Below are 288358 nucleotides of genomic sequence, written 5' to 3'. Positions count from 1 at the left end.
AAATTTGCCTGTTACTCCAGGTGTTTCTTGACTTCCTACTATTGCATTCCAGTCCCCTATAATGAAAAGGACATCTTTTGGGGGTGTTAGTTCTAAAAGGTCTTGTAGGTCTTCATAGAATCATTCAACTTGAGCTTCTTCAGCATTACTCGCTGGGGCATAGACTTGGATTACTGTGATATTGAATGGTTTGCCTTGGAAATGAACAGAGATCATTCTGCGTTTTTGAGATTGCATCCAAGTACTGCATTTTGGACTCTTTTGTTGACTATGATGGCTACTCCATTTCTTCTAAGGGATTCTTGCCCACAGTAGTAGATATAATGGTCATCACCATGACAGACGGGTCATGGTGGAGAGTTCTGACAAAATGTGGCCCACTGGAGAAGGGAATAGAAAACCACTTCAGTATTTTTGCCTTGAGAACCCCATGAACAGTATGAAAAGTCAAAAAGATAGGACACTGAAAGATGAACTCTCCAGGTTGGTAGGTGCCCAATATGCTACTGGAGATCAGTGGAGAAATAAATCCAGAAAGAATGAAGAGACGGAGTCAAAGCAAAAATAACACCCAGTTGTGGATGTGACAGGTGATGGAAGCAAAGTCTGATGTTGTAAAGAGCAATATTGCATAGGAACCTGGAATGTTAGGTCCATGAATCAAGGCAAATTGGAAGTAGTCGAACAGGAGATGGCAAGAGTGAACAGATACATACCACTATATATAAAATAGATAACCGAAAAGGGCCCATTATATAGCACGGAACTATACTCAATATCTTGTAATAATCTATAATGAAAAAGAATCTGAAAAAGAATATATATATACACATATATATGAATCACTTTGCTGTATACCTGAAACTAACACAATATTGTAAATAAATCAGTTATAGTTCAATTTTTTTAAAAACTGGAAAAGCAAGTTTAGCTATCACATAGGCATTGAGAGGTAAAGACTCTTGAGATGGACTTTGCCCAATTTCTAATACCTGTCTAACATTTGCTAGAAAGAGTATTGCTGGATAAATGAATGAGTGACTAAGCAAGTGAAGAAATTTTTAAACCTTACTTCCAGAAATGAGGACCTGGCTCTAGCTGCACAAACAAGCAAGTAATAATCATCTCCCCCATCTGAGTGTTGCTTTGGAGCCCACAAAGTACTTTCTCATGCAATATCACCCAGTCACCTGCCTTGGAGCAATGGTGAACAACCTTTATTAAACTACTCTGTTCAATTAGGAATTGAACAACAACTAGTGAGTTCAGAGAGGTCTCCAGAAGAGCAATTATTAAAAAAGGTAGAAGGGGTTAAGCAGACATTCTGAGGAAAAATTAAAAGAATAAAAAATATTTCAGCTAGAAGAAGAGAAGTTGATGATAAATTTTCAAGCAATGAAAGAATATCGTATAAACAATGGTAACTGGCCATGAGTCCATTCCATGGAGGACAGAAAATAGGAAATGACAGTTTGAAGAGGGAGAGATTTAAATTAACTCTAAAGAAGAAATGGAAGAAACTGTGGTTTAGGACTAATATTGTAAAGTAATTAGCCTCCAACTAATAAAAATAAATGGGAAAAAAAAGAATAATCAGACATATTGATTTAGGGCAGTCTGTGTTTAAATGACACATACAATGTAGATTCACTAAGTTCTGTTTGAACTCAGAGGAGTCATTATTTTTCACAATGCATTTTATGTCACAGATCTGCATACGTGGAAATGTCTTTGTAATGTAAGGCCATATTTGTACAGGGGACTTCCAAGGCTGAGATTACCAAAAAATGAAGTTGGATTTTTCAGTGTCCCCTTAGGAGAGACTTGTGTTAGTCTCACTCCTATCTTATCATAAATAATATGATAGAAATGTCAGTGAGTTCTACCATAAAATTTGTGGTCATCAGGCTAGTGATCCCGTAGGTGTCTATAATATTTGTTATGTTCTGGGAAAGATACAGTTATCTACTTTTGCATAAAAAACATACGCTACTGAAAAGTGCCTCAAAAATAGTTGCTAAGATACTGATTTGACTTATTCTTGATACACAAGAATAAGTGATTTCACACTGGAAAGAAAAACATCAAACTTTCAATCAATTAAATCTAGGAAAAGGAAAAAATTTCAGACTACTTTGGCACTGGGTAAGCCAAACATTAGCAGGATTATCTAAGTCTCTTTACATTTCATCCAGAAGTTCTTAAACCCAAAAAGTGTTGGCCAAGAGATAATTTTAAACCAGTTTAAAATTTCTAAAAAGTCTTAGAGACAAAACACCTACTAGAGTTTATTATAAGGTGCAGAGTGCTACGAGGATTTAAAGAAGTAATCACTGGACCTCCCTGGTGGTCCTGTGGTGAAGACTGTGCTTCCATTGCAAGGGGCACACATTCAACTCCTAGCTGAGGAACTAAGATCCCACAGGCCATGTAGTGTGGTCAAAAAAATAAAAAACTAATCATAAAATTCTGTGAGGCACAAATGGTTAGAAGCTTTGACTGCAATGGCAGTTCTTGGATCTTGGAAGGATGTTGGAATGTTATTAGGGTAATAATGATTCTGGAGATATACAAAATTATAGAAGAATAACCAAGGCTTTATTTGGGAACCAGAGATCATTTCATTTGTCTGAACTTTGTGGTACATATAACTGTTGGGGGCTACAGAGATAACTGGACATAGGAAACCCTGAATCACCCATCCAAAACATTATAAGATAAACTCCCTTCATACAATGGATAGTATGTCTAAGTCACACCAGACAAAGAGCTTTCATCTTCAGTATCAACTCCCATGAATTAATAGAGAAGAACCAGTATGGTTTGCTGAGAGGTGTTCTGAGGCCCTGTCTCTGCACATGGGACAGATACTGTGATTAGTTAATGATGTCTGCCATGGTCAGTATAAGAAGCATCAGTACTGATTCCCCAGGTGTTTAGCTATGTCACATCCACGGACTCTTCTAGTGATTTTAGATTCTAGATTCTTAAGATTCCATGCACTCTGAAAAGCATGTGTTCTTACTGAAAACATCATTTATTTCTCTATTCTTAAGGTTAGTTTCCTTTTTCATTTTGCAGAGTATAACCACCATGCAGTTGACTTGGTCTTAAGTATCTTAACTCATTGAAATTCTGTAACAGTAGTAAGAAGGTGAAAGAGAGAGGGAAAAAGTGGAGAAGGCCAACTTCTGTCAAGTGGAATGTCTGAAAAACACCTACAGCTTCCTCTTTCTCTGAGCTCACTATATGTATTGCATTATCTTCAACAAGTGGTATAGGAAGAGAAAAAGGATTCTCACCAGCCACTCCATCTATTCTACTCGCCTCTGAAACAGACCTGCCTGACACATGCACCAAGACTCAGTTCTTCTAAACAGAAACTACTAGGGGGAGAAAAGCAAAGGAAACACTTCCCACACAAAGGATGTGTTGGTTCTGGAAGATGATTCTCTTCTCAGATGCCAATAAAAAGACTATCTTTCAGTTAGCTTCAGATATCAGCAATATTAAAAACAATAAAGATGACAAAATCACAAACTGGGTGAAATTGTGTGCATGGGAATCCTTTTAACTATTCAAATACAAAATAGCAAGACATGGGTTTGGTTCTCACATTTTTCCTCTAGAGGTTGTAAGTTCTTTCAGAATTAGGATTCAATCCTTAATGCTTACCTACCCAAAGTCAAAATAATAACTGAATATCAAGGCATGCCAGCAAAAAAACCTCAGTCTGTCCCCTCTTTCCCCGTCTCCTCCACCACTCACTTTCAGATTCAGAAAGCAGAACGACAATACAAAATACTCCTAAAAAACCCCACTGGGTGTCACACATGAAAAGAATCTATGTAAGTCCAGTTAGGATGCAGGAATCATGAAAGCTCGCCTCCGCAGGACTCATCTAAGTAGAGTGGGAAGCAGACTTAACTGTCAGTTTAGAATGCCACTTCATCACAATGGGAGAAGCTTGACAGAGTGAGTGTCTGCCCATGACTTGGGGTGGGAGGGGGATCTGCTCAATGACTCAATACTCATGTTTATTTAAAACGTGTCCTGAACCTACACAGTATGCCTGACGCTGTGCTGTAAATGTAAAACATGAGGTGTCGTAAGATCAGGGAGTTCCTGGTATAGTAGAGGAAGTAGAAACACACAACTGAAATAGCCCAGTGTGATGCAAGAATTGGAGAAAGAAATGGCAACCCACTCCAGTACTCTTGCCTGGAAAATCCCATGGACAGAGGAGCCTGGAGGGCTACAGTCCATGGGGTTGCAGAGTCAGCCACACTGAGGCGACTGAACACAGTGGAACCACAATACAAGAATGGTCACCACTGTACCTGGGTGCTTCTGGGGGATCTTCTGGGGCAGGAAAGGCCAGAGCTGTGAAAGATATTTCAGAAGTGAATATTCAACCCCTGACCTCAAAATCAGGTCTTCTTTAATACTCACTGCCATACAAATACACTCAACATCCAAATTTAGGCATCAGAATTTCATCCAAATGATAGAATATTGCAGTTTTTAAACATTTTAAGTTTCGTACATGTATTTACACACATGTATATATGTTGTGTATATACATATATACCTGTGTGAACACACACATGCATATATACATGTATATATTTTTTTAATGGGCAGGGAAAATACTCAAGAGCATAAAATAAGAAAAAGTATAACAAGATAAAAACTGTGTGTGTATGTATATATGTGTGTGTGTGTATATATATATATATATATAATAACAATATTGTCTCAGCCTATTGATAGTGATGCTACTGACTAGAATTGCCTCGGGACATTAAACTGGGCCTGTACTACTTGTGTTGAGTCCCACAGACATTTCCTTTATGGAGTCAATATTTTAGTTGTGCTGACCCTTGTGGTTCTTACTGTAATTGCAAGATACACTCAGCAATAACTACCAGGAAATTTTGAAAAAAATCAAGGCTTATTACTCACATGTCCTGGAAAGTATGTGGCACCCCTGAGACCACATGGAGAGGTCACAGGTAGGCAGAGAGAGAGAGAGAGAAATAGAAAAAGGATCTGGAGTTCCCCCTCTTTTGGGGTCAAGGGTGGGATGCCTACTGCTTCCTGGTTTCACTCTTTACTGATGAATTTAAAATATAAGATCTGGATGGAAACAATCTAAGTACGTATTGATAGATGAATGAATAAAGATGTGGCATACACACACACACACACACACACACACATACAATGGAGTATTACTCAGCCATAAAAAAGAATGAAATAATGCCATCTGCAGCAACACAGGTGGACCTAGAGATTACTATTCTAATTGAACTAAGTCAGACAGAGAAAGACAGTACTGTATGATTTCACATATATGTGGAATCTCAAAAGCAAAACAAATGAACAAATATAACAAAACAGAAACTGAGTCACAGATACAGAGAACAAAGAAGTGGTTGCCAGTGGGAAGAGGTATAAGCGAAATAAGTGAAGGAAATTAAGAGATATAAATTTCCAGTTACAAAATAAATGAATCACAAGGATGAAATGTACAGCTTGTGGAATATATTCAATAATTATGTAATATTTTTATATGTTGAAAATAGTCAAAAGATACAAACTTCCAGTTACAAGGTAGATAAGTACTAGGTATGCAATGTACTGAAGAAGGCAATAGCACCCCACTCCAGTACTCTTGCCTGGAAAATCTCACGGATGGAGGAGCCTGGTGGGCTGCAGTCCATGGGGTCACTGGGAGTCGGACATGACTGAGCGACTTCACTTTCACTTTTCACTTTCGTGCCTTGAAGAAGGAAATGGCAACCCTCTCCAGTGTTCTTGCCTGGAGAATCCCAGGCACAGGGGAGCCTGGTGGGCTGCACAGAGTCAGCCATGACTGAAGCAACTTAGCAGCAGCAGCATGCAATGTACAGTATGATTAATATAACTAGCATGGCTATATGCTATACATGAAAGTTGTTAAGAGATTAAAGCATGAGTTCTCATCACAAAGAAAAAATTTTTTCTTTTATTTTGTATCTATATGAGATTATGGATGTTCAGTAAACTAATTGTGGCAATCATTTCATGACATATGGAAGTCAAATCATTATGCTGTACACCTTAAATTTATGCAGTGTGTGTTTGTGTTTAGTTGCTTAATTGTGTCCAACTCTGTGAACTCATGGACTGTACCCACCAGACTTCTCCATTCATGAAATTCTCTAGGCAAGAATACTGGTGGGGAGCCATTCCCTTCTCCAGGGGATATTCCCAACCCAAGGACCAAACCCAGGTCTCCTTCATTGCAGGCAGATTCTTTACCATCTGAGACACCAGCGAAGCCCCAAATTTATGCAGTGAGCTTGTATATGACACATACAGGTATACGTCAATTATATCTCAATAAAACTGGAGGGAAAAGAAAAATGTTCTAAATAATAACAGAATGAGAAAGAATACATTACATTTAAAGACTTGTGAGTTATAGCTACAAGAATAGAGATAAATACATCTTAAATGAGCAAATCCAAAAACCAGGACAACTGAAATAAGCATTCCAAATAGCTAGAAAGAGTAACATGAAAAGTTATATTACCATATGCAAATAGACAGCCAATGGGAATTTTCTGTATGACTCAGGAAACTCAAATGGGGACTCTGCAGTAACCTAGAGGAGTGGGAGGGGGAGGCAAGTGGGAGGGAGGGAGGGGCCACATGTATACTGATGGCTCATTCATGTTGATGTTTGGCAGAAACCAACACAATTCTGTAAAACAATTATCCTTCAATTAAAAAATAAATTTGAAATTTTTAAAAAAATAGCTAGTAAAAAAGAAGGACATAACTTTTAAAAAGATAAGAACATAGCACAAAACAGGAAAGAAGAGAACAGTAAAGGTACTCAAAACAAAACCTACAACAGGGAAACAAATTCAAGAGAAAAAGAGATAAAGCATAAATATTCCCAAAAGACCCTGTGAACCAAGAGTCCCAACTTGCTTGAGTAAAAACAAGCTGTAGAACAACCTGACTCTTCATCCAGAATCTTGTATTTTTGCACTTTGTCATTATTTCTGCTAGGCTGGGACCTGGGACTTGGGACCTGAAAACTTTTACCAGAGTGCTTGGACCTGGACAAATGTCTCCTCCATTTCTTGAGTAACAGAATACAAAGAAACTGTAAGAGACTAAAAATAACTGCATAAGTGAGCAATTGGGGCCAATTACAAACAACAAGACACAAAACAGTCACAAACCGATTGCCACTCTTGAGGCGCAAAAGCAGGGTACCCCACAAAATCTGTAAACACAGCACCACCAAGGGGGTGTGCAGACTACCCACCCGCCTCAACGCCCAGCTCATTTAAGGTACCAGCTTGTTCCCCACCTCAGGAACAAACAGGAGCACCTGAATGTCAATAAAGCCTTGCCTGAATTCCTCTTCTGGCCCCTTACCAATTTCTAGTGATTAAGGAGTCCAAGAACCTGAAAGCGAAGTCGCTCGGTCCTGTCCGACTCTTTGCGACTCCACAGACTGTCGCCTACCAGGCTCCTCATGTGACGCCTGCCCCCATGGAGCTTTTCAGGCAAGAGTACTGGAGTGGGTTGCCATTTCCTTCTCCAGGGGATCTTCCCGACCCAGGGATCGAACCTGAGTCTCCCACATTGCAGGTAGACGCTTTACCATCTGAGCCACAGGGAAGCCCCCAAGAACCTGAGTCAGTCACATTTCTATCAGCGATACAGGGAAAGTTAAGAATTTCTGTCTATGTCCCTGCAGTTAACAAAAATTAAGTAATAAATTCAGTACCCTATTCAAAAAAAACAAATCATAAAATCCAGAATTAAAGCTCAAGGAGGGAAAACAAGAGGTCAGTCAAATGAAGAGTTGGTTATCTACCACAACCAGAGTTTTCTGAAATAACAAAAAAGAAGGAACTTCATGGGTGGACCAGGTCTGGCTCTTTTATCTAGTGTAGCTGGCAATGTGTCTGTTGGAAATGAATGTCTGATGTGGACACCTCAGCAATCAAAAGTTTAATGTCAGGCACATTGCAACCAAAAAAGCAAATACGATCCCGATGATAAATTTTGATCCTAATGATAAATTTCTAGCATGACATAACCCAGCTGGATGTTTTCCTTCCCCAAATTTCTGGGTATAGCTGACTCACCCCTGTCAGTACACCACAGACTGTGGAAGTCCAAACGCCTGCCCCCAGATTTCTGCAGCTTCCCCCTGAATTTCTGTGTTCATGGCCCCCCGAGTTCCTTCTTCCCAGACTCCATGCTTACGCTGCTTGTATTGATCTAGACTTGAAATTAATGTCTCCGCACAGCACAAAAATATCCAGTCACACAATGCAACAAATGCATTTGCTGAAAAAAAAAAAAAAAGAAAGAAACAAAAGAAAGCCAGGTCATACAGCTTCCGCTGAATCCCCTTGATAGAGGACACCCACACCCCATTTCTCTCCTTCCTGCAAATTGTCCTCCCACGCTGAACCAGAAAATGTACCAGTTTATTTTTCTCAAAAAGAGAATTTCACCCCAAAGATAAATGCTGATGCCAGCTGTCACTTAATTAAAAAAAAATCAACTCATAACACACTAAAATGCTAACAGAGGAATTCCTTAGTTCGAGGATTGTGGGCAGTTTTTTTCCTCTGTGGTCTTCTGTTGTTTCCCCGCCCAAAATTTTCTGTATATTCCTTTTGAAATAAGAAACACAAAAGAAAATTGGTGTTTTAGAACTCACTTGTGAAGAGGGTGTGGAGGCCTCCGTGGGCGGGGCCGAGGAGGGGAGAGGGCCCGCCCCCCTCCAGACCTGTTCCCGAGGCCCCGCTGAGTCGGCCAAGCTCGCCCCCTAGTGGGGGAGCCCGTCAGCACCCTCTGCTCTCCTGGGCCTGTGAAAGCTGCCCTAGTCAGGGTCACCCGACCTCCTGCTTCCAGAGCCAACGAATGACCTCTTCTCAGCCTCTCCCCTCTGAGTGTGTTCCTACTGACAGGAAAGGGAGAGGAAAGACTGTTGTATTCTGGGTGTACCGGAAGCCAGGAGGGAAGCCCTGGCGGCCAGGAGGGCGCAGGAGCAGTGAGCCGCCATGCGGAGCCCATTTTCTAATAGAACGGTGTCACGTCGTCCTCAAACTTAGTTTTAAGAGGCTTTTCCAGTGTTTTGCCGGTCGCCCAGCCCGGCAGCTGAACTGCTTGAACAGAGCAGTTTGCCTATTTGGGGCTACAAGTTAAAAGGCCTTGTTTCATTTCTTGTGTTTCCTAAACTGTAATTTACAGCCTTTATCCTTTTCAGGATTCGCTGGCATAGGCTCACCGCTGTTTGCTAAGGTAAGCAGCAGCTCTCAGGCCTCCCCACTGTTTCGCTCAGTAGAAGGTGACACCAGCCTGGAATTAGCTGGGGAAGGTACACTTCAGCGGGGCTGGGAGAGATATTTCACCCGGTGAGTCCTGTTTTGGGGAGGCACCTGCACCCCACCCCTTCACACACCCCAACACCACCCTGCTCATGACTTCCCTCTGGGGCTGCTCTAAGCCTCCTGGAAATCTGATCGTCTCCCCTTAGCTTTCTCGTCCCTGGCACAGCCCCAGAGATACTCTCTTTGATTTTACAGTTTACGCCAAACCTCTGCTCCAGCTGGGAAGGGGTGGCGTTTACCCATTGTTCCCTCAACACCCCCTGAAGTTTGGCCTCTGGGCCTTGGCTCTCCTCAGGCCCTGCCCTCCGCCAACAACCCACCACTGAAGACACTTCCTGCTCCCCTGGCCTGTGGGGCTCAAGCTGAGACAGGCTGGGTCCTGGGGCCCTTTGCTGTAGGACAGACATCTCCTGGAGCAACAAAATACAAAGAGACTTTGTTGTTGTTCAGTCGCCAAGTCATGTCAGGATCTTTGCAATGCCATGGACCACAGCGTGCCAGGTTTCCCTGTGCTATAAGGGATTAAAAAGAAACTACAAGGGACCAAAGAACTGTGTGCATGCGCAGCTGGGGCAAATTATGAATGGTAAGATACAAAAAGACCAAAATTCCAGCTGCCACTTCTGAAGAGCTGGGAGCAAAAGCAGGGTGCTGTACATGCCCCTTGCATACACCACCACCAAAGAGGTGGGCAAACCACTTAAGCCACCCCTCTGGCCCAACCCCAGGAGCCACCCCTACCCTCCCCACATGAAGGGAATCAACTCTCCACCCTCATTAGGGAGTGAGCAAGGAAACTGTTACTTGTTCTTACTCCCCTCTCTTGCAGCAGGGGCCCCAATAAAGCCTTGCCTGAATTTCTTGTCTGGCCTCCTATCCATTTCTACTGATCAAGGAGGGCAAAGAACACTGATCAATAACAAAGCCACAGACTGCTAACAAAGGTTGCCCCCATAGTTCCAAGGCCAGTCTCTAGGTGATATTTTGATGACCCTTTCAAAGCCATCTCATAATACATCTGCCCAACGTCATCTTTTCTCAGGTCCCCCACCCCAGAAGCCTCTTACTGCCTAAATCTCTTCCCTCTCATGAATCCCTCCAGGAATCGCTTCCATCCTCAGGAGTCTGGCAGTTCTTTCTGTTGAAACAATAATAGCACTGCTTTTGAGAGATTATTATGTGCTAGTAGCTGTGCTAATTATCTGCTTTTCATAATGAGCTCTTATAATCCTTACAGCAAACCAGGAGCAGACACACGTGGGTGAAGGGCTCACGCCTCTGTCCCACTCCTCTGGGGACCTGTGCTGTCCTGAAGGGCTTTCCTCCCGGTTTTCTAGGTTCCCCCACCAGCACCTGAGACTGGACAGAAGGCCAGTTCCTTTCCAGCCAGGTGCCAAGGAGTTCTGAGACTCATCCCAGGGCCGCTGGGGAGTTCAGAGCCCAAGAGCTTAGCCATTATATGACACTGTCCTATTGTTTTTGAGGTAGGAGATTGACAGGGTCCAGGTTGGAAATTCACAATCAGCCAGCCTTCTCTTTACATTTTCTGAGGCAAAAGATAGGTGGGCTCCAGTTGAGGAATTTACAACCAGCCCTCTATTTGCTCTCAGAAATGGAAGTAACAATAGAAACAGGGTAAATAGCCAGTCTTTGTCTCTTGTGTACATCTCAAGGGAATAATCATGGCAAGGACAAAGAGAGGCAAAAACTCTGAGTAAAAGATAACAGAGATACTACACATGCACAGAAACGCTCCTTGGAATCAAAAGTCAGGGGATAACTCCAGGCCATAATGAGTCTTGTTCCTCCCAGAAGCCTTCACTTCGAGATCTGGGGGAGGGTCCCAGAGTAGGTCTAGTGTTGGAAAAGAAACCAGATAATTGTCCTGAAGGAGGACAAAGACCCAGAAGAACTGATCTATATAAATAACTTAACCGCCTCTTTACAGTGCTCTTCCTTACTAGGGGGGGACACCCACACCCTTTCTCTCTGGGTGTGCGTCTCTGCCCTGCTTCTGTCTCAACTTAACAAACTGTGTCTCTATGTGCTCTCCCACTTGTTGTTGTGCTATGTCTCTAATAATAAACTTTGTACCTGCATGTACCGTTTCTGCCTCTGTGATAAATGCATTTTTCACTGGGGGCAAAGATCCAGGAAAAATTAGCATCTAGCCTCTAGCCCTTGTTGGTCTGGTGGATAGGGTTCCTAGTTTTCATCCTGGCTACCCAGGTTCAATTCCTGGGCAGGGAATTAAGATTTCACTCCATGCCACCACTTGCTACTGCCTCACTGAGATCACTTTCTTCTTCCTTTTCTAATTGCAGTGTGTGTTCTCTCTCCCTAAATACTTCTGAGGATGGGCTATGTGAAGCCCTGCAGACATCCTAGCAGAGCTCCTTGCCCATGGTAGCTCAGTAACCACAGCACTTGATGGAAAAGCTAGAACATTTCCTCACAATTGAAGGTCACCCAGTGACAGTCTCTGATCCCCAGGATTCCCAGCTGCTCTTCTGGGAGCAGCTGCTGGGTCAGTGGAGGCCTGAGATGCTGAGGTGTTCCCAGATACTCGACACCTGAGATGGCTGAGAGAGACAGGAAGGAGAGAGGAGGGCCACAGAGACACTTTCTGGAGCAGTACTTTCACTCAGAGAACCAAGAAGGCCCCTGCAGCATCACACATCTTCATCATTGAGCTGGTCCAGGCAGTGGAGGAGGAGGAGGCAGGAACAAAGCTACCTTTTTGCTGCAGGTGTAGCTTTTGGCCATATGACTGCAGGTTTATGATGAGAATAGAAGAAAGGATACAATGCCCTTGAGTGAGTGAGTGAAAGTTGCTCAGTCATGTCCAGGTCTTTGCGACCCCATGGACTGTGGTCCATGGAATTCTCCAGGCCAGAATACTGGAGTGGGTAGTCTACCCCTTCTCCAGTGGATCTTCCTGACCCAGGGGTCTCCTGCATTGCAGGCGGATTCTTTACCAACTGAGCTCAGGGAAGCCATCATGCCCTTATTGGGTTCTAACCCTGGAGATTTATTTTGTAATTCAAATTTATTATGCACATCTATGCAAAATAAATTATCTTTGTTGATCAATTTCACTAAATTGCAACAAGTTTTATAAGTTCTTTTCATTGGCTTTTAAAAGTGAGCTTATTGTTTTCCAATGTGCTCCAGCATTTATGGCTTTCAGCAGATGTGACTGGCATTATATCCCACTGTTACCAGTGTTTCCCAGGTCATTCCTGTCTGGAGTCAAAACCAGGGTCTCCATAAGAGAAACAGAAGAGACAGATCAACACCTTATTTCTCTGGCTCCGTTTCCACCCACAGCTGCAGAATCTAGCCTTCTCTCCCAAATATGTCTGGGAGCTCCATGGAGTGTCCATGGGACTTCTCCTCCCTGCTCTATGTGCCATGATGACATACACTGCTCCCTTCAAAGCCCAAGTCAAGCCTGGTTTAAGGTAAAATTAAAAATTACCTTAAGAATTTAAGATAAATTCTTTCCCAAGAGTTATTGTTGTTCAGTCCCCGAGTCGTGTCCTTTTCTTTGCAACCCCATGGACTGCAGCATAGCAGGCCTCCCTGTCCCTCACTATCTCCCAGAGTTTGCCCAAGTTCATGTACATTCCTAGTCACTTTTGCAAAGGGCCCCAGGAAGGGCACCACCCCATGCAAGGGCACATCAGTAACAATTGCCTCCATACAAAGCCTTCTTCCCCTGCTCATGTGTGTTCAGGTTAGTTCCTAGTCTCTCTCTCCTATGAGCAAGGGAACAGAGTCTGGAGAGAGGTTCTTGGGAGTGAGATCAGAGGGCAACGCCCAGAGAAAGAGGGGGCCTCCCTCAATCGTCTCCTTCTCTCATCAGCCTCTCATCAGTTCCAGCCTGCTGACCTTCACAAGAGGAGGGAAGAAACTATTTGTACAGTATCGGATCAGGTAGGTATAGTCACTCGGTTGATTTAGGATCATTGAGACAACTCTGAATGAGACAGGAATAGTTATCAGGTCTTCTGGTGCCTTTGATTCTATCCTAAAAGTAGAAGAAAAGAGAGAGAGAGGGTGGCTGGAGAGAAATAGATAAATGAGGTTCAAACCAATTGGGGCTGGACTCTGAATCAATGGAAAATATGCTGAAGCTACTAAAGAATGTCTGTCTTCTTAAGTCCAGTCAGGCTGCTATAACAAAATACACTAGATGGGGTGGCTCATAAACAATACTTTATTTCTCACAGTTCTGGAGCCTGGGAAATTCCATCATCTGGATGCCAGTAGATTTGGTGTCTGGTGAAAGCCTGCTTCCTGGTTCATAGGCAACCATCTTTTCATTGTGTCCTCACGTGGCAGGAGGTGCTCTCTGGAGCCTCTTATACAAGCACACTAATCTCATCCATGAAGGCTTCACCTCATGACCCAGTCACCTCCCAAAGGCCCCACCTCCTAAGACCACTATATTGGGGAGTTAGGATTTCAACATATGAATTTGGGGAGGACCTAAACGCTCAGACCATAGCAATGTCTGTCACTCAAATCACAGGCCTGGCTGAACACTGGTATGCTCCACACTGTATCCAGTGGAGGAGGAAAATGTACTAGCTTCCTGATTATTGCCACTAATATGGTTAAAATAAGAAAAGTTTATTTTCTTAAAACTCTGGAGGCCAGAAGTCCAAAATAAAGGTGTCCACAGCGCCACATTCCATCCAGAAGCTCTAGGAAAGAATCCTTCCTCACCTCTTCCAGCTTCCAGTGGCTCCTGGACTTCCCTGTCTTGTGGCTACAACACTCCAATCTCTGCCTCCATCTCCATATGGCCTTCTTCCTGGTGTGCCTCTGAGTCACTTATAAGGACACTTCTCTGTCACTTATAAGGACATTAGCGTTGGACTTAGGGCCCATCCTAAGTCTAGAATGTTCTCATTTCAAGATTCTTAGTTTAATTACATCTTCAAGGACCCTATTTCCAAATAAGGTAGCATTCACAGGCAGCAGAGATTAGCACCTTGACACATCTTTTAGGGGACACAATTTAACCCGCTAGAGATTTTATTCTCACCTGGCCAATCTTCCACTTTCTGTCTGAAACAACCAGAGAAGATTAGACAAAAGGCATTTCCGATTAAACTGAAAAGCTCTTGCATAGCAAAGGAACCCATAAACAAAACAAAAAGACAAATCTCAGAATGGAAGAAAATATTTGCAAATGAAGCAAGTGATAAAGGATTAATCTCCAAACCATACAAACAGCTCGTGCAGCTCAATATAAAAAATATCAAAAATGGGCAGAAGATTTAAACAGAAAGTTCTCCAAAGAAGATATACAGATGGCCAACAAACACATGAAAAGATGTTCAACATCTGTCATTATTGGAGAAATGCAAATCAAAACTACAGTGAAGTATCACCCCACACCAGTCAGAATGGTCATCAGAAAATCTATAAACAATAAACATTATTGGTGGGAATGTAAATTGGTACAGCCACTGTGAAGAACAGTACAGAGTTTCCTTTAAAAAACTAAAAATAAAACTACCACATGATTCAGCAATCCCACTACTGGGCATATACCCTGAGAAAACCATAATTCAAAACTATACATGTACCCCAGTGTTCATTGCAGCCCTGTTTATGATAGCCAGGATATGAAAGCAGCCTAAATGTCCATTGACAGATAAATGAATAAAGAAGATGGGGTACATATAGACAGTGGAATATTACACAGCCATAAAAAGGAACAAAAATGGGTCCTTTGTAGTGGTGTGAATGAACCCAGAGTCTGTCATACTGAGTGAAGTCAGAAAGAGAAAAATAAGTATCATATATTAGCACCTATATATATTGAATCTAGAAAAATGGTATTGAAGAACCTATTTGCAGGGCAGGAATAGAGACACAGATGTAGAGAACAGACTTGTGAACACAGCAGGGTGGGGAGAGGGTGGGACAAATTGGAGAGTAGCATTGATATATATATACTACCATGTGTCTAATAGATAGCTAGTGGGAAGTTGCTTATAGCACAGGGAGCTCAGCTCAGTGGTCTGATGACTGAGAGGGTGGGAGGAAGACCCAGTGGGAGGGGATATACGTACACTTGTAGATGATTTGCATTGTTGTACAGCAGAGACTAACACAACATGGAAAAGCGATTATACTCCACTTTTAGAAAATAAACTTTAAAAAGGCACTTAGATACCAGATAACCTGAGAACACGGGTGCCACAGTCTTTAAAAGTGACCCTGTAAAAACACTGTAGACAGAGCCTGTGTTATTTTTTAACTTCCCTAGTGCCCTGAAGCTCAGAGTACGGTGCTAGAAACCAATGGCAACATTTCCCTTGAATTTTCTGGAGTTAACAGAGACAAGACAGGGAGAGATGAAGGTTGAACAAATAGATTATGAAGACTTCTTCCCATTTACTGCTCCCCCCTTTACTTCCACTCCAACCACACCAACATTACCTGAACAGAGACCAAGGAGGAAGGCCTGGCATATAAATACCTGACAGGTGAATGCATAAACAAATTTATAAAAGTTAAAGTTTCTTGTAAGTGCTGCAGTTTTCTAGTACACTATCATGTGCAAAAGAATCAGCAAGGCAAATAATTCAATCTGATTTGATCAGTATTAAATGCCTTACTATTCTGAGGTTGGAAGTAAAGTGAGACATTTTAATACAACAAATATGAAAGCTTAGTCACATGGTGGTGATGGGGCTGGTGGTAATTTTAGTCAATATTCATGAAGCCCTACCAAGGGACAGGTTATGTGCTTGAGAGGTAAAGTTATTATCAAAATACCTTGGTAGGGACTTCCCTGGTAGTCCAGTGGTTAAGCCACTGTGACCCCATTGTAGGGGGCACAGGTTCAATCATTGGTCAGGGAAATAAGATCCTACATGTTGCACAGTGCAGCCAACACACACACACACACACACACACACACACACACACACACTTTGGTGATTATGTGCTTCTTTAGTAACACAGTAAGTAACAAGATCAATCTAATGACAGGCGTCATAATTAGCGTAATTTCAAACTAGCAAGAAGCTCAAATAATATTCTGAGAAACCTGCAACAACTGTGACATAATATTAAATCTATGATTTCTATTGCTGATGAAGTCACAGGTTCTGCTCCTATTACTGGGGTCTGTTGCCACATTCATAACTATAGGAATTGCTAAATTTTGGATGGATGTTGATAAAATGAAGACACGGGTTCCTATTTCTATCCAGGTTTAGAGAGCACCTGAATTCTCTCCATGCATCTCGTCTATGGGCCCCCTGACCTAGAGACACACTATGCCAAGCTTTCCCTTTCTCTTAGGAGAAGCTCTTTAAAATAATCTGTTCTCTTAACAACTTCAAGAGTACTGCAGAATCGCTGGCAGTCAAGTCACTTTCCTGTCACCTGAAGAGCAACGTTCTATGCTAGAGGCACCAGGCAGGAGATGTCCCCTCCTACACAGAGGAGGAGTGATAGCCACCCCCATGTGCACTCAGCTGTCCTGTCCCATAGTGTGTCCTGGGAGATGCTAGTCCAGTGAAACGCTCCATGCTGTGATCAAGTGAGTTTAGGAAATGCAGCATCAGCTCTCTCCCTTTTAGAAATTCACATTGCATATGGGCAGAGCAAAGACTCCACAGTGTACTATAAAGTGGTTTACCTAAAGCCCACATGACCTGACCATGGAACTTCCCTCCTTTTTTTATTCCATGGCTGAACTAAAACTTTACAATACACACCTTGGGAAACCCTAACTTGTGTCATATTAAAAGCACCACAAAAGAACTGCAAAACCAATAAAAAATAAACTGGCTTCAAATTAAACCCATGGTTTTTTCCTAGAACAAATCCAGAATTAGCTCCAGGAGGGAGAGAGAAGCAGTATACCTGGGTAGTTTCTGTCGTGTGTAATAGCAGTGCACACAGTTTAATGAAAACCATACTTCTTTCTGTTTGCCATTAAGGAGTTCTAGGGTCAAGATCTACCTAGTGAGTAAATGTGCCTGCGTGGTAGGTCACTTCAGTCATGTCTTACTCTTTGGGACCATACAGACTGTAGCCCACCAGGCTCCTCTGTCCATGGGATTTCCCAGGCAAGAATACTGGAGTGGGTTGCTGTGCCTTCCTCCAGGGGATCTTTGCAACCCAGGGATCGAACCCTCATCTCTTATGTCTCCTGCATTGGCAGACAGGTTCTTTACCACTAGTACCACCTGGGAAGCCCCAGTGAGTAAATATCCATCTCATAATCCCTGCTTAACCGGGATAATCACAGGAGTTTTCAATACAACTTTAGTGATCTGGTTTTTTATTTTATTATTGAAGGATAATTGCTTTACAGAATTTTGCTGTTCTCTGTCAAACCTCAACATGAATCAGCCATAGGTATACATACATCCCCTCCCTTTTGAAACTCCTTCCCGTCTCCCTCCCCATCCCACTCCTTTAGGTTGGTACAGAGCCCCTGTTTGAGTTTCCTGAGCCATTCGGCAAATTCCTGATGGCTATCTATTTTACATATGACAATGTAAGTTTCCATGTTACTCTTTCCAAACATCTCACCCTCCGCTCCTCTCTCCCCATCTCCATAAGTCTATTCTCTATGTTTGTTTCTCCATTGTGACCTGTAAATAAATTCTTCAGTACCATTTTTCTAGATTCCATATATATGCATTAGAAAATGATATTTATCTTTCTCTTTCTGACTCACTTCACTCTGTATATTAGGTTCTAGGTTCATCCACCTCATTAGAACTGACTCAAAGGCATTCCTTTTTATGGCTAAGTAATATTCCATTGTGTATATGTACCACAACTTCTTTATCTGTTCATCTGTTGATGGACATCTAGCTTGCTTCCATGTTCTTCTACAGTAAATAGTGCTGCAATGAACAATGGGATACATGTGTCTTTTTCAATTTTGGTTTCCTTAGGGCATATGCCTAGGAGTGGGATTGCTGGGTCATATGGTGGTTTAATTCCTAGTTTTTGAAGGAATCTCCATATCATCTTCCATAGTGGCTGCATCAATTTACATTCCCACCAACAGTGCAAGAGCATTCCCTTTTCTCCACACCCTCTCCAGCATTTATTGTTTGTAGACTTTTTGATGATGGCCATTCTGACTGGTGTGAAGTGATATCTCATTGTAGTTGGGATTTGCATTTCTCTAATAATGAGTGATGTTGAGCATCTTTTCATGTGTTTGTTAGCCATCTCTATGTCTTCTTTGGATAAATGTCTGTTTAAGTCTTTTCCCCACTTTTTGATTGGGTTGTTCATTTTTTTGGTATTGAGTTGTATGAGCTGCTTGTATATTTAGGAAATTAATTCTTTGGCAGTTGTTTCATTTGTTATTATTTTCTCCCATTCTGAGGGTTGTGTTTTCACCTTGATTATAGTTTCTTTTGCTATGCAAAAGCTTTTAAGTTTAATCAGGTACCACTTGTTTACTTTTGTTTTTATTTCCATTACTCTAGGAGGTAATCCTCTATAGAGGATCTTGCTTTGATTTATGTCATCGAGAGTTCTGCCTATGTTTTCCTCTAAGAGTTCTATAGTTTCTGGTCTTACATTTAGGTCTTTAATCCACTTTGAGTTTACCTTTGTATATGGTGTTTGGAAGTGTTCTAATTTCATTCTTTTACATGGAGCTGTCCAGTTTTCCCAGCACCATTTATTGAAGAGGTTGTCTTTGCCCCATTGTATATTCTTGCTGCCTTTGTCAAAAAACAAGGTACCCATAGGTGCATGGGTTTATTTCTGGGCTTTCTATCTTGTTCCATTGGTCTATATTTCTGTTTTTGTGCCAGTGCCCTACTGTCTTGATGACTGTGGCTTTGTAGTATAATCTGAAGTCAGAAAGGTTGATTCCTCCAGTTCCATTCTTCTTTCTCAAGACTGCTTTGACTATACAGGGTCTTTTGTGTTTTCATATGAATTGTGAAATTTTTTTGTTCTAATTCTGTGAAAAATACCATTGATAATTTGATAGGGATCACATTGAATCTGTAGATTGAATTTAGTAGTATAGTCATTTTCACAATATTGATTCTTCTTACCCAGGAACATGGAACATCTCTCCATCTGTTTATGTCATCTTTGATTTTTTCAATAATATCCTATAACTTTCTGTGTACAATTATTTTGTCTACTTAGATAAGTTTATTCCTAGATATTTAATTCTTTTTGTTGCAATGGTGAATGGGATTGATTCCTTAATTTCTCTTTCTGATTTTTCATTGTTAGTATATAGAAATGCAAGTGATTTCTGTGTATTGATTTTGTATCCTGTAACTTTGCTAAATTCACTGATTAGCTCTAGTAATTTTCTGATACTATCTTTAGGGTTTTCTACGTATAGTATTATGTCATCTGCAAACAGTGAGAGCTTTACTTCTTCTCTCCCATTCTCAATTCCTTTTATTTCTTTTTCTTCTCTGGAAGTAGCTAGAACTTCCAGAACTATGTTGAATAATAGCGGTGAAAGTGGACATCTTTGTCTTCTTCCTAATTTTAGGGGGAATGCTTTTGGTTTTTCTCCATTGAGAATAATGTTTGCTGCAGGCTTATCATCAGTTCAGTTCAGTCACTCGGTCATATCTGACTCTTTGCAACCCCATGGACTGCAGCACGCCAGGCTTCTCTATCCATCACCAACTCCTGGTCATGTCATTGAGTCAGTAATGCCATCCAACCATCTCATCCTTTGTCATCCCCTTCTCTTCCTGCCTTCAATCCTTCCCAGCATCAGGGTCTTTTCCAATGAGTGAGTTTTTCACATCAGGTGGCCAAAGTATTGGAGCTTCAGCTTCAGCATCAGTCCCTCCAATGAATATTCAGGACTGATTTCCTTTAGGATGGGCTGGTTGGATCTCCTTGCAGTCCAAGGGACTCTGAAGAGTCTTCTCCAACACCACAGTTCAAAAGCATCAATTCTTTGGCTCTCAGCGTTCTTTATAGTCCAACTCTCATATCCATACATGACTATTGGAAAAACCATAGCCTTCACTAGATGGACCTTTGTTGGCAAAGTAATGCCTCTGCTTTTAAATGTGCTAAGTTGTTCATAACTTTTCTTCCAAGGAGCAAGCATCTTTTAATTTCATGGCTGCAGTCACTATCTGCAGTGATTCTGGAACCCCCCCCCCAAAAAATAGTCTGTTACTGTTTCCAGTGTTCCCGCATCTGTTTGCCATGAAGTGATAGGACCAGATGCCATGATCTTAGTTTTCTGAATGTTGAGTTTTAGCCAACTTTTTCACTCTCCTCTTTCACTTTCATCAAGAGGCTCTTTAGTTCCTTTTCACTTTCTGCCATAAGGGTGGTGTCATCTACATATATGAGGTTATTAATATTTCTCCCGGCAATCTTGATTCCAGCTTGTGCTTCATCCAGTCCAGCATTTCTCATGATGTACTCTGCATATAAGTTAAATAAGCAGGGTGACAATATATAGCCTTGATGGACTCCTTTCCCAATTCGGAACCAGTCTGTTGTTCCATGTCCAGTTCTAACTGTTGCTTCTTGACCTGCATACAGATTTCTCAGGAGGCAGGTAAGGTGCTCTGGTATTCCCATCTCTTTAAGAATTTTCCACAGTTTGTTGTGATCTATACAGTCAAAGGCTTTAGCATAGTCAATGAAGCAGATGTTTTTCTGGAATTTTCTTGCTTTTTCGATGATACAATGGATGTTGACAATTTGATCTCTGGTTCCTCTGCCTTTTTTAAATCCAGCTTGAACATCTGGTTCTTGGTTCATGTACTGTTGAAGCCTCACTGGCAGAATTTTGAGCATTAGTTTACTAGCATGTGAAATGAGTGCAATTGTGCAATAGTTTGAGCATTCTTTGGCATTGCCTTTCTTTGGGATTGGGATGAAAACTGACATTTTCCGGTCCTGTGGCCACTGCTGAGTTTTCCAAATTTACTGGCATATTGAGTGCAACACTTTCATGGCATCATCTCTTAGGATTTGAAATAGCTCAACTGGAATTCCATCATGTCTACTAGCTTTGTTTGTAGTGATGCTTCCTAAGGCCCATTTGACTTTGCATTCCAGGATGTCTGGCTCTAGGTGAGTGATCACACCATTGTGATTATCTGGGTTGTGAAGATCTTTTCTTGTATAGTTTTTCTGTGTACTCTTGCCACCTCTTCTTAATAGCTTTTGCTTCTGTTAGGTCAATACCATTTCTGTCCTTTATTGTGCCCATCTTTGCATGAAACATTCCCTTGGTATCTCTAATTTTCTTGAAGAGATCTCTAGTCTTTCCCATTCTATTGTTTTCCTCAATTTCATTGCATTAATCAGTGAGGAAGGCTTTCTTATCTCTCCTTGCTGTTCTTTGGAACTCTGCATTCAAATGGGTATATCTTTCCTTTTCTCCTTTGCCTTTTGCTTCTCTTCTTTTCATAGCTATTTGAAAGGCCTCCTTAGGCAACCATTTTGCTGTTTTACATTTGTGTTTTCTTATCATATATGGCCTTTACTCTGGGGCTTCCCTGTAGCTCAGTCGGTAAAGAATCTGCCTGCCTTGCAGAAGACCTGGGTTCAATCCCTGGGGTGGGAAGATCCTCTGGAGAAGGAAATGGGTATCCTTGCCTGGAAAGTCTCATGGACAGAGGAGTCTGGTGGGCTGCAGTACATGGGGTTGCAAAGAGTCAGGCACGACTGAGCGACTAATACAACAACAACATATTGAGGTATGTTCCTTATAGGCCCATTTTTTAAAGAGTTTTAATCATAAATCAGTGCTGAATTTTGTCAAAGGTTTTTTGTGCATCTATTGAGATTATCATGTGGTTTTTATCTTTTAAGTTGTTAATATGGTGTATCACATTGGTTGATTTGTGTATATTGAAGAATCCTTGCATTCCTGGAATAAACCCAACTTGATCATGGTGTATGAGCTTTTTGATGTGTTTCTGAATTCTGTTAGCTAAAATTTTGTTGAGGATTTTTGCATCTATGTTCATCAGTGATATTGGCCTGTAGTTTTCTTTTTGTGTGTTGTCTTTGTCTGGTTTTGGTATCAGGGTGATGGTGGCTTCATAGAATGAGTTTGGAAGTATTCCTTCCTCTGCAATTTTTTGAGTTTTAGAAGGATAGGCATTCCCTCCTCTCTAAATGTTTGATAGAATTCTCCTGTGAAGCCGTCTGGTCCTTGGGTTTTGTTTTTTGGGAGGTTTTTGACCACAGGTTCAATTTCAGTGCTTGTAATTGGGTTGTTTATAATTTCTATTTCTTCCTGGTTCAGTCTTGAAAGATTGAACTTTTCTAAGAATCTGTCCATTTCTTCCAGGTTATCCATTTTATTGCCATATAGTTGTTCATAACAGTCTCTCATAATCCTTTGTATTTCTGCATTGTCTGTTGTAACCTCTCCTTTTTTCATTTTTAGTTTTGTTCATTTGATTCCTCTGTCTTTTTTTCTTGATGAATCTGGCTAAAGGTTTGCCAATTTTGTTTACCTTCTCAAGAATCACCTTTTAGTTTTATTAATCTTTAGTATTATTTTGTTTCTTTTTCATTTATTTCTGCTCAGATCTTTATGATTTCTTTCCTTCTACTAATTTGGGCGGGGGGGGGGGGTTGTTCTTCTTTTTACAGTTGTTTTAGGTGTAAAGTTAGGTGGTCTATTCGATGTTGTTCTTGTTTCTTGAAGTAGGATTGTGTTGCTATAAACTTCCCTATTAGAACTGTTTTGCTGCATCCCATAGGTTTTGAGTTGTCATGTTTTCATTGTCATTTGTTTCTAGAAATTTTTTTTATTTCACTTTTTAGTTCTTCAGTAAGCTGTTGGTTGTTTAGAAGTGTATTGCTTACTCTTAATGTGTTTGTGTTTCTTACAGTTTTTTTTTCTTGTAAGTGATATCTAGTCTCATAGCATTGTGGTCAGAGAAGATGCTTGATATGATTTCAATTTTCTTAAATTTACTGAGTTTTTATTTGTGACCCAAGATGTGGTCTATCCTGGAGAATGTTCCATGTGCACTTGAGAAGGTGTATTCTTCTGCATTTGGATGGAATATCCTGAAGATATCAATGAGATTCATCTCATCTAATGTGTCATTTAAGACTTGTGTTTTCTTATTACTTTTCTCTTTTGATGATCTGTCCATTGGTGTGAGTGGGGTGTTAAAGTCTCCTACTATTATTGTGTTACTGTCAATTTCTCCTTTTATGTCTGTTAGTCTTTGTCATGTATTGAGGTGCTCCTATGTTGGGTGCATAGATGTTTACAATTGTTATGTCTTCCTCTTTGATTGATCCTTGATCATTATGTAGTGTCCTTCCTTATCTCTTGTAATCTTTATTTTAAGGTCTGGTTTTTCTGATATGAGGATCGCTACTTCAGCTTTCTTTTGCTTTCCATTTGCATGAAATATATTTTTCCATCCTCTCACTTTCAGTTTATATGTGTCTTTAGGTCTGAAGTGGGTTTCTTGTAGACAGCATATATATGGGTCTTGTTTTTGTATCCATTCAGCCAGTCTGTGTCTTTTGGTTGGAGCATTTAATCCACTTACATTTAAAGTAATTATTGATATATGTTCCTATTGCCATTTTCTTAATTGTTTGGGGTTGATTTTGTAGATCTTTTTTCTCCTCTTGTGTTTTTTGACTATATAAGTCCCTTTAACATTTGTTGTAAAGCTGTTTTTGTGGCACTGAATTCTCTTAACTTTTGCTTGTCTGAAAAGCTTTTTATCTCTCCATCAATTTTGAATGAGATCCTTGCCGGGTACAGTAATCTTGGTTGTAGATTTTTCCCTTTCAGTACTTTAAATATATCCTGCCATTCCCTTCTGGCCTGCAGAGTTTCTGCTGAAACATCAGCTGTTAAATGTATGGGGTTTCCCTGTATGTTACTTGTTGCTTTTCCCTTGCTGCCTTTTTTTTTTTTTTTTTTTTTGGCAATTTACTTTTTTACTTTGGCAATATCTGGCAATTTATTAACCAATGGAACATACTGAACAACAAACTATCTTACATTTTTCAGGAAGAAGAAACACTTGATTTGAAAACACATCACCCACTGAATTTGGACACAACACTTCTACTCAATTAAGAGAAACATTTGTACAGTCCAGGTCTTTACTTTTACACCCAACAGGCCATAAATTCATAGGGAATGGGCTTCAACAGTTCAGGTTCCTTTCCATTGGTCCTCATGAAGTGTGCTTCTCTGGGTGGAACAGGCTGGTGCTTTAGCTGAACCCAAACCCCTTTCTTTTTGGCTTCCTTCCTTTCCTGATCATTTTCCTTCACATGTTTCAGGAAGCTATCTAGGCTCTTAGAGTGCTTAATATGTTCAACAGGCACATTAATTCTCTTGGCAAGAATCTTGCCTTTAACTTATTTGTTTACAATGATGCCAAGAGCATGCTGGGTAACATTGTAGACTCTCCCAGCTTTGCCATGGCAACATTTGTGGGGCATTCCTTTTTGAACAGTACCCATTCCCTTGATATCTACAATATCACCCTTCTTGTAGATTTGCATGTACATGGCCAAAGGGACAACTCCATGCTTTCTAATAGGCCTAGAGAACATGTAGCAAGTGCTCCTCCTCTTCTTCTTTGTGTTGGTCATTTTGGCGAATTACTGGAAGATGGTGGTTCCAGCCGACAGGCTCCCTTGCTGCTTTTAATATTCCTTCTTTGTGTTTAGTCTTTGTTAGTTTGATTAATATGTGTCCTGGTGTGTTTCTCCTTGGGTTATCCTGTATGGAACTCTTTGCACCTCTTGGACTTGATTGACTATTTCTTTTTCCATGTTTGGGAAATTTTCAACTATAATCTCTTCAAAATTTTTCTTATACCCTTTCTTTCTCTTCTTCTTCTTCTGGGACCAATATAATTCGAAAGTTGGTGCATTTGATATTGTCCCAGAGGTCTCTGAGACTATCCTCAGTTCTTTCCATTCTTTTTACTTTATTCTGCTCTTCAGAAGTTATTTCCACCGTTTTATCTTCCAGCTCACTGATTCACTCTTTGGCTTCAGATGTTCTACTACTGATTTCTTCTAGAGTATTTTTCATTTCAGTAATTGTGTTGTTTGTCTCTGAATGTCTATTCTTTAATTCTTATAGGTCTTTGTTAATTGATTCTTGCATTTTCTGCATTTTTGTTTTCAAGGTTTTTGGTCATCTTTACTATCATTATTCTGAATTCTTTTTCAGATAGTTTGCCTATTTCCTCTTCATTTATTTGTACTTCTGTGTTTGTAATTTGTTCCTTCATTTGTGTAGTGTTTCTCTGCCTTTTCATTATATATTTTTTTTAATTATTGTGTTTGAGCTCTCTTTTTCCCAGGCTTGAAGGTTGAATTCTTTCTTCCTTTTGGTTCCTGTCCTCCTAAGGTTGGTCCAGTGGTTTGTGTAAGCTTCATATAGGGTGAGATTTGTGCTGTTTCCATTTGTTTGTTCGTTTGTTTTCCCTCTGATGGGAAAGGCTGAGTGAGGTAGTAATTCTGTCTGCTGAAGACTGAGTTTGTATTTTTGTTTTGTTTGTTGTTTAGATGAGGCATCCTGCACAGTTTGCCACTGGTGGTTGGGTGATGCCGGGTCTTGTAGTCAAGTGGTTTCCTTTGTGTGAGTTCTCACTATTTGATACTCCCTAGGGTTAGTTCTCTGGTAGTCCAGGGTCTTGGAGTCAGTGCTGCCACTCCAAAGGCTCAGGGGTTAATCTCAAAATAAGACACAGAGACACAAGGTGAGCAAAAGCTGTTTGAAAAATGGTGTCGATGGACTTGCTTGATTCAAGATTGTCATGAATCTTCAATTTGTAAAAATCACATAATCTTGACTCTCCTCAGTCTTCATACTTTCCTTTCATGAGCACTGAATGGCAAGCAATGCTCAAACTGTCCTGTTGCAGACAGATACACCTTGTGACTTATTTCATAGAGCCAAATGGAGAGAAAGCATGTCTCCTGAAGGAAGACATAAAGCTCTCCTCCTTTTGTCCTGAAAAAAGACATCACATTCCTTTCCCCTCATCCATGACTGTGTTGAGGCTTGGATCCCCTTTCTCTGGTCTTCACTTTCCAGAGACAAGAGATTGACAAGAGCCACTGTTTCCAGTGATCTGGTTTATAAATTAGTACTCATTTCAAGTCACAGAATCCAGCAAAGTGATCTTAAACATAAAGGAATCAGAAGGTAAAAGGGCACAAAACTCAAAGATGGAATGTAACCAACCCTATCTATCTGTCTGTTTGTCTCTGTCTCTCTCTCCTCTTTTGTGTCTCTTCATTCTTCACTTTCTCATTCTAATATGTTTTTGCTTTAATCCAAATGCTCACACTCTTTCTATCCTTCCTTCACTGAAAGGCTGCACAGGTCTCCGCACCCTGCACCCAATATTGACTGGCTTCCTCTGGTTTTCCAGTCCATATGGCAGGAAAAAAAAAAACACGGCTACCCTGAGCTCCTGAGTTTAAAGTCACAGTTACAACTACCAAAAGAGAGACTGAAGACTACCTGGTCCAGCTTGGGTTACTTGCCCCATCACATGCCTGCCAGGGGCCACCCTTACAGTATTTTGAAGAGTAGATGAGATGGGGGTTGGGGAGGGCGGGCAGAAGGGAGAGGATGAAAGGTAGACAACATGTGTCTATTACATCTGGGAAATTGCTTAAACAGAAAAAAGATTCACTTGACTGATCACACATGTGTTATTCACTCCATGACTATTACCAACCTAAATATGGCTTCAGGCTAGACTGTAATAAGAAACCAGTACCCATGGCAAAATGTGTTCATTCCCCTCTTTTCAACTAAACATGGGGACAAAGGCATCAGGAGAGAAGGTGAGAAACAGTTACTCAAACACAATTAATAATGGTTAATAATTAATAATCATCCCACCTACTGTGATTCTAGCTTTATTTTTAATAAGCTAAATACTCAAGGGTTGCATATTTTTCAGTGTTGTTTTTTTTTTTTTAATTTCTTTCCAAGCATTCCACAATTATTTCTCAAATTACCCTTCAGGAGAAGTTTGACTCTACAGGGGAGTTTCTTTATTCTCTCATCACATTTCACAGCATGATCCCAGTACACCCCAATGTTCACCCATATTCCAATCACACAGAATGTTGTGCCCCTCCCAGACTGATGGGATATGCTTATGCTGAAAGTTAGTAATTATTTATCTGAAATTCAAACTTGACTGGTGGCACTCTATTTTTATTACTCAATCTGGCAACCCTACCAGATCACACTCTGTGCTTTCAGACCTGCTTGTCATTGTCACATGACCCTTTCCCTTAGGTTACACTCCACCAGTCCCCTCACCTTGGCAAACTTAGTTTTCAGGAACCACCTCAAATGCCCTTTTCTCTGTAAAGCCTTCCCTACTTTTCTCAGGCAGTTTAGATCATCCTGCAATATTTTCACAACTGACTATTAAAGACTTGCAACAGTGAATTGACTGCTGACCATGAGCTTTCCAAGGGCCCTGCTGGGTCTGGGTATCTTTGTATCTTCATGCTTGGTATGTAGGAGATACTTAATAAATGTTTTTGATCGAATGAATTAATTAATTTTTTGGTAAATGAACTACTGCTGTGCTATGAACAGCCCTCCTACTCCTATTTCCCCTCACCACACTGATTCATCTTCTAAAAACAATATTTTTCAGACCTCAGGCCATTCCTGGGTAGGAAGAAAAATCAATTGGGTGCATAAAAGCCAGCATGAAATAGAACAGAGTGAAGTAGCATAGAGAGAGGTGACGTGTAGTCAAATGGAATGGAAAATAGAGGGCAGCTCTAATAGTAAGGCTGAGTCGTGTTCTGTTAAAATTCAGGGATGTGTGTGTGTGTGTGTACTAGGTTTTGGTGTAAAATGTATCTCTTATTGCAACATGGTCAGAAGAGTATGAAAACCCCTACCCTGTTAGGAGCATGAGCTGTGAGTTGTGATTCTTGGCACCCCCTCAAACTTATTCAATGACTCCCCGTTTCCTCCACTCAAGGTCTTTTATAATCTGGGTCCAACCTATTGCTTCACCCTCTCTTACCACCACTAACTCCACAAGCCATCCACCTCAGATAAATGACTTACTGTTTGCCCATCCTACCCTCCAAATGAACAAGATAAACTCTCTGCTTTATTAATTTTGTGTACATTCTCCCACAGTCAGCCCTCCACCCCTGCCATCCCTGACGGCTTGTTGAGCTGTGCCCTGAAGACCATGAGGTCTGTGCTTGCCCAGCTTCAAGACCCAAGAAAGAGACTGGAGTCATCAAAAGAGATTAACGGATGGGGGAGCTTACACATCTGAAGAAAGGTCCTGGAGCGACACTTCATAGTGTGCTGCAGAAAGCGGCAGAACATGGTGGCAGTCTTTGCCAGGGGAAGAGGGGAGGGAAGAGTTACCAGTTATAGGGGAAATGATGGCAGGCGGGCCCATTACTTACCAGGGAAACCAGCAGAGGAGCACGCCCCTCACCGCCCTTTTGATAAGAAAGATCACCAGCAGAGGCCTGGGGCAAATACACAGGAAAATCATTCAGCTGTGTAGGGCGTAGGTGAAGCAGGCACTGGTTGGGCGGGAGATGTAGCTGTCTCGAGTGGCCTGACCATACGTGGCTTCTCTCCACTTTTATTTTTTTCATAGAATGAACTAGCTTCCTGACATCCAATTCAAACTCCTCCTTCCTTAGCCCCTCCACAAAATCACCTAAAACAAATCAAATCCTGTAATAGTCACCTTCCAACACCCTCTTACTGAGAAGTCCTTCAGGCCCTTATGATGGGCTTTCTCCCTTGCTACTGCTGCTGCTAAGTCACTTCAGTCGTGTCAGACTCTGTGCGACCCCATCCCTGGGATTCTCCAGGCAAGAACACTGGAGTGGGTTGCCATTTCCTTCTCCAATGCATAAAAGTGAAAAGTGAAAGTGAAGTTGCTCAGTCATGTCTGACTCTTTGTGACCCCATGGACTGCAGCCTACCAGGCTCCTCCGTCCATGGGATTTTCCAGGCTAGAGTACTGGAGTGGGGTGCCATTGCCTTCTCCGTCCCTTGCTACAGTGAGTAATAAGTCCAACTGGTATAATGTGATATGTTCCTGGTGATTTTGGCTAGAAAGCATTGACCCCTGGCTTATGGCAAGAACATACCTAATGTTTGCTGAAAAATTGAATTAGGACTTTTGTACATGTTCTTGAAAAACATGCACCATGTTTTTCACATGATGAAACTTATCTGGATTGTGTGGCAAGTGTTATTTGGAAAGCACAGAGTAAGAAGTTGGTTATGTACACAGTCTAGGTTACATGTGTCAGATTTGCACACAAAAAAAGTGTAAGGCCTAAAGTTCTTTTAATTGGCTGTGGCTTATTCTCTCAGTCACACAAATGACAAATCCCTCAAATTGCTAGCCCCAGTACTCCATGAGGGTTCAATAAGCCACAGAAAACTGAAACTGGAATCTAGAAAAATGGTTCTGATGATCCTATTTGCAGTGCAGGAGTAGAGACACAGATGTAGGGAATGGACTGAGGGACACAGAGGGGGAAGGAGAGGGTGGGACGAAGGGAGAGAGCAGCACTGACACATACACACCACCGTGGGTAGAACAGACACTGCTGTGTAGCACAGGTTGCTCAGCCCAGTGTTCTGTGACGACCTAGAGAAGTGGGATGCAGGGGCAGGAGGGAGGCTCAAGAAGGAGGGGACATATGTATACACAACGCTGATTCACACTGTTGTATAGCAGAAACTAACACAACTTTGTAAAGCAATTATATGCCAATTAAATTTTTTTTAAAAATCTAACTGAAACAACCAAATGCATTTAGAGGCTTTGGTGTTTTGTTTTTTTAACTACCTTAAAGATTGAGGGCAGGAGGAGAAGGGGACGACAGAGGATGAAATGGTTGGATGGCATCACCGACTCGATGGACGTGGGTTTGGTGTGGACTCCGGGAGTTGGTGATGGACAGGGAGGCCTGGTGTGCTGCGGTTCATGGGGTCGCAAAGAGTCAGACACGACTGAGCAACTGAACTGAACTGAAAGCCTTTTGACGAGAGATGCAGGGTATAAAAATAACACAAATGCTTTACCTTTGTGTTTCACCTCATAGATTTCAAAGCTCTCTAACATCAGTCACTTTCTGGCGATGTTCAAACCCACTAGTCATGACTAAAAGTGGCTTATTTAACATTTGTGTTCGTAGTGAAAAGAAAGCATTGTAAATCCAGGAAATGAATGTTTTCTTTTTCAAACACCCCTACATGTTTTCACAAATGCTGAAAATCAACTTATAAGCTGAAAATCAACATATAATCAAATTACATGTAATATGCTCAATTTACTAATATAAATTCTAAACTCATCATCTCCTCTCCTCTCAGTTGGCAATGCATAGCAGAGGGCTAAAAAATGATATACTTTTAAAAGTCAAATAATAACTAGGGACTTCCCTGGTGGTCCAATAACTAAGACTCCACACTCCCAATGCAGGGGGCCTGGGTTCGATCCCTGGTCAGGGAAACAGATCCTACATGCTGCAACTGAAAAAACTATATATATATATATATATATATATATATATATATATATATATATATATTCTGTGTGCCACAGCTAAAAATCCCATGGGCCACAACTAAGACCCAGTGCAAGCAAATAAGTATTTTTTTAAAAACTCAAATACTAAGTGTCTACTACATATATCTTCTTATTTAATCTTCAGACCTACCCAGCAATGCAATATGAGATATACACTAAAATTAAACAATATTTCCATAATGGACTGAATTATTTCTGCTTCCCCTCCAATTCATATGCTTAAGTCCTAAACCCCCAATGTGACTATATTTGGAGATAAGGCCTTTAAGGAAATAATGAGGGTAGGATAAGGTCATAAGGGTGAGGCCCTAACCCTCTAGGACCAGTGTCTTTACAAGAAGAAGAAAAGACAACAGCAACATCTTTCTCTGTGTGCACACACAGAAGAGAGCCATGTGAAGACACAGTCTTCAAGCCTAGCAGAAAGGTCTCATGCACCAATCTCAAGAGTACCATAGTCTAGCCTCCAGAATTGTGAAAAAATAAATTTCTTGTGTTTAAGCCAGTCAGGCATCAGTATTCTGCTTGGAGTCCAAGTAGGCCAATATGAATTCCAAAGTCAAAAAGATGATAAATGGTAAAGAAGGGATTTAAAAGCAGATCTCTGGACACCACGTTTAGTATTCTAAGATACCATGCAAAAGTACTTGTTAATGTCACTTTCAACCTGACTTTAGACTAAGCCCTGCATTTTCCAGCAACTCAGAGAGGTGAAATGAAAGCTGTTCCCTTTGTACACGTATACAATGACATGCTGGTGTTTCAGTGTAACTGTTCTCATTGGAAGTGACTGAGACCAAGACTGTAGCTCAGCCTGCTGGAATTTGAGTTTGCCCAGCATCAGAAAGTACCCCTACCTTCTCTTACTTTCATTTTAACCTGACCTGGTGGCAGCAGCCCTGAGGCCACAGGCTGTCCCATGGATAGATTGGGATTCAAGTTTTGTGTCAAGATCTACCCAGACTTTCTTCTAGTTTTCTTTTGCCCTTTGCTCAGGGCCCTGAGGCTAGAATCTGTAACACTGAATGGCCAGAATCCAATTTTGTTCTAGTGTCAGGATGTAACACAACACTATTTCTTCTTTCAGTTTAACTTTACCCAGTGGTAGCGGTCCTAAGGCTGAGGGCAGAAATGTAGACCAGCCAAATCCAAGCTTGGTCATTGGGATTCACCATCCCTGTCCTCACTGTTATGTTAGCTCTTTATAAATAACAGGGGCTTCCCAGGTGGCTCAGTGGTAAAGAAACCACCTGCTAATGGGGGTTCAATCCCTGGGTCAGGAAATGGCAACCCACTCCAGTATTCTTGCCTAGGAAATCCCATGCACAGAGGAGCCTGGCAGGCTGAGTCCATGGGGGTCGCAAAAAGGTTGGACACGACCTAGTGACTAAACAACAACAACAAAAAACAATAACCAAAGAACTGATTACAAATTTCTTTACTACTTTACATTTCTTTATGCATCCAGTGAGCTAACTCCTTAGGAGATGGATTCATCATTTCAACATTCCATTGGTAGCTTTTTCAACATTCTATTGTAGTTACCTCCAGTAACTGATTACAGCACAGTTGTACCACCTATCACCCATTCTACCCTACGGGTGGCCCCACGGCCATTCAGGAATCAAAGGTTCGTCAAGCCCTGATCTCTCATCCTTTCTCTTCCCAAACTGCCTATTTCAGTGAGTCAGGGTCATTATCCTGAATCCCACTTCTCCTAACACCGACTACGTGCAATTGGCCCAAAGATGAGGTTTAAGGGTAGAGTGCTTCAGAGTGCCACGTCTCCCCAAATTTCTGACACTGCATACCAGAATAGAGTCCAAATGTAAAGTTGAAGAGCATAGCTCCCGTGGCTGTCCTCACTTACAACACAAACTGAAATTCAGGGAGTTTCCAAAGCCACCCTCAGACTTGATCATATATTGAAAGGACTCACAAAACTAACTGAAAGCTTAGACTCACAGTTATAGTTTATTATAGGGAAACAATGAATATTAAAATTAGCCAAATGAAGAGACACATAGGGAAGAGTCTGGGAATTTTCCAAACATAAGTTTTCTTTGCCCTCAAGACATATTATCCTCCCATCACTGATGTGTGACAGTATGAATGGAGCATGGCCAACAGGGAAGCTCACCCAGTCTTCACTGATCAGAGTTTTTATAGATACTTCATATGAAGGCATAATTAACTGATTGGCCATGTGGTTGAACTCAGCATTCAGCTCTCTCCCTCATCTCAGCAGGGCAGATATCAAGGGGCCCAAAGGGTGCACCAGGAGACACTTCAATAGCATACTATCCAGTGTGACACTAAATAAAAAAGACATTCCTATCACTCAGAAAATCCCAAGGGGTTTAGCTGTTACCTCCTAGGAGCCAGGGACAAAGGTCAGACCTCTCTTTGGGCAAGGCTAAGTTTGCCACTGCAGTCCTTTCATCTGCTTGTGCCTTACAGATATAACTAACAAAGGCAGTTACAGTGAAAAATAAAACTAGTAGCCACACAGAGAGTGTGAGGCGCTGCGCACTCAGTCTTGTCTAATTCTCAAAATAACCCTGAAAAGTTGGTGTTATCAGTCCCTTTTCACAGATGAGAAAATCTGAGGCTCAGAGAAGTTGCCCGAAGTTTTAGAGAGGGAAAATAACAGATCTCACCAAGTTGACACAGCATACCCCTTGCACTATTACATCCATCTTGCCAACATATTCACTCATTCCTTCTCCAAACATTTATTTTATGTCTACTTAGTGCTAGGAACTGTTCTCGGTGCTAGAGGTACAACAAAGAACAAAACAGACAAAAATCGCTGCTCACGTGGAATAGATATTCTAATGGGAGAGGGACAGAAAAATAATCAATAAGTAAGCAAAATATATACATTTTGATATATTTGATAAATACATTTCATAACAAGCAAATTGTTATGGAAAAAAGTAAAAACAAGTACATCTTGTTTAGAGCTTTATTCAAACATATCAAATGTAACAAAACATTTTTGAGACAAATGGGAAATTTGAATATGGATCAGTATTACATATTAAAAATGCACCTATTAAAAATGTAGACTGAAGTATTTATGGATAAAATAAGATTGCAACACTGTTGATAATTATAGCTGTTGGATATTAGATATGTGAGAAAAGGCCTTTATACTAATCTTTTTAGTTCTGTGTATGTTTAAATTTTTACATAATGCAAAGTTTTAAAAAAGAAAGAAAACAATGGATTGAGGGTGGCAGATAGCTCTTGTAACACACCTTATAAGACCAAATATGTAAATCAGGGAAGGCCTCACTAAGGAGGTAACACTGGAGCAAATACTTGCAGGAGGTGAGGGAGAGGGTTCTGCGGATCCAGGGAAAGGAGAGTCCAGAAGTAAGCAGGAGCTAGAGCAGAGCATGAGGTGGGAATGTGCCTGGCAGGGCATATTCAAGGAAGAAGGCGGTCCAGCTTCGGGGAAGGAATGAGCAGTGGGAGGTGACATCAGAGAGTTAAACAGGGATGGGTGGGGAGGAGAGAAAATGTATATCCAGGGCCAAATCCAACAAACAATTCATACCAAACCATTTAAGGATACCTACAAACTAGGACTTCCCTGGTAGTCCAATGTCTAAGACTCTGCACTCCCAATGTAGGGGGCCTGGATTCAATCCCTGGTCAAGAAACTAGATCCCACATGCTGCAACTAAAGATCCTGCATGACGCAGGGAAGATTGAAGATCCCAAGTGATGCAAATAAGACCAGGCACAGCCAAATAAATATTAAAAAGAAGAAGAAGAATACCTACAAACCAATAAGAAAAATACAGGCAACCCAAAAGAAAAATAGGCAAAAGACTTGACTGGGCATTTCACAGAAAAGAAAAGGGCCAGTAGGCATATGAAAAAGTGTTCTACTTTATTAGGCATCAGGGAAATGCAAATTAAAACCACAATGCTACACCTCCACACCCAGAGAAAGATTAAAATTAAAGGGCTAGTATTGGCGGGTGTGTAAATTGGTATAAATTGCAGTGTCTGCTAAAACCAAAAACTGTACTGTAGCCCTCTTAAGCAATCCATCCCATTTGCAGGTGTATATCCAACAGAAAGCCATAAACGTTCACAGAACACTGGAGAGGGACGTTCAGAGCAGCACTCTTCTTAACAGCCCAAACTGAGCCAAGACCTATCCAATGCCCAGGGACAGCAAAATGGACAAACAATGGGTTACTCTTCAGCATTTAGAAGAGCAAATGAAAGAAATGAATCTCATAAAAACATCAAACAAAGGAAGCAGACACAATGAGTCTAACACTGTGTGATTCCAGTTATGTAGAGTTCAAAAACAAGCAAACCTAATCTGTGCTGTTAGAAGACACAGCAGTGGTTATCACTGTGGAGAAAGTGACTGGAAAGGGGCTTGTGGGGGGTGAGGGGAGGGGAGCTGATGACATCCTGTTTCTTGATCTGAATGCTCTTTGAGTTTAATCTGTAAACAGTCACCAAGCAGCACACATGATTTGTGCACTTTTCTGTATCTATACTGTCAATAAAACGTTCTTTAAAAAAATCGTGCATGGGTGTCTTGGTTTCCTCCTCTGAGCCACTGGTGACAACACCCAGATGCCCTTACTCCCTCATCCCAAGCTAAATAAGAGGCACACAGAGCACAGTGGATTGTTGACTTAAAAAGAGTAGATGGCATGTTTCCTCAACTCACAGCTGCAACTTCTACATTTAAAGATGCTGAAACTTTGACTCATGTTCAGAGGATGCTAGTGGAGGAGAGGTGTGTGAGCACCCGTGGCTCAGGGCAGTAGGAAAGCAGAGAGGCTGAAGGCAGGGTCCACCGGTAGAGTGCTCTGTGTGACTGGTCACCAGGAGGATGCTACAGAGACTTACAAGCAGAAAACCTGCGCTTGGATGCAAACACGAACATCGGACTTTGGCTTCAGCAACAAATTCACTTTTTACAACAAGCTGGACATCTTCTGGGGTGGTCCCCCTCAGGCTGCCCCAGAACTCTTCCAGGGAAGAATCATAGGAAGTCATCCTGTCCACAGTGCGATGGATTCTGACCTTTCGAAGGATGGAAACTCAAGAAGCTGTAGATGCAAGTTCTGAGCAGAACACATCACATTCCATTCTTGTGAAAGGAACGTGAAAATCTGCTAGAGAATTTCCCATTCTCGATCCTGTCAAGAGAGAGAGTTTAGAGCAGATTGTGAAGGATCCGTGGATTATTGTGAGTCATGGATATGAGCAACTAAAGCTCTACATGGAGCCACAAGGACTCTGGGCAGACTGACTTCATGGCATCCATGGTTACACCTGGAGATGGAGATCCAGGACTCACTGATAGGCCAGAAATAGGAAGTCATGTTCCAATATCACTCCTGGGTTATAAGAGATTCGAGCTGGAGGGCTGCCCAGTCACCCTGAAGCCTCAGCCCTCAGCTGATCTAACAACAGCTCTCCTTCCCTCCCCCTAGGTGTGGGGATAGGGTGCCCGCCAACTGCAAGCAGCACATCCCCACCTCTAACTGCTACTAAGAATACTCAGAGGAGGAAGGCAGATCTGGGGGAGCATCAGGGGACAGGGCGGAGGGCCACAGACAGCCAGGGGATGATGATGGAGCAGCTGCCAGTGCAGCCAAACCAGGACCCGCCGCTGCGCAGGCAGTGGGACTCGTGGGTAGGAAGGGTGGCTTCCCTACCCCCATGGGCCCCTTGTCTCCATGGCCTCCAGAAGCACTGCCTCCAGATCCTCCATCCAGGGACCCCAGAAGCGGCTGCTCTGAGCTGAGGCCATGCTCACCCACCTGGACCAGACCTCAGCCAGGCCCAGTGTCTCCTGGGAGCCCTGATCCTGCCCGGGCCTCCTCTTCTCCTCCATCCAGTGTGAAGGCACGATGCTCTGAAGATAAACACAGGCAAAGCCGGTGAGAACACACAGCTGTTTACTCAGAGCCTAAACAGCCAAGGGACTGCAGGTGCAATACACAAGTGTCCATAAAACAAATATCATATGGGAACCAGTGAAAGTTCAATGATTATAAAATTACCAGACTGATTTCCTTCTGTGGCTTTAATTCAGAAGGAAATTCAAAAGAAAAAGTATACAAATGTTCCATTTGTGTTTGAGCCTACTAAAAAACTATCTTAAATGATTAACATTCATTTGGATATTTGTTTGAATAATATTGGCAACATTATAAAAATATTTATTGTAAAATAGATATACCTTCATACACATATGGCTTCCTTGGTGGCTCAGCAGTAAAGAATCTGCCTGCAGGAGACACAGGTTTGATTCTTCGGTCAGGAAGATCCCCTGGAGGAGGAAATGGCAACACACTACAGTATTCTTGTCCGGGAAATCCCCTGGACAGGGGAGCCTGGTAGGTCACAAAGAGTTAGACACGACTTTGCGACCAAACAACAATGACATATACATATATAGATAGGGGTATACGCAGACAGAGAGAAAGAGAAGAGAAAGAAATACTAGGACCCTGACAATATTTTTTAATACCCACTTTAATCCAGCTCTATACCTAGAGCTAAATAAACTCAGAATTCCCAAGTATTTATACAAATTAATTACCATTTTGGTTTCAGTTAATTTGAGATGAGTTTCTATCACTTGTATCCAAGAAATTCTAGAATAAAAAATGTATGTATTTAAATGTTATTTGTACTTAACATCTGTTGATTCTATTAGTTTAGACTAACAGGCATAAATGGACTTATATGAGAGAACTTTAATATAAGTAAATGAGGTAATAAAAATAGAAATGATTTTAGATGTCTTATATCCTGATATCTAGAGCTATGACAAATTTTATACTTTAAATTTTTCCATAGTTTTTAAAGTTTAGTTTTTCCTATTGTGTGTAAGTGGGGCACAAGCATGTTTAACAAAAAGAAGAAAAAGGTCTGCTGTATTTTGAAAAATTATTTTTAAGTTCCAAGAAAGACAGGTTCTATTCACTCCTGGAAAGGAACTTGTTTTGACACAGATTTAATGCCAGTGTATGAAAGAATAGATTTAAAAAATTAAACTATTTATAACATATAAGGGGGAAAAATGAGCTAGAGAGATTAAATTTGCAATTTAAATAGAGAGAGCAATAGCATACAATTAAGGCTCAACTACCATTTGATGCCCTCTTTGCCTCAATACACACACACACACATACACACACACGCGTGCATGCACATGCTTATATGCATGGCCAAACAGCTACTTTGCTATAAGGATTCTAGGACACTATATGAGCATTAAATAGTGTGTAAAAATGTGTATAGGAATTTTATGAGACATTTCACACTAATCATCAAAAACCAAACAAGGACACTTACCTCCACTTCCCTCCTGGTAAGTCCTACAATGACAGTAAAAGGAATAATTTACAAGGTCAAAACACAAGGATAAGCAGAAGTGGCAGGAAGAAAATAGCAATAAAAGTTTGGAAGAATGTGTTGTGTGTGAATGAGTACCAACTTGTTGGCAAATGTGAGGAAGCCAGAACCTAACCAGCAGTGGCAAAGAGTGAGCAAGCTAAGCTCTTCTGGGCTGCAGGCCCTGGGAAGCTCTGGATGGGAGGCATCAGGACCTGTGGCGGATCAGGTGGGTGGAAAATCGGAGTCATTAAGCAAAGAAAACACAATACACAGTAAACAGAAGACAATTCTATAAGAAAGGAGATGTAATCTTAATCTATACTAAATCAGCTGTGAATCATACAGTGTCAAAATAAGCACTGAAAATGAAATATTTCTAGATTAGGAAGATTGGAAAAGGGGATATGTGCCCCATTGTAAGAAAGTCAATTCATCTTCAATAGTAGGAAGGAAAGAGAAAAGAAATACATTGAACTATTAAGAAATAGTTATAGACAAGTGAACTTATACACAGAACAGAAATAGACTCACAGACACAGAAAACAAATTTATGGTTACCAAAGGGGAAAGGGGAGCAGGGAGGAAGGGATAAATTAAGAGTTTGGAATTAGCAGATACACAACACTGTATATAAAACAGATAAACCACAAGGACCTACTCTATAGCATAAGGAAATATATTCAATATATTATAATAACCTATAGTGGAAAAGAATCTGCAAAAGATACATGTATGTGTGTATACATATATACATATATCTACATATATAAATATATCTAATTCACTTTGCTGTATACCTGAAAATAACACAACACTGTAAATCATCTACACTTTAAAAAATAAATAGTATTACAGACATGTTAAAGAAATGTGAAGCTAAAAGAGGAAACAGTTAAAAGAGATGTAAGTTGTTGTCTTTGGGGAGTGAGAATCAGTAATGATAAAGACTAGAACAGAGTGCTAGCTTGCATTATGACATTAACTTTTTCACTCCATGATGGAGAACATATGCTACTTTAATGAAGTTAAATTAAAGGAACTATAAGCATTGCTAAGTGTTAATATACTTACTTGAAGAATTTTCTATTTTTCTGAGTATGTATTAAATTTGAAAAGGTTTAGAAAGTGCAAAAATGGATTTGCACATTAGAACACTTAAAACCCATGAAATGTGCTTGTGGGACATTAAAGAGATAGAGTAGACTCTAAGGTCAAAGTGAAATTCTAACAAGATGATGAGAAATACTTCAAAAAGAGGAAAATGAATGAAAATGAGGAAAGTGAAAAATGCTAAGTCTAATCGAACAGAAGTGCCAGATACAACCAATATGTTATAGTCTGTATGGGAGAATATAAAACAGGATATAAATATGAGCTCTCCATAATAAAACACTGAGAAAAGAGTAAAACAAGATAATCAAGAGAATAAATATAATATTTTATGAATAACTATTCAGTTCAGTTCAGTCACTCAGTCGTGTCCGACTCTTTGGGACCCCATGAATCGCAGCACGCCAGGCCTCCCTGTCCATCACCAACTCCCGGAGTTTACTCAAACTCATGCCCATCGAGTCGGTGATGGCATCCAGCCATCTCATCCTCTGTCGTCCCCTTCTCCTAACTATTATGACTTGTTAAAGTGGTATATATTAGGTTAGATATAGTATATGAAAAGCCTTGAAGATATTTTAAAGTCTATTAGCAGAAAATTACCCTCCCCCAAAATTGACTATGCCTTTCATGAATTCTTCTTTTTGTGCATTTTGTTTTATATTTTTATTTTTTAATTTTTATTTTTTTAATTATGAAAATATGATAACACCTTTACAGAAGACCTGAAAAATACAGAACAAGGTTATATACAATTCCACTATATTTATTTTTTAAGTAGATAAGCATTTTTGGTTGGAGTTTCAAAATAAAACTCTCAAAAATTAATGAATATATAGAGAAGTAGAAGGATCTAGTAGACCTGAAAAACACTGTGGACCAATTCAACATAATTAAGATTTGTACAATTTTCACACAACAGCAGGATACAAAGTCTATTCAAGTTCCCATAGACTGTAAACTAGGAGACACTTGACCATATCCAGGGACATAAAACAAAGTGCAAATACTTCATGGTCTCAAGATATTGAAGTCATACAGAATCTGTTCTCTTATCACTGTGGAATTATGTTAGAAATCAACATAAAAAGATATTTGAAAATAACCCACATTGGAAGCCTCAATGAGATGTAAGTTGTTGTGTTTGGGGAGTGAGAATCAGTAGTGATAAAGACTAGAACAGAGTGCTAGCTTGCATTATGAAAAAACACAGAGGGTGACTGCAGAGAGGAAAGCATTTAAATGAGAAATTAGTAACAAAATGAGAAATTACTATTAAAGATGCTTTAAACAAAAATCCCATGTGTTTGTTTCATGGATTCTTTGAAGTCCTTAACAATTTTCCAACAACAATATGTTCATAGCACAATGCTGTACACTCATCCATGGATGGTTGAGCTATATTTTTTTTTTACATAAATAAGGGGAAAAGATACTGAGTCAAAACAAAATCAAACAGTTCTCTCAGAAGTGAAAAAATAGTTTGTTGTTGTTCAGTTGCTCAGTCATGTTCGACTCTTTGTGACCCCATGGACTGCAGCGCGCCAGGCTTCCCTATCCTTCACTCTCAGAGTTTGCTCAAACTCATGTCCATCGAGTCGATGATGCCATCCAACCATCTCATCCTCTGTCGTCCCCTTCTTCTCCTGCCCTCAATCTTTCCCAGCATCAGGGTCTTTTCCAATGAGTCAGAATAGTTATTTCCAATGAGTAACTAAGAATAAATGCTTAGTTACATATAAAACAATGTTTAAAGAAGTCCACATGACCTTATACAAGTAGGGAAAGACAATTCTGCTGACCTTAACATATTAAAGAAAAAAAAATCTAGGAAAAGCAGGAAAGAGTTATGATGAAGGTATCATTGGGCAGTGAGGTGCAAGCCAAAATTTTTCAGACCACCCTATCTATAGGTAATTTGGGGCTTCCCAGGGACTGGATTGAGTTTAGAGGTCCAGAGATCCTCAAATGCCAATGAAAACACTTTAAAAAGTAGTTTTCCCTAATAAGCTTTTAAGCCAGATAGTAAAAGCAAGTTGCTTATGTACCTTCTGTCTCAGGCCACACAGTCTCATTTGAGAATGGGCTTCCCTGGTTGCTCAGTCAGTAAAGAATCTGACTGCAATGCAGGAGACCCGGGTTGAACCCTGGATTGGAAAGATCCCCTGGAGAGGGGAATGACTACCCACTCCAGTATTCTTACCTGGAGAATTCCAGGACAGAGGAGCCTGGCAGACTACAGTCCATGGGGTCACAAAGAGTCAGAAATGACTGCCTGAGCGACTAACACTTTCACACTTTCACTATTAGGTAGGAAGTAAGGCAAGAGCAATGAGAAGTGGCCTAGCTGAAAAAATGTCAAGCTGATCTGGAAAATCCCACCCCAGACACGCACCAGTGCTGCGCAGGAGCACTCACAGATATCCTACAAAATAACCACAGAGACTTTTCCAAATCAGGGACATGCACCCTTGACACACAGCTGTGTCTTCAAGGGAACTTAGGCAGCCAGGAGCCCATTAAGGGTTCATAAAAATTCTATATATATACATCTGATTATAACAGATTGAATTATGGGAAGGATATGTGTAATAGAGAACAGCATTATGTAACTTGCAACTGTCAATCAAAACTGTCAGTCCATGCCCTCCTAGATGAACATGTAAAAGCCCTGTGTTGAAAACCCCTTACCTCATCATTCCAACTTCTCATGGCTTATCCCACCTCTCCCTGGGGGTGTTCTTTCTGTTCTTTCTTCAATAAACTTGTTTTTGCCATGGGTAAGATCTCAGATTCTTCTCTGTGTCCTTACCAAGAACCAAGGCCCATGAGGAAGAGTCCTCTTCAATTCTATTGGGTAACAGTATTGGATAAACAATTGCAAATTATTCATTGAGTGCTAATTATGGGTCAAGCACATGTATTACATCCTTTACAAATTCAACAAATGTTTATTGAATATCTTCTAGGTGCCAGGCACTGGGGCTACAGTTGTTATAAAAACAGACACTATGCTTAACTTAAGTTAATGGTCTAGTAATTTACAGAATGAGAACTTACACAACAATGGGCGGAGATGAGGAAGGAAAGCCCAGACTGAGGAGGGAAAGGAGCAGAGAAAAGCCCCTGTTGAGCCCTCCCAACACTGTGAGGAGAGGTATGAGGGGAAACTCAGAACTTGCAGGAAAATCTGGGGAAGAGCACGTTTAGCTGGAAGAGTGGGACACAGATGGGAGCCGGTGAAGAAGGCCAAGGAAAGCTGCTGCCCTGTATCTGATGGGGGACTTGGGGCTCCTGTAGGCCAGGAGGGCAGACTGGGCAGAAAAATCTAGAGGCAAAACAGAAGAACAGGAACAAACTAGGACCCACTAACACATCTGCCTCTGCCTCTCACTGCAGCCAACCCCAACTGCAGGCAATGACAGCTGCCACTTCACTTTCACCTCCTAAATCTTGCACATCTCCCTCTTGCCAACTCTAACATGTAACCATAAAATAAATGTAGTTCCAGCTTAGGTCAGGCCACACCATACAAAACCAGCACTGTCAAACTGGTACCCTACTCAGTCCTAGGCCTCTAATAGGCATATTTAACCTGCAATTGCAAAATCTAGTTTTCCCCTAAGATGACTGCAGCTGACACCCTAAATGGCTTCCCAAATGAGGACATGAAATCTCATTGTTCACTTTATCTTTGGGGGATGTCCATTCCTTTTCTAGACAAATCACACTCCCCTTAAATATGCTACGAGATAAGCTGAACTACTAGGAATATATTTTATATGCACTAATAGGAGAATGGAGAGTGGGTGGGGGGTGGAGGAAAGAGTCCGGTATTGTATAATTTACAAAGTGTGGTCAGTCGCTCAGTAGTGTCCGACTTTTTGCGACCCAGTGGACTGTAGCCCGCCAGGCTCGTCTGTCCATGGGGATTCTCCAGGCAAGAATACTGGAGTGGATTGCCGTTTCCTTCTCCAGGGGATCTTCCCAACCCAGGAATCCAACCCAGGTTTCCCACATTGCAGGGGGATTCTTTACTGTCTGAGCCGCCATGGATTTGCAAAGTACATACCCAAATAAAGAACCAATTCTTCTCCAGCAAAATCTGATTTTTTTCTAGAAGAAATTCAAATTCTGACTGGCTTTGGAGATGGCGGTTTGGTAAGGTACCAACATCCCTAAGGGCTGTGCTGGGCGCGAGGGGAGGGAGGGGCTGCAGAGTGCCTATTGCCCTCCAGCATCGTCCCCATGCCCTCCAGGAAATGCCTGGAACTACTTCTCTGAGTGAAAAAGGCGGCTTAAAGTTCAACATTCAGAAAACTAAGATCATGGCATCTGGTCCCATCACTTCATGGCAAATAGATGGGGAAACAGTGGAAACAGTGGCTGACTTTATTTTGGGAGGCTCCAAAATCACTGCAGATGGTGATTGCAGCCATGAAATGAAAAGACACTTACTCCTTGGAAGGAAAGTTATGACCAACCTAGACAGCATATTAAAAAGCAGAGACATTACTTTGCCAACAAAGGTCCATCTAGTCAAGGCTATGGTTTTTCCAGTGGTCATGTATGGATGTGAGAATTGGACTGTGAAGAAAGCTGACAGCCGAAGAATTGATGCTTTTGAACTGTGGTGTTGGAGAAGACTCTTGAGAGTCCCTTGGACTGCAAGGAGATTCAACCAGTCCATCCTAAAGGAGATCAGTCCTGGGTGTTCATTGGTGGGACTGATGCTGAAGCTGAAACTCCAAAAGTTTGGCCACCTGATGCGAAGAGTTGACTCATTGGAAAAGACCCTGATGCTGGGAGGGATTGGGGGCAGGAGGAGAAGGGGACGACAGAGGATGAGATGGCTGGATGGCATCCCCAACTCAATGGGGATGAGTTTGAGTAAACTCTGGGAGTTGGTGATGAACAAGGAGGGCTGGCGTGCTGCGATTCATGGGGTCGCAAAGAGTTGGACATGACTGAGCAATTGAACTGACTGACTGACTGACCGCTCTGAGACCTGAGACCCAAGGAGTCCCGTGGAGCCGCCTGAGGCCACAAAGTAACAGGAGAGGCTTTTGTGCTACACATACAAGTTTTGTTTTGAGACCTTATCCTAATGAATTACCATGAATGTGTAGCTAAACATTGGTTTTTAAAGATGGAAATAACCTAAATAAGAGTAAGGGGATTGGTTAAATTACTGTACCTTGAAAGGACAAAATCATACATACAACCATTAAAAATGATTTTTAAAAATATTGAATGATATAGAAGGATTTCCATTATTATATGTGATTAAAAGCAAATACCTAAATAGTATGTGTAGTGTGAGCATGTTTCATAAAATTATGTAGGCTAAGGGAAATAAAGGTCAAAGCACCAAAAAGTACTTATATTGAACCTATGTAGTGAGAAGCCAAGTGACCAAGTGAAGTCGCTCAGTCGTGTCCGACTCTTTGTGACCCCATGGACTGTAGCCTACCACGCTCCTCCCTCCATGGGATTTTCCAGGCAAGAGTACTGGAGTGGGTTGCCATTTCCTTCTCCAGAGGATCTTCCCGACCCAGGGATAGAACCCGGGTCTCCCGCATTGTAGGCAGACGCTTTACCATCTGAGCCACAAGGGAAGTAAGACACCATTAATGATAAATAGAATAATATTCAGCCATAATAAGAAGGAAATCCTGCCATTTTTCAACAATATGGATAGATGTTGAGGACATTGCGTGAGTGCATACTAAGTTGCTTCAGTCGTGTCTGACTCTTTGCAACCCTATGGATTGTAGCCTTCCAGGCTCTTCTTTTCATGGGCTTCTCCAGGCAAGAATACTGGAGTGGATTGCCATGCCTTTCTCCAGAGGAGCTTCCCAACCCAAAGATCAAACCCGCATCTCTTTTGTCTCCTGCAATGGCAGGTAGGTTCTTTACCACTAGCGCCACCTGGGAAGCCCCACTGAGGGCATTGCATTAAGTGAAATAAATCAGAGAAAAACAAATAGTATGATCTCATATATGGACTCTAAAGAAAAAAACATGGATACAGAGGACAGAGTGACAGTTGACAGGGACAGGAACAGGTGGCTAAAATAGATTAAGGGTGTCGATAGGTTCAAATTTCTAGTTATAAAATAAATGGGTCCTGGGGATGTAATGTACAGTATGGTGACTATAGCTAATAACATTGTGCTGTCTACTTGAAAGTCACTAAGAGAGTGGATCTTCAAAGTTCTATCACAAGAAAAAAGTTGTAAATATATGTGGTGAGGGATGTTAACTAGACATAATGTGAGGATCATTTTGCAATATATGCATATATTAAAATCATTGTGTTATACAGTTGAAACTAATATAATATTATAGGGAATTCTATTTCAATTAAAAAATAATCATCTAACTTAATTCACAGAAAAGAATTTACTATGAGGAAAATATAAGCAATAAAAGAATAAAATGAGGAAAATATTTGCAAAACATAATAGATAATCTCTTCAATATATCATTAATTCTTTCAAATCAATTAGAAAATTGAAGACATATTGAGAAAAGGAAATAATACTGATTTTTAAACTTTTGACATATTTGATCTCACTCATAGTAAGAAAAATGCAAAATGAAACCAAATCTAAGTATAATTTTTTAAGCCATATGCTTGGCAAAGTTCAGAAAGTTTAACACATTCAGTTGACAAGAGTGTAGGAAAACATTCTAATGTACTGCTGGTGAGTGAAATAGGCAAATGAAAATTTCAAATGCATGTGCCTTTGTACCCAACAATTTTACTTAAAGGAATTTAGCCTACAATTATATTCAATCATGTGGTAATGACATGTGTAAGGACATGTATTACAGCATTTCAGCATTTTTCATAATAGGGAACAACTAGAAACAACTCAGGGACTGGTTAAATTATGGCATAGCTATACCATACAATATTCTGTGATGGTTAAAAATACTAAGGTACCCCTTCATACACTTATTGGAGAAGGAAATGGCAACCCACTCCAGTATTCTTGCCTGGAAAACCCTATGGTCAGAGGAACTGGTGGGTTACAGTCCATAGGGTCACAAAGAGTCGGACATGACTGAGCATGCACACCCTCACTCATACACTTATATGGAAATATCTCTAAGATACATTAAATGAAAATTTTAAGATTTATAATGGTGTGATATTTGAACAGCACCATTGCATAAAAATAAAATTAGAAATGTGTGCGCATCTACATGAGTCTAAGTAACTTTGTGTACACACAGATTATATACACGCTGACACAAACACACCTATATGGTCATAGAGGACATCACAACAGCAACAGCAAACTGATAAACTGCTTCCCTCCAGGACTGAAGACAGAGTAGACAAGCTCCTAGAAGTTAACTAAGTCTAGTTTCTTGCCTCAAACTTGCCCCTTCTTTCATTTCTTCATATTCAAAAATATGCTACCACTTATCCCATTGATTATGTCAGGAAAGTTGAACTCAGTTGTCTTCCTTCTCTTTTCCTCACCTTCCCTGAATTAAATTAATCATCAAATCCTACTAATTTGACCTCCAAAACATATCTCAACTTTGTCTACTTCTGGGCAGAAGATATTAGTTGTCTCCACTGTTCATTGTCCCCTTTGTCTTTAGTCATAAAATCCCATGTTTTCAACTAGACCTTTAGTCCTATAATAATCATTTTCTTTCCCTACACTTCTTGCAACCACATGGGGCCATATGACTAAGTTCTCTCCAATGATCTGTAACTAAAAGTATCATGTATAATTTCTATAAATGCCCATAAAAGGAGGGGACATACCCTTTTCTCCCCTTCCTCATCCATGTTAGCTATAATAAAAACAACAAGGCTGAAATCAGAGCAACAGTCTTGGACAAAGAGGTAGAGACTACATGCTGGAAAACAAGATAGAAGGATCTAGTCCCTGGTATTGGTGATTGTGAAGCCACCAATCTAATTCTACGCAGATTATGTGCATAGTTCAATTATGTGAGCAAGAAATAAACATTTTATCTGCCCAAGCTACTATAGTACAAAGTTTTTGGTCAAGGCTACTCCAAATTTCAAGTGATAAATCATCTTCCCATTTCAACCATCAACCATATGGTCCAAGCCCAGTCCATCTCACCTGAACCACTGTAATAGCATCCTAACTGTCCCTGACACATCCAATCTTGACTTCTCTCTATTCAATTCTACACACTCCATCTAGGGTATTCCTATAAAAAAAAAAAATACATATGCTTAAATCACTTTATTTACAATCCTGTACTGATTTTCTATTTGTTTTAGGACAAATTTAAAATTCTCAAGACAGCCTATTCAATCTCACATTGGCCCCTTCAGTTCATCACTTGCTATTTCCCATCCCACAATCAATGCTACTGTTGCATTCAATGTAAATCTTCTCTCCCCAATCTTTATTGCCTAACTCCTACTAATCTTTCAGGTCACTGATAATTTGTAACTTCCTCAGAAATTATAGTGAGGAGCCACTTCCTCATGACATCTTGGGCTATTTATATAGCCCTACACCAAAGCCACTCTGCTTATTTAACTTATATGCAGAGTATATCATGTGAAATTCCAGGCTGGATGAATCAGAAGCTGGAATCAAGATTGCCAGGAGAAATATCAACAATCTCAGATATGCAGATGATACCACTCTAATGACAGAAAGGAAGAGGAAATAAAGAGCCTCTTGATGAAGGTGAAAGAGAAAAGTGAAAAAGCTGGCTTAAAACTCAACATTCGAAAACTAAGATCATAGCATCCAGTCCCATCACTTCATGGCAAATAGATGGGGAAAAGGGGAAGCAGTGACAGATTTTATTTTCTTGGACTCCAAAATACTATGCATGGTGACTGAAGCCATGAAATTAAAAGATGTTTGCTCCTTGGAAGAAAAGATATTACAAACCTAGACAATGTATTAAAAATCAGAGACATTACTTTGCTGACAAAAGTATTTATAGTCAAAGGTATGGTTTTTCCAGTAGTCATGTATGGATATGAGAGTTGGATTATAAGGAAGGCTGAGTGCCAAAGAATTGATGCTTTAGAACTGTGGTGCTGGAGAAGACTCTTGAGAGTCCTTGGACAGTAAGGAAATCAAACCAGTCAATCTTAAAGGAAATAAACCCTAAATATTCATTGGAAGGACTGATGTTGAGGCTGAAGCTCCAATACTTGGGCCACCTAATGTGAGGAGCCACCTCACTGGAAATGACCTAAACCAGTCAGCTCCCTGATCCTATATTAGGTAAAAATACCTACCCTGTAGCATCCTAACCAATCACCTAATTCCAACCTTCCAGCAGGAATTGTCTTTTGTCTTGAGGCTAGAAAAATTGGCTACTAGCCCATGAAAGTGTTGCCTCTCCCTTGATCAGCCCACTATTTTAACAGCATCTCCCACTCTAATAAACTCTGTTCTCTTCTCATTCTGCCTCGTGACTAGAAATTCTTTTCAGACTCATGCACAGACCATGACATTATTCTTGATAGTTTTTTTTCTCTTTCCCACCTACAAAATTATTTATGAAATTTTCCTTTAATGTAGGAATTTTGAATGGTGTATGATTCTAAAGTGCCTATAGAAAGGTATGTTCCATGGTCCAAAGAGCGTTTTCTTTTACATTAAACTTGAAGAGATTTATTCAGTACATCTTTTTGGTCTGTCCCAAATTTCACCAATTTATCATTTCACTAACTTAAATCCCTTTCTTCTATTCTCTAGGCCCTTGTATTTTTGACCTGTCTCCTTGACTAAACAGGAAGCTCTATTAGGGTAAAACGATGGTGCTTGTCTTCCACATCATTCTATGCCCTCTATCCTAATATTGTTTGGGACATATTGAGGTGTTATAGAAATCCTCGCCCAGTGATTGAAGACAAGGAACCACCCTTGCCACCATTTTTAATAGACTTTTTTCTTTCTTTTTTTTAGTATCACATACCACCGACTCGATGGACATGAGTTTGAGCAAGCTCCGGGAGTTGGTGATGGACACGGAAGCCTGGCATGCTGCAGTCCATGGGGTCACAAAGAGTCAGACACAACTGAGTGATGGAACTGAACTGACTGATAGGAAGATAAATGTGGGAAGCACCCATTTCAGAATTATTGCATATCAAATTTTGAACAAATTTAGCACACTGAACAAGTGTAGCATTATGAACTTTAAAGCAAACTTTTCCCTTCTTTTCTACTAGTGGACTAAATAGAAAGTAAAATCATATGTTTACCCTCATGAAAGTTTTGAGAAGGACACAAAAACATTTCATCTGGGCCATTCTAGTTCTGATCTCAAGGAGTTAGGCATCTGGATGTCAGTGACCCAATTCTACAGTGGTTTTTTAAACTCAAGATGCTCCAAAATGTGTGTCTCTAAAAAGAGTCTGTCCTTGCCAGTGGCAACACCAAAAATGAATCCAGATCACATTGCTGAAAATCCTTATATATCAAACAGGGAGCTAAAGACAAAACAAGACTTTTTGCTTTATATCAAAAATTTTTAAATGAAGATACAGAATAATATATCCCTGTACTGTCTAGATATTTTATTTGTATGTTTTCTATTTCCTCGCCCCTTGAAATGGCAAAATATTTTAGGATTTGTACTTATTTTCTTAATTTTTGAGATTATGAAAACTAGAGACTGTTCTAAAGCCCTGGGTTCTCTACATTTTGACAGAGCGTGTTGGGGAATGAGTCATTTCTAAAAATTATAATTCCAGGTTCTACACCCCTACACATCACTAAATATTTTCATTGCTCTGGAAATGTCTTACACCACCTTGATATACACACACATTTTGCTAGGGTTTCCTTACTTGGTGAAGACAGCCATCTTGTTAATATCTCTAAGCACTGTAGAGTTATTTAAGCTCTAGATAAAAATATCAGAATCTTTTTTTTAATTTTCCCCTGTAAGGGGCGGGGGTGGGGATAGGGAGAGGAGAGGTAGAGGAAGAGAGAGAGAGAAAAATCAATTTAAACTTAAAATATAATGTTCAAAATTCAAATTTTAAATGGCATATAGAATTCCTTAGGAGATCTGTATAGAAAAAGTATTTCCATAAGCAAAATACTAAGAATATTTTCTGCCATTAAAAAAATATAAATCTAGTGATGTTAATGAAAGTCAATCATAAATGTGATGTCATGAGTTGTTTTCTTCATCAATGTAATATCCCACCAAGTATGAAAACCAAACCATCAGTCCACTAGTTTTGATCTGTGTTTGTTCAAACAGCTAAATAGTTTGTTGAATCTTTATATATTTTTCTATTTCTTTTCCTTCCCCTTCTGCTCATACTTTGTTGAACTGATTTGAGGGCCAAAAGTAATCATCTTCTGTAACTTCAGCTCTCCATTTTAAAATATTTCTACTGACCTTTCCTTCAAGTCATTGGAAAGACAAATCACATTGTCTAAAAGTTATGAGTTGTGTGCTGCTATGGCTGTTTCTTTTTTGCTGAGAGCAATCTGTCCAACCACCCTCTGCCCTTCAAAAATGAATTTCCACAAAACTTAGAGTTCTCTAAATTACCCTCACAACATTTTTCAGGTGACTAAATTGTTCCAAATTTCCATTAGATGTCTCAGAAAAATCCAAAATCAATTGAGTCTGTCACTGATGCAATTGCTGATAGTAATAATAACAGCTAGTATTTATTGAGCACTTACTCTCCTCCAGGTAATGTGTTAAGTATTTCATAAGTGCAATCTCATTGTCTCTTCCCAACAACTCACTGTTAGTCAAGAATCTTTGGATTGCAAACGGAAAAAATGCAGCTCTAAAATTCTGGAACATAGTTAGCTAAAGACATGACACAGCCTCAATGATATCATCCAGACACTTTTTTTTCTCTCTGCTCCACTTCCTTCTAAATTGCCTTATTCTCAAGATGTCTTTGTGTAATTATGAGATGAATGCCATTAGCTCCATGTTTACATCTTATCAGCAAAACAAACCTGCTGTGAACTGATTTGTATCACTCGCAACTAAATTCATATGTTGAAGTCCCAGCCCTCAATGTGACTATACTGGAAATAGGGCCTTTAGGAGGTAGTTAAGGTTAAATGAGGTTGTATGGTTGGAGCCCTAATCTGATTGGATTGGTGTCTTTATAAGAGAAGAAGACACTAGAAAGCTTGTGCTCTCCACCATAGGGGGACACAGAGAGGAGGCAACCACCTACAAGCCAGGAAGAATGTTCACCAGAAACTGATCCTACAAGCATCTTGATGTTAGAAATCTCAGCCTCTACAACTGTGAGAAATAAATCTCTGTTGTTAAGTTGTCCAGTTTATGGTATTTTGTCATGGCAGCCCAGCTGACTAATACACAACCCCAGAGGAGTTCCCTAACAACCTCAGCAAAAGTCCCAGAATTGATTCTAATTTGCCTGGTTCGGGTCACATGTCCACCACTGAAACATGGGTTTTCTCATTGCCAGGTCTGTGTTAATCTGCTGACCCTTTGAGCTCCTTCCGTGAGTTCAATCTTACTTGGACTATTTGGACCAAAGTTACGGGGAGGTTATTTTCTATAGGAAAATTATTACTAAAAAAAAAAAACAGGAGAAATTGATACAAAGAAAAACAAAACAGAAGTAGATAGCTTCACATACATTGTGGAAAAGGTATTTCCATTTTCTTTAAGAGGAAACAGGCTGAATGAGATGAAATTACTTGCTGAAAAATTCAAGTCTGGCACATAATAGAGCTGGGTGGGATTCAGATTCTCAAGTCTGATCTCTGAGACACCGTACTTTTCAGCTTTATTGATGCCGAGGACCTTAGGGAATGATATATAACGCTGTTTGAGCCTTCTTCATGGTCAACTGCCCTGCTTCCTTTATCACTGGAAATTTAGCAATATGCTAAATAAGTAATATGCTTCTTTCTCTATAATTTTTATCAAAATGATGAAAACAAATCCCCTGCAACCAAAACAAAAACAGGAAATGATAACTTTTCTGGATTGGATTAATGATCTATTTAGTCCAACAACATTCAACAATATATTGGGGATGTAATTTATCCCTGATTACCATATTAACAGGAACAACATTCCCAAGCATTTCAAGGTCCTTTAATCATGGCTTTTTTATCTGTGAATGTATCAAAATACTTTTAACCTCTTAATATTTCTTTCCACTCACTGTCTACACAGGAAGTACAGTATCTCCTTTTACTTATCCTAATCATGTCTCACTTAAACTCTGAAGAGGCTGCTCTCTTGTGTTCAGGATTTGGTGAGGCAGTTTCTGTTGATAGCCAGATTAGACCTTAGAGATTAGCTGAGGTTTTATCTCCCAATGCACCTCTCTTCTTTCCAGCCTAGATCTTGGGCAGTTAAACATCCTCATGAGTCATCCCTCTCATGACATCTTTTCTGAAAAGAATTCGCTTAGCAGTTGAGATGTAGTTCAGAATCATTTAAGGAAAAACATGTTCCAAGACAAGTTTCCAATACAGGCAAAGACTAAGCCATCTCCATGTCTCTTGGTCTCCATCAGTTGGGAACAGAAATCGCTGTGCAGTGGGGAAGATAACGGAGAAGCTGGCAAGGGGTTGGTAAGCAATAGGCAGTTGAAGGAATCCTTACCCATTGGATTTATAATAAAGCTAGGTTCCACAACAGAGATGTGAGTCTAGAGTGTTCATCGAAACCCTTCAGGTTATTTAATTATGGGCATTGTCACAGTTTATTACAATCTTGGTGCAAAAGCAAAAGCCTCTAGTGAGGTGATCAAAAATGTATTCTTTATAGGAACATGTTACAGGGAAATATACAAGAAAAGAATGCTTGCTAAAGATGCTAGATTTTTGAGTGTCAGTCAGCAGGATAGATACGGGACAGGTTTCCTAGAAAAAGATTTTGTTTCATTAATATTTACCAGAAAATTACTTAAGCATTTTACTGGAATGTTCATTTCTTCCAAAAATAGAGGTAACAAATTACATCATATACAAAGATTCCTTCCTATACCAGATTTGGGTCAACTTCGCTGTCATAGTAGTCACAGTGTTCAATGATAATGGTGGTCCAGTGGTTAAGACTCTGTGCTTCCACTACAGGGGGAATAGGTTCAATCCCTGGTTGGGAAATGTAAGATTCCATATGCCACATAGCCCAGAAATGAAAAAATAAATAAAAATCATAACACCTCAAAAAGTGTGCTTTCTTCAAAATGCAAATCATTAAAAATAAATGTAATGGCCATGGGAAATCACGTGACAATGTTTAGAAACTGTACAGCAGAGTGGTTCTGAGTGTGGCTTTTGCAGTCAGACAAATCTAGGTGTTCAGCCTTAAGCCTCAGTTTATTCATATGTAAAATGAAGCTAATAATCACTACCTTGTTAGGGGGAGAATATTAATAAATAATATTTTATTCTTGCTTCTTTCTCTGAACGTTTGTAATTGATTACTTTTACAATCATTATCATAAACAATAATACTTATTATTACTGTAAAATATTCATAGAAACCAGGACCTGTATTTATATCTATCATGGTCCCTTTCAAGACCTGAAGGTAAATTTCAAAAATTCAGAAAATCTGGGCACCGAGATCTTAGGGATTATTAAGCACTGAGTTTCCCATACTACAGGAGTCAGGCAAATTCCTAAAACAAAAAACTTTGTAAGTAGAACTGTCTTCTTCCAACAGACCATTGCCATGGTAATTCACTAAATAAAATAGACTTGAAAGGCAATGCCAAAGAATGCTCAAACTACCGCACAACTGCACTCATCTCACACGCTAGTAAAGTAATTCTTAAAATTCTCCAAGCCAGGCTTCAGCAATATGTGAACCGCGAACTTCCAGATGTTTAAGCTGGTTTTAGAAAAGGAGGAGGAACCAGAGATCAAATTGCCAACATCCACTGGATCATCAAAAAAGCAAAAGAGTTCCAGAAAAACATCTATTTCTGCTTTATTGACTATGCCAAAGACTTTGACTGTGTGGATCACAATAAACTGTGGAAAATTCTGAAAAAGATGGGAATACCAGACCACCTGACCTGCCTCTTTAGAAGCCTGTATGCAGGTCAGGAAGCAACAGTTAGAACTGGACATGGAACAACAGACTGGTTACAAATAGATAAAAGGAGTACATCAAGGCTGTATATTGTCACCCTGCTTATTTAACTTATATGCAGAGTACATCATGAGAAACGCTGGGCTGGAAGAAGCACAATCTGGAAACAAGATTGCTGGGAGAAATATCAATAACCTCAGATATGCAGATGACACCACCCTAATGGCAGAAAGTGAAGAAGAACTAAAGAACCTCTTGATGAATGTGAAAGAGGAGAGTGAAAAAGTTGGCTTAAAGCTCAGCATTCAGAAAACTAAGATCATGGCATCTGGTCCCATCACTTCATGGCAAATAAATGGGGAAACATTGGAAACAGTGGCTAACTTTATTTTTCTGGGCTCCAAAATCACTGCAGATAGTGATTGCAGCCATGAAATGAAAAGACGCTTACTCCTTGGAAGGAAAGTTATGACCAACCTAGACAGCATATTAAAAAGCAGAGACATTACTTTGCCAACAAAGGTCCATCTAGTCAAGGCTATGGTTTTTCCAGTGGTCATGTATGGATGTGAGAGTTGGACTGTAAAGAAAGCTGAGCACTGAAGAACTGATGCTTTTGAACTGTGGTGTTGGAGAAGACTCTTGAGAGTCCCTTGGACTGCAAGGAGATCCAGCCAGTTCATCCTAAAGGAGATCAGTCCTGGGTGTTCATTGGCAGGACTGATGTTGAAGCTGAAACTCCAATACTTTGGCCACCTGATGCAAAGAGCTGACTCATTTGAAAAGACCCTGATGTTGGGAAAGATTGAGGGCAGGAGGAGAAGGGGATGACAAAGGATGAGATGGTTGGATGGCATCACCAGCTCCATGGACATGGGTTTGGGTGGACTCTGGGAGTTGGTGATGAACAGGGAGGCCTGGCATGCTGCGGTTCATGGGATCACAAAGAGTTAGACACGGCTGAGTGACTGAACTAAACTGAACTGAAGGAAATGTTTTTAATGCTTTCTTGCTCAGAGGCCTTGGTTCAGAGATCTTTTTTGTCTTCTAAATGGACCATCAGAAAGTTCCTGCTACCTCCTACCAAACATTAAAAATCCAGATCAATTCAGGTTTATACTTCACATAAAGAAACATACCTTCATCCTGTCTCCACCTTCAAACTTGTGTCTGGGGACTGTAGCAGACCTGAGGTTTGGTGGCCTGCTTGTTCATCACTGGAGTCCTCTCCATCATGAAGCAACAAAGGGAATCTATCTGGCCACTGTCTATTCATTTTGGGATCCCTGAGCAGCCTGGACAGAGGTATGGCAAGCCTTCCCTCAAATATATCAGGCCTCTGTATGATCAGTCATGTTGCTCCCTGGCAAAGGCAATGTCCATATTTTAAGATGTAAATTAAAGAAGCATTTAATAGGAAAGTAAACATTGCACTTTTCAAAGCTGGATTAAATCCTTTTCCGTTTTATAACCAATAATGCACTTATATCACCTATCTCAACAGTCATCACACTTTAGTGTAACTCCTTGTTATCATCTGACACCCTCACTAGACTGTGAATTGGGGATTCCAAAGAGAGTTATGTCTGCCTTGCTTAGTGCTATACATGTGGAGGCCAATATAGTGCCTGGTGAGCAAATATACAGAGGTTGGGTGAACAAATAAATATTTAATTATAGTTAATTGCTTGAAATTGTGAAAAATAAGATGTATGGGACAATTAAGGAGAAGATTATTTTATCTAGGTTACTGCAACAAGGAGAATGTTTATTTTGTCAAAGAAAGGGAGGGAATCTGGGTTTTTACAGAGTTGGTTAAACAAGGGTAAGTGTTTAGCAGTGTAAGAGCACATATTAGGCCCTTCCAAGTGGCAGCGATTGTTGTATCAAGTCAACAGAAAAGCAAAGGGTATCCTTCCTAGGACACCATCACTGTTTCCTTATCAGCAGATGCTTCCACCAGTGCTTGAGGTTCTTGGCTGCTTCTCACTCTAGGCTGCCTGCCAGGTCCTGGTAATTTAAAGGACCCTCGCTGGTTCCCTCCCATCACTTTCACTTATAAGATGATGCATACTTATCAGGCAATCTCCCTTGGAGGCCTGTTCCTATCCAGCACAGTGCCAAACACATGTTTCACATAGTAGGTGCTCCATAAACATAAATTAAATTAATGCATGATCAAGAGGCCGAGTTTTAGAAAATTTAACATCATACTTACAACAATTTTCCTTGTTTTCCATTTATAATACACATATTTGGCTGCAGAAGCATGTGGGTTAATGTCATTAGACAAGAATTTATCATGATTCCATGAGTCTCTTGTGTCACATTTTAGAATCATCCTTTTAAATTTTTTTAATGTTCCTGTTCTAAATGCATTATGTTACTCATGTCCACACTTAAACTCATCTACTACTTTCCTGCCCATTAGCACAGCTTCCTAAGTCTTCCCTGCTCATCAGGGAATCAGTACACATTAGCTTGGTTTTTCCCTGCTCAGAATAGTTCAGCATTAGCTGCAGACTTGGAGATTTCACAGTACAAAACCTTCTGCAGATCCTTTATAAAGGTACTAAATAAGGCTGACTCAGACCAACCCCTGAGGAACCCCACTGGGTTTACCCTTCTCCTTCTAAACAAATGTGCATTTCTACCTACTCATTTTGCTCCCCATCTCTAAGCTAGTACCAAATCTGAGACAAAATGCCCTTACCCAATCTACAGTGACAGTGATTCCCATTAAACTGTACTTTGGGGTCTCACAAAGCACAAAATACCACCTGAGGGAGAGCAGCAATTCATTGTGCTGATATGACATTATTGTCACCATCATGCCATTTAAGAACCATTTTAACTCAAAGGTTAAATCCTGTTCCCATAGAAATTCAGGCGCAACAGAAGGCCAGCAGAACTGAGGCACAATGGAATATTTGAAACCCGAATTTCATCAAGAGCATTTATTCAGTAGATGGGGTTTCAGAATCCTGAAGACTTCATCATGATGTGCCCCTTTGGGAATGTTGCTTTCTTTGGAATGAGGCTTTGTCAATTGTTTACAGAATCCTTGGAGGGCTCTATGCAAATTAACATTCTTAATATCTGTGAGCCAAAATGACTCTCTTTGGCTCAGTTTTGCATCTGTGCTAACTTTAACATTTGTTAACTTTGGGAATCACCAAGAAGGATGCAAGAGCTCCCCCTGTTCAGCACCTTCTTCTATCATTACTGCCACTAGGATGCCTCTCTGTCATAAGACGTCTCACACTGTAATGCAATTATCTGCTTATGTATTTCTCCACTATCAGAACATGATTGATTTACGGTGGGGATCACATTATATTCATCCCTATATCACAGGAGCCTAGCACATGTAGGTACTTACTACATGTCCCTTGAATGAGTGAATGGATGAAGAAATGAGTGACCAATCAAACCACACAGCACTCATCCCCATCCCCAGCCACTCTACTTGAAATAGGAGCCATGAAATGAGAGCAAGTTTATTAAGGAAACTGGGCAAGCAGTCAATGCGTTTCACACACATTGCTGAATGGAAAGGGCACAGTGACCTGCACAAACATCCAAACGAGCACACGGTTAAGTTTCCAACTCCATTTCTCTGCCCACTTCTCCTTTTCCTCCGACAGTTCCTCCCAAGACAGACGTAAAAACTCTCACGCCAAATACTACCTGCCTACTAGGTCGCCAGAACAGAATACTACAGACTGGGGGGTTATATAACAGAAATGTATTTCTCACAGTTTTAGAGGCTAGAAATCTGAGAGCAAGTTTTTGGCAGGTTTGTTTTCTCCTGAGGCCTCTCTCCTTGGCTTGCAAGATGGCCACTTTCTCCCCCTCCTCACATGGCCAGTTCTCTATGTGCACACATTAAAAGTGTCTCTTCTTGTAAGGACACCAGTCCCATAAGATTAGGGCCACACTCTTATGACTTCATTTAATTTTAAATACCTTTTAAAAGGCTCTATCTAAACATATAGGCACGAGGGTCATTAAGGCATTAATATATGAATAAGGAGAGGACATATTCTGTCTATAACTACCCCACACCCAACGGTAGCCTCAAGGTGACGTGGGCTCCAGACGGACTTCTTAACCCTTTTCCCTCCTAGCCCCTACCAAATGATTCTCTCCCAATTCAAGCCAAAGCTCCCACTTTCAGGGCATTTTTAGGCCACTTGCATCTATTCATTCAATAAATATTTACTGAATACCTATTGTGTGCTTGGCCTTTGAGGTGTGTCAGTAAATAAAATACTTAATCTTAGGAAACTGCAATAGTAGATGGTGATGACAGACAATAAATGATGCACACAGTAAATTACACAATATGTTACAAAAGGAATAACAACAGGTAAGGAAGTTTGCAGGTGGGATAAAGAGGAAGTTTACAGTATTCAGTAGAGTGGTCCAAGTCAGCCTTATTGAGAAAGTGATGTCTGAGTAGACATAAAGAAGATGAGGGATTAGTCCCAGCATTCATCTTGGGTATGAAGAGATACAAAGGAGACAACCAGTCAAAGAGCCACAGCCAGGATATACCAGGACTGTAGAAGCAGCAAGAGGCCAGTGTGGTAGGAGACAGAGACTGGAAGAGCAGTAGGAGGTGAGGTCAAGGAGGTAACAGGTGGGGATAGGGAAGCAGCACTGGGCCATTACAAGCCCTTTGACATTTACTTTTAGCATGACTGGATTTTGAACAGATCAATGACTTGGTCTAACTTATGTTTTAAAAGATCACACTTGACATCAAAACATCAAATGGGCAAGGGTGGGGAGTAGTAAAAGGGTAGAGCTTTTGTATGCAAAGTTAAGTTTTTATCAGTATAAAAGGGACTATTAGTATGTGTGTATATATACATAGTCAAACAAAAAACTATCAACTAACTACACTCTATCCTGCAAAACTGTCCTTCAGAAATAAAGAAACAGACTTTTTCTGACAAACTAAAGCTAAGGGAGTCACCACCACTAGACCTCCCTTACAAGAAATGCTGAAAGACATTCTTCAAACTGAATAAAAGAATGCTAATTAGCAATAAGAAAACATATGAATATATATGACACACTGGTAAAGATAAACATATAGCCAAATTTAAAAAACCCTAATACTGTAATATGTTAGAGTGTCAACCACTTAACTGTAGTACAGTTAAGAGTGAATCACTTTAAGTGTGATTTCAATAGGTGGCTTGCCTATAATGGGGAATTGTTTTTATGACATTGGTTTCCTTTTACTTTATTTATTTAGCTGTGTGGGTCTTAGTTGCAGCATGTGGGATCTTGGTTGTGGCACTCAGAATCTTGTTATGGTGTACAGGCTTCTCCAGTTGAGGCGCGAGGGCTCCGGGGTATGCGGGCCAAGTAGTTGCGGCGCATGGGCTTAGCTGCCCTTCAGCATGTGGGGTCTTAGTTCCCTTACCAGGAATCCAACCCAGCCCTACTGCATTGGAAGGCAGATTCTTAACCACTGGACCACCAGGGAAGTCCCTGTAATGGGGATTTTTTGAACAGAGATGCTTCCTGGTATAAACCAGTTTATCTCAGTTGACACTCCTGCAACCACCTGCTTCCAAGCCTCATCCCCCTGACAAAGAAAACCTTAACCTGCCCCTCAACTTAACTAACTTTAGACTGGTTACTTTCCGACTATAGGCCCACTACTGATCTCCTAGAGCACTGATGATCTTTTCCTAGAGCATTAACTTTAGAAAATTTGTATTGTAAATTTTCTCTGCCCCTTTGAGATGTAACACTTCTACAACCTGGGCTTCTCAGGTGGCTCAGTGATAAAGAACCTGCCTGCCAATTGCAGAAGACAAGGGTCAGGAAGATCCCCTGGAGAAGGAAAGGGCAACCCACTCCAGTATTCTCACCTAGGAAAGCCCATGGTCAGAGGAGCCTGGCAGGCTACAGTTCATGGGATCACAAAGGAGTCAGACACAACTTTGCAACTACACAGCAACAACTTCTACAACCTAAGAATCATTCTCTAGGAGGCAGGGGAGGGAAGGGCAGCCCTTGGAAATGTAATCATCGAAAAGATTGGGTCCATATTTCTCTAATCTGTGGGCAGTAGGAGGCTGATGTCAACAGGCAAACACATGTGGCCTAATCACATCAACCAACTTCCTCCTAATACTTTCAGTACTTTCCCATGAGCTCACCTCAACACTAAAACCCTCCAGGGACTTCTCTAGTGGTCCAGTGGTTAAGACTCTACACTTGCAATGCAGCAGGTGCAGGTTTGAGCCCTAATCAGGGAACTAAGATCCCACATGCTGCGTGGCCAAAAAAAAAGTAAATTAAAAACAAATAAAACCCTCCAGCCTTTTTATTCCATGGAGTTCACTCTCTCCCCTGTTATATCTCTATTGCAATTAAACCCATAGTCTCAAATTAAATCTTTCTTGCCTGTTTAACTCTACCCAGTAAAATCTTTCATTGTCAACTTTTTCTCTTAGGTCGACTTTCTCCTCTTTAAGCTCTCGGCATCACCCAGCCTGTTCTCAGCAGGCCAAGCGAAGTCTCATCAGAGCAATGTTTCCCAGCTGCTTTGCAACTTAACTAACAGCAACAGCCTAGGAGAGGCGCTTGAGTTCCTTTTGTTATAAGCAAACCGGAGAACAGATGCCAAATTGCATTATGCTGCAAGAGGGTGCACTGTTCCTTTATTTCTTTTTATCTAAACTGTCCCAGTTACCCAGAGCTCAATTTTGTGTATGTGTAGAAATAAAATTCCTTTTCTACGTTCCTATATCCTAGTCAAAACAAACCATTTTCTGCCAGACAAAATCTGGCAAAGGGACAGCATGAAAATAAAGGAAAGAGCACCAGATTCTGGCCACTAACCAATTGGTATAACCTTAGGGAAACCTTCGCCCTTCTCCAAAACTTCTTTTATCTACTGTGTAGTAAAGAAGCACAACGAGACCAAGGATTACCTTTCATCTCGCATTCCCACTAAATTACCATGTCAAACAACCTGACTCCCACCATGAGAGGGACCAAAGCCAACTCTTTCTGAGGAGGATATTTATATAGTTACAGGTCCCGTGTTGCTCTATTTATTATCTTGCATGTGTTTAAACACTGCAGTGGTGTAGCTGAGAATACATTTTTTATTATCATTTTTACACACAAGAAAAATAATAATTTCATTACTAGTAGAAATTTTGTAATTCCATTGGAATATTATTGCTACACTAACCTAAAACATTAAACTATTTAAAAATGTAAGAGTACAGTAATGGAAGGGGAGTGATTAAGAAAAACAAGAGAGACAAAAGGAATAACCTATATATAGAGATATCTTACTCAACCCATGAGCCTAGGGTTTTATTAAGTTATGTAACAAGTGGGGAAAAATATTCATTCTTTCTCCTTCCTCCCAAACTCTGACAATTGCCCCACCTTTCTCCCTATCTCCCCACCTACCTCTCATTTTTGTGCTTCATTACACTGATAGCAAGAATGGTGAGAAATCAGCATGAAAGTCTAAATTCCCACAAGAGAGGGAAAAAATAATTGTGAGAGAAAATAAGGGAGAGGAGACAGAAAAGTGAGTCTGGAATTGGAAGAATATTTAAAGTTGTGAGTTGAAAGAAAATGAGAGCTTCTGAAAACAGCTTTTGTCCATGAGGAATATTTTAAGAGAGGCAATGATAGGGACACATATTTTAAGTTCTGCTATATATGAGGAATGTTCTTTCCCACCTTGTTAGACTGAGTAAATTTTTTTAAATTATGCCTTTGTTGTCAATATGGGTTTTCTTAAAAATCACTACCCTGCATGACTTGTGTACTACACCAGAAAGAAGCACAAGAGCATCTTGCTTTATTCCAGTTATGGTTATAGACTTTTAAAAAAATCCTGAGTTCCACCATCCTGCAGTCTGTAATTTACATTAAGTACTTGGCATTAACTGCCTGTTAGCTCCAGGCTATAATCTTGAGTGGTCGATTGCCCTGAGGGGAACACCACTCCACAGTGGCAGCTAGTATTGGAAAGACTGTGGCAGGAAGCCACACTTCAGAGATGGCTCCTATGACTGTCTCAACCATCTTTACCAACACCAGGTAGTGATAACGAACTATGGTTTTCCACTAGAATGAACAGTCTTCAAGACAAGACTTTTGGCTAAAAGTCTTACAGTCTTTTACTGCTCTAATGTGAGCAGTGTAAACAAACTTAGCAAGTGCAGGCATCTGTACCCTCTGAAATGTACCCGAAGTTTGATTTCAGACAGAACAGTGACTGATTCAAGGGATTCTTGCCATTGGGATTTAACTGTAAAATTAGCTGAGTCTAGCCACATTTTCTTCTCATGGAGGTATAGTAACTAAGATTCTCTCCTTGATCAAACTCTAATCCGTATCCTCTGAGCTCTGCTTCAGCTAACCTCTGTCCTTGGGCATGTCCTCAAAAGTAGAGTCCCACTGAGTCAGTTTAGCCAGAACCCCATCTCCCACATCTCCTTGCTCATTAGGGTCTCCATCCCCACCATTCTCCAGGTGATGTCCGATCATCCTAGCTTGCCTTCAGTGACAATCTAATGAAAGCAGTTTAGCCAGAGTCCCTCCCCTCCCCTTGATGTTTCCTCGATAATTTCCTGCCCACCAATTCCCCTGCCCCTCCCCCCAACACACACACTTCCACTTCTTAAAAAATTTCCACTTTTTCTTATTGTATCAGGATTTGAGCACAATCTCTCTCCCTTACATCAAAGCCCCACTGCATTAGTCCCTATACCTATCTCGAAGGTCCTGAAAAAAAAAACCAGCCTTACTGTTGTAACAAGTGTCATGGATAATTTTTTCTTTAACAATAGTCAAAAGACCTCAAAGATCAGATCTGATCATTTGGGGGTCTCCTTGCTACTAAATGTGAGTATGTGTGTCAGGTATGGCTTGAAATTTGCTTCCATCCTAACCTAGTAGAAAGTTATGAGCAGGAACACATAACCCTTAGCAGCTTCTAATCTTTGAAAACTACTTATACATTTGCCAAAAAGAACCCAGTGGTTTTACCAGAGTGATTTGGGTCATTTCACAACACCTACCTCAGTAATGATGCAGACTGAGGGTCAGAATCGTGATCTCCCCAGCTACAACCTTCCACCATTTCATCATTTCCCTAAACGCGCACAGCATCTGCCGCCCATGCGTGGAAGCAGTTACATAACCATGAAAGCACTCCTTGTCTTTCAATCTTCATTTTCATGTTGACTTTTTTTACCCCAAAGTAGATAAAGAAACTAACTAGGTTTTTCCAAAGCCAGCAATCCCTATTTTCAAAGGTGCTATTAAGTAGTGATGGTATAATTGATGTTAGCAATCACTGGAACTCAACAATAAAGCTCCCAAGAGAGGGAAGTGGATTTGTTTTCCTGCCTACCTGTCCGAGGAGACCTCCTCACTGAGTCATGCCTCCTATGGGGAGGTGATATTTGAAGAAGGAAGCTGTTCCACTGCTTTACTCTTTACTTGTCTGGTCTGAAAGCTTCTTACTGATATCTCCTGCTGCTCTTTTAATGGAGGGTCCTTTCTCCTATAGCAGGAGTCCTGCCATTGCGGGAGAAAACCAGCTGGAGACCAGGAAATGGGATTTTAAACTCTCTGGGTACCTGGCACTGACAGGTAGAGGTGACTACGTGAACTCCTAGATGAGTTTCCATGGAAACATGAAGCACTTTGGACATGCAATGTTAGCATTAACCAGCATTGTTCCATGGACAAGCTCTCTTTCTTTTAAGGGTGCATGCTAAGTTGCTTCAGTTGTGTCAGACTCTTTGTGACCCTATCGACTATACCCCTCCAGGCTCTTCTGTCCGTGGTATTCTCCAGGCAAGAATACTGGAATGGGTTGCCATGCCCTACTCCAGGGGATCTTCCCAACCCAGAGATTGAACCCACGTTTTTTGTGTCTCCTGCATTGGCAGACCGGTTCCTTACCACTAGACCCACCTGGGAAGCCCCCTTTCTTTCAAGGAGGAGTCCTTAAAATTCAGCTCAAACCAGTATTTTATTGAACACCTCCTATGGGCCAAGCATAGTCTGCCATGAGTACAAAGGTAAATCAAATAGAGTCTTTTGCCCTCATGAAACTCTAGTCTAGCAGACAAATGTGTTCTGAAAAGAAAGATCCAAGGTATGATAAGAACATAAACCAATTTGATTAAACCATTTCTAGAAGTGTGAAATGTGAAACCTAAAAGACAGCTGCATATATATATATATATATATATATATATATATTAAAATATATATATATGTTGGGACTTCCCAGGTGGCTCAGCAGTAAAGAATCTGCTTGCCAGTGCAAGAGATGCGTGTTTGACCTTGGAGTCAGGAAGATCTCCCAAAGAAGGAAATGGCAAGCCATTCCAGTATTCTTGTCTGGGAAATCCCATGGACAGAGGAGCCTGGAGGGCTACAGTCCATGGGGTCACAAAGAGTCAGACATGACTTAGCAGCTAAACAACAACATATGTTGACAATATATATTAAAAAAATTTTTTTGATCCTCCAAACCTACTTCATATTAATTTCGCCAAGGTGCTTATTAAAAGGACAGATTCCCAGTCCTAAGCCTGAACAATTATGTTTGGTAGGTTTGAGGTAAGGTCCAGGAAACTGTTTAATAAACACTCTAAGCAATTTTAATGGAGTCTTGCTCTGTAGACCAGTTCCCTAAAAACTAATTTTCTTTCTCTGCCCTAAGTCCCAAAGTAGATCTTTAGGTCTAGCCTACTCCAACTTCAAGTGGGGAGTAAATTTCCTCCATTTTTTTGGCATTTGATTATTTGCTTATTGGTTATTCAAGGTGTCCTCAGTGACCTCTCTTCACTTCTGAGTTTCCCCCAATTACTGAAAAGTTCAGCTTTGTGACTCTGCAGGCCTAGCTCAAGCAGTTAACCCCACCCACTTCCCCTTAATCCTGACCCCAGCCTATCCCTCCAGAGTTCACTGAGGCTGTCTCTTTCTCAATAGTTTTTCTTGATCCTTTCCAGGAGGATGACCAGCTGTCTTGGTTGGCCCAAGACAGAAAGGTTTACTGGAACTCAGGATTTTCAGTGATACAGCCAGGAAAAGTCCAGGTAGACCAGGATAAGCTAGTCATTGTAAATAGCTGTGCATTTTGGCAAGTTATCGGGGGAAAAGTTAATGCTTCCTGGTAGGGCAGATTTCTTCACCCCAACCATTTCTAAGCCTTCTTTGTTTTCATCTAACTTCCACTTAGATCCATGGAAACAGAACTAGAATTTGAAACTTTCTTGTCAATTTTAGCTGCTGGCTGCCTGCAGATACTTAGAAATGCCAAATTTTACCTGCCCCTCTTGGACAAAGTCATGGCAACCCACTCCACTATTCTTGCCTGGAGAATCCTATGGACAGAGGAACCTGGTGGGCTACAGTCCATGAGGTTGCAAAGAGTCGGACATGACTGAACTGACTTAGCACAGCCCACACATGTTTAGAGGGGGACAGAAGTTAACACACCAGTGTCCATGTTCATAAGTGTTGTCACTCAACCCAATCAGCTCCCTCTCTCTGTGGCTCTAGACATTGCTTTGTGTGTTTTAAACACGTATGTAAATGTTGTATTAGTAAGATTTTATTCTTTTCACTCAGCTTGGGTTTTCCAAAGTCATCCTTCTTTTTTTATTTTTTTCCTGGCCATATCATGTGGCATGAGGGATCTTAGTTCCCTGATCGAGAAACCTATGCCCCCTGCATTGGGACTGCAGAGTGTTAACCACTAGACGGCCAGGCAAGTCCCCTCTCTGCTTCCAGGTAATTAGAATTATGTGTCTTCAGGCCTGTGGCTTGCAGGGTTTTATTGGATCCAGATGACAGGCCTCCTGCAGTGACCTGCTCTGTTCCTTGCAATCTGTGTTAAAGCCAAAAATTAGAAAGAGGGTTATGTGAAATCACTGTCAATCCCTGACACCCGAGGCTTGCTAGATTACCAGAGGGAAAGTTAGTTTCTCCTGAGGGAGGAAGAAATGAGCCAATATTCACTGAGAACCATCTACAAGTTAGGTAGGGCCTACCACAGCTCTTTAAAAAACCCATCTCCCTTCATCCTCAAATCAACCCTACGAAGAAGTCATTTACTATTCCCCTTGACTAATGCGAAACTCAATACACAGACAGTGTTGGGAGCACATTCAAGGTTACACAGCAAGAAGGTACAGAGTACACATTCAAGCAGCGGAAATGGGCTGAGCAACAGCTTCTCCTTCAGCTGGCACGCTCTGCTTCTCCCCTCAGGGTTCCTGCTCCTTTCCCACGTTCAGTTTAATTAACATGGAACAGGCAAGGAGGATGCTTTTCAAAACCAAGCTCCCCACAGTGGAAGCTCCCAGCATCCCTCACTTCGTCCTAGCAGCACTTGGATTCTTAGAGAGCAGGGCAGCGTACAGGCATGCTCTCAACTCTGTCTCCCAGGAAGCAGCCAGATTTGACCCTGAGGTTTCCTGACTCTGCAGGGAGTCCACACTGCCTTTCTCGAGGAGGGATCTACCTCTTGCCCACCCTCAGCCCTGCCTCCTCTGCCGCTACTGCTCTCCTAATTTTTTCAGCAGCTGGATATTTCCAGAGGATCCTCTGCATCTGAGATGATCCACTCTGAGAGTCCCCATCCATTATGCCTCTTCTTTTTAATGTCTTAAGAAAAAATGGCAGTGCTGTCTAGTCTAGATTGACTGATTGTGGAGCAGCTAGTTGTTCTATCTACAGTTCATGAGCCAGATGTTGTTCATCAGACACTAGAGTTTAGTCTGGACTCAATCAGTGCAACCCCACAAAACACCAAATCCACCACCCTTCCCTGGCTTTTCTGTATGGTAGAGCTTTTGTCCACCAACCCTTAAATTTCCCCAAGGAAATTTGCTCTTCCAGCCAGAGGCCAAACCCAGACAACATAGGAGCCTGGAAAAAGTCCCCACTTCCAATTCATATGTTTCATACACCTCTTCCCAAAAATCTGAGGCATCATTCAAATAGTATTTTCAGGAGGAGCTCTGAGTATCTGGCTATTTTTCCCAGGAAAATAGGAATATTTAATTTTTAATTATAACCAGAGTTACAATGAAATCAAAATGCACGTATAAGATCTTTATTTCAACAGTTTCTTTGCTGTCCTGGTTAGATCCTGGGCTTTATAATTAGATGGATAGCAGAGACTTTCAGATTCTTATATTTTGAGGGCCATGGAGAAGAAAGGCAGGACAAATCTCTACTGGCAAAAATAGAGAAGAAGAAAAAAAAAAAAGGTGAGAAGAAACAAATATTTTGGATATCTTTGTGGACAGTTTACTTTCTATGATGACACGATAAGCTTGGAGCCTAGATGTTAAACCTAATCTCTTAATTCACATCATTCAAATTTCTAGAAAACAACCTGACCTTCTCTCCTGCAACTTGGGAAAAACAATGGCATCAAATTACATGTTCACTGTAAATTATCTGCTGTTCTTTTTAACTCAGGTATATGTTTTTACCCCCAAAGCATACCTGACCTACAGATTCCTTCCTCAAATACATCATCTGCCTCATGGACAGCAATGTTTTATTTCGGACAGCATCCAACTCAGCAAAGACAGCAAGACCTGCTTCCTAAAACCTGCCTCCAAATCACCCACCACAAGCCCAAATCCTCCAAGTGCATTCTAAGACCTCCCCTCCCCCTGCCACGTTCCTCCTGACATTCATTCTCCCTCTTTGCAGCTCCGTAAGCCCTATTCTGTCTGGCAGCAGTGTGTACCTGGTGACTTTCCACTGAGGCACTGAGTGGGCACAGGGGTTCTAGGAACAGTGCTGTTGCTCAATAACTGAATCCTTGAATCAATCACTCCCTTTCTCTGGGTCTCACTTCTTGCGTAAAAAATATAAGAGCAGACGTGACTTAGCCATAAATAATCTACATGCAAGCATAAAATTCATTTTATTTTTATAAATACTGAAATTTTTCTTTCGTGAGAACTTATTTGGGCTTCCCTGGTGGCTCAGATGGTAATGAGTCTGCTTGCAGTGCAGGAGATCTGGGTTTGATCCCTGGGTCGGGAAGATCCCCTGGAAAAGGGAGTGGCTACCCACTCTAGTATTCTTGCCTGGAAAATTCCATGGACACAGGACGTGGTAGGACATAGTCCATGGGGTTGCAAAGAATCGGACACGACTGAGCAAGTAAAACCTTCACTTTTCATTCATTATCAGAAATGAAGAAACTAAATTTAAGCCAATCTGGAAGACTTGATTCAATCTAGTCATTTTCTATCATTTCGGGTTTCAAATGTCACTTTCTTTTAAGTAACATCACTATCATCAGCCACCACGGAATCCTAAGTCCTCTGCCCTAAGTTCTCTCGGACCTGAGTCCCGCCAGTCAGTCAGCATGCAGGGAACTCACCCATGACTCCCATCACATAAGTCTGAGTCTTGTGGAGGACAGTCCAAACATCTGGGAGCACAAGACCCTGATTACTCATCAGATTCTTGGGTTTTGCTCTGCTTGTTTTCTCCTACCCAGTGAAGTTTCAGGGGTGATCCTGTGGAGACAGTCCTGTCTCCTCTCTGTCAAACCCTCTGAGGGACCACCAACAGCACAGGCGTCCAGCAGTGGAGAAGTGACCAAACAGTCCCTGCTCTCCACTCACTTTCCCACTCACTCAGGGCCCACGGGAGAACTTGAGTGTGTCTGCCGTGTTGTGCAGCGGGACACAGCCGTCGCCTTCCCGCTCACTGAGTTGTGTCTCTGCACAGGCCTCCCTGTCCAGCACTCACAGGCACCAGATCAGAAGGAAGCACTAGCCAGTAACTCCAAGTCAACTCTCAGCCACTGGGGGATTCTCTTGGGCCCCCTTCCAGGCCCAGAAGCAGCCTCCTCTCAAAAAAGACGAAAAGCCTGGGAACTCTGGGTTAAGACATGACCTCTGCTTACTTTAGGAAGGCCCTCGCTTCATTCCAGTGTCTTCATTTCTTCTTCTCTGGCAAGACAAAAAGGCAGACCAGCTTAGGTCACCTCAACTTTGCTCTCTGCTCCCCACTTGGGATGACCCCCAAGAAGTTGACTTAGAACCCAAGGGCCTCACAGGACCCAGCTTGAAAAACTACAGTTTTTCCTTCTACCAAAGAAATTTTTTTTCAATTTTTGTTGGAGTATAGTTGATTTACGATGTCGGGTTAGTTATAGGTGTACAGCAAAGTGAATCAATTATATAATATCTATATCCACTCTTTTAGATTCTTTAGAATTCTCATATCATAAGATAAAATGGGGGACTTGCCTGGCAATCCAGTGGTTAAGAATCCACACTTCCAATGCGGGGGGGCGGGGGGGGCTATGGGTTCAGTCTGTGGCCAGGGAACTAAGATCCCACATGCTGCGGGGCACGGCCCAAAAAAAATTATAAAAAAAAAAATATAATAACATAAAATGAGCCCTGAGACTTCCTGCAATGATACCACTTAGTGCTTGACTTTTCTTCTCACACCAGAGACAGGAACTATCTCCACCATGCTGGATGCAGTCTGCCTCTCTGTGGGAGCATTGCTGGGAACTTGGGCCTTGGGTGAAGGTCTGAGAGGGCAGTGTGTGTGTGTGCGTGTGCGTGTGCGTGTGTGTGTGTGTGTGTGTGTGTGTGTGTGTGTCTGAGAGGGCAGTGTGTGTGTGTGTGTCTGAGATGAGTCACACAGTGACTGGAGGGGCTTCCCCAGCACCATCTTAAGTGAAGCTCAAGTTGTTAAGGGATTTGTGCATGCCTCTCTGTTCCCAAGAAAGAGGCAGGAATAACAGAAACATTGGAAAGAGAAAGGAGCCAGAGGCTCTGCTCTCCCTCCACCTGCAGAATGGAAAGCCAGCAGTGTTTACGGGGTGAAATCTGCTAACACAGGTGTGGTATAAAGTGAGAGACTGTGACTGACAGGAGAGAAGCGGGTCTTCAATGGCCGAGAAGGAGCAATCCAGGAACTGGGTGGTCACACAAGAAAGTTTGACCAAAACACCAGGTGAAATCTGGTTGTGAAGTGGGTTATGTCTAAATATTTTCTCCATGAATTGACCTAAGGGAAAAAACATTTAATACATTTCACTGATGTATGTTACACTTTAGCTTCAATATTGTTGAGGGCAGGATGTTTTTAATAGGGAAAACCTGGGAAACTCAGATGACCAACAAAGTAGTGTAGGCTAAATGAATCATAGCACACCCATCTGATAGAACACTACACAGTCTTTAATGATATCAAGGGAAAAAATTTAATAAAATCAGAAGATGTTCACTAACTATTGTTAAATGAAAAAGCAAGCCACAAAACAGTATGTATATTTGCTTCTATTTTTGTTGAAGAAAAAAAATACATAGAGGAAAAAAATCCAAAAGACTATACCTTACAGATGTTCATCCCCCACCTCCCCTCCCACTCCAGAGAGACAGAATTACATATGATTTACACTTACTTTTTGAAAAAGCATATGTTTAAATTTTTTCAACAGATATTATTTTGTAGTCCATGAAAGAAAAACAAAAGTGTTTTTTAAAAACCAAAAGTGAATGGAAGAGAATACCTGGCCATTGAGAGCTGTATCAAAATGAGAACATTTGTTCAAACATGCACCTGGGAATGTTCAGTAGCAGGAAGGACAGAGCAGTGGGTTCAAACCACTTACCTTAGCGTGGTCAAAAAGAACCTTTGCGGAGTTATGCAAAATATGAAAGGCAGGGAGAGAAAGACTTGGTAGAAGAAGACAGCAGTGAGGGAGATGTGAGATGACCAGAACTCAGGTGAGGGATCCGGCCTGGCAGAGGAAGGAGGAAGGAGAGAAAGCCAGGAATGCTGCAGGGCAGGAAACGGTGAAATTTGCTAGCAGCCTCAGCATGCAAGTGGATGAAAGTGAGGATTATGTCCAAAATGAACTCTTCTACCCCTAACCTGGGACACGACATGCTGTGGGAGGAGGCTGGGTCTCTGGAATGCCTTTTTGAAAGGGGGGGAAAAAAACACTTTATTACTTCATCATCCTACACTTTAGCAGAGGCAGGGCTTCTAAGAAATATCTAAAATTAGATAGGCAAATTCAGAGATAAAAACAAGTAGAGGAATCATCTGCGTATTAGTTTTAGAAAAAAATGGAAAGGAAATAAGGTTATGATGAAAGCAGGTGGAAAAGAACAAAAGCTGTGAGTCAGACCAATGCTCACTGAAATAAATACTTTTTTAAATTGGAAGCATTGCATACCCCTCAAACAGTAAATCTTAATAAATGCACCTACAGTTACCTGTCATAAGTTTCAACTCTTCTACAAAATTCAGTGTCTTCTAAAATTTTCTCTTCGTATTCTTGCTCCAAAGTGCCTAATACATTGCCTTGCCTGTAGTAAGTGTTCAGCAAACATCTGTGGAAAGAATCAATGAAGGCAGTTACTAATTCTACTTTGTCCTTCATAAGTGTCAAAGGAAAGGATGACATCTGATTAATCACAATCTGGATGATTACTTCCTATAAAACGAATTCACTTGGACACACAGATTGTCACAGGTAGAGGAATTTTAGAAATCACCAAGTCCAGTGCTTTTCTACCGCTTTCAGGTAGGTAGTGACCCACACTCAGTTTCAATCAGAGCAACTCAGCTTTTATCTGTTTTATATAGTGGGCTTATAAATAAAATTTCACTTGTGAAGAGTTTCTAAAGACAAGCAAAATCTGAAAATTGTGGCATCTGAAACCCTCTCATTTCTTAAGGTAAGGAATCAGTGGAGGGCAGAAGCAGAGTTGTGGCTAGAAACCAGTTCTTCTGACACTTGCTAGAGTTCTTTCTAGCACATCGAATGACCCTCTAATTTGGGGTATGGTTTTTTAAGCCATTTCCATGCCAAATGAAACACCTGATGCCCATTATATTTGAATATCAGTTAAACGACACAAAAAAATTTCAGTATGTCTCTAATACAGTTGCACTTGTCCAGCTGTCCAAACACCAGGGTCCATAAATGCTCCATCTTAGAAGCTGCTACAGCACCAAGGCTTTCAGTGTATTGCTATCAAGAGGTTACTCATTTTAAAAAATTTTATTTTATTGAAATGTACTTGATTTACACTGCTATGTTAATATTTGCTGTCCAGCATAGAGGCTCAGTTATAGACATTTTCTTTTTCATATTTTTTTCCATTATGATTTATCAGGATATTGACTATTGTTCTCTGCGCTTTACAGTTGTTCTTGTTCAGTTACTAAGTCATATCCAACTCTTTGTGATCCCGTGGACTATAGCACTCCAGGCTCCTCTGTCCTCCACTGTCTCCTGGGGTTTGCTCAAATTCATGTTCATTGAGTCAATGATGCTATCGAACCATCTCATCCTCTGCCACCCACTTCTTGTTCTGCTCTCACTCTTTCCCAGCATCAAGGTCTTGGCCAATCAGTCAGCTCTTTGCATCAGGTGGCAAAAGTGTTGGAGCTTTAGCTTCAGCAACAGTCCTTCCAATGAATATTCAGGGTTGATTTCCTTTAGGATTGACAGGTTTGACCTTGCAGTCCAAGGGACTCTCAAGAGTCTTTTCTAGCACCACAATTCAAAAGCATCAATTCTGTGGTGCTCAGCCTTCTATATGGACTAATGCTCACACTGTACATGACTACTGGAAAAACCATAGCTTTGACTACATGGACTTTTGTGGGCCAAGTGAAATCTCTGCTTGTTAATACTCTATCTAGGTTTGTCATAGCTTTCCTTCCAAGAAGCAAATGTCTTTTAATTTCATGACTACAATCATCAGTCTCGGTGATTTTAGAGCCCAAGGAAAGAAAATCTGTCATATGCTTCTACTTTTTCCGCTTCTATTTTTCCATGAAGTGATGGGACTAGATGCCATGATCTTAATGATCATGATCTTAATGTTGAGTTTCAAGCCAGTGTTTTCACTCTCCTCTTTCATCCTTATCAAGAGGCTCTTTAGTTCCTCTTCACTTTCTACCATTAGAGTGGTATACAGGCTGTTCAGTAGGACCTTCTTTATCCATAGATAATAGTTTTCATCTGCTAATCCCAAACTGCTAATCAATCCCTCTTCCACCCTCCCCTGCTTGGCAACCACAAGTCTGATCTGTCTGTGAATCTGTTTCTGTTTGGCAGATAAGTTCATTTGTGTCGTATTTTAGATTCCACATATAAGTGATATCAGGTGGTTTTGTCAAGACACTATTCTTTAACTCCCAGTTTGAACAATAAAAACTCAGCTCATAAATCATACTCTCCAGTGTGCTATTACGGACAGAGCCAGGATCAAACAGCCATTACCACAAGAATCCTGACTTTCATTATGGTAAAATGAGCGCTTTCCTGTCAAAAGTCTAAGGTACAACTAGTCAGTGTTACCTTAAAGGTAATGCCCTTGACATGTTCACAGTTTAATGGCTCAAGCAGATATGTCCATTTGGGACTGATGAGAATACGTGCATGTGTAAGGGAGCTGTAGTAGCTATGCTGCTGACTTTTAGTGCCAACTGAACAGTACATGAACCATGAACTTCCAGATGTTCAATCAGGATTTAGAAAAGGCAGAGGAACCAGAGAGCAAATTACCAACATCCATTGGATTATCAAAAAAGCAAGAATTCCAGAAAAAACATCTACTTCTGCTTTATTGACTATGCCAAAGCCTTTGACTGTGTGGATCACAATAAACTGTGGAAAATTCTTATAGAGATGAGAATACCAGACCACCTAACATGCCTCCTGAGAAATCTGTATGCAGGTCAAGAAGCAACAGTGAGAACTGGACATGGAACAACAGACTGGTTCCAAATCAGGAAAGGAGTATGTCGAGGCTGTATATTGTCACCCTGCTTATTTAACTTACATACAGAGTACATCATGAGAAATGCTGGACTGGATGAAGCACAAACTGGGATCAAGATTGCCAGGAGAAATATCAATAACCTCAGATATGCAGATGACACCACCCTTATGGAAGAAAGTGAAGAAGAACTAAAGAACCTCTTGATGAAAGTGAAAGAGGAGAGTGAAAAAGTTGGGTTAAAACTCAACATTCAGAAAACTAAGATCATCACATCTGGTCCTATCACTTCATAGCAAATAGATGGGGAAACAATGGAAACAGTGACAGACTATTTTTTTGGGCTCCAAAATCACTGCAAATGGTGATTGCAGCCATGAAATTAAAAGACACTTGCTGCTTGAAAGTTATGATCAACCTAGACAGCATATTAAAAAGCAGAGACATTATTTTGCACACAAAGGTCTGCCTAGCCAAAGCTTTGGTTTTTCCAGTAGTCACATATGGATGTGAGAGTTGGACTATAACTCTTCAGACTGAGCACTGAAGAATTGATGCTTTTGAACTGTCGTGTGGGAGAAGACTCTTGAGAGTCCCTTGGATTGCAAGGCGATCCAACCAGTCCTGAGGAGATCAGTCCTGAACATTCATTGGAAGGACTGATGTTGAAGCTAAAGCTCCAATACTTTGGCCACCTGACTCATTTAAAAAGACCACAATGCTGGGAATGATTGAAGGCAGGAGGAGAAGGGGACAACAAAGGATGAGATGGTTGGATGGTATCACCGACTCAATAGACATGAGTTTGAGTAAGGTCCAGCAGTTGGTGATGGACAGAGAAGCCTGGTGTGCTGCAGTCCATGGGGTCACAAAGAGTCGGACACGACTGAGCGACTGAACTGGATAATCAGATCAAAAATCATCATTTACTTCCTTGTCCTGGCCATCAAATTCCATTTCTTTCCAGGCAAGCTAATATCTTTTCACTTTGGTTCCACCCCATAAAAAGGTCCAACACATATGGCATTTGCCAAGCACATTGCTAGGTAATGAAAAGAGAGAAATTTCTTTGCCATTTTATTCATGAAGGTAAGCCCTCCCCAGTGATGTTCACCTCCTTCTCACTGACCGTCTCCAGCCACAAGAGGGCAGAGATCAAGTTTGTAGCTTTTGTGGCTTTTATGATGGATGTGGCTTTTATAATGGAGGATGGGCCTTCCCTGGTGGCTCACGTGGTAAAGAGTCTGCCTGCAATGCATGATGAAGTAGGCATGAGATGGGAGAAATTAAAATTGGGAGATGCCAATCAAATACATCTAAATCACATTATTATGTCTGCATATTTCCTAAAATTTTGTGAGCATAACTTAAGCTAATTTACTTTTGCTGATATTGATTTCTATTTGCACTATTCTTTGAGTGATCTTATGTCAAATTTTTCTAGTGGTCTTATGTCAACTTTCCACTTGATATGAACAATATAACCCTTTTTTTCATGCAGTCTATTTTATTAAAGTGAGGTAGTAGAAGGAATGAAAACATTTCTAGATGCTAGTATAGGTAATTGGATGAATAAGAGATATTTTTAAATATGTTACTTTTAAAATTAGTTCCTGGAATTTTCTCCAGTGGTGGCAAGAAGTTCTTTGGTTGGTAAGGAACAGTGCCAAAGATAATATTACCTATCTTCCCACATTTTTGCCCTGCTTGGCACTTTACATAAATTGGTGCAGCTGTGAAGTCAGAGAATGGGTTTTATGCCAGGCCTTTTTCACGGAGAAGTGTCTTGTCTCCCTCTGGTGGAAAAATTTATCTTTGCAACGTCTGTTGCAGTTCTCAGGCCTGGGTGCACTTTGGGATCCCTCTGCACACAAGCTCAGTCGTGACAGACTCTTTTGCAACCCCGTGGACTGTACCTGCCAGGCTCCTGTCCATGGAATTTTCCAGGCAAGAATAGTGGGATGGGTTGCTATTTTCTCCTCCAGGGGATCTTCCCAATCCAAGGGATCGCACCCAAGTCTCCTGCATTGGCAGGCGAATTCTTTACCATTGTGCCACCTTGCAAGCCCTTATAATCACCAGTGGTTCAATAATCCCAATACCCCAGCCCTGCCCCAGACTAATTCAATGAGGTTGGCAACAGAATCCAGCCAGCGATATTTGGTTTAAAAAATACATAGCTAATTTTAATATGCACTGAGTTAGAAGTTCTAAATCAATGATAAATACTGGACATTCATTCCTCCTGTGAGATTGCCACAAAGGGATAAGAGCAATCTGTGTATGTAGATTCTATCATCTTCCAGAAGCCCCTTTACAATTTCCAGAGGAGAAATCACTAAGGACTTTCTTAGAATATAAGAACTCTAAATCCCAGTTTCTTCCTGAGTGACTCTCCCTATAGTGAGATAGAATGTACTAAGCAAATATACACACACACAATAAGTATACAATCAGGTACTTTCGCAAAACTGTCAAGTAGTTTTAACCGGACTTTCATACCTTTTGTATTTACCAAAAAACTTTCTCACATATATTCTCATTTAATTCTCTTAAGGACCCGTTAAGGTGTATATTCATTCCTCCTGTGAGTACCAACACTCATCTAAGAACACAAAGCCCTACAGTATCTAAGGTACACACTCAGACCTTGCTTTTCCCTTCTTCTCCTCCTCATTAATAATTACTTCACCAACTAACACCACCATACTGTCTAACGGAAATTTGCTAGAACTTAAGTTTTCTTACCAAAAGGAAAAAAAAGGATAAATATGTGAGGTGATGGATATGTTAATTACCTTGATGGGGGATATTTTCACAATGTATACATATATCAAATCACTTTGTACACTTTAAGTATCATAATTTTTCCATCAATTATACCTTAATAAAGCTGAAAAAAGGGAGAATCTGAGTAAAAATTACATAGGTATTCCATATAATATTATTATTCTTGCAACTTTTCTATAATCTTGAAGTTATTTACAAATAAGTTTTTAAAATATTTTTCTAATATTTACGTTGCCAAGATCTCAGCTTCTGTCTTTACCCCAACCAACACAGATCTATTTGATGTACATTTGTTGAACATATATTTGGTAATCTTGAGAGAAGATCATCAAAGGCATAAATATATAACTATAGAAATTCTTACACATGTAACATGGAGGCTACATATTATCTATTGCTTTTTTACATATCCTAGAAGACTTCAAATGAAGATTAAATAGATTGAATTGATTGTTATCTTTTCAAAGCTTGTCAAACTAATTCCCGCTGATAATGGCGGTTTTCATCATAAATATACATCACTGTTATAAAATTTAGTTATTAAAAAGGAAACTAGTTCTCCTTCTGGCAATACTGAATTGAATTAGATGGTTTTGATCAACTCTCTAAGTACAACATGAAAAATTATTCAAAATATATATCATTAAAAGAATGAAAAGGCAAATCAGAGAGAAAAAATACTTGCAACACATATAAATGACAAAAGAGCTCGTATCTAGAAGACATAGGATTCCTACAAATAAATAAGACTGACAACCCAATTTAAAAATGGGCAAATGACTTAGTAAAGGGAGATAATCAAATAGTCAATAAACATATGAAAGGATCTCAACCTCACTAGTCATCAAAGAAATGCAAATTAAAACCATATAATACCAAGTGATTGTGAGCAACTACAACTCATGCCCTGCTGAGTTGTACATGTACATGATAATGTACTTTGGTAGAATCATTTTAGAAAATTGGTAGTATCTTCTAAAGCTGAGAAGGAAATGGCAACCCACTCCAGTATTCTTGCCTGGAAAATCCCATGGACTGAGGATCCTGGTAGGCTACAGTCCATGGGGTCGCAAAGAGTCGGACACGACTGAGCAACTTCACTTCGCTTCTAAAGCTGCACATACAAATATATCCTATAACTTAACAATTTCAATTCCTAGGTACACCTCAGATACATGCATTTATGGCAGCATTATTTGTAAATAACAAAAAACTGGAAACCTAAATGTCCATCCATAGTAGAATGGATAAATTGTGATATATAATGGAATATCACATAGCAATAAGTGAAAATACTATAACCAGAAAGAAAAATATAGATAAACCTCACAAGTATATTTTAGTACAAATGGTGTCAGCCACAACATATGCATACTTTTTGTGCATTCTATGCTGTTAGAAATTAAGATAGTGGGTTACTTTCCAATAACAGGACAGGTTGTAGCTGGGACAGGGCCAGAGAGTAATGACAGAAATTTTTCTTTGAGTTTTCATTAGATAGATGCATTCACTTCTGATAACTCATTGAGCTGTATACAATTTTGTGTACTTGAGAATTGCTAACTTTCTTTTTTTTTAACCAGGATGGTAAAAAATAGTGTCATTAGGAATCAAGTCTTCCCTGTGCTTTTCACCTTTAGTGGGGGAGTTTGAATTGATACTACCAATTTTCCAAAATGGCTGTATCAAGTACATTATCATCAGCAGGACATGAGTAGAAGTTGCTCACAATCACTTGCCATGGTACTGTAACTGGCAGTACTCCTCAAACTTTACATGACTTATCTGGAGATCTTATTTAAAAAAACAGCTTTTTTCCAGGAGGAGTCTAGGGTGGAACCTGTCTCTATTTCTAGCAAGCTTCCAAGTGATGCCCACACTGCCTGACTATTGACTGCACTTTAAGTAAAAAGGACCTTGAGTAGTCTTTCCAAACTATATTCCTCAAACAGTAATGTTTCACATTATCATCTAGAGACAGTATTAAAATGTTAATCAAAATTTACTTTTAAAAATAATACTAAGCACTTCTAGGTTCTTCTTATTTTGTGATGATCAATTTTTAAAAGTAAGGGTATCATATGCTTATTTTTAGTAAAACAGGTTAATTAAAACAGTAAATGCTCAAAAAAATAAACCTATGTGCCAGACAGACATACTACATTAAATCCAAAGTATGCCAGGAAGCGGCAGGAAACATCACCTGATGATGACCAAACATGTTTGGCAGCTTGCTGGATAAATACCACTTACTGACTGGCATTATGTATGTTGGACTGTCTACTACAGGAGCCAACCAAATTTTTCAGTATAGGGTCAAATGGTAAAAATTTCAGGCTTTGCAGACAAGGGTCACAACCACTCAACTCTGTAGTATGAATCTAACTATAGATATATGAGTGATGGCCATAGTATGGTCTACTAAATAGATCTCTGGATTACTGGATCACTGATACGTACCTTCATCAATGACGTGTATCTTGTCTTCAAATTTCCACTTAATGTGTTATCTGAGAAACCATTTGTTTCCTTTTCTGTTGAAACTTTCAGAAGTTAGTTTGAACATTGCCCAATAATCCATATACACATTTTATCTCAAGAACGTCATTTTGGTGCTGTCAATGGTTATTCATGGTTATTCGTTAAGTAACTTTTAAATGGTATTCTAAGGACAAGAGTCCCAAAATAAATGATAAATGGAATGATAATATGGACAGGGGGCTAAGTGTTAATATATAAATTGTATTCTTGAACCATACACTGCTAGTTGAAGCATGCAAAACTAATATTGCACTAGTTTTGTGGGACTAGTCATCAATCATATTGCTGGTGTACAAATTGCACGGAAAATATGTATCTGAATTTAAGACTGGATATAGAATCTAGTCATGCCGAGTCTGTACCATAAGGTTCATCTACTGTTTTACATAAATTTATGTCCCTCAGTCACATGGAAAATAAAAAGTGAGTTTTAGAACTAAAGACCAAATTCTTAGCTATTATTAATTAGAGTAGGCTCTGCTAGCTCAAGCCTTAGGTTCAGAAAGCCACAGTGAAGCCTCCCATTTATGCAAGTTTAGCCTACTTGGCCATGAAACAGCCTAAGCAAAGCCTAAACTTCCTCTTTGTGTGTGTGTGGGGGGGGGGGGGGGGTGTAGATATTTTCTGTTTTTAAACATTTTCATTGCAGTATAAATTCATTTACAATGTTGTGTTCGTTTCTGCTACATAGCAAGGTGAAATCAGTTAAACATATATCCACTCTTGTTTAGATTTATTTCCCATATAGGTCATTACATTAAATAGTTTTCTGTGCTATATATACAGTAGGTCCTTAGTAGTTATGTTTTATATACAGTAGTTCCTTAATGAATTCCATATTTGGGGAAACAAGGGACTTGACTGTGTGTGTGACACTGAGACAGAGTTCAGATACTGGTTCAAAGGTACTAGTCACCAATAGGAAATGAAAAGCTTAGAAGAATGACATCAGCCAGTAAAATTCCAATCTAGTACCCTGTCTGGTCACTCTCTGGGATTTGGCCAAATCAGAAACACTGACAGCCTATATGCTTTACCAAGTATGAAGAGGGGAAGGAAAATGCCCATCTTAATCAAACTGCAGTTATAGCAATTACATCTGCAGTGATGGTTGTAGGCAGAGATTAAATAGCTAAAGTACAGCACTTCTGTCTTGCTCCAAAGCATGAAGATCAAGATTAGGGGAGCTGGGCAGTTGGGAAGCAAAGCACAGCTTGGTATAGTAGATTAACCAGAATATCACACCTACAGGTCTCCCCGATTGAGATTTGAGACTCAGATCAGTGAGAATATTCAGTACACTGGACTATGACTTTTAAAAAATGGGTATAATTGCATTAACAGATGAACATACCTCTGACAGCCACAGGGACAAAAAAATTACAGGCTTCAGTTTAACATACCTACCAATAGCTTACTACATTTCTTTGAAGTTGTTCCCTTAACTTCCACATAAAGTCTTCACTTCTCTTGAATGCTGCTGAAGATGAAAAAAATTGTAACCAAAAGGAGAATTCAGAAGTATATATCCTCTTTCCATTTTTAGATATATAATATTTGGCTTTCTTCTGTTATGCCTTTAAATAGTATTTATCATCATTAACTTTTGATAAGCATTTGCTAAATTGACTTTTAATCACAAATAAGGCATAACTTTACATAAGAAAAATAAAATCTTAAATTTATAAAACACATAAATTAGAAAGTGATTACTCAAGTATTAAAGCATTATTTCCTTTACAAATGCCTTCCTCTAATGATCGCCCCTAGGACATTTAGAATTCAGCTTACACTTGTCTTATATTTCATTTTAAATTTCACCTACAGATTTTCAAACTCTCCCTCAAATTTGCTATAACCACTTCATCAAGTGTAATTATTAATACCTGTATTCTAAAGTGAGCTTTAATAAAATGTTTCTATTATAATTCTATCATTTTTAAGTCACCTTAAGTCATGACCAACCTAGACAGCATATTAAAAAGAAGAGACATTACTTTGCCAATAAAGGTCCGTCTAGTCAAGGCTATGATTTTTCCAGTAGTCATGTATGGATGTGAGAGTTGGACTGTGAAGAAAGCTGAGTGTTGAAAAATTGCTGCTTTTGAACTGTGGTGTTGGAGAAGACTCTTGAGAGTCTCTGGGACTGCAAGGAAATCCAAGCAGTCCATCCTAAAGGAAATCAGTCCTGAATATTCATTGGAAGGACTGATGATGAAGCTGAAGCTCCAATACTTTGGCCACCTGATGCAAAGAACTGACTCATTTGAAAAGACCATGATGCTGGGAATGATTGAAGGCAGGAAGAGAAGGGGACGACAGAGGATGAGATGGTTGGATGGCATCACTGACTCAATGGACATGAGTTTGTGTAAGCTCCGGGAGTTGGTGATGGACAGGGAGGCCTGGTGGGCTGCAGTCCACGGGATCGCAAAGAGTCAGACACAACTGAGTGACTGAACTGAACCTTAGGTCAAAACATGCCTTCAAAACATTTTCCAAAATATGATCTCTTGCCACAATAAAGAACGAGTGCAGTTACTCTACAGGGGAAAAAAAATTTCCTTTAAACATACATGCTAGAAGCCAGAATCTTTCACTTGATATTGTCAGTCTTTCTAATTTTAGCAATTCTGGTCTCCACAGAATGGTACGTCTTATTGCAGTTTTGGTGCTTATTTTAAAATCTTTTTTCCCAGCTTTATATTTCAAGCAATAAAATTAATTCAAAGACAATTTTATTTTTAGAGATCGCATACAGAATACAGAACACTCAAGGCACAGAACATAGCCATTCCCCCAAGAAGTTTCCTCACGTCCTCAGATTCCATCTCCTGACCACAGCTTCAAGGCGATCACTGATCTTCCTTCCCTCACTGTAGTTTTCTACTTATGGCTTTAATTTATTATTATTTTTTTGTTGCACTGGGTCTTTTTTGCTGCATGTGGGCTTTCTCTAGTTGCAGAGAGTGGGGGCTACTCTCTAGTTGCAGTGCGTGTGAAAACTAAAATCTTCTATCTTTCTTAGATAACAGTGTTATTTTTTTGGCCTCTAAATGTTATCTCCCCTTCCCTTCTAACTTTCTGCTTCTAATCATCTGTGTCCTAAAAAAATCAGAAAGCCAACTCTATTCTATTATTTAGAAATAAAAGACATTCTAATTAAAAACCTGAGATCTTTTCTAAAATATGTGCACATTTTAGCAACCAGATGACCTATACACACTTACTTCCTGTACAAACAGATATGTAAAATCACCTGTATTTCCTAACAGATGCAATAAAAGCAAGTCCTGCAACAGTTAAGTATAAGTAAACCAAAGATCTAACTTACAACATCTATCTACATAAACACAAACAAAAACCATAGCATCTTTCCTTGGCTCCTCACTGGGCCCATGCCTAGGATAAAAGAAGCTATTATTAAAAAGAAGCTACTATGAAAAGCAGCTATTATTTAAAAGCCTTAGGAAAGTAGGCAAGTAAACTTATTGTTGACATGTTTCCTTTATTGAATTAAAATTATACCAGTACAAAATAACAATGTATACACAAAGGGATTTGATGCAACACAGTATATACAATTATCTTTAAAATGTCATGATACAAGTTACAATGATTATGAATATAAAATTTATATTAAAATATTCTCCATAAGTGATTTATTTGACTGTTTTGGTTCGAAGTCGTCGTTTGAGAATCTGATGATCGCTTTCTTTCTCTTTATGGTCCATCAAAATCTGAAATGAACAATTTCATACATTTTTATAAGTGAAAATAAAAGCAAAAATGAAACCTTACTTACAATTAATAAGATATGTTCATATTTAAGTGTTTAATAAACTGAAATAATAAGTACATGACAGTAATTTTTGTCCTCTTGGACTGCAGTTACACTATCTTCTATAAAAAAGCATGCCTAAGGCAGTAGATTTTATAAAAAATTCTTACACCACCACCTCATTCTAAAGTTAAAGAAACCCATACTTTTACTGAGTTCCGGACCTACATAGTTTGAAATAATAACTAAAATATTTCGAGACAAGTATCTCAAGTAATTTTAAAGAAATTATTTTTTGCAATAACAAGTACAGCATTATTTTGCAACTAAGAAAAGAAACAATTTCAGCTAAGGGAGAAAATCATGTACTCATCAGACAGATGGAAAAAAGTAACCAAGAGAACAGCACTTGGAAAAGCAAGTCCTAATGACCCTAATTCTTTACCCTAATTCTTTACTACTTGCTGCAAGTGTCTATCTTTTATCTGACAGCTACTGTTACAAAAAGGTCTCTCCTGATTTTTCTTGGCCACTTCCTGTTGAAGGCTTTTCCTTTAATTACTTTCCTATCTTCACTTTTATCCACTAGGTAAATGCAAGCACGATGGAAAATTAGAACCTTCCCTGTAAAAGAACAGCATGCTCTGAGTAAGGAGAATGAGTCACAGAGTCAGGGTGACAAACTAGTCTTTTCTTAAGAGAACATGGAAGCCTTAGAGGGAAAGTGGGAGGAAATGACTGAATGTCAAGTCTATATTTTAACCAGGCAGACTTAGGCCCAGATTTGTACAACTTTTACGATAAAGGTAACATGAAAAACAGATGTTAGAAGCCAATAGATTATTAAACAGTGATAATTCTATTGATGGAATTAAAATTCTAAAATTCTAATGAGTTTACGAATGCAGATGCATGTGATACTTGTATACATTAATGCAGCATTTACATTCAATTACTATAAACTTAACACATCCAGTACCAATAGTATAAATTTTAAAGCAAGTTTTACGAAACTTGGTGTACAGAATAAAAGATTCAAACCACTATATAATTCAAATTGTAAGAGTACTTCAGAATTAAAAAGAACATAAAGAGTTTTACTTTTAAGAGAACTGAAATAGTAGCTTACCACTTGGCCAGATATATCAATAGGAGATGAAATTTCATTTGTGTATAATTTTCGTTTGGCCCGTTTTGGTCGAGACACATTCTCTTTACTTACTTCTACATTTGAGAACTTTGAAGAACTCATCGTTTCAATTATCTTCTTTGCTATGAAAAAAATTTATCAGTTAAATCCTGAAATAATTTCCTAATTGCAAATATTGTAAATCCTTAATAAAGAGCCATATTAAAAAGCACTGCAATTTATAAATGGTGAAAGGACATGAATAGAAAACAAAGAAATGCCTAATAAATATATGACTTAATGATCAACAGCAAAAATAGAAAGGCAAATAAAATATCACTTCATTAAAGTTCAACATATTGTAAAGGTTGAAATTTTGTAAATTTGGTAAATTTACATATTGGCAAAGTATACTACCACCAGTAAAACTCAGGCATCTTTAATGACTTGGAAGAGGTTTATACTACATTTACGGAAAAGATCAGTACACATACACAGTGGACTATGTAGCATTAAGAATAATAAGGTGGCAGAGCTAGTTCAGTATTCACATGTAAAGATGTCCACATGAATATTAAGTAAAAGTAACTTGTAATTGTGAGCCATTTACTTCCAGTTAAAAAACACATGCACACAGATACATAGATTAAAAGATAGAAACCAAATTTGTAACAGTTGATCGTTTCTCGGAAGTTTAAAAAGAATTTTTCAATTTCTTACTTTGTACATCTGCCTTATTTATTTATTTAAACAGACACATACTGATTTCAGCAGAAAACATTTCCATTTGGGAAAACTTATGGATATAAAATCCATATATATATATGATATAAAAAAAATTTTTTTTTAAAGAAAACATTTAAGGAAATACGCAGAATTAAGTATCTACCTGTCAAGGGCTAAGCTGAGCCTAAGAGCTGAGCTGCCAGATGTCAGAGTAGCTAATTAAGACAAGTCAACATGAAAATTAAAGCCTTTAACCTTCTACTGCAACTGATAAGCAAGAGGCTAAACTGAGAACATACCAACTCCCACCCTGTTCCACACACTCCCCCATGGAATAATGCATGGTCTGGGTCAGGTGGATCAGCACAGAAGTGGTGGTTCCATCGTTGTCAAAAGGCTCCTGCACTTGCAGTTTTACGGACCTTGGTGCTGGAGACCAGAGCGGAGGGCGAGGAGTAGACAAGTAGTCCTTCTCCTTCCCCATCATAAGGTCTTCAGCAGAGACGCCCGAGGACACTCTCTACTGAAGGCACTCAATTAGGAGCATCCAAATGAAGGCCCCTAGGCTAGGAATTTTGTGGTGGCTCAGTGGTAAAAGAATCTGCCTGCAATGCAGGAGACCTAGGTTCAATCCCTGGGTCGGGAAGATCCCCTGGAGAAGGAAATGGCAACCCACTCACTATTCTTGCCTGGAGAATTCCATGGATGAGGAGCCTAGCAGGCTACAGTCCATGGGGGTCAGAAAGAATTGGGCACGACTGAGTGACTAGTACACACACACAGGCTAGAAATGCAGATGTGTGTAAGAGTATGGCCAAGAGGAGACCTGAGTCCTTGACTGACTAACTACCTTCAAAGACTGGAATGCACTGGCTGTGTATCATGTTTGATGTGGGAAGGGCAGTTTTCCCTTATGAGGCCTAACAGGTTAAACCTTTGTAATTGCCCATGGTCAGCCTGAAACAAATCACACAGAGGATTTTGGGTTGGAGCCTCAAAACCCCTCACTACTATGTGCAAACCACTGTCCTAAGAGCCCAAGATGTAAACGAGACAGACGTGTTGCACCTGTAGAGCTTATATCCTACTGGAAAAGGTAGCCAGAAAACAAAAAATTACATGGCTTAAACAATTTGTACTTTGAAAAGATCACTCTGGCTGCTAGGTACTGAATGGATAGGAGATAGGCGTAAGGGATAAATGGGGAGACCAGTGATACTGAGTAATGGATTAAGAGTAGTTATCAGAGCAACAGAATTTTAAGAATTAGCCTCTATTTTCTTCTTTTTTCCCTTTATTTCCAAGTGATCAACAACAGACTTGTACTGCAGTTACAATCCAAAACATGGAATCTTTATATTCCTAGAAAGGAGTTTTTTAAAAAAAAATCCACACCGGGTATATAGTAGGGAAGCTGTTAAGCTAAATCAACCAACTCAGGAAGTCATTACCATCTGGGTACTTCCCTCTACTTGAAAACATGTTTCCTTTTAATACATAAACCATATATGCACTGCTTTTTATGGCAATATATTGTTTATATATCAAAAGGAAGTATGTTTTCAAGGAGAGGGGCTTCCCTCGTAGCTCAGTCAGGAAAGAATCTACCTGAAATGCAGGAGACTCAGGTTCAATTCCTGGGTCAGGAAGATCCCCTGGAGAAGGAAATGGCAACCCACTCCAGTATTCTTGCCTGGGAAATCCCATGGACAGGGGAGCCTGGGTCACGAAGAGTGACCATTATATTTATAGTCCATGGGGTCGCAAAGGGTTGGACACAACTTAGCAACTAAATAAATATAAACAATGGTCAATATAATTAAATAGAATACCTAAGAATCTAAAATAACAAGTCTCATCTCTCCAAATTTAGACATTTAACAATTTGCTGTTTACCTCTCCAGATATTTTCTATGCTTATACAAACGATACCTTTCAAAGAATGTATAACTTTTAAATATATATATATATACACACAAATGGATCTAAGTCTGAAGTTCCCAAACTGTGCGCCAAGACATGCTGCAGCAAATTCACAAGAGCAACTTGGGATATTTTAAATTTCTAAGGAAAACAGTGACACTCAACTCGGGGTAGTTCAGAGCTTCAAAAAGGTATCAAATATCCCTCCTTTTGATGGTGACATATTTTAGCAATCTGGATTTTCAGAAGCTAAGTTTTCAGAGATTGTTTGGCCTTAAGTATTAATGGATGGGACTATTTAGGTGTTTCTTTGGGTGCATGGATGCACTGAAAAAAATTACTGACATATTAAGGGCACTGTGAACCAAGAAAGTTGGGGAAGCTCTGTGGTAAGTTTTTACACAAAGTATTTTTACACAACCAACCTGACTCAATTCAACTGTCCCCCTGCTTTTAGTCACTTTCCCTCCTCATTCTCCCCACCTCTAGTCTCCAATTTATCCCACCACCACCACTCAGGTAATTCCATGAAAACATGAAAACTCACTCCTTCCTGCCCTCTTCCTCCTAATAATCTCTCCACATTCTAGACGCCAGATGCATACTGCTACCTAGAACTGCCTGCACAAGTCCTACACTTTCCTGGTACTCTACTTATGTTAAAACTGTTCTTTCTGGTAGATGTGTATATAGAGAGAATATATATCTTAGCACATATTAATACCAGGGTTTTAATACGTCTACATTATAAAGAAAAAAGCATTAAGCAACTAAACTTAATAGATATTTAAAGAAATATGTTTTTGATATAGTACATAAGATTAGGTAATATTTATCCATGCAGAGGAAAAAAGCACTAGAATATATACCATAATACTAACAGTGGTTACGTCTAGGAGGTATAATCTTCCAGTATTTCAATACCCAAGTTAAATCCCATCTCGTCTATTAATATCAAATCTTCCCATAGCCCCCAACAGTTCTTTTCCTCCAATACTACCATAGCTCTTTCCTTCTATCTCTACAACGCATTAAGCAGTCTACATGCATGCGTGCTAAGTCGCTTCAGTTGTGTCTAACTCTGTGGGACCCCACAGACTGTAGTCCTCCAAGCTCCTCTGTCCATTGGTGTCTCCAGGCAAGAATGGTGGAGTGGGTTGCCATTCCCTTCTCCACAGAATCTTTCCATCTCAGGGATCGAACCCATGTCTCTTATATCTCTTGTACTGGCAGGCAGGTTCTTTACCACTAGCACCACCTGGGAAGCTACTCCGGATCAATTATTTAAATACAGATTGTTCCCTTCCACCACACAGTAAACACCAAGGCACATCACACTCTCATGTTTCCTTCCTCAATACTTAACAAAGAATAAAGTCTACTGGAGATGTAAGAGTCACTGTGGTTGAGTTTATACCAATCAGATATTAGCAAACACCATACATCTAACATAAAGGGTCATTTAATTAATAGTCTGCAAACCTTTTGATTGAAGAATAGTTGGAGAATGTTGTAAGAAGTCTCCAAATTTCTGCAGCGTTCCTTCTTTTTTCTTAGCAGACCCATTTACACCAATTGTGGATGCGTGACTCCGTAAAGAGTAAGTTTTCTTAGATGATGGGCGTATAGAAACCTAATAAACAAACATTTTTTTTTGTTATCGGTAATGAGGCATGCTAGAAGAAACCATTATAGTCACAGTTGAATTAAAGAGGCCAGACACAAGTTATAAATTCTCAGGCAGGGAACTTGAGGTTAATAATATAAGGAGAGGGATGAAAGGGCCAGAGAATGAGTGTGGTAAGAATGCTAAGACAGAGATGAATACATCAAGAAGTACCTGCTACTTGTCAAATGTTAAAGGTTGTGTATTCTAAGCTGAATTAGATGAATAGAAAATGGAATATAAATGAGTTATAATTGGACAAAACTCAACTTCTGAATAATTACTAATCAAATTTGACATTTTTATTTTCATCATCTACTTCACAAATTTAACTTATGAAAATGGTCAATTTTGGACAAATTAAAAGACAAACCTTTTGTTCCTTTTTGACAGAAGAATTTCTATGCTCAGAAACAGGGGACTTCAAATTAGTTCTTGGTGTAGCATTCTTCTTATTTTCAAGTTTCACAAAGTCCTAAAAATAATGAAGTTCAGCACTGATTAATTTCTTGACAACATATTCTTTCTCTCTCTAGACTCCAGAGGAAGAAAAAAAAGAAAACAAACAAACAAAAAACCAAGCAAACAGTTCTTAACCAGAAGCAATTCTGTCCCCAGGGGACACTGGCAATGTCTGAAGATATTTATGGTTGTCATTGCTGGGGATAAGAGGCAGGTTTAATGGCAACTAGTGGGTAGAGACCAGGAATACTGTTAAAAAACCCTACAATGTACAGGACATTGAACTCTTCAAAACAAAGAAATATCTGGCCAAAAATGTCAATCATGCTGAAGCTGAGAAACCCTGACTGAAGGTACAACTTTTTTCTCACAATTTTTTCACCTTCAGTGAATATTACTGATATATAACATATGTAGGTTTAAGTGCACAGTGTGATGACATAATACATGTTATTATTACAAAATGATTGAAGGTATATTTTTTCACATGCATCATAATGAAATTACATGAGTTAAATGAAGGGATAACATCTTTTATTTGAGCCCCATCTTTAAAATACAACATAGTAATATATCTACCCTTTTCCCAACTCCCAAATCATGTTGAGCATGACCTCTATTTGGTACTTAGCAACACTGAAAACAAAACAAAAATCTTCAGTGTAAGCACAGGTAAAAAATGATAGTGAAGAAATAAAATCTGCCTTCAGTACTAAATAGGCATGACATCTTACTCTTTTCCCCCACATAATCTTACTTAAGACAAAATCTTTCGTAGTATATTAACTGAATTGAACTTGTGAAAATCCTAACTGTGCTAAAGATGATAAGCATAAAAGGGGGGAAAAAGGCAAGAACAGAAAGAGAGAGATCATGACTGAACCTCAGAATTCAAGTTACAAAGTAAAGTCATAAGGATGACAAGAAGCAGATTTTCTAAAGAGAGGAAAGACAGATAGACAGGGAAAGCAAAGGAAGAAAAGATTATAACTCCATCACACTTGCTGTTTTCAATAGAGCACTTCAAATTTGGAGTCTTCATGAGAGTAGAATATAGCATTGTATAAATTATTTTCCTGAAGACTTCACAACACTGTTTACTAGAGCAGTAAAGAGCCTAGCAAAATCAGTTAAAATTTTTAAGTTTCTACATGGTTTACTTACAACAATCTGTTGTTGTAATTCTGAAATGGGGAGTATATACCAGCAGTAAAATGAATAAAATAACTGTCTCTTAACCCTCGGAGTACACAGTCAATTTTTCCTTTTCCCTTGAAAAAAATGAATCAAGTCAACATAGGTGTCAGCCACTATGTTAACAGATGATGATAAAATCAAACTACTTAGTAGAGTTGACCCTTGAACAACACAGGTTTGAAATGCATGAGTCCACTTATACACTGATATTTTTCCATAGTAAATACTATTCAAAGTACACTCTATACTTTGTTTGAATCCACAGATGAGGAACCTCACACTCAAGAGAGCCAACTGTACGTTACACAAGATTTTTCTGCACAATGACTGGCACTGAGCCCTCATGTTGTCCAAGAGTCATCTGTATCTTAATGGTATCTAAGTGTATTAAATATAGAATAAAAGTTAACTAAGGCTCTCCAAAACAATCTTTTAAGGTGTTCTACATGTAGCAAGAAATATGCTAAATAATATTCATTCATCAAATGTATTACCTGACAGAAAGCCTCAGGAGTATGTTTAATATTATTTCTGTTCTTCCACCAGCTTGAAAATACACTACTCTTTAAAGAAGTGAAAAAGACAAGTTGGAGAAAAAGTTATTGTGCTAAAGAGTTTTAAACATAAATATTGCTTTTAACATAAATACTGTCATTTATTACGTACCTATCACAGTTGGAACAAAAGCAAAACATTTTAAACATATTATATCTAATTCTTTATTTCAAAAGGAGGAAAGTGAGAATCAGAAAGTTTATGTGACTTGCTGAACCTAAATGACTAGAATATGGTAGAAGGTTGGTAATCTCACAATCAGAAAGCAAGAAGTAAAGAAGTAAATCATTTTTGGCCTACCACTAAATAAGATCCAAATTTTCATACTGACTCACAGAAAAAGAATTTCTCTTCTGAAACCTACTATGATCATAGAGACCTAAGATTTTAACTAAATCACAAGGATTATATTCAAGCAACGTAGTAATTTCAGTTTCCCTAATTCCTTTATCCTTAATCCCTTTTCTATTCCAAAGGAGGGAAAGTGACTAAGTATGAACGGAACTGGAATACTGAAATAGCTTTCTACTAAAATTCACCACCATTTGACCTATCACAGCCTCACTGAAACAAAGAAATCTACACATTTTAAAATCCTCAAGCTTTTGTTTGAGGACTATTTACCACAACAACATTCTTAAGAGTATTAAATATTCTGTAAACTATGACTTTGGGTTCTAATACTAGTGCTTATGAACAGGAGGACAATGTAACAGAGTTTAACTATATAGCTGAACTTAACAATAATAAAACTTACTTGTTTAGTTCACTTAATAGTTAAGTATTTACCTCTTCCATTTCATGACTCTTCCTCTTTCGGGTCTTGGGAATCTTAACCGTCACTGGTGAGGTACAACCTGGGTGTTTTACTGCCATTCTGTTTGGCTGTAAAGGTGTAAATTGAATCTCTAACTCGGGTTTTGGAAATCGAGTGCTTTGATTATTTTCTGTAGACACTTCACAAGAGTCAAGGACTATAGATCCATCCTACAACAGAATTTATAAGGAAAACAAATCTTATTTGCAGAACATGAATTTCTAAATTGCCAAAAATTACCTCTCTCAAATACCTATTAAAAACAATGAATTGGGAAAGATAAAACGTTTGGGTCAAACTCACAACAGGGATAAAAAGAGTGAGTTGTCATCTACTTTCTCCAGGTTAACACATGGTACTCAGTATTTCCCAAACCTGTATCATCATAAGAATCCTCTGGAGAAATAGTTTAAAAAAATTCTTGAACTCTACCACAAATTTACTAAATCAGGAATCTCAAAGGAAAGAGTCTAGGATTTTTAATAAGCACCCTATCTATTCCATTATCTATAGTCTATTGAAAGTTGCTCAGTCATGTCCAACTCTTTGGGACCCCATGGACTATAGTCTGCCAGGCTCCTCTGTCCATAGTGTTTTCCAGGCAAGAATACCGGAATGGGTAGCCATTCCCTTCTCCAGGGGATCTTCCCAACCCAGGGACTGAACCCAGGTCTCGCACAATGCAGGCGGATTTTTTTATCGTCTGAGCTACCAGGTAATAAGCACCCTGACTGTGGTAAACTACAGTTTGCTGCGAATACTAGTCTTCCTATTCAGAGAGTCTCATTCCCCCTCCCCTGAGTGGAGGCTGGCCTTAATGGCTTCTGTGACTAACAGCATGTGGTGGAAGTAACACGATTCTTCTGAAGTCTTGTAAGGAATGGCTTATGCCATTTTCCTGAATTAAAATGCCTTTCTCTTCCCATTCTCTGCTTAGTAAACTTCCATCAGCCTTCAAGACCCAGCATAATGTTACTTTTTCTACACAGCCACTCAAGCAAAATTCATCCTATCTTCCTCAGTGTCCCTTCCCAGCACTCTCTTCATAACACTCAGTCTGAATGGTCAAACAAGACAGTCATTAAATACCTGCCTTATTAAAATTCTTACTCCTCGAGGATGGTGATTTATGTGTTTATCCTCAGGGCTTAGCAAGGTTCCTAACAATGAATGCTCCCATTAAATGTTTTTGAAATAAATATTTTAAAAAGTAATTTTATTTTCAAAAAGTGACATATGATTTTTACCTATTTCATAGGCACTCTGATAAAGTCTATGCTATACAACATGAGTCACAGAACCCCAAGGCCACTTCAAACCAAAGGAACTTCACTGTGAGGTTACTGGGATAGGTGATAAGGTTGTAAAGTGGGTAAAATTTCCAAAAAATACTGTTTACTAGAATGCTTATTAAATGGACTACTTTTGAGAGAAAACAGTCATCCAAATTTTATCTTTTGTGGGATTTCCTATTTCTGACCATCAAATTTATTTATAGTAAAAGATCTGTTGTTTGAGCTCAGCATCACGTTGAGGAGATCAGTATCATTTCAGGATCAAATTTCCTCAGGAGAATTGCATCTCCCTTCAAAAGCCTTTAGTTCTCCTCCCCAAGAGCACTCATAGCTAACTGTACAGCAAGATAGCTTCAACAGTTGATTAAATTATACTTTCAAGTGTTATTTAGCAATTAATGGTCACTGGCAAAGAGGGTTAAAGAACAGACTGTGTTATCAAATACCCACCTCGACTTCACCCCTGGAAATTTCAAAACTTGTTGACTGAGGTTCAGTTTCAACCCTGCCAGGATTTGTTGAACTCATTTGTGTGGGCTGGCTATCCATGGTCTGTTTTTCCTAAAGTAAGGAAATATTAAAGCAACAAGCCACTGTAACCAAATATACATTAAAATAATTCACCTAAAGAATATAAAATCAAGATTTGGATGAATTAAACACTGGAAGTAACTAAAGACTTCAATGACCAACTAACTCTCCTTCTTCCTCTTTTGCATGCTCAGAGACTCAGCAACTTTCCAGCCTCTTCTGAGTCTGACCTAAACAGAAATTTGAAAGATTACTTCCAAGTTCCAAGATGTTTTACATATATTCTCTCATTTTACTTTCACTGCAACTCGGAGTTAGACTTGGCAAGAATCATTATTTCTACTTTCCCTATAGGAAATAGAGACCTAGAGACATTAAATAACAAAACCACAGCCTGTACTGAGTTGGAGCTTAAACCTCCCAAATCCCTTTGATAATGTAATTCTGAAAAACTAGAGGTGTTTTAGGAATGCAATTACAGAATTAGAGTAGAAAAGACTATACTGATAACTAAACTTTTCCTTGCTGTACACTCTTCATCCCACTTAGTCACAGGACATGCTCTATTCCTAAACCCTATTTAAGGGATATATAAAAAAATATCAGATTTACATTGCTCAACTTGATAAATTCCAACATGGACCCTCTAATCACTACCACCAAAATCAAAAGTGAAATACATCTCTTATGTCATCTACCCAAAATAGCAAGTAAAAAAGATCCTATTTGCACTCATAATATGGAAAGCAACTAGCATGTACTGACTTCCACTATGGTAATGACTGTGTTAACTGTTTTACAAACACTCTCAATAAATTTTCACAATTCCATTAGAAAGACATCATCACCTCTGATTTAAAGTTCAGAAGTGTTAAGTAATTTTCCTAAAGGTCCCAAAACCACAGTGACAGCAGTTGATATCTCATTTTTCTAACTTTCTCTTCTGTACAATTTATACCACATGCTGATACCTGTTTTGAGCAGACAGTATTTCTCTGAGAATCACAAGGTCTTTTGATGTAAGAGAGAGATACACACATACACATTTATTTTATTATTTATCTGAAGGCTTTAGAATGGCATATTTTCAAATGCCAATCATTTACTCTGGAAAGACTAGCTTTAGATGTACCCTGATTCAATTTTCCTGGGAAACAGTTAACTGAGAAATGTAATGCTTTCTTCATCTAGGGTTCCTAACTCCAGTGCATATTACAAAAGTAACTCCTGGGAATTTGCTGGTAGTCCAGTGGTTAGAACTCAGAGCTCTCACTGCTGGGGCCTGGATTCAATCCCTGGTCGGGGAACTAAGATCTTGCACGCTGAGTGGTGTGGCCAAGAAAAAAAAAGTACCCGCTGAATGACTCACATCTCACCATTGTGCTTATTTTCAAAAACTGTGTGTAACTTTATCATACATTTAGGATGGGCTCAAATATTTAAATATCAGCAAGAGTTCAGGCTGAGTCACACTGCCATATTTTAAAGACAGATGAGGGACTAAATCACCAGTTGTTTATTTTCTACATACTCTACCTGAAGATATGGCCAAAATATTAGACAAAGTACTATTCCTCAACCAGTCACTGATGAGTCAACTATAATGATAAACTCTGAAAACTCAAAATTCATGGCAAATATGCAAATAATTTTTTCAACCTATGATTCCCCACTGATCTACTAACATTTTTATTCTTTAAAAGTTAATCAATTAAATAATTTTGAAAAACTCCTATGTTTAATCAAAAAAGGCATAGAATAACATTCTACTGACTGTCTTAGAAGCCTCTGATGTGATCTTTTTTAATTGTTCGATTTCATTATCTTTTTGTACATTACTGGAGATCAGTGCTTTCAGCTCTATTTCTAAAGCTGCAACCAGTTGATCGCGTTCTTCCCGCCACTGCTGGAGGTTACCATCTTTCTCAGCCAACTGTCCTTTAAGTATTTCCTAAACAGAATACAGACAAAATGTTAAAGTAAATGTTGTAACATTATGAGTCTAAGAATTTTTGAAGTTATTATGGATAACACAATAAATACCACTGTGAACAGGATATACAACAAATTACATAGTCAACTCTAGATAAAATTTGTACTTAAAAAAACAAATACGTAATGCCTTTACTATCCACATACTATATCCTATCCCACCTCATTCCAAAACAAAAAACAAATACGTAATGCCTTAACTATCCACATACTATATCCTATCCCACCTCATTCCAAAACACAAAAAAGCTTACTGGGCACTTCCTTAAATAAACAATTACAGCTTTTAAACGAATTCTAGCATTCCCCCCAATATTTGTAAAATGAGATGGTAAAATTACAACAAAATAATGACAAAACCAATAGCAACAAACAACAGAAAAAGGAAAATTAAAAATATCTTTTCACTGTGTTCAAAAATCATGAAATAGTGGCAAATTAGAGAAAATATGTGCAAGATCTAAACAGAACTACAAGACACTGCTGAAAGAAATAAAGGAACACTTAAATAAACAAGGGGCTTCCCTGGTAGCTCAGACAGTAAAGAATCTGCCTACAATGCAGGAAACACAGGTTCGATCCCTGGGTTGGGAAGATTCCCTGGAGAAGAGAATGGCAACCCACTCCAGTATTCTTGCCTGGAGAATTCCATGGACAAAGGAGCCTGGCCAGCTACAGTCCATGGGGCTGCAAAGAGTCAAACAAGACTGAGCAACTAACACTTTCACTTTCTTTTTTAAATAAACAAAGAGAACCTGTGTTCAAAGATCAAAAGATTCAGTATTTTTAAAATGTCAGTGCTCCCTTAGAAGATCTAGAGGCAAGCAACTTCAATAAAAATCCAAGCAAGTATGTATCTGTGTGTCTGTGTGTGAGTGGAAGTGGAAAAGCTGACTCTAAAAATAATATGAAAATGAAAATAACATAGACTAGTTTACTTTGAAAATGAAGTACAAAGTAGGAGCAATCATACCATGTCATTTTAAGCCTACTCTATATAATAATAATAATAGACAGTGTGATATTGTCTTAAGGATATACAGACATCAGAGAACAGAGGATACAGTCCACAAATATTATGGTCAATTGATAGTCCCTAAAAATGTCAAAGAAACTCAATGGAGAAAAGAAGTCTTTTCTGTAAAGGGTGATGGAACAACTGAACAGCCAAATGGAAAAAAAGAAAGACTTATAATCTCACACCATATACAAAAGTTAACCACTGGACAACTGACCAACAACAAAAGTTGCAGAGCAGTAGAAAAGTAACAGCTTTTTTAAAAAGTACTACCAGGTCAATTGGTAATTCAAATTTACAAGAACGATGACGACCTTTACCCCTATCTCACCCCAACACAAAAATTAATACTGGAATCAAAATATGAAAGGTAAAACCCCAAACCTTTCAGGAAATAATGTAAGAGAACATCTTCATGTCCTTGAAGTTCATAAAGGAAAAGACTGAGAAAATTAATTAGAATAATTCTTCATTTCTGTTCTAAAAAGGCAATGAGAGTAAAAAGGTAAACCAGAGGTTGAAAGAAGGTAACTGCAACACACTCCTATCCAGAAAGCATAAGGAACTCCTGTACAAAAAAGATAGTCAAATAGAAAATAAACAAGGGGACTTGAGTAGGCAGAGTCGATAAACAAAACATCCAATCCAACAATACGAGTCGCAGTATAAATGGGTAAAAACTGCTTTGAAAATTAGTCTGGCATTCTACTAGAGTTCCGCATATAATTACCATGCCTGCCTGCCTGCTAACTGCTTCATTCATGTCAGACTCTGTGTGACCCTATGGACTGCAGTCTGCCAGGCTCCTCTGTCCATGGGATTCTCCAAGTAAAAATACTGGAGTGGGTTGCCATCCCTTCCTCCAGGGATGCCCTATCCACTAGCAATTCTATTCTTGGCAATATACGCAATAGAAATGAATGCACACGTGCACTAAGAGAAATACATAAAAATGTTTACAGGATATCTTACTCATAACAGCCCCAAATAGTAACAACCCCTGTATCTTCAACTTTAAATTGAACAGACTGTGGTATACTTATACAGTGAAATACTCAGCAATGAAAGGAAACTAACTCCAGCTACTTGCAACAAGTATAGATGATCCTCACAAACATAATACTGAGTTAAAGAAGCCAGGCCCAAGAAAATGCATTCTACATATTTTTATTTATATAAAGTTTTAAAAAATGAACAAAACTGAAGTTTAACATTAAAAGACAGAACAGTTATTATCACTGAGGAGACAGGGTCTCTCGGATGCTAATATTGTTTTATTTCTTAAACTCAATGGTAGTTAACTGGGGACTGGTTTTACAATAATTCATTGAACAATGTTTCTTTTACTTACTGTGTTGTGTGTATTCCAATTTAAAAGGCTTAAAAAAAAAATCAACAATTTATTTCTTAAATATTGCAGACACACATCCTAGGTACGAGTGTAAAGAAATAGATAGGAGAAAGGAGAAAGTTAGTTTGCTCTAGGACTAAAAATTCAAAGGAGGTTTACTTGCTGGCATTGCTGCAGAGGGACCACTGATTAAGAAGTAGGTCCATTCCTGCTTTGGGGCTGGAGTGACTAACTATGAAAGTCAACTGTTCTGATTTCACTTCTTGCCTCTCGTTACTGTCCGGAAGGTTGAATGGCCTATGGACAGAAACAGAACCAGCAGCAGCATTTTCTGTTAAGATAGATGTAGCATGTCAATCTTGCTCAACACAACACTTCCTGAAGGTAACTCCAGTCAGGTGGTGTTGGTACATGAAGTGAAATATATTGCCACCTGAGTGCCATAGTAATAACAAGTATTAGTCTCACATACTTTGTCATGTGACAAAGAAAACAGAGTCAAGACTCTAAGGAAACCTGACAACTAAATGGAACACAGTATCCTAGATTTGATCCTATATCCAGGAAAAAAAAAAAAAGAGTGGGAAAGTTGGTAAAATTCTAGTAAGATCCATAATTTAGCAATCAGTATTGTAATAATAATCTTAATTTGTTGGTTTTGATCACTGCACTGTTGTTACATAAGCTCTAACATCAGAAGTTGGGTAATAGGTATACAGAAATTCTCTGTACTAGCTTTGCAACATTTCTGGAAATAAAGTGATTTCAAAATAAAAAATATTTTTTAAAATCTGTGGGAAAATCTTCTTTAAGTTAGTGAAAATTAATGTTCCTGTTTGTACAGAAAAGTTCAGCTGATATAAGTAAAATTCTGTCATAAACAAAGGAAATGCCAACAGATGGCAATGTGATACTGCCATGTTACTATTACTGTAAATAGGGAACTAGGGTTAGGGTTAGGTTATCTTTTAATTTAAAGATAATATTACTCAATATTTAAAGATAATATTTAAATATTTAAAGATAATATTACTCAATAGTTTTGCCAGGTCAACGATGACTTTGAACTTTTTTCTGATTGAGTATCAAAGAGACTAAGTTGCAGATTAAAATAGGAAGAAAAAACACAAACTATTAATAAGACAGAATTACTTGAGAACTATAGCTAGTCAACATAAAACAGAAAGTTATTTCTACCTAAAGTCTTCTAGAAACTATATAGTTGACATTTTTTAAAAAAATAAAAAAGATCTGACAAAATCAGCTTATGAGGTAAAATGCATACACCATGTTAGCAGAATCTACAATTCAAAATGCAAATAATTTACATTATAGAACCCCACGGCAGTCAAAAGGAAAAGATTTTTAAGTTCTGAATCTAGATATTGAGAAGTAATTATTTTCCCAAAAATAAGAACTTCAAGATAAACTGGGATAGAAAACTCATCTTACAAATAGACAAACTGCCTTGAAAACAAACAAAAAAACCAAACCCACACAACCATGTAGACACTGATAAGAATCTAAGAATCCCAGGCAAAAATTTAAGAAGCCAAAGAAAGCAGGCAAAATACACAGCAGATAAAGTATAACTATTACCAACCATTTCATTTTGTTGCTTCAAACAATGCTCTCTGTCTTCAGCATATTTTTTCATCTCTTTGTTTCGTAGATTCTCAGCTTCTTTTGCTTGAGTGATAAGCATCATTTTTTCTTCTAACCATTTTTTTCTTTCAGCTTCATGTTTCTGTTCAGATTCCTACATGTAGAAATAGCACAAGTAACTACCACATGTTTCAAAAGCAGTTAATAAATCTGCATTTATAAACATTTCCATATAATACATGGCTCTTCATTTCACCTTTTAGAAAACTTAAAAACAAGCATTTTTCTTTAAATAATGAAAAAGTTTGAGTATATTTCAGATTATAAAATGAACATTGTCAGTTGCTTTCCTAAATATTTCATTTATAAACTTAATTTTGCTATAAAGTCCATTTAAGAACTTTCCTTCATCAGTGAGCTTAAGAAGAAATAACTGAAATTTCTGAAAGAATTACAGAGAATCAAGTCTTCCTAAATGCCAGATTAAAAAAATTTTTTGATTTATAGTGGTCATTTCTAGCTGTGATTCCTAAAATAAAATTTTCCCAGGTATACAGAATGTCAAAGAGTAACTTGTGTAACAGGACAAATATTTATCAGTTTAAAGAATACAGGGAATAGCTGGATAGAAAATACAGTTGATCAATAAATTTTAAAGAGGCTTCCATAGATCCTTCAAGTTCAAAAACATCTCATTTATACGTTCAAAACTCATGTAAAACTTCTTTTGGAGCAAAAATAATAATACTACACTAAAAGCTATGTATTTAAAAATCTACTGTTCTTAAAACTTGCAAAACCACTGTGCCAGATAAATTACCACAAGCCCATTACAGAATTACAAAGTTTATTATATAAGATACACAATCATATTATTTTAGAACGCAAAACACACCAGTATTCCTTAATATGAACATTCGCAAAGTAATCAGTGTATTTTTTCATAACTAATGGATTATCCACTCTGTTCTAGCTGCTTTTGGTTCTGACAATGGAAAGGATAAATTCTACAGTATGTAATTAATAGTTAAAAAAAAGAAAGGAACTGATTTATTTAATATCTGATTATATACAGCCTGAATTTAAGAAAATAATTTAGATGCAATCTTTTCAAAACTCATTACTATGCTTTCTTCAATGCCAAAACTGCAGTTGGATTGTAACTTCTAACAAATAAAATGTATAAAATTTTACATAATATTTGTTAAGTCCCATTAAAAAATCTTTGCCCTGTATGTTCTATTCTACACATGGCATGTGAAAGCTAAATAAGGAAAAATACATAAACAGGAAACAGGGTATCTTCTATGTAGTAATATAGTTTCAAATGTAGTAATATATTTTCAAATGTATTCCAATGTTCAGACATACAATTCTATTCTTTTCCAGCTTAATAATTTACAATAATCAAAATAATTTTCCTTATAGTTTCTTCTCTACAGTGGTGTTTGAAGAGTTAGAAGTTTAAACAGTACAAAAATAGGTACAAAGACTTAAGACATGATGATACAAAAATTAAATATGTAATACTGAAGACCCAACCACTGCATTTTCATTGGCACTTAGTAGCTTGTATTCTAGGGAATCTCTTCCCCATGTCATTTCAATGTGTACTGAGAAATTATATACTAACATTTCCCAGCCATGAGTACATCCATATCTAAATTAATTATAAAATATTTACTAAACCATCTTCTTATGAGAAATATTAATAAATATATAGATACAATTACACATGTAGATAAAAATCATACCTGTAACTCATCTTGAAGCTTACTGAGTTTTGTATTAAGTACATCTGTGTTATCCTCAAATTCTTTATTTGAACTTTGATTGTGTTTGGCTTCCAAATCTTTGCATTTTTCCTTCCATTCTTCCAATTCTGATATGGAAATATAAATTTTTTTTTAAGTACATGAAAAAGTTATACTGCACAGAGATATATGTGGCATGGGATACAGACAGGAATCAGCAAAGCCCAGAAGAAGATCATAGGCCAAAATATTAAATAGAACTGAGACCATTCTGGGCTTCCCTTGTGGCTCAGCTGGTAAAGAATCCGCCTGCAGTGCGGAAGACCTAGGTTTGATCCCTAAGTTGGGAAGATCCCCTGGAGAAGGGAAAGGCTACCCACTACAGTATTCTGGCCTGGAGAATGTACAGTCCATGGGGTCACAAAGAGTCGGACACGACTGAGAGATTTTCACACACACACACACGCAGAGAGACCATTCTACATTCTCACACTCACACACACACACACACACACACACACACACACACACACGCGCGCGCGCGCAGAGAGACCATTCTACAAGCTTACCAAATTCTTAGACAAGAACTACAAAAACCTCTCAATAACTCATTGAATAGTGTTCTGAGTATACAGTTTAAATGAGTGCCAATATACGGGAAACTTCATGCTCTCAAAAATTAAAAAAAAAAAAAATGGTATTCTGAACGATAGAATCAGAGTATTTATTGAGCTAAACATACAAGATGATACCAATTGCTGTAGCAAGGTGAAAAAGTTCAAAGTTTATTCTTAACATCTGGGGAACACTGCAAGCTATCATCCAGTTATTATGAAAGTGTACTGATTCCTTTTTTCAATGAGATACAATGATCTTCATCACAGTAAAACATAACAAGTGACAGGATATTCCAAAAAGACAATAAATACGTTTCTATTATCAATTTTTATAAATATTAAACCACATTAAAAAGGAAAGCAAACCAGTAAAAGAAAGAAAATGAAAAAGTACGCTTTGAAATATTTAAGCATCTTGTTTTACCTGTGGCCAGTCTTTTGGTTTCTTCTAATTTAGCCTCAAGCACTCGATCTTGTTCTACCTGAGTTTGCTCCTGTTCTTCCAGGGTCATTTGCATGTCTTTGATTATTTTTTCTTTAACACTCAGATCTAAAAATTTAGAAAGAACACTTTAGAAATTATTAACATCTACATCTAGATATCCATACTGAAAATTAAGTTAACTTAAATAGAATATGCATTCCACATAGACAAAACTTTGTCTCGTTCACTGCTATATTTTCAATGCCTAGACCAGTACTGGCATATATGAAGGATCAAATAAGTAATTGATGTACAGATGAAAGCAAGAATAAACAGACAGAAAAGGAAGCCTTTCAAATAAAATTAATCATTTTCAATACAATTAAGCTATTAATAAAAATCATAAAACTATTATTTTACTGTTCTTCACTTAATTGTGCTTCAGATACACTATGTTTTTTAAAAATTCAAAGTCTGTGGCAATCCTGCATCAAGCAAGTCTATAAGCACCATTTTTCTAACGGCATTTGTTTACTTCTTGCCTCTGTATCACATTTTAATAATTCTATCATTATTGTTGTATTTGTTATGATGACCTACGATCACTGATCTCTGATGTTACTACTGTATTTCTAGGGGGGACGCTATGAACTACAACAATGAAAGACAGTAAGATTAACCCATTAAGACTGTGCGTGCTCTGATTGCTCCCATGACCAGCTATTTCCCTGTTTCTCCCTCTCCGTGGACCTCCCGATTCCCTAGGACACAACAATATTGAAATTAATCCAATTAATAACATTACAGAGGCCTTCAAGTGTTCAAGTGAAAGGAAGTGTTCAAGGAGAGTCACACAACTCTCACTTTAAATCAAAAGCTAGAAATGAAATGATTATGTAAGGAAGGCATATCAAAAGCTGAGACTAGCCAAAAGCTAGGCCTCTCGTTCCAAACACTCAAGTTGTGACTGCAAACTAAAGTTCTTCAAGAGACTTTAAAGTCCTACCCCGGTGAATATTCAAATGATAACAAAGCGAAACAGACTTACTGATGATATAGAGAAACTTTCAGTGGCCTGGATAGACAAATCAAAAATAACCACAACATTCGCTTAAGCCACAGCTTAATTTAGAGCAAAGCTCTAATTCTTTCCATTCAATGAATGCTGAGAAGTGAGGAAGTTGCAGAAGGAAAGTTTCAAGCTAGCAGAGGTTAGTTCTTGAGGTTCAAGGAAAGAAGCTGTCTCCAAAACATGAAAGTGCAAGGTGAAGCAGCCAAGTGCTGACGTAGAAGGGGCTGCCAGTTATCTGGAATATATGACTAAACTGCTGCAATCTCATGATAAAACTTGAAGAGATGACGAGTTGCTTCTTAAGGATGAGCAAAGAAAGTGGTTTCTTGAGATGGAATCTATTCTGAGTGAAAAATGTTGAAGTGACAACAAAGGATTCAGAATATTACATAAACTGAGTTTATGTAATGTAAAGCAGTGGCAGAGTCTAAGAGGCTTGACTCTAATTCTGAAAAAATTCTACTGTGGGTAAATAGGCATCAAAAAGCAGAGCACGCTACAGAGAAATTGTTTATGAAAGGAAGAGTCAACTGATGCGGCAAATTTCCTCACTGTCTTACTTTAAGAAATTGCCACAGCCACCCCAATCTTCAGCAACCACTACTTTGTTTAGTCAGCAGTCTTCAGCATCAACATAAGGCCCTACTCTATCAGCAAAAAGATTACAGCTCCCTGAAAGCTCTGATGATGGTTAGCATTTCTTAGCAATAAAGTATTTTTTAATTAGGTGTGAGGACTGTTTTTTTAAACATAATACTATTATGTCTTAATCTGGAAAAGGTAAAGAAACAGATTCTCCCCTAAAGCAACCAGAAGGAACACAGTTTTGCAGATATCTTGATTTTAGCCTTATTAGACCTTTTTCAGACCTCTGACCTCCAGAGTTGTAAGGTAATATATTTGCATTGTTTTAAGCCATTTAACTATGTGCATGGGTGCTAAGGGCTTCCCTGGTGGCTCAGACTGTCAAGAATCTGCCTGCAATGTGGGAGACCTGGTTCGATCCTCGGGTTGCGAAGATCCCCTGGAGGAGGGCATGACAACCCACTCCAGTATTCTTGCCTGCAGAATGTCATGGAGAGGAGCCTGGTAGGCTCTACAGTCCACAAGGTCACGAAGAGTCAGACATGACTGAAGTGATTTAGCACGCATGCACAGGACCAAATCTGAAACATCTCTGAGGTACACCAGTACTAATAAACACATATATTGGGGTTTAGAAAAAACCTTATTTGACAAATTTCACTGTTAATATTCTTAAACCAAAACTAAAACTGAAATTTTTACCTCCTTAAAACAATAAATTCTCAATCCCAAATTTACTATTTTGAAAATCTCAAGTAATTATTTTTTCTAGAAAAAATTTCAAAGCAAAATATTTATTTCTAGTGTTTTTTAAACCAGCTCCTCAGGAACAACTGTGCTATGATAACCTTACTAAAACTGTTTCTGGCCCTTGAAAAAATGACTAAAATAATGGATTATAAATAATTCGAATCCTACCTGAAAGAGATAAGGAGGAAAGACTGGCTTATTGTCTTCAGTGACACAGTACCAGGGCTCACTTCCCACACCTCTTACCAAGACTACTATTCATGTCAGAGGTGATGAATCTATAAATGCATAGCTCAAACTCAGAGCACTAAAAGTAACACAAATATCTAAAGATGGCCCTCTTAAAATACTTACTATAAAGCAAGCTTAAAACAAAACAATGAGAAAATATCTTGAGTAATTTTCAGTATTTCTGTTCATTGATATAAGCCACCAGGAGAATTAATGAAACAGAATTCTTTCTTAGGATCAAAGAAGTACTGGTATTCTACCCCAAACTCTTCCTTTGAAAAAGCATGATATGCAAATATATTGACTATAAAGTTAATCACAATTTTATTCAAATAATCTGTTCGTGCATCCTATCATCTGCTCTAAATTAGAGGGTTCAAAAGAAGGAATTTAAGTATCTAGATAGCAATCAGTAAAGTCCCAAGACACCAATGATAACTTCACTAATGGCTATCCATCTATTGTGAAATGTAGAAACAGTAAAAGAAAAAAGATAATTATATTGATCATAGCCTCCAATAACTGAACTTTATTTCAAGAAAAGAATCCAGAAATACGCAACAAATAAAACACAAAATAAAACAAAAGGACAGGAACTAGATACTTCATCAAAGCTATCTAAAGACAGCTATCAACTAACATAGCTAAATAAATGACTGGCAGACAATCAATCAATCAAGTGTTTAACATTCAGAGGAGAGGATCACCGAAAGCTATATAATGTCCTAGCAAGGCTTCAAGGAGGAAAAGCTTAAGTATAATGTTTGAGAACAGCTTGGTTGTGGAAAGAAGGGACATAGCACCAACTTGTGAAAGAAACGACATACAAATGTCATGTAAAACTCTGGATTAGAAATACTCAGTGATTGGGAATTTCACAGCAGTTCAGGGGTTAAGATATGGCGCTCTCACTGCCAGGGCCCCGGGTTCGATCCCTAGTCAGGGAACTAGATACCACATTCCACAACTAAGAGTAGGCATGTCACAACTAAAGATCCCAAGTGCCACAACTAAGACCCAGGGCAGCCAAATAAATTATTATTTTTTTACTAAAGTGAGAGAATTCACACTTCTCAATATCAAAACTCACTAAAAGGTAAGTAACAATACTGTATGATACTAGCATTAAAGACTGACATATAGAACAATGAAAGAGTTAAGAGTTAGGAGATAAATCCTTACATGTATGGTCAACTGATTTTCAACAACGATGCAAAACAATGCAACAGGAGAAAGAATAGTCTTTTCAAGAAATGGTGCTGTGACAACTGGATCTCCAAATGAAAAAGAATTAAGTTCGACATCTACCTTACATAATATACAAAATTATACTCAGATTAACTCAAAAGTGAATCAAAGACCTAAATACAATAGCCAAAAACTATAAAACCCTTAGAAGAAAACCTAGGTAACTTCAGGTTAGGCAACAGGTTTTTTAGACATGATACCTAAAGCATAAGCAATCAAACCAAGACAGGTAACATCAAAATGAAAAACTTTCACTTTGTAAACACTGTAAAGCAACTATACTCCAATAAAAATTAACTTAAAAAATTAAAAACTTTTATCTATCAAAGGACACTATCCAGGAAGTGAAAAACCACCCACAGAATAGGAGAAAACATTTACCTGATAAGGGTCTAGAATCCAGAAAATATAAAAATCACAACTCCACACCCACACACAAAAAACAAGTGGGGGTAGGGGGCAAACAACCCAACTGAATTAATATAAAAATCACAACTCCACACCCACACACAAAAAACAAGTGGGGGTAGGGGGCAAACAACCCAACTGAATTGTCTGAGGGAACAAGAGGGGGCAACCTTTGCCCAAAACAGGCAAAGCACATTAAGGACATTAACAGACATTTCTGCAAAGAAGATATATGAATGTCCAATAGCAGAAGACAAGATGCTCAATATTACTACAAAATGCAAATCAAAACAACAAATAGGACTTACCGGATGGTCCAATGGTTAAGAATCTGCCTTGCAATTCCGGGGATATGGTTTCAATCCCTGGTCAAGAAACTAAGATCCTACATGCTGTGGACCAACTAAGTCCACGTGTCTCAACTACGAAGCCTGTTCTGTGGAGCCTGTGCCCACAACTAGAGAAGCTGTGCGCCAGAACAAAAGATCTCAAAGACACAATGAAGATCCCACGGACCACAACTAAGACTTGCTGCAGCTGAATAAATAAGTGAACCAAAATGACATACTCCTTTATACCCACCACGATGTCAGGGGAAAAAATTATGTCTACTCCGTGTGAATATGACCTTACTAGGAAAAAGAGGCTTTGCAGAGGTAATCAAGTTCAGAATAAGGTCATACTGGATTAGCGTGCCTGAATGCAAAAGTTGCTTCAGTCGTGTCCAACTCTTTGCGACCCCGTGAACTGCAGTCCACCAGGCTCCTCTGTCCATGAGATTCTCCAGCCAAGAATACTGGAGCAGGTTGCTCCAGTGGGAAGTCTCAGGGGATCTTCCCAACCCACAGGTGGAGCCCACGTCTCCTGCATTGCAGGTGGATTCTTAATAGCTGAGCCACTGGGGAACTCCTGCTACTGGATTACAGTGGGCCCTAAATTCAACATAATTGGTGTCCTTGTAAGAAAAGAGAAGCTTGTATGGCAACAGATAGGGAGAAGAAACACACTCAGAGGGAAGATGTCTATGTTAAGACAGAAGCAGAAGCTGGAGTTCTGGTGGAAGCATGAATGGAGAGTGATTGCTAATCAGTACAGCATTTCTTTCTAGGGTGATGAAAACGCTCTGGAGTTACATAGTGGTAGTGGCTGTACAAGTTTGTGAATATACTAAAAGCTACCAATACTATACACTTTTAAAGGGTAAATTTTATGCTTTGTGTATCTCAATTTAAAAACTCAGTAAGATACCTAGGTAAATGGCATTCAGTATTTAAATAGAACTTTAGCAGCCAGGGAAACCCTTAAGAGCTAAAAATGTACTTTTCTGCTTATCAGAGAATGTCTAACACAAAGTTAAAATCACAAAGGTGAAGGAACTCAACAGTGAAAACAAAGAGAAAAAAGATAATGATGCCTTATTCAAGGAATTTGTCACAGTGGCTAAGGTCCATTCTGAGAGAAAGGCAGTAACCAGAAGAATAGATCACAAAAGCCAAGGTAAGAGTTTCAAAAAGGGGGAAGCTACACATCACCTTTACACTAGAAAAAATACTCTTACACAATTAATACTACTTAAAAAACGAAAATGAGAGAAAGTGAATTGACAAATAACTAAAAAATAAAGGAAAGGACAGATTGCAAAAACCAGAAAGATCTGAAACTATGCAGGTTACAAGTGGCCTGGATTAAAGTTTAGAGAGACTGGAGAAGATGGAAGATTAAGAGTACTCAAAATGGGCCTACACCACACATCTCAATATGTGGCCAAGAAATAAAATAGTAAAATATGAAAGAAACTATATTCTGGTTCAAAGAATGTTTTATAGAATAGCCAAGATCTATTCACACCTGCCAACAATGACAAAGGAGCCAAAGTAAAGGAAAATTCCAAAACTATTACAGAAATATGAGATGGTTATGGGACAATGGCCTAAAAGGGTGGGAGAAAATAAGATTCTGTAGGGACATGTATTTTCACATCCAAGTTACTGATCCAAGTTAATTCCTCTTCACTGATAAACTTCAGGGTGGTTAGTTACTCTTGAGAATCAATGCATTTCTCTTTTGATAAAGTTACATTTTATGTTGCCCTTATTTCACTTCAGAACTTTCAAAGGAAAATGATGAACCAATTGTTATTCTAGCTACTTATTTTGCAGTCTTTTTAGTACTGGAAGAAGAGGTTTGTTTCTGACCTTTGCACACTCTCTCATACTGTTGTATAGCTTCTTCCACTTTTTGATTATTTAACTGCTCCTGCAAATGAGAGAATATGAAATGCAAATGAAACTTAATCATACGCCAATATTTAATAGTGGGACTTGAACAGGGTTTATTATTAACTCTGAAATCTATCTCCTAGAAGGCTAAGAGTCTTAAGCTCCTAAGTTTGTTTCACCTCAGAGTAAAGGGTAGGGTGAGAGTGATAATAGGAAAAAACAAAACAAAACAACACCCCCCCCTAACTTTATACCTTTAATCTACCTCAAAAATGCCAAATCATTTTCTTCACTCAACATTTTAAGCTAGCATGTATGTCCTCTTACACAACACAAAAAGCATAAAGGGTAAGAAATATATTTAATATGGGAACAACAAAGTAAACCATAAATAAATTCCTTATCAAGTAAACTCAAGATGCAGAAAAAATTGAGCTCCCACATCCCCTATATGTAGAAAGTAGCTGGAAGGTTTGAAAAAGACGCAACATTACTTTATGGACACTGGAAATCCTTGAATTTTAGTTTTAACCCGTCTGGTAATCTAACCTTCTATCTAGAGCTGGAAGGATAGTGAAGAGACAATGAAAGAAAACGAGGGAGGAACTATGGAGGTGGATGGACAGAGATGGATGGAAACACAGAACTGCAAAGGTTGACGGACAGGGACAAAACAGACCGGAAACAGCACTACAGACATGGACCCACAGAAGGGAAACAGAGAACCAAGGAGGTGGACGGGCAGGACGGAACCAGGCGGAGAATGACGGAGGTAGACAGAGAATGACAGAAGCAGACAGATGGAAAGCGACTGAGGTGGATGCAGAATGATGCAGGTAGCACTGACACGACTGAAACAGACAGAGAACAAGGACAGTGGACAGAAACAGATAGAGAATGGCGGAAGTGGGTGACCAGAGACCGAAACGCTGAGGACAACACAGGCTAACAGAGAACGATGGAGGTGGTCAGGCAGGACAGAAGCAGATGGAGACGGAAATAGATGGAAAATGACAGAGGCAGTCCAAGGTGGTCCGACAGTGAGGGAAAGAACCCAGTCAGTGTCTGGCTACATAAGGGCACACTATAAACAAAATTTCCATCTGTCTTGACACCTCACCATTCCTTTGGATTGATGCTCAAATCATTTATCACCAAATACTCATAGTTGTTCCTCAAAGTCCCTTAAAGATCCCTAGGGTGTTGGAATCATGAAATAACTGTCTTCTTGAAAGTAGGATTTTAACAGCTTTTTTCTTCCTAAAGGCCTCCGAACATCTCCTAAAAACATGACTCTTGTTCTGCAGGTGTCAGGGAACATGAAGGCAGACTAAGAGATCCCCCTGAAATGGGGCTCCCAACGCCTGGGAATCTCCCCTAAACCTGGGGCTGAGATGCCCTTCCCTGACAGCAAATGCAAACAAATCTCTGGAGCAATCCCAGCTGTTACAGGCACCTTGACCAGACACTGGGCTGGGTTTACCACCTAAGACTCCTGAGTTGTGATAATCATTTTAAGGCAGGATAAGGAAAAAAAAAAAATTTTTTTTTACAAGCATAAAATTCTCTGTGCCCGCCTCCTACCCTGTTTTAACTGTGCATTATGCACTGGCATTAACCCCTCCTTAGAAGACACAGGAATGCCTGCTGGATGGTAAAAAGCTATTTTCTCCTGGTGCCAGCAAGGTAACTCCTTAGGAGATAACCTTCCTTCTTATCGTGAAAGGGGCCATGATTACCCCCTACTCATATCTGAGTACTGTAAACTGTCAACAATATATCATTTGATGTATAACCCTTTGCCTCAAAATGTATGCAACTTTGCTTTGACCTCTAATGGAAACAGTCCTAAGAGCTTTCTGAAAGACTGTCTCCCAGGTTATAATCCTCAGATTATCCATTTTTTACTTTAAAAAACATATATACATTTAACTAAACACTAAAATATACCAGCAGAGTCTATTTAAATCATCTTTAAAAACAAAACTGTTACCTGAAGTTGCTGAATGGTTCGCTGTTTCATATCTATCTCCTGAGAACACTGGTTTTTCTTTTTCTCCAGTTCATTAATTTTAATCCTCAACAATTTCTCCTCATCACGCATTACAGAGACCTACAAAGTAATAAATCAAATTAAGTATTTCTAAAAATACTAATTGCTTTTGTTGTTTAAAATTCAAGGCCACTGTTTCAAAGATTAATGTCCTTTTTAAGAGCATTAGAAAAATTACAGATTCTAACATACATGATGTAGCTCAAATTATCAGAATCTCAAACTCTGCAAATGCTCCCAAAAAAGACTCAGAATAGTCCCATGCATGCAAGAGGGAAATCATTATCATGGAAAAATCAATAGAGATACTCTAGGGGAAAAATACTGACTCTGATTTCTAAGACTTATTAAGTAATATGATCCAGTAACACAAGAAATAACTTAACAGCTAATAATGGCATGTAGAGGATGAAAACAGAACAATTACAAGATCAAAAGGTACCCATGCAAGGGAAGGTCAATTGATTTTTGGTGTTACGGGTAACTTAATCCTACAAACCTATTAAAGAAATCAAAAAGCACTTTGAGTTAGTATGCAAATCTTAAAGGAAAAGAGGGGAGAAGGAGGGAGGGGAGAGAAGGGAAAGGGATAAGTAGAGAAAACATGTAATCAAAGTACACCTTTAGGCCAATTTTCAAGATACCTAGGGATCTCATAAACTGAAGGAAATTAACTGAACAAAATTCCCCTTCATAAAAATTATGGAGATACCATAATAATAGTAGTTCTTTGGTTTCAGGTGATTTTTACATTTCTTTTTAGGCTTCCTGTATGTTCCAAAATTACTACAATAAACATATATTCCTTTTATAATCATACATTAATAAGATTAATTTTATATATTATCTTATTTTGTTCAAAAACAAGGGACTTCCACTAATAAACACCATCTTCATCAATTTTACAGACATAAACCGTCTGCCAATAATACAGAGACTATGTATTGCACCAAGATGCACATAAGGACTGCTTCAGTTTCCATCCTGGCTCTAACACTGGACAAGTTATCTCTCTCAATGCCTGTCTCCCTAGTCATGAAATGGAAGCTAAAACTAGTCCCTATGCCTAACATTTGTATGAAAATTAAATGAGATGATACATGTAAACTCAGAACAACCAATCCAGAGTAAGCTTCTATTATTATTAGCATTAACATTATACATTGTTTATTTTGAAAGACAGAAAACACTCTTAATTCTCGCCCTTAGAGTAATGTTAGTCATCTGCACAATAAAACATTACTCAAAAAGAGATACCACCTAAAGCTATGAAAAAAAAAATCTTAAAATTAGAACAAATTTTAAAAGCAGTATTTATATATAGCTGATCCCATTTATAAAAATAAAAACACACAAGCACATAGAGTAACTATTTTACATATATGGATATGGAGGGTATCTACCAAGTCATAGCGGGAGTTTCTCTTTACCAGTACGGGCCTAATAGTCATGAAAATTATAATTTATTTGATCAAAAAGTTTATACCCATTCTTTTCATTCATTTTTAATTTACATTAACGCTATATTATTGTGAGCTTTATTATGCTACATTAAAAATTATTCAAGGACTTCAAATGCTGGATAAAAAAGTTTTAAATCTTTTTAAAAGTACTGAGAAACTAACAAAAACATAAATAAATATCAAGATAACAAAAAAATTAAGTGAAAAAATAATCACAAAAATAAGTGTAACATTGACTGGCTTTTATTTTGAGGACATTCACAGAAAAAGAAGGCCTGACTTTCAACAAGTAAGCTAGAAGGTATTTGCAATATATTTTATAAGAATTAGAACCAAGGACTTCCCTGGTGGGAAGTGGTAAACAATTACTGGTGGAAATTAGAGAAAGCTCGTGCAGCAATGAAGACTCTGCACAGCCAAAAATAAATAGATAAACAAAAATTTAAAAACAAAGAATCAGACATAAGAATAAAGAAATCCAACACAATAATTTTTAAAAGGATAGCAAAATTAAAAGAAAATATGAATGAATGTATTTCAGAGTGAAAACTAGAATAGACATTTAGTGAATAAAAACAGACACTGAGAGGAATACAACTTAAAACCATAAGATACCCCTTTACCTCCTGACCCAACAATTCTACCCCATGCTCTACAAATTCTTGTACATGCATACCTAGGGCGTGTTTAAAATAGGATCACTCTTCTAAGAGCAAAGAAGAAAAACAATGTAAATGGTCAAAAGAATAGATAACTAAATTGTACAGTTACACACACTTTGGAATATTACACAGCAGTGAAAGTGATTAACTATAACCATACATGACTCTCAGGAATATGATGTGGATAATGTCTCAGAACACAATGTGTAGAAATAAAAAAATATATATATATAGCTTAACTTACATTTTTAACAGATCTAAAAAAAGACAAATATAAAACATTCATTATAGTAACTTCATTGGAGATAGGAAACAAAAAATGGATGAGACCCACAAACATCTGCTGTGTGAATATTCTTCAGACATTAGAATTTAAGTATTCTTTTGTAACTAACTCTAAGGAATGAAAAATATTTCAAATTATTTCAACTTTTTTAAAAAGTCTAATTATGATACAAAATACAGCAGTCATAAAAGAAAAATACATTGCTCCAAGGGAAAAAAGCACCATAATCAAAATCAAGAAAAATGGCAACATAGGGGTCAGGTGCAGGGGTTATCCACAATTAATATCCTTAAAAAGTTACTTTCCTAAATATATAGTAAGCTCCCATAAAGCAATAACAATAAAAAAAATAATAACATAAACTAAAACAAAGAATATGAATACTCAGACCACAGGAGAAAAAAAAAATATATTGTAAACCAAAAAATGTTCATTCTAATTAAAGATATGCAAGTTAGAATTATAGTTGAGATATACTATTTACATGTCAAGTTAGCAGATATCAAAGAAATAATGATAAAATACTACTTTGTGGATAAGAGTATAGAGAAAAATACTTTCTTATACATTAGTTCTGGTGAGTAAATTGGCATAATCTCTAAAAAGCATAATAAATATCAAAATGTACAAACCAGTGACTCATAAATTCCACTTTTAGGAATTTATTTCACAGGAAGACCTATAAAAGTTCAAAATGACATCACTGCATCAGTAACTGGAAATTACTTTAATTGTTCAATGATAGGAGACTCATTAACCATAAATACATGTTCCTAGTCATTAAAAAAGTCATTTGGAAACTCTTTATATCTTGGAATGGAGAGACAGTCAAGATACACTATGTGAAGAAAAACAAGGTTCACATAGTATTTATTGGAGGTTTCCATTTTTTCATAGGAAGAGAAGAAAGGAACAACAGAGGAAGAGGGAGAAGTGAAGAAAAAAAATTACTGGTAACATTTGATTCCTTGGTGGGAAGCTTGATGGCAGTTTTTCCCCTCACTATATATACTTTCATGTGTTTTATTAAATTTGGAACCATGTGAACATATTTCCTATTTTTAAAATCAAACTATAACAAAAACTTGTGACAACTGCACTACATACTCTCCTACATACAATCTGTAAACAAAAGTTTACTTTTTACTTTTTGGGGGGACTTGAGCTTAGTCCTTAAAAGAAAAAAAAGGTTCTAGTCTTATGTAAGGCACATATTTTTCTTACTATTAGACATTCTTCGGTTTGTTTAAGCTGACTAAATTTTCTGTGAAATAACAGTTCTCATCATTTAAAAAAAAATTAGAGTTGACAAATGTTCCAGTCAACACCAAAATTAGTGTCTAAACATGATGTATAAGGAAAACAATCATTATCGTTTAAATTGGCCACACTTTTCAAATAACTAACCTCTTTCTGTACTTGCTCAATCTGCTTTTTGGCATCAGCCAGTTTCTCTTTCAGCTCAGCATAATCCTCTTCCTTCCTCTGAAGATCAGCTTTCAGATTCTGAGTAAGAGTAGTGCTTGCAGAGAGCTCCTCTTTCAACCTAAAAATCACAAATCACTTTCCTATAGTGATATATCACTAATCACTTAGGATCATATGTGTGACTAGTAATCTACAAAATTAGATCTTTTCACAAATTTGGAATGTCCACAGCATGAATGAGTACTTCAAGGAGGATTTCAGGAGATTTTATAAACAGAATTCTGCATGTAAATAACATTCAGTCCCAAAGGTTTATACAAAGTTCAAGTTCTTCTCTCAAAATACATGCTATATTTAACCAGATTAAGTTATGCCCACCTAAATGCTTTAAAAGCTATGTAGAAAAATCAATAAAAGAAATGCAAATTTTTAAAACCTTTTAATAACTTTTAGCTTACTTTTCTGTTTCTTGCCAGCTTGTTTCCTTTTCTTCTTCCTTTAATTGAAGTGAATGCTTAGCATCTTGCAAATTTTTTGTTAATTGCGTGATTTCTTCTTTCAATTTGACTTCCCTTTCACTTAAATCTCTGGCATTTTGGATAGAATCTTTAAGATTTGCTTGACATTCATTCAGATCTCTTTCTTGCTTTAAAATGATAGATTCTTTTTCCATAATTTCTTGTTCTAACTTGGCTAAATGGCTACATTCATCTTTCTGAGTTTCTAACACTGCTTCAAGTTCCTTTATTGTCACCTTATAGCAAGTAACATCTTGCATAAGTTCTGAAAGTGCTCTCTTTCCTTCCACTACATGCTGTACTTCAATATCAAGACTAACAGTTTTTTCTTGCAATTCTTCCTTCAGCTGCTGTATAAGACTATCTTTTTCTTTTAGTAAATCATCTTGATTTTTTTTCTCCCTCTCCTCTATTTTTAGTCTATTGTTTTCATTTGTATAGTCTTTTACTTCTGCCTGTAATTTTTCAATTTGTTGTTCTAGTTCCTCAATCTGATGGGTTTTTTTGGAGGAAGTCTTTACAATCTCCTTACATTCTTCCCAAATGGCTTCAACAGTAGAGTGGAAAGACCTTTCCCTACTAAGTTCCTGAATACCATGCTCTTTAACCTGCTTACTTATCAAATAATCATTATCCAAATGATGTAAGTGTGTATTCGGCAGATTATCTTCTTGAGAACAATTGGACAGATCCCTGAGATTGAGTAAATCTATGCTTGCGATCTGAGAAATTGAATCAAGTCTACGCAGTTCATCTATTTTTGCTTGCATTAATTTTATTTGGGAAACATTATTTGTGATGTTTCTTCTAGCAGTTTCTATCTCTTCTGACAATTTCATGATCCTTTCCTTCTGTTCTTGATTTATACTTTTCTGCACATGTAATTCAGAAATCACGTTGTCATAACTCAACTGAATTTGTTGGACCTCTATACTAAAACCTAAACTTTTTTTTTCAGAAGAAGAAAGTTCCTGCTGCAAACTAACAATCTGTTTATTTAATTCTGTTTTTTCCTCCTTTTCATTTTTAAGTTCATTCTCAATGGTGAGCAAACGTGTTTTTAACTCTTCATTATTTTCTTGTAGAACTCTAATGTTTTCCTCATCTGAAATGCTCTCTTGCATTTCTTCACTTTTCTTTTGGTCTTCAGTGATAGGTGGACTAGCATGTGTAAGTCCTTTAAAAATTAAAAAAATATATATTATTAATCTGGCAAATCTCAATACAATCAAAAAGTTACCATATAAGCCAATATTCAAACATATGAAACATATGAAAACAAACAATGAAAAACAGAGATAAGCTATTGAGTTAAAAAAGAAAAATCAGGTTGCAAAACATACACAGTATAAACCCAATTATGTAAAAATCATAGTTCCATTAAGTCACAGCAAAGTTATTAGCAAAGGATGTACAAGAAAATATTGGCAGCTACTTCTGAGTGTGATTACCAGTTACTCCTACTTTCTTTTTACAGTTTTTAATGCTATCTGAATTGTTTACCACAAATCTTTATTATTACTATGAGATAGAGGGTAGGGAATCACACCCTAAAGCCAACTAAAGAACAGTTTAAAAGTACAATTATACTATAGGCCTAGTAAATCAGTGATTTACAAACTGAGTGCCTTACTCAAATGTAAAATGGAAATAATGGATCACCTATCTCAGAGTTATTGTGAAGATCAAGAAAATAAATTGACTTGGAACACTGTGTTTGGGATATAGTTAGATATTATTAGAAACTGAAAATCTGTACAGAAGAGCTCAGCTAGTTAAAAATTAATAAATGTTTCTTTTTCAGGCTTAATCCCTACATTTCAAAAATAGGATATTTCTCTCTGCCCTCCTTTCTACAGGATAGTGTTAATAGGGCCAAATAAATTAATATATAATGTATGTTAAAGCATTTCTTAAATGTTATGTAAGTACAAGAACTTATACAAATACAGTTGATATAGATTAAATTACACTGTGTCCAGAGGATGCACTATTAGCTAAAAGTTAATTCTTAATATTTATGTTGACAAAATAAATCATCTAACACAACTGTCCAATATAAATTATGTTCAAATTTTTCTCACAGATTGCATGATTAATTCTTGAAACATAATTCTCAATTCTCCAGATATACAAATTTATCTTTTTATATTTTCATACAATTTCCATTACAATAATAACTGATCTGATGAGTGTCTCATATCCTAGGAAAATTAATTCAAAACATAAGAATCTGAACCTTTGGTTTTTAAATTTTTTTCCTATTCTATTTCACTTCATGGTTTGATGTTTGTATGTGTGAGTTTTATATACAACATGACTATAATACAATTTATATGTATTTTTTACACAATACTGTACCGATCAACTCAACATGTCCTTTTGACCTTCATGCATTCCCCCCAACTGGCCATTTATCTGTCAATTTCACCTATATTTTTATTTGGCAGTCTGACTAAGCACATTAAGAATCAAATTCCTGCTTAGAGGTGCCAGGTACAATATGAAATCCATAAATGCAGAAGGCAGTCATAAGGAAGAAGTGGACTGAAATTCTCCAAAAAAATCTATTACTTTCAGTTGGTAACTGTCCAAAGAATCTTTAAAAGGTATATTTTATAGTTGTCTTTTTAGTAAGTGTCACCATATTATCCTATGAATCGGAGTACATCATATTATATTGAAATACTATATATACTTGTTGCTCTCATCTATTATATTCCAAATTTCCTGACAGAAGACTCTGTGTCTAATGCATCTTTACATACTTGAACAATAATCCTACATGAATTATTTTTGACATTTAGCTATGTTGCTTATGTTCTCCTTTTCTATCTCTAAGACATATCACTGGATCAGAAAAACACAATTTTTGTAATCAGTCACCTACTCCGGTTCTAGATACATGCAAATTTATAATCTAACATGCCCCAGTTATATTAACGCAGTTACTGTGGTGTAATTTTATGTTTTAAATTTTAAGGTTTTATCTTTACTGTATCTTTTTTACAATAGTGATTCTCTAGTTTTAGAGAGTGAGCAAGAGAGCTCAGAATGTAGATTCCAAGCAAATATCAAACATACTGATTTGGTAAATCTGGAATGTATTGTACATGCAAACACTTTGAGCGTACATACACAATGATCCAGGCACTTATCTGTCACCCCTGTAATACATTTGGGATCTAAACATAGTCTGCTTCATTACAAAGCCCCTATCTGGCAGCCCGGCTACATGTAATTGTTCCGTAAGAGATAAATATCAAATCTCACACAGCAATGAGATTCAAGCCCTTAAATTTTTCCCCCTGCTATGGCAGGCTCTTGGGCATCTAGATGAGAGACGTTAGTACCCAATCTAACGAATCTGTTCAATTAAGAAGGCATCTTTAAGATCATAAAAAGTTCTTTAAAATTAATACAATCCTACATACAAACAGTATGCACAGCACAAGAATCAGTCAACAAAATGAAAAGGCAACCTGTGGAATAGAAGAAAATATCTGCAAACCAGTTGTCCGGTAGGACAAGGAATTAATGTCCAAAATATATAGGAAACTCACCCAACTCAACAGCCAAAAACTCAAGCAATTCAATTAAAAAATTGGCAGAGAAGCCAAATAGATATTTTTCCAAAAAGACATACAAATAATCAATAGGTACGGGAAAAGGTGTTCAATATCACTAATTATCAGGGAAAAGGAAATCCAAAGTACAGTAAGATTATCACCTAACACTTGTTAGGATGTCTATCATCAAAAAGATAAGAGATAACAAATGTTGAGAAGAATGAGAACAAAGAGGAAATCTGCTCACTGTTGATGGGGATATTAAGTAGTATAGGCAGTAGAAAACCAGTACGGAGGTTTCCCAAAAAATTAAAAATCGAACTATCATGTGATCTAACAACCCCATTTCTGAGTATACATCGAAAGGAAATGAAAGCACTATTCAAAGTTCATGCAAGTTCATGCCCTATGTTCACTGCAACATTTTTTACAATAGCCAGGACATTGGAAAAAAACCCAAGTGTCAATGGATGGGTGAATGGATTTTTTAAAAAGGGGTATAAGTATGTATACAATGGAATATAATTACTCAACCTAAAGAAGAATGAAATCTTGCCATCTCCAACATAGGTGAACCTGGAGGGTTCATTTTGTGAAATAAACTACACATAGGAAGACAAATACTGTACGGTATCAATACAAGGAAAAAAAAAAGATCTAACTCATAGAAACAAAGAGTAGAATGGTGGTTGATGTAAACAGGGAGAGGCTTGTAAAACGGTATAATTTTTCAGTTGAAGATGAATAGGTCATAGGATCTAACTATAACATGGTGACTATAATTGATAAGAATGTACTGTATAACTGAAATTTGCTTGGGGTGTATAACTTGAGTGTTCTCACCAAAAAAGAAAAAGAGGGGGAAAGTAGGTGAATACACGAGATGATGGATGTATTAATTCATTAACATGGTGGGAAACTTTTCACAATGTATATCAAATCATGTTAAACATTTTAAATATATTACAATATTATTTCTCAATTATACCTCAATAGGACTGGGGGGGAAAAAATCCCAGTCCTCTCAATATACTGATGTCCCCAGTTAGAGTATCCCCTCACCCCAAAACTCACTATATAATGTGGGAACATCATCTTGCCACTCCAAGAATTTATCCATTTTTACATTCAGTAGTATACTTGTGAAAACAAGTTTTATTTGTTAAGTTTTCATTTTTTAAATACAATCCATATTCTTTTCCTTCATGCAATAGTTTAAATGCTCTTGGGCAGCAGTAATTATGTAATCCCATAAAAGGATTCCAAGATTTCTTTAACATACTAACTAAAAGCACACTGGATAACGTTTTAATACCTATAATTACATTGTCTCTTCTGCCTCAAAAAGGAGAGGAAAATCATGGCATTACTCCTGCTCTATAGCCTGGTTTCTGAAAAGCTAATGAGTTGATTTTTGAAGATTTTCCTATGTTTGTAGTTACATTTTCATAATTTAGCTCCTTCAAATTCTCAGTTTATTCTAAGGATTCCAGCTACTTTGGAAACTTAGAGATTCAGTCTTATTTACTTTTATAACAAATTTGCCCATTTATTCTAACGAATTTTTAAAAATAATCTTCAACCAATGCATTATTTTTTATCAGACTGTCTCCTAACATTTTACAAAACTGTAGCCAAGTCATCCCAAAGTGGAATAACTTTCTTTCCCACTGATTCACACTTCTGTTCTACTTCCCCTTTAAGTAATTTTGTACTTATGACACAGTTTTCACACCTATGACTTCATCAGTGAAACTTCACCAGCGGAAATGACTAATCCTTCTTCCCTTTAAGACAAGTTATAAAAATGTCTGAACCCTTTATCAGGAGAGATGGGATGTAAGCAAGTTGAAAATGATAATCAGAAATTCAGAGCTCACAAATAAATCCTGAATATCCTGAGAGAAGAGACTTGAGTCACGCATACTATATAGACATATCGCTAAACCTTGAGGTAAATTAAAGCAAGTGCAATATAGCTTTTGTGATCAAAAAAAGCATTTTTTCATGTTGTTCTCTGACTATACTTTAATAAACTAGATAATTACATAAGATACTTCAAGAAATTAGATTTGTATCTGATATTCAGATATACACATTACCCTTTTAGAAAATTTTATGTTTCATAACAAAAGATTCATAGAACATATTCAGAACAGCCTTGTCAGGGAGAAATTAAATTAGTAGTCTAGCAATAAAGATGAAGTAGGTTTTACACTATGTGAGCCTAATATAGATTAACTTATAAAAAGTAAACATAGCAATAAGAAAGATAGTTACTTTAATTCAATGTTTCCACCACATCCAACCTGTACATATACTGCTTTACCTATATTTTGCTACAAAAATTAGTTTTGGTTGAAAAGTCACAGGTGAGCAGACTGTAGCATATTTCTGGTTTGTCTCCTTTATCACTATTCTGAAGGCTGATTTCTTGAAAAGTTTACATGGTTAATCAGCTTACCCAAAGTACAGATACAGTGAAGCAAAGAAGTAAATTCACTTTCATAGGGAAATAGCTTTGCATTTCCTTTTAAGAGCAGAAAACATCAATCCTGTGTAACTATCAATCCCCTAGTCCTATCCTAGTAAGTACAGAAATCACATATTTTGTTCTGGAGATTTTTTAGTAGTAGGTAGAGGGGGGAAAATGGTTATATTATAGCTACAATTTTCATATGATCTCTTATGTAGTCCTTATAGTCTCTTAACAACAAATAATTAAGAAATAGCCACAGTGGTTATGAATTTTGTTACCTAAACTTATAAACCTACTCACATCCGAATTATTTATTGCTAACAACTCACATTATTATATAACCATCTCTTTCATGAATGGGTCACCCTTAGGATGAGCCGCACCATGTGGGTCACTCGCTCCTCACCCTCCCACTTCCTAGTGATCTTACAGATCCTACATTCTCAACTGCCCTGAATTCTCAACTACTCTATGGCCCCAAACAAGGTGAAAAAACAGAGGACCAGTGCTATGGAAATCATAAAGAGGTTATACCCCCTGTAGCTAAGGCACCACTCGTTCAGTGGGTAATAGAAAGTGACCATGCATATTAGTTTGCCATTTCATACTGTTCATGGGGTTCTCAAGGCAAGAATGCTGAAGGGGTTTGCCATTCCCTTCTCCAGTGCCTAAAGAACTAAGGACAGAGGTTAATACACTGTACAGGAGGCAGTGATCAAAACCATCCCCAAGAAAAAGAAATGCAAAAGGCAAAATGTCTGAGGAGGCCTTACAAATAGCTAAGAAGAGAAGCGAAAGGCAAAGGAGAAAAGGAAAGATATACCTATCTTGAATGCACAGTTCCAAACAATAGCAAGGAGAAATAAGAAAACCTTCCAAAGTGAACAATGCAAAGAAATAGAGGAAAACAAGAGAGTGGGAAAGACTAGAAATCTCTTCAAGAAAATCAGATACCAAGGGAACATTTCATGCAAAGATGGGCACAACAAAGGACAGAAATGGTATGGACCTAACAGAGACAGAAGATATTAAGAAGAGGTGGCAAGAATATATAGAAAAATTACACAAAAAAGATCTTCATGACCCAGATAACCACGATGGTGTGATTACTCACCTAGAGCCAGACACCTTGGAGTGCGAAGTCAAGTGGGCCTTGGGAAGCATCACTACAAACAAAGCTAGTGGAAGTAATGGAAGTCCAGCAGAGCTATTTCAAATCCTAAAAGATGATGCTATTAAAGTGCTGTACTCAATATGCCAGCAAATTTGGAAAACTCAGCAATAGCCACAGGACTAGAAAAGGTCAGTTTTCATTCCAATCCCAAAGAAGGGCAGTGCCAAAGAATGTTCAAACTACCGCACAATTGCACTCATTTCACACACTAGCAAAGTAATGCTCAAAATTCTCCAAGCTAGGCTTCAACAATAAGTGAACTGAGAATTTCCAGATGTTCATGCCACATTTAGAAAACACAGAAAATTACAGAAAAAGCAAGGGAATTCCAGAAAAACATCTACTTCTGCTTCGTGGACTATGCTAAAGCCTTTGACAGTGTGGATCGCAACAAATTGTGGAAAATTCTTAAAGAGATGGGAATACCAGACCATCTGACTTGCCTCCTGAGAAACTTGTAAGAAGGTGAAGAAGCAACAGTTAGAACTGGACATGGAACAACAGACTGATTCCAAATTGAAAAAGGAGTAAGTCAAGGCTGTATATTGTCACTCTGCTTATTTAACTTATATGCAGAGTAAATCATGCAAAATGCCAGACTGGATGAATCACAAGATGAAATTAAGATTGCTGGGAGAAATATCAACAACTTCAGATATGCAGATGATACCACTCTAATGGCAGAAATGAAAAGGAACTTTAGAGCCTCCTGATGAAGGTGAAAGAGGACAGTGAAAAGGCTGGCTTAAAACTCAACTTTCAAAAAATTAGGATCATGGCATCCAGTTCCATCACTTCATGGCAAATAAATAGGGAAAAAGTGGAAACAGTGACAGATTTTATTTTCTTGGGCTCCAGAATCACTGTGGACAGTAACTAAAGCCACTGAATTAAGAGACGCTTACTCCTTAGAAAAAAAGCTATGACTAACCTAGACAGCATATTAAAAAGCAGACATCATTTTGCAGACAAAGGTCCATCTAGTCAAAGCTATGATTTTTTCCAGTAGTCATGTATAGATGTGAGAATTGGACCATAGGGAAGGCTAACTGCCGAATAATTGATGCTTTTGAACTGTGGTGCTGGAGAAAACTCTCATGAGTCTCTTGGTCTCATGAGATCAAGCCAGTCAATCATAAAGGAAATCAACCCTGAATATTCATGGGAAGGACTAATGTTGAAGCTCCAATACTTTGGCCACCTGATGCGAAGAACCAACTCATTGGAAAAGACCCTGATGCTGGGAAAGATAGAAGGCAGGAAGAGAAGTGGGCAATAGAGGAGAAAATGGTTGGACGGCATCACCAATTCAGTGGACATGAGCTTGAGCAAACTCCAGTAGATAGTTAAGGACAGGGAAGCCTGGCATGCTGCAGTGCATGGGGTTGCAAAGAGTCAGACACAAATGAGTGACTGAACGACGACAAATGCGTATTACTTTCAACCTATTAGCTCATAAATTATTACATTAATATAGCTAATGCTATATTATCCTTTAAGTCAACTACTTTTGAAAACATTACTTTTACTGAGGTTCTATGAAGTTTTTATTATATTGGTGTATTATCCAATTGTTTTTATTCTTAACAACCTTGGGAGGCAGGTATATTTAACTTATTTTACTAATAAACAAAGCAAGACTTAATTTATCCATTTTTCTCAAGGTGAAGCAGCTAATTAGGTTTCTAAAGTAATGTATGTTCTCTTAGAAAGCCTTCCTTCTCTGTACTATATTATAAAAGTTTTCCTAAAGACAGAATAGTTTAGAGGCAAAGTGAAAGCTGCTATGTTCTTCTACACAGCCAGGAAGGTACAGCATAAAGTGAGTAAGCTTAGCACACACTTTTTTTCTAGTAGTTTCATAGAAAACACAACTTGACCACATTTGCCTTTTGTAATGTTTAGCTCAAAGTCTTCCTGTCAAATGGCCTTTTCTTCAAATGAAAAAAGAATAAAGAGGAAAAAAAGTGTGGAGAAATTTTGGCAGAAAAGGTGACTTTCAATTATGACAGGCACAGGAATAAAGAGAATTATCGTGATGCTAAATTGATAAGAGCATAACATCTAAAAACATTAAAATAAAGGCAGCTTTAAATACCTACATCCTCTAGATAGTTTATAACATGTTAGTGTAAAAATCAGTGACATTTAGATTTTTTCAGGTTTTTTGCTTAGATAAGTAAATTTCCTTCTATTTGCAACTTTTGCGTTTACTGGTTTAGGAGTTAGCTTTCTCAATGGCCTCGTGTTAGCAGCTGAAGAAGTACCTTTCTTTGCTGGTGGTTCATCTTGTTGAAGTTCAATTTCATTTAATCTTTTTCTTCCTGAATATGTTTTAGTTTTGCTGTCCTTAGACATTTCAGTTGTTTCATTACAAACCAATTTATTGTTTATTATTAAAGAAGAATTACCAACATTGTCCTAAAGTAAAATAAATTAAAATTAGTTCACATATAGAAAGCTATAAGAACTATATAAATTAAAATTCAATACTGCATCATAAAAATTGTATTTTCAAGTTTGTTGAGACATTTTCTAGGTTATTTCCTAAGTCTCACCCTACACTAAAATAACTGATGACTCTATGAAATAAGTAATATTAACTAACTTGTAAAATCACTCACTAAGGAGGACCCCAAAAAAACAAAAAGGAAGTGTGTAGTTTCATCCTGATAGCAAAACTAAAAACAAATTCATCTTTATATTTTCTAAGAAGATCAGGTGGGTTAGAGACTTATTTGCAGATAACCAAGTCCTAAAACACTGACCTCTAAATCATAAACAAAATGAGCTTTGAAAAAGAGAAATAGGAAAACACTATGACATAATTGCTCCTTATACTTTCACTTAAAATTCTGAGTAATCATGAATAACTAGAAAACATCAATCATTTTGTTTTGCAACCAAAGCTCAAAGTAACCATGTCCTACACTTTAACAAATCCCAGAAAAAGTTCTAATCTTAGCTTCTAGCCTTTGTATATTCAAAGATACACAATCTACATACTGCTTTAAAACTGAGCTCCTAGTTTATCTAGATGAAAAAGAGCATTTAAATTTTCATTTTTTAAGGCAAAGACTACACCTCCCTAATAGGACAGCAGAAAGGTACCCAGAAAGAAGGGTGAAACCTTAGCAATTAAGTGCATGTTTATAAAGTAATTAAAAGTTTGGGAAAGGCAGAGATTAATTAAATCCCTACATACTCGTAGCAATCCATTTGTGGGGGGCAGGTAGGTGGTGGGTAAAACTATACAAGAAAATAAAACATCATTTTATATTAGAAAATCATCACTTTGTTAAGAGATATAGATTAAAATGATTTTAAGTCATAAAGTAATGATTAAAAAAAAAAAGCAGTCTTTTTAGATAGCCCTAAACAAAGAATATCATGAAGAACAACCTTCATGCTTTTTCACAATTAGTCCCTTGGTGTCACTGATAAGTGACAATGTCCTGGGATGGAGGAATCAGACCTCTGACAAAGTCTGAGTTTTCAAACAGTCCATGACAATTTTAAGTTGTCCCCCCTTCCACATTCAGATGTATTATAATCACCTAATCATTTTTCTCCTCTTCAAATTATACAATCTTCACCAAGAAAAAAATCTATCCTCCACAAATGTCAGTTACCGAAAGGAATATTTTCTGCCTGGAGTATTCTTGGTAGGAAGGATGCTAAAGAACCATTCAAAACAAACGTTTAATCATAAAAAGAGTCTGCTCTGGACTCTTTGGAACAGTGACCCTAGATCAACAGTTGATCAACACAGTCAGGTTAAGTTCTAATTTACTTTGCATTTGTTTATTTATGTGAACAATTTGGCACACTGTTTTAAGTTAGTTGATAAAACAGTCTAGAGCCTATCTAAAAAATTTACTCAAAGGCAAGGATTATTAAATTAGGAATATTGCTTATATTTCTTTTTTACTATTATTTACATAAACATTATTAACATTATGTGATATGCAAATATACTACAGAAATAGATATAATCCCCTGCTAAAATTCCAACAATCTTCTTCAAAGTTGTAGGCACTAGGAGTGATCTATCTCTGGCTTCTCTTTTTATAGTTTGTTTTCTGTTTTTCTCTTAACCTTTAACAAATCTAAGGCTGGACTTAAAATTCAGATCAAGTCCTAGGAGCTCAGCTGGTAAAGAATTCACAGGCAATGCAGGAGACCCCAGTTCAATTCCTGGGTCAGAAAATGCCCTGGAGAAGGGATAGGCTATCCACTCCAGGATTCCTGGGCTTCCCTGCTGGCTCAGCTGGTAAACAATCCACCTGCAATGCAGAAGACCTGGGTTCGATCCCTGAGTGGGAAGAGCCCCTGGAGAGGGGAACGGCTACCCACTCCAGTATTCTGACGTGGAGAATTCCATGGACTATATAGTCCATGAGGTCGCAAAGTAAGATAGACTGAGCAACTTTCACTCACTCACTCAGAACAAAACCAGGTGGCAAATAATCATCTCAAAGTGCTAAGAGCCTGGAGGTCCAGCAATTCATTTACTTGAAAAAGTCAAAAGCCCTAAGTTGTAAAAAGTTTTATCTCCTTTTATTTCACAAATAATTTCCAATTCTTAATCCATACCACCACTACCCAACTACCTTAAATCAAAGTCCTCATCAACTATCACCTGAACTTTTCCAAGAGTTTTCTAGTTGGTCTCCCAGCCTTCATTCTAGTTCCACCTCAATCCCATCTTCCAAGTTTCTAAAAATATCAACTCAAAATAAAAAATCAACTTTGCTATTCTTCTCCTTAAAATTAATGAGTCCTTGCTGCCTACAGAATACAACCCAAACGCTTTAATGAAGTATTCAAGGCCTTCTGCTTCCCTGGTGGCTCAGATGGTAAAGAATCTGCCTACAATGCAGGAGATCCGGGTTTGATCCCTGGGTCACTGGAGAAAGAAATGTCAAACCCACTCCAGTACTCCTGAGTGGAGAATCAATCCCATGGACAGAGAAGCCTGGAGGGCTGTGGTCCATGGGGTCGCAGAGTCAGACACAACTAAGCGACTAACACATACGCTATCTCACCCCAGTCTACTGCTCCTAGCATCATTATTCACCTCTCCTGCTTCAAACTTTCTTCTTGAGCAAATTATTAAAACTTACACTTTCTTACACTGACTGAAAGGCTTCTTATATGTCCATGACTGTGCATTCTGATTCTTTTATCTAGAAAGCCAGTGTATCTTCTTGTACCTCACACCTGCCAACTGCTCCTACTTTGGACTAGAAAACTTTCACTTGCCATTTAAGATTCAACTTAATCATTTTCATCTGCACAAAATATTCTCTCAAACCCTATCTATTCTCAGCTTCTTGTACACACTAACTACCACTGCACATTTCATTATAAATACATTTATGTTGGTTTTCTCTTACTGGGGAGTTGTTAAGGGGAGTAGTTTTTATTAATCTGTGTAATGCCTAGAATCTAGCAGAGCACCTGGCACACAGAATCTCAGTTTTTCTTGACAAAATAAATCATTCTATGCTTCTCCTCCTAACTCTCTACCTTACTACAGGGGTATTTCTCCCAGTTCAGAAAAGTTAAACAATAATACATATAACAGATGTGAAAAAAATCCAACAATATATAATTATAAATTATAATTATTAATTATATTACCAATATAATTTGTTGATAACTATATTAACATAAATTCTAAACTGTTAATATAGTTATTAATTAATTTACAATAATGTATTCAACGGAAGTGACAAAAAGTCAGATGGAGTGAATAATGCATCTAATAAATGCCAAAAGAGAGGTCTGCTACAAGAAATTAGACAGAGGATGAGCTATGTTTCTCCAGAGAATGTTCCTTATTTACCCTTGTAGAATCAAAAACCTATCTGATGTTGAGATGATACAGAGAAAGTTGTGGGTACTAGTGTTCAACTCTCAAGACACAAAGAAGGGTCAAATGTAACATTTTATAATACAGTAGTCCCTGCTTACCTGTAGAGAATACATTATAAGACCTAGCAGTTGCCTGAAACCATGGAAATATTGAATCCTATACACACTACGCTTTTTCCTGTACACGCCTACAAAGTTTAGTACATGCTTAAAGGTTAATTTAAAAATGAAGCACAGGGACCTCCTGGTGGCCCAGTGGCTAAGACTTCCTGCTCCCAGCGCTGGCGACTCAGGTTTGATCCCTGGTCAGGAAACTAGATCCTACATGCTGCAACTAAAGATCCCTCATGCCACAACTAAGATCTGGCAGAGCCAAATAATTTTTTTTTTTAATTAAGCACAGAATGAAATTAACAATAATAAAATAGAACAATGATAACAATATACCATATTAAGTTATGTGAATTCAGCCTCTGTTGCTCTCAAAATTATCTTGTACAAAATTTAATGCTTTTTACATCTTAAGCACTTATGCTCTATAGCCATAACTTTTGCAGTTTGAGGTGTAACAGCAAAACTAGCACAAATTTTCTTTTTCCTTCTTCACAATTTCACAAATAGAAGATTCATTCTTACCACAGATCTTAGCAACCTCAGCATACAATTTTTTTCTTTCCTTCTTGAGAATTTTCACCTCTACTTTTAAACAAAGCACTTTATAGCTTCTCTATGACACATCCAAATTGTCAGCATCACTACTCTTCTGCTTTGGGGGCATTATTAAGCAAAATCAGCGTTACTCGAACACAGCACTATGATACCAACAACAGACAATCTGATAAACAAGACTAACAGGAGGGATATGCTAGACAAAGGGATGAGTCGGGTCAGGAAGAATGGAGCAATATGGCATAAGATTTCATCATACTACTCAGAACAGCACACAATGTAAAACTCATGGATTATTTCAGGCATTTTTCATTTAATCCTTCTGACCATGGTTAACCCACAGAAACTGAAATTGCAGATAAAGGGGAACTACTATATACCACACTTGCCTCTGTTAGAGAAAAGACATACAGAAGCAGAGAATTTTAGCTATTAATTTACTCAGCCTATTGTGTTATTAACATTATGTCAAAAAATAATTTTAAGGTACCTGCAATAAAAAATGAATATAAAAGAAAGCCAAAAACCACTGTTTAATTAAAAAAACGACTAAAAGGCTGATCATCCAATCCTAAACTACCTAAATATAAAATTACCTAAGTTTCTATTTATGAAAGGCTACTTAAAAACCCTTAAAATGTTGTAGTTTGTTTTTTAGTCACTGAGTTGTGTCCAACTCTTTTGCAACAGTATGGAGTGTAGCCCACAAGGCTCCTCTGTCCATGGGATTCATCAGGCAAGACACACTGGACTGGGTTGCCATTTCCTTCTGCAGGGGATCTTCCCAACCCACGGAGAGAATCCGTACCTCCTGCATGGCAAGCGGATTCTTCACTGCTGAGCCCTGACAAGCCCATAAAGGCTTTATATGCTATAGTTAATAATGTAATTTTTAAAAGAAAATATCCCTGCTATTAAACATAGGAACTTTGGCAAAAATGTATAAAATAGAAACAAGCTTCTAAAACCTAATGTCATTTATAGTTCCATAGAGATGGACGTACAGATATAGACAGATATATCAATAGAGTAGGGCTACACAGAGACAGAGATCTTTATGGTCTGTGGATATCAAAGCACATCTAAGTTTCTTTCACCCCAGAGCTCCGCATCCAGTTGCTGAGGCTTAAACTTCTAAGGGCTACACAGTCTTGTCCCTCTTATGTACAAAGCATTCCCAGCTTAGTTTGTGGAGATCAAACTGCCACCTTTAAGTTCTCAAAAATTCATATTGGCGTGATAGTGAATTGAATTCAATGCCAAGATAAGCAAGTCAACATTCTTAGTGAATTAGTCTCAGTTGTATAAGCTATTTTAAACTATTTTAAACCAAACCAAACATACTCTCTATTTAATTTATAACACAAATAAAAGTTAGATTCTTACACTGCCTTTAAATGTGTTTTCCATATGAAATTTTAGGTTCTGAAACTTGTTAATAGTATCCTCTTTTTGGTCAATTTTATCCATCAACTCTTGAATTCTTTGATTCTGCATAATTATTTTCTTTGGGAAGGGAAAAAACAAAGTTTAGTGAATGGACTTTGGGGATAACTAGAATGCAAATATGATACATTTTAGAATTCCTTCAAATTTTAAGGTTAGGCAAAAAAAAAAAACAGCAATACACTATGCATAGCATGACTTTATTTTCATTTAAAAAATCAACATGCCTAAATACAAAAGGAAAGAGAAGCAATATTTCATAATGGGTAAGAGGAATCAGAAGTCACATGATCTGGGTTTGAATCTTAGCTTCTCTACTTTCTAGTTGTGAACCCCAAGCAAGTTATTTAATGCCTACGTAAAAAAAAATAACAGTATCTACATCATAAGGTTGTTCTGAGACTTAAACAACTAAAGAACTTAAAAGAATTCATAGAAAATGTTCTATAAAAAATACATATATGTGTGTATGTGTGTGTATGTGTATACACATAAAATAATCTCAAAGAGCTATCAACCAAGTTGGTTTGGATTTGTTTTCAATGTAAGAGAGACATTATGAGGGACTACTGTACCTTCTATTTTATAGTTTAATATAACAGTATGTTTACAAGCAGCAGCTATTTTTATAAATAGAAAAAAATAAAAGAAAAGGAGGAGAATAGGAACTGTCTAAACAACAGCTAAAATGTCTTGTATTGAGTACATTATTTTGGTTATCTTTTTAAGTACTGGGTATTAGATGCCAAGATTTTGAATTATTTATATCTGATCATATGTTAAAATATTCAGCTCTTTAGAAGAACAAATATAAGTTCAGAGAAGGTCAGGAAAAATATTAAGTTTAGAGTTTTAAACTCACTTCACCTCTATGTATACCTGCAATTTCATACTTAGATCTAACAAGGCCAAATCCATCTACAACCACTTAGAGTAATTATCTGATCTGAAGGTATAAAGTGCTAGAGATTTTCAGATTCTGATGCTGCACACTGATCAGGCCATATCCTAAATTTTAAAACAGTAACTTCAGACAAGATAAACACTATTTAAATAATCTACTCAACACAATGCACCTGGTAAAAGAATGACATAGAGATGATTCTCTGGCAGCACATACAGATCTAAGATGCCTTCTAAGGGAAGAAAGCAAGACACAGAACTACAATCCTATTTGTATAAATTTTTTAATAGATGTATGTTACACACATACATACACGTATATCTACACATATACAAATAAAATCTTTTCTGGAAAGACCAAAGAAACTTTCCAGAAACCATATGTGGAAAGAGGTATGAGAGTGAAGGCACTTATATACTCATCAATTATTCATGCTGTCTATTTTACTTATTAATTTCCTTATCAAGATAAAATAAAGCTTAAAAGCAGTACCTTATTAGATTTCTCAAGCTCTTGAACCAATGAATTTAAATTAATTTCTGATTCTGAAAAAGAATATTAAAAATAAACATCTAAGTACCTAAAGAAATAAATCGATAAATAAACATGAAACTTAAGCTGCTACAGTAGACACCTCATTGTCATACTCAGGAAAAAGAATTTTTACAGCACTAGAAGCACACAAACAGCTACAAATTCTACCACCAGAGAGTAATGTTTCTGAAAGAGCCACTTTCAAAACCCAGGGCAAAAATGAATGCTATCTGCTCAATAGTAGAAAATTTCTGGAATAATGTCAGAAGAGAAATAACTTATACCTTTCTGACCCACTTCATAATGAGGCATCACTTATCTGCTATTTTCCACCCATCTTGTTTCACACAGAAAAGGGCAGAGTATTTCATCTAATATTTGAAACTGAGATGTGACAACCCCTCCCAGTTCCCCACCACCACACACACACACATATAAACGAACAAAGTTTACAGCTTTACAATTTCCTATGAGATTTCTTAACTTGCTGATAAAGCTATACTTAGGTTCTGGTTTTTCCTGAAAGTCTATTTTCTAGTAATATTAGTCTTAAAGTAAAGAAAAGCAAAAATATATTTTTACTAATAAATTACTGTAAACTCATACAAATGGTAAAATACTAAATGTCACCTCCTTCATTTTCTGACCACTTGGTAAATAAGCTGCATAAATCTCATACTTACCAACCGTCTTTTTAAGAATTTATAACATCTACATAGGGATATAATACAACCACTTACCACTTTCTCTCTTTTTTAACTCTTCTTGGGTTTTGATTAATTCTTCTTTGGTTTTAGCTAATTCAGCTTTAACTTGATTAAACTTTATTTCTAAACAAGCAATAGCTTCCTGGGGGTCAGCAAGAGATGCAATATATAAGTGAGCAATTTCAGCCTGTTTCTTAATACCAGTGACATCATCTTGAAGAGAATCAATAATATCTTCAATTCCTACATAATTATGTCCTTCCTAAAAACAGCAAAAACCACATGCCTAATGTTAACAGTGGCTTTCACTACTTCAGTGTGGTACCATCTAGCATGTTTTAAAAATAAATAGGAAAACAAATGCACAACTTACAATTTTTTAAACATATTATTTATGTTTTTCTATTAGGTGACTATAGACATGTTTATGTTTTCTTACATAGAAGTAGCTCCAATTATGAAAAAGATGTGCTCCATTAGTCATTGTTTATTTTATGGAACATGAGACATTATTTCTCCATAAGAACAATGTCTTATGGAGTTTATAGAACAATTATAATTATCTAGTTCAGGTATACTCTTAGTCATATAATGAGTCTTTTTTGGTTGAGCTGAAGAAACAAATCCTCATTTTCACAATTCAGACTAAATCCCAAACTATGTCAGGGACACAGAATGATGGTTTGACGGCAAGAGCCTAGACATTATCATCCTGCACCTCTGAACTGAGTAATTAAAAAACAGAGCAAAACAAAAACAACCAACCATTCCAGAAAGATGCGATTAATTTCTGCTTCAGTAGAAGAACGTTTCCTCAACAGTAGAGAATGGTTATTCAGCCAAGCAAGAGTGATTTTTCTATATATAAATATTTTTGTTTTAATCAGAAGAGAATTAAATGACCCTACAGGTCTGTCAGCCAACATGTAAAATTCTTAAGTTTAAAACAAATCTGAGTGGGTATCCCATAATCAGACAAAAAGCAATCTACCTACAAACAACACAATGACTCAAGCCACATCAAACTGAGATATAAATGTAAAAGGTATTTTTTTCTAAGTTCAATAGCTATACTTAAACTATTTGTGTTTACATTCCTAACAAAGCACACTTACTCATAATTAAAGTCACGTTGTTTTTTAAATTCTGAAGTATATTAAATTATCACTGATGTCATATACTAAATCTGGTACCTATAGTTCATGTATTTAATATTTCAGTTAACATACTTCAGTTTCATCTTTCATGGCGTGATCTTCATCCTTTGGTTCCTCCTGAGTATCACATTTACCAATCAAATCCTTGAAAATAGCCAAACGACATTCAGCATTTTCTTCTAAAATTTCTCGTTCCTGAAGGAGAGTTTCCCTTCATAACAGAAATTAATCCCATTAAGAAACAGAAAAACCACTACTTTACATTTTTATTTTAAATTTCTAAGATTAAGCACATTATAAATTAAAGTGAAAGTGTGAAAATGTTAGTTGCTGAGTCGTGTCAGACTCTCTGCGACCCCACTGACTAGCCCACCAAGCTCATCTGTCCATGGGATTTTTCAGGCAAAAATACTGAAGTGTCTTGCCATTTCCTTCTCCAGGGGATCTTTCCGACCCAGGAATCAAGCCCAGCCCTCTTGCACTGAAGGCAGATTCTTTACCATCAGACAGTAAATAAAAAGACTTATAAATTAAAAGTCAATTTAAATAATCACTCATATATAACTCACAATCACCATGGGATTAGTAATAGCTATTTTCAAGCTTGCATAAAGGTTAGAGTTTAGAAGTCATCTAATATAAAAAAGCAAAAAAATATTTTTTTCACAAGTAAATAAAATTTTCAATTTTTACCTGGACACGAATAAAACAACTTACTTAAAGTCAGCTTCTCGTTGGGCCAAATACTGAGTAAACTCCTGTGTAACTTCTTCACGAATTTTAAATTCCAATGTTAACTTTTCTTTTCTTTCATTTATTAGTTTTTTTTTCAAATCTTCTATTAAATCCAAAAGTTTCTAAAATATAAATATTAAAATTCTAATTAAAAAGCAAATAAATTCCAAGAGAAAGATATTCCACGTGTTTAAAAATAAAACTTTTTCATTTCTTTACTAAATTATTATGTTTCCTTTTAATACAGATAGTATTTTCACTGGAAACTATGTATATGCAGAGATTCATTAATGTGAAAAATCAAGTTCGTCTCACCACATTTTAGAAACAGACATAGTTCAAATGTGTATCTGGTTACACAGAGAATGAAGAGAAAAGAAAATCTGAGCATCTATTATCTACTAGGAACTACCCTGGGGAGTTCATATTTTATTTCATTTAATCCACACAATCTTTTTTACACTTAGTAGGAACACTCAAATTTCCTAGGTAGGGAAAGTAAGGACCAAGTCTGTGGTAAATGCGTAAGTTTGAGTTTAAAGTTAGTCTGTCAAAATATAAAGTTGACATGTTACACAGAGCAGTTACTGTGAATCCCCAGTTTTCAAAATGGCAAAGGGAGATATTACATATTTTATTGGGTTTCTATAACTATCCAAATGTAAGCAACAACTCTTTGAAAGCACACACATAATTAATCATGTAATATGGACAATAAACAATAAAACAATTAAAATTTGACATTATAGCCAGTATAGGTATGTAAATTGTAGCAGTCAAGAAAAGAGCCTGATAGCATTTTTTAAGGTTTCTAACTAAAGTTTCTCAATAATAAACTAATAAACTCTCAAAGCTAGAGATCTTTCACTTTATCAATTTTATACTTGAAAATATTTTACAGATATCTTGACTTTGAAATTCTAAGAACTTCTACTGAGGAAATAATTTTATATTTTGGCTATAAAATAGTCACTGTGTTTTTTGCAATGAGTTGTTGTATGTAAACAAAAAAGTAAAATGCAACTCAACAGTCAAACTTAAGAAATGGGTTCAACTATGGTACCATCATACAGTAAAACTACTGTAATGGATTATGATGACATATTTACTATTCATAATTTCCACAATTTATTTTTAAATGAAGAAAATCAGTTAAAAATATTGTAACAAACAGTAAAAATCTATTAACATGACCAGTAGATTTAGACACATTTATATTTCCCTTTTTCCTAGATTCTATCATGGTTATATAATACGTTTATAATTTTAAATAACCACAGACTTTTCCCACTGTTTAAAACAATAAATATTTAGTAGTAACTAGTAGTAACTATTGAAGAAGAGGGGCTTCTCTAATGGCTCAGATGGTAAAGAATCCATCTGTAATGTAGGAGACCCAGGTTCAATCCCTGGGTGGGAAAGATCCTCTGCAGAAGGGAAGAGCAAGCCACTCCAGAATTTTTGCCTGGGAAATCCCTTGGACAGAGGAGCCTGGCAGGCACAGTCCATGGGGTCACAAAGAGTCAGACAGGACTTACTAACACTTTCACTTTTCACATTGAAGAAGAAATGTGGGAGACTCAAGAGAAATCTGTATGAATGTGGGAATATCTTGGGAAATTGGTTTCTTTCAGTAATTCTCAACAACAACTAGTTTTCTATCACTGTTAGTATCTGATAAAGTATTTTGAGTGAAAAAAATCCTGGTTATTCAAGTTAAATGAATTTTAAGCATAAACATGTTACTATCAATATATTTTATAATGATTTTTAATACATTTCATAATGATCTTTAATACTGACGACCCTCTAATTAATAAAATGCTAACAATGTAAAGCATGAGAAGCCTAATCATTTTCATTTTGAGAAGTATTACAAAAAACTTGGATGAAAATTTTAATTTTGAAGTACCTAGTCAATATTATCAGAGAAGGCAATGGCACCCCACTCCAGTACTCTTGCGTGGAAAATCCCATGGATGGAGGAGCCTGGTGGGCTGCAGTCCATGGGGTCGTACAGAGTTGGACACAACTGAAGTGACTTAGCAGCAGCAGTCAATATTATAAGATATGCACTTACACTATATAATCCTACATAAATGGCATTAATTTTTCCTATATAAATTCATAAACTACTAAAATAATAAGTTTAATGAACATCATATTGATATATAAACTTCAGTTTTGAGATAAAAAAATTAAATTACGACTATCAACGACTTAGCCTAGTTTTTCACTGAGTGAAGTACTACATTACAGAGATCCAGGGTAAACCAGGTTCAATCACACAGTGACCAGATATACTAGGACTAATGGCATCTGAAGCTTTCATCTTCATTTCTAAGCAACAAAGGCACAAGAATGGCTTTCAGGGACACTGGAATAAACTATTAAGATGAGAGTATTTAACTCAATACATTATTGATCTACTTAAATTTCTACAGTCCAAAAGAGTACTATGATGTCAGATGCGTCAATACCACTGAAGTCACTTAATGAGGGGAACCAGTAATTTGGACAGGATCTATATTTCAGAACTGTGTGCATGTGTGCTCAGTCACTCAGTCGTGTCTGCCTCTTTACAACCCCATGGACTGTAGCTCGCCAGGTTCCTCTGTCCATGGGATTCTCCAGGCAAGAATATTAGAGCAAGTTGCCATTTCTTTCCCCAGGAGATCTTTCTGACCCAGGGATCAAACCTGCATCTCCTACCCTGACAGGTGAATTCTTTACCACTGAGCCACCTGGGAAGCCATATTTCAGGATTAATGAAACTTAAATATATGTATGAATTTTATTTGGACAGAAATTATAAGAAACACCATTAAATCTTATTTTTTTTCATAAATGTAAGACGATCAAGCGATTTTTGTTTTGAATAAATACAATAATCGGTACTAGGCACACATTTTGCACTCTTGTACTTAAGACTGCAAGGTAAAATTTTGGAGGAGTATGCTAAAATCACAGGGTGAAAGGATACTGGGGAACAATGAAAAGAGATCCGAAACACAACACCGAGTTAACCAAAACTCTGCTTCACCAAAAATGGAGAAATCAGACATTGTCTGCCTCCTAATGTGACTCAATGGGAAATTCACAACTTCACATATGTAACAGGCTTGCCTAAAGTGTTAAACCTTCTTAAAGTGTTAAATCATCTTATATAAGATGATCCAGACTGGAGGTTTTCTACAAGACAACTAATCACAAAGTTTCAAAAATATCTATGATAGATTAGAGACTAACTAACGAAACATGATAATCAGAAGCAATGTATTGAGTTGTATCAAAAACAAAGTGGTTATGAAAGGAAATACTGGGACCACTAGAGAAATCTTGATATGGACAATACAACACTACATTACTGTATTAATGTGAAAGTGCTTAGGTATGAAAATGGCCTTTTGATTGTGAGGAACATGTCCATGTTCTTGAGAAACATGATGAAGTAGTTAGTTGTAAGGTATCATTATGTATGCATCTTGTTTTCAAATGGTACAGGCAGAACAGAAAGAGAATATAACAATGGCAAAATGTTAACAACTGGCAAGTCCAGATGAAGTGCAAATGACTATTCATTATATTATTCTTTCTATGGGTGTGAAAATTTTCAAAACATGTAAATGAAAGATAAACTTAGTGTATTGTTGGAAAAAAAATGGGAGAAAGAGCCTTAAGAATTACTAACCATAACTTCAGAATAATAAATAAGCCAATTTTAGAAGTATGAGTTAATACATACTCTCTTCCCCTCACGGCTACTGAAAGCCTTATCATCCTCTAATGTATTATCTAGAACTTCATCAGTAAATTCAGTTTCCACATTCTGCTTTTCTTCAGCTTTTTCTAGATCCTCAACCAAATCTTCATCTTCCACCACATCTTCTAGACTACTTTCCCATGAAATCGTGGATCTTTTTTCATTTAGTATTTTATTATCTGAATCATTAATTTCTAATGATTCATCTTGAGAAGATTTGACAGGCCCAAATGATCTCTCTTGAGAGCAATTTAAAATATCTGGAACACAAACCTGGTAAAATATACAATGTAACTTTTAAAACAAAGGCAAAAACTGTCAACAAAGAAAAAACAATTATAAATTTAAGTCAAATGACAACTTGAGAATTAAAAAGAAAAATCTATACAAATATACAAGAAGGAATTAGCACACTCAAATACATATTTGATAAGAAAAAAGCTAATTACACATGTATACTACAGATAAATCTACTTTCCTGGGTTAAGTTCTTTTCCTAGTACTATTCCCCAGCAGGGGGTTTCCTAATTAGCCACTAAATAAGCCAGATGGACAGCAGAGCATATAATTCGCTGCATACTTGCAATTTGTAACGGGTAAGTTATTTATTACTGAGGTCATTTTACTCTTAAGCAGGGGTAACTTTCAATTTTTTTCCAATGCCTACTACTCAAATATTACATTGTTAATTTTCAATTATTTTCTAGGTTTACAGCTGTAAGTGCAAAATGTATTATCTACTGTAAGAAAAAAAATCATTACTATTCTAATACGAAGCTTAACAAATTCTGAAATTTAGCTATATTTACTTTTTGTGCAATGGCTGAGAACTTCAACACATTGAGTGTCTCATCATAGGCAAAAGAACATTGGCTGATGTTGACAATCATACATATCTTCCCTTTACCATTAAAAAAACTTTGAAAATAGTGGGTCAATTTACTTTCCCGGAAAGGCACATGCTGTTGAAACCTATGAAAAAAATTTTCAAAAAATTAAAAGTTAAAACAAATCTCGTAAAGTCAGGATACTGATAAATTTTACAAAGAAATAACATAACAACCATTGACTTAAATTCTAGATTAGTGATTAGTTTCATTTGTACTAGTCCTTTTCTGTTTATTCATGTTGTTTTCTCTAAACACTGCTACTATTATTATTAATACTGATAGTAATAACCAACTAGGGCAAAATGCAAAGGAAGTCACAATGAAGTGGGTTGTGTTCTCTCAGTTCAGTCACTCAGTCGTGTCCAACTCTTTGCGACCCCATGAATCGCAGCACGCCAGGCCTCCTTGTCCATCAACAACTCCAGGAATTTACTCAAACTCATGTCCATCAAGTCGGTGATGCCATCCAGCCATCTCATCCTCTGTCTTCCCCTTCTCCTCCTGCCCCCAATCTCTCCCAGCATCAGGGTCTTTTCCAATGAGTCAGTTCTTCACATCAGGTGGCCAAAGTATTGGAGTTTCAGCTTCAGCATCAGTCCTTCCAATGAACACCCAGGACTGATCTCCTTCAGGATGGACTGGTTGGATCTCTTTGCAGTCCAAGGGACTCTCAAGAGGCTTCTCCAACACCACAGTTCAAAAGCATCAATTTTTCAGCGCTCAGCTTTCTTCACAGTCCAACTCTCACATCCATACATGACCACTGGAAAATCCACAGCCCTGACTAGACGGACCTTTGTTGGCAAAGTAATGTCTCTGCTTTTTAATATGCTATCTAGGTTGGTCATAACTTTCCTTCCAAGGAATAAGCGTGTTCTCTAGTGTATAGCAATTATGCAATATATACACCATAACTAGAAAATGATAAAGGCTGGATTTATTATTTACTTAGCCTAAAATGCTAGTTAATACAGAAATCTATCACATCTAGAAAACCACAATGCATTAATAAGAATAATACGGTTTCAAAGTCTGTCAATAAGCCAGCATTAGAAGCTTATTATCTAAGTTGTCAGTTGATACATATTTGCTATAGAAAATACTGTGTTTACCTGAGTCACTGGCATTCACTGATAATGCTTTTCAATTCTATCATTTTTTAAATCCAAGATCTAAGAAATTTTAATTATAATCCATTCCTAGTCATTACGTAAGAAGCAAGTTAAAAACAAGAAGAACTTTCTTAAACTAGCAAAGCTGAAAGTTTAAATATTATTAACATAATCCTTGATATGCTGATAACACATTCAGCAACTCTTACTTTGACTTTTCGCTGTTCTTCAAAACACTGATACACTTTCCCAGAGTCAATAAAGAAGTGTTGATGTTCCCAGTCTCTCTTAACCTTTCACCTTCATTCTGGGTCCTCATGCTTCGTTCTGAGCCAGCAAGATCACATAAAGACAATCTAAATTAACCAGAGGAAAAAAACTTTAAAAAATTCTTCAAAACAAAAAAGTTCAAAATAATAATTACAATTTAAAAAATGCTCAACTTACTCACTGACTCGTATTACATGTGGTATTTCCGAATCTTCAATCTGTAATATTCTAATGGTAAATATGCTGTGACTAAAAGAAATAAACAAAGATGAAATATTATCACTCATTCTTTATTTCTGCATCCTAAATAGGAGAGGCAAGCATCTAAATCAGTATCTATTTTTCATCCTAATACCAGCCATCATGATAGTACTACGTTCTCCAACGACCCATCAGGTATCGCAATTCAGTGTTCCACTGTCACCTACATAACACTCGACTACTAAAACCAAAGAGCTTATCTTTCTTTCACTTAGCCCCAAATCCTTCAAATTTACTCTTCTCAACATTCCAACTTCTATTAATGAAGTCACTCATAATAAACTCTCAATTTGCTTGCAAAGATGTTATTACTTATTAAAATGGTATAATGTATAGCTAATCACTTGAATCAAGCAAAGTATACATTTGGCTTAGATGCCTAAATATTGGCTTATCTGGATTACATGTTGTCCTTAAGCCATACATGGGAGATGGGTCTTTCCCCTTTAAGAGAAAATCTGTTTTAAGTATCTCACTGTTTAAACTTACTCCCTTTTGTCTCTCATTCTCCAATCCCTTCCATTAAAAACATCCTTCCTTAGCCCTTTGAAATACTGGCCTAACTCGGTATTTATACAGTGTCTATGTTCATGGAGTAAGTAAAAAAAACACAGAGAAATGTCCTATATTACAGGCAATTAAAACATTGAGCTTAGATATTCACATATAGAAAGAATAAAAATACTTCACATTGAGTGCAAATTAGTAAATTGTATGTTAGAACAAGAAATTAGTCCTGATAATCTTATGTGTTTAGTGCTCTTCAGTTTACAGAATGTTTTTATGTCTACAAATTAATTTAACATATCAGAAAACCTACTGTCTGATTTAATCTTAAATTAGTTGTATTTAAATGAGCACAGCTACTAGGGCTTCCCTAGAAGCTCAGTTGGTAAAGAATCCGCCTGCAATGCAGGAGACCCAGGCTCAATCCATGGGTCGGGGAGATCCCCTGGAGAAGGAAATGACAATCCACTCCAGTATTCTTGCCTGTAGAATTCCATGGACAAAGGAGCCTGGCGGGCTAGAGTCCATGGGATCGCAGAGTCTGACAGGACTATGTGACTTTCACTTTCAAATGAGCACAGAACACCTGGGTGCCTCGGGTCAGGCTTAGACCACAAGATTTACTCCTTACCTTCTGCTAGAAGCATTGTTCAGTTTTGTGAAAGCAACACTCTGGTGCTTTGTTCCTAGCTTTAAAAGTCTATATGCTTCTTTGGCATCAGATACTTGAATCCATTGTAGATCTTTAAAAAATAAAGAGGGCACATATCAATTTATAAATGTACAGTGTAATCTCTTTGAAGATTTGTAATCTTTTTCCTAAAGACATATAATGAAATCTTTCTTTTAATAACACATCCTAGGTATAGCCAACTCAGCTATCTCATATTCCACTAGAAAATAAGTACACAAGATGAGGATATTATAATGATTTTGTAGCATAAACACAAAAAGTAGATCTTCTTCAACAGGGTTTGCCAAAGGGAAAATTAAAAATAGGTTAAGATTCCTCAGAATTAGACATCTGGAAAAAAAAAAAAGAAAAAGACAAAGTGCATTACAGAGTAAACCTAGAAAATTAACTAGCTATGAGATTTTAGATAGATTGCAATTCATTTGTGAGTCATGAAATCAAATTTCTTGAGCCATAACTAGCATTTTGTAAAAATGAAGTAGAATGTACAAAACACCAAAGTGTTAAAAAAAAAAAAAAAAAAAAAAACCCAAAGTGTATTGTGACAGTAAATATAATTAATGTTAATTTTCAATTGTAAATATGCATATACACACACACACATACATGTGCAGGTGGAGAATTATGATGTCATTATTAGGTATTTCCTACTGTAGGGTAGTGATTTTTAAAAGGTTGGAAAAATACCATTGTGGTATACCAAATAATTCCAAGGTCTGAATACTGTTACAAAGCAGCAGAATAATGTGAATATACACACACAGCTTTTCCTATCCCCCAATATTCAATCAATAATACTCAAGAAACAAAATACTAAACCCTTTTACCTTCAGGTTTAGTGAACATTTTCAAAGCACAAACTACTCTTACTATCTTGATATTAATAAATAGTATAAAAACTTTCAATTTCCAGTCTGCTTTCCTATAACAAAGCCTAGAAAGAAACTTCAAAGCAAAAAAGTAAAAAATACTCATCAGTATACCTTTTATGAAAGAATAGCCCTTTACATCTTGGGAAAGGCGCAGTGTCTTTCTCTTTTGGAACTTAGATGATACAGGAACAAACAAATCATAAATACATTCGTTGTAAATCTCAAAGAAAGATACCCACACAGAAAATTTTCTATTAATATCCATATTCAAGTTCGAGTGTTCACAATCTTTCATGGATTCTTCAAACTCTGGGATACTCAAAGAGTTTGTTAGACTTCCTACAGAAAATTTAAAAAAAGATAATCACAAAATTAAATAAGATAACAGGCTATTACCTTATTATCTTCCAAGACTCCCCAGCTTGAGAAACTAAATATCCAAATCTTCTGAGGAGCAGTGTTAAAATTTTTTTGGACCAAAGCAGATAAAAATATTTGTGTTAACCAAATTTGGCTTTTTTGTTTTGCAAATATGTTAATAAACCAAAATGAAATTAAATGTAAAGGACAAAGGAAAAAGTAGTGCCACTCTTGAATTCAACATAAAAGTTAACAATCAGTAGAAGTTAACAATCAGTAACAGTTATTAAATCCAAATAAAACCTTACAGTGATTGGCATTTCATATAGTTATGCACCATTTTTGAAGTATTATTGACTGTGTCATTAAAGAAATTAAATCACCAGAAGTGATTCAAAAATTAAAAGCCCTTTAAATAATTAACATCTTAAAAGTATATGAGAAAGGAAACCTTACCATAAAGAGCACCATAACTGTCATTATGCATAACAACCTGAAAAAGATTTAAGTTAAAAAATATTTTTAGTTAAGATTAAATAACCAGTAAATTCATTCCCTATCCAAATAAGTCACCAGCCTTTCATCTACTCAATTCAACAAACTAATAGGAAATTTGGGGAAACTACAGAAAATATTCAAAGGAATACCATCATATATAATCCCTGCCACTCAGAGGCAATTACTATTAATATCTCAATATATTCCCGTCTATTCTTTTCCCTACACTGATTGCATTGTAAGCTTTCTCTCTATAAAATTAAAAATTATTAACAAACATTTGGTGCCTGCATAACTGACTAGATGTGATGTGAAATTACTTAATTAAATAATACTAAGATAAACAGCATATTTTTTCTTTCTGTAATTTAATTGTTCCCTTAGACTATATACCTTAATCTGAATTGGTAGATGAAAAGATATGAACTTTTTTTCAAGTTCTCACTCATAATATAGTATTGCTAAATTGCTTTGGAGAAATACATTTTACAATCAATATATGGAAGTGAAAGTGTGTATCTCATGTCATATATCTGAAACATATAATATTGTACAGCAAACTCAATAAAAAGAGATTTTAAAAAAAGAAAGTATGATCTCATGTTTTTACTATCTTAATAATTTCATAGGCAAAATAATATTTTAACTAGATAAACTGTTAGAGAAAATTTTTTTCAACATTAATGACTTGAATTTCCTCTATGAATTATCTATACAAATATCCACCAATCTCCACAAATCTTGTTAAAATACTATTTTACTTTCAGAGAGCATAATCATGGACTCTGAACTTTACTCTCCACCGAGCAACACTACTTTGAAACCCTGATTTCTAAATTATTTAAAAACAAATCCTCATCAGTGTTTTCAATATATCCAAAAGGACTGTTAATAGTTTTTAACAATCTTAGAATATAACATGTAAAAACATAACACAAAATCCAGAAGGACTAAATAGACAAGTATAACTTTATTAAAACATGTTTTAATAAAAAATTATTAAAAGGAAAAAACAAACAGATGAGACACATGAATTAATGTAGTAACAGATTTACAATATGTTAAATGAAACAGCAAGTTATAGAATGTCTGTATAATAAAATCTTATTTTTGTTAAATAAAAGACCATTATCCCACATACAAAGAAAAAGGAATAAAGATATATGCGACTATTTATATATGACTATATTTGCATGTGTATATGAACGTCCCAGTGGCTCAGTGGTAAAGAACCCGCCTGCCAAGGTGGAGACACAGGTTCAATCCTTGGGTCCAGAAGATCCCCTGGAGAAGGAAATGGCAACCCACTCCAGTATTCTTGTCTGAGAAATCCCACGGACAGAGGAGCCTGGTGGGCTACAATCCATGGGGTCACAAACAATCAGACATGACTCAGCAACTAAACAACATATAGACATACATAGAAACCTCAGTACATAGATTTTATTTTTTTTTTGGTATACTGAGAAAAAGATCAAAAAGGACATGCTCATATCTGTTAATATTAGTTTTTCTCTTTAGAAATGAAATTATAGGAAATTTTTTATTTTTCATATCCTCTTGTTTAGATTTTGTATATACACATTACTTCTACAAATAGAGAAAGTAATTTTTAAAAATTCTATAGAAAGTTGCTGTTTCTACAACAACCTAAAATGATTAAAGAACATTTACAAAACATTTGTTTTGTTTAAACATTTCAGCTGTTTGTACAATACAAAATGAAGAAATTTCTTCAAAAAAGCTTTTAATCATAAAGAAAAGACAACAACCACAACAAGATATTTCAATATAGGCTGAAACAAACTGAAGAGCTAATAAAAGGTCACAATTATGTGTATTTTACCTGCTAAAATACTCCCATACCTCTTTAATTTGCCGAAGTAATGCACTTTTGCTAGCAACTTCTTCTTTCTCTTGGTCTGGTGATAACCGTAAGTATTCTCTGGACCTATGTGGTTTAAGGTTCATCTTTGTATACAGTCTTTCCTGAAGACTATCAAATAACACATTCAAAGTTCGAGGAAGAATGCCAGTATTTTCTTCTGTGCCTATGACAAGAATTTGTGTTTTACAGTCTCTCAAAGTACTAAGAAAGAGTAAAGAAACATTGTTGAACTACCAAGACTCCTTGTATACCACCAATAGGCAAGAGTAAAAAGCTAAGACAAAAAGTGAGAAAACTTGCAGATTACTCAGTGTTCCATCACTTTAGTTTTCATTGTATAACTGACATTTATCAACTATTAGCCTGGCGTAAAACCTGAAATTTTACATTCAAATCAGGTTTTAAGACTGGCTATCATTCATTATCATAAAGTATAAAAGTAAAATAAAATATAAAGTGTTTCCCTGGTTTTCTATTCTTAATTCTTTATGTTACATCAGTCCTTTTTCCAAGTTTTCATCACCATGTAATTCTCTATCATATGGGTAAAGTAGTTTCACAAATTAAGTCAATCTGATTCAAAAGCCATGGGCAATACACATTCAATATGCTATTACTATTAAAAACAGCAAATTTGCAAGGCAATGGAAACATAACTATAAGTATTATGAAAATGAGCAAATATTAGGGCTTCCTTTTTTCTTTCTAGCAAAAATAAAACCATTTACCTTGAAACGTGTAAGTTTTTCCAGAATTGGTTAGCCCATAAGTAAAAATCAGTCGACTCTGTCCTTTCAAGAGGTCTTTAACTGGCTGCAGAATGCAACCCTGGAAGAATTCCTTCTGTGTAGTTTCTGGGCCAAAAACCTAAACAAGCATTTTTTAAAACAAGTCTTTATAGAAAATTCAAGTTAATAGTCACAAGTTCTACCCTTTAATATTTTTAATATTTCAAAGATCTGTCTTACAAGACTCATTCTTAAAATAGCTGACATATTCCCAATCCCCACAGATACAATTGCTAGTTTAACTACGGCCAAAAGTTTTCACGATAGAAATCTGATCCAGCCAATAATCTTTCATCTAAATTTTTAAAAGAACATTTACACCAACCACGAAGAGATTGTACAAATTTTACAATGATTTATTCACTTCCAATTACATATTTACACACCTAAAATTTGAGCCCTACCATTGAGAAAAAAATACCAGAACCTAAGATCTAAGTTTCATAAGCACAAGGTGTACAGAGTTCATTATATACAATTAGATAGCAATTTAGCTTAAGAAAAGAAAAACCTTCAGTTTCATATGGGTACTTACCTTGGAAAAACTGAATTTCTGTGCCATCTGCCCTGAGCTTTTCTCACTTAAACGACCAAGGGTACACTGAGGCTCCTTCAGCACAACAGTCTGTGAATCCAGAATATACACACAGCCCTAGAACACACATAATTAAAAACCCACAACAAGTAAATTAAAATGATGATATTGTGCCCACTTAATAGAAATAAATTATAAAATTAAATTCAGCACAAACCTCAGACTCATGTTCTTTTTCTAGCTGTGTGAATGGTCTTACTCGAAGACAAACTTGGAGATAATCTTTAGATTCAGAACTGTTTGCCTTAAAAAGGAGAAAATATTTTAAAGATATAAAATGTAGATTTTCAGGTATCACCTTTAAAGTGGCTGATTGTCATAGAATAATCTGAGATTATACAAAACCTCTAAGCAAACAGTGACTATTCTGTTCTCATCCATTTTATATTTGTTTAAAGAAAAACAAATCTGTTTTAAAAAAACAAAAATACCAGAAAAGATTCAATTCCTCCTGCCTTCTATATTTATATTTAAAGTTTACAATATGCTTCTTTGGCATAAAATCGTAACTTTTATAATCAATACAAATAACAGGGCTGAAAATCACTAAAACACAGAAGAATAGAGTAAATCACAAGTAACCAGAATACTCAATTAACCCAAATGCTCAATACCATCATGCACTTTTATTTACTTATTTATTTTGGTGTATTATATTCTCCTTACTGCTTGAGAAAGGAATTAGCTTAATTCATTTTTTAAAAAATAATTTTAAAGAAATGCTTTATATTAAAAAGTAAAAAGAAAACAATTACATGAAAAACACAATTCACCAAACAAGACACAAGAAGAAAATTTGAATAACTGTATACCTATTAAAGAAATTCAACTTATATTCAAACAAAATAATCCTATATAGAAACTCCAAACCCTCCAAAAAGCAATACCATTTGCAATAACCTGGCAGTTCACTGGTAAATTCTCTCAAACATTTAAGGTTATAATCACACAAATTAAAGACAAACTCTAACAAAATGGAGAGAGAACACCTTTCAATTAATTTTGAGTTTGACATAACCTGAATACCACAACCTGACAAAGATATCCTCAGAAAAAAATTACAGAACAATATCCCTAATAATTATAAGATAAAGGCAAAATGTTCTCCAAAGTGTTATACTATCTTCTATTCCCACAAACAGTGGATAAACATGTCAGTTGCTCTGTAAACTCACCAGTGGATGGTGTGGCCAGTCTAGTTCATTATCGCCCTTCTACTGGGTGTGAGGGTGGTATCTGATTGTGGTTTTAATTTATGCATTTCCCTTATAGTGAAGAAGAACTAAAAGAGCCTCTTAATGAAAGTGAAAGAGGAGAGTGAAAAAGTTAGCTTAAAGCTCAACATTCAGAAAACTAAGATCATGGCATCCCGTCCAATCACTTCATGACAAATAGATAGGGAAACAATGGAAACAGTGAGAGACTTTATTTTTGGGGGGCTCCAAAATTACTGCAGATGGTGACTGCAGCCATGAAGTTAAAAGACGCTTACTCCTTGGAAGGAAAGGTATGACCAACCTAGATAGCATATTCAAAAGCAGAGACATTACTTTGCCAACAAAGGTCTGTCTAGTCAAGGCTATGGTTTTTCCAGTAGTCATGTATGGATGTGACAGCTGGAATATAAAGAGAGCTGAGCACGGAAGAATTGATGCTTTTGAACTGGGTGTTGGAGAAGCCTCTTGAGAGTCCCTTGGACTGCAAAGAGATCCAACCAGTCCGTCCTAAAGGAGATCAGTCCTGGGTGTTCATTGGAAGGACTGATGTTGAAGCTGAAACTCCAATATTTTGACCACCTGATGCAGAGCTGACTCATTTGAAAAGACCCTGATGTTGGGAAAGATTGAAGGTAGGAGAAGGGGACGACAGAGGATGAGATGGTTAAATGGCATCACTGACTCAATGGACAAAGTTTGGGTAAACTCCGGGAGTTGGTGATGGACAGGGAGGCCTGGTGTGCTGCAGTTCATGGGGTCGCAAAGAGTAGGACACGACTAAGTGACTGAACTGACTATGACTAATGATGTTGAGCACCTTTTCATGTCCATATTAACCCTATGTATAGCTTCTTTTGTGAAGTATCTGTACAAATCTTTTGTCCATTTTTATTAGATTGTTTTCTTATTATTGACATGTAATTGTTTTAAAATATTCTGAAAAAAGTTTCCTATCAGGAAAAAAAGAGGCAAAAATTCTGTAACAAAATATTAGCTAATATATAAAATAGGAAAGTATATCCTAACAAAAAATAGCTTATCCTGGTGCAAGGTCAAGTTGGCATTCAAAAATCAATTAGTACATTAAAAGAATAAATGAGAAACTTTCATCACTACTAGATGCAAAAAAAGTGCATATGAATGACTTGAATTTGATATACGTATTCAACATCCATTCATAATAAGAATTACAAGCAGACTGGAATAGAAGGGAACTTCCTTAACCGCAAGAGCATGTATAAGAACCTATACTCAACATCATATTTGATGACAAAAGACTGAATCAAAGAAGAGTTGCAAGATAAGTAACAACAAAGGGATTTCTGCTTTCACCACCTCTATTCAACACTATATTAGAGGTTCTAGATGTTTTAGCCAAAGTCATCAGGTGAAAGGAGGGGGAGAGGAGGAAAGAAGTGAAGGAAAGGGAAGAGGAAGAAGAGAAGAAAAAGGAAGAGGAAAAGGATGGGAAGGTAGAAATAAAACTGTCTTTATTCACAGACATCATGAACATCTACATTTTTAGATGTTAAAAATCTGACAACACCTTCAAAAAAGTTACCAGAACTATTAAATGAGTTTAGCAATGTAGTATGATAGAAGACCAATATGCAAAAAGTCATGTTTCTGTATATGCTTAGAAAAAAACAGAATTTGATTTAAAAAAAAAAAAAAAACAACCATTTGCAATAACCTCAAAAAATTATGAACTAATTAAAGAAAAATCTTAACAAAAGATCGGGAACACCATACACTGAAAATTAAAAAACATTGCTCAGAGAAATTAGAAGGGACCAAAATAAATGGAGCTATGCCTCATTCATTATTTGGTAGACTCAGTATTGTTAAGATATCCATTCTTCCAAAACTTATCTACAGATTCAATGCAATTGCAACAAAAAATCGCAGGAAGGTTTTTGGGGGATTAACTGACAAATTCATTTAAAAACTCACAGATAAATGCAAAGTTCCTAGAACAGTCAAAACAATTCTGATAAAGAAGAAATTTGATGGGTTAACACTACCACATGAGTTCAACACATTTTAAAGCTACAGTGATCAAAACAGTGGACTACTGACAGCCAGAGAGATAGATAAATGAAACAGAATATATAGAGTATTCAAAAATAAACCTTCACATACAAGAATATTTGATTTATGACAAAGCTGTAAAGGAAATGCAGGACAGAAATGATAGCTCTTTCAACAAACTGTGCTAGAACAACTGGACATCTATATACAATTTAAAAAATAGCAATTTGAATACCTACCTCACATTGTATAGAAAAATTAATTTCAAATGGGTCACAGATCACAGACTTAAATATAAAACTAAAACTAAAAACTTCTAAAAAAATTCCATAGAAGAAAACCTTTGTGGCCTTGAATTAAGCAAAGATTTCTTAGCTATGCCACAAACAGCACAATACATGATAGAACAAACCGGTAAAATGGACTTTGTCAAAATTTAAAGCTTCTCTTTCAAACACCTGCAGGATGAAAAAACAAGCCATAGAGGAAATACTTGCAAAGGATATATCTGACAGACAGATGTATCCAGAGAACATAAAGAACACTTAAAATTCAATTAAAAAAAAATTCTTTTAATGGGCAAAAGATTTAAATTGACATTTCTCTGAAGACACACAAAGGGCAAATAAGCACATGAAAACATATTTAACATCTTTGGTCATTAGGTAAATGTAAATAACAATTAGATTATCCATACATACCAATTAGAATGACTAAAAATAAAAAGACTACTAAGGATAGCCAACATGAACTTGAAAGAGAGGAACAAAGATGAAGGACTCACAATACCCAACTTTAAGACATACTATAAAGCTACAGTAATCAAGAGAGTATAGTGGTGGCAAAAGAACAGAATCAATGGAACAGAAGAGAGCCCTGGACTAGATCAACATGAATATAGTCAATTGATCTTTGACAAAAAAGCAAAGGCTACACAAGTGAGCAGACAGTCTTTTCAACAAATGGGGCTGGAGCGACTGGACATCCAGATGCAAAAAAATTAACCTAGATGTAGACTTTACACCTGTCAAAGAAAGTAACTTAAAAAGAATACAAACCTAAATATAAAATGCAAAACGATTAAAATTCTAGAAAATCTGGATGATCCTGTGTTTGGCAATGACTTTTTTGATTCAACGCCAAAGGCATGATCTATGAAAGAAATAACAGATAAGCTGGACTTCATTAAAACTAATTTTACGCTTTGTAAAAGACATAATCAAGAGAATGATAAGACAAGCCACAGATTGGGAGAAAATAGATACCAAATAAAGATACCAAATAAAGGACTATTAACCAAGATATATAAAGAATTCTCAAAATATAACAATAAGAACACAATCTGATTAAAATGGGCCAAAGACCTTATCAGATATCTTATCAAATAAGATATACAGATGACAAATAAGCATATAAAAAGATGCTCCACACTGTAAGTCACCAGGGAAATGCAAATTAAAGTGAGCTATCACTACACATCTATTAGAATAGCCAGTATCTGAACACTGACAACCAAATGCTGGTGAGGATGTGAATCAACAGGAACTCTCATTCACTGCTAGTGGGAATGCAAAAGTTACAGCCATTTTGGAAGATAGTTTAACAGTTTCTTACAAAATTAACCATATTTTTGTTCCATATAATCTAGCAATCATGTTCATTGGTAATTATCCAAAGAAACTGAAAACTTATGTCCACAGAAAACTTGCACACGAATGCTCATAAAATTTTTTTTCATAGTTCCCCAAAAGGAAGCAACTAAAATGCCTTTCAATAGGTGAATGAATAAACCACAGTACATCCATATAATGGAATATAATTCAGAACTAACTATAATTCATAACTAAATTTATAATTATAAACATAAATTAAAATTTTAAACTAAATATATATTTATATAACTAAATATGTATTTATATATATATAAGTATACATTTAGTTTAAATTATAAACTAAACTAAAATTAGAACTAAATACAATTCAGAACAATGGAAACAGTGAGAGACTTTTTGGGGCTCCAAAATCACTGTGAACGGAGACTGCAGCCATAAAATTAAAAAATGCTTGCTGCTTGGAAGAAAAACCATGACCAACCTTGAAAGCATGTTAAAAAGCAGAGACATCACTTTGCTAACAAAGGTTCGTCTAGTCAAATCTATGGTTTTTCCAGTAGTCATGTACGGATGTAGAGAGTTGGGGACTATAAAGAAAGTTGAGCGCTGAAGAGTTGAGGCTTTTGAACTGTGGTGTTGGAGAAGACTCTTGAGAGTCCCTTGGACTGCAAAGAGATCAAACCAGTCCATCCTAAAGAAGTGAGTATTTGTTGCAAGGACTGATTGCTAAAGCTGAAGCTCCAATACTATGGCCACCTGATGCAAAGAACTGACTCATTGGAAAAGACCCTGATGCTGGGAAAGACTGAAGGCAGGAGGAGAAGGGGACGACAGAGAATGAGATGGTTGGATGGCATCACCAACTCAATGGACATGAGTTTGAGTAAGCTCCGGGAGTTGGTGATGGACAGGGAAGCCTGGTGTGCTGCAGTCCATTGGGTCGCAAATAGTCAGACACAACTGAGCAACTGAACTGAACTGAACATCCATATAACGGAATATAATTCAGAACTAAAAACAACTGAACTATCAAGCCACGGCAAGACATGGAAGAATCTTAGATATCTACTACTAGGTGAAAGATGCCATTCTGAAATGGCTACAGACAGTATAATCCCAACTATTAAAATATGATATTCTGAAAAAGGCAAAATATTGGAGATAGTTAAAAGATCAATGGTTGGTGGGGCTGAGAAACAGATGAACAGGTGAAACATAGATGAATTTCAAGGTAGTGAAAATACACTGTATCATACCATAATGATGGATACATGTTATAACACATTTGTTCAATAGAATGTACAACACCAGGAGTAAACCATAATGTAACTATATTGTAAGGAATCTGAGTGATTATGTGTCAAAGTACATCCATGAATTGTAACAAATGTACCTCTGTGGTTGGAGATGCTAATAATGAAGGAAGCTATGTGGGGGCAGAGAGAATATGGGAAATCATTGTATCTTCTGTTCATTTTAGCTGTTAATATAAAACTCCTCTAAAAAATGAAGTCTATTTAAAAACAAACAGATTAACCACACCAAGGGTTGGTGAGGATGTGGAAGAACTTAACTCTCACATACTGTTACTGGGAATATAAAATGCTATTACCACTTTGAAAAAGTTTGGTAGTTTCCTAAAAATGATCCAGTCATTCCAATCCTAGGTATTCATCCAAGGGGGGAAAAAAAAAAAAGGAAACATATATCCATACAAACATTTGTATACAAAATTTCATAAAAGCTTTGTTTGTAATAGCCAGACACTATAAACACATGTGTCCATCAGCAAGCAAATGCCACTGTGATATAAAAGCAGACCTAGAAGACCTAGAAAATAAGTAAACCAATCAATACTTGAATTTCATATAATTTTCATGTCATGAAATAGGATTTTTCTTCTTCAACCATCTAGATATGCAAAAACCAGTGACAGCTTGTGAGCAGTACAAAAACAGGCCATCCCTTTCTCTCTTTTATGATTAAATAAGCTAAAGTAAAAGAGCCTGCCACATGAAATGGGTATTAAATAATTGCTATTCTTTTATCTATGTTCCCTATACTTCCTCTTCCCCTTCCATCATTTTTTTTTTAACCATTTCACAGCCTTTTTTTTTAATTGGGTATTTACATGGTTGCTGTGCATTTTTGCTTTTCAGAGCTCTCACAAAGGTATTTTAGTCAGTCTCTAGTTACTGTTGTTGTTTTAATGTTTCATGGGGGAAATGAGGGCTTGGAGCATTCTAGTCTGCCTTTTTGCTAGTGTCAGTTCCTAGACCACTTACTTACAAAACACACACACACACACACACACACACACACACAAAACAAAGTCACTCTGAGTGGTTTTAAATTCACAGCAAAACTGAGGACAGAGAAAGTGCATGAGGAAGTACAAAGTTCTCATGTACTTTCTGTTCCCACAAGCAGCTTCCCCCACTATCACCCTGAACCAGAGTGGTAACTTTGTTACATGTCATTATCACCCAAAGTACACAGTTTCCATTAACTGGAGAGTAGTCTTTTTTTTTATTTGACTGTAGTTGATTTACAATGTTGTTAGTTTCTACTATACAGCAAAGTCAATCAGTTATAGCTATGCACATATCCACTCCATCTGTCTTTATAAAATGGGTTAGTATACCTCTAAGGCATCAAAGTTAATCTAATCTGTAGTAAAGAGAATATAAATAAATTGAACGTAAATTTGTAAGAAAAAGTCTATAAACACAGCAAACATAGTAATGGGTAGGGTGGTAGAAACTTAGTAATGCTTATTTCTTAAACATTACTAAGTTAATTTTTTTTAAATCTGCATTATTTTTTAAACTAAGGTCTGCAGTTCCCAGGGCATAGTGGAATATTTGACATTTTTGAGAGAATCATAGCAATACTTGACACAAGTGGAAAACCATGAAGTAATTTGGTTTCAACACTGGATCACACTACTTCTTTTGATAATGTCATGTTAGTGAAGCTGGATTTCTTACTGGTTGTGATGAAAAGCAAGTACAACCCCAAAACACTGAAGAAAAGGAAATGAAGGTGGCAGTGTCTAATCTGATTCCAAGTTTGAGAAGTTGTGCAGCACCCAAAAGGCACACATGACCCATTACTAAGTAACCTTCAGTTGATGAAAAAGGATGTTAAAATTCTTTTTTCATTTAATTTTTTCTCAAATGGCTACTAGGTCAGGCATAAATAGTTATTAAGTTGTCTGCACCTACTATTTGGAAAGGAACTGTCATATATTTAGGGCATCACGAGAAATTTACTGAGATAAAATTTTGTCTTAAACCTACAAAGTTTGGAAAGCTCATCTTTAGTCATACCAGTCAACAAGTATATGTGTGCATGTGTGAACATGTCCATTTTCACTGAATCACGACAATCAACATAATTCTTTTCTTGTACTTACCTCAGTGCTTGAAGCAACTAAGGAAAATTCACGAGAGAGGTCAAGCTTAATGCCATCAAAATTTATTTCTGAAGGTCTTGCAAGTGGGTCAGCACTGAAAACATAAGATGGTCTAGACATCCCATCTTGATTTAAATTAGATTCCATTCTGCAAGAGTAACAGTAACATCTTTAGAAAATCTCAATGAATCAGCATATAAACCATCCATAGTTTAAAAAGTCTATGAGTCCAGCCCACTACTTCTTGCCATATATTTCCAAAAGAAAGATATTACTATTTCATCTATAACATGATGAGCCATGGAAAAGACAAAAGAACAGATTATTTACAGATTTTAAATCAACTAATATTGGACATTGCCTACTACTACTGTTCATGTGGTCCAAACTATAGGTAGACTCATCCAAAGAGATTTCATGAGTGAAGATAATCCACAAAGTAAGATAGTATAAAACATTCAGTCTCTGTCTGAAATGCTCTCAGAAGTCAAATAGGTGGAATAAGTATAACCTTGTGCTTAGTTATTCAGTGTCTTCTGAAGAATATTACAGACTTTGTAATATTTTAGCATTTATGAGTTAAATTCAGTTATCTGGACAATTACTTTCAACTGAATTCTTTCAAATAATACAAGCAAGACGTAAAGTACTGGGCATTCCCTGGTGGTTCAGTGGTAAGGACTCAGCATTTTCACTGTAAGGGCTAGGGTTCAATTCCGTGCTGGGAAAATGAGATTCTGCAAGCCATGTGGCATGACCAAAAAAGAAAAAAAGTGATGTGAACGTATTTAAAGCAGTACCTAATATGTCACAGGTGAATATGGAATAATTTACCTGTAAACTACTACACCCAAAAAAGATGCCCTTTTCATTATAGGGGACTAGAACGCAAAAGTAGGAAGTCAAGAAATACCTGAAGTAACAGGCAAATTTGGCCTCGGAGTACAGAATGAAGCAGAGAGCAGCAGAGTTTTGCCAAGAGAACGCACTGGTCATAACAAACACCCTCTTCCAACAACACAAGACACTATACATGAACATCACCAGATGGTCAATACCGAAATCAGACTGATTATATTCTTTGCAGCCAAAGATGGAGAAGCTCTATACAGTCAGCACAAACAAGACGGGAACAGACCCTGAACTCCTTATTGCCAAATTCAGACTTAAACTGAAGAAAGTAGGGAAAACCACTAGACCATTCAGGTATGATCTAAATCAAATTCCTTACAATTATACAGTGGAAGTGACAGATAGATTCAAGGGATTAGATCTGATAGAGTGACTGAAGAACTATGGACAGAGGTTCATGACACTGTACAGGAGACAGGGATCAAGACCATCCCCAAGAGAAAGAAATGCAAAAGGCCAAAACGGTTGTCTGAGAAGGCCTTACAAATAGCTGAGAAAAGAAGAGAAGCTAAAGGCAAAGGAGAAAAGGAAAGATATACCCATTTGAATGTAGAGTTCCAAAGAACAGCAAGGAGATAAGAAAGCCTTTCTGAGCGATCAATGCAAACAAATAGAGGAACATAATAGAGTGGAAAGCCTAGAGATCTCTTCAAGAAAATTAGAGATACCAAGGGAACATTTCATGCAAAGATGGGCACAATAAAGGACAGAAATGGTATGGACCTACCAGAAGCAGAAGATATTAAGAAGAGGTGGCAAGAATATACAGAAGAACTATACAAAAAAGATCTTCACGACCCAGATAATCACAATGGTATAATAACTCACCTAGAACCAGACATCCTGGAATGTGAAGTCAAGTGGGCCTTTGGAAGCATCACTATGAACAAAGCTAGTGGAGGTGATGGAATTCCAGTTGAGCTATTTCAAATCCTAAAACATGACACTGTGAAAGTGCTGCACTCAATATGCCAGCAAATTTGGAAAGCCCAGCAATGGCCACAGGACTGGAAAAGGTCAGTTTTCATTCCAATCCCAAAGAAAGGCAATGTCAAAGAATGCTCAAACTACTGCACAACTGCACTACTGCACAACTGCACTCATCTCACATGCTAGTAAAGTAATGCTCAAAATTCTCCAAGCCAGGCCTCAGCAATATGTGAACCGTGAACTTCCAGATGTTCAAGCTGGACTTAGAAAAGGCAGAGGAATCAGGGATCAAATTGCCAACATCTGCTGGATCATCAAAACAGCAAGAGAGTTCCAGAAAAACATCTATTTCTGCTTCATTGACTATGTCAAAGCCTTTGACTGTGTTGATCACAACAAACAGTGGAAAATTCTTAAAAAGCTGGAATACCAGACCACCTGACCTGCCTCTTGAGAAATCTGTATGCAGGTCAGGAAAGCAACAGTTAGAACTGGACATGGAACAGACTGGTTTCAAATCAGGAAAGCAGTACATCAAGGCTGTATATTGTCACCCTGCTTATTTAACTTACATGCAGTGTACATCATGAGAAATGCTGGGCTAGATGAAGCACAAGCTGGAATCAAGATTGCTGGGAGAAATATCAATAACCTCAGATATGCAGATGACACCACCCTTACGGCAGAACGCAAAAAAGAATTAAAGAGCCTCATGATGAAAGAGGAGAGTGGAAAAAGTTGGCTTAAAACTCAACATTCAAAAACTAAGATCATGGCATCTGGTCCCCATTGCTTCATGGCAAATATACGGGGAAACAGTGGCTGACTTTATTTTTGGGGGCTCCAAAAATCACTGCAGATGGTGACTGCAGCCATGAAATTAAGACGCTAGACCCCTGGAAGAAAAGTTATGACCAACCTAGACAGCATATTAAAAAGCAGAGACATTACTTTGCTGACAAAGGTCTGTCTAGTCAAAGCTATGGTTTTTCTAGTAGTTATGTATGGATGTGAGAGTTGGAGTATAAAGAAAGTTGAGTGCCAAAGAATTGATGCTTTTCAACTGTGGTGTTGGAGAAGACTCTTGAGAGCCCCTTGGACTCCAAGGAGATCAAACCAGTCCATCCTAAAGGAAATCAATCCTGAATATTCATTGGAAGGATGGATGCTGAAGCTGAAGCTCTAATACTTTGGCCACCTGATGCAAAGAACTGGCTCATTTGAAAAGATTCTGATGCTGGGAAAGACTGAAGGCAGAAGAAGGGGATGACAGAGGATGAGATGGTTCGACGGCATCACTGACTCAATGGACATGAGTTTGAGTAAACTCCAGGAGTTGGCAATGGACTGGGAGGCCTGGCGTGCTGCAATCCATGGGGTGCCAAGAGTCGGACATGACTGAAGGACTGAACTGAACTGAAACTACTACAACTAAATTAAGCATCAAGTCACTAAATTTAAAGACAAATGTAGAGGTAAGCTTCACTGATAAGATATTAACATTCAAATATTTACTGAGCATCCACTAGGTGCACAGTATCAGGGAGAAATGGAGAGGGCACTATACTCTTTGAATATTATGATATATTCAGAACAGTTACTGCCAATAGGGTTCCTGGCTCAAGAAGGTACTTGTAATGGGCATCCACAGGCGTTAAGTAAATGAGCCAAAGATGGCCCCTGTACACTGGCCCTGCATTGTTTACTTCTTCACAGCAGGCTGGCAACATTAGTTTAAAAACCCCCTGAGGTGTCAAACTCAAATTTTTATACATCTGTTTGCTTTATATATAGCCAAAATAATCTTAGTTTTAGCCATTTAGAGCCCATCTGGTTTGCACATTCCATGAAACTGCACTCAACCATCGGCTAGCCACAGACAAAATCCAAGACTATAAAGACCCCAAGCCACTGCTGCCCTTTGAAGTTCTCAGACATGCAGACTCCCTACTGCGTTGCTGAGCAAGGACTTATACTGAGCTCCCTTTGCTGTTATTCCCACTTCTCCCCAATTCCTTACCCTCCCCTTCTAGGTGACAGCCCTTCACTCTAGCCTACGAGAAGTCTCCTGCTTCGGGCAGCTTTAAAGCGCGCAGTCCTGTCCGAGTGCTCACCTGCTAAAGATCCTTGTGTGTTACTGCCACCGTGTGGTGGTATCTTTTTCCTTGATCAGCGTTGAAACCCCCAAACTCAATACAAGGCTGTTTCTCTTTTTTCCCTAAACTTCAAAGATTTAAAGAAACTATACATTTACACTTCAACAAAACCCAGCAAACTACAAGATCAACCAACCATACAATTAAGCACGTTTAATCTTTATTGCTTTTTGCTGTCATTGTATCATCAATGATGTAATCAAAATGAGAAAAGTTATTTAAATGTAGTTTGATAGAATATTTCAAATATTCAACTTATAGGTGAAAATTAGAAAGAAAAAGTATCTGATAGAATAAAAACCACTGATCTAGAACACAGAAGAAAAGTTTACAGAAACATGAATGCAATGGCTTGACAATTCATAACTGAAATTTCATGGAAATGCCCAGGAAACTGGAAAGTAACCTTCATTCTTTGCCTTCAATTAATTTTTGGCTTAAAAAAATGTTGACACATCTTTTATGAAATTACTAAGTTAAAAAGAATATTGCACCTCCTTTAAAAAAAATATGGTTACAGTTGTTTGTGCTTGATTCTATGTTCAGTTTTCAATGAATAAACTGCCCCTTAACAATCATAAAATTGAGAGATATATTGTCATTTCCTGTACTTTTAGTTCTTGGATGTGTGGCCTCCCTAACTAGACTAGAAACAAGAGCAAAGACCTTGTCTTATACTATTCTGTACCCCTACAACAAATTCAGAGATTTAGGCAGTGATAAAGACTCCTGTGTAGTGGGTTAAATAATAATAAATAAAATCCTCTATGCGCAAAAAAGAATTTTTTTGGTCCTATATTATCTCTAGCCAACAGCAGGGTTCAAGACCTCAGTGCAGAAGGCTGTTCCCACGTCTGAGAGATGGTATCCTTTATCTTCTCTCCAGTGAGATTTCATGGTTGAAGACTGATTGCTACTGAGGTTGCTGAATGTCATCCACAAAATACAAAGTCTTCACAATTAACTTATGAGTCTTTTACATTATTTTGCAACCTGAAGTCTCAGGTCTTGGACATTTAATAAAACGTACACAGTTATGGCTGTTTCGGAGTAATGCTACCTTGTTTCAAGAACGGATTCAAACCTGAATTTGATCAGCTTGGGGATTAAAAACAAGCTAACCCATAAGGCTCGAACTTCTGTCAGTTAGCCCTTCAGTAAGGAATATTAGAGAGCGGCACTACGCAGGAATCACTGAACCAAAAAGTATAATGAGATGGGGGAAACCTTCCAAACGGGGGGTGGGGGGTGGGTGGTTGGAGATGACTGCAGTCATCGCACTCGCCACACATACCCCCTTTCGCTCCGCACTGCAAAGACCAAGAAGGGAGCGCCCCGGCACCGGCGGTAGCAGTCTGGAAATAACTGCACAGACATCGAGTCCCCAACTGCCCTAAAAACAGACCAAGCCACTTGCCGAGCAAACTGCTCACCTTGGGGATACAGGACACCAGATTCGGCAAAGGAGGCCTGATCCTCACAGCAGCAGCAACAACAATAAAAATACTAAGGACTGCAAATACATAGTGCTTACTATACCAATGGCACTATTTCTAACAGTTTTACCTTATCGTCGTAAGAGCCGGAAAGGTAGGTTCTAAAATTAACCCCTTTTAACAGCTGAAGAAACTGAGGCCCAGAGAGACCGAAGTCGTTGCCTTGCCTCAGAGCTAATGAGCGGCGGTTGTTGTTCAGTCGGTTGTGTCTGACTCTTTGCAACCTCATGGACTGAAACGGCGGAGACCAGATTTAAACCCTAACGCTACTAAAACGGTTCAGCCCTCCACTGGCTCCACCCGGAGCCCCAGGTATCGACAGTAACCTGAGGGACGTCTCGAGCCCCGTCGGAAGGTACTCACACCGTCTGAGACCTTTCTTCACCTCACCTGGTATGTACGCAGTCCCCCATTTCCTTCCTCGTACCCTCACCTGCAAACGTTACCCTGCCAGCCCGACCCGCGACCAGAACCGAGTTATTACCCTTTTCAAATTCAAACAATGGCGGCCAGGGTCCCGCATTGAACGCTGGGAGTGGGCGGAGCTTCCGGGAAGACGCGTCGGAGCGCCGCGGTCTCTTTATGTAGACTTCTCTTCCACTCCCGGGAGAAGCTTTCAAATTTGGGGGCGGGTCTCGGTATGCCGAGCGACCAATGGGCGGAAGCAGACTGGAGAGCGGTTAGTGGGCGGAGCTTCCCGCGGGTATCCGCGTGCCAAGTTGGGTAGGGTGCTGCTTCCTGGCTGAGGTGGGTACCACCCTCTCTTGGTAGCGTTGCGGATCTCGGATTCCAATCTGGAGACAATAAAGACGTAGCTGAAGCCCCGAAGTGAGGCCGCTGCCACTACACTTAGCTCCGCGACTCCCCTAGGGACCAGGTGAGAAATGGCAGGCCTTTTCACTGTGGGCCGGGACAGGCTCTGCTTCGAAAGAGTAACTTAGAATGAGCGCTGCCCGCACCCAGAAGGTTACTTCACTTCCTTCGCTTCTTGATCCTACCTGTTGTCCATAGGCGCCCTCATGGTCAAGGTACATTTTTCTCAGAAAAGATTTTCAAAAGCATTCTTCTCTTTTTGTGGGTTTTTTTGTTGTTGTTGTTGTTTGCCATTCTGAAAATATAAAGCAGCTACCTATCTTCCACGCACAGGCAAGGTCTTTGCAGTGCTCAAAATGTAAGTGCCAGTACATCTTCTCTGATTATTTTAAAGTGATCCTTTTCTTTTGATACAGTGTTATTACAGTCATATGACAAGTTATTTACTACTTGGGCCATCTCTACGTGCTGTGCTTCATTTTAAAGAAAAGTAACTGCTAACGTTAACTGAGCATTACCTTGTGCCAGCCGTGGTCCTAAGCACTTTAAAACTGGTTATGGTACTGATCCTGAGAACAAGCCTATGAGGAAGATACTGTTAATATGCACTTTTCATAGATTTTGAACAACCTGTGAGGTAGGTACTGTTACTATGCTCTTTTTGTAGATTTTGAGGAAACTGAATTCAAGATTAAATAATTTGCTCAAAGGCATACAGCTATTAATGGTGGAACTGGGAATTTAAATTCAGCTGGATGACTTCAAGGCCTGCCATCTCACATGTGATCTTATTTTCCAGTTTTACTTGGTTAGTAGCATTTGTAGCATAGTAACTGTTCCGTTGAGCTTACTGTCTTTCTTTTTCTTATTCTATGTTTATGTTCCCTATAACTTACCCCACTTCCCTTTCTAACTTCCCACTGTCTCATTCAGTTTGCTTTCTTTCCCCACAAAATCATCATATTTGTGGTGAGCCAGTTTGGAGTAAAGAAGGGATGCAAGGCCAGGAGTAAATATGAACAGAGAAAGTAGGTGTGAAAGGGAAGAAAGGAGAGATGATAAAATAAAACTGTAATTTACTGCTTGGGCTGTAACTTAAGTCTTTAGGGGCCTCTGTGTCAAACTCATTACCCTTTCAGGCAAGTCTACCCAAAAATCTACCCTTCCAATCTGCACCTCATAATGCCTATTTTGCTTTTTACTAGCTGTTACTGATTCCAACTCTTGGGCCCTCCAGGTGCTACATTTATTTATTGTTCAACAAATATTTATGGAAAACCTGCTAAGTGCCAAACACTAGACTAGGAGGTATTGAGACAGTGGAGAAAAGCTATCAAAACAGACCCTAACCCTTGAGGAGCTTTGTTGTTGTTCAGTTGTGTCTGACTGCAACCCAATGAAGTACAGCGTGCTAGGCTTCCCTGTCCATCACTGTCTCCAGGAGTTTGCTCAGACTCATGTCCACTGAGCTGGTGATGCCATCCAACCATCTCATCCTCTGTTGCTCCCTTCTCTTGCCCTCAGTCTTTCCCAGAGTTAGGGTCTTTTCCAATGAGTTGGCTCTTCACATCAGGTGGACAAAGTATTGGAGCTTCAGCTTCAGCATCAGTCCTTCCAATGAAAATTCACGGTTGATTTCCTTTAGGTTTGACTGGTTGGATCTCCTTGCTGTCCAAGGGACTCTCAAGAGTCTTCTCCAGCATCACAGTTTGAACGGATCAGTTCTTTGATGCTCAGCCTTCTTTATGGTCCAACTCTCCCATCTGTCCATGACTGCTGGAAAAACCATAGCTTTATATGGACCTTTGTCAACAAAGTGATGTCCCTGCTTCTTAGTGCACTGTCTAGATTTGTCATAGCTTTTCTTCCAAGTATCTTTTAATTTTGTGACTGCAGTCACCGTCTGCAGTGATTTTGGAGCCCAAGAAAATAAAAACCTGTCACTGTTATATTCAAATAATTGACAAAAAATTGCAAATACAAATAAAAAGACATAAATAATTGAGAAATTACAACTGGACTGAGTGGTTTGAAGAAAATGTTTAGAGCTGTAAGAGAATATCACCAGAACCTGAGCAAGTAGTGTTTGATCTGGATCTCCAAGGGTTATTAGGTGTTAAATAAGTTTAAAAAAAAAAGAGAGGAGTAAGCACCCAGGTATAGGGGCAGGATAAATATAAGAATCAGTGGTTTTTCTGCCTTATTTTATTCTAGCTCTCAGAAGCATTCCTCACAGTTTGTTTCATCCACACAGTTAAATGTTTCAACCTTGAAACATTCTTCCTTTGGCTTCTGAGCCAGCAAAAGGTCACCCTCTCCTTGTTTACTGTTAATCTCTGATTTAGCATATTCAATATGGGACCATGATTTTTCATTGCAAAACGGGAAGCCTCTCCTCCCTAATCTGTGCCTCAGTAAATGACACCACCATGCATCTACCTAGTTATTCATGAGGAAGAACCATCTCTGAGTTCTCCTTTTCCCTCATCACTCTCATCCAGTTAGTAAACAAATGTATCTGTTCTACTTTTTTGTTAGAAGTGAAATAAATGCTTGCTTCTCTTTTCATTGCCCAGACCCCTACAGCCTCCAGCTGGCCGCCTGCTTCACATCCTGTTCTCCGTTATTTATAGGGCAGCAAAACCAGCTTCACGTGGGAATGATCATGTCAGCCTCTGGCTTAAAGCACTTCAATGACGTTTTAGAATAAAATGATATTTATATTGTTCAGTGAAGAAAAAAGATGCAAAAGTATATAAAAACTGTACTATTATGTAAGCAAGAAGAAGAAATTGAGAGTTTACATACATATGTATTCCACACACATTTTTGGTATATTTTTGAAGATAGAAATACAAAAACTATAAAACAGAAAATTAGTTGTAAACGGCTATCTATTGGGGATGGGAATGTGACTTCTGTAACTTTAAAAAAAAAAAACAGAATTTTGCCTTTTCAAAAAATTAAACCTAAAAATAAAAGCAAGCCCTAAAATGTAATGCAAAGAAAGAGATGAATATACCTGTATATCAAATTGTCAGCATAGCTACACAGAGATAAAGAGCTTGTTCAATTAACTCGGGCACAGTATTCTATGTATAGGAGTTAGGAATTGTGGGATATGATGAAGAGCAAAAAGAAATGCAAAAAAACTAATAACTTGGCTTAGTAGGCTTGATATTGAAACGGGTCTTGGTATAATTTTGAAACTATTATGCATGTGTTACAGGAAAAAGCAAATCAGTAAATATATTCATGTTTGATTCCAGGGTTCTCACTGTGGGAGAAGAGAAATAAATGTGGTATGATAGAAAGTAAAGAAGAATACCATGATGTTAGATTTGAATTGGTAGTAGAATGACCTGGATTGTTTGATTTTTTTTTATCTTTTTTTATCTTAATTGGGTCCACTGAGAGGGCCTGGAGGCCTAGAAGCCCTGGCACCCCAGTAACAATGAACACCTCAGGACCAAGCCACCAAAATGGTTTCTAAATACCATTTATCACTAAAAGAAACCAGTGCCTCTTGGAGAGAAGGCTGCTTCCAGGTCTGGGGCAAGGAAATTATAAAGTGAACCTAGAACATTCTTGTCAGAAAAAGCAAAGAAGTTTTCAGAGATGAATAAAGTCACTTAACAAAGGACACTGGATCTGGCCTAAAGGGTTTTACACTGACCATGTTTGGAACAATTTGTGCATCAAAAGAATAATGATGGTAATAGTTTCATAACACGTTTAATGTTTTAAGTCCTCTTTGTAGGCGGGTGGATGAGGGAGAAGAGGACTAAAAATGGAAAGCTTTTCACACGAGAATGCCAGTTAATGCAAAAACAATAGTAAAATATCCCCACTTTGCAACTCCCAATGTAAAAATTGACATCCCTGCTAAGTCACTTCAGTCATGTTGGACTGTTTGGGACTCTGTAGACTGTAATCTGCCAGACTCCTCTATCTGTGGGATTCTCCAGGCAAGAACCCTGGAGTGGGTTGTAATGCCCTCCTCCAGGGGATCTTCCTGACCCAGCAATTGAACCTGCTTTGACAGGCAGGTTCCTTAACCACTAGCACCACCTGGGGAGCCCAAAAATCAACATATATAAAGCTTATCAGTGAATGCTAAAACAATGAATTGTGTGTGTGTGGTCACTCAAGATTGACTCTTTGTGACCCCATGGACTGGTGCCCACCAGGCTTCTCTCTCCATGGCACTTTCCAGGCAAGAATACTGGAGTGGATTGCTAGTTCCTACTCCAGGGGATCTTCCTGACCCAGGGATCGAACCTGCATCTCCGGCATTGGCAGGCAGATTCCTGCCAGTGCACCACCTGGGAAGCCTGCCAGAAATGTTTAACCTGAATCTAATCATGAGGACCATTTTACAGGTCAACAGACCTAGAATGTCAGTGTTAGGGAAAGAGAAAGTCAAAGGTCGTGGTGCTTGTTGCTAAATGAAATTCATGAATCTTCATTGGTTATAGATTTATTAAAAAGTAACTGCAAAAAGAAAAACATTTTGTGGACAATTGGGGAAATTTAAATATGGATTATATAGTAGATTATACTGAATCAGTATTAATTTGGGAGCATGTGATAATTTGTGACCATGTAGAAGCATGTCTTTATTTTGGAAAGATGTTTGCTTCAGTATTTAGCAGCAAAGTGTGTCAGTGTCTGCAACTACTTAACTTCAGAAGATTTGAGGGGGGAAATAGAATGTCAGGGAGAACAAAAGAAGAGAGAACAAAGAAAATAGAACCAAAACAGTTATGTGACAAACAGTTCATAGTTCTTATAGCTTTGAGCTTTTCTAAAATGAAAAGGGGAAATAAATCCTGATTGTTTTGGTGTTTGTTTTTTTTTTTGACCACACTGCCCTGCATGTGGGATCATAGCTCCCTAACCAGGGATCGAACCCACAACCCCCCTACATTGGAGGGTAGAGTCTTGACCCACACCCCCTCCACTGGAAGACAGAATCTTAACCACTGGACCACCAGAAGTCCCCCAAATTCCTAATTCTTATGATGACCTACTAAGCCCTACAAGATCAGGTATCAGCCAATCTCACTCCCCACTTTCTTACCTCTGTGCAATGAGTTCTACTCTGGGTACCTCAAACACACCAGCCTCTTCTAGCATATGTGAACCTTTGCATAGATTCCCTCCACCTGAGTTCTCTCCTCTCCATTTATCATGTGACTCACTTCTCTTCCTCCTTTAGATCTCCTCTATCATATTACCTACTTAGAAAAGACTTTCCGTCCGTCTTATCTCAAATGCTCCTCTTTTTTATTTGCAGGCTAGATTTCATTTTCCTACGTATTACAACCAGCAATTATTATCTTTTTTACAGTAATTATTACATGTCTGGTTTTTGTTGCCATTGTACTCCCACCTCCTTAAAGGTAAATTGTATAAGAGCCGTGTTTATCTTGGTCATTGCTGTATCCTCAGTGATTCCGTAAACACGTGGTGATCAAAAACAAATACTTGCTGAACAATGAATGAAAGCTGATCTGGCTGAGGTGGGTGGAGAGGGATGGGCTAAGGCCAGATCCTACAAGGCTTAGTCAGCTAAGTTACGGATTTGGATTCTTAAGAACAATGAGAAAGGACTGTTGTAAGTGTCCGTATCATACAATACCTTTTGCCTTTGTGTTTTAAAAAGGTTAATCTCCTGGAGCAGAGGATAGAGGCATCCGAGGAGAATGCGGTTGAACCAGCTAGGAGGCTATTACAGCCATCCCAGCAAGAGGTGGTGATAACGTGGAACTGGGAGATGGCAGAGCAGATGCAGAAAACTGAACAGATTTCAGAGGTATTTTTTCCTGCTTTTTCCATCTCAGCACCAGCCACTAGTTTTCCCTTAGAAACACAGAGCCAACTTAATTGGGAGATGCTTAAGATTTAGGCCCATTCCAAATAATTCCCATTAGTCCCCTTGAAGTGAACGTTAGCATAAGATGAAAATATTAAGTTGCATCAAGCTGATTTCTTGCTCTGATCACAGCCTGTACAAGTAGTAATAGCTAAGTTTCTCTGTGCTGGATACTATTCTAAGCACTTTATACTCATTCAATCCTAGATACCATGTGAAGTATTCTGTTATCAGTACCCTGGCTTTAGTTGTTGTTCAGTTGCTAAGTCATGTCCGACTCTCTGCCTTTAGTAGACAAGAAAACTGAGACATGTCCCTGTTGAGGAATAGTAGAGGTGTTTACTACATAGAGGTGTTAGGTTTAGCCAGGTAATGTCTGTAAAGTACTTTTAAAAGTGCCTGGCACATGTTAAATAATAACTTATTGTACAAATAGTAAATGATAGAATTGGAATCTGGGTAGATGGCTATAGAGTCTGCACAGTTAACCACTGCTTCCTACTGCTTCTTAAAGTTTGGACTGAACACCCCTGAAACCCCATTGAAAGAAGACTGAGTGACTAGCTCCTGCTGCAAAGTCATCTCCAAACGCAGAACTAATGTAGACAGTTTCTCAATCCAAAAACTGAGTAGGTATTTTTGCAAAGGTTTGAATAACAGGTTCAACAAACATTTATCAAGTACCCATTATGCAGTAGGTATCTCTGTCTTTAAGAAGGCTTCACCCTAAAGCAAGTCTTTCTCAACATCTCTGTCTTTAAGAAGGTTTCATCCTAAAGCAAGTCTTTCTCAATCTGAGATTTCAAGCAAGAATATAATCCCTGTTCCCTACAGCACCCATTGTATGTAATGCAATCATTTCTCTCTTGTGCCTTTAGAATGGTATTACTTCTGTGGCCATCCTGAGAAAACTGAGAGAATAGTCACACGAATAATTTTTTTTTTATATCCTGTGGTTTATTTGGGGAAATCCTTGCACAATTTCAAAACAGTATGACAAATGTTATGATAAAAGTGTACAAAGAGTAATAGGAGCAGAATGAGAATAATTTAGAGTGACAACTTCTGATGATAGACAGATTTGAGTTTGAATATAAGCTCAGTCACTTACAGGAAGTGACCTCAGGAAGGATATAAAAGTCTCCCTAAAGTTGTGAGGATTAAAATAGCATTTGTTCGTTATTTAGTAAAGCCTAACACATAATATGTTTCATCATGGTATTTGTTTTTATTCAGTCTGCGTAAGTCACTGGTATGCAAGCTCATGAGTGTCTGTCTAGAACCTCTGTAACCCTGACACTTATAATAGTGCCTTGCATTATAACAGCCACTGAACAAATATTTTTTGTATTTATAAATTACATCCACCAAGGAAGGTTTTGTAAAGTGGCATGTAAACTGAAATGAATGAATGGGGTTTGCCAGTGAATTGTAGAAGGAGGCCATTCCAGACAATGAAAACAGTACGAGGCAATGAAAAGAAAGACATGAGCACACAAAAGTCATTACAAAAACTGTAAGTACCTAGTTCAATAAGACTTTGAGTATAGCTACCGTGGACAATGCCAGGAGATGAAAAAAGCAGGCAGGACCTACATATGTATGGTCCTGTATTTATGACATGCTTAAAAAAGAGTTAGAATTACTGTATTCAATACTGCATAGGAGGTTGTGCACAGCAGAGACATGCAAGGGGGAAATGGAGGAAGAGAAGCAACAGAAAGTTTTAAGTCTGTAATATCCCAGTCTTACAATGTGGGAGTCAAGAGATGAAGTAACAGGACATAGTACATAGAAGTTAATCATTTATAGGTGTGAAGGTTACCAGTAGAGGCAGAAAAATAACCATAACTCTCTTGGCTAAGTGCTTATCTGTCATTGTAGGAAGTAAGTTGGTAGTGCTTGTAATTAATACATGAAGAAATAACATTAGGAGTGTGTTATTCAAAAATATGTTAAAAGAACTAAAAGTAGATTGTAAGGGTGATTGCTTCTGAGAAGCAAGACAGGAGGGGGACTGGGGAAGCTTTTTGTTACAAACTCTTCTTAAATTGGTAACAAGAATTTTCTTGTGTTACGATGTGTCAAAGAAATGACAGGCTATTCACTTACTGTGTGTCAAGCTATAAGACCCCATCATCTGCTCACTGAAGGAGGCTCCCCACTCCTGAGCTTGCAGAGGTTGCATCGTTGGCCATCTTTCTAAAACATGGTCGACTAATACTTGCCTGAGAGCTTCTGCACTCTCTCTTCCCTCTGTTCCCTCCAGATGTCTCTCCATGACTAACTTGTCATTATTTAGTGTTATCATCCCAAAGAGGTGATCTTTACCCACCCTCCCTGAGGTTGCTCCCTTCACCAACACCTCCCCCAGCCAGCCACCTCCCCAATCCAACTGACCTCATTTACTTTCTTCATAACGTTCTTACAATGACTGAAATTACCTTCTTTTTGTTTACACTACGTCTTCCCCCACCATAGGGCAGACCTATGAGACAGTAGACTTCCCTGGTGCCTTAGAGTGTAAAGCGCCTGCCCACAATGCGGGAGACGCAGGTTCATTTCCTGGGTTGGGAAAATTCCCTGGAGAAGGAAATGGCAACCCACTCCAGTACCCTTGCCTGGAAAATCCCATGGAGGGAGGAGCCTAGTAGGCTACAGTCCATGGGGTCGCAAAGAGTCGGACACGACTGAGCAACTTCACTTTCTTTCACTTTGATGAGATAGAGACCTCATCGATCTTGTTCACCACTGTATCCCTAGTACTTAGGACAGTGCCTGGCACATAGAAGGTGCCCAATAAATCCTCATTAGGTATTCAATAAAACTTTATTAATAGGATGTATAGAGGAATTAATACTGTGTACTTTCTTATATGCCATCTCATTTAGTCTTAAGACCCTAATATTTCTCCAGTATAAATATATACATGTAACTGCACACACACACTCCACAGATGGATTTCCCAGTCCAGACTCTTTCAAGTCCTAAAGCTGGGGTTTCTGTTTTCTACTTCATCTTCAGTGTCCTCTGGTGGTGAAGGATCTCACATGATTTTGAAAAGATAAACATCTTTTTAAATATATATCTTTTCAAATATATCCTGTTGACAAGGTTGAAATTCACAGTGGTTCATTTGGGAGCCTAGCAAGGTCTTAGGACACAGGCATTCTTTGGGCTTCCCAGGTAGCTCAGTGGTAAAGAATCTGCCTGCCAAGAGCCAGGTTCTATCACCCGGTTAAGAAGATCCTATGGAGAAGGAAATGGCAACCCACTCCAGTATTCTTGCCTGAGAAATCCCATGGACCGAGGAGCCTGGTGGTCTGTAGTCCATGGGATTGCAAAGATTCAGGCACGGCCAAGCAGCAGCAGATGTCTTTCAGCTGGATGAGCTAAGAGGCCCAGCACAGGTGCGGCAATGACCCGACAGCGATGACGGTAGCACCTGTGGTTCTCCTAATACACGAAGAGGCATGCTCACTCGAATGGTGGGGATGAACTGCAGTCCCTGGCCTCCTTTCCACATAGCTCCCCATGGTTGGTCAGCAACTATCTCCTCATATGGGCTCCCTCCCCTACTCTGCTGTTTTTTTGGAAGTCTGTCAATTGAGTTATTAACTCTCTCTCTTTGAATCCCTGATCTAAAAATCTCAATTGTCCCCAAGTCGACATGGATAGATCTAACTACATGGAAGTATGGAACAAGAAAGAACACAGCACTAGCATTTCAAGACCTTTTCTCACTGCAAATGTGAAAAATCAGACCATTCTATTACCAAAATGAAAATACTTAAAACCAAAACAGTACTATTTATGCATTATATCTTGCATTGTTTTGAAAATAGCACAAGGCGGTGCTAGTGGACCTCACATATTTTTCAACCGCAATTATAGACTTTCTGGTGAACTTTTCTAAAGAGTTCTCTTTCTGATGAGCTATTTCAAGATTCTGGCTTCCTCAGAAGGAGGAAGAAGGGTCATCCCAATGTGATCTTTTTATTTCAGAAAATATTACCTTTATTATGTGCATTTCAGATTTTCATTACTGGGGAAAATAATGATGTCATGAGTAGTTTGACTATTTTTGGTTGAGGGAAGCCAGTGAATTCACTGTAATTAATTGGAACATAATGAGACCAATTTTAGTAACTCCCTCAAAACAAACAATCTTTGTTCTATGCCAACAGGGCCTTAGTGATGTTGGGAGGGAGAAAGGAAAATGAGAAAGAAGAGGGAAAAAGAAAATACCTGTTTGGGTAGTTTTTGTTTTCAGTCATCTAAAGGAATATTTCTGAGTCTTTAGTCACAGAGTTATAGAATATTAGAAACATAATGGGACATGCAAGTGATCTGGTTCAACTTTCTCATTTTATAGGGAAAAAAACCAAGGCTCTGAGAAGTTAAGTAGCATGCCCAAGCACTCATCATAGGCAGTGGCAGAGCCAGAATATGAATACATAAATTATAAGAACCTAGCCAATTTTTAAAAAGTTGTTATACAAGGAAAACTATCAAGCTACAAATAGTTAGAATAGTATGATCTCATGTTAGCAACTCTGAGACTAGCACACATTTTAAAAAAATACATGAACTCTTCTTTAGCAGTCAGAAAATGAGCATTGTTCTTTTTACTTCCTGAGCTCCTTTTCATTCCATTTCCCCCAGTTTTTCACCCTAGTGCAAGTTTTTTTACCCTAATAGAGAGTGTTTATGCTCCAAAGACTTTCATTGATCACCTTATCATGTGTTTCAAACAAAAACAGATACAGATTTTAATTTTTTTAGTTCCCTCTAAGTTAAAAAAAATACTTTGTAATTAAGATTATTATTGTTATACAAGTAGTTAAAACCATATAAATATATTAAATATTTTTTATAATTGCCAAACACCTAAGTAGAAATTTGCAGGTGTGTACATTTTATTGAAATTAGTGGGGGAACTTTCCTGGTGGTCCAGTGGGTTAAGACTCTGTTTTCAATACAGAGTTCAAGGGTTCAATTCCTGGTCAGGGAACTAAGATCCTGCATACCATGCAGTGTGGCAAAAAAAATAAAAAATTTTAATTAATGGGGATTTATTTTATCATTAATTCAGGTACTCTTGGAAGAACATTATTTCTAAAAATAGGACAGAGTACCACTTCTATTCTCTTACTGTTTTTCACAATAATAATATAATAATAGAAATTATGGCAGTGTCACCCAATTCTTTTAACTTCTTTCAAATTAGATGTCAAAAATAAGTGATTTATTATCCAAAATTACTTAAAAGTTTTATCAGCTAATAATTGAATTAGGTCCTCTTTTTAGTTTTATTGAAAGCTATAAATTAGAAACCATCTGACTTATAAAAGGTTTTATTTGCGTGTCATCCTTGTGCAGAGGCCATGTTAATCTTCTCTGTATCGTTCCAATTTTAGTATATGTGCTGCCGAAGCGAGCACTAAAAGGTTTTATTAGACAGGTTATTAGAGTCTCAGTCTCTGTACCAAAAATGCTATTATCACAGATTATCAAGTAAATGTTAATTATACCTTTTATTCTTTCACTCAGCAGTGTTTCATTTAAACCAGTATACTCAGTCAAAATTGGAGATACTAATTTCAGTTATCTATGATAGTAAAGTGTTTTTTATAAACTTCTTTTATCATATAATAGTTATGTCAAAACTTAAAGCTTTCATTCACTGAATATACGGAAAGTACCCCTCTCTTGTGGTCAACCAGATCACAGATGACAAAGCCATATGACCCAATTAACAAAGCCAGTCCTCATTTGGAAACTAATCACTAAAATATGACTTATTTTCTGTCAGAAAAAGTCAGATTTTATTTTTCAGTTCAGATATGCTAATATTTCTTTTAAGGAGCAGTATCAAAATCACTGAGAAGTTACAGAATCCATGTTGTACAGTGTATTTCTATGAGCTATCAAAATTACAATGATATAGCTCTCATATAGGTAACTTTACATTACTTAACTGAAACAAAGCAATACATTTTCATTTCTTAATTTGCAATAATGCAATGTAGTATCCAGCTAAGAGTAGAAGTTACATATAAATCAAGACCTATGAGAACAGGTGTGATATTCTTTAGGACTCTTGATCTGAAATCTGGTACACTTAATAAAAGTAAGTAGTTGAGTCGCTAAGTTGTGTCCAACTCTTCGGCATTCCCATGGTCTGTAACCTGCCGGGCTCCTCTGCTCACAGGATTTCCCAGACAACAATATTGGAGTGGGTTGCCATTTACTTCTCCATAATAAAAGTATACATTGTTTATATTAATCAGGGTAGTTAAAGCTAGATGCTATTTAAAAAATTACAACTCCACACTATTTGTCATTCATATCATAGCCCCAAGGACAGTAGGGTGACTCCTGTGCAGTGGCTTGGTTCCTTTCGTCTGGTGATCTGCAGTTTTGACCTCCATGGGCCCAGCAGAAGGGGAAGAGAGAGCTTGAATAATGGTGCCCAGAGAGTTTATAACTAGGCCTGGAAAGTGGTGTCGATTACTTCTGCTCATGTTCCTGGGACAAGAACCCAGGCATGTAGTCCCAGTCTAACTGCAGGGGAGAGTGGGAAATGTGGTTTTCCTACACACCCAGGAAGAAGCTCAGTTGTTGAGCACACAACCAGCCTCTGTCACACAGCTAAAAACTAATTGGCCCAGCAGCTAGCAAATTCACTTGTTGTTATTAGGAGATGTTGTTATTAGGGTTGCTGTTTCCTACTCCAGGGGATCGTAATTACCGACCCAGGGCTCAAACCCACATCTCCTGTGTCTCCTGCATTAGCAGGTGGATTCTTTACCACTGAGCCACCTGGGAAGCTATTAGGAGATGGTAAGCAGTAAATAACTCAAAAGATGAAATCAAATGGGAATGGGGGACTTCCCTGGTTGTCCTGTGCAGTGGCTGAGTCCCTGCATTCCTAATGCAGGAGGCCCAGGTTCAATCCCTGATCACGGAACTAGGTCCCAAAAGCCACAACTAAAGCTCCTGTAAGCCACACCTAAGACCTGGCACAATCAAATAAATGTTAAAAATGGGAATGGACTTTAATCAGGATAAGTATCTCATAAAAAATAAAATAGGGTTTAGCTCCCTTTTTGGATGATAGACAGCTAACCTGAGAAAAATCTTATAATTTTTTCTAGCTAATGACAATTGCCAAGATGAGTATTCTTTCATTAGCTGAAAAGAATTGCTTTCCTTAAAAAAAAAAAATCTAAGCTGTCTTTGCTTTACTATCATGGAACTTTCAAGGGCACTGCATTCTTTGATTCTAGTCCATAAAGGTCAGAGGCACAGTCACACCCAATACCTAGTCTGTTTTAATTCAGAGTATCCCAACACTGGCCAAAATATGCTGGTTCTAAAGCAACATTTTTCTCTTAATAGAAATATGTATAAGAAAGACAAATGTTAAGCAGGATTTTATGTGCCTTGATTAATTATTCAAGGAGGCTTCCCCAACCATTTTTTTAAGATTTTTTTCTAATATGAACCATTTTAAAAGTATTTATTGAATTTGTTACAATATTACTTCTGTTTTATGTTTCAGTCTTTTGACCACAAAGCGTATGGGATCTTAGTTCCCTGATCAAACCTGCACCACTTGCATTGGAAGACAAAGTCTTACCCACTGGATCTCCAGTGAAGTCTTCCAGTCGTTTGAATTGTCCTTTTGTTGGGCAACCAGGAGATTTTTACTTATTGAGATAATACACTATAAGATTTCAGATAAGTTAGGGCATACCTTTCTTTCTTTTCTAAAGTAGGAGAATGGACTATACTGAAGAGACAGGTGGGAACACAGAATATATGCTGAACGCAAAGAAAAGAGTGTTGTTTAAATTAGAGTGAAAAATAAATAGAGCTTTATAGTCAAGTAGTAGGGTCGATTCCAGACTGTCATTTAGAAGTTTGTGACACTGAGCAAGGTCAATGGACATTTCTGAGTCTGGTGCTTTTTAAATACCAGCTTCTGTTGGGTACAGAAGGGACCAATAAATGGTAGTTATTATTGTAGTCTTACAGGAGAGACCAATGTAAAAAGGTAACATAAGTGTGGTTAGATTGTAACAAATGTGATCCCTTCCTCTCCTGAGGAAGAGAATTTTCAATGGATTTTATACATTTCTCATATTTTATTTACTAGATTTTAAACTTCTGGGATTACAGGAACTGTGCTTTACACAGTTTTATAAACCCCTCAGTCCTAGTGACTGCTCTTGCACATAATGGAAAAAGACTTAGGCCTGAATCAACAATCTCCAGTTCATTATAGATGTTCCATGAAGATCTACACAAATATGGGGATGATGAGACTAAGGGAGAAAGGCTGGTCCTCCAAAACGAACTCATAAAATAATATTTGATGTAGGACCCTAACCACAGACTCTTAAAAGGCATTCAAAATTCTAATGAATTCTTTCTAAGTTAAAGGAAATATTTTAGCAGAATGTCTAAAATGCGTTTTTAATTCTGAAACTTGATGAACAATAATTCTGAGTCACAGTTGGGAAGTATAATTTAGGGAATCATTAAAAAAACCAAACAAAACCTTTCAGATGAGTGGATATTTATGGGAAACTTGTAGGAGTATTTGAAAAAGATCTGAAATGAGCTGTTTTCTCTCAATTGTCCTGATTACTCATTGTGGGGCAGTAAGTATCTAGACAGATTAAGTACCAAACAGATCATTTGGAACAAAAAGAAATATCTATATTCAATTACTATAAATTTAGCACATCCAGCCTCTTCTTGCCTAGGCATCTTCACACTGCCCAGCACAGGCCTCAACTATTGGCTATGTCAGTCAAATAGCCAAGAGTATTAGGTTCCTTTGCTAAAAATATTCCAACTCGAATCATCTTGGCAGACAATACCAAAAAAAAAAAAAAAATTTCTTTGTCCAATAAAGTGGCCAAAGTTTAGGAGAATGAAAAGAAATAGAAAAGCAGGTTGTTAATTGAGCCTCAGTCTTGTCACCATTAAAATGATATTTTTAATACAGGTCCACAGTCTCTACTCCGCAATACCAAAATAGACGAAACACAAAACCAAAAAAATACTGTCTGAGACCCAAAAACGTTTTTATAAGTGTGGCACCAGGATTATTTGGCAGCAAAACCTCAAAATCTGTAGTTTAAGTACCATATTCCACAGAATTCCAGTTTCTTTTTAGATTGAAACAAAAATCTAATTTCCAAAACACCTTCTTCCCCAGGCTTTTGGATAAGAGATTGTAGACCTGTAATACTTACCTTAAAGATATGTTGTAAAGACCCCATGAAATGCCTAGCACATAGTAAGCACTCATTTAATGTAACTACTATTATTATTTCATTCCCCTGCTCTTAAGAGTAAAATGTTGGATAAGGTCTTTTTGGCATTGAAGTTAATAAGTTGACAGCAAAGGTAATAATAAGCATTCTTCAAATTTTATGACCCTGATAGAGCCTTTGGAAATGTACGGCTGATAATATGTACTAGGAGTTATCTCCCTAATTTTCATCTAAGAAGCATTTCCTAAATCAGAGAATAGAGAATGTTATATACTACAGTAGGCTACATTGCACGTTTATAAAATACATACACCTCTAGTTAGCCCTTATTTTATTCATCAAGGAAATACAATTATTAATACATGCCTATCTGTTAACCATTCTTTCAGCTCCCTCTTCCATAAGTACCACATAAGCCATAATTTAATCTTCCTTGTGAGCAAGGATTTATCCTAACCCTCTGTATAACCTTGGCCGCTATCATAAGATCTTGGACATGGCTGAATAAATAAAATTGGCATTGTGCTTTATAAATAAAGCTGTTGTTAGCCTGATGAGTGTGAATCAATTCTCTATAGCCTAGTCTCCTTTGTTTTCATTTTTCTGTAGTGTTTGTGTATTTAAAATATAAGATTCATTGCTTTTCTCTCTTAAAAGGCATACATAGCTATTGTAGAAAAGCATGACTTATAAGGAAGAAAATTAACTCACTCCTAGTTTTACAACCGCTTCCCAGGTGGCTTAGCAGTAAATAATCCGTCTGCCAGTGCAGGAGATGCAGATTCAATCACTGGGTCAGAATTATCCCCGGAAAAAGGAACTGGTAACCTACTCTAATGTTCTTGCTGGGGAAATCCCATGGACAGAGGAGCCTAGAGGGCTACAGTCTGTGGGGTTGCAAAAAGTTGAACATGACTTAGCGACACTAAAAGAACAATATTACAGCCAGTGATAATCACTCTTAACCTTTGTTTACTTTGGAAGGTATATATGATGCTGATCTATAAGCCCTACAGGGGTACAAATGGCAGGCTTTCCATTCAGCATATACAGTAGCAGGCATACAACAGATTTAAAGAAAACACACCCTCACACCTTCAGGGATCAAACTGTGTTCACAGTTCTTTTATCCAGATTAGTTAACACTGTCTTATATTTTCCCATATCAATCCTATTTGATCTGACAAAATCTGATTTTCTACACTGCATTCCGCTTATCCTCTTTACTTCAGGACTTCTACTCCCTGCTGCTGCTGCTGCTAAGTCGCTTCAGTCATATCTGACTCTGCGACCCCATGGACTGCAGCCTACCAGACTCCTCCGTCCATGGGATTTTCTGGGCAAGAATACTGGCGTGGAGTGCCATTACCTTCTCCGCTCTACTTCCTAGCCCTGGGGAAACACTACCCTGCAGCCCCTCTGCCAGACCAGCCTTCATTTCTCTGTGTCCTCACCACTTCCCCATCAGAATGGTCCCCTCATTTCCCATTATCGCATGCCCTGTCTCTCTGCAAGCTGCTCTTATAAGGTATAATAACCTTCACCTTCACGTGGACTCACAGGTAACCTGACTGGAGACTGGTTCCCATTCTCCACTCAGCACTGTTCTTGGATTGGGACGAGCTGACACTGTGCAGGAAAGGCATGGCATGGAAGAGAGAGAGAGTCTCCACGGAGAGAAAGACAGCAGCAACTCCATTTTGGTAAGTAGGGATGTGAGGGGTGGCCCCTTTGTCCTCAGTGGTACCCATGTCAGTCTCAAAATTGGTCACTGAAATAGGTGTGAGCTAATGGGAAGAGGCCTGGAGTTAACTGTGCTATTATGGAAATCTCAGCCCGGCTCATGCTTAAAAGTGCACCCCACTGGAATGTAAGCCAGATGAACAACTAGCTCTAGATGACTAGAGTTGGTATTGTGAGCCAGACCTTGGGAACTGGCTTTGTGTGATTTTATTTTTGGACTTTATTCACATGTTATGCCAGGGTTTTCTACAATTTTTATAAAATTATAATAATAGATGATGTTCTCCTTCTCCCAAGTAGTATGCTTTACTTTAGCTGTTAATTTCCTTACCTAGGGATAATTTTTAAATTGTCATCTATCCTTAGTTTTCTGAAATGTTACCATCAAGTGTCTGGATGTGATCTGGGTTTTGCTTTGTTTTGTTTTTCTATTCATTTTAAGCAGCACTCAGGGGCTCTTTCATTGGAGGTGTCATGTCTTTCATTGACAATGAGCTATTTTATTCTGTTGGTTTTTTAATATTTCTTTCCCTTCATTCCCTCCATTCTTCCCTTCTGGGACACCTCTTTGTTTTTCTTCAAATATTTGGTGATTCTCAGTTGTTCGTCTGTTTGCATTTTCAGTTGTCTCTTAGCCTTGCGTATATGTTTGAGTGCTTATCTGTTCATTGTTTCTGCTTCCCGTGGTTATAGGGAGAGGAAGGATATACCACCAGACCAAGTGGATCAGTAGCTAGTCTTCTGAGCATGGGAACTCCCACTTTCTTCTGGGGTACACACGTCTCTTGGTTATTACCCTGCTTATAATCCCCAGGAGGTCCCATTGGAATTACTTTGGCTGTTTGCCATGTAGCACAGATGGAAGGAAGAAAAGGGAGCTGCCTGATGGTTCCTGCTGCTGGGATGCTACCAGAATCACCCTAAACGTTGGTTTGGGACTGCCTCCTGACGCTGTGTCTCCTTTCCCTAAGCTTGGAGCAGTACTGAAGCCTGACTCACAATTTATAGGTGCCCTCTTCTTTAATGGTGGGCAGTGGGTCCATTTTCAGTGTTATCCCAGTTCTGTTTTCTGTGTTTCAACAGTTCTTGCAGAATGTTTGATCCATTTAGAGAAATTCTTCTTGCAAGTCAACATGATCTTCAAATATCTATATATCTAAAGACATATAGAATGTATATATTTATAGGTGTCTGTAGATATATATCCTTTAGGTTAGTTTTAGGGTTTAGATCAGGTGAGGAAGGCTGGATGAGCATGTTTTTTTTTGGATTGCCATCTTGATCCAATATTTCTGTAGAAGTTTTCCAACATTTTAAAAAGACATACTACTTTTCAAACAAAATCTCATGTAGAGGATCAATGTATTAATCAGGTAAATGCAAGACTGATCTAGTTGAAGCCAAGGAAGCAGCCCTGTATGTGAACTCATTGGTCTCCTTTTGACCCTTCACTGCAGCTTCTGAGACCCTCCATGAAATCTTAGAACTCTGCAGAACAGGTGAAAAACCTCTGACAAGATTTATAGTCCAGGAATGTCTGATCCATAACAGGTTCTTAATAAATACTGTCCATCATTATGAATAAAAGGATACAGTATGTGGATGGAATGGAATACTACTCAACCATAAAAAAGAATGAAGTTTTGCCATTTGCAACCATGCAGATGGGCCTGAATGGCATTAGGCTTAGTGAAATAAGTCAGACAGAGAAAGACAGGTATTTTATATTATTACTTATATGTGGAATCTGAAAAATGAGACTAGTGAATATAACAACAACAACAAAAAAGACTCACAGTTATAGAGAACAGGGTTAGGGTACTAAGAGATACTAAGAGATATAAACTACTATACATAAAAGAAGCTCTAGGGTATATTATACAGCACAGGGAATATAGCCAATATTTTATAATAAGTATAAATGGATTATGATCTTTTAAAATTATGAATTTTTAATTGTAAACTTAAAATTGTGAATTCAGGTACTGTATACCTAAAAGAAAATATTATAAATCAACTTAATGTGCGTGCATGTGTGCTGACTCTGTGACCCTATGAATTGTAGCCTGCCAAGCTCCTCTGTCCATGGGATTTCCCAGGCAAGGACACTAGAGTGGGTTGCCATTTCCTTCTCCAGGGAATCTTCCTGCTCCAGGGATCAAACTTGAGTCTCCTGTGTCTCCTGCATTGGCAGGCAGATTCTTTACAACTGAGCCACCTGGAAAGCCCAAATCAACTTAAAGCTCAATATTAAAAAGCCCCCAATTAATAGACCCCCCAAAAAAGTAGCAATAATTATTATTACTGCTAAAATCACTGCCCCTCTGCCTTCCCTAACCCAAAGCCTTCCATAGGTCCTGATACCAGCTTCTGCCATTCATTCTGGCAGTCCCATCTTGAAGAGAAGGGAAAAAAATTTTTTTTAGATAATCAACAGCAACCAACCACCTAGTGAGTATGACCAACTGCCTTCCCAGGTCCTCCCATCTTAACCTAACTCAATCCTTACAGTGATGCTATGAGGCAAGTGTTTGATCTCCAGGATATCATGAAGAAATAGAGGTTCAAACAGCCAAAGTAGAAATACATACAAATTCAAATGAGTAAGAAATGTCCAGTTATTTTATTCTCTAAAATTTAATTAAATCTAACTCCTAACATGGTTCCACTGGAATGGCAAGAAATGACATCCCAGCCATTTGAAGGCTTCCTTCATGGGACCTGACTCAGGATTCCAGTTCTTGCCCAGTGTGCTAAAGCATGGAGGATGCCGGCCCCTGCCCTTTCTTAGCCAGCGGCATGATTGCTTGCTGGATGCCCATTTCCTGTACTAGGAAATTTCCTCTGAAATGAGACATGCCATGTCTTCTGTGTGACCTGCGATGGCCAGGATCTTTGAGGGGCTGGGGTAGGTCAATGTACACCTCACCACATACCTTTCCTCTCTGGGCACTAGCATCCTCCTCTAGCTACTCAAATCTCTGGGCTCCTCTCCCTCCTCTTTTAGTGACAGGTATATTTGTCTCTTCCTTCTTGCTTCCCTCAAAGAGCCCCTTTCTCCTCTCTTTCTAAGAATGCATAGAAGAAGCTAGCCAAGTTTGAGCTTTAACAAAGCAAAAAGTGGTCCATGGCAATGTCTTTCCTTGTGCAAAAAACCCCCAAGGCAGGAAAATACCATGAGTCTTCTGCTGAGAAAGGGGATGGTGAGCACGGGGTCTGGAGAATATAAAAAAAAACTGATTCTCAATAAGTTTTCCTGCCACAAAAAGTAAGTCACCGATTAATCCAAAGCCCCGCAGTAGTAAGATGCAGACCAACACCAGCTGACTAGAACATGCCTGGATGGACCAAGTCCCAGTCTCTGCAGGGCAGGTGCTCAGGGCAGGGGAGAGCAGCAGCTGCAAATGCCAGCTCAGAGCGGCCCTGTGACCACACTGACAGAGATCATGACTGGACCACATCCAGGGACTTGAGTCTTAGCAGAGTCTGCAGTCCGAACCCATCTCACTACAGGGACATTCCGTCATCTTACACGAGATAAACAGTGTGTCCCCAGGAGAGAATCTAAATTATTCTGACCTTGGAATTTCCACATAGGGATGCTTATGTAAAGCTGCACTTAGAAGAAACAGAATGACGATACTATTAAAGAGCACTTACATGGAACAAACTCAGCCTCCTCTCAAATTTTAGTATGTGAGTTACATAAGGGAGAGTTAAAACAAAATGACTTTTTTACACATAAATGTGCTGCTTTCAGACTTTCAAATTATATCCCTTTGAACAATTTTATATTTTTGTATGGAAGACTTTTAAACCTTTTTCAGACAACCAAGAATTGCATTTTGTTCTTTCAATGCTAATAATGCTAATTTACTTCTAATGCTAATAGGAATAGTTTGTTGTTACTCAGAGATAAAACTTTAAATGGCCAAGAAATTAAATCACAGAGAAAGCTGAGCCACCTAATTTTGGACCTATGGTTATTTTTATGTTTACAGGAGTAATTTTATGCTGACCTGAACTGTCAAAAACACATTAAAAATAACAAAGGGGGGGTATGGGTGGTAGTGTAATTTCTCTGAACAGCCAGAATAGTGGTCATGATGTTTATGTTTTAATAAGTGAGTCCCTTAGAGACACAATTTTTATGTTTACCCCAGTTCACTTTTTCCTTACTAAACATTCTACACCCAAAATAAATTATAAATTATTTATAATTTATAAATAATTATAAATTAGGGGGGGGAAAAAAACAAGAAAATTAAAAGTTCAAAGGAAAACTTTCCTGGAAATCTACCACCCAAAGACTACCACTGTTAACATTTCCATCAGTTTCTTTTGGGGTATTTTCCTGTACATCTGTTTCAAATTCCCAATATTGTTCCTGTTACTTCTTTCTTTTATAGTTATGGTTAGCGTTGACTTCTCTTTTGTCTTTTTTACATATTATTGTAAAATATGAATTTCCCCCATTTAAAAATTATACTCTTCATAAGCCTTTTTAATGGCTAATAGTCTATCATGTATATGACTGTGTTACAATTCACTTAACTAGAGAAATTGACTTCCAGAAAACCCATTCCTCTGGGTTCCATACCTTTCCTCTCAAATGTGGCTAAGGGTTTCTGGATGCCACAGGATAAATATCTGCATATACATTACCATATGTAAAATAGATAGCTAGTGGGAGTTCCATGTATGATGCAGGGAACCCAAAGCTAGTGTTCTATAACAACCTAAGGGGTGGGAGGGAGGCTCAGGAGGGAGAGGATATATGTATACCTAATGCCAATTCTTGCTGATGTATGGCAAAAACCATCACAATATTATAAAGTAATTATCCTCTAAATAAAAAAATATATATATGTAAAATAAAGTAACCAATTTTCCACAAAATTGGAAGATTCATTCTAAGATGAACCCAGCTCAGACATTATGAAATAGAGCAAGAAATGTAAATAAATTTTTAAAATAAAGCAGGAAAAGGATTTTTAAAATTAGATGAAATGTGATAGAAGAGAAAATTATGAACATTTATGAAATGCCATCACAACCCGCAGTGTAATGGTCATTTGTGACCATTGTGACCAAAGACAAATGGACATTTGTCTTTTTGTGACTGGTTTATTTCACTTAGCATAATGTTCTCAAGGTTCATCCATGTTGTAGCTTATGATAGAATTTCCTTCTTTTTTAAGGATGGATAATAATATTCCTGTAAACCAGATTTTGTTTAGCCATTCATCTGGGGGTGGATATTTGTGTTCCTTCTACCTCTTGGTTATTGTAAACAGTGGTGTCAGGAACATGGGTGTGAAAATATCTCTTTGAGATCCTGCATTCCACTTCTTTGGATATACACCCAGCAGTGGGTTTGCTGGATCATGTGATGGTTCTGTTTTTAATATTTTGAGGAACCTCCATATTATTTTCCATAGCAGTATAATCCATTTAAAAAGGAAGAAGGTATACAAAGAAACACCCTATTTGTAGAGGGTCAGGCTGGGCCAACACTCTTGATTCACAGGGGGTAGGAATTCACTTAACGTCAATTGTTCCCATTCCTTTCCCTGACAAAGCCCTGATTTTTATTCAAGTATCCACTTTTTCTTCAGGAGGCGCAAGTACTCAAAGGAACTGAACCTCATTCCCAGCTTTGGGATGTGTCTTGCTTACTCTGAACCACTCGTGGTAATCCCACCACCTTGCCATTGAATGGTTTAGGAACTCAGGCTTCAGTCATTCATGGCGCAGCTCCCTTGGGGAGTGTTAATTGGCAGAGGAGTGGAACCTGTGACCTCAGTTGACCCCTCAGTCAGCCTGAAGGGAAAGGTTTCTGTGGTACAGTGGGTGAAAGGTGGTCTTTTTCTCCTGTAGAACATGAACAAAGAAATGTGTGTCCCATTTGCTCTTGTAAGCCATTTATTCACAGTGAGGACTCTAATCTAGAGACAAAGCTGATAAACAAAGGAAGACTGAACCAGGAGAGTATCAAAGAAATGGAGGGAAGCCCTTATGGCAGAGGACCTGCAGCCACTTTGAGCTCTGGACTGCCTGTTAATAAATTTCTTCGTGTATAAGCTAGCCTCAACTGGATTTTCAGTTATTTGCAGCCCTAAGCATCCTAACTGATACAACTCTCCTCTACTGTTGGGGAACCTTTGGGGGGAAGTTTGAGAATCAGCTCTTCATCTCACAGCCCTGAGCCCTGCAGCTCCTCTTTACTAATGGGCTGGTCAGTGTAGCCCACCCGCTGCCAGCTGAGGGTGTCGCGCCTCGGGATATTTGAAAATCTGAGAGAAGGTTCTTTTTTGCAGCTGAAGGAGAGAGAAGGAAAGGGGATATCCCTCCACCAGGAGATGGCCTATGACTAGATCTAATCTGGACAAGAAGAGGCTGTACCCTGGTGGTGACTTTGAAGGAAACAGACAGCAGGACCACTGATAACCCACACTGTGAATTAGAACAAAAAAATACCCTTCCCAAGACACTTTACCTCCATATCATGATAAACTCACAGTACTTCATTTTTGTTAGCACAAAACATTTTCCTTTCATTTGCCAGAAATTTGTCATAATGAATATACAAATGTATGCTATCTGGGGTGTGAATAGTTCTCAGATCTGGCGCCACTGAGCCTGGCACCATCTGGACAAAGAACAGGGCAGCCTCTTAGAGACAGAACACAGAGCAGAGGAGAAAGCTGGTGGAGACATACTTGCAGTTCAGACATAATTTTGATAAGTAAACACCTTTAACAGGTGAACTGGGTAGGTCAGGTTTTTCTTAATTTCCAATTTTAAAGTAATTTAAAACTTATAAAAAATGGTGCAAGAAAAAGTCACCAAGAACCAAAAATAAGTTCTCATATATCCTTCACCCAGCTTCCAAATGTTCACAATGCATAATGATAGTACAATTATGACAATAGAAAATTTTCTTAACCATGCTATTAACAGATACACAGATATTATTCAAATTTCCCTAATTGTCACACTGATTATTTTTTTTCTGGTCCTGGATCCAATCCAGGATCATACATTACATTTAGTTGTCATATTTTTCTGTCTTCTTCAGGCTAAGACACTTCCTCAATTTTCTTTTGTCTTTCATGACATTGATACTTTTGGGCGATACTAGCCAGTTACTTTGTAGAATGTCCTTCAAGTTGGGTCTGATGTCCTTATGATTAAATTTAGCTTGTGCATTTTTGGCAGGAACACTGTAACGCTGTGCGCTTCTCAGGGCATCATTTCAGGCGTCACATGATACTGCTCTGTCTCATTACTAGTGATGTTAACTTTGATTACTTGGTTACGGTGATGTGAGCCTGCTTTCTGCACTGTGAAGTTACTATTTTTATAATCGAGTTTCTCATGTGGAGATACTTTTGAAATATGCATCTATCCTGTTTTTCATCAAACTTTACCTCACTAATTCAACAATCCATTGATGGATTTTACTTACATCAGTTATTATTGTGGCATTGGCCAAATGGTGAGATCCAAGATTTGGGCTTTAGAATAAAGTTTGGAAAGAGTTTCCAAATGTAGGTGAGGAACATCTCACAACCTGCCAGTATAATTGATACTCTAAAATGAGAACAGGAATTTTGCAGTCAGACAGATCCACCTTCAAATAGTGGCTCCAGTGTGTATTAGCTGTGTGATCTTAAGCCAACTAACCGCTCTGAGCATCAGTTCCCTCACTGGTAAAGTAGGGATGATGGAGTCCACTTGATAGAGTTTTTATGATGGTTATAATGAATAGAAAAACTTTGCACAGTCTCTGTCATACCATAAATGCTCAGTAAATTTTAGCTATTATCATAGTGGTAATGGTTCATCTTCAGAAAAAAAACAACAAAGGTACTTTCTTGGCATAGATACTTATGGAAGAAGTGCCTTTTTTTCTTTCTTTTTAATTTTTAGCCTTCTGTTAAGTCTAACTGGGAAGAGTGTACTTCGGATGTACCAGTTAAATGGGCAAGAAGCAAGATTGAATACACACACACACACTATATGCTCAGCCCTTTGGATATGATGACAAAGGAAATATACTCGCTGAGATTAAAACTAATATAAACATAATATCCAGGATTATTGAGCACTTTGGCAGATATCACTGGGTGGTTGTTTTTTTTTTTTAACCCAATAGCCAATCTCCCTTTCACAGGAGAATTCTGCTTTATGAGTAAGTGGAAATGTGCTCAGCTAAAAAAATTTATTTCCCAAGTTCCTTTGCAACCAGAGGTGGCTAATATGACCAGTAACAAAAATCTGCTAGATATGACTTCTAGGAAGCTACTGAATTTTGATAAAAGAGACATAGCTGACATGTGCCTTTTAACCTTCACTCTCCATTTTCCTGCCTGGAACTCAGAAGCAATGCTTGTTTGGCTTGTTTGGCAACAGCCACGTTGCAACCTAGGGGCAGAAAGACACACACTGAAGATGGCAGAAAAGTCAGACTGAAGGAGCCTTGTTCTGTATGCAGCTTTTATTCTCTTATTATAAGTGAGGAAACCCAAGGCTCAGCGGTGTTAAGTAAAGTATCCATGGTCAGTTAGCTCTTAAGCACTGCAGCTGGGACTCAAATCTGTGTCTATATGACTCCAGAGTTGTCTGTTTTCTACTACAATACAAGCTTCCTGCACTACCCTGGTGGTTCAGATGGTAAAGAATCTGCCTTCAGCGCAGGAGATGTGGGTTCGATCCCTGAGTCAGGAAGATCCCATGGAGAAGGGAATGGCTACAACACTCCAGTATTCTTGCCTGGAGAATTTCATGGACAGAGGAGCCTGATGGACTACAGTCCATGGAGTCTCAAAGAGTCGGACTCTACTGAGTGACTAACACTTTCACTTTTTCACAAGCTTCCTGAAAGGATGAACATACTTAGAACCCTTTCTCCCCACGTTTACATATTATGATGAAAAAGCGAAGTGCAATGGCAAAATAAAGCATCCAGTGGTTGACAGCAGAGCCACGGATATTACTTACTCTTTCTCTTCGTTGACGACCAGCAACCCCAGTCCGATAAGCAAACATGATCAGCAGTTCTCTGGCATTTCATCTCCTACTCATGCCAGAAAATAAGACTTCAAACCAGGATAAGAAACTTCTGATGAGTGTCACCAACAAGTAGTTGCCACCTAGAGAGCACATCCAGAACATCATGGCCTAAGTCAGAGGTCACAAAGAAATGGTAGATGTGTCTTGATTGCCTGATTTGGGTGCTTAGTTAATTGCTTGAGCTAAGAAATATCCCATAATAACTGAGATTCTTGTTGCTCTTACAAAACCGAGGCCTGAATTCCTGGGTGGCATCATTTGACTGGAGTGGCCCCCAACTTCCAGTTCATCATTCCATTTCATATTGCTTCTCTGATGCTAAGCCAGAGTATTTGTTTCCAATTATCATCAGGTTTGTTCACTTCCTAGTGTCGACTGAAAAAAATGCACAAGGGGAGTGTTGTGAAGTTAAGTTTTTGGGGGGGCAAATTGAAGACTATAACCTGGGAGACAGTCTCTCGGGTAACTTTAAGAAACTGCTCTGAAGAGGTAAAGGGGGAGGTCTGTATATATGTGATTTGGGAGGTGGGGGTGATATGTGCAAGAAGCACACATTTTGGCAGAAGGTTACTGCTGGTCACAAGAAGGTTAGTGCTCGTCAAGAGGAGGAGATGTCTCCATTAATTATTTTAGTGCTTTTCTAGATATGAGCAGATGCAAGCAATTGAGCTCATAAAATCTTCTGAAAATATCTAATTGTCAGGCAAGTGTATGCTCCTCGGTTCTTTGTCTCGTCACAACAAAAATTTGGAGTGACGGACATTAAAGCCCCCTCAGCGGGTCACAGTTCTTGGGTCTTGGACAGACCAGTGTTATAGCTCTTAAATAAATCAGTGTTACAGCTCTATTTTATTTAGATGATAGCAGGAAAATCCATCTTCGAGGTGTGAGGGTACGTCAATCCAAAGACGGGAAGAGAAGAGCGTCCCATCGTGCAGGAGAGAGAGAGAAGAGGGCTTTGGCTCCTCTTTTTATATGTTTCTCTGTCCCTGGGCCTTTCCTATGCAAATTGGGCTTAGGCAGGAGCATTGTTTGTTTTACCTGAGGTTCTCACTCAGGTTCTCGGACCTTCCTTTGTTCTATTTTTGTGGGCTTTTCCCTTCCTTGTCTTTTAGCCACCGCCATTTTGGACTCCTTTTCCCTATTCTAACTACCTAACATAACTATCTGAAGGCCTATTCTGCGAGTTTTTCCCCGGAGCACAGAGTGCCTCATTCCCTGAACTCTTTGCAGGGGGTGTAGGTCAGCAACTGTGGTGGCTAGTGACCTAATCTTTGCAGAGGCAGATGGCAAGTGACAAATTTCAGTTGGCAGTGTAAGAAAATGTGTTTTCTCTTTATTAAATATCTGAAACAAAAATTGATAGAGCTATTTCTTATACCTGGCCCACTTAAGGCATTTCAGTTACATACCAGGAGGCAGAGAATTGAAAGAACTCTCAGAAGTGTGCTTTCTAAATCTGTTCTCAGATTAACACCCTTTCTGGCTCATTCACAGTCCCCTCCATGTATATTACTTTCACGAGCCTTCTCAACAACTGTTAAAGTTGGTATTGTATTATCTTTCTCACTGGGATAGGATAGGTGAGATAAGTGTTTGGAATTCTTGTGTAATTACTGTGTTGGTTCGGAGAAGGCAGTAGCACCCCACTCCAGTCCTCTTGCCTGGAAAATCCCACAGACGGAGGAGCCTGGTGGGCTGCAGTCCATGGGGTCCCTGAGAGTTGGACATGACTGAGCGACTTCACTTTCACTTTTCACTTACATGCATTGGAGAAGGAAATGGCAACCCACCCCAGTGTTCTTGCCTGGAGAATCCCAGGGACGGGGGAGCCTGGTGGGCTGCTGTCTATGGGGTCACACAGAGTTGGACACAGCTGAAGCGACTTAGCAGCAGCAACTGTGTTGGTTAGCATTTTGACTGCCATTTTGTTGATTTGCAAAGTTATTTTCTCTGATTATTCTTTTTAGAAATCAGGAATGGAAGAGACTTTCCTGGTAGTCCAGTAGAGAAGACTTCTCACTCCCAATGCAGGAGGGCCAGGTTCAGTCCCTGGTCAGGGAGCTGAATCCCACATGCTGCAACTAAGAGACCTGGCACAGCCAAATAAATAAATAGTAAATTTTAAAAAAAGAAAAAGGAATCTGTAGAGAAGGTAGACTAAGAGAACTTTGTCTCACCTAAATTGGTGACCTCACATCTTTGCATCTTCACTACCCTCTTCCTTAGCATTATAAGTTCTATGCCAGTCATGGTGCCAAGGGCTTTACATGCATTAATTAATTTATTCATCGTAATAACACTCTGAAATTTGTTGAAGGATAAGTTTTTTTAAGTTGAGTCATGACTCACAAATATAAATGTGTCTCTGGTTTTATTAATTTAATTAATGATATAATAACTAAGATGTTGCAGCCAGTCCAAATGAGAATCCAAAGAGCAAATACATTAAGCCATCAGGAATGCTTAAATGCACTTACTTTATTGGTGTAAAACTGATCTTTATCCATGGGACAGTAAGGGGTGGCATACCCCTGGACACAATGTGCATTTCTATGTGTAAGAACATTTGCATTACTCTGTTTTCTACAAATTGTAGAGTTGTAAAATAACTCAAAGCCAATGAAATGCAGAGAGTAAACTTTTAATAGATTAACAGATAGGACACCCACTAATTTTTTCTTATTTCAAAGTATTTCACAATTTTCTCCCCTGCCCTGAGAAGTACTTCTGTTGTTATTCCTTTCTTCCAGTTAAGGGAATTGTAGTCAAAAGAGGTTAAGTAAATTTTCCAAGGTCTCATAACCAGTAAATAGTGGAATAGCTTCAGTCTTACTGAATCTGGCAAAAGTAATTCAGTTAATTAAATCATTTTCCCTCTTAGATTTATCATGCTTGAAAAGTTCAAAGCAAGCAAGAATCACAAAAAGGGAGCCCCCTGTTTCTTGCATACCCTATAGATGTTATAAATTGGTAACCTGAATTCAGTAGAAGGAATTTTTTGATATGCAATGTTTAAATTTTTTTAAAAAAATTTTAAATGGGGCTTCCCTGGTAGCTCAGTGGTAAAGAATCTACCTGCTATGCAGGAGACATGGGTTTGATTCCTGATCCAGGAAGATCCCACATGCTGGGGAGCAACTAAGCCCATGCGCCACAATTAGTGAATCTGTGGTCTAGAGGCTGGGAGACACCACACCACAGCTAGGGAAAAGTCCATGTAGCAACAAAGACCCGGCACAGCCAAATAAATAAAAGTATTAAAAAAATGTAAAATATGACTTATGACCATTATTAGTGATCCATTGCTGAGCAGCAAAATGCCAAAAAATTAGTGGCTTAAAACAACAGTAAGGAAAAAAGAAATAAGAATCTATTAACTCAGAGTCTTTGCTGGATGGTCCTAGCTCACAGTCTCCCATGAGGTTGCAGATGTAATATTGGCAGCAGCTGTATCATCTGAAGGCTCGATTGGAGACAGATGATTGATCAAGGTGGCACCCTCGCATGGTGGGCAAAATGGTACGACTCTTGATGGGAGCTATCAGTAAACCCATGTAGGCTTCTTCACAGACTGCCTGAGTGTCCTCATTCCACAGTGGCTGACCTCCCCCAGGGTGTGTAATTCCAGAGAAAGCAAGATAGTCTTTCATATGTCTTATGACCTTGTCTTGGAAGTAGGTCACATATAATCAATCACTTCATATTTTATTGGGTCACTCAGACCAGCTGTGACACAATGGCACACTTGGTGTAAGTGACTACACAAGGACATAACTGTTATGGTCAGAAGATCATTGGAGACCATCTCAGGGAATGTCTACCACATGAACATTTAAACATCACAGTTCAGTTCAGTCACTCAGTTGTGTCCAACTCTTTGTGACCACATGGACTGCAGAACGCCACGCCTGCCTGTCCATCACCAACTCCCAGAGTTTACTCAAACTCATGTCCATCGTGTCAGTGATGCCATCCAACCATCTCATCCTCTGTCGTCCCATTCTCCTCACGCCTTCAATCTTTGCCAGCATCAAGGTCTTTTCCAATGAGTCAGTTCTTCGCATCAGGTGGCCAAAGTATTGGAGTTTCAGCTTCAACATCAGTCCTTCCAGTGAATCTTCAGGACTGATTTCCTTTTGGATGGACTAGTTGGATCTCCTTGCAGTCCGAGGGACTCTCAAGAGTCTTCTCCAATACCACAGTTCAAAAGCATCAATTCTTCAGTGCTCAGTCTTCTTGATAGTCTAACTATCACATCCATACATGACTACTGGAAAAACCATAGCCTTGACTATGTACTTTATTGGCAAAGTAATGCCTCTGCTTTTTAATATGCTATCTAGGTTGGTCATAGCTTTTCTTCCAAGGAGTAAGTGTCTTTTAATTTCATGGCTGCAGTCACTATTTGCAGTGATTTTGGAGCCCCAAAAAATAAAGTCTGTCACTGTTTTCCCATCTATATGCCATGAAGTAATGGGACCAGATGCCATGATCTTAGTTTAAAGCTTTAGGCCAACTTTTTCACTCTCCTCTTTCACGTTGAACAGGAGGCTCTTTAGTTCTTCTTTGCTTTCAGCCGTAAGAGTGGTGTCATATGCATATCTGAGGTTACTGATATTTCTCCCGGCAATCTTGATTCCAGCTTGTGCTTCATCCAGCCCAGCATTTCTCATGATGTACTCTGCATATAAGTTAAATAAGCAGGGTGCCAATATACAGCCTTGATGTACTCCTTTCCCTGTTTGGAACCAGTCTGTTGTTTCTTGTCCAAATCTAACTGTTCCTTCCTGATCTGCATACAGATTTGTGGTATGATCCACACAGTCAAAGGCTTTGGCATAGTCAGTAAAGCAGAAGTAGATGTTTTTCTGGAACTCTCTTGCTTTTTTGATGATCCAACAGATGATGGCAATTTGATCTCTGGTTCCTCTGCCTTTTCTAAATCCAGCTTGAACATCTGGAAGTTCACAGTTCACGTACTGTTGAAGGCTGGCTTGGAGAATTTTGAGCATTACTTTACTAGCGTGTGAGATGAATGCAATTGTGTGGTAGTTTAAGCATTCTTTAGCATTGCCTTTCTTTGGGATTGGAATGAACATTGACCTTTTCCAGTCCTGTGGCCACTGGTGAATTTTCCAAATTTGCTGACATACTGAGTGCAGCACTTTCACAGCGTCATCTTTTAGGATTTGAAATAGCTCAACTGGAATTCCATCACCTTCACTAGCTTTGTTCATAGTGATGCCTCCTGTGGCCCACTTGACTTCACATTCCAGGATGTCTGGCTCTAGGTGAGTGATCATACCATAGTGATTATCTGGGTCGTGAAGATCTTCTTTGTATAGTTCTTCTATGTATTCTTGCCACCTCTTCTTAATATCTTCTGCTTATGTTAGGTCCATACCATTTCTGTCCTTTATTGTGCCCATCTTTGCATGAAATATTCCCTTGGTATCTCTTATTTTCTTGAAGAGATTGCTAGTCTTTCCCATTCTGTTGTTTTCCTCTATTTCTTTGCACTGATCACTCAGGAAGGCTTTCTTATCTCTCTTTGCTGTTCTTTGGAACTCTGCATTCATATGGGTATATCTTTCCTTTTCTCCTTTGCTTTTCACTACTCTTCTTTTCACAGCTATTTGTAAGGCCTCCTCAGACAGCCATTTTGCTTTTCTGCATTTCTTTCTCTTGGGGATGGTCTTGATCCCTGTCTCCTGTACAGTGTCACGAACCTACGTCCACAGTTCATCAGGCACTCTGTCTATCGGATCTAGTCCCTTAAATCTATTTCCCACTTCCACTATATAATCATAAGGGATTTTATTTAGGTCATACGTGAATGGTCTAGTGGTTTTCCCTACTTTCTTCAATTTAAATCTGAATTTGGCAATAAGGAGTTCATGATCTGAGCCACAGTCAGCTCCTGGTCTTGTTTTTGCTGACTGTATAGAGCTTCTCCATCTTTGGCTGCAAAGAATATAATCAGTCTTATTTTGGTGTTGACTATCTGGTGATGTCCATGTGTAGATTCTTCTCTTGTGTTGTTGGAAGACAACATCACAAGACTTCACATAAAAATCTGGATTTCTGGCTACTTCAGAAAAATCAGATCTGGCAACCCTGCATTCCCACATAACAATAATCAGTTGGAGTTGAGTGGCTGCTGCTCACTTTAGAAAGAAATTGCAGTTTCTGAATTCATCCTGGTTCCTATTCAACTCACTTATGTAACCTACTGAGCCTTTGGGCCATATTGGTGATTTCTGACAAATGAAATGTATGCAGAGTGAGACACCACCACTCACAGACCCAACTGCTAAAACAGCCCGTATGATCATCTGTGCTGTCTCTCCTCTTCCAGCTGCTGGCTGGATATCTATGCTCAGAGCACCCTTGGGAGTCATGCATTGAAGATGGTAGAGCCTCTGTGAGCCTCCTCTGACTGCACAGCTCAGAGTTGCCTCTCCACACTCACCCTCACGCCTACATAGGACTGTGGAGTGAAACATGAACTTGACTGTGTTTGTTGTCTTAAAGTATTGAGACTTGGAGGTTCTTTTTATGCAGCTGGCATTAATACTATAACAAACACCACAAATGGGACCTTGATGTGGGGGTTGCTGTTGTTCAGTCACTGCGTCGTGTCCGACTCCTTGTGACCCCATGGACTGCAGCACCGGAGGCTTCCCTGTCCTTCACTATCTCTCAACTTCTGCTCAGGCTCATGTCCATTGAGTCTGTGATGCTATCTAACCATCTCATCTTCTGCCACCCTCTACTCCTTTTGCCTTCAATCTTTCCCAGCATCAGGGTCTTTTCCAGTGAATCAGCTCTTTGCATCAGGTCGCCAGAGTACTGAAGCTTCAGCGTCCGACCTTCCATTGAATATTCAGGGTTGATTTTCTTTAGGATTGACTGGTTTGATCTCCTTGCAGTCCCAGGGGCTCTCAAGAGTCTTCTCCAGTATCACAATTCAAAGGCAGGAACTCCTAAAATAAAAAATCCAGAAAACCTAAAATAAGTGGCACTGGCTTAGCATGCCAGTTGTGGGAAGAAAGGAAAGTGATCCCTGAGGCAGAAAAGGTGGCAATGCATGCTGTGCATGGCAAAAACTTGGCAAGAATTCTCAGTTGAGAGGCCAACCATATGCTTCCTGACTGTCAGCTCCAAGAGAAGCAGTTGGAAGGAATCAAACTGTTAGTGCGTTTTGGCCACAAGTGGCTGGCACATTTGGGCAGTTTGCAGGAGGAAGTGAAAGAAAATAGAAAAACTACATAAATTGGAAGTCTTGAAGTAGACTACATCTAGACCTCAAATGGTAGGAAATAAGAGTGAGAAAATTGTGAGCAACAGAGAACTGCTAGGTCACCACCACCTCGCGGCACAGGTCACCTCCCAGGTGTGGCTTTCCATTTCAATCCTGACATCGTCCAGGTGGGTGCCATTAAGATGAGGAAGGCATGAGGATAAGGGGAAAAATATATGAAGGATGTTGAGAACACTACCTGGGACAGTGTTTGGTCTGCAGTTTGTGGCATAGGAACTGTCTAGAAGGAAATCAATGGGAAGTCTGTTAGGTTTTTGCAGAAATGATATTTCCAAAGAAAACAGAAGTCTGGGACAAAGACAAGTCAAGGCACAAAACAGGACTTCCCTGGTGGTACAGGGAATAAGAATCCACCGCCAGTGCAGGGGACATGGGTTCCATCCCTGGTTCGGGAAGACTCCACATGGCTGCAGGGCAACTAAGCCTGTGCACCACAACTGCTGAGCCCTCGCTCTAGAAATCCTGCTCTGTAACAAGAGAAGGCGCCGCACTTTGATGAAGAGTAGCCTCTGCTTGCTGCAACTAGAGAAAGCTTGTGAGTAGCAATGAAGACCCAAAGCAACCAAAAATAAATTTTAGAAAAAGGTACAAAGCAACAACCAGCCTTGGACTTACAGGTTTCCATCAGAGGGAGGCAGACTACAAAATCTGCATAGTGTCAGAGATAATTTACTCCCCGTCACCCACTTCAGATATTGCCACAGAGGATAGATAATGAACAATGAAGAGAATCTCAGAAGAGTGGAACCAGGGGTCACAGAGAAATATGGACAAGATAATGCCTCTCATAGAGGAGAAAGAGAGTTCAATCAAAAGACATTTTCTAGTGCTTTCTGGTGAGGGAAATGTCACAATGCCTGACCAACCACTTTGGACTACTGTCAGCTTTCTTTCACTTCTTCCTTTTCCAGATGGGACCCTGAAGTTCTTTGTCTCTGCTCGCCAGTGTATATTTGGGGACAAGAAAGGAGCAGGGGCAGACAACTCCTCTTTTTAGTTTGTAAAGTACTCAACCAAAAAGAACATGTGAACCAAATAGAGCTGGCTGAGCATCACCCCGGTCTGCTGCTGCTGCTAAGTTGGTCAGTTCAGTTGTGTCCGACTCTGCGCGACCCCATAGACGGCAGCCCACCAGGCTCCCCCGTCCCTGGGATTCTCCAGGCAAGAACACTGGAGTGGGTTGCCATTTCCTTCTCCAGTGCGTGAAAGTGAAAAGTGAAAGTGAAGTCGCTCAGTCGTGTCCGACTCTTAGCGACCCCATGCACTGCAGCCTACCAGGCTCCTTCATCCATGGGATTTTCCAGGCAAGAGTACTGGAGTAGGGTGCCATCGCCTTCTCCAACACCCAGGTTTAGAGCTTTGGATAACATTCTAGGAAGTGAGTGGGGAAGAGTTTATTCTACAAGTGGGAAGAAGAATGAAATGTAGTTATTGACCATGTATTTTCCACAGTCATTTCTTTTTCTTCCTAGGCATTAAGTTAAACTACACTTCTCAGGCTCTCCTGCAACTGGGGTGGGTGTACAGAGGGAACACGTGACTGAGTTCTGCCCAGTGAGATGTGGCCAAAGTTGATGTATGCTGTTTCCAGTTTTGGTCCCTAAAACACCACCGCCATCCTTTTTACTCTCTTTTGTCCCTCATCTGCTACCTGATGTCAACATCTAGGGCAACACTAGTTTCCAAATGAACTACACAGACCAGGTACCCCCAGCTGACAACATTGAACTCTTTGAGAACAGCAAATATACTTTGATTGCATTAAGTCACTGAGTTTTGGATTTATTTATTTACACAGAAACTAGTATAAAGTATGCTAATAAAATTTCCAGTTTACTAATTTAACATGCTACATGTTATATGACCAGTGGACTGTTTAATGTTTACTCAGAAATTCCAGACCTTTTAAATACATTTTTTCAGCTGTTAAATGATTGCAGCCCAGCTGACTTGATAAATAAATTTTAATTTTCTGAAGGTTGCATTGCTAACACAAATATGCCCACCCATAATGGAATAATGAATATCATACCTCAACAGGCCTGAGGGGTGGGCCAAAAGGGGATGCCATGGGAAGTAGTTAAAACCTTAAAACTGTTTTCGGGTATGGTCCTAGGTCCAATCCTGAGTCAACATCATAGATGGTCTGTCATCTAACATCCAACCAGGATGTTCAGAAGAGAGGGAAGAAGAAGCAGAGAAGCTAATCAGAGGACAGTGAGGCAACACAGACATTAGCAATGGCATGAAGCCATCACCACCTTAGGCTGGCAAGAAGCAGGGAGAAAGTGATAGAATCAGATCCCAGAAGTTGCGGTCACCAAGCAGAAGACAGAGTTAAGGCAGGCGTATCCGTAGGTGATGGAGACCCCAGAAGAGGGTCAGCAACTTTCGGGAGATGTCTGCCTAAACAGCGAGGGAAGGGAGAGAAGATTCTGCCATTCTCACCAGCATCTCCCACTGACTAAGCCTGCTGGAAGACAACTGACCCTGGACCCTAAGAGAGTTGGCTTTCCGGAGCCAGCCCCCTGCCTCACTTGGCAGGACAGGGGCATGGCAGGCAACAGATCTGAGCACATAAGCATAAGACCCACAGAAAATGGTTTAAAAAAAAAAACAGATATAGAACATTCTATCCTCAATAAAAGCTCAAGTGTCAGGGCAACTTAAAAGAGTGTTGCGATCAAAGGTGGGATATTTTTAAATTTCTTGCTTTTGAGAGGTCCTGTTCCAGTTGTTGTGACTTAAGTCATCACTTTTTTCATGTTTTATGTTAGGTCGTGGAGAAGCCAGCATGTGGGTGAACTCCTTTATCCTATGTCCCCTCACCCCCTTTTATTCTGCAAAGCTCCACTCTGTTACTTCCTTTATACTCCTGACTATAAACTGTAGCTCTTTTATTTGTTCCCTTGTTAAATGGGTCTGATTGCCTTACTGGTTGTAGGCTTCAGGGTGTTTTTCCCTAGCACAACACCTGTAGATGCTCATAGAAGATATTGTGTAAGTATTCATTGAATAAATGAATGAGGTAGATACCACTGTTATCCCCATTGTATACAGTGCTATCCAATACAGTAGCTACTGGTCCCATATTACTATTTGAGTTTAAATGGTTCAGCTACTATGGGAAACAATATGGCTATACTTTAGTGTATATTTACAAAGTTGCTAAGAAGGTAGGCGTTATATTGTTTTTATCATCATCATGTAATAAGAGGGAAAGGGCAGGAGGAGACTTTCGGAGGTGATGGATAAATTTATGCCAAATTGTGATGGTTTGACAGGTATATACTACTTATCTATAAACTCATCAAGTGGTATACATTAAACATGTACAGTTTTTATATGTCAATCATAGCTCAGTAAAGTGGTTTTTAAAATAAGCTAACTATTTAAATGTCAATTAATTAAAACATAAATACAATTTAAAATCCAGTTATTTTGTCACATTATCAAGTACTCAGAAATGATGCATGGCCAGTGACCACCACTCAAGAGTAGACATAGTGCATTTACCTCATCACAAAATTCTTGGAAAGTGCTGGATAATAGAGGAAGCTGGCTAAGGGGAGGAGCTGGGATTCAAGCCTATGTCTGAGTGACTTCAGAGATGGAACTCTTAATCACGTAAGGTAGTAAGTATCATTATTATTATTAGCTGCTTAGTCCTGTTTTCAATTTCAGCCCTTTTGAAGGATTTATAGGGACCTTCAAGCCTGGGCACCTCCTAGGGTAAACAATTGTCCCATGGGGTTTTCAGGAAACAGAAAAGTCTGAGGCAAACAGTGCTACTTCAGTATCAAGATTCTCAATTGAGGTTATTGCAGGTAAATAGATGGGCTCACTCAGCTCCATTACAGCTCCCTGTAACAAAAGATCTTAATGACCCAGATAATCACAATGGTGTGATCACTCACCTAGAGCCAGACATCCTGGAATGCAAAGTCCAAGTGGGCCTTAGGAAGCATCACTAAAAACAAAGCTACTGGAAGTGATGGAATTCCAGTTGAGCTATTTCAAATCCTAAAAGATGATGCTGTGAAAGTGCTACACTCAATATGCCAGCAAATTTGGAAAACTTGGCAGTGGCCACAGGACTGGAAAAGGTCAATTTTCATTCTCATCCCAAAGAAAGGCAATGGCAAAGAATGTTCAAACTACCACACAATTGCGCTCATCTCACACGCTAACAAAGTAATGCTCAAAATTCTCCAGGCTAGGCTTCAGCAGTACATGAATTGAGAACTTCCGGATGTTCAAGCCGGATTTAGAAAAGGCAAAGGAACCAGAGATCAATTTCCAGTATCCGTTGGATCCTAGAAAAAACAAGAGAATTGCACTCCTGCTTCACTGATTACCCCAAAGCCTTTGACTGTGTGGATCACAACAAACTGCAGAAAATTCTTAAAGAGATGGGAATACTAGACCACTTCACCTGTCTCCTGAGAAATCTGTATGCGGGTCAAGAAGCAACAGTTAGAACCGGACATAGAACAACAGATCAGTTCCAAATTGGGAAAGGAGTACATCAAGGCTGTATTTTGTCACCCTGCTTATTTAACTTACATGCAGAGTACATTGTGCGAAATGCCAGGTTGGATGAAGCACAAGCTCAAATCAAGATTGCCGGGAGAAATATCAATAACCTCAGATATGCAGATGACACCACCCTTATGGCAGAAAGCGAAGAGAAACTAAAGAGCCTCTTGATGAAAGGAAAAGAGGAAAGTGAAAAAGCTGGCTTAAAACTCAGCATTCAAAAACTAAGATCATGGCATCTGATCCCATCACTTCATGGCAAGTAGGTGGGGAAACAATGGAAACAGTAACAGACTTTATTTTCTTGGGCTCCAAAATCACTGTGAACAGTGACTGCAGCCATGAAATTAAAAGACACTTGCTCCTTGAAAGAGAAGCTATGACCAACCTAGACAGCATATTAAAAAGCAAAGACATTACTTTGCTGTCAAAGGTCCATCTAGTCAAAGCTATGGTTTTTCCAATAGTCATGTATGTATTTGAGAGTTGGACCATAAAGAAACTGAGTGCCAAAGAATTGATGCTTTTGAACTGTGGTGTTGGAGAAGACTCTTGAGAGTCCCTCGGACTGCAAGGAGATCAAACCAGTCAATCCCAAAGGAGATCAGTCCTGAATATTCACTGGAAGGACTGATGCTGAAGCTCAAACTCCAATACTTTGGCTACCTGATGAGAAGAGCTGACTCATTGGGAAGCCCCTGATGCTGAGAAAGATAGTAGGCAGGAGGAAAAGGGGACAACAGAGGGTGAGATGGTTGGATTGCATCACCGACTCAATGGACATGAATTTGAGTAAGCTCCAGGAGTTGGTGATTGACAGGGAAGCCTGGTGTGCTGCAGTTCATGGGGGTCACAAAAAGTCAGCCATGACTGAGCGACTGAACTGAACTAAACATGCCGTATCACTTGCTACACATTAGGAAATTGAAGATGTCAGTTTCCCAGGCCCTGTTACAGCCTGGGTCCTGTACACTGCTTAGCTCTGCCAAGCAGATGCAGCTGGCCAGCCTGTGGAAGTCCAGATGGAGGAGGAGGCCCGACTTCTGCCGTTTTGTCTGGTGGACAGTGCCATGGTAGCAGGGGTCCTGGTGTCTTGTCCTGGACACCATGGATTTGGAGAGACAGAATATAGGGCATGAATTCCGTAAGTTTCCATTCACCCTGAGACAGTCAGTCCTGGACCCCGGGGGTGCAGTGACTCCCTGGTATCTTGGTTTACTATTGTACCAGAAGTAGCAGCTCCCTTACAGCAGTTCCCTTAGGAAGCTGATCCTGTGGTGGGATTCATTGCTGGGAGCTCAGCCTAGAGGCCGTTCCTTCAACCTTTCAGAGATTTTTATTCACCCAGTTCCCTGTACTGATTCACTTTATGTGGGAATGAGTTAAAGCAGCTTTTATTATTTGCAGCTGAAGAAACTTCAGGATTCAGAGGGGACTTCACCCAAAAAACAGAAAACTGTAAGACAAATTTGAATGTCCTGAATGCTGGGACCCTAACCAAAGACTGTTCCTTCCACTGCTGTCATTCTCAAAGGAAAATGCTTACCCCTTATTCATCAGCTTTCCCCCAGATATTGGAACTTTGGTGATGAAGAGATGAATATATATATGTGTGTGTGTATGTATGCACACACATACACATATGGATATAGATATAGAAGTGGGCTTCCCAGGTAGCACAGTGGTAAGAGTCCACCTGTCAACGCAGGAGACGCAAGAGACCAGGTTCCGTTCCTGAGTCAGAAGATCCCTTAGAGTAGGAAATGGCAACCTGCTCCCGTACTCTTGCCTGGAAAATTCCTGTGACAGAGGAGGGAGTCTGGGGGGCTACAGTCCATGGGGTCCCAAAGAGTCAAACAGACACACACATAGATATAGATACAGATACTCATTTTCTTTCCTCTTCCATGTGCTGGAATGCTCTTCTAAACCTCTCTTGACAATGCTTCACACCTCAGTCTCTCAACCCTCAGAAACCGCTATCAGTGTGGCTTCCTCAACTACCTGCATGTAAACTGGTTCCTTTCTTCCAATAATTCTCTTTCATGCCATTTTGTTTAATTTTTATGTTACTTAACACAGACTGTATTTATTGTTTATTTTCTGACTCTCCTTGTCCCCCTCCCCAAAGGAATGTGTGTTCCGGAATGGGAGGGACTTTTCTGCCTTGCTCATCACTGTAACTGGAACAGTGGTTTGCACATCTTTTTAAAATAATTGTTGGATAGATATACAAAATAGAAAATGGCAATAGCTGGCACATTTTTTAAAAGGGGGGGAAAAGCTCTTTTGGAAACAAAAGTCTAAGACACTGGACAGCAAAAACATTTCAGTGAGAAGTAAAGGGACTCGAGAAGTTTAAAAGGCAATGTTGTGTGGGCAGTGGCATACTATATCTGTTGTTTGCAACCGTGGTGTAAAATCTGCAGGTGACAGCAGGCACACCATCTTTTGGGAGGGAGGCATGGTGGTTGAGTTACAAAATGTGAGGTTCTAGGGCCACCCAGACCTGATTCAAATGTCTGTTAGATTTTCTGCTTGTGTGAACTTGGACCCATTAGCCTCTCTAAGCTCTAGTTTCCTCATACAAAATATGAGCTAATAATAGTATCCAACTCACATGACTACCTTGCTAATTAAGAAAGATGACACTTACAGTGTGCTTAGGACAGTGTATGGCATGTAAGAACTCAATAAATGTTAGATAATAAGCCTACTGTCAATTTGCTAAAGTCAGATACATTCCTAAACTTATGCCCAGTACTTGGGGTCACTCTGATTATAGCTTATCAAATTTCTAGTCAGTCACACTCCCATCTCCCTTCACCAAATCATCATTGGTAGGTGCTCAAAAAATATTAGTGACTAACAGGAAATTAGTTCATGTAGGGTGTGTTTCAATCCTGTGCACACAGTTATTACTGTCGTGGCAGCTGCTGATGTTACATTTTTCCACTTCTCCTGACCAAAAAAAAAGAAAAAACAAAAAAAACCCAACGACAAAAAACTAAAATCCTCCATCAAGCCATATAGAAAAAACAGTAAAGAGAACAAGATTGACCTAAACCCTCTCCAGTGGTTTATTTCGGGAAAAATCTTCCTGACATTCGATTTGCCCTATTGAGAGGAACAGGGTCAATTCATCTTTTCAGTCAGCAAGTATTTATGAAGTGCCTACCATATTTATGACATAAGAGAGCCTAAGAATACCTCCTCCATTTCCACCCCCACCTTAGTTAACTTCTGTTCAACATTCAGAATTCAGCAAATGTCATTTCATCTACTAAAGTTTAAGACAAGTCCAGGTCACCCTGCTCTCATGGCACTGAGAGCCTTTCCATTTTTTGCATTTCTTGGAATGATAGTTACACTTTTGCTGTTGTGGTGATTACCTGCTTAAGGCCTGTCCATTCTGTAATCTGGATAAGAATGGAAACTTTGTTTTTGCTTAAGAGTGTATCCTTGGTACTTAGTACGGTACCTGCTGTGTAGTATTTGCTCAATTCTGAAGAAGAGGGAGGCTCTGATGAAGCGGTCCTCAGAATCTCTCCATAACACTGTTATTCACAAGGCAGTTTTTGTTGGTTTTTGGTGGCCTTTGGCTCCCTGAAGCAGCACTACTCCCTAGGGCCCTGAAGAAAGCAATATGAAAAGCATTGTCATCTAAAATAGCACAGTACTTGAAAATAGCCTCCTGAGGTGCCTCATGCGAATCTCTAAGAAATGCACCGACACCAATAGTAAAAGAGGCAAAAATGAAAGAAAGAAGTCATCTTGGGTCAATATTATTCTGACAGTTAAAATTCTAGTAATACTTTTTAAACTATGTCTTGAAGAGGATCCTTTCCCAAGCTCATACTGTGTCATCGGTGTGGTTATTAAGTGGTAGAAAGCTTGGGCACATTGGACTTTATTTCCATTTTAGCAAGGAACTAGAATTTCTACAGTGATCATGTGAAATGATGGCATGGTGGACAGGTTTTAATCTGTGTCTTAAAAAAAATTAAAAGTAAATTAAAAGTCCAATTTATAGTAGTTAAAAACTAGTGCTGACCTCCCTCTTTTTTATGGGGGGAGGGGAAGAGAGGGATGGAGGGAGGAAAGAAGGAAAGTGGTAAGTGTCGAGTTAGACTGAAACAGACAAATACTGATATGGCTTACATATCAGTGTAAGTACAAGAATGTCATGATCATATCTAATTTTTAAAGGATCACCCTTCTTAAATATAAGTCCCAGAGAGAATATAAGTAGTAGGTCTTGCTCCTTTTCTGCATATTTTATCTTGCATGCTGAAACCACCACATTCCCAGTTGCCCAGACTGGAAACATAAAAATTATCCTAGCCTTACCTCTTCCTCGTTCTGCAGTTGGTTACTAAGTCCTATAAATTCTTTAAATAGTTTTTGAGTCCACCTGGTGATCTCATTCTAAGTGGTATGTCCTTCACTCAGCCCCATCTCACTTCTTTCCTGGTTGTTTCCAGTAGTCTTCTATCTGGTTCCTCCAACTAGGATCCTCCTCCCCTATTTTATTCTCCAGACTGCTGCCTGAGATCCTTCCAGAATGCAAATCTAGGAGTTTTTCCACAGTCTAAAACTCTGCAGTGGTTTCTCGTGGCTTTCAGGGAAAAAGTCTGAATTGTTGCCTATGGTGCAGAAAGCCATCTGAGATTTGGACCCCATCTCACCTTTTTGGCCATCACTCACCTCCTCCCTTGGTAGGCTGTCTTTCAGCCTTGTTGATCTCCTGGCAGGTCCCCAAGCATGCCAGATGGTTTCAAACCACCTGCAGGGTCTCCACTCCCTCCGTTCTGAATGGATTTCCTTCAACCTTCCATGATGAAATTCCATCATTGGTCAAACTTCAGTTTAAGGGTCAATTCCTCCCTAAAGTGTATTTTAACACCCATCTCAGCCCCATCTTCCTCTTCTCTTCTCTGTTCCATCATTGCTCACTCTCTGGAGTCCTTTGGAGTTCCCTTCCATGGTATAGGTGACACAGTTTGTTTCATTCACTGCAAAATTCACCGTGAAGACAAGTGGGCCTTAGGAAGCGAGCTCTACCCTTAGGATATGTATATATTTTTGTATGTATGTTATTTTCAACAAGAAGTTTAAAAGGAAAAACTCCCTAGGTTATTCTTATGTACCCAGATGATGGAGAATCATTGACTTATCTCTCTGTCTCTGTCTGTCTCTATGAATTGTAAGCCCTTGGAGGGCAATGAAGCCATTTGTTTTAACTTTGTACTTACTCCCAGCATTTATTTTACTGCCTACAACATAGCGCACTCATAATAAATGACTGGTAAATAAATGAATGAACAGAGGGAGAGAGTGCCTTGTGGGTTCTTCCTCCCTCCCTCTCTTCCAAACATTATTTGTTCCACTCCCCTGCTGCAGCACATGACAGTTCATACCTCAAAATTACACCTCTGAACCACAGTCTCCCCAAGCCCCCCCCCACTCCCATGCACCCCATAAACCTGTGATATGCCACCTGGCTTCCTCTCTATCACATGCAAGGCACTATAAGTGATTCAAGGCACCCAGAGCAAAGATGAGAGAGGAAAGCAGGTAGAGGATGTTCTGTCCCCAGTACCAGTGCTCCTGCCCTACCTGGGTCTGAGCCACCTGGCTCAGGCCTTCCTCACCATGCCCGGGAATCATGCTGGAGAGGATATGTCCTTGGATACACTGCATTGCTAAATCTACTCTCTGCATTTCTGCTGTAAAGTGCTTCCTAAACTACTGAGCTTAAATTATGTCAGAATTTGAAAGCTTTATATTTGAATATTTAGGAGTAACAATCCAGGCGTTTTGTTTTTAGCAAATTTACAATAGAAAGTGAGAGACACCCCGGGGAAATATCACCCAAGTCATTTATTCAGTCACAAATAATTACCAAGAGCTTCCTAGGGATACAGTTATGAAAGAGAGTCATCTGCCTTAATGGAGATTACAGTGTAGTAGGGGGAGATGCACAATCAAATAATATTGAACTTTTTCTATAGCACTTATGATGGGCTGGACACTTTACATATATATTCGTTTTATCACTGTAACAACTCAGTGATGTCCTATTATACCCCCACAGTGGTGTTACAAACTGATAGAGTCATGAAGCTCAAGCGTAGGGGGAGGGAGCTCTAATCTTGTTCTAAGGGTCAGGGAAGGCTACTTTAAGAGGTTGAAGCAGAGATCTGAAGACTGAGTTGGAATCTAGTAAACAAGGACACCTGGGAACACGCAAGGGAACACAGCAGATGAAAAGGGATGTTCGTGTGTTTGAGGAACTGAAAGGCCGCTCTGTAGAGGGAGAATCAGGAGCTCAAGGTGAGGTAGGGGCCAGGTCACCTAGGTTTTTCCTTCATATTTTCAATAATATGATAGGGTCAGGGAAGCAAAGGTAGGAGAATTAAGGTTTATTCTTTAATGTGCATGCAAGCTCAGTCGTGTTCAACTCTGTGCAACCATGTGGACTAGCCCGCCAGGCTCCTCTGTCCATGGGATTCTCCAGGCAAGAACACTGGAGTGGGTTGCCGTGCCCTTCTCCAGGGGGTCTTCCTCACCCAGGGATTGAACCCGAGTCTCCTGTGTTTCCTGCATTGGCAGGTGGATTCTTTATCATTTAACCGCCTAGTTTATTCTTTGCTTTGTTCTTAATAACCTCAGCCATCCCTCTGTGGCTCAGTTTTCTTATCTGAAAAAAAGGAGTCAAGGGACCTGTGCACTCGAGTGGTCATGGGTTCTAAAGCTGATTCCAGATCAAACTCTGCTGCAAGGAATTCCCATTCAGGTGCAGGCCTCTGGCTGCTACTGAGTGCTCTGAGGCCTCTGACTCCTCTGTAGATTAAATAAATGCAGATGATGGAGAACATCACACACAGTAAATTACACAATAAACATGACTGTGAGTATGGTTTATTCCCCTTGTTGGAAATGAAGGGTGATCTGCTAATAATAACAGTGTAATAAGGATAACCAGCTCTTTGGGGCATTTACTGTGCATCAGGACTGTAGCAGATAGATTCCTCAAGACAGTTTCTAGTTAGAGTCAAGAGCTGAGGCCTCAAGGATTGCACAACTTTGGGAAGGTCCTCAGCACCCAAATTTGTCCTGCCTACTGAGCATGCCCAGTCCTGTTTCCTGTCACCAGGTGTGTTAGCTTGAGCAATGAGTTTCTCACGGTTTGTTGGGTGCGGGAGTTGGAGTTTGAATCCCGCTCTGACTCCAGGGTTATGGTGCCGTCTCCCCTGCGATGCTGCATGCCCTTCTGAAAACACAGGCAACTCCTTACTCTATAAATAGGGTGACATTGTCTCTTCAGCGTCCTTTGTGGGTGAGGAAAGTGCTTTTTATAGCTTGGGACTGCTTCTGTTTACTTGGTCTCTTCCAGCACCGGTTAATCCCGCCTCCATCTCTGTCCTTCACTGTCCTTACACTGTATTCCTAGGTTCCTCCCTGTAAAAGACAACTCCACGAGGCCACATGGTGTCTGTGAGTGCCAGCAAAGAAATTACACTCCCCTCCCTCTCCAAATCCGCCCACCTGTCTATAAATAATCGTTCTCCTCCTTCCCCTCGTGCCTGTGAGTAGTTTGGTCACTTAACTAAACCCAGAGAAACACACAGACGCTCACAAAGCTTTCAGGGAGGAGGGGACAACGTGAATGACCTTGCAAAGCTATCTAGCTCAGTGCGGACAGGATTAGCAAACCCAAACCTCTACAAATATTTATTGTCTCCCCCCCCCCCCCCCCCCCCGCATTCCTCCCGAAGCTGCTCGTTCTGCTCACGCCGGCCTCGCCCAGTCCCTTTTCGGCTTGCTCCGCCATACAAAGCCCAACCCGCCCATCTCTTCTTTGCGAAGCCGGAGAACTTCAGTCCCCATGTTGAAGCTCGGCGGTGGCGGGCAGGACTGGGCATGCTCAGTAGCGGGGACAGGTCTGGGAGGCGAGGAAGCCTCGTTTGAAGTCGCGCGACTGGGGCAGCGGGGGAAGGCGGGCTCTGGGGGCCCCGGCTGGGGGTGCGCGGGGATCCCCGATTCCGCGCCGGGAGCGGGCATGCTCCAGGCGGGGACCGGGGGGCCGGCGCGCGGGGGGCAGGGCGTGGAGGAGGTGGGAACGCCGGCGGGAGGAGGGGAGGAGCGCCCGACTCGCCATCCCCCGGCGCCGGCTCTGCGGCTGCTGAATCGGAAGCCGCAAGGAGGATCCGGGGAAATAAAGACGCCCGAGAATGACCTCCAGCGAGGCCGCCTGAGCCGGGGCCCGCGCGCCGCCCCACCAGCCTCTGGCATGGGCGACCACGGCGGGCAGCCTGAGCGCTCGGCCCCGCACGCCCCGGGGACTCCCGCCGGCGTCGGCGCTGCAGCCGTGAACGGGCTGCTGCACAACGGGTTCCACCCGTCGCGCCTCTGCAGCCGGGGCCCCCCGGGCGACAGCGACGCGGCACCCCCGCGCCTGCCGCTCCAGCCAGAGCTCCAGCCACAGCCGCCGCCCCCTCAGCACGACTCCCCCGCCAAGAAATGCCGGCTGCGGAGGAGGATGGACTCCGGGAGGAAGAACAGGCCGCGTAAGTCTCTCAGGGAGGGGAGCGGGGCGCGACCCCCGGGAGCGGCAGGACAGGCACTTAAGCGCGCCCGGGGCATCCCAGCCCCGGCTGTCGGGGGACGGCTTTGAGGGGGCGCACGGGACTGATTCTTTCCCCAGGGGCGCCAGGCGCTACAGATCCCTTTCCTGCTTCCATCTGTAGAATGGGCCGATTGGACTCGGCTCCTGAGCTGCTCCTCGGTAACCGCTCTATGGCAGGCAAACACGCTGGCCGCCTTACTAATTTGTCGGTGGGAAAATGCACGTGTGTCAACATTTGGTGGGGTCCGGGAGTAGGAGTCGGGCAGCGGTGGGGGGAGAGCCTGAGCTGCCGTCGCCCTTATCCTCGTCCTTTTCTCTTCTGAGAGCTCATCTTTCTGGGGTTGGCGCTCAGGCAGTCAGCCTGCCCTTTGAATCGCAGAGGAGCCGCCAGCTCCCTGGGTCTATTGGCGAGCGCTAGGTCTGGAGGCGTGGAGTTTGACAGCCCCCCAAATCACAGCCTATTAGAGGCTGTTTCCTCGCAACCAATGAGAGGACTTGTTGGCAGGGACACACCCACTGATACCATGTGGGCCGGAACTATGTGGACCAATGAAGATTGGAGGTGGAATTTTTTTTTTTTTTTTTTTAATTCGGAGAATGGGGAGGTAGAGTTGAGGTTTCCAATAGTAATATACAGTGCAGAAAGCTGAAATGCGTTGTTTCACAATCTAAAGCTTGTATATATCTTAGTTTGTCAAGAGTCTCTCCCCGGCTGGATGTTCTGAGATGCAAATTTGTAGATCAATTTTACAGCTGTTTCTTATCTGAGCCGAACTTCATTCAACTTGCTACCTCTTTCTGGGTCTCCCTAATGAAGCTTATAAATGGCAAAAAGCAAAGTAAGTAGAATGCATGCTAGTAACGTGATTGCATTCAAACATGAATATTTGCATATAGGTTATTTATTCTGTTTCATACAGGGAAATTGCTAGATATGCTTTAGGTTCGTCTGTAAAACCTTGATATTTGGCAGCTTCACTTTTTGCTGTTTCTGTTTATTATCTTAGACTCTTAGCTTTTCTGCATTCAGTTAAAGTCTCTGAGACTTTGGGAAGCTTTTTAACCCAACTGTGGGACGCAATAACTCTGATACTTGTGGTTTGTAAGTCTGAAATGTTCAGGTTCAAAGTTAACTTCTTGTCGGGAACTTTGAACTCATACGGCAGATAGGTAGGGTTGTAAGGAAGGCATCTAAAACCTGAATTTCTGTTTTCTTTCGTTTTTGGACCTTGTTAGAAAATGACTTTACTTATGCATTAGTATTGATTATTTATGATTGATTAACTTGTTTTACTTCTTTTGAAGCCACATTTCAGTTATTTCTCTGATTTACTTTAACAAACTACGTTAGAATTTAAAATGTAAATAGCTAAAATACAACAAAAGAGAACTGCTTTGAGTTTTTATTTAGTATTGCTAGCATAAATGGTCTATGTTTGAGTGTATCATACCTCTTGAAATAATTTTCCAGGAATTGAAAATATACTCTCTTAACAATTTTCTCTGCAGGAAGGCAGAGAAATAACCTTGAGCCTTAACTTTTGCTTGAAAATCCACTGGAAGCATTATTTAGAATATAAGAAAGTATAACTTTATGCCTGTGTATTTTGTCAGGTGTTGAAGTAGGTTTTGTATTTTTTTTTTTTTTTTAATGAAAGCCATAGGTATTTTAAGTTTAGTGATCATACTTATTTATCAACTTTTAAAAAGAATTAATCAAAATTGGTGTTTCATTAGCCTATTTTTTTTCTCAAATTTGAACAAACATTTCTGAAATAAATTTTACATTTTCTAAGCCACATCTGCTGTGTTCACTACCAAAATTTCCTAGTTGAAATTAGGTTTAATTTAGGATCCTTATACCTTGTGTATTAATATTCAAGTATAGTATCTTTTTACAAAAAAAAAAAAATTGCCCAATCAGTTGATTTTTAGGTAATCTAAAACAAATCTACTTAGACTTAAGTATATTTCTATTTTCTGATGACTGATAAATTTTACATAAGCAATTATTACAGGGTATTTACATGCTTTAAATGAAATTTGAGTGTGTTGTTGATAAAATCATCAAAATTGGACAAATAACTATTTCCTACTTAGAGTCTGCAACTTCAGATTCCTGCTTCTATCTGAACCAGAAGTGTTTTAGGACAGCCAGGTATCACTTCTCTCAGATAGGCACCTGGAATGCATATGTGGGTAGATGTGTTTCTATTTGGTAATATATTGGGTAGAGTGCAATACACTTTGAAATACTGCATGTCTGAAAACAATGCATGCAATGAAATAGGCAATTCAGTAGTTTTTGATTATTTAAAAAAATTAAATCTAATCCCTCAGTACAAGGACTATTCACAATCTTGTGTAGAGTAGTGGCAGGTTGATTTTGTTAAACCAGGAAATCTTGTCCATCACCTCACTCACTGTGCTTTTCCTTGAAAAGCTCTTCCAAGACTTAACTGCTTCATTAAGCCTCCTTGGTTACTTTACCTGTCTCTGCTGCTGAGCAACTATGTGGCCTCGACCAAGTTAGATCTCTTGGAATGCTGGAGTCCACAAAATGATCTTCAAGGATTGTTTCTTGTGCTTTCAAAGTGCTAAGATACTAAAGAGCTGACAGTTCTTCCTACATAACTTCTACACGAGTCATCTAGTCTACCACATGGCTTAGCATTTTATTATCGTTTAAAAAGTTTTTATTTTTGCCTTGTGCTGATTGTTCCCTGCATGTTATTGGTCTTATCTCCCCAATTAAGTTGGAAGTCTTGTTATAGATGATAGTTTCTTTCATATGCTTTGCAACTTGGATGCATGAATACTTGATTAATGTTGACGAAAAAGGTACAAGTGACATCATCACCCTCTCATCAAAGTAGACATTTCCATCCGCGGGACAGACTAGGGGAAAGCCCTTCAATGGAGTCTCGCTAAGGTCTCTATAGGGAGAGTCCTTTTGAATGCTCCTTCGTGTTCTGATTCTTTGAAGCATATGTAAGTAGCACCTTATGAAGTCAGATCATTTCCCAAATATTTTGAAACTAATTTTATAGTCCTAATGCCAAGCCAATGTTTGTAAATGGTGGAGTTATCCAGACTCTGGAGGGCTTGAGTTTAAATTGCATCTGGGTGACCTGGGGCTACTTATTTAACCTCTGTGCTTCAGTTTCAGTATTGATAAGATGGAACTGATCATACTATGTGATCAGGTTGATGCGAGGATTAAATAAGATTATATATATATATATATATATATATATATATATATAAAAAAACGTGAATTCCTGCTTGGCACATAGCAGTTATTTGACAAATGCCAGTCGTTATCACACTGTGCAGAACACTGTCCACCACTAACACACAGGACAAGAGACTGAGCTGACAGAGACACCTCAGATTGACTTTCTTGTTTAAAAAAAGGTGGGAGTTGGCTAATATAAGAAAGCCAAAAGTTTTATTTGATTATCTATGATACTCCTAGTCCCATAGTTACTTCCAACACCCTTTTTCCAATAAAAATATTGCATAATATGAAATGGAGGAAACAAAGCAGGAAGAAGTACTCACAAATACCATCACTCAGAGAAGATGGCTGTTTAAATTTGCCATGTGCTGAAGGTAATTTTGGATCACACTAAGATAAGATTTAAAAAAATTTTTATTTTATGGTGGACCATAGTTGATTTACAATGTTGTATTAGTTTCAGATATACAGCAAAGCGATTCAGTTTTACATATACATATATCTATTCCTTTTCATTTTCTTTTCCATTATAAATTATTACAAAGTATCAAATACAGTTCCCTATGCTATACAGTGGGCTTCCATGTGAGTCAATGATAAAGAACCTGCCTGCCAACACAGGAGACACAGGTTTGGTCCCTGGGTCAGGAAGATCCCCTGGAGAAGAAAATGGCAACCCACTCCAGTATTCTTGCCTGAAAAAAAATTCCATGGAAAGAGGAACCTGGAGGGCTATAGTCCACGGGGTCACAAAAGAATCAGATACAACTTAGCAACTAAACAACACCAGCAATGCTATACAGTAGGTCTTTGTTGATTTTCTGTTTTAAATGTAGTACTGTATATATCAAAACCAAACTCCCAACTTACCCTTTTTTATTTGAAAATCTTAGTGAAAGCATTTTCTTACAGCATTAAAGCATCATTCGTAGTGGTTGTATTACATTCCCAATATTCCATTATATAGATATACCATAATTTATTTAACCTGTCTCTAATAGCTTTAGGCTGCAGCTTGAGTCTCTAAACATCATAAACACTGCAGCAGCAACAATTTTGTATATAGCTCTTTATTTTTAATGAAATTTATGAATATACACTTTTTAAAGAAGGAAGATAAATGGCACAAAAAAGTATACAGCTGTTGCCTTGAAATCCTGGATATTTTAGATTCTAAGGATACTTGTAGATGAGCCACACTAGTGAAGAGAGGAGAAAAATGCAAAGGAGATGACTGTTTGAGCTGCCAAACACTAGGCTGTAGAAAGGCAAATATTTGAGTGTCATCAGAAGACTGGAGGATGTGAGCTGCCCTCTTCAACAAGCAGGAATAAGGGCTGGAGCAGTGCCTGCAGCCTCCCAGTAGACGTTCCAGATTCTGAGATCAACAAGATAGAACGTGAACAGAAAATGGGTGAGAGTTCCTTATGCACATAATACATTTGTGGGGTATAAACTGAAGAAACACAAATCTATTACCAGTTTTCGCTAGCCACCATTGACAAAGTGTAAGTCTTCACTTTTCTAAATATTTAGCTTTGGCACCTAGAATTGCCGCAACTTCTGAATTGGGCTAATGGAAAAACCAAGATATAAAGATAAATAGGTAGAATTTTCTGGTTGGAACGGTGTGACGATATATGCATTTTTATTAAAACATAGTTAGAACTTGTAGATGGTGGAGAAGCTTTGCAAATCAAGAACAAAAGACTAGGATGGAAAGCAGGGGAACGCTCTAGAATTGCTACCTCTGGGATGTGGTCTTATTTCTAAGTTTGTCAATGAAGTTATGAAGTTATGAACTGTACAATGCACATTTGGACTAAAGATTTATGAATTTAAGGGCCCAAGTGTTCATTGTCTTAAGTGGTTAAATCAGGTGTCAGGATTCATTAGGGACCTGAATACCACTTTTTCCCAAAAGGCCAGTAAGTGAATTTCAACGTTAATACAAAACATATTTTGTTTGGCACAGTAACCAAAACTTTTGACGGAAAGAGTGCTGTTAATTTTTAACATGTGGGACATTCAACAAGGGTATAAAACAAAATCCAGCATGGTTTTTGGAGACATAATTAGTCAGGAAACAAGAGTACTGGTTTTAATCAACAGGTTTGGGGTTGGTTTTTTGTTTTTTGTTTTTTTTTAATGTGTGTGATAGCCTGACTTTTAATAGTGTGTGTGTATATGTTTTAATACAAACCAATTACCATGAAAAGCAATCAAGGTTTGACTTCCATTACATTTAATTACATTTAATTATATGCTTTAGCTTCACTGTGTAGTAGGTCAGTGTTCACCTTGAGATGACAATATTCTGAATCAGATAGGGTGCTCAGAATTTCTAAGTAGACCTTTCCTCTACATAGTGCAGTTGTCAAGCTTGGTACCTCATTACTTAATTTATGAGATCTTTTAGATGCTTAGAGTTGGCTAGTTGTATGTGTGTATGTATGACTATGTTTTCTCCTTGGGAATGTATTTGAAAGCAGCCAATGATTCCAAGGGGTAAGGGAGTGTTATTTTTAGAGGCAGTTACATCAAAATAATGATCTGTGCCTGTAACAGATTCTGTATAGTTTAGAAAGAAGGTGAAAAGATTTATGACAATAGTGGGTACTTCCAGCGGTCACTTTGATTGACCAAGTAACTAACTTAGCCATGATTGAAACAGCTGTGTGTCCCATTGCTCTCTATGTGTCTTTACAAGAGTATGTGGTCACCACTCCCACACTCGATTTTTACAATGGGGAAAGAAAGGCCTGAAGAATTGAAGCAACCTACCTGAAGTCAGTGAATGGCAGAACCAAAATTCAAAGCCAAGTTCACCTCCATTTTCAGCTAGCTGCCTTTCTTTTCTGCCACATTAAGCCTACTATTTTGGGAAAAGGAAGTGTGTTCTGTAAAACTTGAAGAGATCGGTGTGTACAGTTGGTTCACCTTTGGCAGAAAACTTATTCATGTGTGTGTGGAGGTAACAGCCGATGTTAAGGGACACTTATTCTGTGCCAGGAACCGAAACATTTTACATGGATTATCTCATGCAGCACTCCCAGCTTCCTATGAGATAGGTCCTACTCTAGATTTATTTCTTGTGTCCGCCCAAAATTCAGATATCAAAATCCTAGCCCTCAAGATAATGGTATTAAGAGGTGGGGCCTTTGGGAGGTGATTAGGTCATGAGGACGAGCCCAGAGAATTCTCTAGAGGTTAAAAGCAAAAAGACAGCTATCTATGGATAACCAGCAATTCTCTAGAGGTTAAAAGCAAAAAGACAGCTATCTATGGATAACCAGCAAGGAACTACTGTATGGCCCATGGAACTCCGCTCAATGTTCTGTGGCAGCCTGGAGGGGAGGGGAGTTTGGGGGAGAATCAATACATGTATATGTATGGCTGAGTCCCTTCACTGGTCACCTGGAACTATCACAGCGTTGTTGACTGGCTATACCCCAATACAAAATAAAAAGCTTAAAAAAATAAAAAGACAGCTTTCTAGGAATTGAGCTCACCAGACCCTGAATCTGCCAGTGTCTTAGTCTTGGATTCCAGGACTGTGAGGAATAAATTTCTGTTTATCCTTCTCCAAGAAACGGAGCGAGGACTCTAGGACTCGGGAAAATTGAGCTTAGATTTGGACTCTGCTGGGCCAGGAGACCAGACTCAGGACCCCCTTGGATTCCCAGGATGAATGGGTAGTGTTCTAGAGTGGAAGGAGCTTTGGAGTCACCAGACCTGGATTCAGAGCCTCATTCTACTACTTGTTCACAGCGCAGTCTCAGTTGAGTTGCTTAGGTTCTCAGAGGCTCACTTTGTTGATTACAAATAACTGGCCTCTGTCTTACCAGTGGTGAGGACCAAATGTGGAAAATGGGGCTTCCCAGGTGGCGTTAATGATAAAGAACCCACCTGCCAATGCAGGAGACAGAAGGGATGTGAGTTCCATCCCTGGGTCAGGAAGATCCCCTGGAGAAGGAAATAGCTACCCACTCCAGTATTCTTGCCTGGAGAATCCCGTGGACAGAGGAGCCTGGCAGGCTACAGTCCACAGGGTCACAAAGGATCGGACACAAGTGAACGGACTTAGCACACACACACACATCTTACTGGTTTCGAGTACCAAATGTGGGAAATGTAGGTGAGGTCTTGTATAGTAGAATGCCTGTATCCTGATAACATGCAGAGTTAAAGATATTTTACTATTCATAGTAGCTACTATTTATAAAAGGTATTCAATATTAATTTTCTTGCTATTATTTAGTCGCAGAGGCTTTTGAATCTTTCTGAAATCTCAGGATTCTCATCAACCCATCTTGCTCTGACTGAGTACTTTTGTGGACAGGGTTTCAGGGTATCCTCCAACCTGATCTGACATCATCTCCTAAATGGAAGCTTCCTTAGTTCCTTCTTAGGTTTCTGGAAGCAGGACGCATGGCTGTGTCATGTCTTTATCTCACTGTCACTTTCATAGATGGCTCCATGGCAACTCTTGAGACCAAGTAGGAGCGGGCCCTGCCTGAGAATGATGTTGGCAAGCCTGTGAATAAGAAAGCTGTGTAATTTATGTTACTGCTAATCTAGTGTCAGGACAAAGTTATTTTTAAAACAGGAAGTATCTTCCTTTGATCTTTTACCATTTGATATCTCAGCCCTTGAGTGAGGCAAATAGGGACCATGGAGAGGAGAAAGATTAGGAAAGGGAGCACTTTTCCTTTATAAAAGCTGCACAAATTGAAGAAGGCTTCAGAATTCATAACAGCCGTATCCAGTGCTTAGGTGTTGTTTTTTAACCCTCTGCCTAGCAAACTTTGTTCTGGCAGAAGATGAGGTGGATACTTCTGGGCACTTGTTGCCTGCAAGGCCAGAATATAAACCTTCTGGTGATGTCTGATCTTGACTCTATGCTGAATCTGAGGCCACAGGACTTTAGATAGAGGCTTGGAACACTCTGGACCTGCATGGACCTCTGTAAGCTGAGGCCAGCTTAGGTGATGCCAGTTACTGGGAATCCTGGGGCTTACGGAAAAACAACTGCTTTAAAGCGTGAAGTAGGCAGTCCAGGAGTGAAAGAGACAGGGATGGACTTAGTTGACTTGAAGCTCAGTCTCAGTTGACTTGAGATTCAGCAGTATGGTGAGTCTTCCATCAAAACATTGGCACTCAATAGAAATTATGGGGGTTGATGTTAGATATCGTTCCTTACACTAGTCAGAATGCATCTCACATTTTCTACCCTGTGTTCCTTGACAACACAGCACATCTAATTTATCTTATATAGATATTTAAAGATAGCTATTTTATTTTGACTTTTGCTTGGGGTCCCACCCTTTGAAGAACCAAGAGCCACACTCTCACCTGACAGATTCCTTCACCCACGTGATTCAGTACAGGTTATATTGAGTTACCAGAAAGTATTAAAGTTTAGACTATAGGATGACTTCTTTTGGATTGTCATAAAGGAGATCCAACCAGTCCATCCTAAAGGAGATCAGTCCTGGGTGTTCATTGGAAGAACTGATGCTGAAGCTGACACTCCAATACGTTGGCCACCTCATGTGAAGAGTTGACTCATTGGAAAAGACCCTGATGCTGGGAGGGATTGGAGGCAGGAGGAGAAGGGGATGACAGAGGATGAGATGGCTGGATGGCATCACCGACTCGATGGACATGAGTTTGAGTAAACTCCAGGAGTTTATGATGGACAGGGAGGCCTGGCGTGCTGTGATTCATGGGGTCGCAAAGAGTCAGACACGACTGAGTGACTGAACTGAACTAAAAGGAGATTAGATAAGTATTGACCTGGGTGACCTTGAAAACTCAGATTTAATACTCCCCATGGGTCGCACAGGGGTCAGTCAGTTTTTATTCCTTTGAGCCAAGGCACCGTGCTAGACTCTGAGTGTGGTATTTGGTTTCATGTGATTCCAAGCTATAGTGTAGCCTTTTACATGACTTTATTCTACTCCTATGCTATGGCAGTACCTTAAGTCCTGAAATTGTGTGTATGAGTCAGAAGGCTTGAACATAGTTAAAACTGTTCACCATTCCTATTTCCCCAGCTACCTTTATATGATGAGAAACATCTAAAGAGATACTATGTATTTAGAAGGAAGATAGCATGAGTTTGGTCAGGGAGATATCACATCTTCTTTCCTTTCATGGAAGCTTTCTACTGTGAAGAAGTAGCCAAAATGTGATTTATTCTTTGCAGTGACCACATAATATTTCATCAGCAGTCTTTTAAAATTTATTTTATATTTTTCTTAATTAGAGGATAATTACTTTACAATATTTTGATGGTTTTTGCCATACAGCAACATGAATCAGCACTAGGTATACATCTGTCCCCTCCCTCTTGAACCCCTCTCCCACCTCCCTCCCATCCCACCCCTCTAGGTTGTCACAGAGCACTGGCTTAGGGTTCCGTCCATCATACATTGAACTTGCACTGGTTATCTATTTTACCTGTTGGTAATGTATATCAGTTCAGTGAAGTCGCTCAGTCATGTCCGACTCTTTGCGACCCCGTGAATCGCAGCACGCCAGGCCTCCCTGTCCATCACCAACTCCCAGAGTTTACCCAAACGCATGTCCATTGAGTCGGTGATGCCATCCAGCCATCTCATCCTCTGTCGTCCCCATCTCCTGCCCCCAATCCCTCCCAGCATCAGGGTCTTTTCCAATGAGTCAACTCTTCGCATGAGGTGGCCAATGTATTGGAGTTTCAGCTTCAACATTAGTCCTTCCAATGAACACCCAGGACTGATCTCCTTTAGGATGGATTGGTTGGATCTCCTTGCAGTCCAAGGGACTCTCAAGAGTCTTCTCCAACACCACAGTTGAAAAGCATCAATTCTTCGGCGCTCAGCTTTCTTCACAGTCCAACTCTCACATCCATACATGACTATTGGAAAAACCATAGCCTTGACTAGACGGACCTTTGTTGGCAAAGTAATGTCTCTGCTTTTAAATATACTATCCAGGTTGGTCATAACTTTCCTTCCAAGGAGTAAGCGTCTTTTAATTTCATGGCTGCAGTCACCATCTGCAGTGATTTTGGAGCCTAAACAAAGCCTGACACTGTTTCCACTGTTTCCTCATCTGTTTCCCATGAAGTGATGGGACCAGTTGCCATGATCTTAGTTTTCTGAATGTTGAGCTTTAAGCCAACTTTTTCACTTTCCTCTTTCTCTTTCATCAAGAGGCTTTTTAGTTCCTCTTCACTTTCTGCCATAAGGGTGGTGCCGTCTGCGTATCTGAGGTTATTGATATTTCTCCCGGCAATCTTGATTCCAGCTTGTGCTTCTTCCAGCCCAACATTTCTCATGATGTACTCTGCATATAAGTTAAATAAGCAGGGTGACAATATACAGCCTTGACGTACTCCTTTTCCTATTGGGAACCAGTCTGTTGTTCCATGTCCAGTTCTAACTGTTGCTTCCTGACCTGCATTCAGGTTTCTCAAGAGACAGTGGTATTCCCATCTCTTTCAGAATTTTCTACAGTTTATTGTGATCCACACAGTCAAAGGCTTTGGCATAGTCATTCAAGCAGAAATAGATGTTTTTCTGGAACTCTCTTGCTTTTTTGATGATCCAATGGATGTTGGCAATTTGATCTCTGGTTCCTCTGCCTTTCCTAAAACCAGCTTGAACATCTGGAAGTTCACGGTTCATGTATTGCTGAAGCCTTGCTTGGAGAATTTTGAGCATTACTTTTCAATGCTATTCTCTCATATCATTCCACTCTCTCCTTCCCCTACTATGTGCAAAATGTCCATGTCTCCTTTGCATCAGCAGTCTTACAGGGTGGTAGAGGGTACCATTAATAAAGATGCCAGAACCATCTTGGACAAACCAGGAGTTCGAGTGGTGTGCTGGAACTGGCTACTACAGGCTCTGGGAGCTAGCTGTGTACATTACATCCCAACTCTGCAGTCAGTGTCCTTGTATTGACAGCTTGAAATTGGCTACAATGGGTGTATTTGCACAATGGAAATTGGCAAATGTTGAAAATCAGGGCTTTATTTTCAGAGATCCAGTTGTTAAATATTTACCACTGACTGTAATATGGGTCACATGTCACTAAGAAAAAAGTCCCAGAGGGCAGCAGTAATACAAACTGAATTATCACAGCTTTGGGGGCAGAGAATGGAAGAAAAAGCTCAATATATCCTCTGCTACTTAGGACAGTATCAGAAGATGAGACATTAGATGATGGAGCCTCACTCTTAGGAAATAAAGTATTCTACAAATGTTTGAAAACCCACTGTAATATAAGGGTAGAATTTAGACTCACATACAGTCAACCCTCTGTACCTGCATATTCTGTATCGGCAGATTCAACCAACTACAGATTCTATTAAAATATTTGAAAAGGATTGCAGAAAGTTCCAAAAGGCAAAACTTGAATTTGCCATGCACTGGCAACTATTTACATAGTATTTACATTGTATTATGTATTATAAGTAGTCTAGAGATCATTCCAGTGAGGGGGGTGCAGGTTCTATCCCCAGAATACAGGAGGATGCAAGTAGGTTGTATACAAATACTATGCCATTTTATATAAGGGACTTGAGCATCTGAAGATTTTGGTATCCACTTGGTGGGGAGGGGTTGATGTTCTGGAGCAAATCCCCCTTGGATTTTAGATGAACAACTATTATCTGCTTTCCTTTTTCCCTCTGAAATTTCTACATCAAAAATAGTTAGGCTTGGGACTTCCCTGACAGAAGTAGGAAATGGCAACCCCCTTCAGTATTCTTGCCTGGAAAATTCGATGGACAGAGGAGCCTGGTGGGCCCCACTCCTTGGGATCACAAAGAGTCGAACATGGCTGAGCAAGCATGCACACATGCTTCCCTGGTGGTCCAGTGGTTAAGACTTTTGCCTTCCAATGAGGGGGGTGCAGGTTCTATCCCCAGTCAGGAAGCTAAGATCTCACATGCCTCATGGCCAAAAACCAAAGCATAAAACAGAAGCAATGTTGTAACAAATTCAAAAAGACTTTAAAAATGGCCCCCACAGAAAAAAATCTAAAAAATAGAATAGTTGCGCTCAGGTAGCTCAGATGGTAAAGAATCTGCCTGCAATATAGGAGACCTGGGTTTGCTCCCTGTTCGGGAAGATCCCCCGGAGTAGGGAATGGTAACCTACTGCAGTATTCTTGCCTGCAGAGAATTCCGTAGGAGACTGGAGGGCTATAGTCCATGGGGTCGCAAAGAGTCCGACACGACTGAGTGACTAACGCTTTTGGGCTCAGTGTTGGATGACCGAGCAGGTAGGACAAGCGGGTAGTGTTAGTGCCAGCAGTGCAGCATGGGAATCAAGGAAAGGAGACGATAACATACGTGTCTTTGTGCGTGTGTAAGTGTGTATACATATATGTTTGCACCCAGGTATTAGTCATAGGAAAATCATAACCTTGGACTTCTTTATACTTCTTTCATAATTCACCATTGCTTTTATTTGAATAACAAATTTTGAGTTACACTCTCATTGCTTGTGGATTGGAGAACAATATAATTTTTCTTTCAGTTCAGTTGAGTCCAGTCGCTCAGTCGTGTCCGACTCTTTTGTGACCCCACGAATGGCAACACGCCAGGCCTCCCTGTCCATCACCAACTCCCGGAGTTTACTCAAACCCATGTCCATTGAGTCGGTGATGCCATCCAGCCATCTCATCCTCTGTCGTCCCCATCTCCTTCTGCCCCCAATCCCTCCCAGCATCAGGGTCTTTTCCAGTGAGTCAACTCTTCGCACGAGGTGGCCAACGTATTGGAGTTTCAGCTTCAGCATCAGTCCTTCCAATGAACACCCAGGACTGATCTCCTTTAGGATGGACTGGTTGGATCTCCTTGCAGTTCAAGGGACTCTCAAGAGTCTTCTCCAACACCATAGTTCAAAAGCATCAATTTTTCGGTGCTCAGCTTTCCTCACAGTCCAACTCTCACATCCATACATGACCACTGGAAAAACCATAGCCTTGACTAGACAGACCTTTGTTGGCAAAGTAATGTCTCTTGTTTTTAATATGCTGTCTAGGTTGGTCATAACTTTCCTTCCGAGGAGTAAGCGTCTTTTAATTCCATGGCTGCAGTCACCATCTGCAGTGATTTTGGAACCCCCAAAAATAAAGTCAGCCACTGTTTCCACTGTTTCCCCATCTATTTGCCATGAAGTGATGGGACCAGATGCCATGATCTTAGTTTTCTGAATGTTGAACTTTAAGCCAACTTCTTTAAATAGGTATAAATCCAGCCCCAGTTGAGCCTTGCTGATTTAGAATTTCTAAGTTGATTTAGAATTTACTGGTGCTGAAACAGCAGGGTGGAGTTGCCAGACTATCTTCATTTCATGTTTCTGGTTAGAGTGGGCAGGTTGAAATTTGTCCCAGCCAGGAGGAAAAAGAACTTGGTATGTAAGTTTGCTTCCAAAACAGGATCTCTCAGGCAAAAAAGGGACTTCTCCATTTCATCCCCATTTGCATTTTACTCCAAAGGCAACTCATTGTGCCATTTATTCTCTCACTGTCCTGAAGAAGTATTTGGAGTGTTGGGATTTTTGTTTTTAAATCTTTTTATTTAGGAAGATTTCAAACATTATACAAAACTAGAGTGTATGGTGTAACTAACTGCTAAGTACTCATCACTCAGTTCAGTTATCAACTCATGTCCAATCTTATTTTATTTTGGCTATTACATGCAAATCTTCCCCTCCCAAAGTCAGCTCAGTTATCAACTCATGTCCAATCTTATTTTATTTTGGCTATTACATGCAAATGTTCCCCTCCCAAACTCAGCTCAGTCATCAACTCATGTCCAATCGTATTTTATTTTGGCTATTACATGCAAATATTCCCTTCCCAAACTGGATGATATTGAAGCAAATCTCAGATATCATATCATTTCAATGGTAGATATTTTCATATATATGTTTAAAGGATAAGAATGCTTTAAAAAAAAATAGCCATAATCTGTTATTTGCTAAAAACATTAACGATGTATTATATCCAATTGAGAAAATAGTATTTTATGATGCACAATGAGATGAATAAATTCAGTTATCTAACCATGATTAAAATTGTTACATCCCATTTTTTGATAGATGAAAATCTGATATGGTGTTGCCCCGAAGGATTCCTTCTTTTTTTTTTTTTTTTTTGGCCAGTACCTTTTATTATTTGTTTATCATTATTTTTTAACCATATCTTCATGGTCTGAGATTTTGAAACCTTTCTTGGGATAAAATAGTCCTGGGCCCCAAAACAGAAGTTTTGGGATCACTCCAAAATCACTGAGATAGAAGCATCTGGTATCTCCTATGTAGTTTTTGTCTTGAGCTTGAGAGGTTTGTTGTCGTTTAGTTGCTCAGTTGTGTCTTACTCTGCGACCCCATGGGCTGTAGCCTGTCAGGCTCCTCTGTCCATGGGATTTCCCAGGAAAGAATGCTGGAGCGGGTTGTCATTTCCTTCTCCAGGGGATCCTCCCAACCCAAGGATTGAACTTGTGTCTCCCGCATTGGCGAGTAGATTCTTCACCACCAAACCACCAGGGAAGCCCTGATTGAGAGATTAGGAACAGTCTTAAAAGAATTCCACCCTTCTTTCTTCTGAAGTCAGTAGGGTGGGAACAGGCAAGCTAGCACGCACATTGGAGATATAGACAAGTAGGATGTAGGTCTGAGCTCAGGCCTGGCAATCTGGAGGTGCTAGGTTCAGGGTTGAGCCAAGAAGGATATTGCTGAAATTTGTGAGAGATTTGTGATTCCAGGCAATCTCTCCACCGATGACCCTGTATTTCAAGTTAGCCACGAAAGAGAAAAAAAAAATCCTGAATCTATCCAGTATCACTCTTGTTTGTCAGGCATTCCTAGGGATCAGATCAGTTAAACATCATTGAATTCTTATTGATAGAAGTGCACTCATGTGGTTAAGACTGTGCTTCCAATGCAGGGAGCACGGATTCAAGCCTTGGTCGGGAACTAAGATTCCACATACTGCATGGCATGGCCAAAAAAAAATAAAGGATATGTGTGTGTGTGTGTGTGTGTATAAACACCTGAAACTAACACAACATTGTACAATCTACTATACTTCAATAAAAAATGCTTTTATTTATTTAAAAGCTGTAATTAAAAAGCTAAAGATCACTTCACTAATGTTTGGGTGGGCTCATTAACCTCTCTGAGCCTCAGTTTTGTCATCTGTAAATTGATCATAATAACAATGCCTACCTCATTAGGTTATGAGAATTAAATACTGCCTGTGAAGCTCCTAGCACAGCACCTATGCCCTTAACATTCGTTGTTACAATGCTGCTGCATTTTTTATAGACCCTAGAATAAACTTCAGAATTTCTAAAAAGAGACCTTTGATTGGCACGTGTGCAGCCCTGAAGTATTTTTTGAAATTTGGCCTGTGTGTTTATGCCCACATAATCACATAAACTTGCATAAGCTGGTACTTCAGCACACGTTTACCACACTCCATCAAATTCTGGGCAAGGCTCAGGCATATTTGGTTGGCAAATGCTCTCACATGTAAATGGATAACCTGTTGCGTCCTGATTATGTTGTCTTGGAGTTTTAGCATGTATAAGATTTAGAGGCTTTTTGTTTGATTTTTTTTAAATGTTTATTACAAGTAAACTGAGGAGCTGTTAGATATTTTATTACTCAGCTTTTTGTGATACATTTCCAGTAAATCTTTTCAAGCTACTGCATCAGTTTTGATTCAAGAAATCTCTGAGATTGTAGGGAGAACTGCTGCAAAACCAGTTAGGATTCACGCCTACTGTCTGACTCAAATTTGTCTCCATATTGTGTAATCTAAAGAAAGTGCAAAGATAAGCTGGATGCTGAGGTTCCCGTGCAGCTGTCATCCAGAAATGACAGTTTTCCGGTCTTTATGTTCATCAAAACAGCATCGTTCTTATTGGTTAACTTAACGTTAAATACGTGATATGTTTTGTAAAATAAACCAACTTAAGTAAGATATTGTTTTTACCTGATCCAGAGTTAAGATATTTTTAAAAAAAAAAAAAAAAAGCTCCCATGCTCAAGAGTTTGACAGTCTCTCCTTAGTGATAAAGAAGGGCACCATGCCCCCAAACTGAGTGGCACCAGACAGATAAAATATTTTGAATACTTATATATTTGTGAAGTTTGAATCTCTTTTCCCAATTAGATATTACATCTGGCTGTTCCTGCTGATCACAGCAATCATCACTTCAGGCATCTTGGCAGCCATAACCCAGAAGACAAATGAGAATCTGGAAGGAAACAAACACTTCTGAGCCACCAAAAATCAGTGTTGGAAAGTAGATCAAGTTAGAAATGCTCGTGCATTTTACACTTGGAGTACTTCCTGGACTCTCTCGAGTCTGTTTACTTACACTTACTCACAGCTTTAACAGACTTGATTTTCTGGTTTCTCTGCAATCATACATAGCAGGTTAGAGATAGACTTTACAATACACTGACAGTAGCCAAGAAATTAACAGCATTAGCCGAAAAGAAAGACATAGAAAGCTATGACAGAGACAGATGAATACTCAAACCACAGTGGCCTGGGAAGCATAAGTTTATGTGGTACTTGAGTGCATCAGTATCTAGCAGGTACAGTAATTGATTCTCACATGACCCCGAGTCATCAAAAGCGCTAAGATTTTCTGCATATTTCTTTAAGAATATGAGAAGTGAGTCATGCATTTTAGAAAGATTTCCTTCAAAAATTATTTATAACTTGGCATTTATATCTTAAAAGTCATTGGTAAAATGCATGGATTGGGTCAGAGCTTTATATATGTTATGAAATCTGATTTATTGAGATATATACATATATAATTCACCCATTTAAAGTGCCCAGTTCAGTGGTTTTCAGCATATTCACAGTGAAACCATTAACACAATTTAGACTACATCATCACTCCCCATAAAAAACCTGATTAGCAACCACTCCCCTTTTCCCCCACAACTCCTAATCCTAGACAACTACTGATCTTTTTGTCTCTATAGACTTGCCTATTGTGGATGTTTCATGTATATGGAATCATATAATATCTGGTCTTTTGCAATTGGCTCTTTTCACTTAGCATAGTGTTTTCAACGGAGAAGGCAATGGCACCCCATTCCAGTACTGTTGCCTGGAAAATCCCATGGACTGAGGAGCCTGATGGGCTGCAGTCGATGGGGTTGCTACATGTGGGACACGACTGAGTGACTTCACTTTCACTTTTCACTTTCACGCATTGAAGGCAATGGCAACCCACTCCAGTGTTCTTGCCTGGAGAATCCCAGGGACGGGGGAGCCTGGTGGGCTGCCATCCATGGGGTCGCACAGAGTCAGACATGACTGAAGCGACTTAGCAGCAGCAGCAGCAGTGTTTTCAAACTTCCCTTGTGTCTTAGTATGGATCAGTATTTCCTTCCTTTTTATTGCCAAATGATATTTCATTGTATGGACATGTCCTATGTTATTTATCCATTCATCAATTGATGTACATTTCTGTTGTTTCCACTTTTTGACTATTATATGTAATACTGCTCTGATCATTTACATACAAATTTTTGTGTGGGCATATGCTTTCATTTCTCTTGGGTATATACCCAAGACTGCAATTGCTAGATTATAGACAAGCTTATGTCTAACCTTTTACAGAACTGCCAGACTATTTTCCAAAGTGATTGCACTGTTTTATATTCTGACCATTGGTGTAGGAGGGTTCCAGTTACTCCATCTCCCCATCAACACTTGTTATTTTCCACTTTTTCAATAATAGCCATTCTAGTGGGTTTGAAGAAATACCTCACTGTGATTTTGATGCGCATTTCCCTAAAAAAGTGCCCTTACATCCCTCCAACACTAACATCCTGTGATTTTGAAACATTTTGTAGGTTCAAAATTTATCTGCAGTTTAATTAGAAGGTTCCTGAATGGCTGGAAAGTGTCAGACTTTACTGTGCTCAAAAGAGAACCCTGCGTAGAACTGCTGCCCTTTGTAAATATTAAAGGATTGTTTTAATTAAGTAATGGCTGGTACAAGGACAATGTGAATTTCACTCATAGCAGAATTTTCACTTCTTCTTTCCAGACTGTTCTTGATTAATGATCAGTCCTTGCAGAGGAGAATCTAAGTGCCAGGAGACCAGGTCCATTTCTGCATCCTCACTCTGCCATAGTGCCTCCCAGTCTACAGAACAAAGTATCTGTTCACTGAATCGGTGGGGGCATAAGCGTATAACTTGGTCTCAGATCGTTGAAGGAGGGTCCTTGTGACCTCCTCGATTTCAGCTTGTATTGCCATGTGAGCAGTTAGCACATCTTTTCTCAGTCCCCACCCAGCTAGACCTGAAAGGTTTTCAGGCTTTCACAGCTAAAATTAATGAACAAAGCTCATTTCTGGTAACCCTGTTGTTCTCTGCAGTGCCATCTGGCAATGCTGTTCTCCCCGAAGCCTCTTTAATTAACCACTCCCTGGTATTAAATTGTCAATAGCATCCCTAGAGTAAGTAAGCGTGCTCTGGTGGCTTGTCAAGACACAAAGCTAAACCTCTTGGAGATTTAAACTGGGAATTGTTTAAGGAGATAATGAGATTACCATCTTGAGCTTCACCGCAGGGTATTAGGAAGCTGGAAGAACCATTCTTAGGTGGACACTGGGATCAGCTCTGGTGGCTGAAACGATCACACTGGAGACAGTCACACAGGTGCACTGCCTTCAGGTCCTCTTGGCACATCTCTGCATGGTCAGAACTGTGGCATCTTCTTTTTAATTCATGGACTGTATTTCTGATGAATTGTTGTTGTTTAGTCACTAAGTCGTGTCTGACTCTTTGTGACCCCATGGACTGTAGCTCATCAGTCTCCTCTGTCCACCGAATTCTCCAGGCAAGAATACTGGAGTGGGTTGCCATTTCCTTCTCCAGGGGCCATTTTCCCAACCCAGGGACCAAGTCCCTGTCTCCTGCCTTGCAGGTGGATTCTTTATGGCTAAGCCACCAGCAAATCCATTTCTGATGAGTAGAGTGGTGTAATTAAAGGTGAAGGCCACATGGAAGGTTGATACTCACCCTCCTCTGCCTGCAGATTGAACAAGACAGACCGTCTGGATGAGACATAGAGACTGTGACCGTAAAGATCTGTAATTGTATCCATCTCCTGCCACCCCAGGCGGTGCAGTGGTAAAGAATGTTTCCTGCCAAGGCAGGAGACTCTGGTTCAATCCCTGGGTCAGGAAAATCCTCTGGAGGAGGAAATGGCAACCCACTCCAGTATTCTCGCCTGGAAAATTCCATGGACAGAGCAGTCTGGTAGTCTACAGTCCATAGGGTCCCAAAGAGTAGGACAGAACTGAGCATGCACACACACACACCCTGCCACCACCGCCCCCAACACACACACACACACACACACACACACACACACTCAGCCTGAGAATATTGCAATGGGATGGGAAACAAATTTCATCTGCCTCTCATTTCTCCTCCTTAAGACCTGTTGCAGGAAAGCAGGGCTGGACTTCAGGGGTGAGGGCGAGAAGATGAGTTTGATGACATTGGAATGACAGCCCTTGCTGTTCTAACTTCTTGTAAGAAGGTGGAATGGAGAGAGAGATTCCAGGACCTTGGAAGAGAGATTGCACCTCACTGAGCCTCTCAGCAACTCGTGGAAGAGACTTGAGGAAAAGTTTGTTTTAGCCTCAGGGGTTTGACATTTTGTGTCCCCTCATGTCTGGCTCCAACTTGGCCCCACTTCCTCCTGGCCCCGATCCAGGCTAAGAACACATTTGCTGGTGCCACCACAGTGGTGCCCTGCAAAGCCTTTTTTCCCCTCCCAAATCTTAACCTTAAAAAAAAAAAAAAGAGACATAACTTTCATGTCAGTATACCTGTTTGTTCTGATTTCATGTGGTTGTCTGTGCCATGGGTTGCAAATCAGAGAATATCTGCCTGCCCAACCTAAATACATGAGTGCTGTTGCCAGAGCTTACTTCTTTATGGAAGAATGCCTGGTTACCTTTCAGATGGGAGTCACTGGGAAAGAGGAGCACATGATGAAATTTAATTATATGTGGAACATTTCTAGACCCATGTCTGCTGGGTTCAGTCCCGGTTGAATGCTAACTGGAAACTTGAGAAGCTGTATTTAAAATGTGAAAATCACCCGCGGCACTCATGTTATAAATTGTCCAGAAATAATTTCATTAGCAAGCGATAAGATGTTTCCAAGTCCCTCCTGGGAATGGGGACGTCAGCCAGGTCATTACCGTGCATTGCCCTCAGTTGGCAGCCTGAGCTCCCTAGCAGTTATGAGCAAAGACAGCTCATTCAGACTCTGACTCTCACTTTCAAATTGTGGTCCAATACTGAAGAGCGTTCAAGAGCGTTCGTTTTGATTCAGCTAGAACTCTGGTTTTGAACTTGACCCATGAGAATTCCAGGGGCCCCTCCTTGAAAACATTGTCTCTAGTCCTCCTGCTCGGGGCTCTCTTTGCTCATAACTGCTAGGGAGCTCAGGCTGCCAACTGAGGGAGTTGCTTTCAGGAAATACAGTTGTAAGAAAATCATAGAGCTCCAGTTCAAATTGCATGTGCAAAGTAGACCCTGATTGGGTATCACATCATTTCTAACCTGCGGTTGGGCACAGAGCAGGATATAAACACAGTCTCACTCTCATGGATCTCAGGCACTCTTGACTTTGTGGGCCTCTTGCTCCATTTTAAAAAAAACATGCATTTTACGACTGTTGCTATAACGTTGGATGTGTTGTTATGTATGACAGCATTTTCTTTGACCTGAAAATTCATGTATTCTTCTGATTTTTTTGTGATTGCTTAAAATATGGTAGGCATGTAACCTGTGGTGCCTAACAGTTAACTGGAGCCTGTATGGCAGAGGTGGTGAAATCCAGAAGTTAGTTCTGGTGACTGTAGTGGTAATACTTCTACTTGCCTCGGGAGTTCTGAAAGGATTATTCTTTGAAAGGACTCTTCTCACTATTCTGTTCCCCTTTTGCATATGAGAGTATGATCGGCCCTTTGGTTCCTTCCCACCTGTCTGGGAGAGAAGGAGAAAATTGATGGGCATCTGAGGCTTGTCAGTGGAAGAAGGGCTATTGTCACACAGGGATGTGGGCCCTTTGCTGTGGTGATCCATCCCCACACACATACCTGTGCTCTCTTAAGTGTGTTCTGAATTCCAAGTTTAACATTCAGGGTGTCAGGGGTGTGCCTTGCCAACACTGGGGGAAATCAGGTCTCTTCCTACCTGAAAGAGCCCTGGTGATGTCAAGCATCTAACTAGCTAAACAACTCTGTTCTTGAGTGTCAGGCTTTCCCTGTCATTCCTTTTCTTTTAAAAAAAAAAAAAATTTTTTTTAATGTGGACCATTTTTAAAGTCTTTATTGATTTTGTTACAATATTGCTTCTGTTGTTTATGTTTTGGTTTTTTGACCGCAAATTAGGTGGGATTTTAGCTCCCCAACCAGGGATGGAACCGGCACACCCTGTGTTGGAATGGAAAGTCTTAGCCACTGGACAGCCAAGGAAGTCCCTCTTTTTTTTTGTTTCCAACCTTTTAAATTGAAATATAGTTTCTGTACAATATTATGTAAGTTAAAGATGTACAGTATAGTGGTTCACAATTTTTAAAGGTTAGGGTCCATTTATAGTTATTACAAAATATTGGTTATGTTCCATGTGTTGTATATATATCCTTGCAACTTACTATACCTAATAGTTTGTGCCTGTCACTCTCCTACCCCTTTCTTGCCCCTCTCTCCCCACAGGTAACCACTAGTTTGTGCTCTATTATCTGTGAGTCTGTTTCTTTTTTGTTATATGCACTAGTCTGTTTTATTTTTTAGATTCCCCATATAAGGGGTAGCATACAGTATTTATCTTTCTCTGGTTTACTTATTTCACCAAGCATAATACCTTCCAAGTCCATCCATGTTGTTGCAAATGGCAACATTTAATTCTTTTATGTTGACTGAGTAGTATTCCATTGTGTGTGTATATATATCACATCTTCTTTATAGTGCCATCTTAGATTCTGGTAACACGCTTGATGTGAGCAGAGTATTGCTTGAGAAAGCAATTGTTGAGATGAGTAATCCAAATTATTGAGATGAGGAAATGCAGGCACACTTTTTCATGAGCAAGACCACAGATCTGCTCTCTGTTCATTAAAGTGAAATTAAAACTATTTTTTTGCTCTTGCATCATTACAGAGAAGTTTTTGATTGAGAATTGTAAAATAACTCTGCTTATGAAAATTAAACATATTGATTGTAAAAATTGAAAAACATCCTATCAGCAAAGCCAGAAGAAGAAAAAAACCACAAGCCCACTATAATGGGCTTCCCACATGGTGCTGGTGGTAAAGAACCTGCCTGCCAATACAGGTAGACGTAAGAGACGTGGGTTCGATCCCTGGGTCAGGAAGATCCCCTGGAGGAGGGCAGAGCAACCCACTCCAGTATTCGGGCAGAGGAGCCTAGTGGGCTATGGTCCATAGGGTTGCAGAGGTGGAAAGGACTGAAGTGACTTAGCACACACTGTCCATAAAGCCTGTTAACATTTTGGCCTGAAGTTTCTAGTCTTATTTTCTGGGAACAAATAACTGTTTAATTTTTACACAAAACTGTAATCATACAAAATGTACCACTTAATCACCTGCACTTTTCACCTAATACTACATAATGAACATTCTCCTCACGTCATTAATTGCTATCTTGCAAAATGATTTTGATGGTGATACATTGTTCCTTTGTGTTAATGGATAATCATCTATAACCAACCTTTTATTTTTGGACATTGAATTCATTTCCTCAGTAGTAGTAGTAAAACTTTAATGATTTTTAAGATAAATTTTTGAATGCATGCATAATTATTTGTGTAGGGTAAAGTGGAACCAGTGTATCAAAGGGCATAGGAATCTGGTGCTTTTTAATGTGTATTTCCAAATAGCCCAGAGGAAGGATTGCAACCGTTTCTATTCCCATGCCTACTCTGGAAATGCTTGTGTTCCAATACCTTTGTGCTGTGCTGTGCTTAATTGTCAGTCATGTCCGACTCTTTGCAACCCCATGGACTGTAGCTTGCCAGGTTCCTCTGTCCATGGGGATTCTCCAGGCAAGAATCCTGGAGTGGGCTGCAATGTGACTAAAATTTCAAGAAATCTGGTATGCATTAATTTAAAAGAAACCATGACTCAAGTTTCTTTGCGTAGAGTATTTAATGTTTAGCAGACTGCTCTGTGTACAATAATTATGGGTTTCTTCACAATGTTATGGAAACCTTTTTATTAAATTTTACATTTACCATTTTCTTCAAGGTCCTTAAATAGTTCTTAGGTTTTCAACTCTTATATTTTATGCTGTTAAAAGTATGCTTTTGGAGGACTTTGTATATGTGTAATTGGGATGATGAAATGTAAGAGTTTAACAGGACCTTAGTTAGTTGGGTTAGTCTATTCATCTTACAGATTAGTAAATGGCTCAAGAAAAAAACTTGCCTACAATCATTCTGTCTGTGACTAACAACTCAACTCAGACCAGCCTGGCGAAATGGGGAATATGTGGGCTCATGAACCTGAAAATAGGTTCTGTTACCTACTGTGATCAACCTTGGATAATTCCTTGATCGTTCCAAACCTCGATTTTGTTATCTATAAACAAAGTGTTGAATTTGACCAAAGACCCCTTCCACCTCTTAAAGTTCAATGCTTCCATGAATACATTAGCAGAGAATTTCATTATGCTGTCAGTCAAATTTAGACACAGTGAGGGGGGTGGCTAGCACTGAGGAAATTTTTAAAGAAATACAGTTTGTATTATACACTTGGATCTAAATTAAAGTTGTTATTGGTGGTGTTTTTAACTTGCAGAGGTCCTTAGGCAACTTGAACATAATCAGTATTCACATAGTATAAAAATATCTTCCAAAGTACTTGAAAAGTCTCTTTTTTCTGTTGATTACACAATCCCCAAACTTCTTTCCCACCTACTTATTAGTTTGCTTGACAATCTATTAACAAAGAGTGGGGAAAGAAACTCAGTCCTTTTGTTCCCTATTCACAGTTATTACAACAAATTTCAGCTTGGTGAACCTAGGGAAAACTGTGAAACTGTCATGACAGCATCAGGTTGCTAAGTCAGACCTGTGCACAGAGGAACTAATCTTGAATACTGAGCACCTCCTTTACACACGTGAAGAAATAATGATGGTAGGAAACTCGCCTCACCAGAAACACCTTAAAGCTCTGTAGGTTGTTCGAAAGGAGGTGGATTTTCTCGTGCCAGGCTCCCTTAGCTTTTTATTACTGTTTCTTTGGTAGGAAACCTCTCTCTGTGTGTCTGTGTTTGTTTTTGATTTTGGATTCTTCTCAGTCTTTACTCATTTATACTATTAGAAACTCACTGTGTAACCCTTGCAATTTACTGCAGGAAGCATAAGTACCCACTCAGAGACGATTCTAGTGTTCTGAAAAGGTCTTTAAGAAATAGGCTTTGTCTTAAAGCCATTGACCACCAATAAAATTTTAAAAATATTTTCACCACACCATGTAAAATATAGATTCATTTTAGGGTTTTCACTACTATCAGATGACCAATTCAAGTTTGTGCTTGGAGAAGTTTTCAGGCAAATAAATGCAATAGAGCCTACATACCATTTTATTAACACTCAGTGACCACATGTTTATCAACAATATTGACAGTCCCTGGATCTGGCTCTACAGGAGAGAGGGAGGGTTCCAGGGGAAAAACCAGCCAAAGATTTTGATGGAAAGTTTTAATAGTCAGGACGGGGAAGATCATCCTGCAGTGGTGATAAGCCGCTTCAGTCATGTCCTACTCTTTGTGACCCTGTGGATTGTAGCCTCCAGGCTCCTATGTCCATGGGATTCTCCAGGCAAGAATACTGGAGTGGGTTACCATTTCATCATCCTGCAGTAACAACCCCCAAATCTCAGTACCTTAAAACAACAAAGGTTTATTTCTCCTTCACACTGTAAGTCCATTGATGGAGACTGGGGCTCCAATCCGCCTCATCTTCACTCTACGTCCGGGCTGATGGAACAAACATTATCTTGAATTCTGCTGGTTATGGAAACAGAGAAGGAGTTCTGCAGACTCTGACACTCGCCGTAAATGCTCTTGCCTGAAAGTAACACACACCATTTCCATTCCCAACTCACTAGCTAGATTAGGTACATTGCCCAGCTCCATTAGAAAATGGCCAGGACCGGCAGTGTGATGCCACAGGCCAGGAGGGAAGGGGATCAGCAGCGCTAGTGATGACCACAAGGTGCTTTTCTGATTCCCAGGTATTTGGCTCACTCCCCTTCCTCCACGTGAAATACTCATTTCCTCCCCAAAGGAGAGAATCCCACAGTCCCACCCAGTCAAAGAACCTAGCTGATGCACAGTTGGCACTAAATTAGGAGGTGAAACAAAGTCATTTCAATGTCAACTCTAGATGTGGGTCCTCTTGATCTAGAGGCTTCTGAACTAAAAAAAAAAAAAAAAAAAAAAGGCATCTGGGTTTAAAAGGGAGGAGTAAAGAGTGAGTGCAGATATTCTGTATCTAGAAGGAGCATCACTTCTGGCAAACACAGAAGAGATTCTTATCAGTGGTTCAGCTGAATTTATCAAAGCATCTGCATACCCTGGATTAAAGAAAGCATGAGTCATGGATGGTGGCTGCATTCAGATTTCTTTTTTCCCTTTCTCTTCTGTCTCCAACCACAGCTTATATATGGGGACTATCATTTAGGTAGCCCTTGATATCAGGAAGATAAATAAAACTGAACATTTAAAATATGATAGTATCCTATAAAAGCATTAAAATGTGAATAGAAGAGCATTTAATTTTTTATGAAGGTAAGGAATGAATATAGTAAGTGAAAGCAACTTCTACTGCCATTTAAACTATAGTTTTCCGATCTTTATTCCCTTTTACCTTAACTCAAACTGCTGATATGACATTTAACTGAATTTTCAAAACTCTACACTTTCCCCCCACTGTTTTGCTGAGTTGCCAACAAAAGCTTTGAAATGGAGGAGGTAACACAGGAAGAAGAAACTGGAATTATAAATAATTTATAAAATGCTTAGCTGTCCCTAGACACATTTTAAAAAGGGAGACCTCTTTCCAGTTGCCTGTACTTAAATTAACAACAGCCAACCACATAAAGGCCACAGGGCCTTTTCTGGGTTACATACAACTTGTTCTGTCCATTCTGCACTAAGATGTCTTATTTTTCATTATCACTGAATTCTTATTTTACTTCATGTACTGAAAGTTCTAAGTATAGAATTTTCTCATGCTTTTCTCTGACTTCTAGCCTCTACCTATACAATCTACTTATCCCACCATCCTCCAACAATATTAACAACCTGAAGGGGTGGCCTTCTATACCTTCTTGTGGGCTCATATAATCATAAACACTTGGAGTCTGCCTTCCATCCGCCTGCCCACTGTCCTTCATTCCTCCTTCCTCTTTTCCTTTCTCCCTTCCTTTTTTTCCCAAACCAGATGGAGTTAAGTTATTTACACTGCTAAGTATCTCTTTTTTATTTTTTTCTCATTCTCAGAAGATTGGTGGTATCTCTAGCATAGATCTCATTCATTCTTTCTAATGTCTGCCTAATACCCCATGGTTTGGAAAGTCATACTTTATTGAAGTTTCTCTGTTAAAGGGCATGTATGTTGTTTCCAATTTGTTTTGATCTTGCTTTTTTGTTTTCCTTTCATTTGGCCACTGTAAGGGGTGCAGTGGGTTTCGCAGGTAGTGGGAAGTTAGCTCACTGTTAAAGAATCTGCCTGCAGTATAGGAGACATGGGTTCGATCACTGGGTCAGGAAGATCTCCTGGAGAAGGAAATGGCAATCCACTCCAGTATTCTTGCCTGCAGAATCCCATAGACAGAGGAGCCTGGCTAGCTACAGTCCATGGGGTCATGAAAGAGTTGGACACAACTTGGTGACTAGTCAACAAGAAGGGGTGCAGTAAACTTCTTTGTACCCATCCTCAAATACTGATCCTTTAAAAAACATGGTCCAAGAGAGGAATCAACTGCATTTTAAAATGTATGTGTGCTTTTAATAGATGTTAGCAGAGTCTTTCAAAAATGGTTATCCTAGCAGTGTTCCAGAATATACTTCTCCCATCCTTTTCAGTAGTAGGTGTCTTTCCTACTTGGATAAGAATGGATTATACCTGCAACCTTGATTGCATAACCTGGCACCTGTTGACATACTACAGTATATTTCAGTGGGGTTTAAAACTAGGGTTCTGGTTTGCCTATTTGATTGTGGGTGGTTGTGATTTTTGTGTATGTGTTTCTTAAAAAAAAAAAAAAATCCTCAGGAAGTTTATGGGAGGGAGGGAACTGGAGGCCATTCTTATACAGGCCACTCCTTTCACAGATAAGGAAATTGAGATCCAGAGAGGTGAAGGGAGTTCATGTGAGCTAGTTACTGGCTGCTGCTTCTGGGAAGCAGTTGTTTGGAATCTTGAATTGGGACTTTGCCTATTACACTGTGGGTTGGGCTTCCCAGGTGGCGCTAGTGGTAAAGAACCCTCGTGCCAGTTCAGGTAGACGTAATAGACATGGGTTCAATTCCTGGGTAGGGAAGATCTCCTGGAGGATGGTATGGCAACCCACTCCAGTATTCTTGCCTGGAGAATCCCATGGACAGAGGAGCCTGGTGGGCTGCAGTCCATGGATTGCAAAGAGTTGGACACAACTGAAGTGACTGAGCGCTCACACATGCACACTGTGGGCCATGCTGACACTGATTTTTAGAGAATGGACCAAGAAATGTCATCTGTGAGCTAGGGATGAACTGTTCCCAGGTTTCTGTTCTCTCCTGCTAGGATAGGCAAGCTTCCCAGTCTACACTGAGCTGTGTGGGATTTGCTTTGCAAACTTCTGCAAAGATAAGAGGACATTTGTTAACAGTCTTGTTACCGGAATTTGCTTCTCTTAATACATTTTTGGGGGAAAAGAAATTATTTATATAACTGCACCAGGTCTTAGTTGTGGCACGAGGGATCTTTGATCTGCACTGAGGCACACAGGATCTTTAGTTATGGCATATGAGAACTCAATAGTTGCAGCATGTGGGATCTAGTTCCCTGACCTGGGATTGAACCCGGGCCCCCTGCATTGGGAGCACAGTCTTAGCCACTGAACCAACCAGGGAAGTCCCTGCTGTTCTTAATCTTTTCGGGAGTTTGGGATTTATCATTAGAGTTACTGCTTACCAAGTGTGGAGTAGCTGGCTTAGATCAGAACCAAAATGACAATAGGGAAGCACAGGAGAGAAGATTCTAGGCAGGAATGGCTTCCTCCTATGTACTCCTTCCTCCTCCCTTCCCAATGTATCGATGGAGAGGGCTAAATAGTGGGGCTGCCTAGAAAGAAGACTTCCTCTAAGTCCTAGTTCTGTTCCTGGCAATGTAATCTCTAGGTATAATGTGCCCAATTTGACCAGGGCTCAAATGGCTGTTCTCTGGGGCTGAATAAAATAAGCTTTTTGAAAGAAGCCATTTTAACTTCTTAAGTCTTTAAACTCAGTTTTTGTGTTTTTTTAGTTTAGATCTGAGTATAGTTGATTTAGAATGTAAACTCAGTTTTACTGTAAGGTTCAGATTTAGCCCATACAGTCTACTGAGGAAGATGAAAAGGGATCTCCAAATTTCAGATTCCCATTTGGGTTTGCCCTGTGTTTACTGCAAAGCATTTGACAGCCCAGTATTAATTTTCCAGGTTGCCTCTAAATAAAGTCAGCCTGTTCAGGGAGCTCAGCCCATTACTCACAATAACAATAAAAATAATTACTATGGGAATTCATTTTGCCATAGGTAAGCCTCTCCAGCAGATTAAATATAAATATATATTTATATATAGAAATATTACACAAACATGCCTCTGTGTTGTAAACCTGGTCAGGAGCTGTGCTTATTTGTAGGCTTGACCATCAGTGGTCATGGTTCTTGTGGTTTAGCAGTTTACACAAGCGTGCAAACTGGAACGTCTGGGGAACTTCGAAAAATACTCATGCCTAGGTCCTCCCCAAGAATAAAATCAGAATCGATGGGAGAGAAGACACAGGGCTGAGGTGAGGACTTCTGGGTGGGCAACTGGAGATGGAGAGAGAATCTCTTCCTTAGTAAAGAAAGGAATGAGTTGTAATTCGATCTGTTCCTTTGAGAAGAACAGATTCCTGTTGCCACTGGAATTCATCATGTCTGCCCCTCAGCTCTTATAACCCACTGTCTCTCCTTTCTCCTTCCTATTTATTCTGTTGAGTGAAGCAGTGGAGTCACATTGTATAAAAGTCAGCTCATGAAGGCAAAAATTGTATACCGTGAAAATTATCATCCAAGAGTGCTCTGGGAAGAGAGCATGAGGCTTAGGAGTCAACATACCATCTCTTGGTACATACAGATAGCATAGCAGCATTTCCTCTGGTGTCAGATCATTGTTTCTTTCGCTGAAATTCTGACAAAATAGCTTTTGGGAGCCAGAGTGTATGCAAAACATGTATATTTAAGTATTGAAGTTGCACTCCATCTGGTGACATTCTGGAGCTCTGAGAGGCAAGCAGCAATTGAGACTGCCTTAGAGAATCCTATTCTCATCTCATAGTCAATTCTGAGGTCGACTCTTGAGTGGGATGAAAGCAGAATCATGGGCACCATTTTAAAGTGTGTATTTCACCTCGCCTGTCTCTTCTTTTAGGCACCTATAGTAGAATTCCGGTAAATTGAATGGTAAATGTGCATACATATACGACACCATGACATTTCATTATTGACTATTTCTTGAATGTACAGAATTCATGGTCACTCTGTCTTTCTGTCCCCTTAGCGTTCCCGTGGTTCGGCATGGACATCGGTGGGACGCTGGTTAAATTGGTCTACTTTGAGCCGAAGGATATTACAGCTGAAGAAGAGCAGGAGGAGGTGGAGAACCTGAAGAGCATCAGGAAGTATTTGACTTCTAACACGGCTTATGGGAAAACCGGGATCCGAGATGTCCACCTGGAACTGAAAAACTTGACCATGTGCGGGCGGAAGGGGAACCTGCACTTCATCCGCTTCCCCAGCTGCGCAATGCACAAGTTCATCCAAATGGGCAGCGAGAAGAACTTCTCCAGCCTGCACACCACGCTCTGCGCCACGGGAGGTGGGGCTTTCAAGTTCGAGGAGGATTTCAGAACGGTATGTCCGCTTTAGCCCTGTGCAAACCACAAAACCACCTCTTAGAGAAACAAAGGAAACCTCTCCCATGCCCATGGGCATGGCGTCTCCTATGGAAGAACTAGGCTACTAGGCTTGGTAACATTGGACAAATTTACCTCACCTCTCACTGCTTCAGCTTCCTCATCTTTATGAGAATAAAAATAGTTCCTACTTCATAGGGCTGGGGGAGATAATATGTACCTGGCACTTATAATGCTCAATAAATATTAGCTGCCCTCTTCATCATTTTTGTTTGAATTACGTCTGCACAATGTGCTAAAGACAAGGTGATATAAATCGCCTTCTGAAGTATTTTAGTTTTCCACAGACTCTTGAGTCTTGTGAAAAACATAATTATTGTGCCAAATTCATAGATATATAGACTGAGGCCTGCAGGAAAGACTTTTTATGCATCTTACTAAAAATGATTACTTCTTTCTGCCCATTTGCTCTGTGTCTTTTCTGTTTTATGAATGCCCTTTAGAAGTTTTGCTCACAAACAAAAATGAAATCTTTGATATTATTCACAGGTGAATTCCTTTATAAATAAATAAGATTTAGGCAGTATGGTTCTACATAATAAGAATAGTACCTTATCCTGGGGACATCCTTGGCAGTCCAGTGGTTAAGACTCTGCGATTCTAGTGCAGAGGGTGAGGGTTCAATCCCTGGACAGGGAACTAGGATCCCATATACCACATGGTGCAGCCAAATAAATAAATAATACCTTATCCTGATCGGCAGCATATTCTGCCTCTGTGTTGCTTATTTAGATTTGACAGTTGGCTAAATGGAAGATATGGATGAGTGACATAGAGTCCTAACTTTCTCTTTATTAAGCAATCCCTAACACCTATGTGTTCCAATTTCCCCATGTCTATAGTCAAGATAATCTCTTTACTGTCTAGGTTCATCTCACAGGAAATACAGTGAGAAGAAAGAAAAATAATAGAGATAATAGAGAAATTTAAATGAACAGAAGTGTTTGAACATAAAAGAAGGAAGGGTTGAAAGATTCTGGAATTAGTCTTGCCAGAAATTTTATCATTAATGAATAAATTAATAAATCAATGCCTTATTCATTGTATTTAATATAGCTCTAATACAAATTTATTTGCACAATCAGAAGGAGCATCATTTATCTCATTGATAAGTAGTTTCCACAAGAGCTAGCAATAGAGCCCTGGAACATTCTCTTCAATCAGATTGATTGTATTCAGGTGTTGACTATTCCTTTTGTGTCCATGTTCCCTACCCAGCAGTAGAATTTGATGCTGCCACTTACTTAAATGATCCATGGAATCTTTTCTCCACCAAATTCAGTTCAGTTCAGTCACTCAGTTGTGCCGACTCCATGGACTGCAGCACGCAGGCCTCCCAGTCCATCACCATCTCCCGGAGTTTACCCAGACTCATGTCCATTGAGTGGGTGATGCCATCCAACCATCTCATCCTCTGTCGTCGTCCTCTTCTCCTCCTGCCTTCAATCTTTCACAGCATCAGTGTCTTTTCAAATGAGTCAGCTCTTCACATCAGATGACCAAAGTACTGGAGTTTCAGCTTCAATATCAGTCCTTCCAATGAACACTCAGGACTGATCTCCTTTAGGGTGGACTGGTTGGATCTCCTTGCAGTCCAAGGGACTCTTAAGATTCTCCTCAAACACCATAGTTCAAAAGCATCAATTCTTCGCTGCTCAGCTTTCTTTATAGTCCAACTCTCACATCCATACATGACTACTGGAAAAACCATAGCCTTGACAAGATGGACCTTTGTTGGCAAAGTAATGTCTCCACTTTTTAATATACTGTCTAGCTTGGTCATAACTTTTCTTCCAAGGAGTAAGTGTCTTTTAATTTCATGGCTACAGTTACCATCTGCAGTGATTTTGGAGCCCAAAAAGATAAAGTCAGCCACTGTTTCCCCATCTATTTGCCATGAAGTGATGGGACCAGATGCCATGATCTTAGTTTTCTGAATGTTGAGCTTTAAGCCAACTGTTTCACTCTCCTCTTTGGGGCCCAACAATTGAAGAGTTTTGAAACTGAGAAGGTTGAGATCTAGGAGCATGAATAATTAAGTGCAAATTCATAAATGAAAAAGCACTGGTCCTGAATTCTAATGCTGTTTCTGCATTTAACTGGCTGGGTGCCTTTGGATAAATCATGTCCCTCCTATGGGACTCAGTTTCATCATCATCAGAAGGCAGCAGAAGGTGGCTACAAGGATAAGGAAACTAAAGCTAAAGAGTCATGAAGAGGCATCCATAGTGCCCCCTTAGGTGAGAGCTGAGTGTTAGCTCAATTCTGATTCAGGAGATGCTGACCCGCTGCTAGTGCTATGAGCTCCCCAGGTCCCTCAAGGTTGCCTGTGTCCATCTCTTCTAGGGAGCCTGAAGTGAACCAAGGTGACCTAGAGCATTTAAGCAAGCTCTGTCAAAGGCTCTATCCCTCCTCTGGGGTAATGCCCCAGGAGACTTACTCAATTTCTGCTGGCTATGAGCAAGTGTGTTTCTCAAGGTTCTGACCTGAGAGAGGTCATGTCTTATATAACCAAAATAAGCCTCTGATCCTTCAGGCTGCTGGAGCCTAATAAAGAGATTGGGGCAGGGAGCAAGTCTGGAGTACTTGCCTAACAGTCCAGCCATCTATAAAAGAAAGTATGAATATATGGGCTGCCTTCTGTTTGCATACTCAGTCTTGGCCAAAGTGAAGACAGAATTGAAGAAGACAGATCTCTTCCTATAGCCTGTTTGTCAGTACACTAAGTGATACACCCTGATCCTTCCTGAGTTTGTGAGGGAGAATAGGTTTTATCATCTTCTTTCCTAATAAGTTTTTATTCTATCACACAACACATATGTACCATGCTCTTTCTGTGCAACAAGTACTATTATGAACAAAACAAAGCTCGTGCCCCACTGGAGCTTATATTCTAGAGCAGGGGAATGGTCAATAATCAAATAAATGAATATAGAGCATATCAAATGGCGATAAGTTGGGGTGAAAGAAATGGGTAAAGGGGATAGGGAGTACTGGGAGGGTCTTTGTGGGATGAGGTAACACTGGGCCCAAGGCTGTAATAGGGCCAACCAGAGCCTGGTGTGAGGACTTAAGAATTGGCCTTTATTAAGGCAGAAATCTCCAATGACACAACCTAAAAAAGTTAATTAGAAAAAAAATCATCAGGAGGGGATAAGATAATTCTGGATATGTAAAATTCTAAATCTAAGTGGATCATTCATTATTAGCTGGGTTCCTATTATTAATCCAGGAACAGATTTGTGATATTGTAGGAGACACCCCCCCTTCCTTCTGGCTCAATCCTTTCAGTCATTCATGTACACCTTTTATCATTGGGTATCAGGAGGAAGAAGCCATCTTTGAGGTTTTGTTATTTTTCTCACTCACAAAACATATTTGAAATTCAACTCTCTTTCAGGTCTCTTAGCTCTCCTGTGTAAGGAGCAAAGAGCTCGGAGTGTAATCTGTAGTTCAGAGTCAACTATTTTATATGCAGATTGTTCTTGAGCTTAGTAAGATAACCTTTTCTGCCATTTCCAGTATGACTTATGGAGCCAGTGTCAGCAAAAGCACCTTGGGAAGTGTGGGATATCATACAGATGGGTCTTTATTCATTTTGTGAAAAACAATTTAGTGACTCATTTCTCAAGGGCAGAAGAGGGATGTAATAGAGTAGGTCCATAGCATACTCCCATAGAGAGCAGGCATGAAACCTCCTGGGATGGTTTTTTTCAGATTTATGAACATACATATGTATGTATGAATGCATTTATTTATTTATTCATTCAGCTATTTATTTAGTTACTTTGAAAGTTTATTGTGTTGAAGTCTAGTTGATTTCCTAGTTGAATCTAATTGAATCCACCTGTAATACAGGAGCTGCTGCTGCTGCTGCTAAGTCGCTTCAGTCGTGTCCGACTCTGTGCGACCCCATAGACGCCAGCCCACCAGGCTCCCCCGTCCCTGGGATTCTCCAGGCAAGAACACTGGAGTGGGTTGCCATTTCCTTCTCCATTGCGTGAAAGTGAAGTCGCTGTTGTATCTGACTCTTAGCGAGCCTACGAGGCTCCTCAGTCCATGGAATTCCAGGCAAGAGTACTGGAGTGGGTTGCCATTGCCTTCTCTGGCAATACAGGAGACCCTGGTTCAATTCCTGGGTTGGGAAGATCCCCTGGAGAAGGGATAAGCTACCCACTCCAGTATTCTTCGGCCGCCCTTGGGCCTCAGCTGGTAAAGAATCCACCTGCAGTGCTGGAGACCTGGGCTCGGTCCCTGGGTTGGGAAGATCCCCTGGAGAAGGGAAAGGCTACCCACTCCATTATTCTGGCCTGGAGAATTCCATAGACTGTATAGTCCATGGGGTCGCAAAGACTCGGACATGACTGAGTGACTTTCACTAGTTGATTTACTATTGTGTGTTAATTTCTGCTGTACAGCAGAAAGAGTCTCTGTATAGATACACATATACACCTTCTTTTTCATATTCTTTCCCATTATGTTTTGTCACAGAATACTGACTATAGTTCCCTGTGTTATACAGTGAAAGTGAAGTCACTCAGTCGTGTCTGACTCTTTGCAACCCCATGGACTCTAGCCTACCAGGCTCCTCGGTCCATGGGATTCTCCAGGCAAGAATACTGGAGTGGGTTGCCATTTCCTTCTCCAGGGGATCTTCCGGACCCAGGGCTCAAACCCGGGTCTCCCGCATTGGAGGCAGACGCTTTAACCTCTGAGCCACCAGGGAAGCCCATAGGACCTTCTTATTTGGCCTGTCTTATATATAATAATTTTTGCTATTTAGTTATTTTTGACAGAGGGAAGCACATAAGGAGAACCTCTTAAAATTGTATCGTCAACATGTCTTGGCTTTAGAATCCGTATTTTTTTTCTAATTTCAGCATACAGGGAATCACTGAATTCCTTTGAGAAATTGGAGCCTTCAGTTTGGAAATGGGTTTCCAAATGTATTTCAACTTAAGAAGATTGAATTATTTTACCTCTTGTATAAGTTATATAACTCATGTCTAACTCATGTTTCCAAGGCATTTTCACACAGCCATCTCATCGGGTTCTTGAAAAGAGCCCTGAAAGTTAACTAAGGCAGCTGTTACTGGGGAGAGTATGTGATTTTATTGAAGGCCTGTTGTCACTGTACTGTGGTGTGATCATGCATTCATACCAGCTCTTCAGCTCCAAAGACTGTGTGGTCGCAGCACCAGCAGCATCTGGATCACTTGGGATATTGTTAGACAGGCAGTCAGAAACTCTGGGAGTGGGGGCCCAGCAATCTGATTTAACAAAGCCTCCAGGTGTTCTGATGGTGCCTAAAATTTGAGAATCCTCACTGCACCCATGCTTGCTTGGGCGACTTTGGGAATGAGCGAAGCAAAATTAGTTTATCATAGTAATAATTTGAAAAAAAGTTTTTTTGTTTTTTGTTTGTTTGTTTCTTACTTTATTCTTTCCCCTATCCCCATTATTTACAGAGTTTGAGTCTTCGGGCTCAAAGTCTTTTGATTCCTTGTTTTTAAGTTTGGGGAATAGTTTAAACTGAATGATTTAAGAACTGGCAGAACTCATACTTTCTTTTCTTTTTGGCCGCACTATGGGATCGTAGTTTCCCATCAGGGATTGAGCCTGGTGCCCACTGCAGTGGAAGCAAAGGGCTTAACCATTGGACTGCCAGGCAGTCCTACAAATCATATTTTCTGAAAGTGCCAAGGAGAGTTACACACAGTGGTGTGCTGGAGTTGGCTCCTGTTGGCTCATGAGAACCCATTGTGTCTTCCCAACTTTGTGCTTAGTGACATTGTGTTGGCAGCTTGAAGCTGGCCATGGTGGGAGTGATGATACAACTGAAATTGGTAAATGCTGTAAACCAGGGCTTTTGCTTCCAGAGAGCTAATTCTTAAACATTTACCAACACACCTTGGTGACAAGGTTATGTTCACATTAACATATTCATTTGCATATTCGCTGCATCTAGTATTTCAGATCTACCATCATCTAAGACTCATTATAGAGATCACCATTAAGAATATATATAAAATTCATAGGAATTTGCTGCCTATTAGTGGGAAGTGAGATGTAGCACACAGCTGTTATGGTGCCCTTCTATATATATATATTTCGGAGAAGGCAGTGGCACCCCACTCCAGTACTCTTGCCTGGAAAATCCCATGGACGGAGGAGCCTGGTGGGCTGCAGTCCATGGGGTCACTAAGAGTCAGACATGACTGAGTAACTTCACTTTCACTTTCACTTCCATGCATTAGAGAAGGAAACTGGCAACCCACTCCAGTGTTCTTGCCTGGAGAATCCCAGGGACGGTGAAGCCTGGTAGGCCGCCGTCTGTGGGGTCTCACAGAGTCGGACACAACTGAAGTAACTTAGCAGTAGCATATTTATTTATTTATTTAATTTAAACTAGCTGCCACCATTTAAAAATTGGAAGTTTCCACATAAAAAATCTAGATTTCTGACTCTTGAGAAATATGATCACTTGGCAACATTGAGCCCCCATTATCATATGGGCTGCAATGAATTTTAAACACATGTGGATTGCCTTGTGTGCCACAGTCCCCATCTTCTGTTACTTGAACGTTTAAAGGAGTAAAGGGACTTTACTCCTTTACTGGCTCCTGCAGCATTTGTTTTTGTTTACCCCCAGTATAAAGAAAACTAAGTCCCGAGAAAGAGCATTTCTCTGTAGCTGGGATCTGAACATGCTGTCCAAGTAATGATTTGACTCATGGCTTACATCTGGGAGCCGGTCCTATTTCCTGGATGAGAAAGACCTTCGAGGGAAGTCTCCATAGGTCTCAATGAAAGTGACTAATCTTTCTGTTTCTCAGTGTGGGGGGTGTATGACCTCAGACTTCAGAAATATCCATTGGTACTGATGAACCTATTTGCAGGGCAGGAATAGAGAAGAAGACATAGAGAAGGGACTTGTGGACACAGAAGAGGAAGGCGAGGGCGGGACAAATTGGGAGAGTAGCGTTGACATAAATACACTACCATGTGTAAAACAACTAGCTGGTGAGAAGCAGCTTTGTGGCACAGGGACCTCAGCTCAGTACTCTGATGACCTGGAGGGGTGGGATGGACGGGGGAAGGAGACTGTAGGGGAAGGGGATATATGTGCACAGAGAGCTGATTCACGTTGTACAGCAGAAACCAACACAACATTGCCAAGCAATTATACTCCAGTTAAAAAATAAATAAAAACAAATACCCATCCCTCAGTAACATGCTGTAGAAGAGATGTCTGTTTGCAGCTAGCACATTATTTGAAAGTGATTTTGAGGGGAAAGTTGAGATTGTTCCTTTCAGAGCAAAGTCGCATGCTTGATATGCCTTGACAGGTTTTCTTTCTCCCTGAGCAGTGTCAGGACGTCTCCTGGACAGACTTTGTTCACGTTTTTGATGTTAGTTCTGAGCATGGCTGTCGATATTGTTGACGGACCTCTGATTAATTTTTAAGCAGGTTAACCTATGGCCCCAAGACTGGCTAATGAAACCGCTACTTTTTCAGCATGGGGTGATTGAAGAGGGGACAACTTTCCCTGTTCTATTTAAGAAATGTTTATTAAGCCATTATAAGGGACAGGCCTTTGAGCGTGGTGCGCAGGGGCACCCAGTGAACCAAAAAGCAAGCCAGAACGTGACCCTTGCTGTGAGTGTGATGGAAGATATGGATAGAGCCGAGGAATGCAGGAGGAAGAGAAGACAGGGTTTACACAGCTATGTGTCACTATAGCGTTTAGATCTCCAGATCTCTCACACCTATAGCATTACCCCTGAACATGTAAATCGTGACATGCGTCTCACCCAGAGTTTCACTTGGTGGAAAATGAAATGTTCAGGATCATTTGATAGATTTGCTTGATCACCATGTGTCATTTAGAATGCTTTTTCCCGTATATCAATAAAATGTCCACCATCTTGCTAGTAACCTGTTCTAACTCTGCTCTGCAGATAAAGCTTCAGTAAATTTTGTTGACTGGGACCGTGAGATGACAAAAAGTTCAAAATTTCCTTCTAACTATTAACTTTCATAATGAAGATGATGCTTTGGGGGTAATATATCTAAGTATAGTACTTGTGTAGGTGGTTTCCAGATCCCAGAAGCAGGACTTATTATGAATGAAGACAGGAGAAGAACAGCAAGGCATTTGCTAGTTGTATCACTTAGGGAAAGTTACTTCAGGTCTATGAGCCTCAAATATAGCATTAGGATAATGATACCTCTTCATAGGATTTTTGTGAGAACTAAATGATCTAGTATAAGGGTTGGGCATATAGTAAACAATGAATACTAGCTATTATTTTCTTAAAGATATTTTTAAAAATTTAGGTTAGACTATAAATTATCTTCCATTGTAGATTCAGTTTCATGTTAGTGAATATTAGATTTTTTTTTTTTTTTTGGACCAGCAGTAGTATCACTCTTGAGGACCATGAATAAACATTTGAGGATGCAAAGTACCCATTGCCTGCTAAGTAAGGCTAGCCCTCAGTTAATTCATTCCCCTTTTCTTTTTCCCCCCACACCTAGAAGAAAAGGAGTTTTTGTTTCTTAGGAGCATGAAAGGACACTCTGGGACTACCTAAGCTATTAGTAAAAGAGTCACTATTTTTCGAGTCCTCTGTACTTGCCAAGCCGTGTGTAAGCATTTTGTTTTATTTTATTTTTTAAAAGATTTATTTGTTTGGCTGCTCCGGGCCTTAGTTGTAGCACATGGGACCTTTAGTTATGGCATTTGTACTCTTAGTTGCAGCATTTGGGATGTAGTTCCCTGACCAGGGATCAAACCTGGGCCCCTCTGCACAGAGAGGGCAGAGTTTCAGCCACTGGACCACCAGAGAAGTCCCAGCATTTTATATATTATTATCATGTAGTCTTCACAACACTATGCTGTGGGTATCATCCCCATTTTACAGAGGAGGAAACTGAGGCTTGAGAAGTTAAGTAACTTGCCCCACATCCCTCAATTAGCTAAGTGTTAGAGCTAGCTTTCAAAGTCAGGCCCCTCTAACTCCAAAGCCTGGGGCCTGGGCAAAGGAGAGCTGGGCTATTTGGGCTCAAAGGAGATTGTCCCCATCCCCCAGGCTCACATGCCTCCCTCAAAACTGTGTATCTTTTCAAGGAAGTGTAGAAGTCTTTCTGCTTCCAGAACATTCTCACTCTCTTCACCCCATGGTATGCTGCATTAGTTTCCTGTGGCTGCTATAACAAATGACCACCCTCCTAGCGGCTTAAAGCCACAGAAATGTATTCAGTCATGGTTCTGGAGGCCAGAAGGACGAAATTAAGGTGTTGCTAGGACCACACTTCCTTCAGAGACTCTTAGGCAGAACCCATGTTTTGCCTCTTCTGGTGTCCGGTGGCTGCTGGCATTCCTGGCCAGTCGTGCAGCCCCCCAGTCATTCTCTGCCTTCTGTCATCATGCAGCCTTCTCCCCTGTGTCCGTCCAGTCTTCCCGTCTTATCAGGAAATTGTCCGTGGACTTGGGGCTAGCCAGATAACCCAGGATGCTCTCTTCATCTCAGGATCCTTAATTTAATTACATATGCAAAGACCTTGTTTCCAAATAAGGTTACAGTCACAGGTTCTGAAAACTAAGATTTGGGCATATCTCTCAGGGGCAAGCATTTAACCCACCCCACAGGCTAGTGGCTGGTTTTCCAGTGGAATGACTGAGTCTCAACAAGATTTCACCATGCAGTGCTAGAAGAATGTTTCCATGTTCATGACACATTAAGACCAAAGAAAAGCCCCCAGGGCATCCCTAAGGTGGTGACTGTCTCCCTCCCACGGGCTTATTCTCTTTCAGATTGCTGACCTACAGCTGCACAAACTGGACGAACTGGACTGTCTGATTCAGGGCCTGCTTTACGTCGACTCCATTGGCTTCAATGGCAAGCCGGAATGTTACTACTTTGAAAATCCCACAAATCCCGAGTTGTGTCAGAAAAAGCCGTACTGCCTGGATAACCCGTACCCTATGTTGCTGGTGAACATGGGCTCAGGTGTCAGCATCCTAGCAGTGTACTCCAAGGACAACTATAAAAGAGTTACAGGGACCAGGTAAATGCGGTTTCCACTAGGAGAACCTTTCTGTGCTTCTTAAACCCTGGCCTCTTCCTTAAAAGACAGTTTCTGAAAAGGTTACTTATGTTGAATACATTTTTAAAAGAAAGATCTTACCTCCTCAACCTACCAAAAAGGATTTATTGGATGTGTTATAAAGGGTGATTGATAGAAAGGTTAATAAAACACAGCTCCTGCTCTGGTGGGAAACTGGTCCGGTGCGGGAGAAGGGTCACACACCCCAGAAGCTTTCCCAGAGGCAGTCTGTGTTAAGTGCCAGGTGAATGGCAGGGACCCCAATCACAGAAGCCAGGTGGAAGGATGCTTGCGATGGTCAGAGGGCTTCAGAGAAAACCGTGCTTTGGAACTGCCTTGGTGCCTAGCACAGGAGGAATTGCTTGAAATAATGGCATTCCAATCAGTGAGCCAGACTGTGTTCACTGTGTTTTTTACCCTCAGGTAAATGCTCCCGCTGCAAACTGAAATAGTCAGCATACCCCACAGGGAATTTGAAAGTGCAGTGGATAGGCAAACAGCCCTGTGATGGCAGTGGGGCGGAGTGTTTCTTGGTGTACACACACCCCGCGGGCACAGGGGCTCAGCTTCCTGTTAGTGGGGATTCAACCTGGAACAAAGAAACAGGGTCAGAAGTCTTTGAGAGATCGTAGTGTAAACAAAATTACAGAGGATTAGAATGAAGTTTCTTTAACTTATTGGACCACAAGAACCTGTTTTTGGAGGAACGATTTAAGGAACTAGCGCTGTGTGACATGTGCTTTGAGACATGATATTGAAAGTGTTGTTTTTGATAGACAAAGATATCATGTAACTCCCCGGAGCCTCAGTATCCTTGTTTGTGCCATGAAGTGAGTTGTTTCTTAATTTGTACCCGCCTCTCCAGTACCGACATTCTGTAATTCTACTCACGCATGAGGAGGCGAGCACTGCTTTTCTCCTGTATTAACATGACTTGGGATGGGTCTGCATAAATCAGTGGTTCACCACTGGGGAAGGGAAGATTAAGCCCCTCAGGGGAGGGAGGTTTGACAATGTCTGGAGACAGTGTTTTTTGGTGGTCACAACCGGAGATTCAGTGATACCGGCATCTAGTGACCAAGGGTGTTGCTAAATATCCTACAATAGCCCCCTACAGCAAAACAGTGTCAGGTCCCAAATGTTAACAGTTAATGGTATAAGGAAACCCTGGCACACACATCCTGACTGACCCTGCTTGTGTGTGTGTAAATTGCCTCCAGGCAACACACTTTCTTACTAAGAATACAGCACTAAGCTGAAGAATCACAACTGGCCCCACAGCCTCATTAGGACTGTCAGAAGTATCAGAGACAAGTAAATATTTTGGCTAGATTGGGTTTACCTGAAGAGAGTGATCTCCTGAGAAAGGTATAATCTTCAACTGCAGACTTCCTCCCAAAAGGAGCCATCGAATTGGTAGAGGTAGTCCCAAGGTAACAACAAGCTAACCATTGTCCACAATTAGAGATATTTATAGTTTTGTTGATTAAGACTAAACAAAGTCATGATTTATATCACAGGTACATGCTCTCAACCTTGGAGGCCCCAAGGATCTGGTTATCTTTGAATAATGAGCCAAACTGTGATGTTTGGTATCTGATACATGTGCAGTAATGCCTATAAATTCCAGTGACTGGTAAATGCTGGTTAATGACCAGTGCTTTGCAGTCGGAGAATACTGTTTGCATGTCCAAGCTTTCTGACAAGCTCTCTTTAAACAGTAGTTTTGGAAAGGTGTTGCTAGGAGACTGAAGGTTATGAGAGAGCCCTTCCAGGGCTGCCACAGGTTGGGGAGGGGAACGAAATATGAAGTGTCTGGACCCCAGGTCTTCCTTGTCCAACCAGTTATTCTGTGAAAGGTTTTTTGTTTTGTTTTTGATCCAAGTTAGAAAACCACTGATCTATAAACTATAGGCATAGCTCAGAGAAATTGCAGGATCAGTTCCAGACTGCTGCAATAAAGCCAATATCACAATAAAGCAAATCACATAAATCTTTTGGTTTCCCAGCACATTTAAAAGTTGTGTTTACACTATATTGTAGTCTATTAATTGTGCAATAACATTATGTTTAAAAATACATATATATACCTTGATTAAAAAATTTTATTCCTAAAAAATGCTAACCATAATCTGAGCCTGCAGCAAGTCATAATCCTTTTGTAATAGTAACTCCAAAGATCACAGATCACTGTGACACATATAATCATAATGTTAAAATTTGGAATATTGTGAGAATTACCCAAAATGTGATACAGAGACGCAAAGTGAACAAGTGTCGTTGGAAAATTGGCACTGATAGGCTTGGGGATCCAGGATTGCCGCAAACCTTCAATTTATAAAAACGCAGTATCTGTAAAGTACCATAAAGTGAAACACAGGACAAATGAGGTGTGCCTGTATTTTGGTCAGCCGTGAACATCAGTGTGTGGAACACACTTTGGAAATCGCTGATTGAAGCAAATGGCTTGATCTTTAAGTTTTGCTACTCCTACTATGATGGCTGTAACTCTAGGCTTTTTGTTATTCTCGTATACCCTATTTTCCTATTAAGCATTTTTATTTGGGGGAAGCCACATTATTACAGGATATCAGTTTTCTTTTAGACATATGATTTTAAATGATTTGTTTCAGTGTTATATGTAATTTTACTGCATCATAGATTCGTAGCAACATTTCATTTCTGTTGACACAACTCCAATTTTATTATAGCAGTCAATGAAAAATAAAAGCAGAACTTCACACCTTACATTGTTAGAATGTGTAATCAATGAAAAGAGGAATGTAAAGACTTTTCAAATTTCAATGAAATGAGCAGTGCAGCTTATTTCATTCTTTTGGAATCTATTTTAACGGCATGAGCATTCATGTAATTGGATTCTTTTACTTTCTTCCTGAAATTCCTCACTACAAGTTTGTTGGGTTTTTTAAAAAAAGAATGATGTTTTGGTCTCTGATTTGCTGAGAGTTTTGCTATGTGTCTGCTGAAACAAACATGCATCTGATGATAAGCGAGAGAATCGCTAGACTAGATAACAGGGGGCAGGTTGAGGATGTTAATAAAGTGCTCTTCTGCAACTGTACATTCTTTCCTCCAACCTGCAGTGTCCCAGCTGTGTCAGTGCATGCTTGCTTTCTCCATTCAGCACCGATCCTTTGTCTGGAGTCACCTGTCATTTTCCAGTCATACAAAACCTTCGTCCCTTCTCACTCATACCAACGCATCAGATGATGAGTTGCCTTCTTTCTAAGTCAGCCAGTGCCTTTAAGTGCTTATATGTTTGGAGTCAGTTGCTGAACACCTTGAGGAATACACATAACCTGATTTCAAAGACAGGATATTAGTGTGGATGAAAGGTAGAAACTAGCAGTGGGAGCCAGGCTTTTTTAAAAAATATATACGTATATGTGTGTGTGTATACACACATATACAGAGAGAAAACAAGACAAATTCACGTGACACACAGCCAAAAAGTGTTCCCATTAAACCATGCTAGCTACGTGGGGCAGACTGAAAACTAGCATCTCATGATGCACCATGTTAAATGTAAATAAACACAGACTTTCTTGGAGGAAATCCAAAATTTCTGCTGTGACTGAGTTGTCAAGGTAGTAATGCCCATGGAGCTCTTTTTGTCCTCATGGTACTGCACCTACAATGTGGATAGCTGTGACTGGTGCCTAAACTACCTAATTTTCTACCAAGACACATCATTTCAATCAAGTATATATATTTTTGTAAGAATCACTATTTAAGAAATATTACAGTTGCACCTTAGATGTAAATTCTAAAGAACTGTGTGTCTATAATCTGGTACCTTTTTGGTAACAATTTTTTGACAATAAATATATTTTACCCTACATTTTCTCTCTTTTTTTTAGATTTAAGTTTTAAAAATAACCTCAATCTCAATTTTAATTTTCTCTTAAAAGCCAGTATCCAAACACATATGGAATCCCCAGGGCTGGCAGTTCTTGGAATTTCAGAACAAATTGATATGTATTTACTCTTCTGTGTGGTAAATAGAGAGTAAGGCCCATTCATGGCCATATCAGTACTCTTCTCTGCCAGAAGCTCACTGCTGACAGTTTTATTCTGAATCTGCTTTTCTTCCCCTCAAATAACTTTGATATTAATACACAATTGTGTTCTCCCTCTCAACTATCATGACTGGTTTCAAATTTTGTCTCAAAAGACTATTGTAGATGAATTCCCTGCGCCCGCCATCCCCCCCGCCACCAAAAAAAAAAAAACTGAAAGCTTTTAAGACATAATTCAAGTACTGAAATCATTTTAAGATCTCTGTTACTACTTTTTGACTATCGGATGGTAAGTAAAATACTAATAATCTTTTCCAAAGTTTACTAGAAAAAAAAATCAAATATGAGATCCATCAGTTGTTTCCTTTTTGAAATTTCTGAGAATCTTCAATGAAATTATTTCTGCTGGAGAAGCAAGGTCAGATGAAAGATAAAGCTTTGGGACTGGCTATTCCTGGCAGAGTCCCAGTTCAGTTTTGTCATCATAGTCTGTCTCTCTAGATATGAACTGTGCTTCATGTATACACAGTTTCTAAGTATTTGTATTTAGCTACATATGTTTGTATTTTTTTTTAATAGCAGTCATTTCTCTGGTTATTTGCTGCTTTCACACCACCCAGATTAAGGGAGCTAGCTCATGATTTGGCCCCATTTTCTAGGTGGGAAGATCACATGAAGCACTTAGGTCAGCGGCTGGTTGAAGGTCTCACAACGGAAATCAGTGAGAGTCTTTCTCTGGGTTTTGTTCTTAAAATTCAGGGCAAGTTTTCCTTGATGTTTCTTTTAGTCTCTGCCCTCTTTTTTTTGTTTTTTCTTTTTTTTAAATCCGATCTACCCTCAAGCTCTTTTTCACCCAGCACTTTAATTCAAGTGCCCCTTAGTTTTTCTTCTGTTTTTATTCACCCGTATTAGCGGTCTTGATGTAGTTGGGGACTTGGACGGGCAAAGTCTTCAAGTGAAACTTAAAAAATAAACCTTATTGTTCCTTTAGTCTTGGAGGTGGAACATTCCTAGGCCTTTGTTGCTTGCTGACTGGTTGTGAGACCTTTGAAGAAGCTCTGGAAATGGCAGCTAAAGGCGACAGCACCAATGTTGATAAGCTGGTGAAGGACATTTACGGAGGAGACTATGAACGATTTGGCCTTCAAGGATCTGCGGTAGCATCAAGGTAGAGACTAAGTAGCTAGGAGCAGTCGTGATTAAACACAAGGCAGTCTCTCCACCCTGGCTGTTCATTTAGTTTATTTGTTTTTTTTTTTAATGTCAACCCACCAGCCTGGTGCAAGGATCTATGGTATTAGAGCTCAGACTTGATCTCCTGCCCTTGATGAAGCACTGAGACGTTTAGCTTTGGATACCTGTGCTTAAAATAAGGCAGCTTTGAAAGAAGGTTCTGGAAAACTGCAACAGTTTCCCCTGTTCCATTCTTGTCCAGATATCTAGAGGCATTAAAAAAAAATTTTTTTTCCCCATTAATAGCCATGCTACTTTGTCCCTATTAAGAAAAGGGCGGCCAATCATCCATATGGTAATCCTGTCAGCTTGTAAACCATGGTAGCTAAATCAGGTTACTTGAGCTTGATCAGAGTTATTCATAAAACTCTCCGCTGTACTTTGGTGGAAGCATGGGGCCTGCCTGGAGGATGATTTTGAACACTCGCTAATATTTCCAACATAGCTTTGGCAACATGATGAGTAAGGAAAAGCGAGATTCCATCAGCAAGGAAGACCTCGCCCGAGCCACCCTCGTCACCATCACCAACAACATTGGCTCCATCGCTCGGATGTGTGCGCTGAATGAGGTAAGGCCTTAACCCTGGGACAGCCGTGTGTCATTCATAAATCTCAATTTTGACAGTGCAGTAACTGTTGACCCTCACAGCACTCCAGATCCTTGGAAAACCTGCTGTTTCTCATAATCATACCTTGTAGACCATGAGGGATGTGTGTTGGGGGAGGGTGAGGAGTATGTGTTTTATTTTTAAGGAGGCAGTGGGTGATGCCAAATAAAATCATCTAACCGGGGAAACACAGTAAAAAGGACAGTCCATACTATAACCTCTCCAACCTCATGGACACACACCTGTTGAACTGTGAGGACAATCTCACGCATCCTTGTGAACAGTTGCAGGTAAAACATTCCACTTGCAATATTCGATATTCTCTCTGCTTTCAGCTTCTTTACAGTGTTGCCTTGTGGCATGGAGTTCAAGCAGCATTGTACAGGGCTATCAAAGCACAGAGAGCTTGCTACAGCTGAGGCCAGCCAGAGCCCCAGGCACAAGAAAGAGCTGAGCTGGTGACTGACCAAACTTTGGTAACGTGTTTTAAAACACTGCAAAATTCCTTTGAGAAGAATAGAACCCTTTCCTGAAATACAAGATGTGTCAAGTAGAACAGTTCTCACCGAGTTGTATTAGGAAGACAAGAAAGAGGCATTGGGATGTGGAATAAGTAATAGTAAAAGTATTAAAGAATCACTGTAGCATCAATAGTGGGGCTTCCATGGTGGCGCTCGTGGTAAAGAACCTGCTTGCCAATATTCTTGCCTGGAGAATCCCACGGACAGAGGAGCCTGGTGGGCTACAGTCCATGGGGTCACAAAGAGTCAGATACAACTAAAGCGACTTAGCACTGGAGTATCAGTAATAAGAGTTTTTAAAATATGAATTTTTCAAAAAAAAAAATAAATAAAATATGAATTTTTCATAGAAATGTGACATACATACAGAAGAGGGCTCAGATCACAAGGGTATAGCTGACAAATTGTCAGATACATGTGCATGTATGCACACACACACCTGTATAGCCACCACTCAGATCAAGAATTAGAACACTAGAGGTAACTGCAGAAACCCTCTCCAGCCCCCTTCTAGTTGAACAGTGGAATATTAAACAGGGTATGAGGCAGCCTTTATGACAGGTGGGTGGCAGCCCTGCCTTTGAACTCTAGGGTTACGAAAGAGACACACTCCTTTTATAGTATTGAACAGAATTTGTCACTGGCCTATGGATCAGTGTCATGCTTTCTGTAAGCCCCCATTTTGACTGGAGTTTAAATGAGGGTGGTAAAAAAAAATAAAAATAAATGAGGGTGGTATTCAGATGAAAGTATTCCAGAGACATGCCTTTTCAAAGTCCACTGTGGTCATGGGATTCACTTTAACAGAGAATTTATTTTTTGACATTAACCTCTGAGGAAAGTTTTCCCAAGTAGCCAAACAAGCCCTAGGACTCGTATGTGTATAGTTGGCTGTGCCCATAAACTCTCAAAGGTCGCTTGGGTGGAATGTCTCCCATCCAATAGAGCAATAGGTGCCGTTTCCCCTACTTTCCAGAGAGCTGCAGTGAGTGAGCCAGTGGATCTTTTCACAGGTATCATAATCACTTTCCAAGTAGAGTAACTGATTTTATTTTTTACTTTTATTTCAGTGTCAATACCATTTATTGTTGGAGTATAGTGTAGCCACGGTACATACTGTGAATAGTTGGAATAACTCTTTTGAATGTTTCTGTGGTGGTGAATGAATGAGAGGACTCACGGATCACTTGGGGCCAGGGTTCTGATAGCCAGCGTCCTGCCAGCCATTGCTTTGCTCCCTGGAGTCACTGATTGGAGGATCTTTGATTCCAGCCATTTCATGGAGGGACACCACATTTACTGACTCTAAAATATTTTTCTGTGATTATTGGAATGCTATCAAATAGTTCTCTACCAGCTTTTAAAGTTTGTTTTTTTTTTTTTTTGGAATAGAGAGTACAAACACATAATACAGAGCTCTGAAGACACCACAAGTAGAGTATACATGGAAATAAGTCACCGCTGCCATCCCATCCCTCAATTTTAACCTCACTAGAGGTAGCCATTGTTTTTAGTTTTTCTGTTTTGTTTTGACTCTATATTATCTGCATTATAGGATAAACATACTGACTAAATATTTGATTTTTGAATTAAATATGTCAGACTTTTCTTTAATGGAGTCTCAGTGTTATACCTTTTCTACTTCGACATTTTTCTAAAGAATTCTTCCATGTTTTCTTTGTCTCCCTTTTTTTTTTTTTTTTTTTAAACATTTATATCTTTGACCCACCTGAAATTTATTTGAAATAGGAGTATCTATCACATTCTAATGCCATTTCCATTTCTTATGGCTTCCTGCCAGAGCAATGCAGGACTGAAAGTTTAAGCAAGTCCTACGTGGGCAGTTTGTGGCTACAATTCTTATTTGTGGAAACATTAAAGTTACCTCCCACACCTCTACCCAGGGAAAGTTTTCACTGTGGTTAATAGGTTTGTTAACATGTATTGTTAAAATCTGAGACAGTTAGAAAGTGATGTTCCCACACTCTGGTTGCTCTTGATAGATTGAACAGAAAATAATGCCAGATCCCAAGACTCTGTTCCCTTTTATGTGAGTGACCATAGCAACTGGCTCTGTGAGTGAGTGATGGTGAGCAGCGTCTGTGTGGCAGACAGGCTGAGTTCAGTGTGAGGTGTGTGTTCAGAATGCAAATCTGTATCCATGACGACAAAAATATAAATGTATTTTTTGTTATCTTATTGTAACCCACATATTGATCAAACAGGATATTTCATCATATATCCTAAAGGGCGAAACTAAGTATCATTTCTTTTTTGTATTGCCAGTGTTTGCAACAGAGCAACCTGACCAGACTTGTTAGATGAATAACTCACACCATAACCATTTAGTTTATGAGTTGGTTGGGACTTCTCTGATAGCCTAGTGGTTGGGATTTGGTGCTGCCATCGCAATGTCCCAGGTTTGATTCCTGGTCAGGGAACTGAGGTCCCACAAGTCACATTGCAGAGCCAAAATATAGTTTTTAATTTTTTTTTAATAGATAAAATTCATAAAAAAATAATTTATGAGTTGATAATATTTTAGAGTTGGAAGTTTGGGGGATTGAAGAAATGCACAAGCAATTTAGATGAGCTTGAACTCCAGTTTTAATTTCATATATGAAATGTTGGGAAGTGAATTTTATATTAGACCCAAGGCAACCTAACATAATACCTGTAAACAAGTCCAATATCAGTCTCTGCCTCAACCATGCAAATTGTGGAATGAACTCTGAGGTTGATTTGGCTTCATCTTGGAAATCCTGAAATAATTCTGCTTAACAACAACAACAAATTCACTCTGCAAGGTCCTGGAACACAGTGATATACAAAGCATTGGGTCTGTTAAATGCTATTTTTATGCCATGGTTCAATTGTTTCTCTTTCGTTTTTTCTTTTCCCAGAATATTGATAGGGTTGTGTTCGTTGGGAATTTTCTCAGAATCAATATGGTCTCCATGAAGCTGCTAGCATACGCCATGGATTTTTGGTCCAAAGGACAGCTAAAAGCTCTGTTTTTGGAACATGAGGTAAGTTGAGTTCACATGGACTTAATTGTCCTCCGTGGTTGCCTAACATGTGAGCGGTTTCCTTAGTTTGTATTTATGCAAAAGATAAGGAAGAACAGTATATAAAATGGAAGCTCTCTCATCCAACAATCAAGACTAATAGATGATTAATTTTTTTTAAAGTTAAAAAATGAGTGATCATGGGAAAATACCTTCCTACTTTCAACATTCTGTTTTAATATAAAATGTGTAAATGTTCATTTGCTCACCAATTTTTTGAGGTAGGTCCAAGACCTAATTTTGTGCTGGGGTTCTGCTGATGGGAGCTTTGTAATTGTCTTTTTTTTTCATAATCCACAGTATTTTGTACCTTTTTTGATTTTTGGTTTGTTTCTTTAAAGTAGATCAAGAAATTAAAGATACTTTAGTTTGGTTGAAGTAATTTGGTTGCAAAATCATTCTAAATTATCCCAATCTTTCATATGTAGAATCTACCTAAAGAGCGGGCAACGGTTGTGACTACCTTTTTCAATCTTTGTTTCACTTTGTTTTCATTTTTGAGATAGAGTTAGCACATAACACTGTATAAGTTTAAAGTATATAATAATGATTCAATATATGTATATATTATAAAATGGTTATTATTAATAGCATAAGTTTAGTTATCATCCACCACCACACATTATTGCAAAGATTTTTTCCTTGTAATGAGAACTTTCAACAGTTTACTCTCCCAGCAACTTCCACTATTATTAACTAGCTTTTTCATCTTTTTTAAGAATTTAAGTGGATTTTCATAGAGGTGACCATTCATCTTGTACTCTTTTTATTGGTTTTGGTGGTATATAATTACATTAGATTATTACATTAACAATGAAATTGTCATAAACAAATTTGAGGATAAACACAACTGACTCTTGGCAAATAAACAACTCAGTCGGTGAGAACGGAAGTGTTCAACCTACTCTTAGTAACCTGGGACCTTGAGAGACTAGTGTGCTAGACATCAGGCAGCCTGTTTACAGAAGTAGAGAGCGCTGATTAATTCAGAACCCCTTACATCCAGTTTCTGCACTAATAGAAATGGGAGGTTTCTAAGAGTGAGTAGGAGGGCCCTCTTTTCTTCCCACCTTCTCTATCCTCCTTTAAAATCAATACTGTAGGGTTTCCCTGGTGGCTCAGTGGTGAAGAATTCGCCTGCCAGTGCAGGAGACACAGGTTCAATCCCTGTTCTGGGAGGACCCCACATGCCGTGGAGCAAACGATGAGCCAGCGCTCTCGGGCCCACAAGCTACAACTATTGAGCCCGTGTGCCACAACTACTGAAACTTGTTTGCCCGTGCTCTGCAACAAGAGAAGCCACTGCAACGAGAAGCCTGAGCACTGCAGCTAGAGAGGAGCCCTGGCTTACCACAAGAGAAAAGCCCACACAGCAACAAAGACCCAGCACAGCCAAAAAGAAATTAATTAATTTTAAAATGGAAGAAAATAAAATCAATACTTGGCTCTAATGCAGCAGGAAGAACAGGAAGTGTCATAAAATTCCATTGTAATGAATACTGTGGCATTTTTCTCATTTCCAAATTGAATTATTTATTTGAAAAGTTGCTGATGCATTTGTAAGTTATTTAGGGCTCTCTAAGCCTATGTTCTGTTTTATTAAAACATATAAAACAATAGGAAGTTAAATACAAAAGAGTTAAAGGCCAATGATAGACATTAATACTAAAGAAAGTTTTTGTTTTCGTGTTTTTATGCAGGTTAAGAAATGAAGTGATGTTAACTTTTTTGTGGGGAGGATGGGGCCTCAGAATTTTCACTTGCCTTCCCCCAACCAGAGCATCTTTTTTTCTATCTACTTAGTTAATCGATTTTCCTTGTAAAGTTTTGTTTAAAAAAATAAAATGAAAAAGAAAAACACTCTTCTGGATATCTGTGCTAAGTCGCTTCAGTTGTATCCAACTCTTTGCGACCCTGTGGACTGTAGCCCACCAGGCTCCTCTGTTCATGGGATTCTCCAGGGAAGAATACTGGAGTGGGTTGCCATGCCCTTCTCCAGGGTATCTCCCTGACCCAGGGATTGAACCTGCATCTTCTGTGGCTCCTCCACTGCAGGTGGATTCTTTACCACTGAGCCGCTGGGGAAACCCTAGTGTTACTATATTTAGCAACCAGAAATACAGGACACAGTTATTTTATCTAGCACTTAGCTGTTTTATCTGGCAACCTTAAGTTATGATCCTCTTGGACTAAGGCAGAAAACAAATGCTGGAAGCCATCAGAGATTAAAAGCCATCTACAGGGGCACACAGGTAGTTAGTTGATGATAAGATAGGGAGTAAGACCCAATGTTTTGGGAAAACCCACTTCTCTGGGTATAAAGGCACATCCTTCATACAGTCTTAGGCCTCTGGGCGACAGCTATGGTTTGTTAATAGGTGTTAAACTCAGTCTCTATGGCCAGTGAAAATAGACCATTTTTATAACTCCTTGTAGGTACTTCTCAGAAAATTCTCTACCTCCTTGGGTTCACTCTGTTAGGCAGGTCTTTCTGGAGGAAGGTATGGAGAGATAACTTTTGGGAGGGCTGGTAAGGTGGCTTTCCTGCCCTGCCTGGAGTCCTCACTTAGTCTCATTCATTTCACTTATATGAGTGAGCATCTCCTAAGAGAAGTGGACTCCCCAGGTGGCTCAGTTGTAAAAGAATCTGCCTACCAATGCAGGAGACACAGGAGACTCTGGTTTGATCCCTGGGTCAGGAAGATTCCCTGGAGGAGGAAATGGCAACCCACTTCAGCATTCTTGAAAAGAGGAGCCTGGTGGGCTACAGTCCATAGGTTGCAAAGAGTCGGACATGACTGAGCATGCACACGCATATATCTTGGAACCCAAAAGAAATAGTCTAGTAAAGCAGTTGAGAACACAGGCTCTCACTGACTTGGAGACCTTAGTCAATGACTACTTCTCCATTCTGTTTTAGCTTTTGTAAAATGAAGTGATAATAGTATTTGTCTCATCAAGTTATTGTGAAAATTAAGTGAAAAAATTCATGTAAACTTCTTAGGATAATTTCTAGCTTATAGCAAGCCCTCAATAAATGTTAGCAGTTGGGAATGGAGGCAGAGATCCCTGCTGTGTAGTGTTCTGACATCTGTCACCCATTTCTGCAGGAAGTAACCATTGAGCCAGGCAAATACCAGAGAAGAGGCGTCTCCTGCATTTTGGAAACCAACTTCTCTAAAAATTTCTGTTTTTCAGGTTCTTTCATTTTTACAGATGAGAGAAGCTTAGAGTTCCTTCCTATGAAACATTACAACTTCAGAGTCAGATAGATTTTGGGATTGAGCCCCGGGACAAGGCATGTGACCCTGAAAGGGTAATTTACTTTATTACCTTCCATTTCTCATCTGTGGAATGGGGGTAATAATGTGAATTTTGCCATGACAAGGATTAAAATGAAATAATTATAATCTGAAAAATCCTAAAAATACTCAACAGCAAGGCAGTAGTGTATACTGTGGTGCCAGAGATTTTTCTAAGCACTTTACATCTGTTAGTTTATTTAGTGTATATAAGCAAATAGATACGCAGTGCATTCATTATTATTCTATCATGTTTCATACCAGAGTTCAGGTTTTAAATTTCTCATTATCTACAGCTTCCCAGGTGGTGCTAGTGGTAAAGAACCCGCCTGCCAATGCAGGAAACAAAGAGCCACAGATTTAATCCCTGGGTCAGAAAGATCCCCTGGAGGAGGGCATGGCAACCCACTCCAGTATTTTTTCCTGGAGAATCCTATGGACAGAGGACCCTGGCGGGCTACAGTCCATAGGGTCTCAAAGAGCCAGACATGAATGAGTGACTGAGCACGCAGCATTAGTAGGCAGCATTCCTCAAATTATGAAAAGCAGTTGGTATTGGGCCAAGGTTCAGAGATAATCATCCAGAAGTTTTCCCGTTGTTGTTGCAGGGTTACTTTGGAGCTGTCGGGGCACTGTTGGAACTGTTCAAAATGCCTGATGACCAGTAGAGACGAGCCATAGACATGGAGCCAGCCCTCTGTGAGGACAGGGACGCAAGCTCTGCTGCTGGAGAGGGTGAGAGCCACTGGGACGGAAGCCAAGCCATTATGGCAGATGAACCTGCTGGATTTGTACATAATTTAAAATCCTTCTTGCTGATCTTCTACTCTTGGGTTTTGAGCTTACGATTCAAAATGGGGAATACAAGAGTTTTTTCTGTATACTGTATTTTTAAAAAAAAGAAAAACATTTGTGCAGCGTGGCCAAACCTACCAGTTTTATGCATTGACTTTGAAAAATTGAATGTTTAAAGAAGGACCTGAACTGTAAGTGCTGGTTATTTTTCTTCTGGGGTTTACTGATCAGTGTGATAATTTTTAATTTCATTTAGTAATGACTCTAGAAGATTTTACCTTGACATATTTTTCATGACGTTTCATGATTTGCTGTTGGTTTCAAATGAAACTACAAATCGGGCATGTTTTACTGTGAACACTATTTTGTTTGTTTGTTTACCTTTTTTTGGTCTTGTTTTTTCTGTTTGAAATGTCTTATGGGAAAAGAGACTCCTTCCCTGTTTCTGTCCTCGGATGACTCCCCTCCCCCCACCTCCGCAACACATTCGTTCTTTAATGTCCTTGTTCATATTAATCAAGGTGCTGACCAACTCAATACAAAGTTAAGCATGAGATCTAAAGCTCTCAAAAGTGCCCTTGAAGAGAAAACTCTGAAGAAGTGTTCATGAATTTAGTGTGTCTGGCAAAAGTTGAAAATTATTAATATATGCAATTTTGTCATCACCCTTATGAATATAAAGTGTTGCATTGAATTTCTTTTATGTTAGGTTATAATATTACATTGAAATGTCTCTGACTAAATGTCCTCATCCATGCAGAGCATGTGAGTGGCAGCAAATCCTGTGCAAGACGCTGGAATTTACAGGGAAAGTCTCCTGGTAGATAACTATTCACACTGGGATGTTTAGGAGAAGTCATGGGTTGAGGTGTCATGTAGTAATATCTGTGTTTTGTACATGTATGTACCTAGGAGCTTTGTAACAATGCATCTTAATTAATAACAAACTTTTTATTTGAAATATTTTAGACTGAAAATTGTATTGCAATCTTACTTTCTAAAATTAAAAAAAAAATTATGATACTGATCCATATATATTTTTTTCTGTTTGAAAGATATCATTGGGACCGATGGGTAACTTTAAAATGAGAGCTTTGTACAAATATTGAAACACATGAGATCTAATGATTTAGAACTAATTAATCTTTCGAATTGAGCATATTGTTGAAAGGGATTTTTGAAGGGCAGTACCACTGTTCCATGATGAAACTTTCCTTCTTTGCCTTCTGGGCACCATCTTTAATTTCCATGTCTTCAAGTCTTGAAGAAGTTGATGTTAATGGAAGTATTCACTTGTCTGGTTGAAATAAAGCCTGTTTCTGTTGTGATTTGTTTTAGTGTCTATGTCATTTTCATATCTTAACCTTTATGTCCATATTATCTGCTTTTGTATCATAAAATGAATATGTGTTATACTTTAGCTACTCTACATTTCATGATTTGAAACGTTCATATGAGCTTCGTAAAGGTCCATCGCTTCTCGGCCTTTGGGCTAAGATCAAGTGAAGCTTGGTAAGGTCCAAAACACTATGTCTTCAGTTAAAGCTGTAGTGTAGCCCTATGCAAGGATTTATTTTTTTAATGTAGCTTTATTGTTCTTACACAACTAACTCCTTATTCCCAAAAGATCACTACTATATTTGATAGTTCTGAAAGAGTTTCAAAATTTGGTCATCACAAAAACATTTGATCAACTTCCACTTGGCTTAAAAAAAATTCCAGCAACTAAGATGTTTTTGAAAAAGGTAAGTGTGAAAACCCACATATCGTCTATGAGAGTACCTTTTTCAGATTGTTCTCTTCTGCCATTCCTACTCTCATCTGTCAGGGAATAGCACCCCTTGGATCATGGTTCTTCAAAAGAAATCAAGGCATGTTAGTGCAACTACATAATTTTTAAATTATCTGGAATCACTTGATCTTTCATTACAAATGTATATAACATTGGTTTAGCTGAGGAAATAAATTACTCCATTATACAAATATCAGTTATATGTTGACTACTTATAGCCAGGCTTTTTTTTTTTTTTTCTTTAAACAATGAGGGAGTAGTACCCAGAGGAATTTTTTACATTCACTTGAATAGCAGACACTTTACTTTGGCTCAACATCATGAAGAAATTTGGCAAGACTAAGAATGCTTATCTTGAACTCCATGAAGTCAGGGTGACTAGAAGGTCCACAGCAGGGCATCTGGTTGTGAGACAGCTTCTGTTTGGATCCAGCGTATCCACTGATGAGCTGTGTGGGCAAGTAGTTAACCCTCTCTTTAAACCCGTTTTCTAACTCATATGTGTGCATATGCGTGCTAAGTCGCTTCAGCTGTGTCCGACTCTTTGTGACACTATGGACCATAACCCACCAGGCCCCTCTGTCCATGGGATTCTCATGGACAGAGGATTAAGTCCCTAATTAAGTAGGGAAGCATTCTGAATTTTGAAACACATCTGGTGCCAAGAGTTTCAGATAAAGGAACTGTGGAAATATTTACTTGTATTCTTCAGTTTATGTATTCTTCATCCATCTTTACGTGGATTCAGAGTCCCTTTGTTGAGAACCATTGTTACAGGTAATTTATCCTTGACATCATTCAGTTGTACAAGGAACATTAAGAAGTTACTTTGTGCCAGGAAGGGGCACTGAGTAGACTAGAAGGAATAGGTTACAACCACTGCTTGTCAAGTGCGGGAAAGATAGGCATCTTCAACCAACCATATAATTTCAGGTGTCATTCATTCATTCACAAATATGCACAGCAGTAAACAAAACACAGACCCATCCTCAGAGAGCTTACATTCTGGAAGGGAAGACAGATAACATTAGTAATCACATAATATTATATCAGTACTACAAAGAGGAAAAAGTAAGAGAGAGGGGCCAGAGAGCGAGGTAATTCTATTTAGAAAATGAAAAGGAGAAATTTCTTTGGTTAGAGTGCTCAAAGACAACCTCTCTTAGGAGGTGATGCTGGAGCAGAGTTGAAGAAAGTTGAGGACACACCATGGAAATACCTGGGAGAAATTCTACTCCTGGAAAATGTCAGTGGAAGTGGTAAAGAACTGTAAGGAGGCCAGTGCGCCTGGAGTCAACAATGGGCAGAGTGGTGGGAAATGTAGTTCTACCAGTAGCCATGAACTGGGTCCTGTATGAAGTCCTCCAAGTGAGGGTAAAAAGCTGCACTTGAAGGAGACATTGGTCCTCTCTCCTGGAGGAGGGTGCAAGAAAAAGTGTTTGTTTTTTTTAATAAATTTATTCATTTTAATTGGAAGCTAATTACTTTACAATATTGTAGTGGTTTTGCCATATGTTGCCATGGATCAGCCACGGGTGTACATGTGTTCCCCATCCTGAACCCCCCTCCCACCTCCCTCCCCATCCCATCCCTCTGAGTCATCCCAGTGCAAGAAAAGTTTTCATAGAGTCTTAACCAACAAGCCAAGGGCTCTGCGTGGACCAGAAGGGGAGGGCTGCCCAAGCAGAGAGCAGGGTGAGAGAAGCATTGAGGAAAGAAGCAGCCTTGCTTATTCAGGAAACGATGCTGTCTGCTTCAGCCGGGCTGTGGTTAGTGAGAGAGAAACCAGATACAGGAGAGAGGGAAACAGCCAGATTCTGAAAGGACTCAAATTCTGCACTAAGGATGTTGGTCTTTTCTGTAGTCAGTGTGGAGCTGTCAGAGAGTTTCAAGTAAAGTGAAACTAGAATTAATCTGGCTTCAAAGTGACAGTAGAGCAGAATGTCCTATTAAAGTGAGTAAACCGGTTATTGTGCTTTTGAATCCATACTATTCCATTATCATGTTTATTTCCTCTATTGTGCCAAACCTCGAGCAGGAGCTGCTTAGTGGACCACATTTCTCTGTAACTAAGATGGTTATATAAACTCTTGAGCATTTTCCCACAGGACAAAGGCTACGACTAGTAGCTACAATTCTGTTGTGATTCTGTTTAATGAGTGGGAAGGTTTCGCCATCAGAGATTACCATAAACTCCATTACTGGTAAGAACTGTTTAGAGAGAAGGCACTTTTCCCCCCAGTGATCAGAAGACGATCCTTCCAAATTTGTTGAAGAAGATTTAATGAATGCACGTTTTCTACAGGGTCTTCCAGGTATTCACTCATTCTCTCTACATCTATTTAATTTTGACTGAATGCCTATGATCTGGAAGGCACTGGGTAACATTTAGAATACATTCTTTTGTGAATAAGAAAACAAGATCCCTTCTTTCATTTGGCTTCCATTCTGGTAAGGAAAAATTGACTTCAAGCGGAGACCAATAAATAAATGAGAAAATAATCATATAGTCATAACGCTGCAAAAGAAACAGGGTGATGTGATAGGAAAGAAAAAGACTTCCTTCAGTCAGATGGGTGTAGGGGTATGCTCAGTTGCTTCGGTCATGTCTGACTCTTTGCGACCCTACAGATGTAGCCCACCAGGCTCCTCTGTCCTCAGGATTGCCCAGGAAAGAATACTAGAGTGGGTTGTCATGCCCTCCTCCAGAGGATCTTCCCAACCCAGGGATCAAACCCACATTTCCTGTGTCTCCTGCACTGCAGGCAGATTCTTTACCCACTGAGTTGCCTGGGAAATCAGATGGGCATGAAATACAAATATGATTAAGTTATGGCCTCAGCTTCTGAGGAATACCAGTGAGTTCATCTTACTTTCATTCATTACCACCACCTCCATGAAAATGAGAGATATTTTGCGGAAGCAATTTGATGGCTAACCCATTTTGTAAGCTTTCAGTATTTAATTTAGTTCACACAAGTGTGATCTTAGTTCTCTGACCAGGGCTTGAACTCACAATTCATGGAAGCACGGAGTCTTAAGTACTGGACTACCGTAGAATTGCCTCATCTCAGGGTCTCTTATAAAGCTTCTTGAAAATTCAGGAATAAAAATTTAAGCAAGGATATATTATCAAATTTGAGAATGCTAATTAATTTGGGACATTCACAAATATGTGAAAATTAAACAATACACTTCTAAGTAATCAATAGGTCAAATAAGAATCACAAAGAAAACAGAAAATACACTGAAATCAATGAAAATGACAACACAACATGCCAAAACTTTGTTGCATGCAGTTAAAGCAATGCTTAGGGAGAAATGTGTAGCTATAAATATTCAGTTCAGTTCAGTCGCTCAGTCATGTCCAACTCTTTGCAACCCCATGAATCGCAGCACGCCAGGTCTCCCTGTCCATCACCAACTCCCGGAGTTTACTCAAACTCATGCCCATCGAGTCGGTGATGCCATCCAGCCATCTCATCCTCTGTCGTCCCCTTCTCCTTCTGCCCTCAATCCCTCCCAGCATCAGGGTCTTTTCCAATGAGTCAACTCTTCGCATGAGGTGGCCAAAGTACTGGAGTTTCAGCTTCAGCATCTTTCTTGACCATAAAAAGGAATGAAGTACTGGTATCTATTACAATATGGATTAACCTTGAAACTACTATGCCAAGTGAAAGGGGCTAGTTTCAAAAGGCAATCTGTCTTCAATGCAAAAGACCCAGTTTTGATCCCTGGGTCAGGAAGATCCCCTGGAGGAGGGCATGGTAACCCATTCCAGTAGTCTCGCCTGGGAAATCCCATGGACAGAGGAGCTTGATGGGCTACAGTCCATGGGGTCACAAAGAGTTGGACACGACTGAGAGATTAAACCACCACACAACATAGAGACAGAAAGTTAACTAGTGGTTTCCTAAGTCTAAGGATTTGGGAGAAATGAGTTACTGCTCATTTTTATGAGGTTTCTTTTTTGGTGACGAAAATGTTCTAAAATTGATTGAAGTGATGCTTGTACAACTCAGAAATCACTGAGTTATATACTTTAAATGAATTAATTATATGATATGTGAATTACATGTCAGTACAGCTATTTTTCACAAATAAGTTACATTTGAAAGTTCAAAAAAATCCTTTATATATAGCACAAAAGTGAAATTACATACGTTAATTGGATATTCTTTATTTTAACCTATGGTGTCATTTCAACTTCATAAAATAGTCTACTCATTATATTTGGGAGTGCGAAGTTAAGTGGGCCTTAGGAAGCATCACTACGAACAAAGCTAGTGGATATGATGGAATTCCAGTTGAACTATTTCAAATCCTAAAAGATGATTCTGTGAAAGTGCTGCACTCAGTATGCCAGCAAATTTGGAAAACTCAGCAGTGGCCACAGGACTGGAAAGGGTCAGTTTTCATTCCAATCTCAACAAAAGGCAATGCCAAAGAGTGTTCAAACTACTGCACAATTGCACTCATCTCACACACTAGCAAAGTAGTGCTCAAAATTCTCCAACCTAGGCTTCAACAGTACGTGAACTGAGAAATTCCAAGTTTTCAGGCTGAATTTAGAAAAGGCAGAGGGACCAGAGATCAAATTGCCAACATCCATTGGATCCTAGAAAAAGCAAGAGAATTGCAGAAAAACATCTACTTCTGCTTCACTGACTACACTAAAGCCTCTGACTGTGTGGATCACAACAAGCTGTGAAAAATTCTTAAAGAGATGGGAATACTAGACCACCTTACCTGCCTCCTGAGAAATCTGTATGCAGGTCAAGAAGCAACAGTTAGAACTGGACATGGAACAATGGCTGGCTCCAAATTGGGAAAGGAGTACATCAAGGCTATATATTTCACCCTGTTTATTTAACTTATATACAGAGTACATCATGCAAAATGCCAGACTGGATGATGCACAAGCTGGAATGAAGATTGCCTGGAGAAATATCAATAACCTCAGATATGCAGATGACACCACCCTTATGGCAGAAAGTGAAGAGGAACTGAAGAGCCTCTTGATGAAAGTGAAAGAGGAGAGTGAAAAAGCTGGCTTAAAACTCAACATTCAAACAATGAAGATCATGGCATCCGGTCCCATCACTTCCTGGCAAATAGATGGGGAAACAATGAAAACAGTGACAGACTTTATTTTCTTGGGCTCCGAAATCACTGAAGATGGCGACTGTAGCCATGAAATTAAAAGATGCTTGTTCCTTGGAAGAAAAGCTGTGACCAACCTAGACAGTATATTTAAAAGCAGAGACATTACTTTGCCAACAAAGGTCTGTCTAGTCAAAGCTATGGTTTTTCCAGTAATTATGTATGGATGTGAGAGTTGGACCATAAAGAAAGCTGAGTGCCAAAGAATTGATACTTTTGAACTGTGGTGCTGAAGAAGACTCTTGAGAGTCCCCTGGACTGCAAGGAGATCAAACCAGTTAATCCTAAAGGAAATCAGTCCTGAATATTCATTGGAAGGACTGATGCTGAAGCTGAAGCTCCAATATTTTGGCCACCTGATGCAAAGAACCGACTCACTGGAAAAGACTGTGATGCTGGAAAAGAGTGAAGGCAGGAGGAGAAGGGGACGACAGAGGATGAGATGGTTGGATGGCATCACCAACTCAATAGACATGAGTTTGAGCAAGCTCCGGGTGTGGGTGATGGACAGGGAGGCCTAGCATGGGGTCGCAAAGAGTTGGACTTAACTGAGCAACTGAATTGAATTCTCTTGTACATTCCTTGAATCATCACATTTTCGGACACAACAACAAAGTGCATTTAGTCAAATATGTATCGCAGAGTTGATGTGGTAACAAATAATACATAATAAATGCCAGCAGCCTCAGTCCCAGTTTTCTCCATTTTCTTTTAATAAATGAATTTCTCTTTTAATTTTTGCTCTTACAGCTTAAGAAGAGTTTTAATTTTCCCCTTTGGTTGTAAAGCAACTAGAAAGAATTGGATCTTTTTAATATTAGACTTTTTCTTCTCTCTTTTCTTCCCTCCGCTTACCCTCTGTTCTATTCTAACCAGGTTTAGCATCTAAAAACTTCTTGCCATTTGACTGCCATAATGTGTCTAATGAATTATGTCTATTTTAGCATGTTCCATAGTGAGGCAGGTGGTATATGTCTTCTTCTGTATCTTTAAGAGATATGTAAATTGTAATTTTAAAAGAAAGCTTAAATTTTGAAATAACTGCTTTTTCATTAACTACTCAAGTTAACTTACCCTGACTGGTTAATATTTTTTCACAGAATGTTCTCAGACTACATTTTCTAGCATTTATGTTGTGTGTACGTGCGTGTGTGTGTGTGTGTGTGTGGACATGGTGCACTGGGGAAGAGATAAAGCCCAGTGTTAATCCTGCCACTGATGCATCTGGAATTTATATTAGAACTATAATTTACACAGAGTATATTTTTAAATTCAATACTTGAACAGTTTGTCAAATGTCACATTATTTTAAAAATAGGCCAAGAGTATTTTTGTATTAAGTTCCACAAGTGTGTGGGTTGAAATTAGGCAAGTTAAATAGGATCGTGAATGTTAAACAGGAATATTTTTAAGCAGTCTCCTTTGGTGTTTGATTACTATTTATGTTGGAATTATAAATTTTGAAACAAGCAGTCACTCTTGTCTGTCTGTTCATGTGCCAACATCAACATTGAATTTATGAAGTAGTTATTTATGCAATGTTTAGACAAGCAAAATGAAATGGAGAAGGGAGGCAATTATCTGTAGATCCTACCCACACAGCTTTCAGTGGCAGCAGAGAAAATGGCTTGGTTGTTGAGAACAATTGAGTTTTGTTGACTGTACCCTGAATATTCAGTTAATTACACAATTCTTCCTGTCCTTTAGCCTGTGTTTCTACAGCCAATGCCTGACCTCAGCTGTCCTGACCTCACAGCCTCGACCATGGTCATTAATTAACCATGATGACTAATCAGCAAAATCAGGCTGCAGGAATATCTGTGTACCACAAAGTTGATCTCAGAGAACCTTAAGGACCATTTCATCTGTGGCATAATCTGTTTTTGTGGCCATAGAGAAAGACATTGAATATGACCAGGATATAACCACCCTTTGATATAAAAAAAAAAAATCAACCTTTCTAAAAGGGTATATGACATTAAGATTTGCTTTAAAAAGAAAATTTTGTCTAGTTTTTGGATACCAAGCAAATTCCAAATATATTTGCATACAAACTTTAAGATTTATCAAGTCATTATATAATGCTAACTATTGATTAATTATTGCTCAAGTTTTTTTTTATGATATAGTTTAATTACAGAACAAAGTATGAAATACCAGTCAGTAACAGTCTTTAAAAAGCACCAAAAGTAGGCAACATAAAAGCCAGAGAATCTGAAAGGCAACTTCTTGGAGATACCAGGGAAAACATAATTTTTATATTCATTAATGACCAATTTCATTGAAAAATGAATTGGACATTATAGCCCTTATAAACAAAGCATAATTATTATGTGTTATTCTAACTGTTAATTAGGTTTATTTACACTCTAGTTTTTAATTTATTTTTAATTGGAGGATAATTGCTTTACAATGCTGTGTTGGATTCTGCCACACAGCAACATGAATCAGCCATAGGTATACATATGTCCCTTACCTCCTGAACCTCCCTCCCACCCCCCATCTCATCCCACCCTCCCAGGTTGTCACAGGGCACCAGGTTGAGCTTTCTGTGTCACACAACTGCTAATGTTTTCATGTCAGCTTGTTGATTCAGTACTGCAAAAGAGAATCTGGAAGCAATAATGAAGTCTTACACTTCAACTCAGGGGACATTAGTTTTGATCGTTCAAGTGGTAAAGTTGCAAAACTATGCTAAACGCTTCACCCAAAGCAAATATGAGAAGTGGAAATTACACTTTATGCTTTTATTCTCATTTTGAATTCCTAAATAAATGTTGAACAACTGTTTAGGGAATATCAGTTAGGAAGGAGTCAATTTATTAGCCTGCTATGAACTCTTTTGAACTCTCACAGTTTCTGACCTGGCACTGGATGAAGAGGGAGAGATTGGGACAGAGATGACCTTTAACATTCTTCCAAACCTGCGTTTCTAAATCAGACACTGAGCATGCCCTTTATAAAGTTACCACTTTTGTGAGAAAAAAGTGTTGACACAGAAAAGAGTTCCTAACAAGGACAGCTCTGAGGATTAAGCCTTTCACATGTCTAGCATTCCATGTACGTAACCTCCTTTAATGTACCCAGCATATGAACACAGTGGGGATTCCTGTCTCCACTTCACAGAAAAGATCGACGCTTGGAGAGGTAAAGGAGCATACCCATGGTCATGTATCAGTCATCAAGAATCTTGAAATGGCCTTCTGGGGAAAATCAAGGTTTCTCTGAGTTCAAATGATCCAGATATTTGCTTCCATTTTCCGAAAGGGATTGTATACAGACACAATATCTGATTGTGTAACTGTCACTGCTATCATTCATCTTATTGAAATTTCCTCATGCCCAGGCTCAGAATTTCACATTGGCTGATCTGAGGTCTCAGTTCAAGGACTTTCCTTCTTTGTTATTCAGTTAATATTAACATTCCGCCACTTGGCCTTCTCTTTTTCTTTTTGTCATACTTCCACCACACTTCACACAAACATTGATGCTAGACTTGTGCATCTAGAGTTCTTACAAAACAGAAAACAAGAAACTCACTGACTAAACTTTTATGAGGTTAAAATAATTTGTATTTCATCTGGTCCAAGAAGAAATACTTGGGTCTACAAAACATTGACTTGTCATTGTGAAGACTCATGCCAAAATTATTTTTGCAAAATTGAACAATTATTGATTTCTATATCAATTTCCTCTATTATGATTTGAAATAAATTCTATTCTAGTCAATCACTTACACTTCTTAGCTCTGATATGACCTAGAAAACTTATATTTCTCATGAAATAGCTCATCTTGAGGTGATTTTTTAACCAGTTGTTCAATTATTTTGAAAGAGAGGTATATAGAAATTTTGATATTTGGCTTTTAGCATTTCTCATTAGATTTAAAATATTTAGTTTCAGCAAATAAACCTTTTTTCAATAGCTAATATTTAAATGACATATTATTTTTGTCTTGATTATGATTTATATTAGGAAGACCTTGTCTTCTAAATTCACTACCATCCTTAAAGATAGTTAGAAGAGGAGTTCTTTATTGAGTTATTTTTATTCCTATTCAACATTTTTGTCCTTAGAAATGATGTAGGTCAAAGATAGTTTTCTTTTTTAAAATGAAATCCTACACTCTCAATAACTTCAGTTCAGTTCAGTTCAGCCGCTCAGTCGTGTCCAACACTTTGAGACCCCATGAATCGCAGCACGCCAGGCCTCCCTGTCCATCACCAGCTCCCAGAGTTTACTCAAACCCATGCCCATTGAGTTGGTGATGCCATCCAGCCATCTCATCCTCTGTTGTCCCTTCTCCTCCTGCCCCCACTCCCTCTTAGCATCAGGGTCTTTTCCAATAAGTCAACTTCACATGAGGTGGCCAAAGTACTGGAGTTTCAGCTTCAGCATCAGTCCTTCCAATGACCAACCAGGACTGATCTCCTTTAAGATGGACTGGTTGGATCTCCTTGCAGTCCAAGGGACTCTCAAGAGTCGGAGTTCTCCAACACCACAGTTCAAAAGCATCAATTCTTCGGCACTCAGCTCTTCACAGTCCAGCTCTCACATCCATACATGACCACTGGAAAAACCATAGCCTTGACTAGACAGACCATTGTTGGCAAAGTAATATCTCTGCTTTTTAATATACTATCCAGGTTGGTCATAACTTTCCTTCCAAGGAGTAAGCGTCTTTAAATTTCATGGCTGCAGTCACCATCTGCAGTGATTTTGGAGCCCAAAAAATAAAGTCAGTCACTGTTTCCACTGTCTCCCCATCTATTTCCCATGAGGTGAGGGGACCAGATGCCATGATCTTAGTTTTCTGAATGTTAAGCTTTAAGCCAACTTTTTCACTCTCCTCTTTCACTTTCATCAAGAGGCTTTTTAGTTCCTCTTCACTCTCTGCCATAAGGGTGGTGTCATCTGCATATCTGAGGTTATTGATATTTATCCCGGCAATCTTGATTCCAGCTTGTGCTTCTTCCAGCCCAGTGTTTCTCATGATGTACTCTGCATAGAAGTTAAATAAGCAGGGTGACAATATACAACCTTGGCGTACTCCTTTTCCTATTTGGAACCAGTCTGTCGTTCCATGTCCAGTTCTAACTGTGGTTTCTTGACCTGCATACAAGTTTCTCAAGAGGCAGGTCAGGTGGTCTGGTATTCCCATCTCTTTCAGAATTTGCCACAGTTTATTGTGATCCACACAGTTGAAGGCTTTGGCATAGTCAATAAAGCCGAAATAGATGTTTTCCTGGAACTCTCTTGTTTTTCGATGATCCAGCAGATATTGGCAATTTGATCGCTGGTTCCTCTGCTTTTTCTTAAACCAGCTTGAACATCTGGAAGTTCTCGGTTCACATATTGCTGAAACCTGGCTTGGAGGTTTTTGAGCATTACTTTACTAGCATGTGAGATGAGTGCAATTGTGTGGTAGTGTGAGCACTCTTTTGGATTGCCTTTCTTAGGGATTGGAATGAAAACTGACCTTTTCCAGTCCTGTGGCCACTGCTGAGTTTTCCAAATTCGCTGGCATACTGAGTGCAGCACTTTCACGGCATCATCTTTCAGGATTTGAAATAGTTCAACTGGAATTCCATCACATCCACTAGCTTTGTTTGTAGTGATGCTTTCTAAGGCCCACTTGACTTCACATTCCAGGATGTCTGGCTCTAGGTGAGTGATCACACCATTGTGATTATCTGGGTCGTGAAGATCTTTTTTGTACAGTTCTGTGTATTCTTGCCACCTCTTCTTAATATCTTCTGATTCTGTTAGGTCCATACCATTTCTGTCCTTTATCGAACCCATTTTTGCCTGAAATTTTCCCTTGATATCTCTAATTTTCTTGAAGAGATCTCTAGTCTTTCCCATTCTGTTGTTTTCCTGTATTTCTTTGCATTGATCGCTGAGGAAGGCTTTCTTATCTCTGCTGGCTATTCTTTGGAACTCTGCATTCAAATGGGAATATCTTTCCTTTCCTCCTTTACTTTTTGCTTCTCTTCTTTTCACAGCTATTTGTAAGGCCTCCTCAGACAACGATTTTCTATGGGGATGGTCTTGATCCCTGTCTCCTGTACAATGTCACGAACCTCCGTCCATAGTTCATCAGGCTCTCTGTCTATCAGATCTAGTCCCTTAAATCTATTTCTCACCTCCACTGTATAGTCATAAGGGATTTGATTTAGGTCATACGTGAATGGTCTAGTGGTTTTCCCTACACTCTTCAGTTTAAGTCTGAATTTGGCAATAAGGAGTTCATGATCTGAGCCACAGTCAGCTCCTGGTCTTGTTTTTGCTGACTGTATAGAGCTTCTCCATCTTTGGCTGCAAGGAATATAATCAATCTGATTTCGGTGTTGACCACCTGGTGATGTCCATGTGTAGAGTCTTCTCTTGTGTTGTTGGAAGAGGGTGTTTGCTATGACCAGTGCGTTCTCTTAGCAAAACTCTATTAGCTTTTGTCCTGCTTCATTCTGTACTCCAAGGCCAAATTTGCCTGTTGCTGCAGGTGTTTCTTGACTTCCTACTTTTGCATTCCAGTCCCCTATAATGAAAAGGACATCTTTTTTGGGTGTTAGTTCTAAAAGGTCTTGTAGGTCTTCATAGAACCGTTCAACTTCAGTTTCTTCAGCATTACTGGTTGGGGCATAGGCTTGGATTATAATGCGTGATATTGAATGGTTTGCCTTGGAAACGAACAGAGATCATTCTGTCGTTTTTGAGATTGCATCCTAGTACTGCATTTCAGACTCTTTTGTTGACCATGATGGCTACTCCATTTCTTCTAAGGGATTCCTGCCCACAGTAGTAGATATAATGGTCATCTGAGTTAAATTCACCCATTCCAGTCCATTTTAGTTCGCTGATTCCTGTTCTGCCCGTAGTCCAAGTCCCCGGTCGGGAAAGAAGACTCCTCGAAACAATGCAACTTGCAGTAGGGGAATTTATTACTGACTCGAGCCAGGGCCTCCCGCCCTCACCAAGGGTGTGAGGACGAAAAGGCCCCAAGCCCCAGTTCTCTTGGGTATTTATTAGGTCAAAAAAAGCAGCAGGTAGTTGGCCAAGCATATTGGTTACACAGTAGGTAGTTGGTGCAAGCGGATAGGTTACACAGTTGCAAGGTAATTTTTGTTGGCCCAACGTGCGGCTTTCAGCTTTCCCCTGATAGGTTCCCTTTTTCTTGCTAGGCATATGTTGATTGGCTGGCTCCAGGAGGCCTGATAATTATGTCACCCCGGGAAACCAGGCCTACTCCTAATCTAGGCTGCCTGTCATGGCGTTAATGTGACAGCCTCACACTTCCCCCCGTCTTTGTACTTTTGTAGAGGAATCTTTCTCTTCATCCCGTGAAATTGACTGATATTGTTGTCTCAATACCATAATTTGGATGGTATTTAGGCCCTCCCTAATATATGAGACCAGATGACTTAAAATGCATGGACCAAAGGTCAGTAACAATATTAACATTATGAGTGGACCCAGGAGGGTGGAAATCAAAGTGGTCAACCAGGGGGAGTGCTGAAACCAAGATTCAAACCAGCCTTGTTGGGCTTCTCATTCTCTCTTCCGCTGGGCTAGTCCCTCTCTTACTTTCTGGAGAGATTTTTGTACCACTCCTGAATGGTCGATATAGAAACAGCTTTCTTCTCCCAGTGCTGCACATAACCCTCCTTGTTGCAGAATCAACAAATCTAAACCTCTCCTATTCTGTAACACTATTTCAGCCAAGGAGCTCAAGGATTCTTGGAGGTGTGAAATGGACTTCTCGAGTTGCTCAATATCTTCATCTATTGCAGCCCTTAGTTGATTATACTGTTTATCTTGCAGCGTTAAGGCTGCAATCCCACTTCCCGTTCCTATAGCACCCAATAGGACTGCCAAAGTCAGGGCAGTGATTGGTTCTTGTGGTTTCGCAACCCCAAGCGGTGCAATAAAAAGAGTCAACTCCCCCGCATTTTTCAATTTGGTTCCGATCCCTTCTCCCCCCCGGGCAGACATAGACAGGCACCTGTTCGTAGTACTGTGGGCCTTTTCGCTCACAGTTACGGGTGAACAGACCGAAAGAGCCGTGGGCAAAGAACTTGGTCAGTTGGTGGGGACCAAACCCACTACCATCAGCCGCCAGCACGCACAAATCAAAGGTCAGTACTGGCCACCATGTCCCTTTGGGGACCACACTGGAGCTCGAATTAAGCACTTCTCCAGTCTCAGGACTGTAGATCACCCAAGTCAGGTTAGTCGGCTGATGGGGGTTGTGGCTGGTTGCTCCTGGGCCGATGGAAACTGTATCAGCAGGAGAGTTAAGAGGGATCCCGTCGTACGAGTTTCAGTTTCAAAGGGTTTGACGGGTGAGGTCTTGCCTCCCATTCTGCTTGCGCCTTCTCCTGTTCTTCTGGGGTGGCTTGCCGCACGTGATTGCAGTGAACCCAGGGCCCGATCCCGTCGACCTTAACAGCAGTAGGAGTGGTAAGGAGAACAACATGAGGGCCTTTCCATCTAGGTTCTAATGCTTTAGATTGGTGTCGTTTTACCCAAACCCAATCACCCGGGCCAATATTATGTGAGGGGATGGTCCCCTTGCTTGTTCCCTCGTGTATCTCTCGAATTAATTTCCAAACATGGCTATGCACCTTACTTAATGCCATCAGTGTTTGCTGGAATTGTCCCAAGGTAGGGGGTGGTAGGCATTTTTCCTCGAATATAGGACACACAGGAGGCGGTCTTCCATACAGAATCTCAAAAGGGGTAAGATTCAGCTTATAAGGGGTGTTACGTGCTTGAAAGAGCTCGAAGGGAAGGAGGGTCACCAGGTCCCCGCCAGACTCTATTGCCAACTTTGTCAAAGTTTCTTTTAGGGTCCGATTCATTCTTTCAACTTGTCCTGAGCTCTGGGGATTATATTCACAATGTAAGTTCCATTTTGTCCCCAGAGCTTGGGCCAGCCCTTGTACAATCTGGCTCACAAAGGCAGGTCCGTTATCAGAGCCCATAGTCACTGGCAGCCCGTACCTAGGCACTATCTCCTCTAAGGTCTTTTTCGCAACCACTGTTGCTGTCTCTCCCTTAGTGGGGAAGGCTTCTACCCACTCCGAGAAGGTATCTACCAGAACCAACAGATAGCGATACCCGTACTTGCCTGGTCTTACCTCAGTGAAATCTATCTCCCAGTGTTGCCCTGGCTCTTCCCCTTGGTACCTCGTTCCAGTGTGCTGCCTTTTCCCTGTCCTCATCAGCTGGCACACTTTGCAAGCCTGGATTATCTCTCGTACAGTTGCATTTTGTCGAGGGAACCCCAGGCAGGCCATCTGGAGAAGTGTCAAGGTCTTTTTCTCCCCCAAGTGTGTAGTTGTGTGCAGGTGTTCACATAGGTGATGACCCAGGATGGCAGGCAATATCAGGTTGTTGTTTTGATCTCGGTACCATCCATCTTTGTCATCCTTCTAGAGGGTGGTATCCTCATTGATCCAAATGAGGTCAGGGAGGGAATAGTTGGGGACTGGAGGCAGAGTCCCCATACCAGGAGGTGGAAGTCCTATGGCTAATATGGGGGCGGCGTAGTCCCGGCTGGCCGCTTCTCGAGCGGCCGCATCAGCAGCCCGATTGCCCCATGCCCTAGGGTCTTCTCCTTTCTGGTGACTGGGGACATGTACAATTGCTACTGCCCGGGGCAGTTGAACAGCTTTCAGGAGCCTGCGGATCTCGGGCAAATTCTTGACTTCTTTTCCCTCCGCTGTTCTAAATCCCCTTTCCTGGTATATCGGACCTTGAATATGGACAGTGCTAAAAGCATATCGGCTGTCCGTAAAAACGGTGACTCTCTTCCCTTTTGCTTGTTCCAGAGCCTGTATTAGGGCAATCAACTCTGCTTTTTGTGCAGACGTGTTTGGGGGAAGTGTCTCAGCCCATATTGTCTGTCCTGAATCATCAACTATAGCGGCTCCCGCCTTCCTTTGTCCATCTTTTACATAGCTGCTCCCATCAGTGAACCATACTAGCTCACTGTTGTTTAGCGGCACATCAGTTAAGTCTTTTCGAGCCGCCAGGGCCTCAGCCAGTATCTCACTGCAATCATGGAGAGGGCGGTCCTTCTCTGGGTTAGGTAGAAGCGTGGCTGGATTCAGGAAGCAAGGGGTCTGAAAACGCACCCGTGGGGCATCAAGCAGCAGGGCCTGGTAATGTGTCAAATGGGCATTGGAGATCCACTTACCCAGCGGCTGCTTTAAAACCCCTTCGATGGCATGGAGGGTGTAAACCCAGAGTTGCTGTCCATACGTCAACTTGTCAGCGTCGCAGACGAGGAGGGCAGTGGCTGCAATGATGCGGAGGCAAGGGGGCCACCCAGAGGCCACCGGGTCCAATCACTTTGAAAGGTATGCCATCGGCCGCTTCCATGGTCCCCATTGTTGCGTCAAGACCCCCTTTCCTATTCCTTGCTTTTCATCTACAAACAGCTGGAATGGCTTATTTGGGTTAGGCAGGGCAAGGGCTGGGGTTTCTAGTAGGGCCCTTCTGAATGTCTGGAAAGACTGTTTCATTGGCTCAGTCCAAGTCCAGTTTGGGGTCTCTTTACTTCCCTCATACAAGGGCCAGGCCTTCTCAGCAAACCCCATGATCCACAGTCTACAATATCCAACAGTCCCCAAAAACTCTCTCACCTGGTGGGGGGTCTTGGGCTCTGGTATCTGCAATATTGTTTCCTTCATGGCCTGAGTTAGCCACCTTTGCCCCTACCTGATCTTATACCCCAAATAGGTGACCTCTTGCCGGGATATTTGAGCCTTCTTTGCGCTAGCACGATATCCCAAGGTGCCTAGAGTCTGTAAGAGGTCACCGGTGGCACGGCTGCGTGCCTCCTCTGTGGTTCCAGCCAACATAAGGTCATCCACATATTGCAGCAGGATGACCTCTGGGTGGCGAGTCCGATATTCATAGAGGTCCTCACTCAAAGCCTCATTAAACAAGGTAGGGGAGTTTTTGAACTCTTGTGGGAGGCAGGTCCAAGTTAGTTGTACTACCGGTTGGCCTTCCCCCTCAGTCCACTCAAAGGCTCTGGGCCGCCAGGGGTAGGCTGAAAAAAGCATCTTTCAAGTCCAACACAGTGTACCAAGTGTACTCACGCAGCAGACTGCTCAGGAGGGTATACGGGTTGGGGACAGTAGGGTGTATGTCACTCACCCGCTTGTTGACTTCTCGTAAGTCCTGGACAGGTCTGTAATCTGTACCCCCTGGCTTCTTCACCGGTAGTAAGGGGGTGTTCAAAGGGGATTGGCGCTGCTTGAGAATTCCGGCATCCATGAGCCGTCGAATGTGGGGAGTGATCCCCCGCCGCCCCTCCTGGCTCATAGGGTATTGCCTCACCCTCACAGGAGTCGCCTCGGCTTTTAGTTCGATGACGACCATATGTCTCTGTTTAGCCAGTCCCATTCCTGCTGTTTCTGCCCATGCCAACGGGTATTTGTGGACCCACGGTTATATATCTGGTACTATAACCTCTGAGGGCTTAGGCACAAAAAGTCTGTATTCATCTCTTAAAGCTAGAGACAAGACATGTATCGGCTGTCCAAGTCCATCTGTGACTGACATTCCCCCAGGGTCAAAATGGATCTGAGCATTAACTTTAGTCAACAAGTCCCGTCCAAGTAGAGGGGCTGGGCATTCTGGTATCACCAAAAACGAATGGGACACCTGATGGGTCCCCAGATTTACTTTCCTTTCCGTGGTCCAACAATATCTTTTTGTCCCCGTGGCTCCCTGCACCAAGCTGGTTTTCTTAGACATTGGTCCCAGTTTTTTATTTAAAACAGTGCTGGGCGCCAGTGTCCACCATGAAGCCAACGGGTTTCCCCTCCACATGTATGGTTACCCAGGACTCGGGGAGGGGTGCCGAGTCTTGACTCCCCTAGTCACTGTCTTCCCCCGCATATAGAACTCGAGTTCCAGGGGAAATTCTCTCTCTCTGGGTTGTTCTTCTCTTCGGGTCCCTCTTAGGGCACTCATTTTTCTAGTGCCCCCGTTCTTTGCAGTAAGTGCACTGATCTTTCTTTAGGGCCTGCCTTTTTGGTCTCTCTTTTTCTCCCGTCTGGGGGCCTCGAGGCTCCCTCAATTCTGTTCTGGCCTTCATCCCCGCAAAAAGAATCTTGGCTAGCTCTCTCTGGTTCTTCCGGTTTTCCTTCGCCCTATGTTCCCTATCTTCTTTTCTGATCTTCTCAGCTAGTTCCCTTTCCTCCCGACGAAGTCGTTCCTCCCTTTCTTCTGGGGTCTCCCTATTATTAAATACCTTTTCAGCTGCTTTCTGTAAGTCTTGTATTGTCTGTTCTCCTAACCCCTCTATCTTTTGTAATTTCCTCCTAATATCTGGGGCTGCCTGATTCACAAACGCTAGTAGAACTGCAGCGCGTGATTCCTCAGCCTGGGAGTCCATGGGTGTATATTGCCTAAAGACTTCCATTAGCCTCTCTAGGAAGGCTGACGGGCTTTCAGTGGGCTCTTGCCTTACTAAATTTACCTTCGCCAAATTTGTTGGCTTCCTAGCTGCGGCCCGCAGGCCAGCCATTAGAGTCTGGTGGTACACTCGGAGACGCTCCCTACCTTCCACTCGCTCAAAATCCCAGTTAGGCCGCAACAGAGGAAACCCCTCATCCACGAGATGAGGCTGGGCGGTTGGTCTCCCGTCGACCCCTGGGACCCGTTTCTATGCCTCTGCCAGGATTCGCTCCCGTTCTTCCGTGGTGAAGAGCACCTGCAACAGCTGCTGGCAATCATCCCAGGTGGGGTTATGAGTGAACAAAATGGAATCTAAGAGGTCAATGAGGCCTTGGGGTTTCTCCGAAAAAGGAGGATTTTGGGTTTTCCAATTATACAGATCACTCGTGGAAAAGGGCCAGTCCTGATAGGTTTGCTCTCCGTCCGGGTTAGCTGGTCCCACTCGGACGGGGAGTGCCTGTACAGTAGATGAAGGTAACTCTGGGTCCCCATGATCCTGCTCACCCCTATTTCCTCTATTCCTTCTCTGGGGTCGGGGTTCCCCTGTCCCTTCTGATTCATCGCGGGGTGGGGGGGCTCTTCCCCCCGGGGGAACCTGCAATGGAGGAGGGGCATATGGCGGGGGCCTAATTTCCGTCTCCAAGTCAATCAGGTTCTGGTACGAGGATTCCTGCAAGACCAGTTTTGGGCCTTTATTCTTCTTGGCTTCCTCTGGGCAAGTGGGAGTTTCCATAACCAGGGCCTGTACGTTAGGAGAATCAGGGAGTTTGTGAACAAAAGGTTTTAACCATTCGGGCGGATCTTCTACTAGATCTTGCCAGACCATAACATATGGGACTTGGCTCGGGTGGCCCCAGGGATCAGGAGCCATAACTTTCTCTTTCACTGCCCGAATAATAGAAGGCTGAAAAGTTCCCTCTGGAGGCCATCCAACTTGGAAGGCGGGCAGAGCAAAAGGTTATTAATTTACTCTTTGTAACCAGTAGCGACAGATCATACGCTCTAGCCCTGACATCCAAGAAATGATCAGTTATGAGAGAGAGTGGGGTGGATTCTCTTTGCCCCATAGCGAGAGTCAGAAGAAAGTCACCGAGAATTGCCACCAAAAAATCCTATCGGGAGTGGTGGCGGCCAGGAGGTTGGGCTCGTGGTATGCTTCGTGGAACTATTTGAGTGCCTTAGTCGTTGCTCGGAAGTTTTCTTGTTGGGGGCGGGCACCCTAAGGGTTTCTAGCCCGTTCCGCGACCCCCTTATCCTTTCACGGGAGTCTTCCAGTGGCAGTCGCCCTATCAGCTCTTAAGTGCCTGTCCCATGCCCACACAGACGGGTTCTTATTTGGCCAGATTCTCAGTTTAGAATACGAGAAAAAAGAAAAGAGTTTCACCCTCTCGGGCTCCCATTACTGGGGCTGACTTGTTGGGAAGCCTTCAGAATCTGCCAGGGAGTAGCCCTGGCCGGGACTTGTCAGTTGCCCCGACAACTGTCTGCCTGTTCACTGAAACTCTCAGAAACAGAAATGAGGCTCCAAGGCTTTATCGGAGGAAGTAAACAACAACACACCAGAGAACAACGAGACAGGAGACAATGCCGGCAGTTATACAGACGTGAAAGGACGTAGAAAAACACATAGACAGACACACATCGGCCGACAACACAGAACTGGGGGGCGGGACCCCCTGAGTTTCCCTATCCTCTTGAACAAGGGTCACCTTACCAAATGGCGTCCACTGTTCCCCAGATCTGGGCTTAGGAGAGGAGGTCTCCTTCCCGCAGAGCTGGCTGCTTCCAGCATGCTCGCTGGCCTCGGCCTCACGCCAGCCGGAACGGCCAATCTTTTCCCTCATGGAAAGCTTTCCCTCACGCCAGACACCTTCCTGCCTTTTAGCAGGGCCTCGGATTTACACTGGGCTTCCTGCGCCAGATACCTTCCTGCTTCACAGCAGGGCCCCAGATTTACACTGGACTTTTCCAGACCTGCCTGAGCACCGGTGCTATTGCCTGTTCTTTTTCCCCTTTGTTCCAAAGAGCGTTCTTCCCTGGTCAAGGGATCCCGGACGAGCCCCCAAATGTTCTGCCCATAGTCCGAGTCCCCGGTCGGGAAAGAAGACTCCTCGAAACAATGCAACTTGCAATAGGGGAATTTATTACTGACTCAAGCCAGGGCCTCCCGCCCTCACCAAGGGTGTGAGGACGAAAAGGCCCCGAGCCCCAGTTCTCTCGGGTATTTATTAGGTCAAAAAAAGCAGCAGGTAGTTGGCGCAAGCGGATTGGTTACACAGTAGGTAGTTGGCGCAAGCGGATTGGTTACACAGTAGGTAGTTGGTGCAAGCGGATTGGTTACACAGTTGCAAGGTAATTTTTGTTGGCCCAACGTGCGGCTTTCAGCTTTCCCCTGATAGGTTCCCGTTTTCTTGCTAGGCATATGTTGATTGGCTGGCTCCAGGAGGCCTGATAATTATGTTACCCCGGGAAACCAGGCCTACTCCTAATCTAGGCTGCCTGTCATGGCATTAGCCGTGACAGCCTCACAATTCCTAGAATGTCGACATTCACTCTTGCCATCTCCTGTTTGACCACTTCCAATTTGCCTTGACTCATGGACCTACCATTCCAGGTTCCTATCCAATATTGCTCTTTACAGCATCAGACCTTGCTTCTATCACCAGTCACACCCACAACTGGGTATTGTTTTTGCTTTGGCTCCATCCCTTCATTCTTTCTGGAGTTATTTCTCCACTGATCTCCAGTAGCGTATTTGGCACCTACCGACCTGGGGCGTTCCTCTTTCAGTATCCTATCATTTTGCCTTTTTATACTGTTCATGGGATTCTCAAGGCAAGAATACTGAAGTGGTTTGCCATTCCCTTCTCTAGTGGACCCCATTCTGTCAGACCTCTCCACCATGACCTGACCGTCTTGGGTGGCCCCACACGGCATGGCGTAGTTTCATTGAGTTAGACAAGACTGTGGTCCTGTGATCAGACTGTCTAGTTACCTATGATTATCGTTTTAGTGTGTCTGCCCCCTGATGCCCTCTCGCAACACCTACCATCTTACTTGGGTTTCTCTTACCTCGGACGTGGGGTATCTCTTCACGGCTGTTCCAGCAAAGCGCAGCCGCTGCTCCTTACCTTGGACGAGGGGCATCTTCTCACAGCCGCCCCTCCTGACCTTGAACGTGGAGTAGCTCCTCTCAGCCCTCCTGTGCCCCACAGCAGCGCTCCTTGGAGGTGGGGTTGCTCCTCTGGACCGCCGCCCCTGACCTCGGACATGGGGAAGCTACTCTCAGCCGCCGCTCCTGCGCTGTCGCAGCCTGGCGCTCTCGGTCACTGTCCCTGACCTTGGGCGAGGGGTAGTTCCTCACGGCCACGCTTCTGCGCGGTCCCTCGCAGCCGGCGCACCCACCATAATTACTTAAATAATTATATCATCTCAGACATCAGATGGCTTTTATAGAAGGAGATGTTCAGAATATAGAGTATCTTAAAGTGTGGTGTAGGCCAACATGCCTCAGAATAACCTGGAGGGTTTGCTTAACAGGACTATTTGCGAGAGTGGGGAGGTTGCTTCTCAGGTGGTGCTAGTGGTAAAGCACCTGCCTGCCAATGCAGGAGACATAAGAGACACAGGTTCGATCCCTGGGTTGGGAAGATCCCCTGGAGAAGGGCATGGCAACCTACTCCAGTATTCTTACCTGGAGAATCCCATGGACAGAGGAGCCTAGCAGGCTACAGTCCATAGGGTTGCAAAGAATCAGACATGACTGAAGCGACTTAGCACACACGCATGCAGGACTATTTGCAGACCTCCCCCAGACTGCCTATGACTGAATCTCTGGGATTGGGGTCCCAGAATGCATTAAAAAAGATCTTCTAATTGTTAAAAACCTAAAATTTGAGACTCACTGTCTTAACAGTTATGTTACCACTAACATTAAAAATCATATCCACACTTAAATGAGACTTCCTGATTTTCTAACAGGTTATACCCAGTTGTAGAAAAGCAACATTGTTTGAAAATCAACTATGGGCTAAATAAACCCAATTGCTGTCTATGTGTTAAAAATGATGGCACCACATAGATGTCAATCCACCATGGCCACTACATAATGACTGACAGCCTTCAAAACAACAGACACAAATAGCACAGTTTAATAGTTGGGTTTTCAGTTGCTATTCCACTCCCACATTTTTCTAATACCTCCTTTGGTGTTCTGAGTTTAGTTTTTAGGAAAGAAAGTCTCTTAGCTGGGCAGTTACTCCTCTTAAGATTGTCAGAGGTACCTCTTGAATGAGATGCACTATCCTTACTCCCAAGTATGGAAGCAACAAAAGACATCTTCATAAGGTCAGCCTGCACTTACTTCTGCTGTTATCTCTGGTTACTAAATAAACACTTTGCATTGTGGAAGTGTTCTGCAAACACACTGGAAACTTTAAGGACAATTTGCAAAGAAACTTAAAGATTTCATCTCTTCCCCCAAAGACCTTTATACTAACTGGCAGACGCAACACTGTATAATTATTTCACACTGCGGGAAAACAGCAATTACACCTTGCAATCATGTAGTTTTCCTTCACCTAAAGATCCTCCAAATTTTCTCCAATAGCAATGACAACAATCTATGACAAAAAAAAACTCGGTTTTCTAACAGCATGTTCATAGAGGTCTCCATGACAGAAGTTAGTAAATTCAACAAGTACTTATTAATCACCTCTCCAGAGCCTGGTACTCATGTTTGGTCCCCAATCCCATCTCTGGGTTGGCAGAATCCAGGTCTCTCTCATTATCTTGAAAAATGTCTTTGCATTTCCCTCTGTTGAGAAAATGAAAGTCATTGTTACTTCCTTTTTAAAATTTTTATTGAAGTATAGTTGACTCACAATGTTGTGTTAGTTTCAGGCATACAGCAAGGTGAATCAGTTACACATATACATATATCCACTCTTTTTTTATTTAGATTCTTCCCCATAATAGCCATTACAGAGTACTGAGTAGACTCCCCTGTACTGATCAGCAGGTTCTTATTAGTTACCTATTTTATATATGGTTGTGTGGATATGTCAATCCCAACTTCCCAGTTTATCCCTTCAACCCCCATGCTGCTGCTGCTGCTGCTGCATTGCTTCAGTCGTGTCCGACTCTGTGTCACCTCATAGACGGCAGCCCACCAGGCTTCCCCATCCCTGGGATTCTCCAGGCAAGAACACCGAAGTGGGTTGCCATTTCCTTCTCCAATGCATGAAAGTGAAAAGTGAAAGTGAAGTTGCTCAGTCGTGTCTGACTCTTAGTGACCCCATGGACTGCAGCCCACCAGGCTCCTCCATCCATAGGATTTTCCAGGCAAGAGTACTGGAGTGGGGTGCCATCGCCTTCTCCCTTCAACCCCCATATCCCCTGGTAATCAGAAGTTTGTTCTCTACATCCATGACTCTACTTCTGTTTTATAAATAAATTCATCTGAAGCCATTTTTTTTTTTTAGATTCTAAAAAAGTGATATCATCTAATATGTGTCTCTCTATGTCTGATTTACTTCATTTAGTATGACAATCTCTAGTTCCATCCATGTTGCTGCATGGATGTGATATCATATAATATGTGTGATATCATATAATATGTGTCTCTCTGTGTCTGATTTACTTCACTCAGTACGACAATCTCTAGTTCCATCCATGTTGCTGCAGATGGTGTTATTTTGTTCTTTTCATAGCATGATATTCCATTGTATTTATGTATCACATCTTCTTTATCCATTCCTCTGTTGATGCACATTTAGGTTGTCTCCTTGTTCTGGCCACTGTAAAATGTGCTACAATGAACATTGGGGTACATGGATCTTTCCAGATTATGGTTTTCTCTGGGTGTATGCTCAGGAGCAGGAGGGCTGGATCATATGGTAGTACTTTCTTTAGTTTTTCAAGGAGCCTCTGTACTGTTCTCCATGGTGGCTGTACCAGTTTACATTCCCACCGACTGGGCAGTTGGGTGTTGCTGTTCAGTCACTAAGTTGTGTCCAGCTCTTTGTGACCCCATGGACTGCAGCATGCCAGCCTCCTCTGTCCTCCACTATCTCCCAGAGTTGGCTCAAACTCATGTCCATTGAGTCAGTGATGCTATCTAACCATCTCATTCTCTGTCACCCCCTTCTCGTTTTGCCTTCAATCTTTCCGAGCATCAGGGCCTTTTCCAGTGAGTTGGCTCTTCCCATCAGGTAGCTGGCCAGAGTATTGGAGCTTCAGCATCAGTGCTTCCAATGAATACTCGGGGTTGATTTCCTTTAGTATTGACTGGTTTGAACTCCTTGCAGTCCGAGGGATTCTCAGGAGTCTTCTCCAGCACCACAATTCAAAAGCATCAATTCTTCGGTGCTCAGCTTTCTTTAT

The 288358-nt window shown here is 39.4% G+C and overlaps 2 protein-coding genes and 2 pseudogenes across 16 annotated transcripts; 1 reads left to right on the top strand and 3 right to left on the bottom strand.

The window, feature by feature from the left end:
* Positions 1–24536: 24536 nt before the first annotated feature.
* On the bottom strand, positions 24537–25028 carry LOC133069883 (large ribosomal subunit protein eL21-like; annotated as a pseudogene).
* A 58178-nt stretch (positions 25029–83206) lies between these two features.
* Positions 83207–161591, bottom strand: KIF20B (kinesin family member 20B). 11 transcript variants are annotated; one of them, XM_061162145.1, is made up of 34 exons: positions 161504–161591; positions 155526–155673; positions 147404–147490; positions 147187–147303; positions 146592–146730; positions 145842–146026; positions 143934–143970; positions 143229–143456; positions 142183–142294; positions 140961–141032; positions 140723–140869; positions 139321–139483; positions 138494–138784; positions 134731–134870; positions 134086–134224; positions 132890–133118; positions 132108–132160; positions 130652–130771; positions 124984–125137; positions 115435–116671; positions 114956–115094; positions 111078–111197; positions 109061–109121; positions 102572–102697; positions 101531–101658; positions 99775–99930; positions 95585–95761; positions 93730–93840; positions 91957–92154; positions 91107–91175; positions 89327–89428; positions 88770–88920; positions 84639–84781; positions 83207–83468 (listed from the first exon to the last, which is right to left on the bottom strand). In XM_061162145.1, exons 2-34 carry the CDS (start codon positions 155670–155672, stop codon positions 83391–83393), a joined length of 5556 nt encoding a protein of 1851 aa, XP_061018128.1. In that variant the 5' UTR covers position 155673; positions 161504–161591; the 3' UTR covers positions 83207–83390. The 11 variants fall into 11 exon arrangements, with proteins under 11 accessions (XP_061018128.1, XP_061018127.1, XP_061018135.1 ...); XM_061162144.1 differs by having other exon boundaries at positions 161410–161508; XM_061162152.1 differs by having other exon boundaries at positions 132890–132998; positions 161410–161508.
* A 136-nt stretch (positions 161592–161727) lies between these two features.
* On the top strand, positions 161728–263870 carry PANK1 (pantothenate kinase 1). 5 transcript variants are annotated; one of them, XM_061162159.1, is made up of 9 exons: positions 161728–161896; positions 167501–167650; positions 178604–178706; positions 238447–238799; positions 248683–248936; positions 254007–254183; positions 254694–254817; positions 258281–258406; positions 262356–263870. In XM_061162159.1, exons 4-9 carry the CDS (start codon positions 238464–238466, stop codon positions 262413–262415), a joined length of 1077 nt encoding a protein of 358 aa, XP_061018142.1. In that variant the 5' UTR covers positions 161728–161896; positions 167501–167650; positions 178604–178706; positions 238447–238463; the 3' UTR covers positions 262416–263870. The 5 variants fall into 5 exon arrangements, with proteins under 5 accessions (XP_061018142.1, XP_061018141.1, XP_061018139.1 ...); XM_061162158.1 differs by having other exon boundaries at positions 178566–178706; XM_061162156.1 differs by lacking the exons at positions 161728–161896; positions 167501–167650; positions 178604–178706 and adding an exon at positions 207567–208263.
* On the bottom strand, positions 173058–173154 carry LOC133070862 (U6 spliceosomal RNA; annotated as a pseudogene).
* Positions 263871–288358: the final 24488 nt, after the last annotated feature.

This window comes from Dama dama, chromosome 15 (assembly GCF_033118175.1).
Source record: "Dama dama isolate Ldn47 chromosome 15, ASM3311817v1, whole genome shotgun sequence".
NCBI lineage: Eukaryota > Metazoa > Chordata > Mammalia > Artiodactyla > Cervidae > Dama > Dama dama.
Note: the sequence above shows the minus strand (reverse complement) of the source record. Positions and strands in the feature narration are given on the sequence as shown.

What these genes read in the sequence shown, in the direction of transcription:
- PANK1 (XM_061162156.1), top strand. Translation starts at nt 207,582, where the DNA reads ATGTTGAAGCTCGGCGGTGGCGGGCAGGACTGGGCATGCTCAGTAGCG. An exon ending in AAAAGAGTTACAGGGACCAG is followed by an intron (nt 248,937 to 254,006) that starts GTAAATGCGGTT and finishes TTGTTCCTTTAG; the next exon opens with TCTTGGAGGTGGAACATTCC. An exon ending in CTCTGTTTTTGGAACATGAG is followed by an intron (nt 258,407 to 262,355) that starts GTAAGTTGAGTT and finishes TTGTTGTTGCAG; the next exon opens with GGTTACTTTGGAGCTGTCGG.
- KIF20B (XM_061162144.1), bottom strand. Translation starts at nt 161,432, where the DNA reads ATGGGGGACTGCGTACATACCAG. An exon ending in GGGCTATTCTTTCATAAAAG is followed by an intron (nt 142,295 to 143,228) that starts GTATACTGATGA and finishes TATTTTTTAAAG; the next exon opens with ATCTACAATGGATTCAAGTA. An exon ending in AACAATGCTTCTAGCAGAAG is followed by an intron (nt 141,033 to 142,182) that starts GTAAGGAGTAAA and finishes TATTTCTTTTAG; the next exon opens with TCACAGCATATTTACCATTA.